The 240,153-nt window shown below is 37.0% G+C and overlaps 2 protein-coding genes and 1 pseudogene across 7 annotated transcripts; 1 reads left to right on the forward strand and 2 right to left on the reverse strand.

Moving 5' to 3' along the window:
• The first annotated feature begins 4,079 nt into the window (after positions 1-4,079).
• Positions 4,080-191,609, forward strand: GSK3B (glycogen synthase kinase 3 beta). Of its 2 annotated transcripts, XM_045540187.1 has the most exons (12): positions 4,080-4,503; positions 62,982-63,175; positions 85,126-85,209; positions 98,520-98,630; positions 104,159-104,289; positions 107,546-107,652; positions 115,759-115,856; positions 147,795-147,890; positions 158,766-158,804; positions 161,799-161,985; positions 177,124-177,222; positions 191,432-191,609. In XM_045540187.1, the coding sequence occupies exons 1-12, from the start codon at positions 4,416-4,418 to the stop codon at positions 191,497-191,499; spliced, it is 1,302 nt and encodes a 433-aa protein (XP_045396143.1). In that variant the 5' UTR covers positions 4,080-4,415; the 3' UTR covers positions 191,500-191,609. The 2 variants fall into 2 exon arrangements, with proteins under 2 accessions (XP_045396143.1, XP_045396144.1); XM_045540188.1 differs by lacking the exon at positions 158,766-158,804.
• Positions 130,748-131,065, reverse strand: LOC123630506 (annotated as a pseudogene).
• Positions 191,610-199,142: 7,533 nt separating the features above from the next.
• NR1I2 (nuclear receptor subfamily 1 group I member 2) lies at positions 199,143-229,266 on the reverse strand. Of its 5 annotated transcripts, none has more exons than XM_045540191.1 (9): positions 229,016-229,266; positions 209,857-210,072; positions 207,074-207,207; positions 205,322-205,509; positions 204,240-204,514; positions 202,000-202,142; positions 201,744-201,822; positions 201,317-201,422; positions 199,143-200,303 (listed from the first exon to the last, which is right to left on the reverse strand). In XM_045540191.1, the coding sequence occupies exons 2-9, from the start codon at positions 209,886-209,888 to the stop codon at positions 199,932-199,934; spliced, it is 1,329 nt and encodes a 442-aa protein (XP_045396147.1). In that variant the 5' UTR covers positions 209,889-210,072; positions 229,016-229,266; the 3' UTR covers positions 199,143-199,931. The 5 variants fall into 5 exon arrangements, 3 of the variants coding, with proteins under 3 accessions (XP_045396147.1, XP_045396145.1, XP_045396146.1); XM_045540189.1 differs by lacking the exon at positions 229,016-229,266 and adding an exon at positions 218,560-218,650; XM_045540190.1 differs by lacking the exon at positions 229,016-229,266 and adding an exon at positions 218,560-218,651 and having other exon boundaries at positions 200,060-200,303; positions 201,706-201,822.
• Positions 229,267-240,153: the final 10,887 nt, after the last annotated feature.

Below are 240,153 nucleotides of genomic sequence, written 5' to 3' on the forward strand. Positions count from 1 at the left end.
GGTGTGTTCACAACCAGGTACACATAGTATAAGGCATTAAAGCTTTAGACTAAGATAGAGCAAGATATATCAGGAGAGGTGGAGACTGTGTGCATGAGAGGTATAGAACAGGGGATAAGAACAAGAGATCTGAATCCTGGTTCTGCTGCTTTAGTTTTATGGACCTTGAGTAGCATAGTAAACCTTTCTGGGCCTCAGTTTCCTCATCTGAAAATTGGAGGCAATAACTTACTTCATAGGATTGTTAATAAATTTAAGTGAGATAGCTTGTGTGAAGCCTGGCACAGTGTAAACACCCAATAAATGTTAACTATTACAATTATTATAAACTGATAAGTGGTTGAAAGCAAGGGGCAGGCAAAGTAAGAGTGGGTTTAAAAGTTCAGAGAAACTTTGTTTTTTTTTTTTTTTTTTTTGAGACAGAGTCTCACTCTGTTGCCCTGGCTAGAGTGAGTGCCGTGGCGTCAGCCTAGCTCACAGCAACCTCAAACTCCTGGGCTTAAGCGATCCTACTGCCTCAGCCTCCCGAGTAGCTGGGACTACAGGCATGAGCCACCATGCCCGGCTAATTTTTTCTATATATATTTTTAGTTGTCCATATAATTTCTTTCTATTTTTAGTAGAGACGGGGTCTCACTCAGGCTGGTCTCGAACTCCTGACCTGGAGCGATCCACCCGCCTCGGCCTCCCAGAGGGCTAGGATTACAGGCGTGAGCCACCACGCCCGGCCGTTCAGAGAAACTTTGAACATTAGTTTGAATAGTTCTGTATTTTCTCATAAACTTCTCCTCCCTAAAGTCCTCACTTTAGACTGAAATACACTTTTTTCCCTCTAAAATTGTCCCCTCCTTGGTCACATTTGTTTTTAACAGCACTAGATTAAAATATTTGAAGGCAGCAATAGTAAAGCTACTAATCACATCCTTAAGGTAGACTGTTTTTTATACTTATGACATACAAAAGAATAGCCATGTTTCCAAATTGTACAACCTAAACATTTGTTATTTACATTCCAGCTGGTATAATTGGGAGTAGGGATGAGAAGTAAAAAACAGGTAGGCAAGATTTAAAGCTTTGCCTCACAGCATTTTAGGGAACAGTGGCAAAGGTCTTTCAAAATACTATGGAGAGGCACCATTCAGATGACAAAGTTGTCAAGCACTGTTTGCTTTTAACACTCTTTACCCTTCCCCATGGCATCCAGTGACCTGATACTCTCTTTAATTGCAAAGAACAAGAGATTCTATCTAGAACTCTTGGGCTATAAGACCTATGCACAGGTTTGAGATTACAAATTAACTGTTAGCCACATCAACCTACCGATGGTTTCTTAGTTTGGCCTGCAGGGTTTGAAATATTGGTTGCTAACATTTAAAAATCCAGAGATTTCACACAAAACTCCAACTTGAGGGTTTCTTGGGGTCGGGGGTGGAGAGAGGAAGACTATTTCAGAACACTGGTGCCACATTCCTGAAGGCAAAAATCTGGTAGAGATGAGCAGCTGCTCCCTTTAGTTATGGCATGGATATTCCAATTTGCTATATTCCCTATCATTCCCCATTGTCTTAACGCTAGGCCAGTGTCACTCATTTGCTTTGTCTGGCTTCTGTAGACATTTGAGTCTGCAAAATCCTATCTAAACCTTTTCTGTCTCCCATCAAAGCTTACTTTGTTTTGTCCCAAGTCCCTCACCAATTTTTCCAAGCAATAGCTAGGTAATCTGATCAAATATGGGTACTTTTACATGTGCTTTGTGGAGACAGCATCTTAAGATAAAGAGATGACTTTGTAGGTAGAAATTACAGGCACCAGAGGATTACAATCAGGATGGCAACTGTCCATTCTACTTTCTCTGCTACCCTGACGTAGCCATACCTCACTGTTCTCGGCAGACCAAAGGAATTGGTTCTCTGGTATAACAATGGATACTGGCCTACGGGTGAAACCTAATCAAACACTTTTATAGATCATCCTACTTCCAAAAGACCCAAAGCTACCATGGGCTATTCTGACTCCCCGTTTCCTCGGAGGCTTCAGGATATCCGGCCTGACCGCATTTCCCCTCACCTGCTTTCGGGGCTCGTTTAGCGCTGGGCGGTCGCGCCCAAGGAGCGCGCGCATCCAGCATGAGCTCATTTCTCAGGGGCGTTTCCAGAGGCCCGGCCTGGCCGCGCGCACCAAGCTCGGTGGGCCTCACTCTACGAAAGGGCCCCGCGGCTGGGCGTGGCGCGGACGCCCCGAGGCGCTGCCTCTCTGCAAGCTTTGTTCCCACTTTAGCGTCTGAGAGCTTGTACTCGGCTGGGGAGGCCCCCTTGGTCCATCTGGCCCTTCCGGGGAAGAGGCCGATACCCGGACGCGCGATCCCGGGCTGAGGGGAGCCTTGGGCGCACAGAATTAGCCGCGCCCCGCCGAAAACCTCTCTTGGATGGGGAGAGCTCCTACACCCTCTGCTCGCTTGAGCACTCAGCGCCCTGCCCCCGCGACCGCAACAGTTTCGGACCGGCTGCGCGGAGGGCCCGTGCTCCCTATCTGCAGTTTCCACACCAGCTGGAAGCAGCCGCGGGCGAGCCCGTCAGACCATCCGCCACGATGCCACTCGAGCTTCTCCCCGCTCCTGGGACTGGAGGCCGGAGGCCAATCACACTGCAGATAGGTCTTGCGATTGGACAGCAGGCAGTGCCGATTGGCCACCGCTACGAGTTTCGGCCTCCCTCCCTTTCCTTTTGCCTCTACTCCAATTCCTGAGCTTCAAGCCAATGAGACGGCGCTTTATAGGCGCCCTCCCTTCGCTTTCTCCTTCTCCCCACCTTGGCTAGGGAGGAGAAGTCCTGACTGGCAGACTGTCCTCGGAAGCCCCCTTCCCTTCACCAATCACCGAGGGAGGTACACTCCCAGCGGAGTTGTCTAGCCAATTACAAAGCGGCCGCGGCGCCCTGCCGTGTAGTTTCACCAGCGACTCCTGGTTTCACCGTCCTTAACTCTTCAGGCTTTTTCGTGAGGGACGGCGACTCTGATTGGCCACTGTTGCCATTGTCGAATTTCTCCTCCAGCCAGCCACAGAACAAGGCGAATTCACCTTCTTTCCGTTCGTCTACCTTCGGCATTTTCCGCTCTTTGGGCGTGGTTTCCCAGTAACACTTTCTAATTGGTTTCTCAGGCCGATCGGCTTTTTCCGGGAGGAGCCGGGAAAAAAAGCGACGTCAGTGATTGGCTCCGTTTGGGCTTCGGCTCCCCAGCCGAAGCGGGCGGGCGCTGGGCTCGGCCGGCGATTCTCAGAGGCCTGTTACGCGGGTGGCGGGGCGCTGGGCGGTGTAAGGCTGGGTGGGGGAGGAAGGAGGCGGAGGACGAGTAGGAGGGGGGAGGGGGAGTGGGGAAGCGCCAGGCGGCTGCGCAGACGGCGCTCCTCACACAGAGCAGTCCCTGACCCCGGCGAATGCGGGCTTGTGCCGCCACCGCCGCCGCCGCCGCCGCCCGGGCCGAGTGACAAAGGAAGGAAGGAAGGAAACGAGGAGGAGCCGGCCCCGCAGCCGCTGACAGGGCTCCTGGCTGGGGGCAAAGCGCGGACACTTCCTGAGCGGGCACCGAGCAGAGGCGAGGGGCGGGAGGCCGGCCGCGCTGGTGCCGTGGGCGGGGGAGAGGGCCCCGAGGGACGGAAGCGGTTGCCGGGTTCCCATGTCCCCGGCGTGTGGGGAGCAGTTGAGGAGCCGCTGCCTGGGGTCTGAAGGAAGCTGCCTCCGCCACCGCCGCCGCCATGGCCGCTGGATCCAGCCACCGCCTGCAGCTGCTCCTGGCGCAATGAGGAGAGGAGCCGCCGCCACCGCCACCGCCACCCTCTGACTGACGAGCGACTCCGTCGCCCTCCGGTTCTCCGGGCCCCGCCGGATCCCGCGGCTGCCGGAGCCGCAGCGTTTCCCGTCGCATCTCGGAGCTACCCCCTCCCTCTCCCTCCCTCATTCCCATCCCCCTTTCTCTTCAAGCGTGAGACTCGTGATCCTTCCGCCTCTTCCCTTCTTCATTGACTCGGAAAAAAATCCCCGAGGAAAATATAATATTCAAAGTACTTATTTTCAATCAAGTATTTGTCCCCCCGTTTAACGTGATATATATTTTTTAGGATTCCCCCTCCCCCTTTCTCTCTTCCCACGAAAGGGAGGGGAAAGAATTGTATTTTTCTCCATCCCCAAATCATCTATATGTTAAATATCCGTACAGATCTGTCTTGAAGGAGAAATACATCGCTCATTTTTTTTTTCATAGTATACAAAAGGAGTGAAAGCCAAGAGGACGAAGTCTTTTTCTTTTCTTTTTTTGTTGTGGGAGAACTTAATGCTTCATTTACCATTAACCTAACACCCCAACATAAGACAAAAGGAAGAAAAGGAGGAAGGAAAAGGTGATTCGGGAAGAGAGTGATCATGTCAGGGCGGCCCAGAACCACCTCCTTTGCGGAGAGCTGCAAGCCAGTGCAGCAGCCTTCGGCTTTTGGCAGCATGAAAGTTAGCAGTGAGTATTGATTTTATTTTACACCTTTTCTCCACCTCACCCTTATAATTAGAAACCTCGAAATACCAGGATTTTAAAGCATTAGACCTCCTGATATAGCAGTCAGTCAGAGGTAATAGAAAAGGGCAAAACCTGTCTTCAGTCAAGGATGAGGCAGCTCCCTCTTTTCGCTCTCATACCCCCTCCCCCAGTCTCATTAACCTTGAATTGAGAGAATATGATTTTTATTTGGATGATTCGATTTGAAACTTATTTCTTATACTTTTTTTGCTGTTGGTAGTCAGCTTTATCAAGTGCTTGAGTGTTTCCACGTTAAGACAGTGGATGAAAAGTATTTAGAATGAAGAGAACAGGACTTGATTGATAAACCATTATGTACATTTGCAGAGTATGTCTTTTGGAATGAGGGAGAATATTTTAGTTAGCTCGAGTTTCAGGGGCTATCATAGTTTAGTATACTTAATAGAGACATTAAATGTGCCACCCTTCTAACATTTCTTTCTTGCTTGTGTGACTATACAAAATATTTTTTTCTTAATCTGGGGATGAACTTGCTCAGTAAACCAGCATTCACATGTGGAGGTGAGCATTGATTTCTCCCTTTACGAGGGTCCGGGAGCCGATAAATATCCAGCAGCAGCAGTAGCATCTCTAAATGCATTGTCTTCAATTGGATAAGTGGTTTGATGTGTTATCTCTTAACCTTCCTGTTTTGACATTACCAATCTGCCACCATATAATTTATGTTTAATCAAAAGGTAACTTGGAAGTAGGTCCAAGTTTTGATTGAGGTTTGTATTGTCATCGTGCCAAATACTGAGTATAATGTTAATTGTCACTGACTCATTGTCATTTAAGTTCAATTTTGGGATGCCATTGCATTCATTACTTGTTAAATGTTCTAGAGTAGAGGGGGTTCCTTTTTAGGACTATTTAAAATACTTTTGCTTTAGTTTTAGTCACATTTAGATAAGACATTCAGCTATGAGAATATGGGTTTAGTCCTTTCCATCCCAGCTTTTGCAGAAGGCTGTGGCCCTGGAAATAGGAATATTTGGGCTGTGTTCAGGGTTGTTGCTAGATGTATTCTTGTCCTGAATTTGTGCTGAAAAGTGCGTTCTTGAGGTGTTTGGTATACTAAGTATCTAATGTTCCAGTGTATCTCTGTTTGTGGAAATGTTTATGTGATATTTAATGACAGCTTATTTGAATGTACTTCCAGAATTTGACAAAAATATCTATGTTGTTTCCTTATTCTCTGAGAAAGGGGCATGGTGAGAGTGAAGACAAACTATTTTGTTGCCTAGGAGAATTGAGAGAAGTGAAGAACTGAGATTAAAAACACCACTAATGAAAACCAAGCATATATGTTGTTATATGAAATTGATTAGATCTTTAAGCAACATAAAATAATCACTTTAATTGAACTCAGGATTTCAATTCATGTTAGCTTTTGGAACTTGCCTGAAATAGGGTAGTCCAAGGTAATAGCTGAATAGGAGATTATTTTTGAAAGTTAAAAAAATTTTTGGTGACTAGCTAGTGGAGAATGCAGGGTATGTGAAGAGGGAAGCTGATTATGCATCTTTCAGGGAAGGGTTACACTTTCTAAGCACTTCATGGGGTCATTTGAAAGGAATACTTTAAAATTCTGGGGTAATTTTCAGCTATGATGAAGCAAATCTTATAATAGCTACTGAAGAGCCTCTTGTGGTACTGGAGTGTTTGTATGTTTTACATCTTGGTAATATAGTTTAAAAACCACTCAAAATCAGTTTTAAGTAATTGATTTATTAGATTTATTTCAGAGACCTATAATGCTAGATTAGAATGCTAAATTTTGGAACTTTCATTTTGTTTCCAGGATTTTCTTCGAAAATGACTCAATTCTTGATAGTATACATGTTGACTGAGGATGTAGTAACTCTTGTATATAGATTAAAATGTTTAATTTTCTATTACCATGTACATCAACTTAACATTTGAAATATTGGAGTTTAATGCTAATTATGTATTTTTAACTACCTTGACTTTAAAGACATTTAAAAGAAAGGGGAGTCCTTAAGCATTTGCTAGGGTACTAGTGTTCTAAGGGACCCCTGTTCAAAACAGTCACATAAGAAATAGATCTCAAAAGCTTATCATTCAGTTGTAGAGGTGAGCTATGGGAAAAAAATATTAAAACAGTAGCATGATGACTGAAGGATTATAAAATACAGATTGAATCCTTTGTTCAGAGGGACAAAGAATAAAGGGGTGAGACCAATGGGTTGGAGAGGAAGGCCTTCCCACAGAGAAGGTGTTTTAACACTGGTGTTAAAAAGGAGGCTGAAAAGATGGAGAAGCATGAAAGATTCTAGGTGGAAGGAATGTACAGAGGTACAGAGATGGTGAGTATTGTGTGAGAGGCAACAAACAACTTGGTAAATCTGAATTAAAGGGCCTAAATAGGAAAATAAGAAAAAACGGAATTTGAGAAATATGGGAAGTTTAGCTGATTGAGGGCAAAGGGGTTCTACAAAAGTTTGGTTGAGAATCAAAAGATATCTGGATTTACTGTAGGTTGCTGAACTAGATATTTAAAGATGATTTTCGCAGCTGACTTGCTGGATTAGAGTGGAGAGATGTTAAAGCCCTTTTAGGGAGTTAGTAGCATATAATGTGTATCATGGGGAAATAAAGTAAAATGTGAAGATGGGATGAAAGGAACAGATTTGAGAGACAGTGTGATTGAAGAACTGGCAGGATTTCGGATTGGACTGAGGGGGGGAATATTTGTGAAGGAGTCAGGAGTTAAAAATAAATTCTGATGTTATTGGTCTGGAAGACTTGACCGCTGAGTTATATTGTTAATTGTAATGGGAAAATTGAGAAAGTGCTGAGATGAGAGGGTAGATGAGTTCACTTTTTAAAAATTTAATATACAATAGGTTCCCTTGAAATTCAGTACATAGCAGTTAGTTACTGGCAATGATATTTGACTTTCCATTTTATTAATTGCATAGTTTCTAATTTTTCTCCAAATAAAAATAATGGATTTATATTTGGGAGGAGTAAACTAAGGGTTTTTATTTCAATACTTTTCATTAAAGTCCTAAAATAAAATAATTTTATAATAATTATAATAGTTGCATGGTAGTTTATTTGAAAACAATAAAAATACTTTTTGGGCTAAACTGTTACTTAAACATTTTAGATATTTCACATAGATAGCCTTTAATTGACTCTTTGGTACATGCTTAAAACTTGTTTTTCATAAGTAATGATTATTCTGGGTAAAACTTCTTATTTAAAATAATAATGATAATATAAGAGGTTTTACTTTGTGAAGACTCCAGCAGAAATTAAGAGCTGATTTTATAATGAGTATTTCTTTTTTTGCCTTTTTTTGTTGAGTTAAGGCATTTACCTCAAGTTTAAATCAGTATATTTGAAATGCTTCTTTTTACTTTATGTGATCAAAGTGATGTTTCCTTTTTGTTCACATCCAGGTTTACATGTTGTTAAATAAATGTTAATAACTATGCAGTTCCTTCTTTAGAATTACATGATAATTTACTCAGAATAGAGAAAATAAGGAAAGACTATCTGTGGCAACTTTGGTTAAAATACAGTAATCTTTTTGGTATGCTACTGGAGAAAATTAGCTAAGTGGCTAGGTTCAATGCTTAAATATAAGATTTGGGGAGATGAAAATAAGTCAATGAATATCATTTAAGTTTACTCATATAAAATATTTTAGATCAAAATTTTTATTAGTGAAGAGAGTAATTAATAGTAGCTACATATTATTCTGCAGTATTAAGTAGTGTAGTGATTAAAACCAAACAGCATGTACCAACTTAAAGTCCCTGTAATTCCCCAAGGAAGTTTAATCTCTTTGTGATGTTTAAAAATTAGATTATTGGAATTTAGCCAGTTTCTTGATTATCCTTGGAAAAGAGCTCATGTGTGAGACAGAAAACCAGAACATTATTTTCATTCATTTCCCAACCAGATTTGCCCAGAGTTGTTAAAGTACTTATGATGTTCATATAAGAATTACACGATTTTTTCTTGCATGTACCTGTAGAATGCTAATTGTGAAATGACAGTAAGTCACAGGCAGAAGGAAAAAACTTCAAGGGAACTCAGAGATTCACAAATCAATTTATGGCTGATTGGGAACAGCATTTAGAAAATGAGGTGACATTTTCTCATTTCACCAGCAAAGTGCAGCTGAAAATCAGTACTGGACCATATGCTGTCAGTCCCTTATATTGGACTTGTGCTGCAGGTGTGAGATAATATTTTGGAGAAACAGCAAGCGTGGGAAATCCAGAAATTTTTTAAGTGCCAGCAGCAGATTCCGAGATTGGGGGAGATCTATTTTTGTGTGCACTTTATGCGTAGAGAAGGCTGTGAAGCATGCATATGTTGACCCTGTGCCACAGTTCCATACTTTTCAATAAGACTCAAGGGGTTTAAGAGAGGGATGAGGATGGGCAGGATGTGAGACTGTGGTGTCTCTTGTGATGCTCCACCCTACAGTGGAGAATGGAGGGGCAGAGCACGTGGGCGTGACAGGAGTGCTGGTGCTGACAGGACCAACCTGATTCCCCGGATATTGTTCTAAGAACATAATCACCAGGTATAAATGAATTTGTTGGAATGTTTAGCATCATTTTCTAGCTGGTTTTTTGGGGGTGGTGGTGAAGGGAAAATTTTGCATGCTTTCAAGAATTAAGGCATTTTCATGGTTCGTAGGTTTTATAGTAGATATTGCAGTCTTTGCTCCTATTTTGGGTTATATAAATTGTCCTTGGTTATACAAATTGTTTCTGAAATTTGTTAAGTGTGGTATAGGAATGTATATTTATATAAAGATCTGTGTGAGCAGAACAGCAAGGAAAAACTGAGAGTGGACTTAAAGGAGAACAATTTGTTTTCTCACAATCTTCCTATCTTTAAATTTAAAAATAAAGGAGTATTTATTTTATTTACTAAGTTTTTATTTTAGTGTTTTTCAAAAAGTGAGCTAATAATCAGCATATAATGGACATTCAGTAAATTACTCCAATATATACTTGTGTCTGTAGGGTATTTGGTCTGGTACCAGGTATGAAGACACAACTTTGTAGATACCGGTTCTTAGTATACAATCCCCCTTCTCACTTGTGCTTATATTTTGGGGAGAAAGGTTTACTTTCAAAGGGTGTGCAAGTTCCAGTTTTGTAAATGAGGAAATCTTGTATTTTGGTGTTGAATAGTTTTCTTAGCATTTTTGGTTTGATCACTTTGAGGTAATGATGTATTTTTCTTAAATTTTGCCAAACCAGCTTTTCTTTTTGTTTCCAGGGTACCATGGCTAAGAACAGCACAAAGCTGAACCCTAACTTAGGCTTAATAGCATGGACTGGAGTTGTTAATTTCCTGATTGTCCTTTCACATCAATTTAGTAATAAAAAGTAAGCATTTCTGAGGAAGGAAGAACTATTTTTCTAGAAACTTGTATTTTAGGTGGTTATGTAACTTAGATGAATTTACAGGCTTAGGATTGAATAGGCATGCCCTAAAGCCAGAAGGTAGTAGGTAGGCAAGAAAAATATTAGAAACATTGGTACAACATAGTAACATTAAAATGCCATTTTTTCATTACCATTAATTGTATCATGGCATAATCCTTGGCTTAGCTAAGAAGGTAAAAATTAACAGGTTGCTATACTAGAAAGTGGCCATAAATAGTAAGTGAATGTTTGCTATGTACTAATCACTGTGCCAAATTCTTCACATAAACTATCATTTTAATCATTATAACAACACTAATAAGTAGCTAATACTATTATCCCCACTTTAAAGATGAGGTAAATGAGATTCAGAGATATGAAGTAACTTGTTCAAGATAACCTGGCCAGAAAGTTGTTCAGCCAGGATTTAAATCCAGGCATTATGATTTCAGAGCCCTTGTTCTTTTTTGTATATGTTATATAGAATGGATTGCTATTACCTTAACATTTAGATTTCAGAGATAAAGTGCCTTTTGCTTTTAGGCTCATCTTTAATTGATAATTTAGTAATGATTGTGTAAGACTTTTGTCATTAGTACGTCTTTGAAATTAGTTTCAGTCATGCCTCTTAGCAAATATAATACTTAGCCATTTATAGTTATCTGAATACTCCTCAGTTCTTTTAAGATGTCAGGGAAAACTTATCAAGACAGACATTGAAAATGAAAATATTAGGGCTTATACCAGCACAAGAAGAAAAGTAATACGTGGTTTTTTTTCTTCTGTTGTTTAATGTTCAATCAGAGCATTGGTTTCTATTGAACATTACTGACTGTTCATAAATAAATCTGATATATTTATATCCCCAGGTAATATTAGAATGTTATTCTCTAAATTAGCCATAATTAAGGATTATTAATTCACTTCACCTCTCTTCCTATGGGTTGTGGAAGGTGTTTTACCCTCCTTGTAAAATTTGACATTAAACTTCATGAAAGTATATTTTTATTATATATATAACCAGTTAAGTATATATTGAACATTGTTATGTTTGGAACTGTGACTCACTTCCCCCCTTTTAGTTCCCCAAAGAATAACAGCTGTGCATCAGTGTAGAATTGGGTTATTTGGAACCTCACCTTTTTGGAATTGGTTGGTAGTTGACAATCAGGAAATAAATGAAAACAGCTCCTGAACAGCTGATATCCATGAACAAATGGAGCATACACTTTGCTCTCATAGGTTGGTCTTCAGGCTTTTATTAATAGTTCTTTATTATTATTTAACACATTGTCTAATTTACTCAGTTGTCTGGTTTTCTTTTTTAAACCACAAATTAGAAGGGAATGGATGGATATTGATGTTAAGTGTTACACTACTGAAAAGAATACAGGGAAACAAGCATATTGGGATTACTTTAGTGCAAGCTCAGATAGCTCCAGGGGAAATCACTCTGTGATAACTGTTCAGAATGTTCACCTAGAGAAATTATACTAACTTAACTCTCTTTTAAAGGGGCAAGAGGCAGGAAAGTTTTTTCTGGAGAGCTGGGGTTCTGCATTAACTTCTCTTTACACCAGACATGTAATTTGCTGGTCACTGAAGTGAGGAGGAAGAGAACTGGGGTCATCTCTGTCTGATTGATCAACCTCTAGTTGGATTTCAGTGATATGTATAAGGGTACTAAAGTCTTTAGTGTGTTAGCCTAGGGTATTGTTTCTAACCCTTTTTTTTTTAAAGCTAGTCAAGCATGGTTGTTGGGGAAGACAATGTTAAATCAGCTTAGTAACCCAGAACCCTTGCACCAACTCAACTCTTTCTTCCATTGTCCATCTACATTATTACTCAGCTGCAGAGTTTTATCTGATTTAAGGTTTGTTGTCTTATTTTTTTTTTTCCTTCTTGGTATATAGGGAATTGCTGTTTGGATTTTGATCTCCTCTGTTTATGGAATGCTTTCTTATGAATTATGAATAGCTGTGCAGAAAGTAACTTTACCAAATACACTTATAGCCTGTGTAATGAGAATTGAAAAGGTGGGTATCTTAATTGTGCTGAGGAAAAAGGGTGATCGTGGCAAAGTGCTTTTCCTTCTTTTGGCGGTCTAAGAAATTCTTAGGGGCTCAATTGTCTAATGTAACAAAAAGGTTGTGTGGTTTAGATTTCTTTCTAAGGAGGTCTAACCTGTCTTGATTAAATTTGACACCCTCCACTTCTCCTTAGTCCATAAGATCATTTAATTCTTTTTAATTGACTAATCACTTTCTTCATGACTTGTGTTGAAGTTACTGAGCTGAGTCAGATACATTGCTAATGCTTGACTTTTGAGTTTGTGGAGGAAGCACCTGAAGAGTTGGAGGTGCTGCAGTTATGCTTGGCATCAGACTGATAGTATTACAGGGATATTTGCTGTCCTATTGGAATTTCAGAGCTTCTTTCCTTCCTTTCCTTTCCTTCCTTCCCTCTTTCCTTTCCTTTCCCTCCCTCCCTTCCCCTCCCTCCCTGTCTCTCTTTCTTTCTTCTCTTCCTCCCCTCCCCTCCCCTTCCTTTCCTTCTTGTTTTAATTCTTTTTATTTTTTTAGAGAGAGTCTTGCTTTGTTGGCCCAGGCTGGAGTGCTGTGGCGTGATCACAGCTCACTGCAACCTCAAACTCCTGGGCTCAAGCAATCATCCTGTCTTAGCCTCCCATGTACTACAGGTGTGTGCCACCATGCACTGCTAATTTTTTTTTTTAAATTTTTTGTAGAGAAGGGGGGGTCTCCATATATTGTCCAGGCTGGTCTTAAACTTCTGGCTTCAAGCTATCCTCTCACCTTGGCTTCCCAAAGTGCTGGGATTACAGATGTGAGCCACCATGCCTGCCAGGAGCTTTCATATTCTATACGTTATTTAAATTTTGAAGGAAAGGGGAAAGCTTTCAAGTTGGTGGAGTTTTAATAATATATAATATGTATATATAAGAGCAATACTATATCATATCTACATAATATATGGTAATAACCACAATAATTACGAATTGGTTGCTACATGCCAGATAATTGCATGTTTATGTTATTTACATAGTTTGCTTTAAATTTAAAAAGTATAATTTACTCACATGGTTCAAAATTTTAAAGGTGTTCTGTGAAGTCTTCCTTCTCCCCTGCTCTGCAACTGCCAGTTCCCTTTCCTGGAGATAGCCAGCATTACGGTTTCTTATGTTCCTTTCTATCATGGACTTGCATTTTGTGTATGTGGACCTAAATTAATTCTAGCTTTAGCAGAAAAAGTGTTAGAATTAAAATGAAATTTAAATCAATAACTCTAGAAAATTGCTATTTTTCAACCTAGTAAATTACTGAATCTGTATATCTTTGTGAAATAAGTGCAAAGGTGACAGGACTCCTCCTTTGGCAAGTAGAAGTAAAATGTTAATAGTCTTAACCATTGAACACTTAATAGCACATTTAAAATAGATGTTTATTTCATGGTAAAGAAAGAGACAAAGGATAATATATTAATATTTTTCCCTTTACCTTTTTAGTTTCCTAATATCTTTAATGAGAAAACCTGTTCTCTTGAGAGATCAGAGGCGCAGAGTACGTCAATGTCAAGGAAGCCTGTGCCTTTTACCTCTTTAAGAGCGCATGGTTTCATTCTGCTCCTAAACCAAGCACTCCTTAGTCTTTTTGAAAAAAATTATTACTTTTTTAAAGTAACATATTCATATGATTTAAGGAATGCAAATAGTACACAAAGGCTTATGATGGAACTTCTTGTCCCCCAGTCTTGGTTCTCAGAAGCAACTTTGATGATGATAGTTTTTCCTCTAGTAGTTTTTGTCATATTTTTAATTAGTATACTTTTTATTTCTTAAAATTTTAGATACTATTTTTTTGTCTTCTCATTTTGGTAGGTATCATTTAATGTCATACCTATTTCCCTTTTGCTTTCATGCTAATATAACTATACCATTATTATTATTTTTTTTATTTCAGCTCTTCATGGGGGTACAAAAGCTCAGGTTATATACATTGTCCGTGTCCCACCCATCCCCCTGAGTCAGAACCTCAGGCGTGTCCATTCTCCAGACAGTGCGCCTGGCACTCACCATGTAGTCATACCTCCATCCCCTCCCCCAACCACTCCCCGAGTCAGCACCTTCAAGCATGACCATTCCCCAGACAGTGCGCAATGCATTCATCATGTAGGCATACACCCATCCCCCCCAATATACCATTATTTTTAAACTAATTTATTTAAGTTATTTAAATTATTCTCAGTATCTAGACATGGAACAATATTCTAAGCAAGCAGTATACGATGATCACATTCCTTTTAAAAACAACTTTATTAAGATATAATTCACATATCATAAAATTTATTTATTTAATGTGTACAGTTTAGTAGTTTTTATTATACAGGTATTCACAGAGTTGTGTAAGCATCACTACAGTTTTTTTTTTTTTTTTTGAGACAGTCTCACTCCCTTACCCTGAGTGAAGTGCCGTGGTGTCAGCCTAGCTCACAGCGACCTCAAACTTCTGAGTTCAAGCAATCCTCCTACCTCAGCCTCCCGAGTAGCTGGGACTACAGGCACACACCATGACGCCCAGCTAATTTTTCTATTTTTAATAGAGATGGGATGTTGCTCTTGCTCAGGCAGATCTTGAACTCCTCAGCTCAAGCAATCCTCCTGCCTTGGTCTCTCAGAGTGCTAAGATTACAGGTGTGAACCATGGCACCCGGCCTACTACAGTCTAACTTTAGGATACTTTTGTCACTCCAAAAAGAAAGCTTGTATTCATTAGCATTCTTTCCCCATCTTCCTCTTCCCCCTAGCTCTAGGCAACCACTAATCTATTCTCTGTTTCTATAGATTTGCCTATTTTGGACATTTCATATTACTAGCCATTTATGACTGGCTTCTTTTACTTAGCATAGTATCTTCCAGGTTCTTCCATATTGTAGTAGGTATTAGTACTTCATTCCTTTTTATTGCTGAATAATATTTCATTGTATGGGAATGCCAGTATTTGTTTATCCATTCATTAGTTGATGGACATTGGGTTGTTTCTGCTTTTTTGGTTAGTATGAATAATTCCTGTCATGTACATTTGTGCACAAGTTTTTGTGTGGACATGTTTTCAGATCTTTTGGGTATATACCTAGGAGTGGATTTTTTTGTATCATATGGTACCTCCATATTTAACATGTAAGGAGCTATGAAACTGTTTCTAAAGTGACAATCACATTTCCTTTGCTTTTAAGTTTTTCAGGTTTCATTGTTGCCATCTTCTTTTTCTGGTACTATTTGAAATGATCATTATCTCAATTTTTTCCCCCCAAATGTATCATTGTATCAGACATTCTGTGGATTCCTATGTGCCCCCTACCTCCTTTTCTTGGAGTGTCCTTTTTCCTAGAGCTCCCATCCTACTGCTGGGATCTGACCTGGTTGTTCTCCAGGCCCATTGTATAGCTATCATCCTCTGATTTCTTTCATTACTCTTCAAGATTGACTCTTTTATTTCCTGGATCCCATGTATTTGTATCACTGAGTAGTTCTTATCTAATAGAATCTTGTGACATTAGCTAACAATGCCCAAAGTATTAATGTGTGGCAAATGTATCTGGAAAAGTTATCAGTACCCCCCCCCCCCATATTTGCTCTCAATGGGCATTTAAGAAACTGACACACTTTTTTTGGCAGGTATCTTAACCTTTTCAGTATCAAGACCTGAGAAATAGCTGTTCAGAGGTTACTTTGTATCATTGTGATCAAGTGATTACCATGCCAGCATGAAGCAAGTACAAAAATCTGAAAAATATTAAGCAATTGTTTAGACTAGTGCTGTTCAGTAGAAATATAAACCATAAATATGAGTTACTTATATAATTTTAAATTTTCTATGAGTCACATTAACAAAGTCAAAAGACAGGTGAAATTAATTTTAATAATATATTTTATTTAATGTAGTATATCCAAACTATTATTTCACCATGTAATCAGTACAAAAATTGTTTTTTTTTTTTTGTTTTTTTTTTTTTTTTTTGAGACAGAGTCTCACTCTGTTGCCCGGGCTAGAGTGAGTGCCGTGGCGTCAGCCTAGCTCACAGCAACCTCAAACTCCTGGGCTTAAGCGATCCTCCTGCCTCAGCCTCCCGAGTAGCTGGGACTACAGACATGCGCCACCATGCCTGGCTAATTTTTTGTATATATATTTTTAGTTGGCCATATAATTTATTTTTATTTTTAGTAGAGACGGGGTCTCACTCTTGCTCAGGCTAGTCTCGAACTCCTGACCTCGAGCAATCCACCCACCTCGGCCTCCCAGAGTGCTAGGATTACAGGCGTGAGCCACCGCGCCCGGCCCAAAAATTGTTAATGAGACATTTATATTCATTTTTTTGGGTACTAAATCTTCATAACCTGGTGAGTATTTGACACAGAATATGCTAATTTGGAGTAGTCACATTTCAAGTGCTCAGTAGTCACATATTGCTAGTGGTTATTGTGTTGGACAGTGCAAGTTTGGAATTTTGTTGAGGAATTATTTTAATTGTTTTCAAGTAATGGAAAAGGTGTATGTGGTTTAAAAACACTTCACTGATTTGTACCATTGTTTTGTTTTTAGTCATGTTTACAGTTTATTTTGAAATTTTATTTCACATTAAAGGAAGTTGAGAAATTTTTATGTTCTTTAGAAAGGTACTTACTATAGGGGGCAATGATTTTTTTCTCCCCATATTTTAGTAAAACCGTTAAAATATATATTGAAATTTTTACTGGTATGCTTGTTAGATGTTGTCATTGCCATGATTGCCCTGGTCTTGATGGAATTTATTGGTCCACATGTTCTTTGTCATATGCTGTCTTTCCTTGATGTATCAAAGACCTGCCCAGCTTTCAGAGTCTCAGATGCCACCTCAACTAGTTTGTCATTCATGCTTAACCACAAGGCATGAAATTCACTTGCGTATAACTGCTATAGCACTCTCTGTGACCCTTTTTATATTCTTTCTTGTATTCTGGTTAACTTGTCTCTCCCTGGGAGATCATTAAGTTCAATATGACAAAAAAGTATTTTACTCACCTTTGTATTTCCTGCAAAGTGGGTGACATATTTAAGTTGAAGGTAGTTTGTCATGGTGGTATGGTGAATACTAGTGGTATAATAAAGAGTTTCCAGGTCACCAAATGGTCACTCATGTTTCTAGTAACATTTGAGTTTTGATATAAGAAATTATTTTATAAAGTAAAACCTGGATTTTTGTTTAAATGTGAAGGAGCAATAGTAGGGAAAGGAATGAGACATAGTGATATAGACACTTTCTGTCATACTGTGTGCTTAACACTAAGTGACCCTGAACTCTTTAGCTGAATGAATGAAACAGTTTAGGTACTAGCTTGCACTGGTTGGTAAGCCTGGTACCTTTGAAACATTGACCTGTGAAGCTACTGCAATACCGTCAAGCCTTCTAGGATTTTATTTGGAGTGGGTGAGGATAGAAAAGAGATTTAGAACAGTGAAACCTGACAAATCAATTTCTTTTCACCAAGTAGCTTATTCTACAAAGGAGTAGAGATAAGGTAAAGAGACAATATTTAAATTTGAAAAGTCCCTTTCTCATGGATGTACTTAGGTATGTAATTGTAGTATTGTGGGGGAGTTATGAAAACTCCAGTTTTTATAGGACCTCTTTTTGGGTTGTTAAGATCATATTTGTTTGATATACTAGTGTATATTAGTATATCAATTCTAGAGCTTTCCCAGAGAGAGTCAGAAATATTAATACAGGGGCTCTGTTGCTAAATAATGCAACTTCTTAAATAGTTGTAAAATATGACTGTCCATATTTGGTTGAAAAATAAATTGCTTTCTACTGATTAGAATAATATCTCCCTCTGTGACTAACTGTGTACATTATGAGATGTTTGGCTAGTCTGGGCTACAATTCTTAGACACGGAAGAGATTTACTTGTTTTCTCTGTAAGTAGCGAGTACCTGCTATGTCCTTCTTGAACCAAGAGGATTTACTAAAGAACAAGATATAGTTTTATTTAAATTCAGTTGAACATCAGAGATAACTTATATTGAGAGACTTTTGAGTCCTTTAAAAAATACACCACCCTACGTGTGTGTGTATATGTCTCTTTCTATAGATATATAATTTCCTATCAGATTCTAGAAAATTAAAGAATGGCTGGGCACTTTGAGAGGATAGAGGAAATGTTCTAGTATTATGTTTCTGATCTACTTTGGAGGATGAGAACTTAGTAAGAAACAAAGGGTGTGTTTATCATGACTTGTAAAATGGGAGCAGGTGGGCCAATTCCTGTGGTCTTTAGAAAAGAAAGATCCCCAGAGGCAGGAAATTGTCTGACTCTACTGCCTTGGATATGGCATCAATATAAATTGTACAGTTTGTTGGCTTTCAATATTAATTTAGGAGTAAGATGTTGTTTAAAATGTAGTTTTACATTGTGTCCAAAAAATCATGTTGTTAATTTCATACATATACCTGAGAAAGGCTGTGTACTTCCTAAAATTTAGGAAAGAGGTGAGAAATGCTACTGTGGACCATGGAGTGGGAGTGGGGGAAGAAGCTACTTAGAAAAAAGTTTGTGGTTATGACAGGTATGAGTTTCCCTGGATGCTATTGGTGGCCCAGATCTTAGAACTAGAGTAATTCAGATTCTGCTACCCTTTGAGTGTTTATTGCAGCCAAGCACTATCATTTCATTTAACTTTCATAATGCTTTGAGACATTATTACCTCCACTTAATGGATTAAGAATCTGAGGTAAAAATGTAATTGATTTATTCAGGATCTTACAGCTCATAGGAAGTAGGTTCCAGATATTGAATCCAGGCCCTCCAAACTTTAAGTAAAGAAAAAAAATTTTTAGCTGGGCAGGGTGCTTCACGCCTGTAGTCCCAGCTACTTAGGAGGCTGAAGCAGAAGGATTGATTGAGCCCCAGGAGTTTGAGGCTTCAGTGAGCCATGATTGTGCCACTGCACTTTAGCCTGGGTGACAAGAGTGAGATTTTGTCTTAAAAAAAAAAAAAGAAGAAAAAATTTTTTTGAGTATTTACTATGTTACTGTACTATATACTAAGCAATTTTTTTTAAAAAATAAGTGTTTTTAAGGTATACAACATGATGTTACAAGGTACATATTATAATAAAATGGTTACTATGGTAAAACAAAGTAACATCTCGATCATTTCACATGGTTACCCATTTTCCCGCCATGTAGCAAGAGTAGCTATAATCTGCTCAGCAAAAATCCTTGGTATGATACATAATTATTAACAGTCCTTATGATTACATTAAATCTTTCCACTTATCTTGTCTATTTTACCACTTTGTATCCTTTGACCTACAATTTCCTATTTCCTCCCCAGACTCAGACTCTGATAACCTGGTTTATTCTCTGTCTCTATATATGTGACCTGTTTTTTTTTTGTTTTTTTTTTTAAAGACTTCACATGTAAGTGAGATGATACAGTATTATTCTTTCTGTGTCTGGTTTATTTCACTTAGCATAATGTCCTCCAGGTTCATCTCTGTTGTGGCAAATAGCAGTATCTCCTCTTTTTTTAAGGCTGAGTAATAGTCATTGTGTGTGTGTGTTTTTTTTTCTTTTTGAAGTTTCTTTATCCCTTCATCCACTGATAGACACCTAGGTTGTTTCCATATTGTGGCTAATGTGAATAATGCTGCAGTGAATGTGGGAATGCAGATATCTTTGTGAAATGATGATTTCATTTCTTTGAGTATATACACAGAAAAGGGATTCCTGGGTTATATGTTAGTTGTATTTTTAATTTCTTTAGGAACCTCCATACTGTTTTCTATCATGCTTGCACCAATCTCCATTCCCACTGAGGGTGTGGAAGGGTTCCCTTTTCTCTACATCCTAACCATTTATTGTTTGTCTTTTTCATAATAGCTATCCTAACAGGTGCAATGTGGTATCTCATAGTGGGTTTGATTTGCATTTTCCTGATGATTAGTGATGATGAGCACCTTTTCATATATCTGTTGGACATTTTTATGTTATATTTGGAGAATGTCTATTCAAATCCTTTACCCATTTTTAAATTGAATTATATGTTTTCGTGCTATTGAGTAGTATGAGTTGTTTATAAATCTTAGATTTAATCCTTTATCTGGTTTGCAAATATTTTTTCCGCAATCTGTAGGTTGCCTTTTCATTTTGTTGTTTTCTTTGCTTTGCAGAAGCTTTTTAGTTTGACAAAGTCCCACTTGTGTATTTTTGCTCTTGTTGTCTGTGTTTTGGTGTCATATTCAAGAAGTCATTGTCAATGCCAATATCAAGGAGTTTTCCACTTATATTTTCTTCTAGGAGTTTTATGGTTTCAGGTCTTATGGTTTAGGTCTTTTACTCATTTTGAGTTGATTTTTGTGTGTAGTGTATGTAAAATGAGGATTCAGTTTCATTATTTGCATGTGGAAATCCAGTTTTCCTAGCACCATTTATGAGACTGCTTGCTCCCTTCTATCTTATTGGTGCCTTTGTTGAAAATTAGTTGTATGTGTTTGAATTTGTTTTAGGGCTCTCAATTCTGTTCCACTGATGTGTGTGTGTTTTTATGCCAGTACCATACTGTTTTGATTACTATCGCTTTGTAATTTAATTTTAAATCAGTAAGTGTGATGTCTCCAACTTCATTTTTTCCCCCTCAGAACTGCTTTGGCTATCTGGAGTCTTTTGTGGTTCCATGCAAATTTTAGGATTGTTTTTTCTATTCCCATGAAGAATGCTATTGGGATTTTGATGGAAATAGCATTGGGTCTGTATGCTACTCTGGGTAGTATGGTCATTTTAATAATATTAATTCTTCTTTCCATTTATTTGTGTCCTCTTCACTTGTTTTTCATCAGTATTTTGTAGTACTCAGTGTATAGTCTTTGACCTTTTTGATTAAATTTATTCCTAAGTATTTATTATTATTTTTTGATGCTGTCATAAATGAATTTATTTACTTTATTTCTTTTTCGGCTTGGTTGTTATTTGTGTGTAGAAATGTGGTGGATTTTTATTTGTTGATTTTACATCCTGCAGCTTTACTGAATTCATTTATTAGGTCTGACAGTTTTTTGGAGGAGTCTTTGGGGTTTTCTACATGTAGGATCATATCATCTACAAATAGAAGTCTTACTTTTTCCTTTCTGATTTGTGTACTTTTTATTTCTTTTTCCTGTCTAATCGTTCTTGATAGTACTAACAGCGTTATGTTGGATGGAAGTGTTGAGAGCAGACATCCTTGCCTTGTACCAGATTGTAGGGGAAAAGCTTTCAGTTTCTCCCCATTGATTATGATGTTAGCTGTGAGTTTTTCATAAGTGGCCTTTATTTTGTTGAGGAAATTTCTTTCTATACCTAAACTGTTAAGAGTTTTTAATCAAGAAAGGATGTTCAGCTTTGTTGTATGCTTTTTCTGCATTAGTTGATATGATCACGTGGTTTTTGTCTTTCAGTCTGTTAATGTGATGTATCACTTTGATTGATTTGCATATGTTAAAAGCACCTTGCATGCCAGGAATAAATCCCATTTGATCATGATATATGATCTTTTTGATATGTTGTTGAATTTGATTTGCTATCATTTTAATGAGAATTTTTGCATCAGTGTTCATCAGAGACATTGGCACGTAGTTTTCTTGTGGTGTCTTTGTCTGGCTTAGGTATCAAGGTGATGCTGGCTTCATAAAACGTGTTAGGAAGTTAAGAAGTACTGCTATTAATTCTTTGAAAGTTTGGTAGAATTCATCTGTGAAGCCATCTGGTCCTGAGCTTTTCTTTGTTGGGAGGTTTTTAATTATTACTGTAATCTTTTTGTTATTGGTCTGTTCAGGCTTTCTGTTTCTTCCTGATTCAGTTTTGGTAGGTTGTATTTTTCTAGGAATTTATCCATTTCCTCTTGGTTATCAAATTTGTTGGCATATAAATGTTCATAATAGTCCCTTATGACCTTTTTTATTTCTGAGGCATCTGTTATAATGTCTCCAGTTTCATTTCTGATTTTATATATTTGTCTTCTCTTTTGTCTTAGGGTTTCTTGATTTTATTTTTTCAAAAAAGCAACTTGTTGTTTTACTGTTTTTTCTATGTTTTTTTCCTATTCTCTATTTTAAGAAATTTCTATTTTATTTAGTTTTCACAGTCCTGTGAGGCACATGTAATTTATAAATGAGGAAACTGAGGCTTAGAGGGCCATACACAGCCAGCAAGATTCAAACCACACTTTGAACTTGTTGTCTTAACAGCTCCACTATATGGCCTTTATAATTGGAAAGGGAATAGGAAAATTACATGAAATTGGATTGAAGTAAGATTTCTTAGGGTAAGGCTTAGAAACTTTTACTTTTTATAATGTTACTTACCAAGGAGAAAGTAATTGTCAGTCATATATAAGTAAAGTTTGAATTGTTTCTTCTTTGAAAATAAAAAATTTAAGAGCAAATACCTTGCTTTTAAAATTGGTCAGGCTATCTATAAAACAGTGGCTATAAGAGATGGATAAAAAGTATACTTGAAATCCATATTGCAAAATCAATTTTGAGCCAGAATTCCTTAACTGAGGAAACTGAGGCTTAAAGAGGTTAGGTAACTTTTGCCAAGGTTTCGTAGCCAGCAGGTGGCAGAGCGTGGATTCCAACCCAGGTAATTTCATCTAGAGCTCTTATCCTTAACTACTTTGTCCTAAGAGTATGTGAATATGTAAAAGTGGAGCTTTGCTACCTCTGGTGTCTTGAAGGCACCATTTGAGCCCAGTTAACACATAGTTTTGATTCAAGGCAATAAAGGAAGTGTTAACACTTCACCTACTTCCATCCTTATTATTTCCTGTGATCACTGGTCTCAGTATTTTTTGTTGTTGCTTTGTATTATTTTTGCATAGTAAGACCCTGTGTGCTTAGTTGACATTTAATAAATGATAAATACTCTAAATAATCAGTAATTTAAAACTTTGAATCTTAAATATAGAGACAAAATTTTAATATAGCAGTTCATAATCATGTTTTTCTTCTTAAGAATTATTTTTATATTGTTTAAAGGTAGTTAAATATTTTTTTTTTTTTTTTTTTTTGAGACAGAGTCTCGCTCTGTTGCCCAGGCTAGAGTGAGTGCCGTGGCATCAGCCTAGCTCACAGCAACCTCAGACTCCTGGGCTCAAGCGATCCTACTACTGCCTCAGCCTCCCTAGTAGCTGGGACTACAGGCATGCGCCACCATGCCCGGCTAATTTTTTTTTTGTAATATATATTTTTAGTTGGCCAGATAATTTCTTTCTATTTTTAGTAGAGACGGGGTCTCACTCTTGCTCAGGCTGGTCTTGAACTCCTGACCTCAAGCGATCCATCCGCCTCGGCCTCCCAGAGCTAGGATTACAGGCGTGAGCCACTGCGCCCGGCCTAAAGGTAGTTAAATATTAATAGAAAGAATTACTTTTTAATTCTCATCACTTGGAGAAAATTTTCTGTGCCTCTGAGTTGAACTTTTCTTATTTGAGGAGTGTTTTAAGTGTCAAATTATAATAAAATCCTGTGATGATACAAAATTTTGATGTACTGTAATTGGCTCCCATCCTCTGCCATGCCTGTTGTCTGCAAGTGAGGGGCCAGACATTTTGTTTGAAATAATTAACTTAGTTCATACATTTCTAATAAATAAAACCAAAATGTGATCTTTTCCTTCCCTTTCCCTTTTGGTCTGTAACTGGAAGACTAGTGGAAAAATACTGTTTTCTGTTAACTTTGCAATAACATGCCTGTTTTTTATGCAGTTGGATTTTTTGTACCACACATAGAAGAGCATGTCTGTGTCTTAATGTACAGCATTTAATATATGGAATACTCATATCTGGAGGTACTTATTTGCCAGCTCAACTATATAGAATTAAAGTAGGAATTAGATAGTAATAAAAATGAACCATGAAAAGCCAAAAGAGTTATAACAGAATCTGAAGAAAATATATATTTTTTAATCTATATGAAAGTCCTTTGGTTATTGTTTCCCACAGTAGTCACTCTACATAATGTTATGCTGTAATAAATATTCAGTGGCCAAAGAAGTTTAGGAAATGCTGCTTGTAGCATCCCTCAAAGGACTGGTATTTGGATCGTTGGAAGTTATGCCTTAGGTTTATATGTACCTTGCTTTTATTTGAGAAGGGAAGGAAGCCAATATTTAATGAGCATTTATTCCACAGGGCATAGGTGGTATCTCCATTTTATAGACCAGGAGCCTGAGGCCCTGCTGGTAGTAATGGGCAGAACTGGGACTATATTCCTAATCTGTCTTATTTCTAAGTTTTTGCTCTTTGACCTTATTATGCCACGGTGTGATTGTAATGAACTGCTGCCCATTGGATTTTACTCCCTAGAAACAGCAATTCAGCAACAATATTAAGGAAAGACTAAGCTGGCCTATTTAGGGAAGAAGGAAATTATAATAAATTGACTGTCTGACACATCCTTTGCTTTGTATAGATCAACTTCATTGTTCCATGGTGGAAGATTTCAGACAACACTATAAAGTGCTTTTTGAGTGAAATTTGATATCATCTGTAGGTATTCTCTAGCTTTTTATTTATGTTTGATATTTTCAGGCCATTCTGTCCCCCTCTGGTCAGGTATGGTAGAGCTTAGGCAAGTTAATTAACTTTTTATAGCTTCATTTTCCTTATCTAGAAGTGATGATGATGATCCTTATCTTTTGGAGTGATTGTGAGGCTTAAAGGAGGTAATTGTGCAGCTGCTATTGTTATTAGCAGTTGTAATAATAATAAGCCTTAGGTTGTGTTGTTAATGCTCTGTATCCTTTTGTATTTTTTTTTAAACTGGTGTGTATAGGGTGGTTATAAGGAAAGTCTCCAGATCTTCCTCCCCATCCCTGTATATTTATTTGAGAAAAAATAACCATCAGATGCCTTTTGAAATAATGGATGGGGAACCTGCAGCCTCAAGGCCACATGTGGCCCTCCAGGTCCCCAAGTGTGGTCCCTTGACCGAGTCCAAACTTCGCAGAACAGATCCCTTTATTAAGAGGATTTGTTCTGTAGAATTTGGATTTGGTCAAAAGGCCACATTCAAGGATCTAGAAGGCCACAGATGGCTGAGCAGTGGTGCAGTCATAGCTCATTGCAGCCTCAAATTCTTGGGCTCAAGTGATCTTCCCACCACAGTCTCCTGAGTAGCTGGGACTACAGGCATGCTCCACCATGCCCTGCTAATTTTTAAAAAATTTTCTTGTGAAGACAGGGGTCTCAATATATTACGCAGGCTGGTCTTGGACTCTGGCCTCAAGCAATCCTCCTGCCTCAGCCTCCCAAAGTACTGGGATTACGGGTGTGAGTCCTGTGGCTTGCCTTGTTTGTTTTTGATGTGAGATGTGTATTTTAAGTATATCTGATATTCATATGGTCAATCTTTTTAGACTCCATGTTTTTCTTCTGAAAACTATTTTCAGGCTATTCTGTATTCAGTGGCAGTTTGGTTTGCGTTAACTGTTGGGTATTAAGTATTTAATTAGATTTTAAATATGATGGACACACTCCATTACTATGGGATGTGATGATCTTACTTTTCCCCAACTGGGATGCCTATAGCCATGTTCAGTAGAGTTAACGTAAATAGTCTAAGATGCACTCTGAAAACTTGAATTACTTAGGACCATACAGAACCACTAAGGCTATTATTAATACCTGTGAATTGAATTAACAGAATACTGTATTTTTTTCTTCTATTTTATTCCTTTTTTCTTAATTTTGGGGAACTGAGGCAGAGAAGCCCCCCCCCCCGCCGAAAATTTTCTTCTTCCTTCATAGCTTTCTGTTTCCTGCTTTGAAATAGTCAGAATCTTTGGGAGCTCTAAGGACATCAAACAGTTTTTACAGTTTGAGGCAGAGTAATTTTCATGGAAATATCATTCTCATAAAGTACTCTTTGTCTTTGCCAGGACATTTTTAAAGGAGCAGCTAGTAGCCCCTCACTGCTTTGTCATTAGCTAGGGTGAGGGAAGGGAAGAATGAGTCACAGTTTCCTTCTTTCTCCTTTTCTCCCTCTCTTCTCCCTTTCCCTTACCACTTAGCTCTCTGTGGGTACTGAATTTGGCTTCCAGTAGAATGGAGTAATTTTTATTAAATTTTTTGTGTTAGGGAGCCTGGTACTCCCAAACAGATGGTGAATATTTTCCATTTTGGGATTTTATTTTTAAATTAGTTCTAAATTATTAAGAAGCTTTCAATTTTATGAAACTAGATAGAATAGTGCAATAAGCCCCCATGTATCTATCACCCATTTTTACAATTGCATGGCCAATCTTGTTTCATCTAGACCTTCATTCATTATGACCCCCAAATATTTTTAAAGCACATTTCAGACATACATTTTTGGCAAATATTTTATTATATATTTCTAAAAGATATGGATGCTTAAGACACATGTAACCACAGCACCATGATTCTGCCTTGTAAAAATTGAAAAATTTCTTAACACTATCAGATCTAGTCAGTGTTCATATTTCCCTAATTGTATCTTTCTTTTTCCTTAAAAAATTGGTTTGTTTGAATTAGGATCCAAGGTGACAAAGTTCATAGCATTTGGTTGCTATTTTTAAATATCCTTCGAATTGATGATAATTTTTCTTTGCCTATCTTTTTCTTGCCATTTATTTATTGAAGAAATCAGATCATTTGTTCTTTGGAATTTCTCACATTTTGGATTTTGCTGATTGTATCCTTGTGATCACTTAACATGTTCCTCTATTCCCTGTATTTCTTGCAAACTGTTGGTTAGACTTTTTAAAAGTCAGATTATTTTATTAGGTGGTTTTCAGTGCACACAACCTCTGGCTTAGGATGGTTCAACTTATGATTTTTTGACTTTATGATGGTGCAAAAGTGATACACATTTAGTAGAAGAAGCTGCACTTTGGATTTTGATTCAAAATTTTTTATAGTTATTAAATTGGCTTTGTGTTAGGTGATTTTTTTGCCCAACTGCAGGCTAACGTAAGTATTCTCAGTGTGTTTAAGGTAGGCTAGGTTAAGCTATGATGTCTGGTAGGCTAGGTGTATTAAATCCATTTTTGATTTACAGTATTTTCAATTTACAATGAGTTTATTGGGATGTAACTCCATTGTAAGTCAAGGAGCATCTGTATTTCCTATTGCATAACATTAGATGGCATATGATATCTAATTACCTCTCTTTTTGTGATGTTATGATTGATCACTGGATTTATCCTTATCAGCCCATCCACCATCCATTATAAAAGTTCAGCCTTTCATTTAATGGTTTTAACAGTTGTTGATGATCAATGTTTAGATCAAGGTTTTGGCAAACTATAGCTTATGGACCAAATCTGATCTACTGCTTATTTTGTAAATAAAGTTTTTTTTGGAATGTAGCCACATTTGTTCCTTTACATATTGTCTCTTGCTGGTTTTGGGATACAGTGGCAGAGTTGAGTAGTTAAGACAGACTGTGTGGCCTGCAAAGCCTAAAATATTTACTGTCTGGCCCTTTATGGGAAAAATATGCTGACCCCAATCCAGATCATGACTTCATTAGAGTTTGCCAGTGGTGATATTATATTATTCCTTTTGTGTTTTGTAGCTGGAGTTTTTCTATAAAGAAGTTTACCTTGTCAATTATATGATTATCCTGAGGAAAAGCAGGATAAATGCTTGATTCTTTAACTAGTATTTGATGGAGGTGGCCAGTGAGGTGTTTTCCTTTAAGTACGTATTTATGTGAACTCCTGGTTTTGAATATGTTTGATGTTTTAATTTACTATAGTTACTCTTTTTAATTCTGAAATTGTTCCATTTTTGCCATTGTGAGCCCCTTCATGCTGGCTCTTTTATCCTTCTGTATAACCTCTGTGGTATTGGTAACCCTGGTTTCTAGTTTGACAAGCTGTTCCAGGCTCATCTTATACATCACCTGTCTCATATCTAGAACCAGTAATTTCTCTAAGGGATTCTGATTCCTTTTAGTGGGAAATAGTATTTAGAGACCACAGTTTGGGTGTTTGTTGGTATGGGTTGGTGGTTGTTTTTAGGATCTTTTAGTGGACAGAGCTAGGTTGTGGGTGTGTGTCTGTGTATGTGTGATTTTTTTTGTGTGTGTGTTAAAATATACATAATATTAAATTGACCATTTTAACCTTACTACTTTTTATATCTGCATAGCACTCTTAATTTTTTTATTCAAGCAGTTCTATATTGATGGACATTAGGGTGTTACATAGGGAAATTCTGGTGGGACCAGATGCTTGGTCTTCTGGCACTTAAACTTTAAGATATCTTATTTTCATTTTTATTAGAACGATGTTTTACCACAGATATTCAAAAGTTCAGACTGTACTTAATAAAAAGTTTCAAGTTTTCTCTGATTCTCCTCTGCCTGCTTTTCATTGATTCCTATCTCCAGAAGTTACTACTAATAAGTTAATTCAAAACTTTTTTTTAAAGGCATGTGCAACACTTACACTCTACAAATGTTTTTTCTAAAACAAAATTGGGGTCATATTTTGAATCATGAATATTCTGCAACTTGATTTTTTTTTTAATGTAGCATTATCAGTTTGGGTAATGAGGAAAGATTCCTGAATATAAATAAGACTTAAAAAATGATTTTGAGACTTTTTTCCTGTCATTAATACTGGATATGTATTTTGTGTGGGTGCGTGTGTATGTATGAATGTGTGCTTCCTAAATTTTCTGTATTGTGATCACACAGATTTCTAAAATCCATAAAGTGGTGTGTGTGGTATCGTCTCTGTAGACTCAAACTTATGTTTGGAAAGAAATTGAGAAAAATTTTATTATTGTAATCTATTATGGTTTAATACTAAAAGTAAATCCAGATAAAATTGGAATGCCTATTAACCACCAGAGTTGAATGGCAGTTTCTTAAAAGCAGGGAAAAACCTTGCCAATCTTGTTCATTACTGGGTCCCTAGCACCTAGGACAGCGACTCCCTCCCTATTTTCATTCTCTGTTTTATGTATTGCCATATGAATTATAACTGGATCACTCTATACAGACTGTTCTGTGTTCTTCTTTCACTTGCCAGTATATCATGGATATTTTTCCACATCAATACTTATCTACTTTATTCTTTTTTTTTTTTTTTTTTTTTGAGACAGAGTCTCGCTCTGTTGCCTGGCTAGAGTGAGTGCCCTGGCGTCAGCCTAGCTCACAGCAACCTCAAACTCCTGGGCTTAAGCAATCCTTCTGCCTCAGCCTCCCGAGTAGCTGGGACTACAGGCATGCACCACCATGCCCGGCTAATTTTTTCTATATATATTTTTAGTTGGCCAGATAATTTCTTTCTATTTTTAGTAGAGACGGAGTCTCGCTCTTGCTCAGGCTGGTCTCGAACTCCTGACCTCGAGCGATCCACCTGCCTTGGCCTCCCAGAGTGCTAGGATTACAGGCGTGTACTTTATTCTTTTAAATGAATGTATTACTGGCAATACTATAATTATATGATTAGGTCATTTTAAAGACGTTGATTTGAGCCCCTCTTTTCCCCATAGACTTTGGCATTAGTATTTTGTTTGTAAATATTAGTGGAAGATACTAAGTTGAGGGATATGATGGAGTGAGAGTGTATTCTTCCCTGTAGATTTGTGAAGCAAACATGTTTAATGAATGGTAGTGCATGTAATGTGCTTTAAACAAATCTAATATGTGATTATTCTGCTATGAATATTGGAGTAATTCACTTTAAAATGTTTTTGACAAGCAATTCACATAAGGAGGAATAAAAAGTCAACATGTGAAAGAATGTTTAATTTAGCACAATTAAGGAAACAAAGTAAAGTGAGATGAAAATTACACTCCTTATCCCTCAGTCAACTTGTTAAAGATTAGTAATGTAATACTCAATTGGTGATAAGGGGTTTGGGAGCTATATTGCTGAAGGAGGATAAATTCGTATATTCTTTCCAGAGGGCAGTTTGGTAGAATTTCAGAAATTCTATGTCTGTGCCTTTATTTTAAGGGGGAAAAAAATTAAAGATATGCCCACAAGATAGATATACAAGAATGTTTATGCAAATTTTAATCTTGGAACTAATAATAACAATTATTAGTACTTAGTGTTTCTTCTGTGCCAGCCATTACATTTATCTAATCTTCTCAACAATCCTATGATATTCACACAGTAGGAATCAAATATGATGATGTAGAACATTTAACATGGAAATAAATTCATGCTAATAGTGAGTGAAAATAAAATAGCACATTGCAAAGGAGTTTGTGTAGTTTGGTTCCATTGACTGCAATAAAATCTAGAGAATAACTTGTGAGAATATTCTCTAGAATATTTAGTTACACTTATAATCCTATATTCACATGTTTTCTTCTTGCTATCCTTATTTTTTAGTTTTTCTACAGTAAATATGTATTGTCTAATGAGAAACCTAAGTTATTTTTAAAAGTGTCCTTTGCTTTTATAGGAGGATTTACTACAGGATTTCTATAAACAGTAAATTTCCTAAGCACCTTTAAAATAGAATTTCCTTAGTAACAATTTAAATCTATAAGGAACTCTTGGTGAAAACATAAAATAGAGATTGAAACAAAGTATCTTTGTACAGTTGTTGATTTCTGCTAATTTAATGGTGTTTTTGATGACGAAAATGCAGAGTAGCAAGTTAAGCTTAAGCTTGTCAAGTTTGAAGCCTGACAGTGGCAAAGTAGCAAAATCTTTTTAATATTTATTTTGTGGTTGCTCTCAATGAAGCCATACCATAAGTAAATAGATGTGCTACATTTCCATGGTGTTGTAGTCAGGCATTTTCTTTTTTCCTGTTGTAATTATTGTTTCACCTTCTTAGGAATTGGTTTCTCTTAAATCTTCTGAGTCCTATACTGTTGGTCTTGCTCCTACCCTTTTCAAGAACTGAAAAAATTAATCACCGAGGTTGTTGCTAATGAATATGATCTATCTGAACTTGTGCTAGTTTTGTGTAGTTTCATTTTTAAGACCTTGTTAAAATGTTTTTCTTAGTGAGGTCTTCTTTTACCCCTTACTTTAAAAATTGTGACCCTGAACTTTCCATTTCTCTTCTTTCCTTCTAAAATATATCACCTTATATAATTTATTGTGTCTGTGTCTACTCTTCTCTCCTTTCCTCTCCTGCTTTTAAGATGTAAGCTTTATGAATGCAGAGATTTTTGTTTCTTTATTAGTTCATTGTGTATTCCCAGAGTTCAGAGTGATGCTCGGCACATAATAGGATTTCAATAAATATTTTTTGAATAAATGAATAGTGGGCATTCAGAATTTGTGGAATGATTGGATGTTCTATTTAGTTGATGGAGGTGAAATTTATTCTTAATAGTTACAGAAGAAAGTTAGGGTTCCATAGTTGTTTTGTAGTGTGGCTGTTTCATTTTAGTTCTTGTAATAGATTTAAATTTATAGGTAAGTTGGAATTTCAAAACTTTGCTCCCAGGGGCATGGTAGGTGCTTATTAAATATTGCTAAATGAATGCCAAAAAAAGGGTTAATAAGGTGAGTGGGGGAAAACCCAACTTGCTGTGAGATTCTGGCCTAATTGGCATAGCCTTTTTGGTGAGGGAGTTGAACTAAGATTTCAGAGCTGTGTCACCTTCTTGCTTTCCTGCTCTCTCACTGATTTTAAGATTCACCCCAGGGGCTTTGTGCTTGTAAGTATATTCCTTTGGAAATAAGAAGTTGTGAGGAAGTGAGCTGGATGAAACTTGCTGCAGGGTTGCTTTTTTGGAATCAAAACTGTTGTTGAATGAATATTAATTAGCACCATGGCCTTGTGTGAAGGCTTTTAGATTTGAGTGATAATGAGACTCATTAGTAGAGAGAGAGAGTCTTAGGTGTTCCAAGGCCTGCACATTTATTCATCCAACACTTAAGGCCAAATATATGCTAGGCCCTTTGCTAGACTCTCCCAAAGATATGAAAGTCAAATAGGGCAGATTCATTAATGACAAGAAGGTAAAAATGTTCCAGATTGCTTCCTCAAGGCTTGAGGTTTTCCCAAAAGGCAGGGGAATTTATTTTCTTGGGTATTTTTGGTTTTGATTTGATTTAAGTTGAAAGTGAATATGAGCCATTAACTACTGAGAATATGTGTAGTCAGAATATAATTTTAATATCAGTTTGCTGTTGAGCCAGACTTTGTATGTGTGTATGTTTTTGATGGACTCAGCATTTATTGAGTATTATATCTTACATTCTTTACATGCATTATTCTTTTAACATACTCCTCATAAGAATCCTGACAGACTAGGATTATCACCTGTATTTTACAAATAAGAAAATTGTGTTTAAAGAGGTTAAGTAATTTGTTTAAAGTTCATAGCTTATAAGTTGCGGATTTTAAACCCCAGGGTGTTTTTTATGCTACAGTACCTTAACTTTTTGTGACACTTTTTACAGGAAGCTGATACATATATTTTTTTCTTTGTCTATAGATAATATTAAATAACAAGATGTATTGAATTTGAAAGCTGTGCTGCAATTTTTTTTCCCCAAATTGAATCTCTGGCTTTTGAGCCAGAATATTTAAAAAAAAATACTCCTTTCCTTATTAAAACAGTAAAATGTATTCATTGTAGGAAAAAATACAAGACTGGGGAAAAGAAAAAAGAGAAAGAGAAAAGGTAGCTGGGAGGGGGAGAGAGATATTTTGGTTGATCCACTGTTAACCCTTTTGTATATGGGTGGTATTTATAGTTTGGAGTCCAGAGTCTATGAAAAACCTGGAGTCAAATCTGGGCTCTGCCATTTTATGGTGTAATGGTTTGGTGTTTTCATGGTTTTGGGGCAAATTGCTTATTCCAGTTTTGCAGATGAGAGAACTGAGTTTTAGAGAAGTCAGCCTCCATGGTAGGATTTTGAAGATTAAATATGATAAGGCATGTAAAATGCTTGGCATGTACCTAAAATTCCAGACGCATCCTAGTTGTTTACACATAGGATATATTAGTTTTGAGTGAAATGAGTCATCAGAAATTATAATTGCCTTTTAAAAATGTAATATATCAAGAATATCTTTCCATATAAATCACATTTTAAACCATCAGATAATAACTGATCTAAGCGGTGGAATGCTACAATATATTTAACTATTCCTTTCTTGCTGTACATTTGTTTCCAGTTGTCTCTTTTGCAATTATACATAATGCTTCAGTGAATATTCTTATAGCAGAACTTTGCACATGCTTGTATCTTATTAGGATAGAGTCAGTTGGTTGAGGAGTATATATAATTTTAAGTTTTTTGGTTCCCTTTTCTGGATTGCGTTCTAGAGGGGTTGTTAACAGTTTATGTTCCTAATATTAGTTGTAATTTGTATGGCCACCTGTTTTCCTGTATTCTTACTGAATTAGATATTATGATTTTAAAACATGTTGCTTTGATTGGTTTTAATTTACATTGTTTTAATTATTAATAAGTTTGAAGGTTTTTTTTCTACATGCATGTTGACCACTTATGTATTATATTGTTTTTTCATTAGTGTTTCATGTCCTCATTGTGGGGTGGCGGGGATGGCTGTTTGTCTTTTTCTTAGTGATGTGAAGGAGCTCTTCATATATGTGTGCTATGTTTGTATTGTTGTTTGTTGAAATATTTTCTCCCCAAGTTGTCATTTTTTCTTGTAATTTCATTTATGTTTATTTTTGGACGTATAGAAATTTAAAATATGGATGTTAATACATCTGTCAGTTTTCTGTCTCAGGGGTTATGCAAAGAGAAACTTGCTCCTCCTCGAACTATATGAATTGGCAGTTCTGAAACTTTTTTGAGGACCCCTTTATACTTCTAAAAACTATTGAGAACCCGAAAGAGCTTTTGTTTATGTGGCTACATCTGTAGATAATTGCCATATTAAAAATTAATACTGAGAAATTTAGAAAATATTAATTTATTAAGAAATAGTCATTTACATGTTAACATAAATATTTTTAATGAAAAATGTATCTTCCAAAATAAAAATAATTATTGAGAAACTTTTTATTTTTGAAAATCTCTTTGGCTTAAGAGAAGGTAACTGGATTCTAGATTTCCCTCTACATTTAATCTGCTGTGATATGACATGTAGCCTCTGGAAAATTTGATTGTATACTCATGAGAGAATGAGTAAAAAAAGGCAAATGACGTTATTATGATGAAAATAGTTTTGGCTTTGTGGGTCCCCTGAAATGGTTCAGAGATCCCTGGACTACACTTTGAGAATCATTGATATAAATATTATATATTTTCCTCTTGTATTTTTATGTCTGAATTTAAATCTGGAATGAATTCTAGTATAAATTTTCTAATTTCTCCCCTTCTCTCCTGGCCATTCCCCTATTAGTCAACATCTTTTGTTGAAAGATTCATTTTCATGTAAATCATTGACTGACTGGGATGAAACTCTCCACCTTTTCCTACTGGGTGAACTGTTCACTGAAAGCAGTAGTCTTAGTTGTCTTTGCTTAATGTTTTGCCTCTAGTTTGACATATTCTCTTATTTTCCTATTGTCCTCCACCCCCCCCACTATTCCCAGTTTCACAGCATATTGTCCTAAAAAATTAAAGATTTTTTATTCATGTTGATTGTGGCATTTTGCTCTAAAAATATTGTTTCTTCCTTGATTAAGGAAGTGTTGCATAATCATTGTAGGAAATGTAAAATGTACATTGAAGCATAAACAAGAAAAGAATATTTTGTCACTTTGAATATGCAGAGTGCTGCTGATATACTATTATTGCTATACTGTGATGGAGATTTTTTCTATGTTGAAAAATGCTAGGAAGTTGACTACACATAAACTCCTACTCTAGTGTTAATATATTGTATTTTTTTTTTTGATGTGTTGCTTAGGTCCTTTGGACCCCTTACTCATTAGACTTTTATTGACAGCTCTTTGTGTGTGCCAAGGTATGTTGGATAAAAAGACCAAGACAGTTTTCCTTAAGTTTGCAGGTTAATGGAGAAATATACATGTTCTGTGATAAGTATATTATTAAAGACACAAGTAATTATTGAATATTATGGGAGATCCTAAGCAGGCTATTGCTGAGAAATGATGGGAGAGTGAAGAGAACGGAATTGATTTGAAAAGATTCAAGTTGTAAGATCTTCCTTTCGTACTTGATGGTTTATTTGGATGTCTGGGTCAAGAGAAAGGCGGAGTGAAGAACGACTCCCAGCTGTTTGTCTTGGAAGACCAGGTGCGTAACGATGTTTATTGAAATGTGGAATATATCCCACTCCCAACAAAACAAAACTCCTCGCACATACTGTACTTTCTAAGGCTCTATGCTCTTGCTTTCCAAGATGAATTCAGTTGAGTTTAAGAGGCCTGGGAAATGCTCAGGTGGGGATGTGTGGGAGGCATTTGGAGAGATGCCAAGAGACTTGTGTGCACTAAAGAGTTAGTGTGTAGTGTAAGTTGTTGAATGGAAATTAAGATCATCCTTTGAGAATTTTTAGCAAGAGAAGAAGGCCAGGGACCCTTCAACCGTTCAGGGACAGGCAGAAGAAAATGAATCCACCAAAAAGTAGTCAGAAAAGAAAAACTGAAGAGTCAGTCAGGTGGTGCAGAAGGCAACTGAGTAGAGTTTAAATAAAGAAGGATAGGGGAGAAAGGGATCCAAAATGCTAAATCGTGCTTAAAGGACAAATAAGACCTGAAAAGTATTCATTAGATTTAGGAATAAAGAGTCATTGATGACCTTGGCAGAAAGCAGCTTAACTGGGAAGTTGGATGTAGAAGCTGGAGAAGTGGAGGATAAGATAGAGGTCCGCAACTGGAAAATAGTGAGTGTTAACTACTCTTTGAGAAGTTTGCATCTGAAGCTTGGAGAATGCCTGATAAAAGCAGGCAAAAAGGGATTTGAAAATGTTTATGTCCTAAGGAAGAAGACAGGAGGGAATGAAAGATTGAACTGAGATATGGGGGAAATTTATCATCTTGAACTTTCTAGAGAAACATTTCTCAAGCTTTTTCTTTTGTTCTTTTTGTAAAAATTGTTCTAAAATATACATTTTGGGTAATGCTGAATATTTTTTTGATACCTTTTTATAACTTCAGTTGTCATGAATATCAGTTATTCTGCTGTCCTACTGAAGGACACAGAAACAGCCTTATTCTAAAGTATAACAACTTAGAACCGTTTAATATAATCATGGAGTAGCTTTTTAATAGCCAATTTCATCTTTTCCTTGTTGTGTGCACATGTCCCTCCCCCGCCAAACTCATTAATGTGGTTGGTCCTAACACCTGTTCCTACAAATGTGCTAAGTAACAGTAAACTGGGAAATCCATATTACCAAATTGTAAGAATGTGCTCTGAATGAAATTACTGATTTTAATTAGTCGATTATAAGGAAAGTCTGGGAGTTGCTTCCAAAAAGCTTAGTCTGTGATTTATGTAGTTTTCACTTAAGAATTATTTATGCTGTTTCACTTAAGAATGTAGAGCTCTATAATTAGACTGCTTTAGAATCCTAGCTGCAATACTTACTCTGACCTGATTTACTTTAAAAACTTAACTTTCTTCATCTTTTACCTGGTAGTAATAGCAGCACCTATCTCACAGGGCTGTTGAGGTTAAATGATGTAACGCTTGAAAAAGGCTTGGCATGAAGTAGGTACTTATTCAATAAATGTTAGATGTTAATAATTATTTTCTTCCTGTTTCCAGGATTTTGACTTTATAAGATTGATGTTTCTAGAAGTCTTCTTGATTAGAGAAATGTTACTATATTTGAAAAGGGAATATATTCAAGTAGAGTCAGACTGCAGATTTTGTGTGTCTAGAAGAGCACTGAGAATTTGCAGCATGTATAAATAAGGAGATATATTTTCCAAGGAAAGATGGCTGTTTGTTACAGCTGTTCAGGGAAGGTTAAAGTATTTAAAAATGAGAGAAGAGGTAACAGATAACCTAGAATTACCATATGTGCTATTTTACTTGGGAGAATGTGTGTATAGGGGGCAGGGAGTAGGGGTTGTTGTGGACTAGCTATTTTAGGACAGGAAATTAACATAACCTGGTGAGGCTCATGAATATTGTAGGCTTAGTATCAGAACTACTGGGTAACCTGTAATTTAATCCAGGGCAGTACTTGGAGGGCAGGAAGTCAGGGTTTGTGCCATGGTTTGAAAACGCCTATATTTACCTTTTTATGTGAAACTTGGGCTCTTAAAAGAGAGAAAGAGAATGAAATTATCTAAGATATTTGATAAACGTCAATTTAGTTATTATTTTCTTCGTTCTAATACATTGTATTATTCTGTTAAACATTTTTGAGTCCCCTTGAGAATCTGTACCTTTTTGGTATAGTAAAATGTTAATGGATGGAAAATCCTGTTTTATAGCTGCCCTCTCTGTTGAACTTCTCTAACACCTACAGATCCCCTTTATAAAGGAGAGGAGCCTTTAAGTATGTTTAAAAATAGTAAACTAAATTATTTATGTATTTATTTATTTATTTATTTTTTTGAAACAGAGTCTCGCTGTGTTGCCCGGGCTAGAGTAAGTGCCGTGGTGTCAGCCTAGCTCACAGCAACCTCAGACTCCTGGGCTTAAGCGATCCTACTGCCTCAGCCTCCCGAGTAGCTGGGACTACAGGCATGCGCCACCATGCCCGGCTAATTTTTTCTATATATATATTTTAGTTGGCCAGATAATTTCTTTCTGTTTTTATTAGAGACGGGGTCTTGCTCTTGCTGAGGCTGGTCTCGAACTCCTGACCTCGAGCGATCCACCCGCCTCGGCCTCCCAGAGTGCTAGGATTGCAAGCGTGAGCCACCTCGCCCGGCCAAAAAATAGTAAACTAAATTATTTCATTCTGTAAATTTCTCAGGATATGTTAACGGTGTTTAAAGTTTAATGCTGCTAAACCCAAACAGGAATTTTCACTGGCTTTAGATTCTACAGTACAGTTTTTACTTGTATTGGTAACTGGTTTAGTAAAAAATCATGTTGTAAAATTCAGGAATGATTTAACAAATTATTAAAGGTTTGATTACTTTTTTAAAAAGTACTTCCTATTTACAAGTCTTTCCATGTCTGTAATCATACCAAATGATTTATGAGTGCTTTGGTTCTTGCCTTGTATACAAAATTACCCTCCCAGCAATAGGTAGAGCTTATTGGCATGGCAGTGATAGGTTAGTGACTGGACCATTGAAACGGTGCTTGTTCTTCATAGAAAAGAAGAAGAGATGGGATCTCTGTCATCTGTTTAAATATGTTAGATGCCTGTCAGTTGAGGAAGCTACTGTACTATTTGTAGGTGGTGTTGAATTAATGTGGTACAGTATTTTTGACTTTTTGAAAGATTTGATTGCCTTGTATTAAAAGGTGCTCTTGTGGTATGGTGCTTCCAAAAATTAAAAGTTGGTAGTAACACCTGGAAACTTTAGAAACTCACAGAGAATTTCCTTACTTAAACCAAAACAAAAAACCCAATTTCGGTTATCTATGAAAATAATTCCCCTCTAAGAATAGTCAGTTGTTATAATGTGATAGTTTTCCAAAGTTACATCATGCTATCAAAAATTGCATTTATCTTTTTAGTGGTTTTAGGATGCTATAATTTTAGGAGAAAGAGGCATAATGGTTTACTAAATAGCTTTTCATATTCCTAATCACAAAGTAATTTTTTTCATGTCAGAATTTAATAGTGTAAGATTTTCTTTTCTTTTATAAAGTTATAGGCATATTTTATAAAACCTAAACCACACTGAATAAATTAGCATTTGATGGCACAAATCTAACTTTTGTGCCAGATTAATGGCCTTTTTCTATCATTACTGCCATTGTTAAGTATATGTTAGCTATTGTTACATAACAAACTATTCCAAAACTTGACTTAAAACAACCAGAATTTATTATTCCTTGTGAGTCTTTGGATCAGCTGGGTAGTTCTGCTGATGTGGACCAGAGTTAAGTGATCTTGTAGGAGCTTGCTCATCTGGTAGCTTACCTGGTAGATTGGCCAAGGCTAGCTAGTCTAAGATGGCCTCACTCACATACATGATGTTTGGCTGGGTGTCAGCTGAGGTAATAGGGTGACTGAGCCACATGTCTCTAGATATCCAACTGGCTGACTTGCACTTGTTTTCATGGTGGCTGAGCAGATTTCCATGAGAGGAATGGAAGCATACAAGGGTTCTTGAGGCCTAATCTAGAACTGATATAATGTTTTGTTGGCCAAAGCAAGTCATCTGGCCAGTTCAAATTCAAGAGGTATGGAAAGAATATAAAGCCACATCAATAGACTACAAGGAGACATGAAAAAATGGGAGTACTTTTGCAATTTAGTATAGTGCTTTTTATGATTACTGAGTTATATACTTAAAGAAAAACCCTTTATTAATGATAAAGCACTGGTCCACCCTGCTGAGTGGTTATGCTATATCTTTAGCACCTATTTTATTTCTTTCACACTTACAGCTTTCCCACATAGTGCAAATTAGGTTCTCTAATAACTTGGTTTTTTTTTTGTTTGTTTATTTGGAGATAGGGTCTTGCTTGTTGCCCAGGCTAGAGTGCAGTGGCATCATCATAGCTCACTGCAGCCTTAAACTCCTGGGCTCAAGTGATCCTCCTGCCTTATCCTCCTGAGTAGCTGGGACTATAGGTGTGCACCACCACGCCTGGCTAATTTTTTTTTTTTTTGATAGAGATAGGGTCTCGCTATTTTGCCCAGGCTGATCTCCAACCCCTGGCCTCAAGTGACCTCCTATCTCTACTTCTCAAAGTGCTAGAATTACAGGTGTGAGCTACTGGCCTAGCCCAGGTTCCCTAATTAAACAGTTGAGTTATGTCCCATTCCAGTTAAGAAAACTGGGAAAGGGATGCCTAAAATTGACTTGTTCCCTGTTGTGATCTGATTAAATTTTTCTGCCTTTCTTTGAAGACTTTTAATAATGTAGTATCTCGGAAACTAGCCTATTCAGTTTTATTTCTTGGTGTTCTGTTCTCTGGCTTGTCTACTGATTTTTCTCCCTGTCATTTTGTAAAAACTTGAGGTGAAATTGACATAATGAGAAAACTGGCCATTTAAAATTGTGTAATTTAGTGGCATTTAGTATATTCACAATGTACAATACCACCTTTATCAAGTTCCAAAACATTTTTATCACCCCAAAGGAAAACTCTATATCTGTTAAGCAGTCATTCTCCATTCCCTCTTTCAAGCTCTTGGTAACCACCAATCTTTCTGTCCTTATGGATTTACCTATTCTCAGCTGTCATTTGTTTTAAACCACTGTGCATCTGTTTATGTTCTTTAAGCCTGGAGTATCATAAATCGTACTGTCCTCTTCAGTGTTCGGCACACTAATTTCTTCCTCACAGAATTTAGCTACATTGACCCTTAGCACTCTACTTTACTGAAGTTGCTCCTCTGTCTCTCAGATTGTTTCCTTAGGCTTGCCTGCAGAGCACTTTCCTACCTCCCATAGCCCCACACTTGTTTAAATGTTTATTTATTTATTTTTTTTATTTTTATTTTTTTTTGAGACAGAGTGTCGCTTTGTTGCCCTGGCTAGAGTGAGTGCCGTGGCGTCAGCCTAGCTCACAGCAACCTCAAACTCCTGGGCTTAAGCGATCCTACTGCCTCAGCCTCCCTAGTAGCTGGGACTACAGCTACAGCTACAGCATGCGCCACCATGCCCGGCTAATTTTTTCTATATATATTTTAGTTGGCCAGATAATTTCTATTTTTTTTTTTTTTATTAGAGATGGGGGTCTCGCTCTTGCTGAGGCTGGTCTCGAACTCCTGACCTCGAGCGATCCACCCACCTCGGCCTCCCAGAGGGCTAGGATTACAGGCGTGAGCCACCGCACCGGGCCTAAATGTTTATATTTTGATCCCAGCACTTTGTTCTTATGACATCTACCTTCCTTCTTCCTGTGTGATCTTAACTACTGTTGTCAAAACCTCAAGGACATTTATCTAGGGTCTAGGTCCAGTTGCTACTCACACAAAAATCTAATTACTGAGATGATGTGGATTGCCAAGGAAGTGTTGGGAGAACTACTTCAAATCTCTCTCCCTGACTAGGGGTGTTCATGGGCTTTTAAAGGAGGGGCCACATGCTTTGGGGCAGGTTGTGGTGTAGCTCTCTAGGGTCTGCATGTATTCTGGGGGATGGTGAATCTTGATGTCAGGAAGTCTGCCCTGAGGCTTTTAGAATCTCAACTCCTTTGTCTTATAAAAAATCCATCGTTTTCCCTCACTTGGGGAGGTTGTGGTGGGTGGATCACTTGAGGCCAGGAGTTGAATCCATCATTTCTGGGAAACAACTCAGAGGGTCAAGTAGTTAGTTAAGGGAGAGGATTATAAAAAACATACAGGGGTTCATGGAGTGGCTTACACTTCTGTGACCAAATCTATACCTCTAACCCAGATCTCTTCAGATCTAGATGTTCTACAACTAGATGTTCTACTCCTGCTTAGATGTTCTACAGCTACCTTAAAGAGAAGGTGTTAAAACCAAATTGATTTTCTCTCTTTATGCTCTCTCCTTCCCGAAACAAAAATGAAACCTCAGTATTTTCCTCTTTCCTCTTCTCTATCTTGGTAAACAGCATCATTATTCATAGACATCTCTGGCTTCATTCCCAGGAGCCAGAGCTATTTCTTCCTTATACCTAGTTCTTTACCTCTAGTCATTCAAGTCTACCCCTAAATATCTCTGGAATATATTCCTCTTCATTTCTACAGCCTTCACTTTAGGACCTTTTACTCTTTGCCTAGACCAGAGGTTCACAAACTATTTGTGAGAGATCAAGATGCTTTCTGAACAGTATGGCCAAATATGACCAGCTGCCTGTTTTTTTAAGTCAAGTTTTATTAGAATATAGCTGCTATGGTTTGGATATGGTTTGTTTGTCACCACCAAAACTTATATTGAAATTTGATCCTCAGGGTGTTGGTGGGGTCCCTCATAAATAGCTTGGTGGCATTCTCTCTGTAGTGAGTGGTTCTTGCTCTGGGGAGACTGGATTAGTTCACACAGGAATGAGTTAGTTCTGGGAGAGTGGGTTGTTATAAAGCCAGGATGCCCCCTGGGTATTTCCTCTTTGCACATGTCTGCTTCCCTTTTACCTTTTTCTACCATGTTATGATGTAGCACAAAGCCCTTGCCAGAAGCCAGATCCTTGCCCTTAAACTTTTCAGCCTGCGGAATTGTAAGCTAAATAGACCTCTTTTCTTTATAAATTACCCAGTCTCAGGTATTCTGTTATAGCAACACAAAATGGACTAAGGCGACAGCGTCATTCATTTCCTTAGCTTATGTATTCATTGTCTATTGCTTTTTTTATGCTAAAAAGGCAGAATTGTATCTTTGTAACAAAGACTGTATGGCCTGCAAAGCCTAAAATATTTACTGTCTGGCTCTTTACGGGAAAAGGTTTGACTACTTTGGACTATTCCTGATTTTCTGTCTGTAGCCTTGTCTACCCTTCTGCCCCACCCAAGGTAAACATTCAGAAAGAAGTCTAATCATATATCTGTTGTATGACTCTTTTATTTACTGCTCATTCCTTACAGAATAAAGTTTTAGTCCTTTATCAGGGCATAAGATCCCTGCTTACCTCTGGGTTTATTATGTTTTTCAGAAGGCATCTTGATCTCTCTTCTGGTATGTGCTTTTGTCTCTGCCTGAAATTTCTCTCTTTTTGTAGTAAACTTACTTGTCTCTCAAAATCTAGCCCAGATGTTATGTTCCTAGGAAGTCTTCTGACATTCCAGGTTATTCTTTCTGTCTTCCTTTCTTACTTCATACCTTCTATAACTTTTGTTGTTACTTTATATGCCCGTTAAGCAGTTTTATCCATTTGACAGTATTCCCCTAGTAGATTTTAAAACCAACCAGGGCCAGGCCTGGAGCCAGGTTTCACTGAATACTCCTTTAAGAAGTGTTTGTTGATTGGATGAATAGATTGCCTTTGTGTTAGATTCTTCCTAACTAGTCTGTCAGAACAGCAGTTATGTCTCAAACAACTTTTACATCCTCTGATTGTTATTTAGGGTAATGCTAGGTCCATACAGATACTGGTTAAATGACTGATTTGAATTGTCATCTAGAGAAAGTGAAGAGGCACAAAGATTCCTTTTTGAGGGGCTGTACCTTGTTCGGAGACTGTCTAGCTAAGTCCATTGAAAAGGAACTTGATTTGCCTTAACTACTAACTTTCCCTTCTTGTAATATATAGACATTTTTTTTCTCCTCCTTACTTGAGAATTTGATTAACTTTTATTGACTATTTTGTGTCATCAGTTAGGCATCATATGATCCATTCTACATAGTGGATGTATAAATAATACTTTGTGTGGAATGTGCTAAATTGATGCATTATTGTAGGGCAGAATCATTCTAAAAGTACTGAGTTAGTCTGGGAATAAATGGGAGCAGAAATGGAGTGTTATTGCTGCCATCAGCTTTTAGCTATCTATATTATTTCTTTACTCAGTTAATTTGCCTGTTTGTGGAACCTAGGTGCTAATTCTGGTAGGATTCCTAGTAGCAGTAGCAACAGCAGCAGTAAACTAGTGCTTTTTATGTACCAACCACTATTCTAAGCACAGTACATACATTAACTTATTTAAGTCCCATAACAACCCTATGAGATAAGATCCTATTATCCCTCTTTTACAGATAAGGAGCCTGAGGCACAGGGAACTGAAATAAATAAATTTGGCTAACTAAAGTAATACAGCTAGTAAGTGGTGGAGCCAGAATTTAACCCAGGCTGTCTAGCTCTGGAGTTCATGCTCCTAGTGACTATGCTAGGCTTTGTATGGATTGTGGAACAATTTGAGTTGCATAGTTCTTGTGTTCTTTTGTTTGCCTCTAACAGTAACTCTGGAGATTTGGGTCAGTGGGGGGAATGAGGAATACTAAATGGCTAAAGGTATTGTTCTTTTGGTAAGACATACGTATCCCATTTTATATTTATCATGATGAATTGTAGGACTCCTTTTTAGCATTCTATTTTTATCTTTTGCTGAAAGTTGAGGCAAGAGTTTGGTATTCTTTTGCCTTAATTTATCTGTATCCAGTAGGTGCTTACTAAATGATTGGCTTTAGTGGTTCTAGAAATTGTAATTTTATTTAACTGTTAGGATATATGATCCCTGTATCTGGAAATATATTAATAGTTGTGGCAACCAAGAGGAAATAATCATTGGAACTGGATGAGGTTGTCTTCTAGGTGTTGCTTTTAGCAGGCTTATGAGTACACTTGGAAATAAAACTTGTGTAAAGCAAATTACATAAAGCTTAAGTGTATGCAAGTGTACAGCTCAGTGAATACACTGCCACCCAGATCAAGTATAGAACATTTTCATCATCATTCCAGAAGGCTTTCTTGGGACAACTTTCAGTCAATAATTACCTCACCCCTTACCTTGCTTTATTTTTTAAAAATTGTGTTTATTATACTTGACATGTATTATTTTGTCTTCCCTCCTAGAGTGTAAACTTGGTTTTGACCACCATTCTGTTCCATTGTTCAGCGTTGTGCCTGACATATGGTAAATGTTCAGCAACTATTTGTTGAATAAATTAATTGAAAATACTTGTTATATGCTATATTCTGTGGTACACAGGTACTATTTTATGTACTAAATGCTGAGGGTAGATGATAAATTTTAGTTTTCTGGGTTAAGGCTTTTGACATTTAGCATGATACTTAATGCTAATTTTAAGATAAGGAAATCGAACCGTGCTGGCTTTGGGTTTAGTGTGTGCTGGTCTTTGCTCACGTGAATGTTAGGAAATATGAGAAAGTTGCTGCCAGTGAGAGATAATGGCAGTCTATCTATTGGATTGCCTTCTTGAGAGTATCTGATTCCTTATAGTCATCTCAAATTCTAAATTTACTCTCCTAATGATCTTTCTGAGTACCTAAAACAATTGCAGAAGACTAAATGCTATTGTTCTTGTGGAGAGAGAATTGTGACAGAAAAAACATGAGTTTATTTAATCATTCATTTATTTATAAGGCAGTTTGGCTATAGTTTATAGGTCTTTTGTATTACCCTAGTTGAAAACAATGAAAGTTCTGTTTGTCTATCATGAGTAGGCTTAAGATAAGAAAAGGAAGTATGTGGTTTAAACGTCATTTTTGGTCAAAAACTTACATTCATTTAAAGGAGAAAGAAATTTTGAACTGAAACGGACCCTAGTATTCTGATTCATGCTCCTATCTGTCAAATTTAACCTTCTAATTTTACATTTGAGAAAATTGGGGCACAAAGAAGTTATGTTCTAGTCTAGTTCATAGCAGCAATCAAACCAGTCTGTTTAAATCAAAAAAGTTCCTGTCTCTTTTGCTTCATGTTGACAGTAGAATCACCTGGGAAGCTTTAAAACATATACATGCTAGGATTCTACTCCCAAAAGTTTTGTTTTTATTTTTATTAGGTTTGAATGGGGCCTAGGCATATATAAAGAGATAACAAAAACAAAGCAAAATAATAAACCCAGACCACTCTATCCCCTTAAAATTTTAGTAATGAATAAACTTTCCAAGTGATACATACTCTTGTGGCTTAGAACCATTGTGCCATCATGTCTTTTTCTTTCTTTCTTTTTTTAAAAAAATTAATAGACTATTTGTAGAAGATCATACAGAATAGTTTTTTTGCCTCCAAAATTTCATCCTCCACCTATTCAGCGCCCCCCCCCCCCCCAATCTCCTGGCCACCACTGGACTTTTTACTATAGTTTTGTCTTTTCCAAAATGTCATATGGTTGAAATCATACAGTATGAAGCTTCCTTAGACTTGCTTCTTTCACTTAGTAATATATAATAACATTCCTCCATGTCTTTTTCTGGCTTAATAACTCATTTCTTCTTATCCTTGAATAATATTCCATTGTATGGATGTACTATAGTTTGTTTATCCTTTAACAGACATGTGTTTTGCAAGTATTTTCTTCCAGTCAGTGGTTTGTCTTATCATTCTATTAACAGTGTCTTTTGCAGAGCAGAAGTTTTTAATTTTAATGAAATCCAGCTTTCTTTCATGGACTGTGCTTTTGGTGTTGTGTCTAAAAAATCATCACCAAACCCAAGGTCACTTTGATTTTTCCTGTTTATCTTTTAGAAGTTTTATAGTTTTACATTGTACTTTAGATCTATGATGCATTTTGAGTTAATTTTTGTGTAAAGTCAGTGTCTATTCATTTTTTTTGCATATAGATGTCCATTTGTTTCAGTACCATTTTTCAAAAAAAGACTCATAACTTTTTGATGTTCTCTTTAATGGTGCACTTTAACACGTGAATTATGATAATTAAAATCAAAGAAATCTGAAATTATCATAATTAATATTTTGACTTCATGTTATACCTTTATAAATAGCTTAGGAGGAAGTAACATGCTGAGTAAGAGTTTGGGCTCTGGGATAAATCCTTTTATTCAGATTCTGAATTTCCCATTTACTAGCTGCGACCTTGAACAAGTTACTGAACTGTGCCTCAGTTTCCTCATATATAAAAGTATTCTTAGGTTAAATGAATAACATGTAATATAAAGTGTTTAGTATAGTATCTTGCATATATTATAGCTATGGACGGTTATAATAGTAATGAACCCTTTAGATGTTTTATATACTTTTAATTCATCAATCCCTGTTAATTTTTATTCCCTACAGTGCATTCTAGTGAAATATAATGGTATTAATCTAAACAAGAATAAATAGAATACTTGGCCTGTTTCTGTCGTTATTGATGCTGTCCAGCAAAGCAGACTTACATAAGGGAGTTTAATGACTGACCTAGAATAACCATCATTTAAAGAGCATAAAGTGTAAAAATTGAGTGCTTACTGTCTGCATTCTTGCATTTTCAGTGTTTCTAAAATCAATAAACCCCATTAAATAGCTCAAGACTAAATTAAAGGTTATCTGTGTAAGATGATGGTGAAAGAAGAGCTGTAGTGCTTTATAAAACATATTTTATTCCTTTGATATTTGTTTATATATTTATAATCATTTCTTACTTTAGATTTTATTTGAGTTATATCTTCAATAAGAGTACAAGTTCTTTAATGTATCTTCAGTTCTTCAATGCCTGTCACAGAACTCGGTCGAGAAGCACGTTTAATTGCTTAAGAAATTAAGCAATTTGGATAATTAGATAAGCTATTACTTGTAAATTATTTTCCTTTATCTTACCATGTGATTCTTCCTTCCAAAGAGTGGATGAAGGAATCACTTACAATATAATTCAGAAATGCTTGCCTATTTTTAAAGTTAGGACTGGGAGGCCAGAGAGATAAATAAAGGTCCTTTAGGGTAATACCCTGAGTAAAAGCTAAGCAGTTCCTTGTTTGCTTCAAGTAATTGCTAGTGAATAAGGAGTATTTCTGTACCTCTCTACATTCAGCATTTCTGTGTGTTTGTTTAAGAAACAGGGTATTGGGATGATAATTGTTTAATGTACTGATAGAAATTGCTATCTTGCTAAGGTATCATAGAGTTTGGGTTTTGTCAATTAAAGCAAATTTGATTTTTAGGTTACTTTTATTTCTATGTTTAGGAGCTTGTACATGTGTCTAACAGTTAAGCATTTATTGTAACATGCTACTATTTTAATCTCTGTGTATCCAGGTTTTTTCCTAAAACTGCTAGGTGGCATAGATTTGTTTTTTAATTAAAGTTTTGTTCTCTGAGTCATTTAGTAATTAAATGAGTCATAGTATCCCCTTCTCTTAGATACTTTAATTGGTGATACCGTGAGGATGTTAAAAATAAAACAATAACAAGAAAAACGTGATCAGAATTTGTTTAAAACACGAATATTCTTAATGAGGATATCTTCTAAATTACCAGAATAAAGTAGTATTTATAGTTTTCTGCCAAATAAAAAAACCCAAGATTTCTTTGGTAAGTTGTACCTGATAATCAGTTTGTCATTCAGCATATCACAGAGTACCAGCAAGCCACATATTATATAGAATACAGACTTTTGAAAGTATATTCTATTCATTATAAACATACTCAAAGTAGGAATAGAAGGGTACTTCTTCAATCTAATAAAGCACACCTATGGAAAAACCCTGAGCTACTATTATGGTTGATGGTGAAGGTCTGGATGCTTTCCTCCTAATGTTAGGAGTGATGTAAGGATGTCCACTACTGCCACTTCTGTTTAGCATTGTACTAGAGGTTCTAGTCAGGGCCATTAGGCAAGAAAAGAAATAAAAGGAATCAGATTGGTAAGGAACAAGTAAAGCTATCTCTATTGTTAGGTGTATGTAGAAAAATCTTAAGAAATCCACTAAAAAAACTAGTAGGGCTAATAAATGAGCTCAGCAAGTTTGAATTCATACAGGGTCAATATATAAAAATCAATTGTAGTAGAAATGAGCAAACTGAAAATGAAACTAAGGAAAGAATTTTACTTACAATAGCATCAAAAGGAATAAAGTAGGAATAAATTGAGCAGAAGTAGTGTAAATGTATGTATGCTCTGGAACTTACAAAACATTGGTGAAAGAAAATAAAGAAGACCTAAATAAATGGAAAGACATCCTATGTTCATAAATTGGAACACTTAATATTGTTTAGATGATAGTGCTCCACTAATTGATCTACAGATTCAATGCTTTATCAAAATTCCAGTTGCCTTTTTGCAGAAATTGATAAAGTGATCCTAAAATTCATATGGAAATACAAGGGATCCTGTATTATCCTGTGTTAGTTACCTAGAGCTGCTATAACAAAGTGTCAAAACTTGGTGGGTTAAAACTAAAATTTGTTTCAGAGTTCCAGAAACTGGAATTCAAAAATCAAGGAGTTGGCAGGACCATGCTCTTAGGTTACTGTTCTAGGGAATAGTCCTCCCTTGCCTTTTCTGGTTTCTGGTATTTTTCAGCAATCCTTGGCATTTCTTGGCTTGTAGATAACTCCATTCACTTAGATGTCTTCACCCTGTGTGTCTTCATATTATTTTCCCTCTGTGTGTGTGTGTGTTTTTTTGTCCTAAATTCCCATTTTTATATGGACACCAGTCATGTTGGATTAGGGCCCACCTGAATGACCTCATTTTAACTTGATTACCTTTGTAAAGACCATGTTTCTAAGTAAGGTCACATTCTGAGGTACTTGAGACTAGGACTTCAACATATCCTTTTTGGGGGATACAATTCAACCCATAACAGACTGAATAGTCCAAAAAGTCTTGGGGGAAAAAAATAAAGTTGGAGGACTCACACTTCTCAATTTAAAAATTTACTACAAAACCTATAGCAATCAAGATAGTGTGATACTAGCATATGAATAAACATATAGATTGATGGTGTACAATTGTGAGTCTAAAAATAGGCCCCTAACTTATGGTCAGTTGGTTTCAACAAGGATACCAAGATGATTAAGTGGTGAAAGAATATTTTTTTCCACAAACATTATGGGATAACTGGATATGCACATTCAAAAGTGCGAAGTTAAATATTCCATCTACAAAGTTAAAATACATCATCTACAAAAATTATCTCAAAATGGATTAAAGACCTAAATGCAAAAGCTAAAATTATAAAACTCCTTGGAGAAAACATAGGAGTAAATCTTCCTGACCATGGATTAGGCAGTGTCTTCCTAGATACGATACCAAGTGTGCACAAGCAGTAAAATGAAAAATAGGTGAATTGGATGTTATCAGAAGTAAAAACATTTATGCTTTAAAAGACCATTAAGAAAGAAAAGAAGCTAGACATGGTGGCACATGCCTGTTGTCCCAGCTACTTGGGAGACTGAGGCAGGAGGATCCCTTGGACCCAGGAGTTTGAGGCTACAGTGAGCAGTGATCATTGCACTGCATTTCAGTGCAGGTGACATAGTGAAACCCATTCTCTTTAAGAAAAGAAAAAAAGAGAAAAGGAACCACAGAAAGGGAGAAAATATTTGTGAATCATATGTCTGATAATGGACTTTATCTAGAATACAAAAAGAACTATTTGATTCAATAATAGATAACTCAATTAAAAAATTTGCACAGTATCCGAATAAACATTTTTACAAAGAAGATACACAAATAGTCAATAAGTGCATGAAAAGATGTTTCAACATCATTAGCCATCAGAGAAATTTAAATCAAAACCATGAGATACCACTTCATATTCACTAGAATGATTAGAATAAAAAAGTCAGATTATAACAAACACCTGTGAGGATGTGGAGAAATTGGAAGCCTCATAGCCTCTGGGTGGGAATGTAAAATGATGCAGCTACTTTGTAAAATAATCTGATAATTCTTCAGTTACACACAGAGTTACCATATAATTCAACAATTCTACTCCTGGATATATACCAATTATGTCCATGTATACAAGTGTTCATAGCATTACTCGTAATGGCTAAAAGTAGAAACGACCCAAATGTCTATCACTTGATGAATGGAGAAACCAAATGTGGTATTTCCATAAATGGAATATTATTCAGCAATCAAAAGAAATGAACCAAAGCATACTTACAACATGGATGAACCTGGAAAACATTCTGAGTGAAAGAAGCTAGTCACGAAAGACCACATGTTATATTATTCCGTTTATATGAAGTGTCCAAAATAGGCAAATCTGTAGAGACAGAAACTAGGTTAGTGTTTGCCTAGGGCTGGGATGAAAGGATTGTGGGAATGACAGCTAAGAGGTACAGTTTCTTTTTGGTGTAATGAAATTGATTGGGGTGATGGTTGCACAGGTCTGTAAATATGCTAAAAGTCATTGAAATGTACACTTTAAACAGGTAAAATTATATGTTATGTGACTTATAACTTAAAGCAGTTTTTTAAAAAGTGCATTCAATTCATACTTGAAAGGATAAAGGACCCTACATTCTAGGGAAACATACATATTTGAATATTTAAAATACATATGCTGCCAAGTGGGTGGTATAGATGAATGCTGTTCAGAAAAGTATATTGCAAGCCACATATATAATTAAAATTTTCTAATAGCCACTTTTCAAAAAATTAAAAAAAATGCATGAAATTAATTTAAAAAAATTATTTAATCCATTATATAAAATATAACATTTTATCATATAACATAATCCATATACAATTATTATTGAAATATTTTATGCTTTTTTCTTACTAAGTCCTGAAAATCTATTATGCATTACAACACATCTCAATTCAGACTGGTCACTTTCAAGGGTTCAGTAGCCTCATGTAGTGACTATTGTATTGGGCAGCACAAGTAGAGACACTCAGTGTCAATCCAGAGGGAGGAATAATCATTGTAGTCTAGAATGGTTAGAAAAAGTCACAGTACTTGAATTGTTTTGCTCATTTATTTACTGATTTAGTCATTTGTCCAACAAATATTTGAACTCTTACTGTATGCAAAAAACTGTAGTGCAAAATACAGATAGGTCTAATGTCCTCTTGGTGCATTAAATAGCTAATTACACACTTTTTAGGATAGGTTGCTAAAGAAGTAGTGGGAAGAGGGTGTAGGCTTAACGTTAAATATTCCCTATGATACAAAGGATGATGATAACAGCTGCATTGTGGGATTAGTGGGCATAAGTAATATACGATATATCACATGCCCAACACTGCGCTTGTTGTTAAGTGTTTTCTCCTTGTCTCCTACTTCATTCACCCTCTATCTCTCTTACTTTTCTTTTCTTATCCTCAGCTTTTCACTACTTGTACTGCTTCCTGTACCCAGAACTCAAGCTTGTACTATTAAGTACTAAGGCCTGTTTCACCAGTGTTAAAGGGATTTTTGTGGGCTGATTTAAGAATGTAATTCTTGCTTTTTCTAGAAAGTTTTATCTATATTTCATTCCACACAACTATTTTATTGGTGAAAATTTAGAGGACTGTCTGCTACATTAGTTACTGTCTGTCCCTTGCTTATTCAGGTGAGAAAGTATTTCAGAGATATTGCAAGAAGTATTGAAATAAAAATTATTTTATAACTTTTTTGATATTCCAGACCTGCCATTATATCATTGAGCACTTTGGCCCTTGTAAATTTTACATTGTAAGGTATCTTGGAATTTTAACATGTTCTTTTATAATAAAGATTGTTAAATCTAGTTACATTATGTTTGAGGCAGTAATAGATGAGTTTGTTAGGGGAAATTATATATAGTGTGTTCAACACTGGTGGATCTTGGTTTTCCATTTGTTAGCTGTATGGTTATGGATAAGTACATTTATTCACTGATTTTTGATTTGTTCAGAAGATACAGTTTGTCTAATATGGTCAGAACATTATTTGTGTTTACTTATTTGCAAATTGTGATAAGTGCTTTGAAGGAAAAGAACTGCTTATTGTGAGTTTAATAGCAGGGGAAAACTACTTTAGATTTGATTGTTCTAAAGAAGGCATCTCTGAAGTAGTGCTGTTTAAGCTGAGACCTAAATGATAAAAAGGAGTGGGTTATGGGTGGGAATGGAAAAAGAACAGTCTAGACAAAGGGAACATTATGTGAAAAAGTCCTGAGGTGGCAAAGATCTTCCTTTCTGTATCTAATACACTGAAAGAAGCCTAATACAACTGAAGATAGTGAACAAGGGAAGAGAATGGCATGAGATGAGGATGAAACCAGATCTTGCAGGGTATCGTAGAACATGCTGAAGCCTTTAAAAAGTTTTAATCAGGGGAATGAGACAGACAAGTGTCTGTAAAGTGAGAAGTTGAATGTAGGTGTCTCTAAAGGTGGAAAGAGTGGTTTGGGCTACAGAAATAAATTTGAGAAACAACAGCTTTCAGATGATAATAATTAACATAAATACCATGTATTTAAAGTTTTGGGAATGCATAAAATAATCTGGGGAGCGTATAGAGACAGAACAGAGAAGAGAAAAGGGGGTGTAGCACCAAACCCAGAAGAAGTCCAACATTTAGAGGTTGGTAGAGAAGGAACCAGCATAGGAGGACCTCAGGTGAGTGGGGTTTTTTGGATGGCCAGGGGAGTTTAATGGTTCTGAAAAGGCAGTAAGGGGCAAGGAGGGACGTATTTTGAGATTTGGAGGGATTAAATAATATCAGCTTCTGTGGATTTGTAAAAGTAGCATTTTTAGGGGAGTTATGTTTTCCTTAAGGTTAGATAGAAGGTAGAGTTTGCTGTTCACCCAAGGGATAGGGTTGAGAAGTTGACTCAGATGAGAGGGATATGTAGAATAGTTAGGGGTTGAGAGTTAATAGCAAATGGGAGAGGTTAGCGTTTCTGGTGGAGACATAAGTAAACAGGATTATGAGGTGTGACAGATTTAGTACTTACAGTTTCTTGTAGGCTAGCGGGATCTATTATATATGGCCTTAGTGGCATAGTCTGGAAGGTTTCAAATAGTTTGTTGGATGAGGCATAAGTTTTTGGCGAGGTTAAGTCTGCTTCAGCGGGTTCTAATTGTGGTATGATAAGGCTCCAGGCTGACCCCTTTACTTCTTTCATCTGTTAAATAATAATAACAGCTTATTGATTGTTTTATGATTTAAATGAGCAGTCACAGTGATTCATAAAAGTTAAGTCTGAATATAGATACAACCTTTTAGGAAATCTTTTAAGTGTAATCCTAATAAGTCATGCTTATTTTGTCATTCTTTTCTGCACTGAATATAAGAATGTTTAATTGAAGAATAAACATTGACTATGAATGAGGCATTCAATCTATCTCTTCATAATGCCGATTATACTCTGTTTTAGAACTAAGGATAAATCATTCAAGGAATACTTGCTGATTTTTAGTTTAAACAGTTTTATAAGCATACTTGGATTTCTTAGAACCCAGTGAAGAAATAGATTATAACAATAATACTTCTATGAAAGAATATCTTTTTATAACTTTAAGCAAATTTATTTTTAAAAAGTTTTATATACTCAGTGTGTAGGGGGTTTGGAAATTACAAAGAGATACAAAAAAGAAAATAAAAATTTGCCTGTATTCTTACTATCCAGAGAAAACTCTTTGCTTTTTGATATATTTGTATAACGTTTATTTTTAAAATTGGGATCAAACAATATCAGTTTGCAGCCTACCTTTTCATGTAGTATTGTATTGTGAATATTTTCTTATAACATTAAATTTTCTTTGAAAATATAACTTTAATGGCTGCTTAGCATTTTGTTCAGTGTGAGCATATCATAGTTTAGCTAATGATTCTCTTACTTTTGGGCATCTAGATTAGCTCTAATTGAGTGCTTTGATGAATATCTATGTAAATTGATTATTTTCTCTGTTTCTGATTACTTTCTTTTGCCATATTCCTAAAAAGGGAAATACTAAGTCAAAGAGTAGGGCTTTGTTGTTATTGCTGCTTCTGTTTTTAAGGAAAATTATACTTTATTAATCAAACAGGATCATATTTAAAAATCAACATAAATGTATATATTTGTGGGTATGACATTGTTTATTCGTCTGTTACAACAGTGGTTTATTTGTTTATGGATTTATAGATCCCCTTGCAATAACAAAGCCTTATAGGATCTCTTTGGCTTATATGTTGAGAACCACTGCTGGAGATGATAAATACCTTCAGTTCTCTCCCACACTTTACCTTTCATTGCTCTTGCTGGGGCAGATACCTTCTCATTGCCTCTAACAAATATTCTTTCTCCTTCATTCAGTGATTGTTTTATTGTAACATCCCCTGCTTGATATTTGGGAACAATTTGAAGCCTTTTTAAAAATCATGTTGGAGGATGCCTAGTTTTATTGTATCCCTTGTTAACCTTGAGTGTTTACTTTTTATATCTTAATATTTGTGAATTTGCTAGATGAAGTATGATAAGTATATTTAGGGGTGGGAGGAATGACTGAAATAATAATATGGGTTTCTTTCCCAACCTGTAACTTAATAAAAGCTGGGAGGTAAAAAGTGTACTATAAGACCCAGTGTTTGAAATTTATCCTCTTTGTCTGGCTGCTATGGACTCATGTACTTTCAGAGCTGAGTGAGATCTAAAGTTCATATTTATTCAACTCTGTCAGTTTACAGATAGGGAAACTGAGGCCTAGAGAGACAGTTCCTTGACTTTCTCAGGGTCATAAACTAAACAGTGGTAGAAGTGTGGCCTTTTTTTTCATAACTATTATGTTGATTTTTCTACAAACATTTGCCTGTCTGCTCCATTGTCACCTTTTTTTTGGTGACTAAGTTTTTTCTGTGTAGATGATTGTGGATTATTTTTTATCCTTAAGTTTAACCAGGATACTTTGACCATTCTGAGTCAGTTCTTTTTGGTATACACTGTATCTTTTTGTCCTGCATATATAGTTTTCTCAATTTCAAGGTAATTTGTTTCTTTGAATACTTTTTTTATTCATGTGTGGCATCTACTTTTGGAACAATAATTATCCTTATGTTAATTATCTTTGTTCTCCACATCTATCATCTTCTTCAGAATTACTTTAATCTCATCATTTACTCTGTATTCATTGTGATTTTCTTTCCTCCCTGCCATTAATTTTTCACTATGTCTCATATATTCTTTGCTGTTTCCAGTTTGTTTATTAGATTTATGATGTCTTTCTTGCTGAGCAAAGAAACAAATTGAGAACTGTGGTAGGCTCAAAAATGGCTCTTAGAAAAAATACTATCAATAGCATCATCTGCTACAGAGAAAACTTTTGTGAAAGAAAAAGTCAGTCGATGTGGCAAACTTCATGATTGTCTTAAGAAATTCTCACAGCCACCCCAACCTTCAGCAACCATCAATATGGAGGCAAAGACCCTCCACCAGCAAAAAGATTATGACTCACTGAAGGCTCAGATGACTGTTGGCATTTTTCAGCAATAAAGCATTTTTTGATTAGCATGTATACATTGCTTCTTATATATTAATATTTGTGAATTTGCTAGATGGAGTATGATAAGCATATTTAGAGGTGGGAGGAATGACTGAAATAATAATATGGGTTTCTTTCCCAACCTGTAACTTAATAAAACCTGGGAGGTAAAAAGTATACTATAAGACCCAGTGTTTGAAATTTACCAGTCTCCTCCCCTCCTTACCATTTAAAATTTAACAATAATTTCTAGTTTAGTAGCCTCCACTATGTAAAAATGTATGTTAAGTTGTATGCTGTCTTGTGGGGAAAGCAGTTTGGATTAAAGGATGTGGTATCTTTGCATATTTCAGGGAGGGCAGAATTGGGTGAGCTGTTAAATTGGGGGCATTTGGGTTGTCAGCAGGCAATGTTGAGGACGAAATGGATGTGTGGTTGGCTTAAAACACACCTAATCCGTTAAAAATATATGTAGTGTGTTGATTCTGGTATTATGCTCACTAAGGACCAAAATAAAATAGACCAGCTTTATGAGGTCTATTTTCTGGCTTTCTTTTGGATTTGAGGCTGCTTAAGGTTGATGTTTCTAGAATGTGACCACTGACTGAATCAGTGAGTCATTGTATTTTTTAAGTAATTATTTGCTTCTTTAGTCTGAGTATTTACTGTCCATGTATAGTATACTATTTCATTGATAATCTGGCAACTTTCCTTCTTAAGAAAAATTTAAATCTGCCCTTCCTTGTGCTCCAAATTGAACAGTTTGTAAATCAGGCAGATAAACATGTTTAAGATGTAAAGATTCTAGTGTAAATTCCTAAAAGCTGAAGCTCGTTGTACACATGCTGCAGTCCTTCTAGACTTTCATGGAAAATAAACCTGTTTCTAAAATACATCTTGAAATTATTTTAAGTGAGGGCATAAGACCAAGTGAAATATTTATTCATTTCAGGTTTGGTTTTATTTTATTCCAGTTTACTGGAGTTAGCAAAAAGGAAAATATGCTTGATTCTAGTTTCTGGTTTTTGAGTAAAATAATATTTAAGTTCAGACTGTTGAAAATTAGCATAGTTTATTCCGATTTTTGGTTTATCATTTGGTTCAAAGTAAAGTTTGGTTTTGAGAGAAGATAATTAATTGAGTCATTTAAAATTAGTTCAAAAGAAGTATAAATATTTTAAAGAAAGAATTTGTGGAGCTAACTTGCATTGGAGCCTTTTGAAATTTTCAGTTTTGCTGAACACAGAAAGTGGATTTTAGGACCTGAACACCTGTTATCTTTATTACATGGTCCTTAGCAAAGTAATGTAGGAGAGTCACAGATTTTCGAGTAAGTAGACAGATCTGAATCCAATTGGTATGTGTTATTGAAGGGGTTACCTTGAGCAAATTATCAAATCTGTCCAAACACCTTAAGTTCTCCCATTTGTTAAATGAGTATTCTGAATATAGCACAAGGTTTTTGTAGGAATAAAGTGGTATGTTGTGGTTTTTTCTCAACGTTTAATAGCTAGACCTATATTAAGAATCATTTGGGGTGCTTATTAAAAATACAAATACAAAAGTTTTCTGAGCCCCATTTCAGACCTACTGACCCTTCTTGGGCTAAAATTCTAGAATCTTTATTTTTAGTTAACTCTCCCAGGTGGTTCTTATGCCCACTGTGAGTAGTGCTTGCAAACTCACTTGTAAAATGGTTCTCAAGGAATATGCTTAGATACAGTGATACAAAGTAAACTTCAGACCTCAGGTATGTCTCCTGTCAAATTTTTACCCATTGCTCCATATCGATGCTTCAAAGAAACCAGAATTATTTGGGAAAGGGTTATGAATCAGAATAATTCTCCTATCCATAAATAAATAGACTTGTGGCAAATTGGGCCATTTGTTTTGGCTGCTGGTTGTCACAATATTTTCCGTAAGGCCTCCATTCTGTTTTACTACTTGTAAAGGCCTTTCTATATACTTTGTCCCTAGGGATTTGTATCTGACCAATGGCAAGCATAGGAAGAAATCGAAAGCACTACTTATGTTTAGCATGAAGTAGTTCCCAAATCTTAACAATTCTTCTGCTTGAATGATTCTTAAATAAATTCAGTAGCAAACATTTGCTGAGCACTTGCATTGTGCTGAATCTTGTGCTAATAAGCAATAGGGAAATGTAAATGATTCAGATAATGTCTGGTTTTCCTAAGAACTCTTAGTGAAGTGAGGGGCCCAGACTTTTAATAATTATAGAATGTTGTGATAAGCACTGTAGTAGGGCACATACAGAGTGGTAAAAGAGCATAGTGGAGCAGGAGAATAATGTTTTTTTCTGTTCCCGCTGCTAATAATTCAAAGTTCAGAGAAATTATGATTTATTGAGTAACCACAATGTGGCATGCACTTAAAAAAATCTATTTAATCTATGTTACTTGATCATCACAACCCTGTGAAGTAGCAGCTATCTCCATTTTATAGATATTAAGTGGTAGAATGTGTAATTCAAACCTTTGTATGACTTCAAAGGCCATATTCTTTCCATTATGCCTCTCTCTGAGGACAAAAACTTGACTGATTTTATTTTATTTTTTTGAAGAAGGGAATTTTATGGTTCTTCAAAATGGATGCTTATTAATCCCTTTAGCACTGAGGTCCCTAACCCCTGGGTGGTAACCCCATTGCCCATCTGTGGCCTGGTAGGAAATGGCTACGCATCACTGCCTGATCCCCCACCCTATAGCCCATCCCCAGTCCGTGGAAAAATTGTCTTCCATGAAACCAGTCCCTGTTGCCAAAAAGGTTGGGGACCGCTACTTAGCATGATTATTTTCCTGTGAATGTAAAGGACTCTGGAGTCTTTTCTGTCATCTTTATCTTCTGCCACCCTATGTTTTCCTTTTCCTTTCTAGAAGTTATCACTACAGGGAAACATCTCCAGAAGTTAGCCTCTGTGACATCTGTCCATTTTGTTTTCCTTGCCTCTCCTTTTGTTTGCTTTTCCTATCTCCAAAGGAAATTTAGTAGTTCTTTTATTTTTCCCAATCCCTTAGATTAGAATCACGTGGATATGAACCATGTCTAAGGGAAAAGGACCCATTAGAAAGATTTTTATCACATCAAGTTTACATAGATATTTCCCTGAAATTTATATCATCCTGTTGATCATTAGGGCTGATTTGACAGATTCAACTGCTTGGTTGATATTTCCATATCTTTTTTCATAGTTTCATTTGTTCCAAGGTACAAGAGAGCAGTTGCACTCTCTGGCTAGAGTTTCCACATCATAAAATAGAGCCCTTATTTCATGACAGGAATAAGTTCATTTTAGAATTCATCTAACTCTGATTCTGTGGGTCTCAGTTCCTTTTCACTTCCTTTGCTAATTAATTTTCCTGTTTCTAACAGTTTTATTTATATTGAGGAGAATATCTTTGCATTAATAGAAATTCTTTAGGTGGTGGCATAGGGTAAAGAGTTGTTTGCACTTTGACTTAAAAAACCTGAAAAATTGACAGTGGCCAGTGTTTCCCCTTCTGACAGTCTCAATTATACTGGAAAATAAGGTTCTTTTTGGTTCTTTTGAGTAATTTATTAGAGCACCGTATTGTTAAACATTTTTTAAAAACTCCATTATTTTTCTTCATGATAGATGATAGAGAATGTTGTTTTTCCTACTAATACTATTGTTATTATTAATAGGTAGAAAATGTCATGGAAATGCTTCGTATCTTCTGTGTAGTCATGGGTGGCATGCTGGTTTCTCTGGGATTTTGTTGGCAGACTTTTAACTTTGTTATTTCTAGACAGAGACTTTAACTTTATTCTTGGGGTGAAGGAAGATTTTATAGAGGCATTCATTTGCACACTCAATTCCCCACAAGAAGATCACCAGAGTATTTCTTGGATTGTGGCAAAACTTTGTTCAGTTTGTATTGGTAGTATGGTTTATTAATATTTTCTAAAAGACTCTCAGTTTACAGAATGTTTTAGTTGTTGCTTTTTTAGCTGTGGATTATAAGAATTTTTCTCTTTAAGAAAAGAAACATCAAATTAAATGGCTTTGTTAAATGAACAAAATATGTTCAACTTTGAGATTTTTTTCATTCTTACAAAGTTACAGTGTCAGTGCCAAAGACCTCCTAAATATTTAAACATCCTTGAAGTGGCCTTTGGGTTTTAGGATGTTCACTCCATACTTTGGATATGGTCCATGTCACAGTGTTACATTTGTTCATCTCAGGGTGGATTGATCTGAGGAGTAACTTGAGAAGACTTCAGACAATATCTCTATAAGACATTGCTTACAGGTACAAACCTATGTTTGAAAGATTTGAGAACTAGTGTCATTTTGGGATATGCCTAAAGTTACTAAGGCTTTTGTGAAAATTGTATTCTGTATTTAACAGCCTTCAATAGAAAGTGGTGGTTCTACCACATACCATCTTTCCATTGCTTCATGAGGAGCTTGTTGTGGTTTATATGTTTAAGATTTATCTATTGTGAGAAAAAGTAGGGGATTTAATTCTGTATTCTAATTATGTAGGAAATTCATACCATGTGAGCGGATTCTAATTGTAATAAAGGATCCCAGGAGTCCTCTGGCCAAAGAGAGGGCCTGGAGCTGAGCTAACTCTGCTGTTGCACCTGCAAGACAGTGGCATTTTTTGAAGAGCAATTTTATAATATTGGTTAGTGTAATATATAATTAGTGTGAGAATCACTGTTGCATGTATTCTGGGAAATTTAGTTTTGGGAAAAGTGGTCCTTTTTTTTTTTAAATGAGGCAGATTTATAATGATTTCTAGTTTTTCTTGAGGATTTTGGTCTCCTGGAAGTAGTGCTTGCTCTATTTCTGTGGTCCAAAAGAATCCAGTCTCTATTAGCAAATATTAAAATTGTTTGAATGTTACAGAATCAATCTCTTTACACTTTAATTTTTCATGTGCCTTTTGCAAAGATAAATTTTAGAACCTAATGTTGCCAAGGTATCTCTGGAAATAACTCTTCCTATTAAGGAGTACGTAGTTGAGGCCTGAAAACTGTAAAAGATTGTTCATTTATTCTCATACTTACTCTGGAGCTGATCTTTTTACATTATATTATCAGAAATGCTATCTTCTTTTTTTTAGGGTGGTAGGACAAAGTATGTGAAGTTAGTCTTTGAGTGGTAGTAGGAAGGTTATAAAGTAAGCAGAGGCGGCATGAGGCATGTGAAGAGTTCTGTTACTTAAAGCTTTGTAAATTAATCTCTCTTAGTTTTACTTTCTTTGTTTGCATAATAGATATAATATCCCTACATTTATTATAGGCATTAAAGTAGATGAAACAATGAATGGGAAAGTTCTTTGTAAATGGTGAAATTTTATACAGTTGTTATCTTCTTGCTAAGTTGGCTAATTACAATGCCAAATGGTGACGTGCTTTTCCTTGGCATACGAGCTGCTGACTGCCGCATGGAGTTACTAATGTTCATGCCAAGTCATCCCTGGTATTACCCTGCCTTTCTTTTCAGCTCTACTATTTCATATCTCTGGCACAGCAGCCGGAAGAACTTGATGATTGCTGAATAAAAATTCTAGGATGCTTGAAGTTTATAGAAAGCCTGAGAGCCATAGTTCCTAGTATACCTAGACATATTAGTAGAGAGTGTATCTGTAAGAGTTCTCAGCAGTTTCTCTGCTTTACAGGGAATAGAGTTAATAGTAAATCTTTTAATTCCTGCTAAAATAGTAAGTACTTTTTCCCTGCATGTACAAGAGGATGAAAGAATTGGTCCTTGTCAACATCAAATCTCAGTTCAAAAAGAGACCTCAACAATCTCAGTTATAACATCTGTAGGACCTACCTGTTTTATTTTTCCACTCTGCTTTTAATTTTTTAGCAGAATTATCTGATTTGTGCTTTTTCCCACTTGCAAATCACTATGCTAAGATAGACATTCCCAAGCTTAGTAGCAGGAATGAAGAGATGCTAAATCTCAGGGTTGTGGTGGATAGCTTTCATAGCTGGGTTTTTTTTTTTTAATTTAATTTAATTAATTTATTTTTTTTGAGACAGCCCGGGCTAGAATGCCGTGGCGTCAGCCTAGCTCACAGCAACCTCAAACTCCTGGGCTCAAGCAATCCTTCTGCCTCAGCCTCCCAAGTAGCTGAGACTACAGGAATGCGCCACCATGCCTGGGTAATTTTTTATATATATTTTTTCAGTTGTCCAGCTAATTTCTTTCTATTTTTTAGTAGAGAACAGGGTCTCGCTCTTGCTCAGGCTGGTCTTGAACTCCTGAGCTCAAACGATCCACCCACCTCGGCCTCCCAGAGTGCTGGGATTACAGGCGTGAGCCACCACGCCCAGCCTCATAGCTGGTTTTTGAACCCCTGAAATGTGAAGGTGTTTCTAGAAGTACAACCTGAGGAGCCAAGTAGGGAAAGTCATCACAAATGCTTAGGTTGCTTCAGTTCTCTTGCCAGAGCAAGTAAAGCTATGGTTTTTGTTTTCTTTATTGAAATATGGTTGTACAGTAGAAAAACTAATTTTTGGTTATACCCCAGTTTTTTCAATTAAAATTGTGGAGTACAGCAGCCATTCTTAAAATCTATTAAACTATGTTAATTAAAACAGTAATCCTTTGTTTTGTGAATTAGATTTGTGAGATTTTGCAAGCAACTTGTTCAGTGAAATTATTAATTCGAAGTTTTTGAAATCTTTTCTTGGTGTTAATGGTTTTGACTTGGATAATCTAGGGAAGAGTCAGACTGTATTTGAAATCACTCCAGCTTTTTATCTTCTTTGGGACAACATGATTATAAGAATATGTTCGGTATCTTGGATTTTAATCTTTCTGGTCCCTAACCTTTCTGGATCTCTTCATTTGGAGTTTAAGTTTAGAAGACTGTGATTCTGTCTTTAGGACTGCTAAAGTAAAGAAAGGTTTTATAAATGAGTAAGAAAATAACTTATGGTAGGGTGTATAGTCAACCTGAGAATTTGTAGTCAAGACTAACATAGATTTTTTGAGGGGGTGGGACATGATAATGTAGAGCCCAAATTTAATTAAAAAATTACTTATAATTAAAACAACTGAAATAATCCTATGTGATAAATTGAGATGAACATTTAAAAGTAATTGGTAGTAAAGAATATAGTTTACTTTGTATACTTTGGCAGTTTTCTTAATTAAATTCTTTATAGTTCTCATTTTTAAAAAATTCCTTTCTTCCTTTAGGAGACAAGGATGGCAGCAAGGTGACCACAGTGGTAGCAACTCCTGGGCAGGGTCCAGACAGGCCACAAGAAGTCAGCTATACGGACACTAAAGTGATTGGAAATGGGTCATTTGGTGTAGTATATCAAGCCAAACTTTGTGATTCAGGAGAACTGGTTGCCATTAAGAAAGTATTACAGGACAAAAGATTTAAGGTAAGACCTCTGGTATTTCATATATTTTGTTGCTATTGTAATACATGTACCATAAATGATTACTTTTCAGTTGCTTCTTTGTGCTTTAAATTTCATCTATTGTGCCAATTTTTGTTCAGTTCAACCACTGTAGTGACTTTGTTTCTAGATATGTGTTTTCTAGAGATAAAATTCACTGAAGATTGGAATTTTACTTTTGTAACCGGTACTATGAATGATATATGTATTTAAAATCCTATGAAAGTTAAGTTAAAATTTCTTAGTTTATACTTTAAAAAAGTGACCTCTCCTCGCTTTGTGCCTCATTGGTGTAGGGGACCAGAGAAACATTGCCTGTATCATGAGCTTTTGATACAGTTGACTATGCTTCCTTTCTTGAAAAATTTCCTTTAATACGTGATGCAACACTATCCATTTTCCCCCATACTGTTTACTTTTCTTTGCTATTTTCTCTTGTTTTTTTTTTCTGTCTATCCCTAGAAACCATCAGTTCCAAAGTTCAGTTCTTGTCATTGATTTTCATTTCTTACACCATCTCATTAGGGAATCCTACACATAAAAGCTCAGATATCATCTCTATGTTGTGGTATAGTGGAGAGAGTCAGGAGACTTGAGTTGTAATCAAGGCTTTGTCATTAACAAGCTATGCAGCCTTGCTCCTTTCTCTGCTCCTCCCACCTCTGAAACATTTTACTGAAAGCCTCCCATGTGTTAAGACAGTGCTAACCATTAAGAGCTATAAAAATAAATAAGAGGTGATCACAGCTCTGAAATAACATACCGTCTAGTGTCTGTCTGCTCTAAACTGTCTAGAACATTCTATAGAGGTTTTTGTTGCTGTTTTTAATTCTTTAGTTTTTGTTTCCAATTCTCACCTCTCTCCCAAATACTAGTCTCATGTTGCCAAATGCCCACTGGATCTTAATATTTTAATATTGCATTGTTATCTCAAATTGGCAAGGCATCTTATCTAACCTTGACTTAACTTTAAAGACCCAGTGGAAATCCTTCCTGTTGGTTCTCAGACCTTCAGATTTGCTTGGTTTTTAAACTATTCCATTCTTTGACCCCTAATATCCACTCATTGTCACACTTGGTTGATTTTTCTTTTTCCTTCTCACTACTTTGTTGATGTATCCCTTCTTTCGTTTTTTGTCACTGTTCTTCTAGTCAGGCCCTGTCATTGTTTGCTTAACCACTAGTAAGCCTGTACCTTGGTTTTCTCCCTTTCAGTCTCTTCTGCATACTAACACTAGAATAATCCCAAAGTTCTTCTTGGTTGTGTTCCTCCTGTACAAAAATCTTCTATGGTTCTTTATAACCTAGACCATAAAACCTGTCTAGTTCACCTGTGCACTCAGCAACTTCCACAGTCTTTCCTGTTTTCCACATATTCAGCTTTCCAAACTTTCTACATTACTATCCTTGAAATATGTTCTTCTTTATGATCTCTCTGCTTTATTTCAGCTTCCTTTCTATTACTCCCGTTCTCCTTACATATATAAAGACTCAGGTCAAATTCTTCTGTGTGAAATATCCCAGATGATTCCAGAGCCATATGAATCTTGCTATTTTAAATTCCTTAAACCTTTATTGTTCATAAACTATGAAATTCTATATTTTTTCATGACAAGGTCTCCATTGTCATTGTATTTGTCTCCTGAATTTCCACACATTCAACTATTTTGGATGAGTAGTTAATGATGATAGCAAATACTTATCAAATCCTTATTATAGGTATTTTTTTTATGAGTAGTTTTTACATAGTGCTTAACCATTAGTACTGTGAGATTAATACTATTATTATTTGGATAAGGAAACCTATATACAAAGAGATTCTAAATTAACTTTTCCAGGATCACATAGTTAGTAAGTGGGTAGGTGGACAAGGATTTGACACCAGACAGTCTGACTCCACAGTGCCTTACTACATTTTATCATCACTGTATTAAACCCTTCCCCCTTCCTTCTCTTTCTTTTTCTCTCACGATATTAATCCTCACTCTGTATCATAGTATCAGCTTCTTACTGCATCAAGCCTCTTTCTGTCACAATATTAAACCATGCCCTCTGTATCCCCCCTCAAAAAGAAAGAAAGGGAAATCAGTTTCATGTCATCCTTTAGTGGTTACATTGTATTTTATTGTGTGGATATACCCTAATTTGAGTCATTATTCTATTGTTAGCTATTGAGGATCTTTCTTTATCAAACAATGCATATATATACTTTATCAGAATACATTTTTTAAAAGTGGAATTTTAGGAGAGCATTTTAAATCTTGATACAAGTTGCCTTCGAGATAGATTCTTATCAATTTAAATGAACATTATTTGAGTATGAATAATACCTATTTCCTGTGTAGTCTGTAGATATTGGGAATATTTTTACATTTTTCAATTCTTAGGTGAAAAATTATTTTAATTTGCAATATCATTTCATGTACTGTTACTCTTTTTACCCATTTTAGGGTGTGTCTTTCTCACTCATTTGTTAAGAAGTGTATTAGTTGTATATTGCTGCATAATACATTACTCAGAAAACTTAATGATGTAAAACAACAAACAAATTATTATTTCAGTGCTTCAGTGGGCCAGGAATTCAGGCATGGTTTAGCTAGGAACCTCTGGCCCAGTATCTCTCACAGTACTGTATGAAATCATGGTGTTAGCTGTGGCTGCAGTCTCATCTTGACTGGAAGGGGGAATATCTAGCTCCAAACTTACTCATGTGTTTGCTGGCAGACTTTAGTCTCTTGCCATACAGGCCTTTCCAGTGGGCTTTCTCATGTCATGGCAACTAGCTTCCCCCATGACAAGTGATCCAAAGGAGAAATAGTGAGCAAGGCTAGGACAGAAGCCACAGTCTTTTTATAACCTAATATTGGAAGGGTGCCGTGATTAAACAAAAGTGACAATACCAGGAGGCAAATGTCATTGAGGGCCATCCTAGAAGCTGCCTTCACAAGAATATGAACTATATCTGTCATTATCTAAAGTGAGAAAAAATAGTATCAGTTTGTTTTAACTTTGCTTATGATATCGTTTGCTATTCAGATATTGATTTGGGCTTTGGTGTCATGCTGAGAAATGGCCTGCTCTATCTTGCTTATAAGTCATCTCTTTTTCTCTAGGAATTTTACTTATTTTCACATATTTCTTTAGTCTTTCTGGAATTTAGTGTGTAGTGTGAAGTAGTGCTGTAACTTAACTTTTCCCCATATGGTAGGTCATTAGTCTCAGAAACCATTTTATAAAGCTTATCTTTTTTCCACTGATGGACAAATGCCATTTTAAAAATCATATATTACATTACTATGTACATATTGGATTTTCTTCCGGCCTTTTCTTTTCCACTGATTTGTCCATTTTGGCACTTACATAACATTTTATGATGAGAACCAATAGCACATTTTGCCTGTCCCTTTCTTGTTTTTTTCTCTTAAATCAGTGTATCAAATACCATCCTGTGATGTCTTTCCTTCCACCCCAATAAAACAAAAACTTTGAATTTTGGTTGAAATTAGGTAAAAGTTACAGATTATTTGGGGGAAGAATGTACAGTTTTACAATAGTGAGTCTTCCGATCCAGAACTACCACTTCCCGTTAAGTTCTCTCCATTTAATCAAGTTTTTAATATAAAGCTTTGTAGTTTTATTTTGCAGGTCTTAAATTTTTCAGTTCGTCCGGAGATGTTTAGTAATTTTTTTGTTGCTGTTGTGAATGGAATTTTAAAAAATTGTATTTTCTGTTTACTTATTGCTAATATTTAATGAAAGTTGTAAATTTTTGTTAATCTTTTATATTCTAGTTTACTCTTATGATTATTAATAACAAACACTTATTATGGTTCATTGCCTTTGATTTTATGAACAACCATATCAATTGCAAGTGAAGAGTTTGCATTTTTTCTCCTTTTTTTTCTTTCTTCTTCTTTTTTTAATTATTTCATTGATCAGGGCTACCAGAATAATGTTTAAATAATGGTAGCGGTTCTAATTCTTTGTCTTATTTTTAAATTTAACAGACTGTTTATACTGCAATGTTTTTTAAATTTTTGGAAAATAGAATCTTTCCTCTCCTCTTCTCTCCTCTCCCCTCCCCTCCCCTCCCCTCCCCTTGGTCTGAGGAAGAAGTCTTCCTTCATGTAAATAAGTTTTGTTTTACCCACTGCCTCCCCCCATTTATTTTTGATCCTGGGGTAGAAGCATTTAATGTGATGATGCCGTTTAGTAGGGCCCTTTACTGTGTTGCTTTCCTAAAGATTGTTATATGTCCACTCTAACAGGTTTTAGCTTACCTGAAAACCCGAGTTTAAAGTATTATTGGTGACCTAGTGTGATTTTGTTTTATTTTCTGTTCCTAGATTAACAGTTTTTATTAGGATTAGATAACTGATTTTCATATAGGTTTTATGTTGTTTTTCTTTGACCTAAATGTAATAAATTATATAAATGTGATAATCAGTTTTGCTTTCTAATAAATTGTATTTACTCTTGGTTTTTATTCTTGTTTAACATTTTGATTTTTTTGTGTGTATTATATTTATTGATACTTTTTTATTATTCTTGTTCAAACTTACTATATAGCTTTACTTTAGCCATCTGATCTTTTCAAGGAACCAGCTCTTACTTTTATTTAGCAGTTCTACCTTCTAATTCATCACATCTTTAATTATTATTCCGTTTTAAGAGAGTTCTAAACAAAGAATGTGTCAAAACCACTTTCATTAAAGAATAAAAATATATGCCTATGTAAGTGAACTGTAGAAATCTGAAAACAAACATTTAAGTAGTAGAAAACTGTTCATATTGGGTGGCAAAGGGTAGAGTGCGGTAATTACCTGTGATTGTCCTCACTGGAAATTTGAATGTTTTTTGTAAGTCATACATTACAGAGAGGAGCAATTAACCTGGTCCAAAATAAAAGGGTTTGATCAGGAAAATAAAGTAGTAAGCAAGAGAGCACTTAGAGCCTTGGCTACCAGGAAATTGTGTATTGGATACTGTGCTTTTTGTATGTATGTATCAACAGCTGAAGATAGCCATGATCCATTCTTAAGGTATGTTAAGGTAACAAAATAGTAGGTGTAATGTTTTATTACAATCTTTTTCTTTTTCTTTTTTTCTCTTTTTCTTCTTCTTTTTTTTTTTTTTTAAAGAGATGAGGATCTTGCTGTGTTGCTTAGGCTGGAATGTAGTGGCTATTCATAGATGTGATGCCACTACTGATCAGCACGGGAGTTTCCAGCCTGAGTCAGTTCACTACTTCTTAGGCAACCTGTTGGTCCCTGGCTCCAGAAAGGTCTCCATACTGATGCTGAACTTAGTGCTATTGCATACTACAGCCCGGAACTCCTGAGCTCAAGCTATCCTCCTCCCTCAGCCTCCCTAGAAGCTGTGACTATAGGCACCTCACCAAGGTGCCTGGCCCCTTTTTCATGTTTTAATGGGGAAGGTGTACAGGGTCAAGGACCATGGTTTAAGAATAACAAACACTTGAAACTTGTAGCTTACTCCAAACTAGAGTTGTGTGGATATGTGACCAGTTAATTTAATAAAGATAGATTTGTCTTATGATCTGTTTGAAAGTAATGAAGTGCTCGTGTAACATTTTATAGTTTAAAAATTACTTTCATATACGTAAATCATTTGATTCTTGCTACTTTTCAGTTTGATATAATTTCTGACTTAAAATTGCCATATACTATGAAGAATTCCGTGAAACTTTTCATGAAAATTTCTCTAATATTATCATTTATCACACTTTATTATTTTCTTTCTTCCTATATGCACATATTTTATTTCCTGAAATGTTTGAATGCAACTTTTAAGTGTGATGCCCCTTTATTCCTAAATTATGTGGTGTGTATTTCTGAAATTCAATAAGATATGCTTACATAACCACAGGATAGTTAATAAAAATAAGGAAATTAACATTTGTACAATACTGTTATATAATACCTTATTGAAGTATCTCCAGTTGCTCCAATAATGTCCGTTACAACAGTAGAAAATCCTGGTCATGTATTTAGTTGTCATATCTCTGTAGTCTTCTATACCAGAAACAGTTCCTCAGTTGTTGCCTTTCATGACATTCACATACTTGAACAGTTATTTGAGTTTGTCTAATGTTTCCTCATAATTAGATTCAGAACATTCGTTTTTCACAGGAATACCATAGAAATGATGTTTTGTTCTTAATGCATTATATCCAGAGGCCCATGATGTCTGCTTGTCCGATTACTGATGACATTGACTTCTGTCATTTAGTGCTGTCTGCTAGGTTTCTTTACTGTAGAATTACTATTTTTTTCTTTGTAATTAATGAGGATTCTGTGGGGAAATACTTTTAGAATATATAAATAACCTGTTTTTCATCGAACTTTTACCAGCCAATTTTAGGATGCACTGATGAGCCTTGTTAGAATCAGTTATAATAATGGCTACAAATGGTAATTTTCTAATTTTTTTATTCTTTAATTAGTTTAGATTCTACTCTAAGGATTATAAGAAAGGAAGACCTTTTCCCTCTCTACTCTTTATTTATTTGTCTATATCATATGAACTCATCGACTCTTATTTTATTAAATGCATTAGTCATTTATTTTGTTACTCAGATGGCCTCAGATTTGGCCAGTGAAAGCCCTTTCAACCTGAGTCTAGGTCATCTTAGCCAATAGAACTAGACAGTAGGGACATGTGTGTGCATACGTGCTCATGAGCACATATGTGTGTGCACATGCCTAGGTATATGTATTTACATGTGTGTTTTTCTGTATTTCTTTCTACTAAAATTTCATACTTTCAATTTCAGAGCAACACCACAGAGTTCAGTCTAGCCTTCCCTCTTACTATGTTTGTTGTTCCTTTTTCTGAAGTGAAAAACTTGGTTACCATTATCCACAATATATTTACTTATTTACTCAATCCTAGAATTCACATAGTTTCACAACTGCTAACTCATACCTCTGGGGCGGAGTTGGACCTCCTGAGAGTTCACTATTTGTGTATACTTTTTTCGTCTTTGGGATGAAAGGTATATGGCCCATATATTCTGTTCAGAAAGTATTTGGATTAGTTTTCTCTTTTTCTTTTTTTTAATTTTAATTTTTTTCATATAGCATAGGTAGGTTATTCACTTGATATAGTTTGATTCATCTCTTTCTGTATCCTTTCTTGGAACTTTACCCTCGTTCTTTTTGATTTAAAAAAAAATTTATTTGTTTTCAAAACTGTATGAACACAAACATGGTTCCAGAGACAGAAATATGCAATTGTCATTCACTCTCTTTTTCTCCTGTTCTGCTTCCACTCACTCCTATCGATTGCCAATCTCATTATGTTCTGGTTTACTTTTTCTGGGTTTCTTTTGCACAAATGATCAGAGATGTATAATTTTCTTGGTTTCTCTCTTACATAAAAGGTAGCATATTAAAGATACTCTTTTGTACTTTGTTTTTTCTCTTAGTTATGTTTCCTGGAAATCATTGCATATCAATTCAGAGATTTTTCTCATTCTTTTTACAGCTGCATAGTATTGCATAGTTGATTTAATCATTTTCTTGTTCATGGATATTTAAGTAGTTTTCAATATTTTTCAGTCTCAGAGAAGGCTGCTATGAATTACCTTGTGCATATGTATTTTTGTATTAGAAGTATTACATCAGAGCAAATTAATAGAAGTAGGACTGCTGAGTCAAAATAGAAACACGTATGTGGTTTTATTTGATATTGCTAAATTCCCCTCTATAAGGGTTGTACCAATTTATATTCTTTCCAGTAATATATGAGTACCTATTTCTCCATAGCTTCCTTATAAAAATTGTCACTTCTTCAATTTTTGCTAATCTAATAAGTGAGAATTGGTATTTCAGTATAGTTTTAATTTATGGTCTTTTTATTTTGAGTGCATTTAAACATCTTTTCACCTGTTCAAGGTCCATTTTATTTGTTTTTATGAATGCATGTGATTTTTTTTTTTTCCCATTTAAAAGAGGTTTTTGGTTTATCCCCATCAACTCTGAAGAGTGTTTTGTTATGGAAATAATCCTTAGTTGTGACATATGTAGTATTTTACTTTGTTTTTTTTTTTTTTTTGTTGAGACAGAGTCTCACTTTGTTGCCCTGGCTAGAGTGAGTGCCGTGGCGTCAGCCTAGCTCACAGCAACCTCAAACTCCTGGGCTTAAGCGATCCTCCTGCCTCAGCCTCCCGAGTAGCTGGGACTACAGGCATGCACCACCATGCCCAGCTAATTTTTTCTATATAGATTTTTAGCTGTCCAAATCATTTCTTTCTATTTTTTTGGTAGAGACGGGGTCTCACTCTTGCTCAGGCTGGTCTCAAACTCCTGACCGAGAGTGATCCACCCGCCTCGGCCTCCCAGAGTGCTAGGATTACAGGCGTGAGCCACCGCGCCCGGCCTTGTAGTATTTTACTTTGTATATAGCATTCTTTTGCTATGTAAGAGTCCCTTCCTCCTCTCCCTTTGCAGTTGTATTGTTCTTTTCTTTTATCTTACCTAGATTTTGTGTTATGATTGGAAAGCCTTTCTGCTATACTCAGATTAAAGAGAAATTCATCTATATTTTCTTCTAGTAGTTTCACTTTTTACTTACAGATCCCTTATCCATTTGGAGTTTATTCCTGTGTGTATGGAGTTCGTTCTATGTATGGTATGAGCTGCTGATCTAATTTTATCTTTTCTGAATCATTAACCAGTTGTCTGAGTACAGTTTATTAGAAAGGCTGTCTTTGTTCCAGAGATTTGGGATGTTACTGTTACTATATGCTAAATTTCTACATGTACTTGGGTCTATTTCTGGACTTCCCATTCTATTCTACTAGACTGTTTGCATATTCCTGTGTCACTACTATACTGTTTTAATTCTAGAGGCCTAATAGTATGTTCTAATGTCTCATAAGGCTAATCTGCCCTTGTATCTTTACTTTTTGATGTTTTCTTACCCATTTTTCTATGTTCATTTTTCCATGTGAACTTTGGTATCAATTTGTCTAACTCCATAAAAAGGCTTGTTGGTATTTTTCTTTGAGATTTCATTAAATTTATAAATTAATTTGGGAAGAACTGACATTTATTGAATTATCTTATCCAGGAATAACAAATATCTTTCCATTTGTTCAAATCAACTTTCGTGTCTTTCAGGAGTTTTACTTATATAGGCTTTTGACATTTCTCAAGTTTGTTCCTAAGTATTTTATTGTGTTTGTTGCTATTATATAGTTTTTATTTTTTCTTACCTTTTTTTTTTTTCCTTAACCTACATGCTAAAAAGGTTGCCTTACACCAAGCTCAGTTCTTTCCATTGTATCATCCTTTCTTTGTGGAATTTAATTATTCTTGTTTTCTTCCCTTAATGTTAACTATTTACAGATGGTTGTGGCCAGAAAGTAAAATTTGATATATTGGCCAATTTCTTTCTATATATTATCATAAAATAGGAATTTCTCTGACAACTTAAAAATTAACACCTTTCATTTACATACCTGCTGCTTGGGATTGCATTAAGTAATGAGGTGTTTCCAGCAAAAGGTTAGAATAGGATCTTCTCCTTGCCCACTTAAATAAACAAACCTGCTGAAACATAGTGGCAGTGAGAGGCACTTTGTTTTGGTGAAAAGAAAAGAAGTCAAAGATAAAAACAAAACCAGGAATAATTATCCCTGTGTCAGTAGTCCCATAAACTATATGTAAGACACTGCAGTTTTTAAATAATTTCTAGTATAACAAGTTTCATTTCAGTAGTATTTTACCTACAATTTGAATGCCTTTTTCCCTCTGTGATCATTATACTGTGACTTATATAAACTACCTCACTTGGACAGTTTGGACGTACTTGTGGTAGAAAATGCTTGTGTAGGGGTAAAGTTCATCTAGGTACCTAATTAAAGTAGGAGACCTTTACTATTACTACAGGCAGAAGGTCAACCTATCCCAGGCTGTTGAGGCTGGCTTTTCCAATTTGAAAATCTGTAAATTGCATTTTTAGTTAATTAGGAATCTTAGCGTCATTAACTATTAATCTCAGTTCTCCTTTGAACTAAGTTAAGTCATAGATTTCAGGTCTCCTGCTTGATTTCACTTGTTCTGTGGTTGGGATGGGGAAGTGGAGTTGTGAAGTATCAGTATTGTTCTGTTGTGAATGGAGAGTGTCCTATTTTTAATGTATACAATTTTGGAGAGTGAAAAAAGATAATGGCTGTTTTTGACCCTTAGAGATAAGATTATTCACTGAATATGTTCTGGAGACAGCCTAGAGGAAGAAGACCTTGGTCCACTACTTAGATATTTTGAAAGCTTGAGCATATCCATTAATTTTATGAGCCTCAGTTTCATTGCTATAAAATGGGAATAGTATTACAACAGCAGTGCTCTAGCCCAGTGTTTGATGCATAAAAGAACTTAATAAGTATTATTGTGTTTTCTCTTTTCTCTTCTTTAGTATTGTGTGACTCAAATGAAACAAAGTATTATGAGAACATTTTCTAAGTTTTAAAACTCCTTATAGCTAAGCTCTGTTTTCTTTATGTTTAGGGGCCTGAATTGTTACAAACTGCTATTCATGTGGGCTTTTTTCCTTCCCTGTTTGTTTTACTTCCTCTTAAATTTGGTAATCCTATTTTATATTTTCAGGCACCTAATTATTTGTGTATATAGGGCTGTTTAAAGTCATTTGTGGAAAATCTATTTGCTAATAAAACTGACAGGCAGCTAAAAGAAATAATAATTTGTATTTGTGCCGTGTGTAGCCGTATTTTTGCGTTACAGAAACTGGTACTAACCAAATGGAAGCTAAAACCAGGTGGAAGAGAAAGGGAAAGACAGCAGCAGGTTGGATAAGGAAACATCTTGCACTGCAAGTACAGCTATAAGTAAGAAAGTAACAGCATAGCCTATGGGAATCCTTAAACCAAAGTTGTCCTAGAGAAGTCAAGTTTCTTCTGTGAAAAGGCCTCCATAAAGTGTGCATGCCATGCTTAGTCATTGGCTGGGAACAGCCCATGGGAAGCTTGGCCCCAGCGAGAGAATGGGTCTGATAGCTCAGCTGCTGGGACCACTGGTCAATGATGTACCTTGCAGTGGGAGATCTGAGAGGCACATTTTCATAATTGCCATACAAAGTTTATTAAGAGCGACTTTTATGCTGTCCACCATGACAGTCAAGATATGGAACATTACAAGGGTCTTCTTATTGGCCTTTTATAACTGCATTGACTTCTCCCTTTGCCATCCCTCTACCCCTAACACCCAGGATAATCTATGGCAACAACCACTAATCTTTTCTGCCTTTCTGTAATTCTTTTTCTTTCACGAATGTTATATAAATGGAATCATATACAGTATGTAACCTTTTGGATTGAAATTTTTTTTTTTTTTGCTTAGCATAGTTTTCTGGAGATTCATTTATGTCTTTGCATGTATCAATGATTTATTAATTTTTATTGCTGAATAGTATTCTATGGTATGGATGGACATGCTATAGTTTGTTTATCCATTCACCCAGTGAAGAACATCTGGCGGCTATTCTGAATGAAGCTGCTTTAATTTGCAGGTTTTTGTGTGAACATAAATTTTCATTTCTATAGGATATATGCCCACGAGTACAATTGCTGGGATCCTGGGTATATATATTGAAGATGGAGCCAACAGGATTTCTTGAAAGATTAAATGTGAGGTCAGAGAGAAAAGGTGTCAATGAGACTTCAAGGTTTTTGACCTGGGCAACTGGAGGAATGAAATTGTCAACAGTTAACATGGGCAAAGGTCCGGGTGGAATAGATTTAAGGGAGATCAGGAACTTTGCTTATGACATGTTAAGTTGAAATGCATATTAGACACAGAAGAATTGTCAGGCAGGCGGTTGGTTAAAAGATTCTGGAGTATATAGGACAGGTCTGGTATAGGGATGTACAATTGGGAGTCATCAGCCTTTAAAGTCCTGAGACTAGAAAAGGTAATAGAAACAGCTGAAAAGAGGTGAGAGACTGAGTTGTGGCTACTTCAGTGTTTAAAAAATAGGAATATTAGAAAGAACTGGCAAAGAAAACTGCAAATTTGGCTAGTGAGGAAGGAGGAAAACCAAGAGAATTTTGTGTCTTGCAGACAGCATTTCGGGGGGGCAGGTAGGGACATACCTGGTTTAGATCTTACCTCTGCTGTTGCTAGTAAATTCCTTAACCTCTCTATGCCTACGCCCCTTCTTCACTTGAAGATAATGTTACCTACCTGATAGGTTTGTGGAGAGTGTTAAATGAAGTTACAAAAATAAAGCTCTTAGCACAGTGCCTGGCTCATAGTAATTTCTCAATATTCTGTAGTTGTTGGCATCATCGTTGTTATTGCCAATAATATGCTATTATTATATTGGCTTTCAAAGATACAGTATTAAAGGAATGCGCACTTAAGTTAGTGTTGACTTACATGCTAGGACTTCTGAAAACTAAGCATTCAAGAACCTGATTTATAGCTACTTTAGCAGTCCATATTTGCTGACAGCAAATAGAAATCCTTGAGTCCCTTTAGGCTCTACAGGCATGTTTTCTGTCATTTGTTTTTCTGTACTGGGCAAGTATTAATAGTTTGTGTAGCTGGTTGGAGAAAGTAGTGTGCGTGAATCCTGTTTACTTCTATAAAATTAGAATTTTGTTTTAGAAAATTTCAGGCCTACCTAGGCAGTATGTTATTTTATAACTATAATTTACAATTTAAAATTTCAATTTATACAATAATTAAATGTTATAGGAAAATGTCATCATAGATTTCCAGAACAGTGGTCCATAAATTAATATAGAAAGTCCATGATATATATAATGTATATGTATATGTATTGAGTGCAAAGTTGATATTGAATGTAAGACACTCTCCTTCCTTGGCTCCTAGGGCAGGCATTGGCAAACTGGGCCTGCCACATGTTTTTGTATATAAAATTTTATCGGAACCCAGCCACATCCATTCTTTTACATATTGTGAATGACTGCTTTTCCACCACAACTGAAGAGTTGAGTAGCTGCAGCAGAGTCCATGTGGCCTACAAGCCTAAAGAATTTTTTATCTGGCCCTTTATAGAAAATGTTTACTAAACCCTGTTCTAAGATATTATTTCTGTGGGTCATCTCTTCACTATCAGTCTCTGGTATTGATTCCTTTTCCTCTGTCTGCTTAAATATTAGTATTCTCTAGGATTCTTTCTTGAATATCTCACCTTTCTTGGGGCTTATTTGACACCACTGTCCAGGTTCTACCTTGTGACTAATTTCTTTTTAGTATCCTTTATAGACTTTTCTGTTGCTGGGGAGTCTGGCTACTTCTTTTCTTATTTTACGGGTTGGGCATCCCAAATCCAAAATTCGAAATGCTCCAACATCTGAAACTTTTTGATTTACAGACATGATGCTTAAAGGAAATGTTAATCAGAGCATTTCATATTTTGGATTTTTGGATTTTGTATGATTAACTGATAAGGATAATGCAAAATCTGAAAAAATCCAAAATCTGGAACTCTTCTGGTCCCAAGCATTTCGGTTAAGAGATACTAAACCTGTATAGGCAATTTTATATACTCCTGTGGCTTTAAGAACCACACAGAACTATTGCTAGAGAATAAGATGAACATATTAGATTGCTTTCTGGACCTTTCCATTTCAGTCTCCCTCAGTGATTTCAAAATGAACATGTCCCAAACTGAACTTATTCCCTCCAAAACAGCTTCCTAGGCCAGTGAACTCTACTGCTGTGTTAATAGTCATGAGTCTGTTAGTTATCACCTCCCCCCTTCTGTTTACCAATCCCACAGCAGTAGGTGATCAATTAAAGGTGATCAATTAACTGTTGATCTTGTCACTCAGACTCATTTTCTTCCTTCCGTTGTTTTCACTGTTTCTAGCTCAGTGCAGGTCCTACGTTTATTTATACATCTCCTACTTTAGTAACTTTTTTTTAAACATAGCTAGTGACCTTCCCCAAACAAATTTCTTTCTTAAAACATGTGGTTCTTTATGGCTTATGATATTTAAACTCTTTATCCCTGTATTTAAGTTTTTCTGTCTGACCCCTTTTTGGAATTTTACAGAGTAATAAGCAGATTTTTCTTAGCTCCTGTCCCCAAGTATTGATAGCACTTTGAGTGAGCTCAACTTAATCACATTGTGTTACAATTACTGATTTGCTTACCCATTAGAATAAGAAACATTTAATGATGATGAATTTTTGTATGCTCAGGGCCCCAATTCTAACATAGTTGTCTTCAAAATATTTGTTGTACACATGGAGTTATTTTGAGGTGATTTTTTTTTTTTAAGCCAACTATAAGGTCTTTTGGTATGACCTGAATTTACTGTGGAATCAAAGATTTAGAGATGGATTAAATGCCTTTTCAGTACTAGTGTGATTACTGAGGATGGATAATGAAACTTGGGATAGCCCTCATTTTTTGCAGATGATATATTTTGGGAAAATATTCTTTAAAGCAAAACCTTTGAAGTGAATCCTGTTTTACTAGATTTTATGAAATTAGAGCTTTCTGTGGTGGGGGAAAAGATCTCCAGATAGAATAAACTTTGAAGAAGAAAAGATGACAGCCATGTGCTGCCTACCATACACCCACAGTATTAAGCTTGCTGATTGTTTCTTCACCTAAAAGTTCACTTTTCCTTTACTGAACTTTACATAATGGTACATAAAGTACCCTTTTGGGAATCCCTTGATTCCATGCTTTTAGCTCCCAGGAGTTTTTCGTCCTCCTCCTCGTTTTTTTTTTTTTTTAAGCGTGAAGTGTCAGGTAACGTAAAAAATAATAAAAGCCTCTGTGTCTGCTTTAGAGGTGAATATATGTTAATGGTTATTGGTTAAAGCAAAAGGATAATTTTTCCTTTAAAAGTGCCTTTCAGGTTTTTTTTTTATACTGATGTGATATTTATTCCATCTTGTGTAGTCATTTTATTTTTTAAGTAATCATGGGAATGATTAGTAAGAGTCTAGTTTACATGTCTTTTCTATATTGGGAAAAAAGTCTTTATTGACAGGTCATTTACCACAATGGATTAGGAAATTTTAACTACGATCTTATAATAAGAAATGTATTTTACATTGTAGACTTGTGCACAGAAAAATTATAAGTTTCACGAAAAACTTCTTATTCTTACTGTGTGTGTAAAGTTCTATACTATTCTATTCTCCTTCCCCACTCTCTTCTCAATGCTGATCAGCTGGGACCCATAGTTTGGAAACTAACTGGTCTATAGCAAGTGGGAACGTTAACAGAAACAAAGTAGCCTGTGAGAGCTCTGTGGATGATACAGAAAGACAAAATTCAACTTTTGCTCTTAAAGAAAGCACTTATAGTAAGTTGGTTGAGCAAAGTGTGTGCATGTATGTCTATCTATATGATGACCATAATGTATTATCTGATTTCTGTAAACAAAACTCAGAGAGTATATAGTAAATGCCAAATATTTGTAAGTGCTGCAGGAAAAGATTAGTGATGGCCTCATGAAAGAGGTGGGAGTTAAGTAGGCACTTAAAGGATAGTTTTAGAATGTCTGTAGGTTGGAGGGAGGGTCAAGACATTCCAGTGATGATAAGTGTAGTCAGTGGCTTAGAATTGGGAGTAAAACAATATATTCAGGAAGAGTGAAAGTTGGATCTAGCTATAATGTAGAGTTCACATTGGTCATGAGTGGAAGGTTAAATTGATAAGGAGGGGCCAGATTATGAAGTGATTTAGACTTTATCTTGTAGGCAATGAGGATTGGGGTTTGTCTGTCTCTCTCTCTTTTTCTCTCTCTCAAAATCTATTTTGTCTGCTAATAATGTTTGCCACTCTTGCTCTCTTTTGGTTACTATATGCATGGTATATCGTTTTCCATCCTTTTACTTTCAAGCTGTTTGTGTCTTTGAATCTAAAGTGTAACTTCATAGATAGAATATGGTTGCAGCTTTCTTCTTTATCCAGCCTGACTTTATCCAGTCTGCTTTTTGATCGCATGCATAGTTCATTCACACTTTATATAGTGTGTGGTATGGTTGGAATTATATGTCCCATTTTGCTCTTTGTTTTCTATAGCTCTCATGTTTTTTCCTATGTTCTCATTTACTGCCACCTTTTGTGTTAAATATTTTTTAGTGTATCATCTTAGGTCTGGTGTTGATTTTTAACACTAAAAAATTATTTTCTTAGTGGTTGCTCTGACGATTACAATTTGAATTTCAATTTATCACAGGTTAATACTGACTTTATTTTAGTAAAATATAGCACCTTTGCTCCATTATAGCTTCATTTTCTTCCCCCTTTGTGTTATTGTTGTCATATGTATTACATCTATCCAACAATACACTATTATTGCTTATGTCTTATGTCTTTTGATGAAATTAAGAGGAGAAAAGGAAAACTATGTTTATGCAGTCTTTTATATTTCTCACTTATATTTTCTATTTCTGGTGTTCTTCATTTCTCCTTGTGAATTCAGATTAACATCTAGTGTCATTTTCTTTCAGATCGAGGGACTTGTTCTTTATAAGACAAGTCTTTTGCAACATGTCTGTAATGGATGGCAAGAATAAAATAATTAAAACAAGTCTTTTACTTTAGAATATTCTCCTTTTTTTAAAAAATTCGAGGATGTCTTCATTCTTCCTTTCATGTTTGACGAATAGTTTTGCTGTAAATAGCATTCTTCATTGGCAGTTTTTTTTTTTTTTTGGTTCAGTTTCAGCGCTTGGAAATTTTTTTTTTCCTGCCTTCTGGCCTCCATTTTTTCCTGATGATTAATCAGGCATTAATTGTATTGTTTTTTCCACATATGTGATGAGTCATTTCTCTGTTAACTACTCTCATGATTTTTTCTTTATAGCTTCAAACAGTTTGAATGTGATGTGCCTAGATGTGAATGCCTGTGTTTATCATATTTGGGCTTCATTGAGCCTCAGGGTTTGGTAGATTAGTGTTTTTCATCACACTTGGGAAATTTTCAGCCATTATTTCTTCAAACATTTTTTCTCCTTTCTTTTTTTCCTCTTTTTCTGATACTGCCTTTACACATATATTGATTGGTATGTGTTATTTATACCAGAGGTCTCTAAGGCTCTGTTCATTTTTCTGCAATCATTTTTCCTCTTTGTCCTTTCTATTGGATAATTTCTAATTCTCTAATTTCAAGTTCACTGATTTTTTTAGTGACATCTCAAATATTCTCGAGTCCATAGCAAATCCTTCATTTTTGTTGTTACACTTTTCAACTCTAGTTAATTTTTATCTTTTAAAAGTTAGTATTTCTTTATTGAAATTCCCTATTTGTTATGTAATTGTCATCATGTTTTTCTTTTATTTTTCTGTAATTTAAAAAATATGGTTTCTTTTAATTCTTTGAACTTAATTATAATAGCTTTGTATTCTTTGTCTGCTAAATCTAACTGCTGTGTCCACCCAGACTTAATTTCTATTGATTACCTTTTTTTTTTTTAATACCTGAGTATAGGTTAGCTTTCCTATTGTTTGCTCTCTCACAATTTTTTTTTAATTGGACATTTTAGGTAATATATTGTAGCAGCTGTGGGTGTTTTTTTTTTTTTTTTTTTTTTAAACGTCCTGAAAGTGGTTGTTTTGGGGTTGGTTTTTTTGTATGTTTGTTTTGATTTTGGTAACTTACATAGATGTGATCTGTAGAATCTTTCTCCCCAACAGAAGCCCTGGAATTCTGTATTAAAATTTTAATTCTCATTTTCATTTTTTAACCTGACTTCATAGGGATTGACCCTTTGCATAGCTTAGTGATCAGCCAGTTATTGCTTAGAGATTGTTGTTTAACACCTTGAGTTTATAAGACTTTTATCTTTTTTTTTTGATGATTCCGTATGTAGATTGGGGAGTACATTGAAAATTCAGACAGTTTTTCAAGTTGGCCTCAGCTTTTGCTTTCTCTGAGGCCCACTTGGGCCTCCCCTGCATGTGTGCACAGCCTGTCAGTCAGCCAGAGCTGTGTGGGGAGCTTACGTAGGCCCTCTGTGTCTCTCTCATTTTTAGGATCTCCCTGTTAAGTTTCTGGGTGTCCCACCAGACTGTCATTTTCCCCAGCTAGGACTGCCGTCTCAATGTAGCAGAGCTATGGGCTTTTCCCTTTTGTTTCCTATCAGATTTGCTATTTTTATTGCCAGTGGCATTGGGCATGGGTTTTTGCATTGCTCTTTGTCCTAAATGATGGTAGCACCTCTAGAAGCAAAATTCTGTGCTCTCATAAAGCTATCTCACTGACTGAATTGGGTGGCGGGAGGGGGATGGTAGCATCCCCTGGCAAGAGGCCACTTTCCTCCACTGTCCTAACTGTAATATCTAGCACCTTTTCATGAATGAATGCTTCTCAGTTTGTTCTTTCCATTAATTGATTTCCAGAGCCCTGAAATGGTTGTTCTCTACGGTGTAGTTCAGTTATAGGTATTTTGGAGGAATGAATTTGCTGATCTCTTCATTCCACTATAGTTGGAAGTCTCTCCTCTTTTTAAACTTTCCTAACCCCTTACTACCTTGTGCCCCCTGCACCCACTTTAATTCAATCAAGTCATAGGGGTTTTTTTTTTCCACTGTTCTACTAAAACCATTCTTGCAAGAGTCACCTACATCCTGCATTTGCCGTATCAGTTGTCATTTTTCTGTTTTTATTTTAGTCTCTCAACAGCTTTTGACATAAATGGTCACTCACTTTTTCTGAAAACTTTTTTTTTTTTTACTTGGCTTCTAAGATAACATTCTCTCTTGTTTTTCTTCCTGCTTCATTAACTACACTACTGTATTCACTTTTTAAAATTTCATGAATATTTTTTTCCTGTGTGAACTTCTTTCCTAGGTGATACCATCAGATCCCCTTGCATTAAATCCCCTTCATTCAGATGACCCCCAAATGCGTTTTTTCCAGTCCCAGCTTCTACCCTGAACCTTATGTGGATGTCTAATAAAGACTTCAAACTTAGTACATAGGAAACAGAACTCTTGATCTATTAATACTTTCTCCTTCAAATTTATTCTCTTCAACTTTTATTTTTATTTATTTATTTTTAAATTGCAGAATATTATGGGGATACAGACACTTGGGTTACATATATTGCCTCTGAACCACCCACGTCAGAGCTACAGGTATGCCCATCCCCTAGACACCATACCGCACCCATTAGGTGCGAATTTACCCATCTCCTTTTCCCACCTCCCACCTGCTGGACACCTGATGAATGTTACTTCCATATGTGCACATAAGTGTTGATTAGTTAGTACCAATTTAATGGTACATGTGGTGCTTGATTTTCCATTCTTGTGATACTTCACTTTGAAGAATGGGTTCCAGCTCCATTCAGGATTATACGAGAGGTATTAGTTCACCATTGTTTTTTACAGCTGAGTAGAACTCCATGGTATACATATATCACATTTTATGAATCCACTCATGTATTGATGGGCACTTGGGTTGTTTCCACATCTTTGCAATTTTTAGAACGCTCTTTTGAAAGGTAAATCTGATTATATCACTTTCCTGGTCCAAACCTCCATTGACTTCCCTTTACATTTAGAGTGAAATTCAGTTTCTTACCATGATTGATGAGGGTTTATACAATATTGCTCCTGCCTACCTCTTTGAACTTAGCTACTGTCTCTCTCCCCTTGCTCAGAATGATGCACCCACATTATTATTCTGGCCATTTCTTGAATATGTCAAGCCCACCTCTAGGTTTTTATATTTACTATTCTCTGTAACCACAGTGCTCTTCCTTTAGATGTTCACATGGTTCTCACCTTCATATCGTTTAGGTTTGTGTTCATACAGTCTTCTCTGAAGACTTCATGAAGTCTTCTCTGACTTTCCTACTGAAACATAGCCTCCCCTCTATTATGTTCTGTCCTCTGACTCTACGTGAAAATATATTATTTATTTATTCTTCCTTCTCCTCTATTGACTAAGTTTCATGAGAGTAAGAACTTTGTTAGTCTTAGTCATTGCCATATCCTTAACCCTGAACAATGTGTGGCACAAAATAAGTACACTATTAATATATTTATGGAATAACATTGTTGCCTATAGAGTTAGCATGTTATTAGTCAACTAATAATGACTCAATAAAAATGGCTAGTTTGGGATAGTTGTATACTTAAGGCATCTCAAGCATGAAACTTTGTCTAACATTGGCTTGATTAATACTTATAAAATTGTTCTATGAAATTTATATTTTGGGTCTTTTAGGGAATTTTAAAGTGAGGAAATGTAAGCTTCCTTTCTAAAGTAATAAAATATGAACAGAAGAGTAAATGCAAATGAATTTTTAGGTCCTTGTACTTGCTTCACTTATGCATTCCTTTTGATCAAAGGAATCTTATAAAACTTTTATCTGGGAATTTAATAGGAGTCTGTTACCTTGGTTAATGAGTCTGGAAAAATAGATAACTTATTTTAACATAGTTGGCTGTATTAAAAAGTGTCAATCTTATAATAGCTATGTATCATGAGAGGAATGAGTCTTGGCTTACTAGCAGTTCTCCTGTAAAGGTAGCTACTTAAATGTGAATTGGCAAGGTTTGGAAATACTTGAAGAAATAGCAATCTGGAATGGAATTGGACACAGTTTTGAAATTGATAAAATTTTCTTTGTCTTTCTCTCTGCAGAGTCAGGCATCAGTACATCAGTTATTTTTGTTAAAGCAGTTATACTGTCTGACTTCCTTTCTGTTTATTGCTTCATTTACTAGCATTTTGTAACAAATAATGGAATGAAAGATTGATGCCTTATAAAATGATTTTACATATCATTGTATATATAAGCCCAGCTGTGAAAGTTAGTTTAAAGGAATAGTCACTTATTTCTGTTTTCATCTTCTAAGAACTGGAGGCCACCCTGCTGTAGTATAGTTTTGTTTATCTGCTTCCTTGGCCCCTATGCATCCCCCCTCCTTTTTGGCCTCTTTTCTAACCATAATACCATTTCCTTTCCAGTTTCCCAGGTATACACTTCATATTTTGTAGCTCTTCTAAATCATCACTTTAAATAAAACTTTATTTTCTGACCACCTAGCTGATATTTTGGTATTCTTTCTGTGTTATAATTTTATTAACTGGATTTTTGGCAGCCAAGTACATTGTTGGAATATATACTCTTTGTTAATATACAGTCTATTTAAATTTACTACTGCAAAGTCTATGGTGTTAAGAAATCATCGTATTATTTAGTGGGTTTTTTTTCCCATGAAGAATGGACATAATTGAAACTTCCCAAAGGGAATATTATTTGTGTGGTCTACACATCTATCAGGATTGTACAGTTTCTAGTATGCTGTATTTTAACTCTTTGTAAAACTTAGTAACTAAGCCTTTTCCATGGAATTAATGCTGGTTTTTTGCCATTGCATATGAGAAAACAATAGGGTTAAAGAGCTTTCTTTAACTCCAAATTGATTTGTTTGGTGAGAAGTTTGATTTTTTTTTTTTTTATTACAGTTGTGAAAACCTATACGGGTAGCAGGTCATTTCAGATCTCTTACCTACTATGTACCAGTGCTTTTTAAGCTATTTGTGGTAAAGTACCAGTTTTAACAATTTCCAGTTCCTCAAAGACTATTATTTTTGTGAAATATAATGCAAATGAATCATTAGAAAAGTGAAGTTTAAAAAAACCCAATTCTTATCATATTCATTGATAAAAATTCATTTTGTCAAATTGCTATAAAAGATTCTAAACACTCTCAATTTCTGTATTTATCTTATTGCAGAGCAATAACAACAAATAGTTCATGACCTAGTAACAAGTAGCTTACAGATCAGTACCAGTTTACAAATCATACTTTTTAGTAGCATATCTGTAGCCTGCTGTTTGTAGTGTTTAATGTTATTTCAAAAGCATGTTGGTCAATATGATGAATAGCTGTTATCCTTTAAAAAATATTTTCATGTGTTTCCTTTTCAGAACCGAGAGCTCCAGATCATGAGAAAGCTAGATCACTGTAACATAGTCCGATTGCGTTATTTCTTCTACTCCAGTGGTGAGAAGGTAGGTTTAACAGAATGTATGAACTGAATATTGTGACAAAATTGTTATTTTTGTAGAAATTAACCTCCCCCTCCCTCGTGAGACAGTTTTGCTAGTTGAATGGAGGAATTCCAAAGCACAGGCCCAACGATTCTGAGCCCAAGACAGGGTCATTGTATGTCATCAGTTATATCTGGAAAATGTTAATGAGAGGATGAAGAGATTGAATTTTTAAGAATTTTCTTCTTTTTAAAATACGTATCTTCAGTTCTCAAGCAAATTTATATATTTTATTAAGATTTCTATGTTCACTATGTGTTTATGGAGCCCTATGATAGTTAACCTATTTGAGGGAGGAAAATACGTCATTCTGTTAAGTTAATTAGAGGGGAAAGGAAGCAAGAGGACTTTGGTAGGACTAGAATGAGGGTTAAACATGGGAAAGCAAGTTTAATCTATCCTTGGCTAGGGAAAAAGTTAGAAAGATACAGTATTACAGAGCTTATTATAATTGGTGACTATTTCTGATCACAATGAAGTCTGTGAACGCAAATGATAATTTAAGAAGATTCTGTCCTGTGAATCCCTGCCCCTCACCCATCTTTCTCTTTAGAAGATGCAATAATTAACAGTTGGAAACAAAGAAAACCAGTTTCTTCTGCTTTACCATGGCCTTTTTCTTTCTGCCTGTCACTGTCCCCTCTTTCCATATTCAGTCTTTCCTTACATTTTTCTTTCCTTCACTGGTTTGGGATAAAGAGGGCAGATAACAAACCACTTGATTTTTTTTTTTTTTTTTTTTTTTGGGTTAAATAAATGTAACACTGGATAAGTTCTTTTGGGATTTTGGACTTCAGATTTTGTGCATATAATATATAATGTTCTCAGATTCATAATGCCTCTTGATTTCTAGTCCAGTATTCTTGTTATTTCATATAACTGTTTTCTAATGTAATAATTTTAAATCATTTTTCATTAAGCTTTATTTAGATTTTCTCCTTAAAAGTTTTTTTCTTTTCATGACAGAGCCTGTAATATGGGAGGATACCTAGTATTAAGCCGGGGTTGTATATACATGCCTACACATATTGTGTATATACATGTGTGTCATAGCTAATGTGTTTTAACAGTCATAGTTAGCAAATTGGCCCTTTATTGATACTTGTTTTCAGTTTTTTTTTTTAAATTTTCAATGATGCCTCTGTTTTATTAGGGATTATAAACCTCATAAGTATTCGAACTCTTTTATTTCTAAACCCAATTACTTCATTCATGCTACTTTTTTTTTTTAACCTACCAAACTGCCTATTTTTATCTGTAATCTTACCTATTTTGGCATGTCTTTACTTTTTCCTGTCCCTTCCTAAATAAAATTATGCAACATCTATTGCATTCATAGCACTCTTATAATGGAATTTTGCATCTTCATGGTTTGTTTGTTACTAGATGCTAGGCCTCATGATACCCCTGGTTCAGAATTATTTGTTCCATGAACCACTAGATTACATATAGATTCATTTGAAAGAGCTTCCTTACAAAGTCCCTAAATGTTTTCTCTTGATTACTTGTTTTAATTTATGTAGCATTTCCTATAAACCAGGCACTGTTTTAATGCTTTACAAATGTTAACTAATTTGACTCTTTCAAAGTTAAAGAGCAGAAAGGGAAGAATGTCACACCTTTTGAATGCAAAGCACCTGATGTCTTACCTATCTGGTTTTGGTTTGGTGGGAAGTACCCAACATAGTCAGCCCTTACCTGATTTAATCCTGTTTTGGGGGGGGTAACAAGTGACTGGCTGTTATCATCTGTGTGCCCTAGAGTATAATTTCCCCCCTGCTGCTGCTCTTAGCTTCCTATTTATCTTAAGTGTTCTTACAGATAAAGAGCAACCAGAAGTCATTAACAGAGGTTTAACTAAAAGGAGAATGAACCTCTGGCTATGGTAAAAAGAAATATACTTGCTAATATTTTATTTATCTGATAACTTTCTCTTGAGCATCACAAATTTTCCAAAGGACACCTATTAATTTTTGGGTAGCTTCATTAAAAACCAAGCAAAAACGAAGAAAGAAAGGGAGAGACGAGGGAGGAAGGAAGGAAGGAAAGAGGGAAAGAGGGAAGGAGTGTATTGTTGAAAATAATGGTCCTTCTTTGTCAAAAAAAGGAAAGTTTTCTAAAGATATGCAGATATATAGAGGTTCAAGACTTCCCATAATCTTCTAGCCACCAAACAGATAATTTCTTACTGCCCTACTCATGATCTTCAGTTCTTCTGAATTGTTCTGGTGGGACTAACGTCATTCAAGAGACCAAGTAGTAAACTATTAATAATTCTTCTCGTAGGAGAAGATGGATTCTGCTCTAAGGTTGAAAGCTCAGATTAGTTATTCTCAGTTCTGACACTCTAGGAATAGGTTACTGAGAGTATCCACTGCTGTTTAGAAAGAGATCTAAATGTCTATGAAATTCTTACAAATTCTTAACACATTTACTGCCATGTGAATTGCATTTAACTCACACTAGTTTTGAGCCTTGGGGCCTTGTGAAGCATATGTAACTCGCGTCTCTTCACCTTGGGAACCACGACAACTATATTTCAAGTTGCATATAACTCACAGAAAACAATAAAAAAGAACAAATTTTTCATTAAATTAGAAAGAATCATTTCGTTTTTGAAATTTTTATTCTGTTTTCGTAATAAAACACTGTGGCCCTAAGGAAAAATTTTTTTTCTAGTATGGCAGTCGGTGTGTTAAAGATAATTTATCTCTGAATGTGACAGTCCTACATTTGGTAGGCATTTTTCTAGCAGAAGCATTATGTATTGCTTATGTGTATTGTATATACAAGAAGAGTTTTGGTGGAGGAAATAATAAATTAATAGCTTGACATGCATGTGAGACATGCAAGTAGAGATGCCCAGCAGACAGGCACATGTATGACTTTATGGAGGGAGGGGCTCTAAGTGGAGAGATGACATTGACAAGGTAGGACAGGGAGGGTGTGTAGCCATTGTGAAGTTTTGGGGAGGAAGGAGATATGGGGTGTTGTCTGAGACCAGTTTTCACTGTAGTTTGACAGTATTTATTGCCTTTTGTGCCTAGAATTTGTTGAGGGGTGAGAGCAGTCTTCATTTGAGAGAACTGCAAGGAAACCAGTGCCTTTGGGTGAGATCCAGGTTTTGTCTAGGGCAAGGCAGTAAGAAGAACCCTGCATTGAGGTTATCTGGAAGGTTGTTTTTCCAAGTTTTGGAGAGCACAGGGAAAGCTTTGGGAAGGGAGATCAGTGATAAGAACATGAGCCTAAAGGAAGCTGGAGGAGGCAATTAAAGGGATGAGTTGAAGGCACTGTGAAGATGAGAAAGAATAAGAATTCAGTATTTCAGGATTAGAGAGATGAAAGGCTTGGTCAGGTTCCAGGATAGATGAGTTCAAATGTATTAATATTTGGGAATTTTTTTGTAAGTCCTCCCATTCTCTGAATCTCTTTCCTTCTCTATCATTTTTTATCAATCTCTTTAGCCCTTTTCTCTCCTTTCTCTTCAGTCTCTGTTTCCCTTTCTGGATTTCTACCCCTTTCACTCTATGCTCTGGGTCTCTGTCTTTCTGTCTCTGGGTTTTTGTCCCTTTCTCTTGATCTGTGTCAACCCCCCTTTTCAGATTTCTTTTCCATCAACCCCCCTTTACAGATTTATTTTCTCTATTTGTAATACTCTCTCCCTCTCCTCCACCATCCCCCCACAACCCCCGGCTCTCGTCTTTCTTCTCTATTTCATCTCTATGGGTCTCCATCAACCTTTTTCTCTCAGTTTCTGTACCTCTCTTTCATTGGGATTTTACCCATCCCATTTTATTTTTGGGGTCTGTGATCCTTTCTAAATCTTTGTATGAATTCCCATCTATATTGAGTCTTCCTCATTCTTTCTCAGTGTCTCTTCTCTCTGGTCATCTAATACTCCCGTTTTGGAAAATGTTAAGGTGAAAAATAAACTGTTCACTATCACTGTCCAGACCTTTGACTTCAGTTCTACATATCTTCTAATTCCATATGTATATGTTACATAGGTATATGCGTAATTATTTATAACCTTACTAAATATTTAAGATCTCAAAAAAACTTTTCCCTATTACCTGATAGTATGTATAGGTATTCGTTATATAATATTCTGTTGTTGTAGTACATAGTAGTATGCTTACCTGTTCCCTCATTGTTACTTTTAGGTTTAGAATTGTTGCTCAGCTACCTCACGGCCTTGCCGTAATTTTTGTCTGTGAGCCCTTTTCAGCTCTGGGAGAAGTTAAAGTATGATTTCTATAATATCAGGCAGGTATTTTCACTGACCACAGTTTGACTGAATGGTATGTTTATTTTGGTAAACTTCTTTTTATTGTATTCCACTCTGTCATTTCAAAAGACTTTTTCTTCAGGGATTATACATAATCAGCTTTTAGCCTATAACTGGGGAAAGGGGTAGCCAGTGTAACTAGAAAAAAGAGGGATTAAATCAGGATAGATGTGAATTAATTAGTCTTAGTCCTCTAGTTGGAATTATTAGTGTTTGCTGTAGTAACTGGAACATCATGTAGTCAATTAATGTACTCTAGGTTACCCAACAGATTTTAGTAACCCTGATTTAGAGTAAGTAGTAGTCCTCACCCACCATTAGGGAAAAATGGGATATTTGATTGTTTTGAAACTCCGGACTTAAAATTTTGTGAATTCCAAGTATTCTATAGTATAGTGTTTTTTTCAATATTTTTCAATATTTGGCAATAGAAGCTTTCTTCCCCCCAGATGAAATTTTATGAAGAACTTTGATATAACAGATAAAAAGCAAAGTTGCTCTAGTTGAAGCCAAGGTTTGGGATCAGCTGACTTCACCTTTTCTGAGTTTCAGCTCATCTCTATAGAACCCTAGGACTCTGAAGGGCATAAAATAAAAACCATGTGGTATCTTTATAGGATCCTTGAGTTTTATTTAAATCAATTAATAATTTTCTTTAAGAAAAACTTATATAAGTAACCTTACATGTAAAAAGTATTTTTTCTTGTTGTTCATAGATTACTTGAATAACAAAGAGGAAAACTTTTGCTTCTACTTGTGTGAAAGACTGTTGAAACAGCAAGGATGACAAGCTGATTTCTTTTCTCATGCCACCTTTGTTCTATTGTTAGTAACTGTGTGGAGGGCTGTATGCAGAAGGGGAGGATTGTACTACTGCTTCTGGGATCGGGAAAAAGAATACTATGCTTGATTATGCCTCTCTACCACCAGCTCTGGAGTGGACAGGGTAGGGGTGACATATATGCCAAGAAGCCATTCTGAAAAGTAAAGACCACCAGCTTTGTAGCTAGAAATATTTGGGTTTGCATTCCATTTCTGCCACTTGATAGCAGTATGACTCTGATACCCTTTGATAATTTTGGTATGTAGTTTGTTTTAAAGTATGAGGTAAAGATGAAACTTGCCTTAATTATTGTTGTATGGTCAGTGCCTACGTCCCTTTCCAATTCCCTCACTCAACCTCCCAAGCGAAAGATAGTTCTCTTTTATCTAATCTATAGTCCCTTTACTGTTAGTACTGTATTATTCTCATCTCTAGCCAGCCAGGCATACCCATCAGAGAAAAGACAGCTGTTTTGAAATTTTTTTGCCAGTTGGAATTCCCCAACCCAGTTCTGAGGAGAATCAGGGGCTACCATGATGCTATGTTGAATGTTTTATTACTGGGTTCTCTGATATGCTACTTTGCATCTCATTAAATTTTTAGAATTATTTAAAACAGTAGCCTCAAGGAATTTCGTTTCTTTGACCTCTGAAGTGATCTGGTTGCAAGAGCATCATAGTAGTATTTGTTTTCCAAAGGTAGGATGGAGTTATCCCAGCTATTGTTGAGTTGTTGTTAGTTGTGATCAAGATTTTGTCCTTTAAATTTCTTATTCAGTGTGTGATTTTAATGTGGAATGCATACAGGAATAATTATCAGTGATTAGAAAGTAATTTATTAATAAAAGTGATAACTAGTAATACTGAACCATTGAGAGAAATGCTCCCTAAATTATACATCATATCATTTTTTGGAGGTTTCTAAGTAAGATCCACTTTGTATAATAGCAGATTCCTTTCAAAGGACTTGTGGCAGTGATTTCTTAGCCAGTTTTTTGGAAGCTTAGTAACAAACAGCTCTTTGAAGTTCATGGTGTCTCATGTTAGTGGACTAAATTGTTTTTAGCATCTGCATCTGAAATGATACTCTTTGTGTTGTATTTCTCTATTTAGCTTTTAAAGTTTACAGTTAATCTATACGTGTTCTGGCATTCTATCTGACAAACAGAGAGAGATTACATTAAGAAAACATCAGACCTGAGATATTTCAGAAAATTACAAGTGTTAGAAATGCTGAATCCTGGTTTGTCTTTCTTCTTGAAATACTAGCATCTGCAGCCTTATAGATTATCTTCTGCTGGAACCTCCAAACAAAACTGTATTTTGGGAATGTGAAAATATTACTGTTTTCTCTGTATATGGTATTCCTAGGGATGAGTGCTCTCCTCCCTTCAGTATTATTCTTGTGCATATTTAATTTACATTAGAACATTTGTAAATTTAAGGAGAGTATTTATTTGAGCCCCCATATTTCTCATAGCATAGTAAATTAGAGCATTCAACCTATAGCGGACATGGTTTTGTTAATCTTCCTTTGATGTATTCTGCTTGTTATTATTATGAATAAAATATGCTACCCAAAAAGGGATATCATCAGTACTTCAAATGAGGCCTGAACTGTACAAAGTAGAGTGGAATTATCTTTATTGATCTGAACACAATACTTCTGTAGTCTAATGTGACAGTATGTTTTTCATTAACTGCATCTCAATGTTGATTCCTTTTGAGTTCTGCTCAGTTATACCTATCACCTAATTTCCAGATGAATTATTCAAGTCTGATCTTGATTCTTTCTGATTTGTCATTCCACGTAATAAATTGATACTTCGATTTTAATTATAGGTCTTTGTATTTATCTTTGTTAAATTTCGTACTGTGGGATTTGGTCTATCATTCCAGCCTATTAGAGTTCTTTAAATTCTTATTCAGTCTTCGGTTTTATGCCATTGTTTCTAGGTTTATCTCAATCTTAGGTGGCTGTGCTAAAATCAGAGATTGTAAACTGACTGCCAGATCTATCCCCTCGTGTGCTTTATTTGGCTATCACATTCTGTTAATTTTTTTTTTTTTAACCACAATGCTTTTGGTTAAGTCTTACACTGTCTGATTTACCAACCATTGCCCCTGACTGCGTTACACAATTTGGCTACACATCTTTGCATTGGTTGCTTAGCTGTTGAAAGCATTTGCTTTTGCAATTCCTAATAAATGAAAGCAGTTATAAACATACTGATTGGGGCAAGGGAAGGACAGGCTTATAGTCTTATAACGAGATGCCTTTGTTCAACTTGGCATTCTTTTTTTAATCTTTGTATTCTTAACTTTTAATATGACTGCTTAGCAGATAAATTGTAATCCATCACTACACACATCTCCAAGTTCATAAATATATCATGATTAACTTTGTCAAATGGTTTATTAAAATAAAAAAAGAATAGCTTTGACATCCATGTTAATGACCTTTCTAATATCTCAGACTCACCATTTTTTTGAATTCTACTTATGCTGCAGTCCCTTCCCTACCAGTTCAGCATTCTGCTTATTTATTCTATTAGACCTCACCTTCACTTGGAACTGATTCCTCTCTGAATATTGATCTCTGAAATTTTTTCTCTTTGCCTTCAGCATTACTCATGCTACCCTTAGTTTTACATATGACCTATCTTTTATTTTACAAAAAGTAGGATCATCAGACAAACATTCAGCTTACATTTCTTTCCTTTTTCCTAATACCTAATCATATATTTTAGATTTAAAGAAAAAAATACGGTATCATTCTTTTAAAGATGAAAATAGCTACAATTTGAGTTTTTATGTGTCAGGTAATATGTCTAAGAGCTTTATATGGATTATATTTTATAATCTTATGACACTCCTTTAAAGTCAGTACTATGATTAGCCCTATATTATAGATTAGGAAACTGATGCTTAGAGATATAATTTGCTCATGGTCACATAGCTCCTAGTAACAGAGTTGGGATTACTGTGTAGTTTTGTGTGACTCATACTAACCTTACCTCTTAATTACTACACTGTATAGCTTCATTGTGTTGTTTTCCTTCTTCTCCCCATGTTCTTGAATCTTGCTTTATTAGTTATCCCTTTTGTTTTCTTTCTTATAACTTCATTTCTCCTTATCTACTTAACCTACAAATAAATTTGGAACTCTTCTGGCCAGTAAAGAATACAAACAAAAAGCACAGCAACAATTTTTCTTTACCAGGCATGGTGGCTCATGCCTGTAATCCCAGCACTTTGGGAGGCAGAGACAGGAGGATCGCTTAAGGCCAGGAGTTGGAGATCAGCCTGGGCAACATAGTGAGACCCTGTCTCTAAAAAAATCAAAAACAATTTTTCTTTGACTTTGCCTCCCCTTGAGTTACAAACTCCCAGCTCTCTCCTTACCTTTATCACCAGAAACTTTGTAAAAAGAAACTAAATTAACTGTGTTCTGTTCCTCACCTACCATCTGCTCACTCTTGAACCCAATACAACTTGGTTGCTCCTGGTACCATGGTCTGAAACTGCTTTTTCCAAGACCATCACTGAAACAAAATATACTAGATCCAGTAACCTCTTTTCAGTCCTTATCCCTTCTGCCTTTGCAATACTTTGCAGTTCCACATCTCATCCTTATTGAAATTTCAGCTTTGAATCTCTTCATGCTACTCTTCACTTGCTTTCTGTGCCTGTTAGTTCTTTCTTCATGTTTGCAAAATCTCCTAATGTCATCTACTTCTTAAGTTCAGTGCTTTTCAAGATTCCATACTCAGTCCTTTCCTTACTCTCCTACTCTGCACACTCTTTTTAGGTTAGCAAGTCTGTTCTCATGGCTTCAGCTAATTTATAGCTGTACTCCACTCTTGTTTCCTAAGTTTGCCTTGACCTGTGTTTGCAACCACCTGTGGAACATAGCTGCCTGAAGTGTTCTGAGATTAAGTAAAAGTTCAACTAATTTTTTCCTTTAAACCTTTTTACTCTTTTTGCTTTTTCTGTCTCATTACCTACTTAGTTGCCCAAGTTTAGAGACAATTAATCCTGACTTCTTTGTTCTTAGATTCTCTATTACTCTTATGTTCAAGATAGCCACCCTTCTTCCCCTTTTTAAAAAAAAAAATCCTTATGCCTTGGTTCAGGCCTTGGATTCATGTCTAGGAGGTTTCTAGTTGCCTTTCCTGCTTTCATTCTCATCTTCCCAACTGTCCTCCTCTCGATACCTGTTTTCTGCAATATCATTTAAGTTAAAACAGACTATGAGTCTGTGATCCTATTTTTTCCCAAGCTTTATTAAGATATAATTGATAAAATTAAAATTGTATATCTTTACAATATACATGATTTTTGGTATATATGTATGCATTGTGAAAAGTGTAATCCTAATTTTTAAATACATATCCATTGCCTCTGAACTTAATTTATTCAGCAAATATTTATTGTGAGTACGTACTGTGTTCTAGGCACCATTCTAGGTGGAGCTAGAGCAGTGAACAAAACAGACAAAAACATTTGCCATCCTGGAGACTTGTCTAGTCAGGGAAGCAGATAATATAAAATAAACTATGTGATTAGAAAATGGTAAGTACCAGCCAGGCGAGGTGGCTCACAACTGTAATCCTAGCACTTTGGGAGGCCTAGATGGGAGGATTGCTTTAAGCTAGGAGTTTGACACTAGCGTAAGCAAAAGTGAGACCACATCTCTACAAAAAATAGAAAAATAAGCCAGGCTCAGTGTCACATGCCTGTAGTCCCACCTACTTGGGAAGCTGAGGCAGGAAGATCGCTTGAACCAGGAGTTTGAGGTAGCAGTGAGCTATGATAATGTCACTGCGTTGTAGCCTGGGTGACAGAGGGAGACCATGTCTCAAAAAAGAAAAGAAAAGAAAATGGTAATTATGCTTATATAGTGGGGCAAAATAAAGTGGGGAAGGCAGGTGGGGAATATAGGGTTAGAGAAGTGGGTTGTAATTTAAAATGGGATGATTAAGGAAAACTACACCAAGAAGGTAACGCTTCAACAAAGATTTGAAGGAGTTGAGGCAAGTGAGCTATGTGCACATTTGGTGGGAGAAACTTCCAAGCTGAAGGACTAGTTGGTGCAGAGGCCCTGAATGTGAAAGCCTGCCAGACATATTCAGGAAACATCAGGGAGCTAGTGTGTCTGGAGATGAGTGAACAGTGAGGAGAGCAGTGGAGTAGAGGAACAGAGGACAGAGGAATAATGAGGTGAGTTTGTAGTACATTGCAGACCATTGAGGGGGAGTAAAAGAGATATAGTCTAACTTATACTTGATATTAGTTGATATTAGACTGTAAAGGGGTAAGATAGAACACTTATGAGGTAGGTAGACTATTTAGGAGGCTATTAAAATAATCCAGGTGAGAGGTGATAATGGCTCAGACCAGGGTTGTGGCAGTGAAGGTAGTAAGAGTGGTGGATCCTGAATAAATTTTAAAGGTGGACCATTAATTTTTTTGACATGGATATGGGGAGAGAGGACCAGGGGGAGAAACAGAGAGAAAGAGAGAGGGAGGTTGGGAGGGAGAGAGAGAAGGAAAAGGAGCAAAGGGCCTAAGGAACTGGAAGTAGATTAGATGATTCTAAGGTTTTCAGCCTGAACAATGTCAAGGACACAGTTGGATATACTAATCTGGAGTTAAGGGCAGAGATTCAGGCATATATATACATATGTATATGTGTATATATGTATATGTATACGTATATGAATTTGAAGTCATCAGTTTATAGTAGTATTGAGCCATTAGGTAGGTGAGATTATCAAGGAAATTAATTTAAAGAACAAAAGAGGTCTGGGGATTAAGACCTGGGATCCTCCAATACTTAAGAGATCAAGGAGAATAGAAGGAAGTAGAAATGGAAAGCAAGAAGAGCTGTCTGTAAGGTGGGATGAAAACCAAAAGAATGGTGTCCTGTGAAGTGGAGAAAGTGTTTTAAAGAAGGGATCATGATTAACTATGCTAAATGGTAGTGCTAAGTCAAGTAAACGAGAAGGGTAAGAATTGAAAATTGACATTGGATTCACCAACAAGGAGATACTGATCTTGAACAATTCTGGTGTAGTAGTAGTGAAATTCTGTTGGAGTAAGTTTTAGAGAGAATGAGAGGAGAAAGAAATTGGAGAAAGTCAGCTTTAGGGAAAGGGCCAGAAAGTATGGTGGTAATTAGTGTGATTAGAGACAGTTTATTATCTTTTTTTTAAGATGGGAGAAAGAATAGCAAGTTTTTGTGCTGATTTTAATGTTTCCCACAGGGAGGGAATAATTAATGCAGAAAGACAGGAAATTTTCTGGAGCAATGACTTTGAGTAGGAAATGCAGAATAGGACTTTTTCCTTTTTTTTAAACATGTAGCAGTGTTTGCCTTGAAATGGAACTTGGTTGGCTTATCTCTGACAGAAGTGAAGGGATAGATTGTGGTAATAGGTGGGTACATGTAGTGATGTAAGCATTGTCATCAGCTGAGGTTGAGGGCAGAGAAAAGAGGTGTTGGAGGTTGAAGAGGAGGAGAGGAAAATCAGAGTGATCTGGAAAAGTGAATAGATTAGGCAAATGCATAATTATTGCTAGGCCAATTGAAGTTCTTGAAGATGACTTTAATGTATGACCAATCAGCACAATTATAGATTTCTCTGCAGCCATGTTCAGCTCTTTTGGTACAGGTATAGACTAGGCAGAAAGTTGGACTTAACCAGAATGGTGGAAAAACCACAAGCTTTTTCTTAAATATTTTTGGCTTTGCAGGCTATCTGGTGTGTCACAACTATTCAACTCAGCCATTGTAGCCCCAAAGCAGCCATAGACAATGCTTAACTGAGTGGGAGTAGCTATGTCCTATTAAAACTTTATTTATAAAATTAGGCAGCAGGCCATTGCTGTTGTTTGCTAACACCTGTGTTAGAGAGTGGGAATAATGATAAATCATGGAATTTAAGTGGGCTATGGAGGGAAGAGAGAACACAAAAGGGTGTAAGGGGTAGTGAAAAGGTGGTAGGGTCAATGATATGATGTCTTATTAAACTGTTTCCTGAGCTCTGTTGTACTTTGACCTTGCATCTTGAATATAGTTTTCTCTCTGCCTAAAGTGTTCCTTTCATACTCAATTCAGATGTCATTTCTTTTATGCCTGCACCCTTACTTCCTCTGTAGTGGCCACTGACATATAGAAAATATTCTGTAAATGCTGAAAGTTGAAATTCTCTACTTCAGTTTGGTAGGTATGATGATTTCATATTGGGATTATGAAAGTTTGTTTTCCTGAAATTTTTCCCACTCAGAAGCCAATTCTCCACTTGAACATAGTGATTCTCAACTTTATTTTCTGCTTTAGTTTACCTAACTGATACTGTTTACATGAACAGGGTAAGGGTAGTGCTCTGTTTCTCTTTCCTACTTGGTACTTAGTTGGAATTCCTTTGTTTTTCTCCATTGATCTTGGAATGGTCTCATTATGCTCCTGAGAATGGATATTTAAACATATGACCTTTAATAAGCTTGTGAGCATGGTAACTCACTGCCTTGTAAGTTCTTTTTATTTCAGTTATAGAAGACAAGTGGTTGTTCTAAAAATTATATTAATCAATTATCAGGTAACCATAGGGTCTTTTTTGTGGAGGCTAGAGACATTTTGAAGAGTATCTAATCCAACCTTTCATGTGATAATATAGTTGAAGAAACTGAAGCTCAGAGAAGTTAAGTGACTTTTACACACCAATTAGCAGCAAGAGCTAGGGCTAGAAATCCACATTTCTTAATTTTCAATTCAATACTCTCCTTGCTACCATGCCACTTAGCCTGATAGAATATGAGAGTATTGATTATCAGCCTAGAAAACATGAAATTTTATAATAGGCAATGTCCTCTAAGATCATAGTAACCAAAATAATAGTCTAATTATGATTGGGAATCTTAACAGTATTGAAATGGCTATTTTTTCCCCCATGGAATTATTAGTAAGAAGGTATGATAGACTTGTTTTTACTATTATGGTTATATTCTGAAATAATTTTGTCCAATTAAAATTTAACACACAAATCTTTTCTTTAAAAATATGAATAAATAAATGTATAGACAATTTAGTTGAATATTTAAAGTCTAGTTTCTAATCTCTTTTATTTTTTTTGTTTTTTTTAATAAACTCTTTCAGAAAGATGAGGTCTATCTTAATCTGGTGCTGGACTATGTTCCAGAAACAGTATACAGAGTTGCCAGACACTATAGTCGAGCCAAACAGACGCTCCCTGTGATCTATGTCAAGGTATGTAAAAATGTAACAGTTTTCCGTTTTAGAAAATATTTACTATGATCCAGGGAGAGAGTGCTAGGTATGTTTTAACTATATTATTTAATACTAAGAGGAAAATGGCAAAATAAGTATTATTAGAGCTTTGTTAAATTCTTGTACAGTTTTAAAATGCGAAGTCTTCACCTTTTAAATTTTCATGACTCAGATATTAAAGAAACTGATCAATTGCAGCAATTTTTTCTACAATTATAGATTTTAATTCTGCTAGCCATAGCACTTTTTAATATAATTTATGATATTTTAATTGTGTCATAAACCCAAATAGGAGCATATCATATTAGGTTGGTGCAAAAGTAATTGAGGATTTGGACCATGAATTTTAAATCATAACTAGGCTCAAACACATCTTTTTTAATCAAAATAGGAACCATTACCATCAACACATTTTTGCCAATGAGAAATAAGTTTGTTTATTCCTATAGCTTAAAAATCCATGCTTTGGGATTTGACGAACTCTTTGAAAGCATTTTCTGCATCCTGCTCATTGTGGAAGCATTTTCCCTGCAAAAAGTTGTCAAGATGCTTGAAGAAGTGGTAGTCAGTTGGTGAGAGGTCAGGTGAATATAGCGGATGAGGCAAAGCTTCATAGCCCAATTCATTCAACTTTTGAAGCATTGTTTGTCCACATGGGGTCAGGCCTTGTCGTGGAGAAGAATTGGACCCTTTCTGTTGACCAATGCCAGCTGCAGGCATTGCAGTTTTTGGTGCATTTCATCAATTTGCTGAGCATACTTCTCAGATGTAATGGTTTTGCTGGGATTCAGAAAGCTGTAGTGGATCAGACCAGCAGCAGACCACCAAACAGTGACCATGACCTTTTTTTGGTGCAAGTTTGGCTTTGGGAAGTGCTTTGGAGCTGCTTCTTGGTCCAGCCACTGAGCTGGTCGTGGCCAGTTGTCATATACACTCCACTTTTCATCACACATCACAATCTGATCGAGAAATAGTTTGTCGTTGTTGCGCACAAGAAGAGAAGACGACACTTCAAAACGATGATTTTTTTGATTTTCAATCAGCTCATGAGGCACCCAATTATCGAGCTTTTCCACTTTTCCAATTTGCTTCAAATGCTGAACAACTGTAGAATGGGTGATGTTGAGTTCTTTGGCAACTTCTCATGTAAGTTGTAAGAGGATCAGCTTCGATGATTGCTCTCAGTTGGTTGTTATCAACTTCGTATGTCCAGCCACTGCATTTCCTCATCATCAAGGCTCTGGTCTCCTTTGCAAAATTTTTTGAACCAACACTGCACTGGATCAAATGTGTTGTTGATGTTGCGAGTTGTCTCCACTGCTTTAGAATCCATTTTGAACTCGAATAAGAAAATCGCTCGAATTTGCTTTTTGTCTAGCATCATTTCCATAGTATAAAATAAACATAAAATAAACAGCAAGTAATAAGTTGTTGGCAAAAAAACATAAAGTGAGAAATGTGCATTAAAATGATGTATAACATAACCACATTTATTTAAGAATGTATTCCAATATCAAATGGCAAATGTCAAAAATGCTAAAACTGCAATTACTTTTGTGCCAACCTAATATTAAAATTATAAAATATAGTTCTAAGTTTAAATTCAATGTTTTATTGCTGTTTATATATTTATTGTATCTGTAGCTGCAGTTTAAACTTTTGGACATTTTAAATATGTACAAAGTGCTATTTAATTTTTGGTATCTATATCAATGCCATCTTGTTTATTTGATAGAACTCATGGCAGAGTGGCTAGGTATTTATCTGGTATAATTCCAATAAAAGTGCAGTAGATGATTAGGAGCAGATTATTTTGTTAACTCTTGCATTGTGAAAATTAGCTAGAATTCAAGTTTAAAAATTCAGATATTTAAATACAATTTTTTCTTTTTGTATTTTACCCTTTATAGAAATGACCCTAGAAAATAAAATGACATTGACTCCAAATGTCTTATGATTAGAGTTTTGAAGTTCTACTTAATTATTAAAATTTTAAACTTCACAATAATGAACTGAAATGGTGCAAAAGCAGAAACATTAATAATAGAAGTTCTCTTAGGACTTTTGGTAGCTAGATTATTTTGGCAAGGATTCCAAGATTGCTGTTGAATTCAGTGCTAGGAATAAAAATCTGATTCCATTATGATTTTATTTGGGCTTATCAAAACTTGATTGAGGTTGTGGTTAAATTGATGATAGTAGGAACTAAGATACAGTTTTCTACTATCAATTTACTGTAGTACTTGATTCTCATTTTAGAATTGCAGATCCTTAATACATACTACTGGTTATTTTGTAGTTGATGATAGTTAATATACAATTTAAAAAGGTTTTGAGCACTGTTGCTTTTCTGATTAGCATTTTTCAGAACTGAATTTTAAAATGCAGTTCTAAAACAAATGACTAGCAAATCAATGTTGTGAACTTAAATTTTTTTAATTGACAGAGTATGTGTAAGAACGGGGTCTGAGTACCCAAGAAAATGGGATGCATTTTTGTGAACCATAAATAAAATTGTTATCCTATGACTTGTTTAAACAGATGTTATGGCACAGAGAAGAGGACATTCAACTTGAGTTAGATTTAGTAACTTTGTAACTGTGTTCAAATTGTGCTGCTTGAACCTCAGTATCCTCTTCTATAAAAATGAGGATAATGTGTATCTCAGAGTGATTGCGAGAATTAAGTAAATGAATGGGTAGAAATGCTCTTAGTTTCCCAGTTAGTACATGTTAAATAAATGTGTTATATTTCAAAAGTGTTAACTATATTTGAGTGTCCAAGAACAAATCATTCTAGTCTTTTATTTAGCTATTAAGCTATTTAATGATTATACTTTTATACTTTTTTTTTTTTTTTTGGAGACACAGTCTCGCTCTGTTGCCCAGGCTAGAGTGAGTCGTGCCATGGCATCAGCCTAGCTCACAGCAACCTCAAACTCCTGGGCTTAAGCAATCCTTCTTCCTCAGCCTCCCAAGTAGCTGGGACTACAGGCATGTGCCTCCATGCCTGGCTAATTTTTTCTATATATATTTTTAGTTGGCCAGATAATTTCTTTCTATTTTTAGTAGAGACGGGGTCTTGCTCTTGCTCAGGCTGGTATCGAACTCGTGAGCTCAAACAATCCACCTGCCTTGGCCTTCCAGAGTGCTAGGATTACAGGCGTGAGCCACCACGCCCAGCCCCATACTTTTATTTAATAGAATAAAAATATGGCAAAATAAAGAAATAGTAACTAAAAGAGGAGTACTTAACCTAAACAACTATAGAATATTATTTATGTGATGTTGGCTTAATCTCTCTTTGCCTCAGTTACTTTATATTTAAAACGGTAATAATAGGAGTACTTATTCCATAGGTTATTATAAGGATTCAATGAAATAATACATGTAAAGCACTTAGAATAGTGCCTGGCATTCTAAGTGATATATCTAAGCGATAAGTTGTTTTTCTTATTGCTTTTGCTATCTTTCTAGTATAGAAAGCCTCTCAGCCTTCCTTTAAATACATTTTTACAAAGTGAAACAATAACAAAAAGATATTAAATTACATATTTCATTCTTTATCTTGACTTTTCAAGAGAACAGAGATGGAGTCAGATAAAAGAATACAATAAAAAGATATCGTAAAATTAACTGAATTCAAACACTTAACCATTTTTTTACAAATAAATTTTTTTTTTTTTTTTTACTAATTCTTGCTGATCTAGACATAAATACCCTGACATGGTAAAACCTCTCTTTATAATAGTAAATTTATGTCTATGAACTCAATTTCTTATGGGAGATCATTTTCTTAGTAGTAATGAGTTAAATTCTTAGAGTAAGCTTTAGGATTTAGAAATTGATTGTGTAAGCAATAATGCAATAACAGAACTGTGAAGTTTTTAAAAAAAGTTATATGGATCCTTAAATGCCTTAATTCTAGCTTCTTTGGCAAAGTGTTCACCTTATTGAGGATCTTATCTATATATTTTATGTCATGCTTCATTTTAAAGAAGTTTTAAACTTTTCCTACTATAGTTCAAATTAACATTAAGGAATGTACTAAAATTCAACTGTCTGCATTTTCACCATGCCTCTTTGAAGGAAAGTAGGTTTCATGTTAACTTTCATTAACCTAAGCCTTAATAATAGCTTCTAAAGATGGTGCCATATGTCAGTGCTTCATGTGATCTTTTTCTTTTTTTGTTACGGTTTTTTACCAAGACATTTGTATCTTTGATTTAAATCATTTCAAAAATTCTTTCTATGGTGTAACTTTAGGATAGATATCAGAAGATAAGTCATCAGAAAAATTTAATAGTGAGTCATAACATTCACCTTGAGATAAACAGAAGGTTTAAGATACTCACTTTCTCCAGAAAGCCCCTCTCTTACCCAGTCAAGAGTCTGATTCTTTCTTCCATGCAGACCCAGTTTCTCAGTGTATCTTTTTTGGTAATAAAATTCAAAAAATATTTTTCTTTTTTTTTTTTGTTTTTGAGACAGAGTCTCACTTTGTTGCCTGGGCTAGAGTGAGTGCCGTGGCGTCAGCCTAGCTCACAGCAACCTCAAACTCCTGGGCTTAAGCAATCCTACTGCCTCAGCCTCCCGAGTAGCTGGGACTACAGGCATGCACCACCATGCCCGGCTAATTTTTTTCTGTATATATTTTTAGTTGGCCAGATAATTTCTTTCTAGTTTTAGTAGAGACGGAGTCTTGCTCTTGCTCAGGCTGGTCTCAAACTCCTGACCTCGAGCGATCCACCCACCTCAGCCTCCCAGAGTGCTAGGATTACAGGCGTGGGCCACCGCGCCCCGGCCAAAAAATATTTTTCTTAACATGATGTCAGTAGTTAGCTAGGCTTCTGTTTTTAAGCGGCATTTTAAAGTCTACTTGTTTTTGAAGGATACTAACAGAAAGAATTGTAGTGTTAACAGGGTTATTGATGCTTTGGTAGGTGATTGAATATAGACTTTCTCATTCCAGCTGTGATTTTTCTAAGACCTCTGTATCAATAATCTTGGAGGCTAACATCTCAGAAAAATGATTCTAAAGATAACACTGGAAGTACTTTCACATTCAAGCAGCCTGATATATTATAAATAATGATGAACTGAAAAATCAAAATACCTGGCTTCTGGTCCAAAGTTTTTACTTACTAGTCATGTGATTTGGGATACCTCTCTGAGTTTTTCATCTCTGTTTTAAATTAAAAGTCCTTTTAGCAGGCTTGTGGTGAGATGTTAGTAAAATTAAAAGTTATAAAGCACATTGTAAAGTTTTCTTTTTAACATTATTAAAAGATGGTGGAAATATTACTTATAGTTAATGACACTTTCATTAGCTAATTCAGATAGAAACCGCTAATTAGTATAGAAATGACACAAAACTTGTTAAAGGAAGATTGAGTGCTAACAATCCACAGCATTTCACCTGTTCTGAGAATCTGTTGCTTTATTTGCTGCTTAAGGATTCTGATTTGTTTGGAATAGGAAGTATTCAATTAATTTTTACTGTTCCAGTTGTATATGTATCAACTGTTCCGAAGTTTAGCCTATATCCATTCCTTTGGAATCTGCCATCGGGATATTAAACCACAGAACCTCTTGCTGGATCCTGATACAGCTGTCTTAAAACTCTGTGACTTTGGAAGGTAAGTTAGCTCTCTTCCCCCCTCTCCTGCTTCTTCCTTCCTTTCTCCCCCAACCCCCATCCTCTTTTAAATATATTTTACAATGTCAATCTAAACATTGTAATCCTTACTCAGAGAGTATAAACTAGTGAGCTCCTTGTGAGGGTAGTTTTGTTAATTTCTGTCAGAATTATAAATGTGTTTATTCTTTCATCTAACAATTTAACTTATAGGAATTATTTCCTTAGAAATATACATTTACAAAAATAGTGTATATACGGGAATTTTTAGCATTGTTTATAGATATCCATTAGTAGGAAAATGACCAAATAAATTATGGTACATACTCGTATAATGTAATATACATGCATCCATGAAAAGAATGAGGCCACTCTTTATGAACTGAAAAGGAATGATCTCTAGGAAATATTAAATGAAAAAAAGCGAGGTCAAAACTATGTGTTTAGGATGCTGCCTTTTATGTGTTAAAAATATACAGAGTGTGATCATATGTATACAGATGTATAAATGGTTTCTGTCTGGAATGGCACATAATAATCCTATGACATTGTCCCTGGGAAGAGAAACTTTGGGAATATAGTGTAGTTGGGAAACTTACTTTTATTGATTATACTTTAATATTGTTTGAATTTATATTATGTGTATATACTTCTTTTGGTGAGAACTAGTCTTTAAAAAATATTGTATGTTACTGTGTATCCTTTTAACTTCAAAGTTAACCCCAACTAGCAGTGTTTTCTTCCATTTGCACTATAATTTAATATGTTGTTCTCCCTTTTTTTCTGCAAATTCCAGCAAACTTTATACTTTTTAAAACTCATTCCTTAGTAACACCCTGTGAGGTTGTAGTTTGTAGGAAAACTTTATCCTATTTCCTTAGTTTTCAGTATCTTGTGCCTCTCTAATTTCACCTTTCAGCATGTAGTCAAGCCTATATTCCCATGTAACTCAGGCAGTTACCCTACTTCCTCTCTGATGTAATCACCTAGAGGAATCTCTTTCCTCTCAATCCCTAAGACATCTCTGCATAGCTTGGATTCTCTTCATTTTAATTTTTTTCATCGTTACTACAAACTCTTACTTTTAAACTTAGCTCTGTAAATTACATATTGACCCACACTTGCCAAAATCTGTCTTCCTACCTCTTTATAATGGTTTTACATCAACCCACAGTTGAAATTTTGGATTTAACGAAGGTTATATTTTCCACAAGCTTCTCTTGAGAGAGCTCCTTACAAAAATAAGCAAATCTATTCTATCATGAATTAATTCTTCTTAGTAATACATTATGTCCTCTTTCAGACCATTCTCATTTTACTGTTTCCTAATTTCAGGCACCTGTCACAGGATCCAACTCACTTTGCAGGCCATGACTCTGTCCCCTGATCTTTAAGAAAAAGGGTGAAAGATATTTAATCAAAACTATTTGATGCTTGAAACAAGCACTACTACTTGTTATCTGTAGGAAACACTACCCAAATCAGATGAGTTTTATTGTTATGGGGTGCCTTCCCCACTGAGAGTGACTGACTGGTCGGGCCTGTAAAAAGACTGTGAGACACCAAGGTTAGTAGAGTTTCTGTTCTCACCATAGTGTCAAAACACTGTTAGTACGGCCCATTCTCTTGGGACATAAAATAGCTTTGTTATAATAAATTTGGAACAAGGATTTTACTAGTTTGATAACAGTTCAGTGAACTGTTTTTGCAAACTCTTCTGATAACAAAGCTGCCTTTTTTGTTTTTAACAAAAGTAGTTTGGGCAAGTAGAGTTTGGGAGACACTTTGGATTATTAAGTACCAGGTTGGTGGTAACTTGAACAAAACAGTTTTTACCCTCTTATTAGTAATTCTTTATTGAATGAAATAAGACCTGGAAGTAGCTAAAGGACTAGTTGGGCTTCCTAAGGACCAAGGCTATATGTGACTACTATATTGGGCAGAAGTTACAGCCAGTCTTATTTGTAAGAGAAAGAAGGTAGCTAGCTCCATCAATTAGTGAAAAAACCTACAGGTTACAAAGCTTCCAATATTAACATTTTGTCTTATAGTGAATTTTCTAACTGTATAATTGGACTCTATCTTGTTACTAAAAAAAAAAAGTCCTTTAAAAGATAGAAAGGTCTCATCAATTATGCTAAAAACTGTCTTAATTTTCATGCAGCGTAAAAAGAGGGATTAATGTTTATTAATTTATGAAATGGTTGTTGTGTGTCAGTACTTGGGGAGAGGTTTAAAAAATGACGATGAACAAAAACAAGTTAAGTGTTATCATTGACTCATAAATGGAAGGAAAGAAAGCCCAGATTTTGAAATCCTTATGACTGCTTTCATCTATCCTTACCCTGCTTTTCCTGTATCTTTATCTCAACATTTTGTTACCTTTTTTTTTGGCACTTACTTTTCTACTGTTTTGATTTTGTTATATGTATTTATTTCCTACATTTATCTTTGTTGTTATTGTATGTCACATTGGTTAGCTTCTACAGCACTTTATTTTATTGTTGTCTCCAGGTTATCTTGAGAGACATATCAGAAGAAATTAATTGTAATTTATTTTCATGTTTAAAATATATGCTGCAAAGTAAAGGAAAATTGAAATAAGAAAATGTATAATTAAACTTACCATAGCAGAGTTAGAATTTATATGCTCTGAATCATTTCTGTCCTAAAGTTGAAGGCCTATCTTTTTGCAGCTTATTAGGTAATGAATGTTTAGACAGTTAATAAATTTACCAAATGTGGAAAAATAGAACAGATTGGATCTGTAAGCCTTGAGATATTCACCCTGAGTCAGAAGTCAAATTGTAACAGTAGCCAATTTCTCACCTCTTTTAAAGAAACACATTGAGTGAGGGATACTCATTCTTATGTTATCAATTAGCATGTTTTTTGATGCGAGGAGGTACTTCTTTTCTGATCTTTCTTTTTTGTATTTTAGAGGTGGAATTTGGGGAACAGGATCAGAAGAAATTCAACATTTATCTTTTTGTGATTTTTTTTTTAATCCCTTTTTCCTTAGGTAACAGTTGACAGATGCTTTCTTTAAAAATTACTGTTCATTTTTGGAGAGTGATGTGATAAAATGGTACATTTCTTTTGTCAGAGATAGTTATGGTTCATATTTTCTTTTTGTATATTATATGATTGGAATGATATGAATATTAGATCAACATTTGATATTGTGAATAATAGTAGTCTAGGTTCTTTTAAGGTTTAGATTTAAAGAATTTCTGCCTTTTATTTTTTTCTATTAGTGCAAAGCAGCTGGTCCGAGGAGAACCCAATGTTTCCTATATCTGTTCTCGGTACTATAGGGCACCAGAGTTGATCTTTGGAGCCACTGATTATACCTCTAGTATAGGTAAGTACTGAATCTGAATATAATGCATTTTTTTTTTTTTTTTTTGTTAACAAATTGAAGGTTTGTGGCAACCCTGTGTTGAGCAAGTCTATTGGCAACATTTTTCAACATGTACTCCCTTTGTGTCTCTGTGTAACATTTTGGTAATTCTTATACTATTTCAAACCTTTTCATTATTATTATCTGCTGTGGTGATCTGTGATCAGTGAGCTTTGATGTTACTATTGTAATTGTTTTGGGATGCCATGAACCATGCCCATATAAGACAGTGAACTTAATCAGTGTTGTGTGTGTTCTGATTGCTCCGCTGACTGACCATTCCTCCATTGCTCTCCTTGTTCTTGGTCTACCTTATTACCTGAGACACAACAATATTAAAATTAGGCCACTTAATAACCCTGCAGTGGCCTCTAAGTGTTCAAGTGAAAGGAAGAGTTCCATGTCTCTCATTTTAAACCAAAAGCTAAAAATGATTAACCTTAGTGAGGAAGGAATGTCCAAAGCCAACTACCAAACAGCCAGGTTGTGACTACAAAGGAAAAGTTCTTGTAGGAAATTAAAAGTGCTATTCCAGTGAACACCCAAATGATAAGAAAGCAAAACAGCCTTATGGCTGATATGGAGAAAGTTTTAGTGGTCTGAATATAAGATCCTACCAGGCACAACATTCTCTTAAGCCAAATCCTAATCTAGAGCACAGGTCTAAAACTTTTCAATTCTGTGAAGGCTGAGAGAGGTGAGAAAGCAGCAGAAGAAAAGTCTGAAGCTAACAGAGGTTTGTTGATGAGATTTAAGGAAAGAAGCCATCTTTATGACAGAAAAGTGCAAGGTGAACAGCAAATGCTGATGCAGAAGCTGCAGCAAATCCAGAAGATCCAGCTAAATTCAGATATAGTGGCTCATGCCTGTAATCCCATCACTTTGGGAGGCCGAAGCAGGAGGATCACTTTAACCCAGGAGTGTGAGACTAGCCTGGGCAACATAGCGAGACTTTTTCTCTACAAAAAATAAAAAGAATTAGCTGGGCATGGTGGCAAGTGCTTGCAGTCCCAGCTGCTCAGGAGGCTGAGACAGAGGGATTGCTTGAACCCAGGAATTCAAAGTTACAGTGAGCTATGATCATGCCACTGCACTTCAGCCTGGGTGACAGAGTGAGACCCTGTCTCTTTAAAAAAAGAAGAAGAAGAAGAAGATTTAGCTAAAATAATTGAAGTTGGCTACACTAAATGACATTTTCATGGTAGGTGAAATAGCTTTCTATTAGGAGAAGATGTCTAAGACTTTCATAGCTAGAGATGCAACTGGTAATTTTAAGTTGAAGCCAGTGCTCATTTACCGTTCTGAAAGTCCTATAGCTTTGAAAAATTATGCTAAATCTACTCTGCCTGTCTTCTATAAATGGAAAAATAAAGCCTGGATGGCAGTACATCTGTTTATACCATGATTTACTAAATATTTTAAGTCCACTGCCGAGACCTACTGGTCAGAAAAAGAGATTTTTTTCAAAATATTACTGCTCATCTACAGTATACCTAGTCACCCAAGAGTTCTGATGGTTCTGATGGAGATGTAAAAGGAGATTAATTTTTTTTGTGCTAACACAATATCCATTCTTGAGCCTATGGATCAAGGGGTAATTTTGACCTTCAAGTCTTACTATTTAAGAAACACAGTCATAAGGCTATAGCTGCCATAGGTAGTGATTCTTCTGACGAATCAGGACAAAATCGATTGAAAACCATCTGGAAAGGATTCACCATTCTAGATGCCATTAAGAATGTTTGTGACTCACGGGAGGAGGTCAGAACTTGACGTGAACATGAGCTTGGAAGAAGTGGATTACAACTCTCATGGGTTGAAAGGTTCAAGACATCAGTGGAGGAAGTCACTGCAGATGTGGTAGAAATAGCAAGAAAACTAGAATTAAAAGTGAAGCCTCTGGGGGGGGGCAAAAAAAAATGAAGTCTCAAGTGACTGAATTGCTGCAATCTTACGATCAAATTTGAGGAGCTGTTTCTTTTATTTTATTTATTTTTTTTTTTGAGACAGAGTGTCACTTTCTTGCCCGGGCTAGAGTGAGTGCCGTGGCATCAGCCTAGCTCACAGCAACCTCAAACTCCTGGGCTTAAGCGATCCTACTGCCTCAGCCTCCCTAGTAGCTGGGACTACAGGCATGAGCCACCATGCCCGGCTAATTTTTTTTTTTGTATATATATTTTTTAGTTGGCCAGATAATTTCTTTCTATTTTTAGTAGAGACGGGGTCTCACTCTTGCTCAGGCTGGTCTCGAACTCCTGACCTTGAGCGATCCACCCGCCTCGGCCTCCCAGAGCTAGGATTACAGGCGTGAGCCACCGCGCCCGGCCTCTTTTATTTTTTATTTTTTATTTTAGCATATTACAGGGGTACAAATGTTTAGGTTACATATATTGCGTTTGCCCCACCCGAGTCAGAGCTTCAAGCATGTCCATCCCCCAGATGGGGCACACTGCACCCATTAGGTGTGAATGTACCCATCCTCTCCTCTCCCTCACACCTCCCCAACACCTGATGAATGTTACTACTATATGTGCACATAAGTGTTGATCAGTTAATACCATTTTGATGGTAAGTACCTGTGGTGCGTGTTTTTCCATTCTTGTGATACTTCACTTAGCAGAATGGGTTCCAACTCTATCCAAGATAATACAAGAGGTGCTAGATCACCATTGTTTTTTGTGGCTGAGTAGAACTCCATGGTATACATATACCACATTTATTAATCTACTCATGTATTGATGGGCACTTCAATTGTTTCCACATCTTTCAGTTGTGAATTGTGCTACTATAAACATTCTAGTGCAGATGTCCTTTTTATAGAATGTCTTTTTTTCCTTTGAGTAGATGCCCAGTTATGGGATTGCTGGATCAAATGGTAATTCTGCTTGTATCTCTTTGAGGTATCTCCCTATTAACTTTCCACAGAGGATGTACTAGTTTGCAGTCCCACCAGCAGTGTATGAGTGTTCCTGTCTCTCCGCATCCACGCCAACATTTATTGGTTTGGACTTTTTGATAAAGGCCATTCTCACTGGAGTTAAGTGATATCTCATTGTGGTTTTGATTTGCATTTCCCTGATGATTAGAGATGTTGAGCATTTTTTCATATGTTTGTAGGCCAGTAACCTATCTTTAAAAAGTTTCTGTTCATGTCCTTTGCCCACTTTTTGATGGGGTGGTTTGATTTTTTTCTTGCTTATTTTCTTGAGTTCTGTATAGATTCTAGTTATCGGCCCTTTATCGGATATGTAGTCTACTGAGGTGTGTGTGCCTTCAGGGGCAGATCAGAGTTGGTCCTAGCTGCAGTGTGCTGAAGGGGCAACCATCCTCCCATGGGAGGGCCACGCTCCCAGCTCAGGCTGTGATCCCGGGCAGGAAACCTCCTGGCTTGCGTCACAGTCAGGGGAGATCCACTGGCTTGAGGTCCTGCCTGCCAGCAGAGGCCCAGGAGAAACAGTGGAATAGGGGAGGGTGGAAAGGAGCAAGGCCTGCTGCAGACTGCAGGTCTCAGACAGCCCCACCTCCACACGCAGACATTTGGCTGAGTGGAGCCATTTTAGCCCCTCCCTGGCAGTTTTGCCCAGAAGCAGAGAACAGACCCCTTTGACCCCTGCTAATAGCATTTGTGGAGCTTGAATAGTTGTTTTTTATAGATGAACAAAGAAAGTGATTTCTTGAGATGAAAACTACTCCTGGTGAAGATGCTGTGAACATTGTTGAAATGACAGCAAAGAGTTTAAAATGTTATGTAATCTTTGTTGATCAAGTAGCAAGCAGGGTTTGAGAGGATCAATTCCAGTTTGGAAAGGTCTACCATGGGTAAAACACTATCAAACAGCATCTTATGCTACAGAGAAATCTTTTCTGAAAGGAAGAGTCAATCGATGCAACTTGCATTGTATTATATTGGTTGTATTATTTGAAGAAATTACCACAGCCACCCCAACCTTCAGCAACCACCTCCTTAATGAGTCAGCAGCCATCAACATTGAGGCAAGACCCTCTACCAGCAAAAAGATTATGACTTGCTGAAGGCTCAGATGATTGTTGACATTTTTAGCACTAAAGTATTTTTTAGTTAATGTGTGTACTTTATTTTTTTAGACATAATGCTACTGCACACTGAGTAGACTGTAGTATAGCATAAACATGTTTTAAATATGCACTGGTAAACGAAAAAATTTGTGTGACTCACTTTATTGCGATATTCACCTCATTGCAGTGGTCTGGAACCAAACCTGCAACATCTCTGAGGTATGCCTGTATAGAATTTTTCAAATTTTACCTTTTAGAATGTAAGATATACTAACTATTCTTTTTAGTTTTTGCACTGTTAGAAAGCATTATAAAGCTAATACATTTATGTTTACTGTAAGGTTTCAGATGAATCCTGAGTACACTTTTTTTTTTTACTTTCTTATTTAAAATCCTCCTGAAATACTTCTGAGTTGGAGTATTTGTTAATTAATAATGTTATTTCATTAAATTAATGAAAGGATAGGATGGCTATATTGTTGACACTTTTACAATATAATACTTCAATTAATTATTTAGCTTCAAATCAGCCTTAATCATTAGTAGTTGTGCTAAACCTATTGATTCTATAGAAGTCTTCACCCAAGGTGTTCAGTGATAGAAGGAATTGAATAGAAACAATTAGTTTTAATCTTCATTGACCTTCTCTCCTACTCCCATCTTAGCCCTCTAGCTAGGAGTGAACAGAGAATGCACGATCAGCTGGCCATGAATAGGAAGATGAGAAACAATGAGCAACCTTAGTCTAGGTGTGCAGGTGGAGGCCAGAAATTTACTCTTATATATTGTTTCTGAAGAGAATTCCCTAGTCCAAAAACAGAAACAAAAGCATGTAAATAACAAACAAACCAAAAAAGCCCCATAGTAACAGAAAACTTGAAAGAAACAAAACAGAATAGAATGGGGCAGTTTTTGCCTTTTTGATACAAGTAGAAATTTTCTGAAATAAGCAGACACCATAAACAGAAATACATTGCCGTTTTTATTTTACCAAAGGGCAAAATGCCAAAGTGCATTTTGGTTTGTGTCAAGGGGCTAGCAGTTTTACACACCATTTCTTTTGTACCATCAGTGCAAATTTCAACCCAGTGAAAAAGGTATATTCTTTTGAAAATAGTTTTACCCTCCAGGGCCTCTGAAAATGTGTAGAGTACCCAGGGCTCCGTAGACCACAGTTTGAGACCTGCTATACTATGGGATAGAGAGTATAATAACGTGTATGTAGTGTTCAAAGTCTCATCAAGGTTATGATATGTGGCATATGTTAATGGACAAATAAGAAATAGTACAAAGAATATTTTGCTTGTAGTCAACCTGTGTTTGAATTGCATGTACTCCTTGCATAAAGTGGAGATTACTAACAGTTCTGTGTATCTCTGTGAGTGACTATAGGATTAAATAAAATGTTAATAAAAGAACTATAGAAATGTAAAATGGTATTCTTTTTGTGGTATTTGTTAACTCTTCCCCAAGGGCAAATTTCAGCCCTTTGTCTTGGGGATGTCATTGGATTTTCCAGCTGCTTTGTATTTTATTCAAATACATCATAATGATTATCTATATACAAGGTACTGGGATGAGTTGTGCCAGAGTCACCTAAAATAAGGGCAGTTTGATTTTTTTTTTAAAGAATCATAACTATATCATCTAACATGTTAAGGAATGTTTAAATTAACTGAGGTCTTTTAAGCCCTAACAAGCCTAAATTTTGCTGCCTTTTTTAGAGATAGTATACTTGCCTCTTATTGCTATGTAAGATTTGTAAATGGACCAGAAACAGATTTGTAAGTATACTAATAGGTATGTTTTTGAAATGTTTTTAACAAAAATGTTTGAAATGAAAAAGTATATCGTTCTGACTAGATTGAATATAACCAGAGCTAAAGCTGATGGCTCCGATTATATTGTCTTACTGAGAAATGGCAGAATGAGAACAAAAGACTTCTTTAGAACAAGGAATTGAGCTTACATGCCCTTGAAGATACTGTTATACTGTGATAATGAGACAGTTTCCAAGACAGTGGCGTGTCTCGATTGGGAATTGAGAATGGGTTCCAGGCCTAGCTCTGCTATTCAGTAGCTTTACCTTGGACAAGTATTTAACTTTGTCATGCATGAATTTCCTTATCTGTGAAGTAAGTATGTTAAACTATATGGTCTTGAAAAATCACCTTACCATGAATTATAGTTGAGTATGAAATAGAATGCTATTTTGGCTTAAACCCTAAATAACTAAAATTCAATAGGCCATAGCTAGCTTTTTTTTAGTCTAGCCTTTTTTTCTAGCCTTCTATTTAGTGGAAGTTTTATTCTATTTGGAGAACGTCATCCATTTGTGCTGTGAATTAACAACAGATTTTGGTATCTTCCAGAAAGAGAATGATAAATACCTTGTTTTTAGTAATTTGACTGATTTAACATGAATTAAGAACCACTACTATAGTTGTCACCTGTATCATTTTCTGTGATAACTACTAGGCAGCAGTATTCCTTGGTGTTTTGCTTTTTGTTTTCCATATTTGTAGCTGAATGCTGCCTATGAAAGTATTTCTCATTGTTTTTTTTTTAATGAAGATATAATTACTCCCTTGCAATTTTTTCAACCTTGTCTTCTAGGAGGAATTATTCTTTATTATAGAGCAAAGAACTGAGTGTATATTACTTTCTATCTAATTAGCTAGGTAAAGGGATATTTTTAAACTTACATCAAAATAAAGCATTTATATGAATAAAGAGATACATCCTTTCCAGTTAACTATAAGAGTTAATGTTGGCTTTGAGTAAAGATGCCCTGGCACATTTTCATATTTACTTCATTTAGCAGTTTCCTAACGTATCTAGTAGGACTTTCTTGGCCTGCTTTTGCAAAATAGGTGTCTTGGTTATCATCACTTGGAACTGGACAAAATCAACTTGAGTTTCTTAAATGAATACTGTGTCATTTTTCTAGGTCAATAAAAAGTAGTCACTGGAGCAGTGATTTCCAGTCCCTCTTGATAATACATCTCACTATATCAGACCTCTTAAATTATTTGTTATTTCCATGATACTCACTATTCTTCCCCTTCCCTACTAGTAAATAGCAAAGCACAGCAATGGTTTATGTTCATCTCCCTAAAGCATTTAAGTGTTGGTAAATACAAAACCTAGGAATCTCAGAAATTTGGAAACTGAAAAGCAGCCTTTCTTTGCAAAAGTCTTAATAGTGGACTTTAAATAGAGTGACCATATAATATATCTTGCAATGTAGTAATAGTTTTGAGAGAGAAAGAGGGTGCTATTAATACTTATCCCAGGGGAATAGATATAAACCAGGACTATCCTGGGCAAGCTAGGATGTATGCTTTAAATTATTTTTAAAGTTTATTAATTAAATTTATTTATTAAGTTATTTAAATGTGTTAAATTATTGTTAAATATTTTCCCTCAGGATTGAGATTTCCAGTTTGATTTCAAAGTGAATTATTTTATAGTTTATGAAATAAAATATATTCCTCTATATTTGCCATTCCTTTGCATTTAAAAATTATCATACATCTAAGCACATTTTTCTGTTACTCGACTTACAACACAAAAGTCTGCCATTTAAAATCTTAAAATTTTTCCTCAGAATTTGCATTAGCTTAAATCCCAGTGTCCATAGGAGATTGAATCCTTGCTGCTTCTCTGTAAGCACCTACTAATATGCAGAGATTGTTGCTTTGACTTATTTTTAAGTATTATAAATAGTCATGCCATAGCTTTGGTACTGTAATCCTGTCTTGTTATTTGAAGACTTGAATATCTGATGTTTGATAATAATAGACTTTACCCCTTATTTTAGAGTATTTCTATTGCCCTTGTTTTCTCTTTAGTAAGTTTAACATTTAATTTAAAAATGCATTAGGGGAGTTTTACGATTTTTTTCTCTGTTATGCATTCTTTTCCTTGTGATATTTACTCTTTGATAAAAGTAAAATTAGAAAATTTATACAAATATTTTTCATTCAAACAACAAAGTATTAATAAGCCTCTGTTTTGTTTTCTCTTCAGATGTATGGTCTGCTGGCTGTGTGTTGGCTGAGCTGTTGCTAGGACAACCAATATTTCCAGGGGACAGTGGGGTGGATCAATTGGTGGAAATAATCAAGGTGAGAAGGCTGAATAAATTTCTGAACCGGAAGAAATTTTGGTGCTATTTTAATAACGTGTATCACATGTGCGTGGGCACACATACGTGCGCGCATTCACACACAAGAAACTTAAAAAAATAAGGGAAGTGTGACTCAAGGTTACATAGCAAGTTCAGCTAGAGCCAGGTATAAGAGCTCACCCAGCCTTTTGGTTCCTAGTTGAGTTACTCTTCTGTTTGACCATAGAAAAGCTATTTTGTATACACACAATGCAAGAAAGGGATGTATTTTAAAAGTACTTGAAAGCAAAGTTAGAGTATTTAAGCTCACTAAAATGTATGTAAGCTGAATAAAAGCAGAAGATATATCTGTTTTTGCTCACCATATACTTTTTTCTCCCAGTACTCTGTGGAACACATAAGGTATATTTGTATTTATTTAATATTTATAAAATGAAACAATGAGTTTTGGCTTATGAGTTTATTTTGGGCCTATCAATGCCTTTATTAACAACAACAGATTTAAAATATTACTTAGAATTAATATTTTCTTTTAGGAACAGTAGAGCTGAGATTTTAATTGAGTTTTTTAATGTAATTTTTAAAACTTTTAGTATTTGAGATCTTAAAGAGAAGCCACACTTTTTGTTGTTTTGTTAGAAAATCTGTTCTCTAAGGATTTTAGATTGGTTTATTCTGAGATTTCAGTTTGGCCAAAGCAGTAACACCTATTGGCTTTTGGCCTTTATTTGTGATTCCCCAAATTTTTCATAGAATTATAAAATTGAAAATCTCTTTAGAGGTCATGTAGTTCGATCCTCCATCCAATGAAAAAGCCTTTTGGTTTTACTCCGACAGATTGTTTTCCAGTGTTTTCTTGAACACTTCCAGCATCAGATTGCCAGAATGCAGCCCATTCTGTATTTGGACAGTTTGAATTTAGTTTTTGTTATACTAAGCCATAGCTCCTCAGTACCTTCCACCATTTGAACACATGACTATGATCAAGTTATTTCAAAATCCTTACACTTCATTCCATAAAGATGAGCTAAATGTCTATTTAGCTCATTAGTATCATATGGGTATTTTTTTTGTTTGTTTAATCAAAGGTGATTTTCCTAGGTGTCAATGTGTGCAAGTGTGGTTGAAAAGACCAGTGTGTGTTCGGTGGTCTTCCTTACTATCAATACAATTTCTTACGATTTGCAGCTGAGATCACTATGGTATTTGAAGTCTTTTTTTGGGAACCATCTTTTAGTTTCAGACTGAACCTTTAACCTTGTTAACAGAACCACTTTCTTCGTGATTTTTTTACTAAGTTATAAGTTTGAATAGTTTGCTCTCTTTGTTTCCTAAAATCTTGTGCACTCCTCATTATTTAAATTAATGGTCTAACACGGAGATTGGCAAACATTTTTCTGTAAAGAGTTAGATAAAATATTTTAGGTTTTGTGGGCCAAAAGGCAGAGGATGTCATATGGTGCTTCAATAACAAAAGAGAAAACACATTTTCACATATTTTTTATTGATGAAATTCGAAATACAATAATTGAGTACAGTTTTTTTCTAATACAGGCCTACTGATCAGAAGAATGGAGTTCCCTTTTGGGGAGTTCAAAATTAGTATTCCCTATCATCAAATTGATCACAAATCTGTAAAAAAAAAAATCAATTCTTAGCTCATAGGCCATACAAAAACAGAGAGTAGGCGATAGTTTCCTGACCTCTGCTCTTGTACAACCATTCAGCATGTCTTCTATTCCCAAGCTTTTACGGATGAATTCACCATACAGTAGCTCTCTGGGTATATTGCTATTCTATTTGCTGTGTATATTTAGCTCATTAGTATTATATCATTTCTTTATTATGTTTTAGAATTTTGTAATTTTTTTGGTCATTCATTTTAATTCATACATGAATGATACAAGTAAAATTGCTCAGGAAACTACACGAACATCTGTGATAAGTCCATATCTCATGCCTGCCACAATATCTTATAAATTTTTAAGACTAGAGCTTTTTTGTACTACTTTTTGTCAGTCCTTGTAATTCCATTTCCTGGTAATATTGGTTTCTGCTACCTACTCAATAGATTGTGGTAGAGACAGTTTGTTATTGATAGTTCATTTTCATTTAGGCTTATATTTGTTGCAAATTGGTCCGTGATTAATATGCAGTAGTAGGCTAACTCTGAAACAAAACATTCTTGTCATTTATGGATCTTGTCATATCATATTTATACTTAAGGAATATAGTTATCACCTTACTGTATTTCTAAGATCACTATCTATAAGATGTTTTGATGATAATATAAAATAAGGGAATCAGAAGTGTTTCCAAGCATCACAGGGCACTTTGAAATATCTAGTTTCTAGGTCCCTTTTACATTCTTGAGCATGGCTGCCCAGGATAGATGGAATACCAGTACTAGTTTACTACTCATTTATTTACCCAATCTTACACATTGCATGGATGTTAATAGACATTGTGTTTTGTATGAGAGAGAGAGAGAGAGAGTGTGTGTGTGTGTGTGTGTGTGTGTGTGTATGTGTTTAGTATAGCTCTAAATTTTATTACATGGAGGTTAATAGACATTTTATTTTGTGTGAGTGTCTGTTGTTTGTGTTTAGTATAGCTCTACATCTTATTGCATGGAGGTTAATAAACATTATAGGAGCTTCTTTTGTGTCTGTTTCATGTAGCTATCTTGAATATATAGGAAATCTTACTGAAATAAAAATGCACAACAAATGCTGATGTAACTGTTCCAGTTTTCCTAGTCTAAGTTGGAAAAGAGAAGCTGAATATATTCATTTTCTGAGTTTAATGTTATTAAGACATTTTATATCTTAAATATTTTCATGTACTGCTAATCAGGGCTTCAAGAATAGATTTAAGTTTTTCATAAAGGTTGTCTCGTAGATACCCAATTCTGTTCTCAAGTTTTTAAAAGTAATAGTCATGAGCCCTTAGTCCTTATGTTAACTAGGGAATCCATGTTAAACTATTCTTTTCTACTCTCTTTCCATTTTCTCCCTTGAAAGCCTCATGGGTATTCCTCCGTAGCGTCTGGGGATAGCTGATCCTCAGTAAAAAAAAAAAAAAAAAGATCCCCTTCTCTCAGAATTTGAGTTAAAGCAAAAATGAAATTGCATAATTATATAGTAAGCTTCATGAAATTTTTAATGCGTTAGACTTGCCTCACTATTTTATAAACTTTCTGAACAAGGACTTTGTTTTATTGTTGCTTTAATATCTAAGGGCACCAAAATAATTTTCAGTAAAGGTTTGACTTGAGTTAAGCTACTAGACCATTATCCATTCCTGAATTTGGAATGACCTGGAAATTAATAAGAAAAGTTAGTGTGGTTGTTGTATATGTTGTTAGATTTTTTTTACCTCAGAAGTCCATGCCAATAATTTACAGCATGAGTAACACAGTTTTATATGTTGAGCTAATTTTATCTTATTCTAGCTAACATTTTTAATCTCCCTCTGTATCTTCTAATAAGAAGGCTTTTGCAAAATATTTAGATAAAATTCAAACACATTATCTTCAGAATAAGTTAAAAATGTAAGACACAATAGAATGGAAAGTCATGAAAGATCATTTCTAAGCATGAAATCACTTTCTGAGGTTAATTTCATATACTGGATTATCTGATCATCCTTTCATTAGGCCAGTTGACCTCTGAATATCAAAAAATGCTTGGATTTTCCCAGAATTTTTAAAAAGAGAAATTCTATTAGGGGCTTCTCAGATAATAAGATTTTTTTCCTTAAATGCTGCCGTATGGTATGCTAGTCATAGTAACCTTAAAAAATATCTGATGTTGTCCCACATACATGGTGAAAAATAAAACATTTTCGGAAAACCTGTATCAGAAATTTTTCAATCATATATTCATGCATATAACATTGTCCTTTGGCACCTCTGTAATCAGTCATAGCAGTGGGGTTATTTAGAAAAGAGCATTCTCTGAAGGCTTGCATAATACTGGTGAAGGTAATATTTTTTAAATAACTTTTTAAAATAATTATATATGCTATAATTTTATATTCTCAATGAAGAAGACTAAGAAAGTACACACAGACACACAAATAGAATGATAAAAACATGATTTCAGTGGGTATGGAGTAAAAAAACAATGATAAAAACAATCATTTCTGGCACATCATGAAAAATACTTCTGTAAATATTTTGATATACTATACTTTTTCTTTAAATAAATGTTCCTTCTTAATGTTTTACAGGCTTTTTTTAAACTAAATTAATTTTGGATATTTCCCATATTAAGCAGTATATTTTTAAATGACTATATAGATCCCATTATGTGATTATTTGCTGAATTACATAATTGATTCTGAAAATTATATCATTAAGGTAAAATGATATATTTATTGCCTTTGAAAAGAAGTTTACATGATACACTGGCTTCTCAAAGTTTGATCATTAATTTCTTCTATAAATGACAAGTATCCCCCGAATTCCCCAAGTGGACTGAAGTTGAAGCAATCTAGGAACTTTTAGACCTAGGAATACTGTAGATTTTACTAATATTTCCCGCTCTCCAAATTATAAAACATAAATTTTATGTAAGGGAAGGTGAGCTTTAGTCCAAAGTTCAATTTCTGGATTAAAATATCACAAAACTAAAAATTTGTAAAGAAACTAATCATTTTGTAGAATTTTAAGATTTTAAATGTATTAACATTCCTAGAGATACAGTTTAATACCATAAATATCTAAATGTGCTGTAGTAATAATCTGACCATTGCTTTTTTATTTGAGACAGAGTCTCACTCTGTTGCCTGGGCTAGAGTGAGTGCCGTGGTGTCAGCCTTGCTCACAGCAACCTCAAACTCCTGGGCTCAAGCGATCCTCCTGCCTCAGCTTCCCAAGTAGCTGGGACTACAGGCATGAGACACGGCTAATTTTTTCTATATATATTTTTAGCTGTTCAAATCATTTCTTTCTATTTTTAGTAGAGACGGGGGTCTCGCTCTTTGCTCAGGCTGGTCTCGAACTCCTGAGCTCAAATGATCCGCCTGCCTCGCCTCCCATAGTGCTGGGATTACAGGCGTGAGCCACCGCACCTGGCCTGACCATTGCTTTTTAATGGAAGAGTTTTAGGGCAGAATTAGTCAAAACCCCACCTCTTAATGATAGAATTTCAGTGTAACTTCCATAGTTTTAGTAATTGGCCTTTTAGATTTGGGTATATCTCTTCTCGAAAAGCCTGACATTAAACATATTGATACTTACATTATTTGTAATAAGATTTTTATAAGGCAATTAAAGTTTCTTAATTTCTTTCGTAAAACAACTTTACTAAACTATTGTTTAGTTTTAGCAGTAATCCATCAATTTAGGTATCATTCTAGCTAGCACTTACACGGTTAGTAAGAGCTAGTAAAATCTTTAACAGAAACTTTACATAAGAAATTTGAAGGTAGGTCACAATGAGATTCAAAGAATCTTTTGATATGTTATTACAGCCAAGCAGATGGACTTCATTTCTTATGGTGCCTATCAGTAGGAAAAGAGTTAGAAGGACCTCCACATTTTCAACAATGGAGAGTGGAATTAGGGGAGGGCAAAAGGAGAGAATGTTTTTTGCTTTTTACTGTTCTGTGATTTTGATGTCTTTTAAGCAATCATATCTTTCTGCAATCACAGGAACTGTGAAAAACCAGATGTTTTCAATTGTTTTATAACAGAATCTTTTGTTAGTAAACAAATAAAAGCAGTTCTGTAGAAGTTAAGAGAGCTACATTTTCTTACGAATGTTTATCTGAATAATTGTTTTCCTAGTCTTTAACTGATAGTCGATTGTGGTGTAATTTAGACAAAGAGATCAGATTCCTGATTCCTCAGAATTCTATATTTTAAAATATTATGAAATTACCGCTAATCATAAAAGCTGCCGCTCAGTGAGAACTTACTTTGTGCCAGACACTGGGGTTAAGCACTTTACATTCATTACACATTTAATCCTTATATTAACTCAAAGAAGTAAGCATTATTATTATTACTACTACTGTACTATTACTACTGCTAACAAAATAGTCCCCCCATCCATAGTTTTGCTTTCTATGGTTTCAGTTATTCATGGTCAATCACAGTTCAAAAGTATTAAATGAAAAATTCTATTAATAAGGAATTCACAAATTTTAAATTGCATGCTGTTCTGAGTAGCGTGATGAAATCTCGTACTCTTCTGCTCTATGCCACCTGAGATGTGAATCCTCCCTTTGTCCAGTGTTTCTGCTGTATATGCTGTCCACCCATTAGTCATCAGCATCATCTGCTTCTAACATCCAGCCATCGACACTGTCATAGCTAAATGATCCAGGATCATTCAAAGCAGACTATTCTCCTTCTTGCATATTGTTTGGTCAGTAATAGCCTAATGCTATGTCACAATGCCTATGTTATTCACCTCACTTCATCATGTAGACTTTTTATCATCTCACATCATCACAAGAAGGATAATTAGAGTACAATAAAATATTTTGAAAGAGAGAAAGACCACATTCACATAACTTTTATTAAAGTATATTATTATAACTGTTCTATTTTATTATTAGCTATTGTTAATCTCTTACTGTGCCTAATTTTTATATTAAACTTTATCAGAGGTACATATATGTAAGAAAAAACTTACAGTATATGTAGGGTTCAATACTGTCAGTGGTTTTAGGCATCTACTGGGGGTCTTGGAACATATTCTCTGCAGATAAGGGGTGACTACTATATTACCATAACTAAAAGGGGTATGATGGTGGATAAACCCTGTGAGATTCATCTTCAACTCAGTTGGTATCTTTTATTCATGGAACTTTTGGAGCTTTGGAGAAAACAGTATGATCCTTAAATGTCATCTTGATATCTGGAACTCATTGAGTCATATTTATCATTTACATGTCTAGTATAAAAGTTTATGACCACCAATTAAAGGAAGCAACCCCTAAATCTTATTGTAATGCATATACCAAATCAGTTTGAGATATCTTTAGACTAGTTGAATTTTGCTTCAACTAAAGCAAAGTTATAATGGTTGACTCCTTTGCTTTCAAATACAGTCTTCAACTTACCATGGTTCGACTTAACAAAAGCAATATGCATTCAGTAGAAATTGTATTTCAAGTACCCATACAACCATTCCTTTTTTCACTTCAGTGCATTATTCAATAACTTATGTAAGATATTTAATACTTTTTTATAAAATAAGCTTTGTGATTGATGATTTTGCCCAATGTACATGTTCTGAACACATTTAAGGCTAGGCTAAGATAAGTTGTTTGATAGGTTAGGTATATTAAATGCATTTTTGACTTATAATATTTTCAACTTACTATAGGTTTACTTGACATAACCCCATCATAAATCAAGGATCATCTGTACAGTTAACTTTATTTTCACCATCTGTGTTTAGCAAACATTTTAGATTTTCAGTTATCTCCATACTATAGTTTGTTCAGGACCTATGTGTATATGCTCTTGCATTTCCTAGCTTACCACTTTCACTGTCAAACAATCTTTAAGACAAATCTAAGACAGTAAATCAGTTTAATAAGTATAAAATACTTTTTTGGTAAGTTTTTGATGGATCCATATGATATATCTTTGCAAACATGCATTTGGAGTTTAATCATGTATTATCTAGTGACATTTCTTCTACTATTATATTGTAGATCTCTTATGTTGTTAACAGACTGCAGGGACCACTTATTAAACTTATCTCATTTTTCCACTCCACAGAACATAAAGGTACACCCCATTACATAGTATGGTACAGGTTTTTACTTATAATATACATTGTTTATAATATATAAACAAAATACTTGTTGATTGTGTTGGTTGGTGCTTGATTTGTTCTTGTATTTTTTAAATTTTTCCATGTTTATTACCAAGTAGAGCAGCAGCTCTTAATAGTTTTTGAATCATGGACCACTTTGAAAAATCTATTAATAGCAATACACACTTTCCCAGAGAAAAATGCATAAATGCCAAGATTTTGCATACCATTTTAGGTGATTCTTGTTCTTTCCATAGCTCATCCAAGAACTCTAGGTTATATATCCTTATGCTAGTACAAAGAACTGTGGTTATAATTTATAACTGCCTGCAGGAATTAGGTATCACACACACAATATAATATCAACATTTTTAAAATAAGAGAATGGGTAAAGGAGGCATTAAAAGAATTATGTTAATGTAATGACTGCTCAACCACATTTTTACCTTAATATATTTTCCGTAGACCAAAAAAAAAACCATCAGTTTTAACTTACTACTATGAAATTTTATTGAGCCAACAGTAACTTACTCATACTTGGTTAGGTCTCTATATACTTAAAAGGTATACATGCCCAGGAATGGAAATGTAATTTCCTGGCAATGTGGCTCAGTTTAGCTTTTGACTTAGAGATAATGGCATCCATTTGAAATCATTCCTTTCCCCAAAATACACAGTGTAAAGTTATTTACTAAGTTGCCAGTATAAGTTTATTTATGCAAAGAAACTCTTTTTCCACACAAAATGAGGTTTTATGACATTGTCACCTCAAAACTGATTTATTGATAGTTGAATTTTCGGATCTGAGTCAAAAGACCATCCATAACTCTTTCAGAGCTGTAATACCCTTTATTTGTCAACTGCAGATTCTTCTGCAGAGTTGCATTTTGTGTTCTTTTGTGTATTTAATTAATTCTAAGGCCTCAGTTTAATACACTTTTTCCTTAAGAGTAATCTATAAAATATGTAAAGTGGCAGGTGAGAGGGTAGGATAGGGCAGAAATGTGTCAGGTTGGCAACATTCATATACTAGACCCTGATTTCAGGACCTATCTTTTACTAAGGAATCCCTGCTTCCTTTTCACAAGAAAAGGTTAAAATTTTTTGAAAGTGATGATTCTTAATAGTTGGGTAGTAGAAAATATATGTAAGGAAACACAGCAATCTTGTAGAAAAGGACATTTTAGGCCAAACACAGTAGCTCGTGACTGTAATCCTAGCACTTTGGGAGGCCAAGGCAGGAGGATCGCTTGAGACCAGGAGTTCACGATCAGTCTCAGCAACATAGTGATACCCTATCTCTACAAAAAAAACAAAAAAAATTGTTTTTAAATTAGCCAGGCATGGTAGTGCATACCTATGGTCCCAGCTACTCCGGGGGCTAAGACAAGAGGCTCACTTGAACCCAGGAGTTTAAGGTTCAGGGGCTATGATGATGCCACTGCACTCTAGCCCAGGCAACAGAGTGAGACCTTGTCTCAAAAAAAGTAGAGGAAACTTTTAATTTTTAAAAGTGCATTAGATGCTAGTTCATATTATAAAGCAAAATTTTTATTGTTTTGTTGATACATAGGATAGAAGGAAAATGTGAAGGAAATCTTGGTTTGTAGTGCTACAAAGAACTAGTATCAGTGATTCTCAAAGAAAGCAAGAATTGTGATGTGTGTGCAGATTCTTACCTGTCTAAAGGAGTATCATATTTTTAAAGTTTGGGAAATTATAGTGTTTGGGATTTTTTTTAGCCCAAGAGATTCACATACCCCTCTTTCTTTTAGTCCTTCCTTGAGCATAACATTTTGGCTGAGATTTATTTAGAAAGAAAGGTCTTTTGACTTCTTTGAATATGTATTGGCCAATAATGAATTTTTGACCTTATGTTCAGTGGTTTACACAATTAAAACAATAGTCACTTTTTGTGGGGAGGGAGGTGACTTGTTTCCAAGTATAAAAGTTTATTCAAGAAGAAAAGAATGAAGGCCAGAACAATCTTGAAAAAGTCTTGCAAAACTTATTACACAGCTGCAGTAATCAAGACAATATCCTACAGGCATGAATGTAGCAATATAGATCATATAGAACAGAATTGAGAATTCAGAAATAAACCTTTACATATATGGTCAACTGATTGTTAACAAAGATTTCAAGACAATTCAATTGGGAAAGAATAGTCCTTTCAATAAATGGTACCTCACAAGCAAAAGAGTGAAGTTGGACCCCCACTTCACACCATATACAAAAGTTAACTCATGGAAGAAAGGGAACCCTTATATACTGTTGGTGAGAATGTAAATTAGTACAGCCATTATGCAAAACTATATGGAGTTTCCTCAAGAAACTAAAAATAGAATTACAATATGTTCTAGCAATCCCACGTCTGGGTGTATATCCTAAGGACTTGAAATCAGTATCTCAAAGAGATAATCTATACTCCCATGTTTATCGCAGTGTTATTCACACAATAGCCAAGATATGGAATCAACCTCAGTATCCATTGGTGGATGAATGGAAGAAAATGTGGTATATATACACAAGCCTTAAAAAAAGAAGGAAATTTTGTCAATTGAGACAGTGTGGATGAACCTAGAAGATATTATGCTAAGTGAAATAAGTCAGGCATAGAAAGACAAAAACTGCATGTTCTCACTTACATGTGGATTCTAAAACAAACTCATAGCAGCAAAGAGCAGAATGGTGGTTACCAGAGGCTGAGGGAATGGGGGAAATGGGAGATGTTGGTCAAAGGGTGCAAAGTTGCAGTCAGACAGGAGGAATAAATAGTGAGTATTTAAGTTGGTGGATATGTTAGTTTGATTCTGTTATCTCACACTGTATACATATATCATAACATCACTGTGTACTGCCTGGCTATATATGGTTATAATTTGTCAATAAATAATTAATTAAAAAATAAATAAACTCAAAATTGATCAAAGACCTAAATGTAAGAGCCAAAACTATAATCTTAGGAGAAAATACGTGTAAATCTTTGTGACCTCGAATTAGGCAATAGTTTCTTAGATGTGACAGAAAGAGTACATATGACAGAAGAAAAAAATAGATAAATTGAATTTCATCAATATTAAAAACTTTGTGCTTCAAGGGACACCGTCAAGAAAGTTAAAGGACAGAATGGGAGAAAGTTTTTAGAAATCATATGCCTGGTAAGGGACTTACATCTAAAACATATAAGGAATTCTTACAACTCAACAATAAAAAGATAGCCCAATTGAAAAATGAACACAGGAACTTCATAGACATTTCTCCAAAGAAGATATATTAATACAAATGACCAGTAAGCATACAAAAGATGCTCAATATCATTAGTCAACAAGGAAATGCAAATCAATACTACAATAAATACTGTATCACACTCTCTGCAATGGCTAAAGTAAAATAACTAATTTGACGATGTGGAGAAATTGGAACCCTTTTGCATTGCTGGTGGGATTATAAAATAATGCATCCACTTTGAAAAACAGTTTGGCAGTTCCTCAAAATATTAAACATTGAGTTACCATGTGACCCAGCAATTCAATTTGTAAGTGTGTACCCAGAGAATTGAAAAGTTGATAGTACAATCATTTATAGCCCAAAAGGGGGAACAATTAAAATATCCACCAACTGATGAATGGATAAGAAAATACCACACACAAAAGACCATATATTATGTGATTCTATTTATATGAAATGTCCAAAATAGGCAGATTTGTGAAACCAAAAATTAGATTAGTGGTTATCAGGAGCAGAGAGAAATGGGAATGGGAGTGACTGCTCATGGATACAGGGTTTCATTTTTGAGGTGATAAACATATTCTAAAATTAGATAGCAGTCATGTTTGCACACCTCTGTGAATATACTAAAAACCACTGAATTGTATAGTTTAGAGGAGTGGACTTCATGAAATATGAAGTATATCTCAGTAAAACTATTATTTGAAAAGAAAGATTAGTGAGAGCATCTATCTGTGGAACTACTAATAAGGTAGCTTTGCTGTTTCCACCATATATTTAGGGAAGGCAGTAAATTCTTGACCATAGTTTTCAAAGAGCTGTAGAGGTGCCCTTCTACCCCCATGTCCCCCAAAAAGGGAGGGGAGCAAACCAACTTGAGTTTCAAGTGACAGATGGCAAGAAAGAGTGAATGAAATAGATCATAGGCACATAAGGAGACCCTTCTGTGCTAGTTCACCCTCCCTAGTCTGAAATATTTTCTCTCCTCTCCTTCCTTCCTCTCTTTTTTCTTCCTTAATTTTCCTTACTTTCTTTCCTACCTTTTTAAATTTTTATTTATTTATTTGAGACAGAGTCTTGCTCTGTTGCCCTGGCTAGAATGCAGTGGCATCATCATAGCTCACTGCAACCTCGAACTCCTGGACTCAAGCATTCTTTCTGTCCAGTATCCCCCCAGTCACTGGGACTACAGGCGCACACCACCAGACCCAGCTAATTTTTTGTATATTTTGTAGAGAATGGGGTCTTGCTATGCTGCTCAGGCTGGTTGCAAACTTCTGGCCTCAAGAGATCCTCCCGCCTTGTCTTCCCAAAGTGCTGGGATTATAGGCATAGGCTATTGTGCCCAGCCTAGTCTGAATACTTGTTTAGTTTTGTTCAAATAATGTGACAACTTCCTGTTATTTTCTTTGCTGAAATTCTTAATGGAGTTTTAAGACTTGTATTCCTTCTGGTATAGCTTTTTGCCCCTTGCCTTTTGGAAATTGGAAGGAAGCCCTGAGAAGGAAACATTGTACCTTAAGAAAATGGTTGCTTATACCACAATTGCAATTATGTATACTACGGGAGAGGTAGAAATTAGACAAAATCTGCACGTTCTGAGAGTTCATTGTTTTGTCTACCTATAGCTAGTGGATGTAAAAAAAGAGAAAAACCTGTAAATTGTAGGGAAATGTCAGAGGAGATAACCTTTCATATCATCCTTCTAGAAGTCAAAATGGTATAGTATTAGTTCCATAGTCATTAGAAAACTGATATTTTGAAATAGAATACATGTTTTCTAGTATTCTAATTAGAGAAATTTATCATGTTTAGGATGTAGGCAGCCAATCTAACGGTATTCCAAATTGAACATGCAGTTCTTTTATGCAGAAAAGAAGATACTCAGTTATTCAGCCATGCATATAATGGTTATGTATGTTGTTGTGTTATATAATTTCCTCCACTTATTTAAAAAGCTTTTCTTGAATTTATTATATATAGGCCTAGCCATAGTCTTTCACAGTGCAGACCACCTTAACTGCATGTGTTGATTTAGTGAACAGTTTTTACTAGACGCTGGGCTAGAACATAGAGGATCCTTGCCTTCAAGGAGTTCATAGCCTGATAGAGGGGAAGAGGGAAACAACTGAGGGCAATAGAGCAAAGCAGGTATTACCCCAGACATCTGAGCAAAGTATGAAGGCCGAAGCATTCCAGTTGGAGGTACTGCCTGGGTAGGAGAGATAACCCTTGAGCTGAATTTTTTTTATGTATTTATTTGTTTGTTTATTTTCTCCATCCTCACAGCACATTTATTTCAGTAATTCCATTATATCAGTTCTTAGCATGAGCACACTGTTACATGATTTTCATACACATAATCACATCCAAAACAAGTTCAAATATTTAAATTGTAAACATTCTCATCATATGTAGAAATATTTTAATTGGTGTATTAAGTTTCAAATTTGGAAGATAGTATAAATGAGAACATCTATTCTAAATTGTGTAGTGAGCATTGTTTATTAATGAATATTTCTACAATGTTAAATAAAGTAAGAGACAAACTTCTTCTATAAGCATATCAAATTTTAGGTAAAATGTTAAACAGAAGAAGTCTGTTAACAAAAGAATATCTTGTAATAAAGAACATTAGTTTTCTTTTCATCTATTATGATACAAAAATATAAAGGGTAAATGGCATCTTTGTAGACTTATTGTCTGAGAAATGCAACTGGAGGAAAGAATATTTCCTTACCACAAATAATTTCTAGGACTATGTATGAAATAGCAGTAATGGCCTGGAAAAGGGTAAGGTGTTTTATGAGTTGTCTCTTTAAACCACCCCCCAACACTCTTTTTGAGACTTAAAACCTGCATCCCTGCCGGAGGCCAGTAATCAGAGGGGCAGAGGAATGTCCTTTGTTCTTTGTACCATAGGAGAGGGCTCAACAGAATTGTTCAGGCAGAGGTCACAAGATTGTGCAGGAGATGGGGTCAATCAGGGCCATCAACTATGCTTACACAGCAATAGCCCCAACCTGCAAACTCCTTTTCAAAGCTCTGTATTTCTGCTTATATATAGGACAATGGTACTTTAAGACGAGAGTCTCCTATCCTCCTCATTTGCTGGCAAATTAATAAACTTCTCTTTCTTTTTCCTTAAACCACTTGTCCTGCTTCTTCTGATGTGGCCTTGGAGATAAGTGCCAAACTTTTGGTAACAGGTACATATTTCTTTTAGAAATATTTGTTTAAACAAATCTCCCTCCACTTTTTTGTATTAAAAAAAAACATTCCATGTGATTTTTTAAAAAAACACACATCTAGATAGAATAGTACTCTACCTTATTTGAGTAAATAGTCTCAAACTATGAAGTACGTACGTGATATTTAATGCCCTAAGTTGAGTTAATTTAATTAGCAGTTCCTGGTATTTTATATATAAGCAAAATATAATATCTTATTTTTCTTTGCAAGTCTTATGTGGAATAAACAGAGCCTTGATTGTGGTAATACTGCCAAAAACAATTTTCCAATAAATCTGTCTCTAAGTATTCTAAGAGAATTCTAATTCTGTCTCTAAGTCTATCTCTAAGTATCCATGTGCAACAGTTTATAAATGGCTGCTTACGTGTACTGATTTTTTTTATTGAATGAACACAGTTAACCAACAAAGCTTTAGTAAACCTTAAAAACATATCTTCTACCCTATGTAAAATATAGTGGACTACTTACTATTTTAAGTATTCTGTTTGCTCTTATGTCACTGTAATTCACTTTTGCCCATTTTTCTGCTGTAGTATTTATAAATGGTTAATTTAATGTGGCTTTAAATAAAAGAATTTCAAATTTACATCCAATTCAAATCTGCTATTTAAAAGATTCCCTGGTTCTATGAAGCTGCTTCTGCCATTAGTAGAGAAAATGAAGTTTCTGTCGTACAGGCAGGCTTTTTAAGTAGTGATGTGACTTCCACCATGCCAGCTTCAGTCCGTGGAAGATTAGCATTTGCAATGTATTGGTATAAGTGCTTATTCCAGTCTTCCTGAACAGACAATGGTCCTCAAAAGACTAGGCCAGAAAACCTGCATCGGAGAATATAAACCTCTTCAGCACCATGAGATCATGTCAGCATTTTCTTCTTGCTTCCAGATCTTGACCTTGATTTCTTTTGCTTACAATCTAAGGCTAGACTTTGTCTTACTAACATCTCACTTAAAGAACAATCTCATCCGAAATTAAATCAAACAGCTTGGTGCCATGTGCATCAAACTGGAGTGAAATTGGGCTATTTATTTATTTCTGAGATAGTTTTACTCTGTCACCTAGGCTGGAATGCAATGGCATGATCATAGCTCACTGCAGCTTCAAACTCTTGGGTTCAAGTAATCCTCCTGCCTCAGCCTCCTGAGTAGCTGAGACTGCAGGTGCTCTGCTAATTTTTAAAAAAAATTTTGTAGATGCAAGGGTCTTACCGTTTTGCTCAGCTGGTCTCAAACTCCTGTCCTCAAGCAATCCTGCCTTAGCCCTCCAAAGTACTGGGATTATAGGCATAAGCAACTGTGCCTGGCCTGAGCTGAATCTTGAAACATGGAAAGGTATTCACCATTTAGAAAGGGGAGAGGAAAGGGTAAATACTTAGTAAAACCAGGTCTGTTGTGTGTTTCTTTATTTTTGGAACATAAGGTTTTGAATGACGGAGTTGGTACAATATGAGTTTACCAGGAAAGAGAAGGCTAGAGCTGTGGACAGTGGCCAGATCACATTAGTTTGTAGGCAGTTGGAAGCCAGTACAGGATTTTAAGCAGAAAAGTAACATATTTCTATTCTAGTAGGATTTCTTTTACTTCATACTTGCTTTAAAGGCTGCACATATAGCTTTATTGTTGAAGTTTAGCGACCTCTGGTGTTAAGCTATTTAAAAAAAAAAGCAAGGCTATGGAGGAAATACACTTGTATTTCAGAGCTTTTGTCAGATCCTTCTTTGGTTTTGTTTTATTCTTTGAAGATCATAATTATCAGCTCATAATTCCTTGTGTGATATTTCACAGTATCTGGATAAATTTGTAGGTGAATAAAAAAATGTTAGAAGAAGAAACGTGGATGGATGGGACGAAGCACACATGAAATAGTTGATTTAATCAAAAGGGGATAGACCGCATCTGCAAAGGGATGTGACAGGCTGATCTCTGATTCTATGAATCTTTCCACTACCCACCCTCATGATGTTCTAGAATGGTAGACCAAAGAAAAGGTGCCTTTCGCAACAAATGATAAAGTTATGAACTCTAATAATAGATAACTGAGAATATATTCTTTTCCCATTGGCATGATAATGTTTAACATTTCCCCACTCTTCTGTTGTATTAGAGATCATACTTAAGAGAAAAGTACATAAGATATTTATGCAGCTTAATTTCCTTTACATCCTGGAGGAACTCAGTTTTTAGGAAAAACAGAAATAAGTATTAATTTCTAAAAATGCATGTCTTTGGTCTAAAGATTTTGAAAAAAAAATTTTTCCCATCTCTCAAAATTCAAGGAAACCGTGAGACTTGTTTTGTGTCTGAATTGATGAGGATTTGTCAAAGGTCTTTTTTTTAATCTACAAAATGAAAAAGTTCATTGTCCAGTTTTGAAAGTTCCAAATACATAATTCATCTGGCGTAAATCAGGTAGAAGTGTACTCTGAACCCAATAAAACTTCATGTAAAATCTAAAGATATACCCAGAAGTTGAAATAAGATAGTTGATTTGTTAAAGTGCCTTGTGTTTGTAGTATTGGTTATAGATGGTCCTATATTCAGAATGTTAGCTCTTCCTAATCTTGTGACTTGCTTACCTTTCAGCCTTTAATGGTATCATCCCTCTGTTATCCAATCCTTATTCTCTATTAGCATACTTTTTTCCACCTTTAAACCTAATGTGCATGGAATACGCTTCTTACTGCTTTGCCTCCTACATTCCGTAAGTAAAACCAGCTCTTGATCTTCTTCCAGAATCCCTTCCTCACCCCCATGCAGTGTAGCACTTTCACTTCACACATTATCCTTATTTTGCTTTCCCAAATCTTGGCTGATTGTTGTTGATTTATGTATAAGTCACTCTGCCCTAGAGTTCCTTGAGGATAGGGACTAAATATTTTGTAAAGTGAATGACTTCAGAGGCTGAAAATGTTTTTTAAAATACCTCTTGATTATGGCTTACCTTTGCTTTCTTAAAGAATATGCATATTATATATAAAATAGTTCTGATTTTAGGGTTTGACAGACTCTGATACTTCTAATGCTATCCTTAAAATAGCAATTTAAGAAGGTTAATCATCTGGTTGTATTTAGTATAGTAAAAGCAACACAAATTACCTAGTGGTCTTTTTGTTTTTTTTTACTTTTTAAATCAAGTTAATGGAGATGTAATTTGCATACAATAAAATGTAGCTGGTTTAAGTGTACAGTTTAATAAGTTTCCAGAAACATATATACCCATATAACTACCACCCTGGTCATGATTTAGAACATTTCTATCACCCCGGAATGTTCCTTTTTATACCCTAGGGTGACCAGACATCTCAATTTCCCTAGGTTCCAGGCAAACCAGGATTTTTAATCACCCTGTTTATTCCCCTTTGCAGTCAATCTCCCCATCTTCTGTCTCAGGTGACCATTGACATATTTTCTGTTACTACAGATTAGTTTTTGCTGTTTTAGAATTTCATATAAATGAAATCATATCGTATGTTTCTTTTGTATCTGACTTTTTTTGCTCAACATCTGGTTTTTGAGATTCATCCATGTTGTTGCTTTTATCACTAGTTTATTCCTTTATATGCTAAGTGGTATTATATAAGTATACCACAATTTGTTTATCCATTCACCTGTGGCTAGATATTTGACTTGGTTTTGTTTTTTGGCTATTATGAGTACAGCTACCATGAATGCTTGTTGGCAAGTGTTTTTGCAGATGTATGTTTTTATTTCTCTTGAATAAAAACCTAGGACTGAAATTGCTGATCATATATAGTAAGTGTATGTTTAACTTTATAAGAAACTACCATTTTCCAAAGCAGTTTTGCTATTTTATGTTTCCACCAGCCACATATGAGAATTCCCATGCTCCACATTCTTATCAACACAATATTCTCAATAATTTTAAATTAAGTCTTAAAATTACTTTTATCATCAGGAAATGTCCCTTTTTATTTTTGTTAGATTTTCTTGTCCTAAAGTCTACATTTTCTAATATTAATATAGACATTCTATCTTTATCTTTTTTTTTGTACCATTTTTAATCCTTTATTTTAGAAAGGAGAGTTGAGAGCTTAGAAAATACAGAAAATGCAAAAGTCCCCACCCCAGGTGTGCAGAGCCATCTATCTTTCTTAAGATTAGTGTTTGCATGATACAACTTTTTGCATCCTTTTACTTTTAACCAATGTGCCTTTTATTTAAAATGCCTTTCTTATGAACAGCATATAGTTAGGTCATTTTTTTTTTATCAAGTCTGCTAATTTCTGTCTTTTTAATTGAAGTATTTAGACCATTTAACAGTCACTAACTGTCAGTGTTGTTGGGTTTAAGTATTGCACTTTGATATTTGTTTTCTTTTCATCCCATCTTTGCTCCATTTTTTCCCTCTTCTGCTCCTAACTTATGGATTAAATGAGTAATTTTTATTTTCCCAGTTGACTTTTTAAGCTATACCTCCTTGTTGCATTTTTTTGGAGCTTGTTCTAGGATTGAAAATACACATCTTTATCACAGTCTATCTTTAAATAGTAATATATCGCTGCACATGATATATTGTTTTAGGTAAACTTTTGTTTACCTAAAAATATCTTAGTTTCCAGTGCTTTTTTTTTTTCTTTCATTCCCTAGAGAGGTCTCTGTTTTCTTCTGGCTTGCATTATTTCGATGAGAAGTCAGCTGTCATTCTTATTGTTAATACCCTGTATATAATGAAGTCTCTCTCTATCTCTCTCTCTCTTCTTTGTTTCTAGCATTCTTGAAGATTTTCCTTTCATCAGTTTATTATGACTTGGTATGGTGTTCTTTGTCTTTGTACTGGTTAGGGTTCGTTGAGCTTATTGAATTTGTAGGATCATGCATGGTTTTCATCAAATTTAGGGAAATTTTGGCTAGTACTTCTTCAAATAGTTTTTCTGTATCTGCCCCACTCCCCATCCCCTACCTGCCACCTGTTTCTCAGACTTCAATCACATGTGTATGTATTTTTCTAGCCTTTTTTTTTTGGCCTCCATGCTTCAGCTTTTATAATTTCTATTGCTATTTTTTTATTCACTGATTATTTCTCTTTTCTATGTCTAATCTGCTGTTAATCCCCTCCAGTGAAGTTTTAGCTTCACATACTGCATTTTTCAACTATATAATAATTTGTGTGGTTCTTTTTTTTTATATTTTCTATTTCTCTATTATTATATAATAGATTTTTTAAAGTCCATAAATTGCTAATTCTGTCATCTGTTATTTCTGGATCTATTTGTTGACTGACTCTTTTTTCCCTCTTCTTGTATTTTCCTACTTCTTTCAAACTGTTGGGTTTCATTTGTCAGTTAGTTTTGTAGTTTTTCACACTTGGAGGGCAATTCCAGTGTCAGTTACTCCATAATGGTTAGAAGCAGAAGTCTGTAATAGCTTTTTTTTTTTTTTCTTTTTTAATCAAGTCCTTGCATGGCTTTACAGATTTACTGAGCTACCAATGGAAAGTTATACAAAATTACACTACTTAAGTCTTTTAGTCTACATTTGCCCACCTGTAAGTAGTTATGGCTCCCTGTTGGATAAATGTACAGTATTTATACTCAAAGCAATTCATTAACAATAATAATTTCTGCACCTTAGGCCTTGCAATTAAAAATACTTGCAATTAAAATTATTTTCAATATGCACATTTGTAGTACTAGCCTACCATTTAACATTCCCTTCAAAATTCTACATGTGGAAAAAATCACTGACAATCATATTAAACTTGTATGTTTGTTGGTGATTTTGTGTTTTGTATTACTAATATACATAAGCACAAGCAAGTGAGGGATTTATAGTGAGAATCTAGATACAGTAGCCTGAAAAGTGATTTATCAAACGTGCTAGGTCATTTGAAAAAAACTTTTATAAAGTATATTTATGAAGTATTCTAAAGTAAATTTTAGCTTTGTTATCGTGTTTAACCAGTTATTTGACTGGATTTCTTCATATTATTCTTCTGTTGCCTAAGAACCACTGTTCAAGATATTCTTTTTCTTAAAATGAATTGCCATGATATGGGTAGATTTTATTTAAATCATACATTTTTTAAGTTATTGAAAAGTGTTTTTAACTTTTTTTTACTATTATTTACAGCCTTGCAATCTTATAAAACTTTAATATGCCCTATACAACTCAAAAGTCTTCATGTTTCTTTTTTATGGTATAATTAATGTAGTTTAAGAAAGTGATTTTTTTTTTTTTTTTTTGGCTGGGCGCGGTGGCTCACGCCTGTAATCCTAGCACTCTGGGAGGCCGAGGCGGGCGGATTGTTTGAGCTCAAGAGTTCGAGACCAGCCTGAGCAAGAGCGAGACCCTCTCTCTGCTAAAAATAGAAAGAAATTATATGGACAGCTAAAAATGTATATAGAAAAATTAGCCGGGCATGGTGGCACATGCCTGTAGTCCCAGCTACTTGGGAGGCTGAGGCAGAAGGATCGCTTGAGCTCAGGAGTTTGAGGTTGCTGTGAGCTAGGCTGATGCCACGGCACTCTAGCCTGGGCAACAAAGTGAGACTTTGTCTCAAAAAAAAAAAAAGATTTTTTTTTTTTTTAAGTTGTTTTTTAAAAACTCTCTGTTGTTTTCTGCCCTTAATATTGGATAGACCATTTTAGGGAGTCAACTACACATATGTTTTAACTTTGAAACCTCAGTCAGCCTTAGGATATTATCTCATTTTATACTTGAAAAGCTACTTATAAAATGTAATTGAATAAAGAAAATTTATATACCTAACTGTGTTCACATACTGCATGCTCAGTAAATATTTATTCTCTTTGTTCTCTTTCTCTCACTGGTGTACTTTTTGAAAGGAGAATGTAACTCCACATAACCTATGTCAGGTTGTTGTGGCTGGCTTGCTCTCTTCATGGGTGATCTCACCAAGATCAGAAAGGAAATCTTTATGGCCAACTGCAGTGAACACCTTTTGGCTTTTATTTTTTACCTGGGCTCATTGTGTCATAAAGTATCTACCTCTCTGTCCTTTAAATATTCAGCTTCCTTGGCCCCCGTAGTATTATTGTCTGTGGGACCTCTCCCAAATCCCTGTACTTCTGCCTTAGCCTTCTTGTTAAATTTTCCTTTTTCCCTATATTTGTGTCCCCATCTTTAGCACACTCTTCTCCTTCTTTCTGCTTTGCCTGTTACACACTGTCACAGCCACCTAGTACCTTACATCAGTTACTACCAAAGCTATTAATATTTTTCTGGCCTCAAGCTTTCTCTTAAATGATGTATCTAGTGTGCATCACTTGGTGGAGAGCTCCTTCTGGTTCTTGCTGAATGTCTTGTCTCAAATACTATTTTTTTCTTCCATATATACTCCTCATACCAAGTAGCATCAAGATTTTTCACAACTACTGAAATTGTTTGCCTTCCAACAAAATCCAATAATCAGATTCTTTGACACCATCTTTTAAAATTTGTTTACCACTGATGAGATTTAAATTCCTTAGCAGCTCTGTTGCTAACTAGGTATGATCTCTGAAAAGATGCTCTTTCTGGGCCTCGGTTTTTTTCATGTCTAGAAATGTTTTGATTAGATCAAGGATCATTCAACCACAGCCCAGGGGCCAAATGCAGTCTGCCCCTTACTTTTGTAAGTAAACTTTTACTTACGGTTCCTTTTATGCTGCAAAGTAGAGTACTGACAAGGCTCCATGTCCCACAAGACTAAAATATTTACTCTGTGGCCTTTAACAGAAAAAGTTTACTGACCCCTAGATTAGAAGATCTCTTATTTACTTTCCACTTTTTAAAAGTTTATAGGTTTTTGTAATTATTCATGATCAAGTCTTGGGATAGTAGACGTTTTTAAGTTGCACCCTAGTGTCTTATTTTAATTGGTTTATCATTAGAAGTCACTAACAGAAATAAGTACTTTTTAACCTATAGTGAGGGAACCTTGTCATATACTATTCTTCAGTATTTCAAGTTTAGGAGCCTTTTGCATTTGTGTGTAGTATTTTGTAATATGTGGTAAATACTTTCTGTTAGCTAGCCTAGGGAGAACCTGGTCTTAAGATTTAAAAAATAATAAGAAAAAGAATAAAAAAATGATAATAGTAATTGCATGTTTGGCAAGAGAAATTAAGTGTAGAACATAATGTGATGTTAAGATTTCAGTTTTGTCCTCTCATAACCTTAGTGATTAAAGGTCATATGATGGTAAACAGATGAATAAGATTTTCATTATCATTTTGTGCTGAGAGGCTTCTTTATTTAGCTACTTTTTAAAATAATTGATAGTGAATGTATCAATGACAATTCTATTTACAAGTTAGTAATTAAAGCTTCTTTAAAGTCACAAATGCCCATATTTTGAAAATAAAGAAAACAGCTAAACTCTGACCAACTGATTATAAGTATAATTAAGAATCCTTTTTTAATATCATCACTATTTGTCAAGGCAGATTATCTCCCATTGTGATAAAAGATTTTACACATACATGCCCTGGTGTACTGAAGGAGGATTGTAGGTACGTAAAAAATGCATAAATAATAAGTCAAAATATGGGCCAGGTGCAGTGGCTCACGCCTGTAATCCTAGCACTCTGGGAGGCTGAGATGGGTGGATCGTTTGAGCTCAGGAGTTCGAGACCAGCCTGAGCAAGAGCGAGACCCTGTCTCTACTAAAAAAAATAGAAGTTAGCTGGACAACTAAAAATATATATAGAAAAAATTAGCTGGGCATGGTGGTGCATGCCTGTAGTCCCAGCTACTTGGGAGGCTGAGGCAGTAGGATCGCTTGAGCCAAGAAGTTTGAGGTTGCTGTGAGCTAGGCTGATGCCACGGCACTCACTCTAGCCTGGGCAACAGAGTGAGACTCTGTCTCAAAAAAAAAAAAAAAAAGTTTGAATATGATATGCATGCTGATGTGTGTTGATATCTGCAACTTATTTTGAAATTCTTCTAAAAAATAAGGTGGATTTATGTATAGATGCATGTGATGAACCAAATATAGTAAAATGTCAATTGGAGAATCCGGGTGATGAGTATGGGGGGTGGTCACTATTAAAACTTTTGTGACTTCTGTTTGAAATTTTCTATAATATAATCTTGGGTAAAGTGTTTAGATCTAAGTGGTTGTAAGACAGTGAATATAGGATGTGGGAGTGAATACACTCAGTGTACCTTCTTGCTTTCCCAATAGGCAAATTATTAAAAGTGTATATGTTAAGCAAACCTTGTGTATATGCATTTTTCTCTACTGTTTTATTGTGTATTTCATAGATTTACTTCCATTTTGACTATTCTTAGGTTATAAGTAAAAAACACAGGAATTGTAACATCCACTTAAAGGTGCATCCTGACTTTTTCATTGTACCATATAACTCTTGAATTCTGTCCTATAGCCCCAAATAGGAAAGTTAGCTAAATGTCTAGTAAGTCCATGTGATCTCCATAAAGTAAAAGGAAGCATTTCCTAATGGGCTTCATATAACTCTCATTCCTTTTGGCATTCTTACCATCTCATAGAGTGTACTGTGTCTTGTGTTAGCAAAGTCCTCACTGTGTTTGTGAGATTTCATCCATTAAGGTAGCTCTGTTTTATTCATTTTCATTGCTAGTTAGTATACCATTATGTGACTATACTATAATACATTATTAATTCTGTGGGATTTTTTCTTTTGTCTGCAATATTTTACCATTTAAGTCATTAAATATGAAATGTCCGATTTTGAATCGAAGGTGTAGTTTATTATATCTCAAAAAGAAGCAGTACAAATTATGAGCCTAAACTATCCACACAGTTTTGCCATCTTAACGGTAGCTTATTTATGCCAGCAGCGAGGAAGCCTGAAGAGCAAGTGGCAATGAAATCATGAAAGGTGTTTTCCACAGCTTGTTGAGAATTGGATATTTTTCCTTGCAAGAAGTGATCCAAAGCCTGGAAGAAGTGGTAGTCAGTTGGTGCAAGGTCTGGTGAATACAGTGGATGACAGAGAGTTTACAAGTCCAGCTTCTGTAATGTGAGCAGCCTTGTTTGTGCGACATGTAGTCCAGCGTTATCTTGTAAGAAGATTGGCCTGTCTCTATTGACCAATTGTGGCTGCTTAATCTCAAGCATACTCATCATTTCATCCAATTGGTTGCAGTAGACATCCACTGTAATGGATTGACCAGGTTTTCATGAAGCTGTAGTGGATAATACCAGCGTTGGACCACCAAATAGACACCATTAGCTTTTTCTGATGAACATTTGGTTTTGGACTGTGTTTTGGCACTTCATCTTTATCCAGCCATTGTGCCAAATGCTAGTGATTCTCAAAAAGAATCCATTTTTCATCATACATAATAGCATGATGTAGAAATCTTTTGCCTTTATGTTGTGACAGCAAAGGACAAGCTTTGAGATGATTTCTTTTCTGACACTTGTTTAATTTCTGTGGAACCCGTCTATCCAACTTCTTTACCATGCCCATTTGTTTCAAATGGCCCAATATTGTTGGAATAGTAATGTCAAACCTTGCTGCTAATTCACATGTAGGTTGAGGTGGATTCGCTTCCACTAGAGCTTTCAGCTCATTATTATCCACCTTGGTGTCAGATTCTCCACATGGCTCATTTTCAAGATTAAAATTACCAGAATGGAACTTCTCAAACAATCGACATGCTGTGCATTCATTAGCCACATCCTTCCCAAACACTTTGTTGGTATTTTGAGCTGTCTGTGGTGCATTGGTTCCATGATGGAATTCCTATTGAAAAATAACATGAATTTTTGACTTATCCATGGCTCTAAAAAGTTTTTTGACAGATAATCACAAGCCAAAATGTGTGTTTGAAAGACTGAGGATGTACCTTCACAATAAACATGAAACAAGAAATGTCAAAGTGAAATGTCAGAGATAACACCTGTCAAACTTAGTATTTAAGGAAATCAGGCATTTCATACTTAATAACCTAAATATTATACTATGGGTAATGTTGTGTTGGATGTATAAGAATTTCTTTTGAAATAGAATCAGCTTTTTAGGGTGTCCATTTATAAATATTTATTTATGTGATTGCTGTTGTTTTTCTTCAGCATTCAAAAGAATCCAGCAGAATTGCTGGACAGAGTTATCAATAAGCTTACTAGTCCCCCTCATTCTTCTTCACTCCTCTCCCTCTCTAGGTACATGTACATACACACAAAGATAACACACACACACACACACACACACACACACACACTCACCCTCATCAAGGGCTTAGTATAGCATATAAATGCTTGCTGCTTTATGTTTTAAAATAAAGATTAAGATTCCTTTTTAGCCTTTATATTTTAAGGACGGATAGTTCCTGACTTATAAATGTCTGATAGCTATAGCTGCCAAGACCAGAAATTTTCCTTCCTGACACTAGATACCTTGGTCCTGTTAATCTAGTTTTGTACTGTAAAAGATGTTGGTGGGGCTGCAAATAAGTACAACTTCTGTGGAAAACTCTATGGAGATTCCTCAAAGAACTAAAAGTAGGTTTTGATCCGGTAATCCCTCTACACAAAGGAAAATAAGTTATTTTATCAAAAAAGACACCTGCATTCAAAGGCTTTTATTGCAGCACACTTCACAATTGCAAAGATGTGGAATCAACCCAAATGCCCATTAATTCATTAGTGGATTGACAGAATGTCATATATGTATACCATGGAATACTACTAAGCCATAAAGAAGGATGACTTAATGCCTTTTGCAACAATTTGGATGGAACTGGAGACCACTATCTTAAGCAAAGTATCTAAAGAATGGAAAAACAAACATCACATGTACTCACTATTCATTTGGAACTAACTGACGAGCACACATGTGCACAAGAGGGAAGTAAAACTCAATGGAAATCAACCAGGTGGGAGGGAGCAGAAGGGGATTGGGCAAAAACCTACCTAACCAGTATAATGAACAATATCTGGGTGATGGGCACTCTTATAACCATGACTCAAGCATTATAAAAGTAATCCATGTAACCAAAAGTATTTGTACCCTGTAATACTTTGAAATAATAATAAAAGAGTTGTGGGAAGCTGTATAACTAGAGATGTGTTTTCAGTGCCCTAAAACTGAGCTTTCCCCAGAACAATGTTGGGAATAGGAGTTAAGAGTCTGGGCTCAGTGGCTAATGCCTATAATCCTAGCACTTTGGAAGCCAAGGCAGGAGGATCACTTGAGACCAGGAGTTTGAGACCAGTTTGAGCCTGAACAACATAGTGAGACCCTGTCTTTACAAAAAATTTAAAAGTTAGCTGGGTGTGATGGCACACCTGTAGTCCTAGCTATTTGGGAAGCTGGATCAGCAGGATCACTTGAGCTCAGGAGTTTTGAGGTTGCAGTGAGGTATAATGACACCTCTGCTCTCTAGCCTGGGCTACAGAGCAAGACTCTGTCTCCAAAACTTAAAAAAAAAAAAAAAGGAATAGGAGTTAGAATAATTGTTATAGTATACATTATTTTTGCATTCATCTTTTTATTTTGTTTCCAGTAACATCAGGATTTTGCTCAGAAATTATAGAAAGTTATAGGTCAGTTTATTGTTAACTAAGTTCCTTTTTGATTTATATCAATGAATAATACTATAGCTGCATAGCTCAGAATATCCTTTCTATCTTTTTACCCAAACTTTATGTATTCTAGTATTTAATTTCTGAGAGTTTTTATTATAGGTATAATTGGCCCATGATAAACTGCACATATTTAAATTGTTCTATTTGATAAGTTTTAATGCATGTATGTACCCATGAAATCAAGATAAACATAATCATAATCCCAGTAGTTTCCTAGTGCCTCTTTGTAACCCTTCTCTCTCGCCTCTCAAAACCACAGACAGAATTTTCTAAAATTCCATGTGAATATGATTATATATTAGGTACTCTTTGGCTTCTTTTAGATTTATCCAAGTTGATTTTTTTTTTTTGTATTATTGAGTAGTGTCTTGTTGTGTGGACAGTCACCATTTGTTATTCAGCTGTTGATGGACATTTGTGTTGTCTGTGTTTTTTTGGCAGTTACAAAAATGGTGCTATGCACATTGGTGTACCAGTCTTTGTATGAACACTTGCTTTCATTTCTCTTGGGTAAATACCTAAGAGTGGGATTGATTGGTCATATGATATATATATATTTAACCTTAAAGAAATTTCCAAATTGTTTTCCAAGGTGCTACACCATTTTACATTTCCACCAGCAACAGTGAAAGCTTCATTTATTCTACACCCTTGCCAAGGTTTGGCAAATATACTAAGTCTTTTTAATTTTAGCCTTTTTATTGGGTGTGTAGTGGTTATCTTGAGGGGTTTCTTGTTTGTTTAGTGAATGCAACTTTTAAAAAGTTTTCTTTATGTAAATTTCAGGGGTACAGTGCAATTTTGTGAAATGGATATATTGCATAGTGGTGAAGTCTTGAGTTTTTAGTGTGTCCGTCACCTGAATAATCTACATTTTACCCATTAATTTCTCATCACTCACCCCTCTTCTACTCTCCCACCCTTCCAAATCTCTAATGTCTGTCATTCCACATCCTAGGTTGATGTGTCCACATTATTTAGGTCCCACTTCTAAGTAAGGACATGTGGTATTTGACTTTGTTTCTGAGTTGTTTCACTTAAAATAATGGCCTCCTGTTCCATCCATGTTGCTGCAAAATACATGATTTCATTCTTTTTATAGCTGAAGAGTATTCCATTGTGTACATATACTGCATTTTCTTTATCCATTCATCCATTGATGGACACTTGGGTTGATTCCTTTTCTTTGCTACTGAGAATAATGCTGCAATAAACATAAAAGTGCAGGTATCTTTTTTATATAATGATTTCTTCCTTTGGGTAGACACTCAGTACTGAGATTACTGGTAGTTCTATTTTTAGTTCTTTGACAAATCTCCATACTGTTTTCCATACAGGTTGTACTAATTTACATTCCCACCAACATTGTGTTCCCTTTTCTCCTCATCCTCACCAGCATTTGTTATTTTTTGACTTTTTAATAATAACCGTTCTGACTGTTGCGAGATGATAATCTCATTGTGGTTTTAATTTGCATTTCTCTGACGATTAGAGATGTTGAGCATTTTTTTTATATGCTTGTCAGCCTCTTGTATGTCTTCTTTTTAAAAATGTCTGTTCATGTCCTTTGTCAACTTTTTATTGGGATTATTTATTTTGTTGTTGTAGTTGTTTGAGTTCCTTATGAATTCTGGGTGTTAGTCCCTTGTCAGCTGCATGGTTTGCAAATATTTACTCTCATTCTGTAGGTTGTATATTCACTCAGTTGATTATTTCTTTTGTTGTGCAGAAGTTTTTTAGTTTAATTAAGTCCCATTTATCTACTTTTGCTTTTGTTACCTGTAATTTTGAGGTCTTAGTCATGAATTCTTTGCCTAGACCAATGTCCAAAAGAGTTTTCTCTGGGTTTTCTTCTAGTATTTTGTAGTTTCAGGTCTTACATTTAAATCTTTAATCCATCTTGAATTGATTTTGTACATGGTAAGAGATAGGGGTCCAGTTTCATTCTTTTGCATGTGGCTATCCAATTCTCTCAGCACCATTTGTTGAAAAGGTATCTTTTCCCCATTGTGTTTTTGTCAACTCTGTCAAAGATCAATTGGCTATAGATATGTGGCTTTATTTCTGAGTTCTCTATTCTGTTCCATTGATCTATGTGTCTAGTTTAATACCAGCGCCATGCTGTTTTGATTAGTATAGCCTTGTAATATAATTTGAAGTCAGGTACTGTGATGCCTCTGGCTTTATCCTTTTTGCTTACGATTGCTTTGGCTATTCAGGCTCTGTTTTGGTTCCATATGAATTTTAGGATTGTTTATTTCTAATTCTGTGAAAATGACAGTGTTTTAATAGGCTGCAGTCCCTAACCTTTTTGGCACCAGGGACCAGTTTCATGGAAGACAATCTTCCCCCCACCGCCCCACCATCCCTGGGCCGGGGTAGGGGTGGAAGGCAGAGCTCAGGTGGTGATGTGAGCGATGGGGAGTGGCTGTAAAAACAGATGAAGCATCACTGGCTTGCCTGCTTGTTGGGGACCACAGCTGATAGATATTGCGTTGACTCTGTAGATTGCTTTGGGCAGTACAGTTATGTTAACAATATAAGCCTTTCAATCCATGAGCATGGGATGTTTTTCCATTTATTCGTCTATAATTTCTTTCACCAGTGTTTTGTAGTTTTTTTTTTTTTAATAGAGATCTTTCACCTCCTTAAATATATGCCTAGGTATTTTTTTTAATTATTGTAAATAAGATTGCCTTCTTGATTTGGTTTTCAGCTTGATTGTTATTGAGGTATAGAAATCCTACTGATTTTTGTATGTTAATTTTGTTTCCTGAAACTTACTGAATTTATTACCAAATCTAAAAGTTTTTTTAGTGGTGTCTTTAGGTTTTTCTAGATATATTAATAAGATTATATCATCAGTAAATGGAGATAGTTTGACTCCCTCTTCTCCAATTTAGATGCCTTTTATTTCTTTCTCTTGCCTGATTGCCCTGCCTAGGACTTCTAGTACTATGTTAAATAAGGGCAGTAAAAGTGGTCATCCTTGTCATGTTCTAGTTCTTAGAGGGAATGCTTTCAACTTCTACCCATTCAATATGATTTTTTCTGTGGGTTTGTCACATATGGTCTTTATTATTTTGAGATATGTTCCTCCTATGCCTAATTTCTCGTTGAGGGTTTTTACTATGAAGGGATGCTGGATTTTATCAAATGCTTTTTCTGTATCTATTAAGATCATACATTTTTTTCTTTAATTATGTTTATGTGATGGATTGCATTTATTGATTTGCATATGTTGAACCATGCTTGCATCCCTAGAATAAAACCCACTTGATCATGGTGTATTAGCTTTTTAATGTGCTGTTGGATTCATTCAGCGTTTTGCTAATGATTAATGATGTTGAGCATCTTTTCATGTGCTTATTTGCCATCTCTGTGTCATCTTTGAGAAAATATCTGTTCATATCATTTGCCCATTTTTATTGGTTTGTCTTATTTTTTAATTGTAAGAGTTCTTTATATATTCTAAATACAGATCCTTTGCAGAATATGTTTACAAATGTTTTCTCTCAGTTCATGACTTACGTTTTCAATTTCTTAAGAGTGCCCAAACAATTGAAGATGTTGATGGAGTTTTGAAAGTTCTAATGCAGTGTAGAGAGTTAAAGCCAATAAAAAACTACTGAAATTCTCACTTTGCCCTGGATGGTTATGGAATTACACCTGATTATTCACTGGTTGCCACCAAAAATCAATACTTAACATTGCATTTCTCTCCATTGGTGCAACTATCCTTAAATTGTAAAAGGCTTAATATTTTATCTCAGCAAACTTGTTTTATAATAGGTCCTGGGGTTGTCAACATGAGTAATCTATGATTTCTTTCTACAAAGTCCTCATTTTTACTATTTAATGTTTCTTCCTATTACCTGTTTGTGCAGCCGTGTACTGTGTTTTATCCAGTGCCAAGAGCTAGACAAAAAGAAGTGCTCAATATATTTTTGTCTTTATTGTAGTTATACCTTTTCAACACACAAATATGTAGCAGGAAATCTCTTGTTCTTTATATCCTCCATAGATTGTAATATAGTTCCTTGTACACAAGAGATCTCACTAAATATTCGATGACTGAATGGAATTATTGATGACAGTTTTTGAGTAAGCTTTGCCTGATTAATATATTGGTGATACAGTTGACCTTCCATATCTGTGGGTTCCATGTCCACAGAATCAACCAACTGCAGATTAAAAATATTCAGGAAATAAAAACAATAAAAAATAACAATACAACAAAAAATAATATAAGTAAAACAATACAGTATAACAAGTATTTACATAGCACTTATTAATACATTGTATGAGGTATTATAAGTAATCTAGAGATGATTTAAATTATGCATGGTTGTAAGTCAGTTATATGCAATACTGTGACATTTTATATAAGGAACTTGAGCATCTGTGGAATTTTGTATCCTCTCATTTCAGATGTGATCATTGCAATATATTGTTTTTCTAGGTAGAAGAAAGATGCTTGATTTTTATTTGAATAAGTTTGAGTTCAGTAATCTTTTTTTATGACCCTGATTTAACATTATTGTTATATTATAGAAGTCTGTCCATGGTAGTATAGCATGGACTCTAAAGTCAGATACAGATTAACATGGCTTTCACGAAGTCTGCTTGTCTTAGTCTGTTTTGTATTGCTATAACAGAATACCACAGACTGGGTGATTTATAAATAATAGACGTTTATTTGGTTCGTAGTCCTGAAGGCTTGGAAGTCCAAACTTGAGGGGCCTAAATCTGGTGAAGTCCTTCATGCTGCTGTAGTATCTATCCCATGGTGGAAGGCAGAAGGACAAGAGCAAGAGGGAGTCAAACTCACTTTTATAACCAACCCACTCCCTTGATACCAACGTTAATCCATTCACAAGAGCAAAGCCCTTGTGACCTAATCACCTCTTAAAGGTCCCACCACTCAACACTGCTGCATTGGGGATTAAGTTTCCAACACATGAACTTTGGCAGGGACACATTCAAACCATAACACTGCTGTATTTAACAAGTTATGTATTTTATTTAACATTGGAATTCCTTTTTTCAGTGAAACCAATGCATTAAAACATAAAGAGTGTATTTATTAAGTGTATGGGAAAAGATGGCAATAATTTGCTTTCTTTATCTAGGTCCTGGGAACACCAACAAGGGAGCAAATTAGAGAAATGAACCCAAATTACACAGAATTCAAATTCCCTCAAATTAAGGCACATCCTTGGACTAAGGTGAGTCAAAATATGAGGTGTTTTGCTTTTTTTTAAAGTATATTAACCAATAGTAAACTAAAACTTGGGTTTTTCATTGTTCTTAAACTAAACTATTTTGAGACCAGATAGCTGCCTGAATTACAAGTACACAGCAGTTCTGCATGTAAAGATAATTGAGTATTTGTACTTCAGTGTTTTATTGACTATATGTAGTTTTGTTCCCATTGATTTCCTATAGACAATTCCCAGCCTGGGTTTTTATTTGCAAGGTAAGGACAGTGTACCTATATCATTCAAGTATAAAATTTGATTAGGATCAAGATCGCATATATAAATTTTGACAAACTTAATTTCAGAAGTTAATTTATTTACTTAGAGTTGCATAGTTCAATATCATATAGTGTATGATAACATACATTTCATATATTTTCTTCTTTTAAACCATTAAATATAGACTTTATTATAGATGGATGGTATTGTGTGTTTTTCTTCTTCTTTACTTTCCTATTGGTGTTTTGGGAGCAGCATTAAAAAGCAGGTGTAATATTGCTGGGAATATACATTGAATATAATTAATATGTTAACTGGATGTCATTAGACATAGGAAAAGCTTAGCTTTAACATTAGATGGAACCAAGTCTAAAGTGCAGAATTACTAATTTACCAGAAGACTTTTTTTTTTGCTTTGATACTTAACATGGAATAATTTTAAGAGAGATTTTATTAAAAAGTTTTACACCTCAGTTTGATTTGTGAGATTAAGCATGCAAAGAAAAAACACAGACTATCTCATAGGGCACTCTAGCTTCCTCATTTTACAGGTTCAGAAACTCTGCCCAAAGATACCAAGTGACTTTTCCAAGATTACAAGGGTGGCTTGTGACAAAGGCAAAATTAAACTTCCTGTGTGTGTGTGTGTGTGTGTGTGTGTGTGTGTGTGTGTGTGTGTGTCTAATGCCAGATCTTTTAAACTTCTAGTCATGTGCTTTGAGCCCTCCTTCCCCCTTTATTAATATCTCATTATATATTTTTCTTGGGTTAGAAATGGTTGACTTTTTAATATGTATTTCAGGCAGACTTTCTATATTTAAAAATGTGCATATAACAGTTTGTGTTGTACATTAAGTTCATTTTGTTGGTTATAGATTTTTTTTATGACAAGAAGTGAAGTTATTTAGGGTATAAGTGAAATAATTTACACTCCCTAGAATCAAAGTATGTTGTTCTTTCTCTAAATGGTATTATGATTCCAGTTACTTTCCTTCAAGTTCTCACAATCTCATTACCGATCTTCAGAAAATCCTGTTGTTACTAATTATTTATTTTTTATTTAGAATCGCAGACCTCAATAGTATTTTAATGCCAAAATTACAGGTTGTAGCTTTCACTGGCCAACAGACCAAGATGTTGCCCCCTCTCTTCTTAAAAATTTATAATAAGCACTAAATAGTCTAAGATGAAGTGTTCTTTGATCTTTGTATCCTGGGTTTATTTTGAATCTGAGTCAGAAGATATTTAGGGGCTGTCACCTGGCTCTAAACTCAGAGAATCTCAAGTGGCCTATTTGAATTTAGGGACTGAGTTGCAATTCTAAGTTACAGTGTTTATAATAAGTGAGTTGTAGTGTACTATGATTTCAGCCATGTTAAAAGAGGAAAAACAACAACAGAGAATTCTATGTATTGAATAAATATGGGGAAATATTCCAAAATGCTAACAGTAGTTTGGTTGAGAAGAATGTAAATGATTTTATCTTTTTTGTTCTACCTTTTCAAATTTCCATATTTTCTTTAATAATTATTATTTTTATGAAGAAAGAAAGGAAAAGTTCTTTTTGGTTTAATGTAAGTATTTTTCACATGTTACCCTTACAGAATTTCTGAGAGATACATTGCTGAAATTCAGGTCATGAAATCTTATTTGGCAGCCCTCGTCCTTATTTTTTTTCCATCAAGACTGCCACCAATACAGTAGTCCCTCCTTATTCGAGGTTTCAGTTACCTTTTGGTCAACCGCAGTCTGAAAGTAGGTGAGTGCAGTACAATAAGATATTTTGAGAGAGAAAGAGCACGTTCACACAACTTTTATTATAATATATTGTTATAATTGTTCTATTTTATTATTGTTATTAATCTCTTACTGTGCCTATTTTATAAATTAGACTTTATCATAGGTATATATGTATAGGAAAAAACATAGGATATAGAGAGTTCGTCACTATCTGCAGTTTCAGACATCCACTGTGGGTCTTGGAATGTACCTACCATGAATAAGGGGGGACTGCTGTATTAGTGTGTGTTATATGCTGCATTTCCCCCCCTGGATTATAGTTCTACAATGCAAGTATTAGCCAGAGTAGAATGGGAAGAATGATTCATTATAATTAAAATGCAGCCAACAGAAGAGCTGCGGTGAATTTGTATGCTTTAAACCTTCTCTTTGTTCTCTTGAATTTTTGATATTTTTGTATCTTATTTTGTATGCTTTTCAAACTTGAGTAGTCTATCTAAGGCCCTTTTATTTAGGTTTCCATTCCTGTACCATGTGTAGAATGACTCAATTCTCCCACCTTTCTGGTGTATTAAAACTACTGTGAACCTTTCATTCATCTAGTGTCCTTTGACATAATTTAGTTTTCACTTCATACAAATGCGTTATGTAATAAGTACACTTGTATTAATTTCTCATTAGTGCACACAACTAGGTTGAGTGTTACTGTGATTGTAAACATAAAAGCAAATGCAGGCATAGAAATTCCACAGTTCTTCCCTGTCATCTAGGTGATCCAGAATATACTTTTGTTGATTTTTTAAAAATTGGTTATTATTAGAAAAAATACAAAATTTAAAATTCCAAGAGGAAGTCAGTCCCCTCTCCCCACCATTATGATAATGGGCAGCAATTTGAGAAATGCATTTTATGCTAGGCAGTCAGTGGAATCATTTAAAAACCCTACATAATGTTCTCTAAAGAGAAGAGCATCTTGCCCTTAGAGGGCAGGTAAACAGGAGGCTGGAAACACCTGCTTTGCCTTTATTGCTGTCTTCTTCTAGAACCCACTTTTGTCCCAATTCCTGAAGCTATAGGCACATGAACTCTGGTTTCCTGTGCTGCAATGCAGTGCAGGTATATCCCCAGAATTGGGAGCTGATAGTCTCCAAAAAGTGGGCAGAAATAAAGATTAAGATAGAAGATATCCTTCATGGAAACACTGAGGTGAGAAAATAATAGGTTTGTAGGAAAGATAGTGGGAAAATAAAAATACTGAGATGATCCCAATGTAGTATATGGCAGGAATCTTGAGAATTAAAAAATCCGATAAGCGTCCCTTGACTATTACATAATAGCCACTGCAGCCTAACTCATTAATAAAGCACATGTCATTTAAAAGTAGGAATGGAAATAGGTGCTAATGTTTTGAAACAAGAACTGTTATTGGAGGTGGAGGTGGGGAAGATGAAGGCCTCTGCGTTGTTGTATGCTGTATACTTCAAAGAAGAAAATCCATATGGAAAGCAAAAGGAAATGATGCAAAAGTAGATTGAGAATAAAGTAGAGACAGACATTGGTTGGAAGAAGAGAGGAAGTAAATTCTGCATTTAGTACATGGAGGTGTGGTTAAATTACAGGTGGTTATATACAAAGTTGAGGATCTAATTTAAACATTGCCCCTAATGTCCATGCCTCAGCTTTTTTCTTTTGTAAAATAGTGATTATCTGCTGTTTTTTCCCTCAGGGTTCTTTTGAAAGTATAGCTAGGATCACTTTATTTTAGTTCTGAATAAAAGTGAAAGTTCTACCTCCAATATAGTTCTCTGATTTGTCCTCTTCTCTGTATCTCCATTGCCCTAACCTCAGTTCAGGCCATCATCTTATCATAGAGTTGTTAAAACTAGCTCCTACCTCCTAACTGAGTTCCTTCCTTCAATTTCACATTATTTCAATCTATTTTCCTCATTTTTGTCAGTGTTAGCTTTCTTAAAAGTGCATGTGATACTGTCACTCCTATTTAAAATTATTCTCTGATTCCTCATTGCCTTTAGAAAAATTTGGCGTAATATACATATAATTATAGACAAGTGTGATCCTATTTCCCAGTTTATGCTTGTCCAGCGTAATTATTAATTGTTTGCCCTTTCACTTTCAAAAGTGTCCCAGTTTGGATGACAGATTATTCAGTCACTCTGTTCTTGATCTTTTTTACCTTTCCTTTCCAGAAAAGCAGGAGATTTGGTTCTTGTCCTGCTCCCCACCTTCCTTGAAGTTGCTTGAACCCAGTCTCTTCCAAGTCCTCCGGCTTTCTACATTCTTAACTGCATGTTGTTAGGCAATGAATTTAAAAGTTTAGTGTCTAGCTAGGGTAGATTAGGGATTTCTAATAAGGTTATGTTATAGTAGATAAATGAGTTTTTTACCCCTAGTGTTGAGTACCTGATTCTGCTCCCCTTTTGTTTAGTAAAACTAATATTTCCCCTTTATCCCGATAATAAATAATCCTGTGAGGTCAGTTAGGTAACACAGATGTCTGTATATTATTTCAGAGCAATGAAAATCATAAGTGGTATAACTAGTTAGTAGAAGAAAGTAAATTAGAATCCCAAGGGTCCTGATCTCTTAACAATTGTATTAGTTCTGTTTAATATGTTAATATGGGAGTGTCATCCAGCTTGTAGCTTACTTTGAAGGGACTATGCAATCATGCTGAATTTTCTGGTCTAGTCATACTGTCTCCTAATTGTTCCCAAGAGAAGCCACGTTCATTTCTACCTCTTGCTGGTATCTTTTTATCCCATTCTGTTTACCAAGTCTTAACCTTTCTCAAGACCTCAAATCTTACTTCTCCCATGAAATATTTTCTCATTGTTGAGTTCCCTATGATTATTCCCACCACATAACTTCTGTAGTATATACCAGATCATACCATTATAGCAGTTCCTAATTTGTTTCATAATGATAATATAAATATCAATTACATCAGAATGTTAGTTACCAAGTTTTTGGCTTGTATGGTAGTTTAATACTTAATAGTTAAGTGTGTGTACCTTATGTGGGACCATAGGTCATTGGGTAAGTATGCCAGAAAGCATTACTCACAAATATTAATTCTTACCTACATGATTTCTTAGAACACTGCCAACATGCTTCAAGGTGAATAGATTTCGAACTGGCTAACAGAGTTAGCAAAAAATTGAATTCTGAGGTCATTTCAGCTATCAAAGGAATCATTTTAGACTGAACAAGTTATTTATTGTTCTCTATGCTTAAAGATAAACTAAAGAGCCCTGCTATACTTATTTATTTTTAAGAATTTCTTCATAATCTTACATTTTTTTTTCCCTAAGTCTTTTTCAGTATAAGATTTTTCAGAACTTGGTAAATCTACCTGTTCCAGCCTGTCCAGCGCATTACCAAAAAATGCCTTCAGAGAGGCTTAGAGAGCTCAAAACAAAAACTACTGTCAAACTTTTCTTGCAGATCCATTATATCTACCTTTTCTCGTCTCTCTGCCTTGCTCATTTCATTCACATGTATTCCATAAAGCATAAAACCACATTGGTGATTTCTCTTGGCTCCTAAGATTACTACTTGTCTGTTCGGTTCTATTGCTCATGTTAAATCAGTTGTTACAATATTACTCAACTGCCTCTGCCCTCAACACTCTACTAATCCATTATCACTTGTCTCATGATTACATACATATGTTTTCTACTAAATTACTACCCACATCTTTATTAGTGCTAGAATAATCACTTCCACTGCTTTTCTAATATCCATTTTCCTGTGTGAGTGGACTTCATTACTTTACTATTTATACTGGCTATATATTCTCATTTCTTTGCTGGAAACTGTGCACATTAAAATTCAGCTCCTTGAGTGGCTAACCTGTATGTAAGGTGAGTAATGTAGAAAAGGAAAGATACTAAGACATAATTTTAAGATTGCTCATGGAAGGCAGGGGATGGGATTGGGAGTGGATTGAAAAAGAAGGCAAAAATCTATTTTTAATATATCATTTTTTCTTTAAATTCTGTGTCTTCTTTGTAACCAGTGTTATGCTGGGTACCATAAAGAATGCAAAAGTACTAAAATGTATAGTCCTTGTCCTTGAAAAACTAACAGTTGAAAAGTTTAGTTGAAGCAAGTATTGAATAATATATGATGTTATATTGTGATATACTTGATTATGTACTATTAAATGCCCAAAGGTGTTCCACATGGCTATAGGAATTATAAGGCAGACTGTCAGTGAGGGTGGTGGAGGGAAAAAGAAGTCTCCTTGAAGATGACAGAGGAGGTGGGCTGTTGAAGGAGTAGGATTTGCTTAGATATATTATAGAAAAGTTTAGGAATTATTGTAGCCTAGGTGATACTCTCAAGGTGGGGATGTATGGGTAAAAGGAAGTATTCCTGTATTACTGGGAAGGCCAATTTGACTGCAATAACGATTTTGTGAACAGTAAAAGATTAAATTGGATAAGTGGACATTTGGTAAGTCACACTTCCCTGTAGCTGTGTAGTACTATTAATATTTTATCAGTGCATGATGTTAGAGGAAGAAATTACATGGCATAGTTAAATGCTGACATCTATACATGTACAGCAAGTCCTCATTTAACTTCAATAGGTTCTTGAAAACTGCAACTTTAAGCAAAATGATGTGTACAGTAAGTACATATGCATGTCATTTTGTTATAATGTTGATGAGGGGAAAAATTGGGTTTGTTATATGTTTCACTTAAAGTTTGCAGTTCTCAAGAACCTATCAATGACATTAAGTGAGGACTTACAGTATAACTTTTCTTAGTTAATAGTAGAACTCAGGAAAGCTCAATAAGGCTTTTAATTAGTGCAGCTGAATTCACTGAATGCTACATCTGACATAGTTATGGAAAGGATTCTTTGTGTTTCTTATGCTGAACCTTCTTTACTTGAATTTAGGAACTGATATCTTAAGGAAAAGATTAAAACTGTAACCCGGCCTCCTTGGGCACATTTTCTCAGAACCTCTTGAGGCCATGTGCACGAGACCATGGATCACACACATTTGGCTCAAAGTAAACCTCTTTAAATTATTTTACAGAGTTCAGATTTTGTTCTGTTAATGAATGAGATGATTACAAAATGTGATTAATATAGAATAATAATAATTTCTCTTTCAAACTTTATTTTACTTTAAGAAATTCTGGATATTAATCTCTTCTTAGAATTTTAATTAACAGACTTTTTGTGGCAACATTGGGAGGGATTTTAATGGCTTTATGAATATTTAATTACTCTGTGAGGACTGAATAATGGAAAGAGTTCTCTGTGGTGAGTTACTAAATGTAGCTGGGTATAATTTCAAAGGGATTGGGAATGATTGTATATGGGGTTAAAAAAAATTTTCAAAGGTCAAGCAGAATAGAGGAAGTGGTTTGGAATGATCCTAAATAATTACTCCGGTAGTCGACCTCATTGGCCCTGGCTGGATCCCTGGGAGTGGTCGCCTGGATGAAGGAAGCAGCAGTTGGAAGGTGGGACCAGGCCTTCCCTAAAGGGAACATAGGTGAACATAGGTTTGGCTAATAAACTGACGGAGTGACAGAGAGAATTCAAGGGGACAACACAGGCCTTTAGGGGAAGGCATGTCCTCAAACTCTCTTCTTTCCTTCATCTTTTCTTACCTCCTCCCCAAGAGACAGGCTACTGCTTTAGATAGGCCTCATTCTAGGACACTGATCTGGTAATACTATACCAGAATAGTAAGAATCTTAAGGCAAGATACTTGAAAGGACACACCTGTAGCACACTGATCTGGTAATACTATACTAGAATAGTAAGAATTTTAAGCCAAGATACTTGAAAGGACACACCTGTAGCATTGTAGGGCTCTCTTCTTTTGTTCTTTTCCTTGGGCCTACATGGAGCCAGCTAGCCTCCTCTGGCTTTTGCATTTGTGTGTTCTTAGTGCTTTTTACCTAGAGATTTAAGTTAGAAGTATGTTTGTGGGTAGGGTGAGAGAATTCCCTGAAAACTTGGATTTAAGCTATGTGCTTTAGTCAAATCACCTGAGTTCTCTGAAGTGAGGTTTCACTTAAGATTGGTTAACAATACACTGCTATTTAATTTTCAAAAAAGAAAAAAAGAAAAGATTAGAAAAATATATCTGTTCAGCAGGCTTGAGCTATATTCAGTTTGTTTATCTACCCTGTTAGATGCTAACTTTCCAAGATAGCAATTTTATTTGGCACTTGGACTTTCTGAAAGTTGGTTTTCAGTAGCCTCTGGTAATCATTTTTGATAGTACTAAATGTGAATTGAATTACCTTGTATGTCAGGGCATCATTATATCAATGTATAAAAGCATGTAAAACGCTACCAAAGAATGTTTTTAAAAATAATATGGACTAATTAGTTAAGTGATTATTGAATTATGTACTACATATGAACACTTAAGTAGTACTTAACTTTTAGTTAATTAACATAATTAGCTATTCAACAATTCATGATATTGTCTCACTTTTAATCCTGTATGTGTGTTTACAAATTGCAAAAAAAAATTAGATGATAAATATGTTACTTGAGAGCCAATATTTGGGTTGCTCTTGAGGAGTTTTCATGATTTATCAGTTTTTAAAACTGGGTGCTTATATCTTGTGTGTGACCGGAATATAGTATCAGTGCTGTACATACCTCAGAGGTTGGGGACCTCAGACATATACCATATCAAGGCCTATGGTTAAGTTGCTTCTCACAGCGTCAGCTCTCAGCAACTCTGCTGCCCCCTCCCCCACATGGAAAAATTGTCTTCCATGAAACTTGAGGGGCAGGGGGAGCAAGCAAAGCTTCATCTCTATTTACACTGGCTTCCCATCATTTGCATCACTGTCTGAGCCCCTCCTCCCCACCCTTACCCCAGTCCATAGAAAAATTGTCTTCCATGAAACGGATCCCTGGAGCCAAAAAAGTTGGGGATCGCTGGTATGGGATTGTTTATAAAAGACCCTTTTAAAGGACTTGAGATTCAGTTGTAACAGTTAGCTCCAGATTGAAATTTGATGGCCAAAGTCTATTCTAGGACATCCGTAGGGGGAAATTGCCTCTGTCAATTTTGGGTTATCCAAATGCAAATTTATTCTGAATAATTCTTCGTTTAAGGACTTGTTTGCATTTGTTCAATACTACAGAAACTTTCTTTTTGAAAAAATGAATCTTTTTCTGTTAGTTACTCCTATGGACTAGTATTTGTGATGAGAGTTGATATTTGTTTCAATTTAAGAAAATGAGTTGCTGCATAGGTGAGGTAGTATTTTGAATCACTTTAAAAGTTCATGTCAGTGTTTTGGTTCTTTTCAATTTTTCCTTTCTCTTTTCTCTCTTTTTTAATTTTCTTTCTCTTTTTTCCTTCTTTTTCCTTCTTTTTTCTTTCTTTCTTTTTTTTTTTTTTGCTTTGTTTTGTTCAGTTTTATTTATTTACTTTTGTTTTTAGTTTTTAAAGGGGTGTTTTGGGATTTCCATGGCCTTGCTACATACTTGGCTGTCCATATTTAGTCTGCGCACTAATTGTTAGTTGGCCCAATTGAGTCTTACTTTGTGCTCTCAGTTCTTTTAGTCTGGTTTTCTATTTTTGTCCACCTGGTTGTGTTTTAGTTCATGAGAGATTTTTATTCTGATGGGCCAGATGTTAATCTATGTACTAAATTTTAGTCTGCAGACTAAAAGTAATCCGCGGATTATTTATTTTTTCAAAATATTTAATTCCCCCACTGGAAACTATCCTAAAAGAATGTTAAATTATCTTAGAATAGCCAAGGGAGTTCACAGCTACTGGTGAGTTCTGCCATTTTTTGTTCTCAATACCTAGACATAATAGACCCTACTATCTCCCTTGTATATTTGGCTCCTTTGTGCCTAGGTGTTGGTGTAAATAACTATGCATGTCACCTATAACTGTGACTGTCCCTTAGTTGTATTGTTTATTGTATATATTTTTTGTTTAGCTTTTGGTGGGTGAATTGGGCAGATTTGCAGATGGAACTGTGTGGAACTTATAGTGCTCAAAGACTTAGGATTTTTTTTCAGTGAGTTTTTCCAAAGAGGAAAGAATGTTCTTTATTTATTTTTCCTAAGTAATGGGTGCAAGGGTATGAGGGGGCAAAGCCCACAATACAAAAAGTAAGTTTATACCCGCACTCCTGAGGTGATATGTCAGTTTCCTGGAGAGTCCTAAAATAATGAGAATGTCAGCAAATAAACATCTCTTAGCAGGGAAGTCAATCCAAAATGGAGAATAATCCGCGGTGGCCTGATCCTTCTAAGCTCACACAAATTGAAAATATCTGGCTTGAAAGCTATAATAATATAAATTAAATATATTTAATGCTTTCCTCTCATCACTAATAATTTAGCAAAAAATGTTTATACTGTGTATCTGAAACACATTAATAGAGAAAAATTAGCATATTGGGAACTTACAAATTTAAAAAGCAGTCTAATATGCCCCTTCCCACCCATGTCTATGGATGATGAATCCAGGTCACAGAAGACCACTTTACTTTGGGAACTTTACTTCTAGATTTCATTTTGATTTTAACTTTTTTTGGTTTTATATTTTTTTAATGAATGCACTGGCATTGGAACATAATAAACTAAAATTAAAATGTTTCTTTACTGTGCCTCACCATTGCGCAATCAAAAAAATTTTTTTTGCATACACTGTGGTGAAATAATTTTTAAAACTTGGACTTGCTACTGTGGAGACTGATGTTTAAAGTTTTTAACTGTATAAACATTTTCTGTGTCCCCCCACACCATGGATTTCTTATAACATTGGATATATTTTTCCTTGCTGGACTATTCTCTTTTGGATTGACTTCCCCTGTTTGGATTATTTCACTGCATTATCATCTTTAGGATTCGTCAGGAACAGGACATTTCACCTCAGGAGTGCGGGTATGTACTTAATTTTTTTTTTTCCCAAAATTGCAGGGCAGATCTATAAAACTCGGGGGGAAAACTTTTTTTGAAAGGTCTTCAAATGTAATGGTAAAAACAATGTAGGTAGCTGTGATTTCTATTTTCATTCATTGTACAGTGTAGATTTTGTTTATGGTATATTTAGATTATCAGTCTCCTGGATGATTCATTGACATCTACACTGAAGTTTAGGAATTGTGAGGTTATAAAATTATTGCAAGAATAAATATTGACAAAGATCCATGAAACCAAAGTTCTAAGTGTTAAGCAGTTTCAATGAGTAAGGAATGAAGTGGCAGCAGAAATTTCTTTATTATTAAAAAAAAAAAGCCAAATTTTAGTTGTTGGTTTTCTTTTCTTTAGACACAAAAATAATTAGGAAGAGTTAGTTTCTAGTTTGACCTATAACTTTTGGAAGTTACATGCTACCATACTTGTATTATAGTCAGAAATCTGAACTCTGAACTCTGAGAGATACTGGGTTTTGGCCCCACATAATTTTCCACTTAACCTTTACCCACAGAGTACTGAACCAAGGCTTTTCTCATCAGGAATCTTTCAAAGGGTTTAAAGTAGCAGTGGATACTTTTTTAAAGGCAGGTTAAATCTTGATTTTAATGTAGGCTCTTGGAATCAATTCTTTATTGTTTTTAACTCTTTTCACTCCATGAGTTAGGATTCCCTGACAAAATAAGTCACTGTATGTCTTAGTATCAATATAGACGAATACTTGTAGCCAGTAAAACACCAAAAAGATATAGAAGACTTTTTCAGAAATCAGAAATGAGCTTATAATACTGGTTTATTAATAGCTTTAACATAAAATCTTTGAATCTATGACATGAGATTTTTTTTCATTTAAAATAATGCACCGTCCAGCTACCCTACACTTGAATGTTTATATAAGATGCTTATTTCTACTTTTGTTGCTACTTTTAATTCTGCCTATGTGCTACTGTAATGATGCAAAAGCATTTTGGATTAGCTAACAAAATAAATTCCATATACTGTCAAACAAATGCAAACTGCCCTCAGGGATAAAATATCTCAGTAGTGTTTAATATTTTTATGAAAAATGTTCTGGGTTTTCCCACTTATTATTTTCTTTTTACATTCTGAATTTGACTGTGGACCTTAGGAACAAGGGAAGGGACCAATAACAGTGAAAAATCTAAACATTTGAAATGCTACAATAACTGTAAGATTTCCTTGACTAAGGCAAGTCAGAGTACTCAAAAGAATGAAGGTAGTTTTTGATTTTACAAAGGGCTTTTTAATATAACCAGTAAATTGACTAAGGCCTTTAAGGTTCTGAAATAAATTCGTAACATCCTACTTCACCCAATTTCTCGATTTTCATGGAAAATAAAATTTTCAATAATAAACTATAAAAACAAAGGCCAAAAAAAAAAAACCCCACCCTATTTTCATTGTAGAAAGTACTTATAAATAATATCTTGAAAGTCTGATGAGGCCGGGCGCAGTGGCTCACGCTTGTGATCCTAGCACTCTGGGAGGCCGAGGCAGGAGGATTGCTTGAACTCAGGAGTCAAGACCAGCCTGAGCAAGAGCGAGACCTGGTCTCTACTAAAAAAATAGAAAGAAATTAGCCAAACAACTAAAAATAGAAAAAATTAGCCGGGCATGGTGGCACATGCCTGTAGTCCCAGCTACCCAGGGGGCTGAGTCAGTAGGATCGCTTGAGCCCAGGAGTTTAGGGTTGCTGTGAGCTAGGCTGACGCCACGGCACTCTAGCCCGGACAACAGAGTGAGACTCTGTCTCAAAAAAAAAAAAAAAAAAAGTCTAACGAGCTCTGTAGTTGTAACTGGTTCTCCTACCTTCAGCGTAAGTGAATAGCCTGATGTTACATGAGCCATTTTTATTAGGAAACCTGAGCCCACCAAGCTCCATGCCCTCTCACAATCTGCATGTCCTTTCCTCACTTGGGGATCTATTTCCCTGTATTTATACGTGTCTGTTTGTCTTGATATCTCTCTACCTCCACCACCACACCTTTTATTTGGTTGTATATTCTTCCTATCAAGGGATGTATGTTTCAGTTTTCTTTAGTTTCAGAGGCTTTCTGTCTATTTATTTTTATTTCTTCCCTTTTTATTTTTATTCTTTAAGTGACCATAATTTAGAATGAAGTATATTTTCATAGTTTTATGTATTCATTGGTTCTGCTTAAGACATAGATGAGTAGAAAGCTATCTGTTCCTTTAAGCAGATTAATTTAATTGCATTTTACTGCAGTATAGCCTTCAGTTGACTTTTTCTGTGACTAAATGGCCTTTAATGAATAATACATTTTTCTCTCCCCATTAAAACCCTAAAACATTTATTCTAATAAGGTTAATCTGGCCACATGCATAACAGCTACTTGAGAAGAGAGTGTGTAGGACATGTTGTCAGATTCTAAGTATTCAAGAATTTCTTCAAATGATGATAGGTTCTGTTTATTAAGGAGATAACAAATTATTAGCATTTATAGACCTAAAGTAAACAGCTTTTTTCCTTTTTGTAAGATAGTGATTGCCAAATTTTTTAACAGTGCCACCCATTTATCAACAGTTGTTCTGCTAAAAAAGTAACACAAAAGAGGCACTTTTATTTACTACCACAACAGTGAAAACTTTAAATATTTTTTATTATTTTCTAGTTGTACTTGCCTCCAGAACCCAGCCTTTCCCATGTGCCTGTCATATTTTGTGTGCATGTTTGATTGTACTGCTTTATGATTAGCATATGTAGATTTTTCTCTGAGCTTTTCTCATACATTGTTTAATTAGCAGTTCACCCAGTGTGGTGAATCATATGCAGTTAACTCTCTTCATTCTAGAAGGCTCCTTCCCCAAATACAACCATGTTTTTATACATGGTGGGAATTAATTCAGTACTCAGAGGGTTATTTTCTTAGATTTTTATAATACAACATTAATTGTTCTTTCCCTTTTTTTGTACTGCAGGTCTTCCGACCCCGAACTCCACCAGAGGCAATTGCACTGTGTAGCCGTCTGCTGGAGTATACACCAACTGCCCGGTTGACACCACTGGAAGCTTGTGCACATTCATTTTTTGATGAATTACGGGACCCAAATGTCAAACTACCAAATGGGCGAGACACACCTGCACTCTTCAACTTTACCACTCAAGGTAATTCCAAACATTTAGCCATTTCTGGGAAAGCTGCACACTCGGTATGAAATGACACCTTTTTGATTAAAATCTTTGGAGGATAAAAATGGACATATTAAGTACTTATGGAGATAGGAAACATCCTTTTTAATTCATTAAGCCACTACTTGTATGGTTTTGAATAAAATAGTGGCAGATAAAGGTTTTTAAATAGGCATAGCTTCTCTGATTTTTAGCAGATTATAATCTTAGCACATGGAAAGTTACATAGATTTCAGTGAGTGAAGTTTATCGCTAGGAAGATAATTTAACCTTTAGGGTCAAATCTGAAACTTAAAATGTTAGCATTTCTTGCTTCCTACAGATTTATATCAAGTTTTTTAAATCTGAAAATAAATGGGTGGCTATATTTGCATAAATTCACTTGGAGTCCTGTAAACCCTTTCTAAGAATTTATGCAAGGGATATTGACAGAAATTCTCATCCCCTCTGAAACTTGTCCCCATTGCTACTGCTGAGAAAATGTTGCAAGGAAAACTTTGTACATCGGTAGTTTCTGAAAGAACTGAGCATGGTAATTATTTCTTATGATTTCTGTGTTCACTTTTATTTTCTCCCTGATTAAGACCCTAAATGACCCATTCATTCAACCATACTGCCTCTGATGATGTGATTTTTCTTCTTAAACTGAGCATAAAAACTGTGTAATTCCCTACAGATAAAACAAGAAATAGTTGATAGGATGGATTGATTAATAAGCGTGGTCAGGCTAGGAAATATAGAAGGGAGATATAGAGCTTTCTGTGACCAAGAAAGATCCATTTCCTTTATTCTAAGGTGAATTTTTCCCCCCATATTTAAACTTTTCTAAAATTGAACATGGAAAGATGCATGGCATAAGCAGTAAATGGGGAAGATCTGAGCTGATAGTAAAATATACTTTGATGTTTTAGTTCTATGGTCCCCAACCCCCTGGGCCGAAGATGGGTACTAGTCCATGGCCTGTTAGGAACTGGGCCACAAGGAGGTCAGAGGTGGGAGGGAGAGTGAGCAAAGCTTCATCTGTATTACAGCGGCTCCCCATTGCTTGCATCACTGCCTGAGCTCCACCTCCTGTCAGATCAGTGACAGCATTAGATCCTGCATTATGGTGAATTGTATAATTATTTCATTATATATTATAATGTAATAATAGAAATAAAAAAATAAATGTAATGCACTTGAATTACCCCAAAACTATCTCCTCCACACCTCCTGGGTCCCTGGAAAAATTGTCCTTCATGAAACAGGTTCCTGGTGCCAAAAAGATTGGGGACTGCTGTTTTAGTTGACGATAAGCTTGAGTTGGCAGTATTATGTAACTATTTTCAATGCAGATGCAGTGTTAAACTACCTTGAAAAAAGAATGTTCAGATATCCTAGGACTATTAATTCTGACTATTTAAAGCTGATCAGAAACAGTTTGGAATGTTGTTTTAGGTCCTGGCTACTCCATTTTAAAAATATTAGTGAATGAGGGGTATAATTGAATATAGAGCCTGGAAAATGGGAAGATGGAAGGTATTCCTGATAGCCATCTTAAAATACCTGAAGAACTGTCTTACAATGAAAGGAGTAAATATATATTCTTTCTCCAAATTGCAAAATTGAAAATACTGGCAGAAAATTAGAGAGCTATATGTATTTGGTCCTCAGTGTCTGGTACAAATAGAGATGGAATAAAATTATTGATAAGTCAGTAAACAAATTTTCAACTGTTTAACAGTAGAACAAGTTGTTTTCAAAATATTGATCTCTGTACCTTGAGGTGTTCAGGAAAAAGCTGAATAATGTCTGATGTTGTATGTAGGATTACTCCATTATCAGAAGGTTACACTGGGAGATTCTGTTGGCCTCTTCCGAAGCAAAGATTCTATGATTCCATGTCATAAGTTTTAGAACTCTTGAGAAAATAAATTGTATTTTTAATTCTTATTGCTTTTGTTTTACCCAAGAGTAATACCTGTAGATTGTAGAAAATGTTGAGAACACAAAAGTAGAGTGAAAATTAAAATCACAACTCCAAAATAATCACTTTTTTAGCATTTGACAGTGTAATTCTTTCTAACCCATATACTAATAATCCTTGAATATAAAATCATCTATATTCCATTAAAAAGATCCCAAGTGGATTTTTAACTTGAATAAATGTAAAATTATATATTATAATATATAAGGTTACATATTAATTTAGGAATTTTGCTTTTTTACATCTCAAATTTCATAAAACAATTTTATTCAAACTCTTTATATGCATCTTTTACATCTGTGTCTTTGTAATCAGTCAATACTGCTACTTTTTGAACCATCCGTCACAGTTTTTAAGTTGCGTCACCTACAGTTTTTATTATGAAGCACTTTTTGAATCTATATGAGGGGATACCGTTGGAAAGTCTGCAAGTATGCATTTATATAACATAACAAGTTTTTTTTTTTTGGTACTCTAGATATGTTTATTATCTACAATATAACTATTTACTGGATTGTTTTTTAAAGTAGTCTCTAAAAGGCTTGTGTACAGTGGCAGTTTAGCACTTGAAACTGGATTCTTAGCATCAGGAACTACTAAATTAGTATTAAATTCTTTGCCTCCTTTTTTTTTTACCACTTTGTCAGGTGACCTTAAAGTTTCACAAACCAGCAATTAAGGGTTTTTTTTACACTAAATGTCTTTTCCAAAGAGTATTTTGTTGCTCAAAATAAACTAATCAAGAAAGCCTCTCCTCAGTTGCGTGACTTGGTAAAGCCTCAGATACAAACAGATGATATTTATGATGGAAAGATTTTGGAGAATAATTCTCCATATCCAGGTATACTCTTTGGAGTGTTTGTGTGTACACGTGTAAGTTTGATTAAAAATGAGATACTACTTAAACTTTTTTTTTTGAAGTAATTACATTTGATTCTTTAGTCAATGGCTAAAATTTTCCATTAGTAAAGAAAATATAATTTAAAAACAACTGGAATTGTTTTTCTATGAAGTTCTAAGCTTTTTAAAAATTTGAGGTGAAATTCACGTAAGATTAACTATTTTAAAGTAAACAATTCAGTAGCATTTAGACACTTGGAATGTTGTGCAACTGCTACCTTTACCAGGTTCCAAAACATTTCATTGCTCCTAAAGGAAACCCCATTCCCATTAACAGTGACTCCCAGCCCATGGTATCCACCAGTTTACTTTCTGTTTCTATGGATTTACTTATTCTGGATATTTCATATAAATGGAATCCTAATATGGGAGGTTTTGTGTCTGGCTTCTTTCACTTAGCATAATGTTTGCAAGGTTCATCCATGTAACATGTGTCAGTATTTCATTCCTTTTTATGGCTGAATAACGTTCCATTATATGGTTATACCACATTTTGCTTATCCATTCATCTGTTGATGGACACTTGGGCTGTTTCTACCTTTTTGCTATTGTGAATAGTGCTGCTGTGACCATTTGCGTACAAGTATTTATTTGAATACTTGCTTTTTATTTTCTGGGGTATTCCTCAATCATATGGAAATTCTGTGCTTAACTTTTTGAGTGATCACCAAACTATTTTCCATGGTGACTGCACATTTTATACTCCTACCAACAACGTACAGGGTTCTAATTTTTCCAAATCTTTGCCAACTCTTTCTTCTCTCTTTTTTTTTTTAAGCTTTTGTGAGTGGGCACTTTTCATAGTTACCGAATGGAATCAACTAACTTTAATGTCCTTAGAAGCCCCCAAATTGTTATAATACTTAACCTTTGGCACATGCCTTTTTAAAGAAAAGACTCCTTTAAAGAAGAATAAATAAATAGTATTGTTCAAACTTTATCCATATGTACTTAATATTTACAAGTTTTTTTAAAGAATGAAAATTGTTTTATTTTGATATTTAAAAATGTTATATTTGCCAAGTATATCAAATACAAATATGGGCTCTATATGTATCTTGAGTGTGCATGTTTTGGAAGGTTTGAAGAGCATATGTTATTTGGATATAATGTATGTAGACAAAGTGTGCAGTCTCTGTGGCTGTCAGTAAAGATCAGTGGAAAGGATGTACACGAGTCTTGGTATTTATGCAAGTGGACTTTGTAAATACAGTCATGTGTCACTTAATGATGTAGATACATTCTGAGAAATGCATCGTTGGGCAGTTTCATCCTTGTGCAAATGTCATAGAGTGTACTTACACAAACCTAATGGTATAGCCTGCTACACACCTAGGCTATAAGATACAGCCTATTGCTTGTAAGCTACAAACCTGTACAACATGTTACAGTACTGAATACTGTAAGCAGTTGTAACAGAGTGATTAAGTATTTGCATGGCTAAACATGTCTAAACATAGAAAAGCTACAGTAAAAGCATAGTGTTCAAATCTTATGGGACCACCGTCATATATGTGGTCCGTCATTGACTAAAATGTTACTAGACGACACATAACTACACATGCTTGGAATCATGTTTCATCAAACTAAAACCTAAATGTATTAGATAGAAAGTGCCGTAATTTTTAGATATGGCCCTTTTTTTTTTTAAGTGTTAAAATGCCCTGTCTTAGCAGTCATTCTGAAACTGAGCTGTGATCACATAGTAGTACTTCATATATCACTATTATTCTGTATCTCTATTTTTCTTGAACACTGTTTCCATATAAGAACACAGCTGTCCAGGGAAGAGGTTTTATTGATGACATTCTATTTGATACTCTACATGCTAATTTTGGAACAGTGTTTCCAAATAATGATCTTGTTTTCTAAGGCAAAGATATAACTTTGGGCACTAGTTAATAGTACTTAATGGGTGATTAGAATAAAACTGGATTGAGAAAAGAGAACCAATCCCCCACTTGGTTGTATAGCTAGAAAGAATCCAGAGATAGAAATATGGTTGGGGGTAGGAGGATTAGCAAGTTTCTGCTATAGGTAGTATAAAACCCTCCTCCATCCTCACAACAGATTTTCAGTGAAGGCTGCACTACTTCTACCAAATCAAATAAAGATCTACATATGGTAGGTACTCATTGCATGTTTGAATGAGTACCACATACCTCTTTAAATAAAGTGTTCATCAGTTCATACAACCAGTATTTATTGGGCATTTCTAATGTTCCCTCTAGGTTTTGTTACTGTTGTTGTTTTAATTAGCAAAGTAAATCTGCCAAGTGAACAGAACTATGAAGATTAAACACTTGAGTAAAATATAGTGTTGTATTAAAGCTTACAGCAGAGCTAACTGCAGTCAATGTTTGTTACTGTGCCATGGTGATTAGCCATAAATTAGCCATAAATGGTGATTGCTATTACTTTCATATAATTACAATAAGTATTCCATGATCAGCTAGAGGAAGGAGAGACATAAACAGATATGGGGCAGACAACTTTGATATTCTTCTGACTGCCTAAATCTATAACTCCGGAGACTATCAGACTGCTTTCATTTTTCCAGCACTGGGGCTTCATTGTTCTAGGGCCCTCTGGCTAACAGTATTTCCTGCATTCAGACATTGAAAACTAGGACAAACCTGTGGCACATCACCATCTCTCCTTTCCTCCTGTCATTAGATCTGAATCAGACCTTAAGAATCAGGAAAGCCCAACAGGGATCAGTTTTTTTTTTGTTTGTTTTTTGTTTGTTTTTTTTTTGAGACAAAGTCTCACTTTGTTGCCCAGGCTAGAGTGAGTGCCATGGCGTCAGCCTAGCTCAGAACAACCTCAAACTCCTGGGCTTAAGCGATCCTACTGCTTCAGCCTCCCGAGTAGCTGGGACTACAGGCATGCGCCACCATGCCCGGCTAATTTTTTCTATATATATTTTTAGTTGTCCAGATAATTTATTTCTATTTTTAGTAGAGACAGGGTCTTGCTCAGGCTGGTATCGAACTCCTGACCTCGAGCGATCCACCCGCCTCGGCCTCCCAGAGGGCTAGGATTACAGGCGTGAGTCACCGCGCCTGGCCAGGGATCAGTATTTTCTTATTCACCAATGTGTTGCTGATTCCAAGGCTGGAATATATTAGAGAATAAGTTGTTTTGTATATTTAAAGGTGAGTGTCCCTCCTAATTCTACCATGTATATTCCCAATCCCAATTTTTTATCCAGTTTGTGTGAAATTTTACCAGTTGAAATTATTTTAGCAAGCATTGTCCTCCTGAGGGTATAGGACAGGATGGGTTTGGGGCTGGGGATGGTAATGATTATCAATCATTTCCTTTAGTATGGTTTAATTTGAAAAGTCTACTCCTGTGCCACTTAGCTAGGTTATCTGAGAGAATGGTAGCTTTATGGGAAGTTGAGGAGTGGCAACATACTGGCTAGGCCGGAAGAAACAGTGATAAGGACCATAAAAGGAAGATTAAGAGAAAACAAAAGAAAATGGGGAAAGCATCAGAAAAAGATTTTTTAAAAGAGTATACGAATGTGTTACAGAATAGGAACTTATGAAAACAGGGAATTGCAAATAAGTTGGAGGCAGGCAATAAAAGCAAGTGTTCTAGAAGCCCAGGTCATCCAATGTTTATATTTCCTTCATCTGAAAGCAGTGGGCTACTTATTTGTAAAATGTAACTCATTATTTATGATAATTACGAGATTCCATGATCTTTGTAGCAATGATTTTTCAAACCTATTTTCCCATTATAAAATAATGATAAATATATTAATAAATATGGTGAGCTTAACTGCCTTTCTATGTCCTGGGCATTTTCTTCTAGCTTGCCTTATCCTCAAACACATCTAAAATGAGCACAGTATTTCATTCACCTGTGGTAATGAAGTACAGGCATACTTGGTTTTACTGCACTTGATTATGCTTTACAGATATTGTACTTTTTACAAATGGAAGGTTTGTGGCAACTCTACATCGGTCAAGTCTATAGGTGCCATTTTTTCCAACAGCACGTGCTCACTTCCTGTCTTGGTGTCACATTTGGTAATTCTTGCAGTATTTCACACTATTCCATTATTATTGTATCTGTTATGGTAATCTGTGATCAGTAATCTTTGATGTTACTATTATAGTTGTTTTGGGGCACCACAAACCTCACCCATGTAAGACAATGAACTTGATCGATCAGTGTTGTGTATGTTCTGACTGCTCCACCACCTAGCCAGTCCCATCTCTCTTCCTCTCCTTAGCTTCCTTACTCCCTGAAGCACAACAATATTGAAGTTAGGCCATTTAATAACCCTGCATTGGCCTCAGAGTGTTCAAGTGAAAGGATAAGTTCCATGTCTCTCTCTTTAAATCAACAGTGCAAAATGGCTAAGCTTAGTGAGGAGAGCATATCTAAAGTCAACTCAGGACAAAAGCTATAGACCTCTGACTCCTCCGGTCAGCCAAGTTGTGACTGCAAAGGAAAAGTTCTTGAAGGAAATTAAAAGTGCTGCTATAGTGAGTAGGACTTTCATCACACAAATGATGAGAAGGTGAAATAGCCTTATGGCTGATATAGAGAAAGTTTTAGTGGTATATATAGCAGGTAAAACCAACCATAACATTCCCTTAAGGCAAAGCTTAACCTAGAACAATGTCCTACTGTTCAATTATATGAAAGCTGGGAAAAATGAGGGAGCTACTGAAGAAAAGTTTGAGCCTAGCAGAGGTGGGTTCATGAGATTTAAAGAAGCCATCTCCATATCATAAAAACATAGGGTGATACGACAAATGCTGATGTAGAAGCTGCAGCAAGTTATCCAAAGGTCTGTTAATAGCTAAGATAATTGATGAAAGTGGCTATACTAAACAACCGATTTTCAGTGGAGATGAAACAGTATTATATTAGAAAAAGGTACCATCTAGGAATTTCATAACTAGAGAGGAGAAATCAGTGCCTGGCCTCAAAGGACAGGCTCTCTTGTTAGGGGCTAATGCAACTAATGACTTTAAGTTGAAGCCAATGCTCATTTACCATTCTGAAAATCCTAGGGCCCTTAAGAATGATGCTACATCTACTCTGCCTGTGCTCTATAAATGGAACAACAAAGTCTGGATGATAGCTCATCTGTTTACAGCATAGTTTACTAAATATTTTAAGCCCACTGTTGAGACCTACTGTTCAGGAAAAAAAAGATCATTTCAAAATATTACTACTCATTGACAATGTAGTCACCCAGGAGTTCTGATGGAGATGTACAAGGAAATTAATGTTGTTTTCATGCCTGTTAATACAAGATCCATTCTGCAGCCCATGGATCAATGAGTAATTTCAACTTGCAAGTCTTCTTATTCAAGAAATGCTTTCATAAGGCTATAGCTGCCATAGATGGTGATTCCTGTGATGGATCTTGGCAAAGTCAATTGAAAACCTTCTAGAAAGGATTCACCATTCTAGATGCCATTAAGAACATTCATGATTCATGGGAGGAGGTCAAAATACTAACATGAACAGGAGTTTGGAAGAAGTTGATTCCAGTCTTCATGGATGACTTTGACGGGTTCAAGATGTCAGTGGAGGAAGTCACTGCAGATGTGGTAGAAATAGCAAGAGAACTACAATTAAAAGTGAAGCCTCAAAATGTGACTGAATTGTTGCAATCTCATGATCAAACATGAAAGAATGAGGAGTTGCCTCTTATGGATGAACAAAGACAGTGGTTTCTTGAGAGGGAACCTATTTGTGTTAAAGATGCTGTAAACATTGTTGAGATGACAACAAAGAATTTAAGATATTACATAATCTTAGTTGAAAAATCAGCAGCACGGTTTCAGAGGATTGACTCTGGCTGGAAAGAAGTTCTACTGTGGGTAAAATACTATCAAACGGCACCCCTGCTACAGAGAAATATTTTGTGAAAGGAAGAGTTAAATCAATACAACAAACTTCATGGTTGTCTTATTTTAGGAAATTACTACAGCTACCCAACCCTTCAGTGACCACCACCCTGATCAGTCAGCAGGTCCTCCAACAGCAAAAAGATAATACTTGCTGAAGGCTTCTATGATTGTTAGCATTTTTTAGCAATAAAGTATTTTTAAATTAAGGTATATATATATATTTTTTTTTAGACATAATGGTACTAAACACTTAACAGACTATCATATAGTGTAAACAACTTTTGTATGCACTGAGAAACCAAAAATGTTGTATAACTCACTTTCTTGCAATATTCACTTTATTGCAGTGGTCTGGAACAAAACCTATAATATCTCTGAGTTATACCTGTACCTTCCAATATTATTTTCAAATTACTATGAACTCTGAGATGGGGCTTGTTGGTTTTTAGACTTAAAATTTACAATAGCAATGATAAATTTACATAGTATAGAAATTGTTGATATGTGTAAGACATATCAAAACAATTGGTATTGTTTTGATATGTCTAAAGAACAATTAGAATTATTCTTTAATATTTTATAATCTAGAAAAGAAAATTTCTAGGTAATCAGGCTGTACTTTTCTGTGCTAGGCCAATGGAGACACTGCAGGCAGAGCTTGAGAAAATTCATGGGTGTACTAAAAAGGGGCAGATATGGTTTAGGTTAGGCAACTACAGTATTAATGACAAACAGTGGTGACTATATTCAAGATTTTAGGCTCTAAATTATTAATTTTATATGAGAATTATTATCATTTTTCCTGAGATGATTTGGTCCACTGCTCTGAACATGCTGCTGGGAAGGATGTGGGATGGTATGGGCACAATCAAAACTAATAATATCTTGACTGCAAGTTTTTTGTGTGGTTTGGACAGATACACTTCCAGGAAGACTAGAACATTGGCAATAAAAAAAAATGTAGCATTGCATGTGGAAAGAGTAAGTCAGACCTCTCTACCTACATCATTGTAGACCTTGGCCAAAGCACTGTCTTTACCTGAGTTTTCGCATTTTAAAAATTGAGATAGTTGGACCAAAGGACATTCAAGGACACTTCTATCTTCAAAATTTTTATTATAAAAATGAATTGACTCCAGAAAGATAAAGAAAAAAATGAAAAATAAAGCTAAAAACATAGACTGTAGCAGGGTTGAGATACATTAAATCATAATATAAATAAATACGGAAAACCTAGATTGGCTTCCTCAGAATTCAAAGCATTAGCAGTATTAGTTTTAAATGTCCAAAAGGTTATTTTTAGTTGGATAAAAGAACTTAGTAATGCCTCATTTATTGTACTTCTTTAAGAATGGACTTCTGAGTATAAGATTTTTAGATAAATCAGAATTTTTTTTTAATTTCAGCTTATAATGGGAGTACAAAAGTTTAGGTTATGTATATTGCCCATGCCGCTCCCACCCACCCCCCCGAATTTTTAAAATACTAACATTTTGCTAGATAACTTCTAAAATATACCTGTACTGTAATATAAATATAGTATACTAAAAGCATTCAGACATTTTTGGTGACTGCTACAAATTATGATACTCCCCGCTGGGCAGTTCCAAGGCAAAGTAGTCATGGTTTTGGGCAAATACCATGTAGTCCTCAAATGAAACATCAGTATCGTCAAAACAGCAAGAGTAAGCCTTGTAATTTGCTCACTACTGTATGCTTTTCCACTTAGTTTTTAGTATTTGTTTAATTTTCTGGATGAGTATGGAATATGTGGTCAGCATTGGGATCTTGATCAGGAATTTCCTAGACACTTTGAAATTGTTACCAAGGAGAGAAGCAATTATGATGTAGCTACTTGCTCATCTAAAAAAAATGTATACATACAAATAAACAACATTAGAATTTCGTAATGCCTGAGATTAAGGGGGCACCATCCTAGCATTTTAGATACTGCTCAAAAATGAGCACCCCATTGTTAAGTCATTTAAACCTATTTGTGAGTAGAGAGAAATAGCAGTTTTAACTATATAGACAACCACTGACAATTTTTATATACACATAAGAGACCTGATACACACATGAGGAGCTCACACTACTTGTAGAAGAAAAAGATAGTCTGCCTGTTTTAGTGACTCTTTCCTAGGGATATGCAGGATGTGCTCTTTCAAAGCTAATAAAGGAAGATTTCCTTTTACCCAATGACTGGTATTTTATTGCATCACTATAGAAGGAGAACTAGGCAATAGAGGGTTTATTTCGTCCCTCTGGTTCAAACAGTGATTGCTGCTTTCATATCCTCAGCTTTCACACAACAGTTTGAACAAACGTATGTTATTACTACTACTACTCCTCTCCCTACCTCATAAAAAAAACTAGGAAAGTTTTTACCTACCCACTTCTTACCAGTGAATTTGGGAATCTTTTACTTGGAATAATAAAAACTTTAGATTGAAGGAAACTTCAGGTTTTGCCAACTAGATATAGGTTTTGTTTTTCCACTTAAAAAGATTGTTTCATCAGACATGGTTGAATTTATTCAGTTTGTCTTTTCATGGGAATGTTTTTTCTATAGTTTGGAGTATTAAAAAATCGCAGCAAAATTTAGTTGAATGAGTTTGGTTAACCTTTTGGTTGATTGTTATCTGTCTTGGTTGGTTGATTCATTTTGCTTTTGTTTAAATGTGCGCTAAAATGTTTGATTATGGGGCACATAATGATTGATAACACCATCAAAACATTTTTAGTTTTCCCTAATAAACTATTATGTAGGTTTTTGATAAATAGTTTTCATGACATCTGCAATTGGTTGAAGAAATTTTTATAATGAGTTAATTTTTCTAAAGTTTTCTGGACTCTTGCTATTTTGTTTTGAACCATGTCTCTGAGGTAACACAGTCTGTTATCTTTCCTATCTTAAGTTTCTTCTCACTTATCCAAAGCTAACCCCACTTCATCATGGACCTTTTTGTTGCCTCAGTTATTTTCCTACTCAAGCTTAGCACATATATATATTTAGTAAATAAATATTAGCTTACTTTTCAATTTCAGTCTCTTCAACACTCTTTGTCTGCTTTCAAGCATACATGTACTCCTCCTCTTGATCCTGAAAAGTACTATTCCATTGCTGTTTCTATCCTCCCAAATGCCATTTTTTGCATTCTTTCACGCAGTTTGTATCCACACTCACTGTCTCCGTCTCCTTATTACTCATCGCCATGGATAGTCAAGGTGATTGGAAGTAGGTAGTAATTGTTGGGAGTGAAAAATAAACTATTTTGTACTAGTTGTGACAGCCCCATAGAGGTTCCCATAGTTTGTCCCCATAAAAGATGCAGACTTGTAGTGGCAAGAACAAGACTATAGGAAGAATACAAGGAGGCTTCCTTGTTTCACAGGCAAAAGCTATGACAGTTAACAACCTCTCTGAAGTAGAGAAGAGTGAACACATGGAAGCAGTGGATCTTAAGGAATGCCTATAATTAAGGAAGAGGAAGACAATGAGGTATAGAAGTTGGAGGGATGTAGAAGGAGGAGTGATGTCCATTTCAGAATTCTTAACTTTTAGGGTATTTGACTCAAAAAAGTTGATGAGGTCCCCAGCCCCCCATCTCCCCAACCTCCATTCCCATGTCTTTGGGTATGGCAAAGCCTCCAGGATCCCAGAGCTGCTCCTTTTCTTGACTTCTTATTTTCTTCACTTCTTCCTTTCTTTCCCTTCATTAGTTACCCCTTTCTCCCTATCCAAGGCCAGAATGACAGTCTACTACTTATGAAAAAAGAGGGTTGCTTTTTTCAAGCCTTTCACCTATTATGCCTATAGAGTCAGCCCTCCATGTCTGTGGGTTCCACATCCCTGAAGTCAACCAATCACAGATTGAAAATATTCAAGAAAAAATAATACAAATTTTTAAATGCATAACTATATGTATAACAACTATTTACATAGCATTTACATTGTAATAGGCATTATAAGTAATTTAGAGATGATTTAAAGTATATGGGAAGATGTATGGAGGTTATTTGCAAATCTACACCATTTTATATAAGGGGCTTGAGTATCCTTGGGTTTTGGTATTCAAGGAGGTTCCTAGAACCAGTCCCCTGTGGATACTGAGGGACAACTAACTGTACATATATATACTTTTACCCAGACTAAGACAGAAAACTCCATGGCTCTCAGCTGGGTGTGCAGATACACAAAGGATAAGTATCTGGTAAGAGAGAGTAAATATATGGGAGGAAATGGGCCGTGAGGAAAGCGAGTACAGACCACTGATAATCAGTTTATTTTAAAGATTATCTTAACAGTGGCTTGGTCAAGATGTCTTATATTAAAACTTTTGGTTATCTTTTTCTTTTTTGGGTTTTCTTTTAGATGTGGACACATGGTCACAGAGATCTTTTCATTGAAAATGCCCCTATCATAAATAGGTAGAGTGCCTTTCTTGCCAGCTTATTTGTTCATTTGTCCACTTCCGTTTCTATTGATCAGACAAGAACAATTATCTTTTTATCTCTCTATCCTGGGACCTAACACACTTTTTCATGTTCAGTATTGTTAGATGGATGGAAGGATTTTAAAGAAGCCTTTCTATTTTGGGAAATTTTAATTTTAATTGGGGTGGTAAATCTGAATTTTAGAGTAACTACCACATACTGCGTCAATACTTTTTTATTCTTAGAACCATAAAGTCTTTAGCTATGGCAATTACCAGAAATTCTCTTGCTTTCCTGAGTATAGATTGTGGGCTAAAATTAGACTGACTTGAAGTAAAATGGCATAAGATCTTTTTGTTCCTCAGTGAGAACCAAGGCAGCTACTAAATCTGATTGTGAGAAAACAGCATCTTTTAGAACCTGATAATTAGGACAGTGGTTTTCCAGCTGTCTTCCCAAGGAAGACTATTAAAAGTTTTAAGCTTTCCCTCCCATTCATTTTTCATAAATCATGGCATCAGTTTATTGCTTTTTGTTACCAGAATCTGGTGTCATTTAGTATCTAATTTAGTACAAAATTTAGATACTTAGATAATAAGTTGAATAAATTAATATTGGCAGGGGTTCCAGAAAACATTAAAACTACTGCGTTAAAACACTGTTTGCCTTGCCTAGGTCCTTAGAGAGAGAAGTTAAAAGGGAGTGACTGCTTGGTGGGTTCAGGGTTTCCCTTTGCAGTGATGGAAATGTTTTGGAACTAGATAGAGGTAATGGTTGTACAACACTGAATGTACTAAATGTCACTGAATTGTATACTTTTAAATGGTACATTTTATGTTATATGAATTTTACTTTAATTTAAAAATATACTATTTGGTATACCAACTTTTTTAAGTCCATGCCACATCTGTGAATTCTCAAAATGTATGCTGTAGTTCAGAGGATAACACCTTCCTGTAGCTAGTATGGTCATATAATTATTCCTTCAGACTGTGAACAGTTATTAGAGCAAAAATGAGCACTCACAGGTTAAATGCTAGAATAACAAGCATAAACCAGGGTTATCCCAGGCAAACTGAGAGAACAGACATATTACCTAAAAGTAACAACAGATACTTGTATATATAAGCTCACCACCACTACTTGCTATCTATCTACATTATTAGGTCCAATATCATCTTATACTATTTTTTTAAGGCTCCTATACATAACTTGATTCATTAAAGAAAGCCAGTCTATATACAGTTAACAGAGATAAACTTCCCACATGGAGGTAAAAAGCCTATTTCAAACTTTTAAAAAGTAACAATCTTACTGAGTTAAAAAAAAAAAAAAAGAATTGGATAAAGACATTCTTCTTTTTAATAAAAGCAATGATCACTTCAAACATGTTTGTTAAATCTTATTTCCAGTACACTAGCATCTGAATAGGTCTTATCCCCCACTGGCCCATAAACAATTGGGTAGGTTGGTCTGTACATCCAGTCATGCATGCGTACACATACAGACATACACTAACTGTATACATATTCTCTTTGCTGTGACACCACCACCCTCAATTCCTGTAGTCAAATACTGCCGGAATAGAACAGGAAAACCTAACATATTTAAGTCAATGAAAGATGGAAACATATCTAATTAATGTGCTTACTCTAAAACTGTGACCACTATTTTTCCCCAAGATCTCTTTAATTCTCAGTTCTCTTAATTTTAGCAGATGATGCCTTTGTTATGTATCACATATCTGAGGGCTTTTTCTATAAGTTAATTGCTAGCTCATTGAGTTAGTTTGAGATGTAGGTTTACTGTGGGGTTTTTTTTCCCCGTTAAACTGATGTTTTAATGCAATATCTTTTATTGTTATCAATAAAGTATTTTTACACACAGTTAAGAATGGGCTCTAACATTTGTGTCTTTCTCTAGAACTGTCAAGTAATCCACCTCTGGCTACTATCCTTATTCCTCCTCATGCTCGGATTCAAGCAGCTGGTTCAACCCCCACAAATGCCACAGCAGCCTCAGGTGAGGACACCTAAGTCAATTCTTTAAAAACATATTCTGTTTTTGTTTGGTTTGGTTTTAGAGACGGAGATCTCACTCTGTCACCCAAGCTGGAGTGCAGTGGCATGATCATAGCTTACTGTAGCCTCGAACTACTAGACTCAAGTGATCCCTCCCGCCTCAGCTTCCCAAGTAGCTGGGACTAAAGGCACATGCCACCACACCCAGCTAATTTTTTAAATTTTTGTACGGACAGGGTCTCGCTACATTGCAGAGGCTGGTCTTGAGCTCCTGGCTTCAAGCGATCCTCCTGCCTTAGCCTTCCAAAGTGCTGGGATTACAGGCATGAGCCACCACACCCAACCAAAAAACATTGTTTTTAAAAAATACATAATTGTATCCATTTCATTTGATGTGTGAACACTTAATACCTTTCAAGTTTAAAAAACATAGCATAGCCAAATGAGTAAATGTAAATAAAATGTTGTATTATTTCGAAAAAGCACAAAACAAAAGCACCCATAAGTATTTTATATTATATAAAGTGTAAATATCTTCTTATGTTAAATTCTGTCACCTTAGTTGTTATTTTAAATGTCATACTTTCCACAGAATTTCTTCAATAAGAAAACAATCTGTACAAATGTAATGTTATTGAAGATAATTCAACTTTAGTTCCATCCCTCTGAATATAAATTTTAATAGTATACTGGAGAGGCAAATTTTTAAGAATTATAAAATACGGGTTTATATAATTTTTAATTATTTAAAAGGGTTAAAATTGCAATACATTTAACTAAGATTTAGATCAGAATGTGACTAGACTCATCTACTAAAGAAAAAAAGATCCTGCACAGACTCCCAGGCTAGAGCCTAGGGTATGCTAGCTAGTTTGGGTTGGGCCTGTATTTTTTTCCTCCAAAAAGCAAATGACTCCATTTTCATTAAATCATCTATCACATTGTACTAAGTTGGATCAGACCCATTTTTGCCTAAGGGCATTTATGTTGCAGGAGATAAAATCTTTCATTACTAGTTCTTAGCACTCAGTAGTAAAGGTCAAAATCCATCTCCTATTGTGTGACAGACTGTTGTTTATTTCTGTCTAATCTTAATCTTTTAAAATGTTACCAATAAAGATTAAAAACATTTCATTCTAGTTTATGTCCTACCTTCCTTCTAGGAAAAGTCTGGAAAGAAATGTCTCTTTTCTAGTTCCAGTTCTATCAGCATATGCTACCTTGCTAAAGCCACTGGAACTTTATTAGTTTTATTAATGTCTTATTTGTTTTCTCAATCAGCAAAATGGAGTAGCAATGCTGTCCTAAAGTGATGTTGTAAAATTCAGATGTGTGCTGAAATGTGCTTTAAATTCTTTTAATGTAAAAATACAGTTTATTTTAAAACTATGACCTATTTATTTAGAATGAAGACAGAATTGATTAGATGAGCTATTAATAAACTGAATACATCACTGGCCCAGGTTAGATTACATTCATTGTTCATAGCATGAAATAGGTCCTAACCCTGAAATAACTAACACATTTACTTATTGAGCTAGTTTCCAGGAGTTTTATTAAAATTGCTGTAGACTGTGTATAAAAATGAGAATTATGATTGGTAAGTTTTGGGCAATTTAAAATAATTATCTTAATGTTAGTTTACAGAACTAGTTAATGTTTATGGCTCACGTTTTTGGGCAGATTGTCTGCCTAGTAGAAACCTGGTGTAACCTGATTTTTATGTTGCTTTGATAAGGGTTACAGGAGTTGCCAAAAAATATTTCATATGTATATACGTATTGCTATATGTATATTCTTATAACTGTTGAAATCAGATTTCAGCGTAAAAATGGAAACTAACATTGAACTTTGAGAGTTCACTCCAAAGTTGAAGTAAATCAGGGTGTGAAGAACTTAATAGAGGAATGTTAAGCTGAGGTCAGAACTAAAATTAGTAGAGAAATACTTGCCTTGAGCACCTTGATTGTTATCAAAGAGGATTTCAGATATTACTCTGTGCTTCCTAGTGACTTAAGTAAATAAAGAAATGTTACCTGTTAAAATTTCCCATTGTTCATTAGAAAAAGGAACACTGGTGGCTTAGAAGCAGCAAAGTATTTCTGGCCCTGCTGTTTGAGAAGTATTTCTCTTTTAGGGCTTCAAATTTGGTACTAAAAGATATGATAAATGAAGTTCTCATCACCATTTCAATAATAAATGTAATAGTGAGTTTCATATGTATAAGTGCCCCTTAGTATAGGCCAAAGTACCACACTATAGTTAAAGAAAAACAGTTTCCTATAGAGCCATAGTAGTGAAGGCCATGTCACCAAACATACCTGAGGAAATGCTAGTCTAGACCAGGTGATTGTATGGCCTTTGTAGCTGTCTGTATTTAAAATTTATATATATTTTAAATAAGAATTTGGCAATGTGAGTTATATTCTTTAGTAAGACTTTAAAATATATATATCTTTGTTTCTTTTAGCTTCAATTTCCTTATCCATAAAACAGGAATAATATCCACTATACAGATTTGTGAGAAGAAATATAAAGTACTCAAAGTACTTAGCACTTTGCATGGTCACATGGTAGGCTGTCAATGAAAGGAAACTGTTAGTATTTTTTTATTATTGTTATTGCCAAGTATGGACAGATCCAGACGTGTTTTAAAAAAAAAAAAAACAAAACAGCCATATGGAAGGCAGAGTTGACATCCATCCTCTTTAGGACGAAAGAATCTATGACTTTCCTCTCCTGGATAAATGGACACTCCATCTCTCCACACCAGCAGAGTGAAGGAATGCCTACAGACATGGCCAAAGCTTTCCTTACAAAGCATTTCTGGGTCTGCTCCAGGGTACAAAAAAATAAACTTATTAAGCTACAAAGCGTCAGACCTCAAATATGTGAACGTGGAAATATTTTAAATTTTAAGTTTTCAAAGAATTTTTAATTACCTAGTCTAGCTACATCACCAAAATAATAAGCCCTGTGGTGAATTAATTATGATATAAACCTCTAAGTGACTAAATTAGTTGGCTTACTTGACTTAAGTCAGTGCAATGGAGAGAACATACACCAAAATAATTAGTATTTTAGAGGTGGGGCCATTTTTAGTTTATGTCAACAGGAAGCAGAATAGGTTAATATTTAACCTTTTCCCCATAACTTCAGAGTGTGCCTGATAGTCATCTAAGAATGGTTTTAGATTACTAATTTACAAATTCAAAAAAAGAAACATAACCCTAAAATTATCATCTGATGTATTAAAATACCATTCCTGCTATTGCTCAGCACCATTGTAATTCTGTCAATTCATTTGTGTGTAGAGCAAGATCATTAGAATGCAGTGGCTCATACATGACTGCCTGGGATGCTTTTTATATGGTTTACAGCTGGCTTAAATAAGAAAGGAGTTTTCTGTCATTTATGTAGACCTGGAAGCAAAGTTTAATCTTTTTTTTTTGAGACAGAGTCTCGCTTTGTTGCCCGGGCTAGAGTGAGTGCCGTGGTGTCAGCCTCGCTCACAGCAACCTCAAACTCCTCGGCTTAAGCAATCCTCCTGCCTCAGCCTCCTGAGTAACTGGGACTATAGGCATGTGCCACCATTCCCGGCTAATTTTTTCTATATATATTTTTAGTTGTCCATATAATTTCTTTCTATTTTTAGTAGAGACGGGGTCTCGCTCTTGCTCAGGCTGGTCTCGAACTCCTGACCTTGAGCGATCCACCCACCTGGGCCTCCCAGAGTGCTAAGATGACAGGCGTGAGCCACCGCACCCAGCCCTTAATCTTAAAGTAGGTGGGATAAAAGCAGAAGAACACCAAAGCAGATTGACAAAAAGATTCCATCAACTGTGATCATACTGACAATATTATCATGACATAAGCTTTGGGTTTTAGTCAATTACTGTTGTTAGCCAAAGTTTTTAAATGGTGATATTTAGGTCTTACTAAATTTTATATTATATGCAGAAATCTTATTTTCTGTAGTGCTGCTTCTGGAAAAGCAAAGAAAATAGATATTGTCATATCAGGATTGTGACCTAAAGTCATATTGTGGTTATTCTATGAATATGTAGCTAATTGTTATTCTCTAGCCCTCTCCAAAAACCTTTTCACTAGTATGATGAACTATCATAATAGTTGTTACTTTGTCACCTTTCTTGAAAATGGTAAAGTTTGATGACGTTAACACTGAGGAAATGATTTTTGCAGATGTGTCAACCACTCTTTCCTTGTCTTGTGTTCAAGGTTTAGGTGGTGACTGCAGGTGAATTGATAAAGATCTGTTGGAAAGCGTTACAATGTATAGCAAAGCCATCAGAGTTCTATTTTTTAGTTCACTAATTTCACTTTAGGGATCTTAACTTCAGAATAAATCTAGTGGAAGGAGAAAAGCTACTATGTACAGAGATAAGAATGACATAATATATATAATAGCAAATTATATAATAAAATTATATAACAAAAAGGAGAGCCAATCTGATCTGAATGATCAACAGTAAGAAATTGTTTTGTTACATTGTGGAGTCTCCACTTTTATGTAGCCATAAAAAACAATTATGAAGCTTATAGATATTTGTGGAAATATCCTAATTTATGTGGAGAAAATTTTTAAATTTTATGAACCATGTTGTTTACTATGCCAAAATGTGTATTTGCACGTGGACAGGTACTAGATAGAAGTATACAACAATTAAAACTGTTGTGTTAAATTAGTGGATATGGATGTTGATTTTTTTTTTTCCCTCCCCTAAAAATGTTTTTCCCAAAAACATTCTTTAAGTTGTTTTTAAAATACTTTAGTATCTAGACCATGGCTCATAGCTCTGACTGACTGGAGAACCTCTTGAAAATTACACATACTACTGTAGGTCCATGTAGTGTAATTTCTTATTTTGATTTTTTAAAAAAATATACATATATATATATATAAAAATCTGATTTTCCCCATACCCTCAACTGATCATCTCAGTCACTCCATTTGTGAAATCTTTCATCTAGACCATAAATCTTGCAACATTGTAGTTTTACTAATCAAATATGAACCACTTTAAAGATCATCTGGTCAGATGAGTATGAGATATGGTAGGTAATTTTAACTAGAGCAGTTTTCTGTCTATTTAGTATATTAGTCTTCTGGGTAAGGTTTCTTTCAGTGTGATGATTCTGTTATTAAAACAAATTTGAAAACCTGATTTCAGTTCACCTCTTATTATCTACTGAGAAGTGGTCATCTATCCCATAGGTATGTATATTTGTTAAGTGGAAGCTCATTACTACAGGAATGAGCACATTCCAACTTTGTTATCACCCTATTAGAAAGTTTATCCTTTTTTCCCCCTGAAATTGATTTCCCTTTACCTTCTTCCACTCAGTGATCCTACTCTGGGGTTATGCAGAACCAACCAAATCCTTCCATGCAGAAGCCCTTCAGATTTTAATGATGGCTAACTTGCTCTCCAAAGTAATGGTGGTTTTACATCCTAATCCTGGATATGTTCTAAATTGTCAGAGCGTTAGGTTTTCTATACAATTATGTATTATCTTCACATTTCATAAACATGTCAGTTTTTTTTGCCTCTGCTCAAGCAGCTAATAAAATATGTCAAAGAGGACAAACAGGGCCTACCATAGACTTTTTGTCTTTACCCAAGTTACTGATAAAATAAGTTAACTGGAACTAGGAAAGGCTTAGTAGAGGTTACTCTTCTGGTGATCTCTGAGTGATTGGTTACCCCTCTTGTTGTTTGCTTAGCTACGGACCAACCTTTACAATACTCATTGATATAAGAATGTTATGAAAAACTTTGTAAAATGTTTTGCTGTTATCAAGAAAACTTTAAGCCTTTTTCCATCAAAAAAGTAACCTTGTCAAGGATGGAAATTAAACTTTGTTTTAAGACTTAGAAATTTCTAGTGCCTAAATATTTATAAATTGTGAGTTTCTGTAATCAATTTTAGATTTGTTTCTTGAACTATAGGTTCTTGGTTTAAAGACATTTAAAATGTGTAGATTGCCCTCAATTTCCTTGGGCTGCATTTTGTTTAATATTAATATAATAGGATTTTTGTTATATCCTTTCCAGGTTGAAAACCCTTCTAAAAGAAAAGGGAATCATGATAGGAGTTGGATAAGGTCTGTTTCTCTGTCATTTTTCCTGGTCATAGGGCTTTAACTGTATTAATCTCACATTGAAAAGCTCTTGCTTTTATGTAATATACATTGAGATTATTTGCAATTGCTTGATCAAAATTTTGTTTTCCATAATTTTCTATTTGTTAGTTATTAGCCTCTTCTGAAGACTAGCCACAAAGTGATACCTATTTGTTCTTTGAACTTTTTGAAATCCATTATTGCCAAAGTCTGGTTCAGATTTAGCCATGGCAGGTGGCCCCCTTTTGTTACTATTACATTTATTTTTACCCCAGAATTCCTGTCACCTTCTACCTCACCAGCCAGTTCTTTCTAGATGGACAGAATTAAACTCGGAATAATTCCTCCCATTGTTTATTTCCACTGTTTTTGAGAGATGAAATGTTAAGCAACTGAAGTCAATTTATCAAATGTTTACTTTTCTAAAATCAAAGTTAACATTCCCTCATCCTCTACCCAAGTACTATTATCCTTTGTCTTTATGCCAGTTTTACAATATACATTGAAAAAACTGTGTTCATATTCTGTCTAGTTGTAGAATCTGCAGTGTGTGCCATCACTGGTGTTCTTCTTCCTAACCCTGTTCTTTGTTTTCTCTTTATCTTAACCCAAGTTTATGTGGAATTTCATGAAAGTATATGACTTTAAAAAAAAAGGGCTGTTTGTCTATTAATATGTATATAGTTATTTTAGAAAATAAAAATCTCCCATAAATTCTTACTTCCTGAGATAATCACAGGTAACACTGTTTTATATTTTATTATATAGATGAAAGAGCAGAGTGACCTTTTTTTTAATGGGCTTATGGTATTTTGAGGGTGAAGTTATATGACTATATAGTACTGAACCAATATTCTAAGACTATACTGTAATTGAACTAATTCCTTATTCTTGGACATTTAGGTTCTGTCCAAGTTTTTTTGCTATTCTGAAAAATGCTTTGAAAATATCTTTGTATAAAACCATGCTTAATTCTCTTAAAATACTTTTAGAAGTAGATTTTAGAAGTAGAGTCAACTGTAGTCCCAGCTACTTGGGAGGCTGAGGCAGGAGGATCACTTGAACCTGGGGGTTTGAGGCTGCAGAGCTGATAAGGCCACTGCACTCTAGCCTGGGCAGAGTGGAGACCATGTCCCAAATAAATAGATTAGATTAGGTTAGATTAGATAGATAGATGAGACCATGTCTAGATAGATAGATAGATAGAAGTAAATATGAAGATAGTCAAAAGAAATGAAGAATTTTAATGTTTTTGATATATAATGTAAAAATTGCCTTCCAGAAAGCTCATCAAGTTCATTTTTTATTGTGTTTGTATATAGATATCTAAAAGTCAAACCAGCTTAGTCATTATTTTCACCAGAGAACAGTGCTAATTCTCTCCTAACAAGTCACAAAGTTTATCTGGGATTTTTCCCCTCCTCCAAAAGGAACTTAAAATGTTCTTTTTGCTGATTATCCCATCAGACATTCTTCCAAGTATTCCTGAAGTGTTCCTTGGTTCCTTGCCTGAAGTCACTTGCTTTTATTTATATACCTTTTCTCGTTCCTTATACCTGAATTAGGTATTTGAACTTAAAGGAAAGATGAAAATGTTACCTGTATCCCCACGGCCTTCAGTTATCTACCCTGAACAGCCAAGCCTCTTATATAAAATGTCCTCTGCCTCTGAGCTCACAGGCACAACTGAGACCTCTCTGCTGCCAGCAGATCAAATAAGCAGTCCTGTTGACAGGCCCTCCAGGTATCTTGATGGATGGGGTTGGCCCCCAGACATCTGAATTTTACTTCTATTTTTACAGTGACCAAAGGCCACCTTGGTATCTTTTGCCACATCTTTTCCTCAGAATAATAAGAAAAGAGATCTGGTGATGCTTTGCTGGGAGGGTTCTCCCTCCCTCTCCCTATTATTACACATACAAAATTGTCAAAATAATAGTAGGCATTATAAAGAGAAAACTGAAAATTGACTCCTTCTCCTTACAGGTATACTTTCGTGAGTGTAGGTTTAATTTCAATTTAAATATAAGCTTAAAGTACACTTTGATTCTCTGTGAATAAGGGTCTTGCTTGCTCATGTGCCAATTAATAACACTAACATCCAAGACCTAGTTTTATAGTAGAGGTGTTTCCACTTGGAACAGTTTGAATAGAAACATCCTGAGTTAGCTACACAGTATAAATAATATATCCTAGGCTGCTAAAAATTTATCTTTTAGAGGAGTTGACCTATCCTGAAACATTTCTAAATGTTATAGAAAGAGGATACCTGGTAAGTAGAAATACACATAAAATGGGCTTGAGAGAGAACATAATAAAAGAAATAAGTGAATAAAAGTATACTTAAAGTTTCCAAGTATACTCATAAAGTATATGTAAAATACAAAAAGGCTAATTTAATATATCTAAAATATGTTCTTTTACAAATCTGCCAACAGTAGACATATTAAAAATTTAATAATTTTGTAACTTGAGAACTTGAAATTTTCTCAAGGCAAATAGGGGACTAAATTTTAATTTTTATTTAATTAAAATTACATTACAGTTAAATAGCCTTATGTAACTAGCAACCACCATATTGGAGAGTACAAATAGAACATTTCTGTCATTGCTACTAGGCCAGACAGCATTTCTATAAATTAGAAGGCTTTAACTTTTGTAGGTCCATAGGTCTAGAATACTGATTCGTGGTGGTTCCTTTGGAACCCCACCTGTTATGTTTATTCTCTATACTTTCCTCCTAACCTGTTTGTTTTCTACTTTCTTCTTATTTAAATCCTTTGGCAGTAGTTATAAATGTGAGTTCTTCCATTCACTGTCCTTCCCACTCCTTATTTGCACCTTTGATCAAACACAGTTGGCACAGGGAGAGTGGACAGGACTTGCTGGTGCATTAGATTTGGGGATGGGGTTGAGGGCAGCAGACAAGAATCAAGGCAAGAACTTCTACGTTTATGATCTGAGTAGCTAGCTGGGGCAGTTTCTCAATATTGAGACAGTTGACCATTAATCTATGACTCCATTATTTAGCAACTCTACAGAATCTCTGAGAAGGGTGGCAGGGAGGGGACTATAGCTTCTCTCCTAGGAAGAAAATGTGTGCGTACCAAATACAGAATTTTACATATAAATATTTATTCTAGGACAAAAATCATAGCCTCATGGACTCTTTTGGAAACCTGATACCTCAAGGTTCTACCCTTGGCTTCACAATGGAATTGCTCAAGTTGTTGTTTATACCTATGAAATCACACAGAATAAAATTAGTTTTAATACACATGCAAATTCCCTTTGCAATATCTGGCACAAAAGCCAGAGAACCATAGACTCTTCAAAAAACAATTGATTTCTGAGAAAAAAAATTTGAGGAAAAAACAATTGAAAATATGGTATATAATCTTCTTTGTCTTATACAGTTTATTAGAAGCACACCTAATTATTATAGAAGGACTTTAGCAGTGATACTTTTTGGCTTGTGAGTGCAAACCCTAAGTGGCATTTAAATTCTTTGACATACATGTGTGTTAGTTACCTCTTGCTGCATAGCAGCTTACCCCAAAATTTTGTACGAACAAGAGTAAATATTTATTATCTCACATAGTTTCTGTGGATCAGGAATTCAGAAGCAGCATAGCTAGGCAATTCTGGGTCAGAATCTCTTATAACATCCTGAAAACATCAGCCAGGGATGCAGTCATCTGATGGCTTGCCTGGAGCTGTAAGATCTACTTCTAGGACAACTCATTCATGTGGTTAGCAAGTCTGTGCTGGCTGTATGCAGGAGGACTAAGTCACTCATCATGTGGACCTCTCCATAGTGCTGCTTGAGTATCTCACATCCTGGCAGCTGGCCTTTCCCCCTGGACCTAGTGATCCAAAAGAGAGGGCAAGGTGGAAGCCACACTGTCTTTTATGTACTAGCCTTGGAAGTCACACGCCATTATTTCTGCAATATCCTATTGGTTCACACAGGTCAGTCCTGTTTAGTGTAGAAAAGGACTGTGTTAGGGCATGGACACCAAGAAGTGTGAATCATTGGGGTCATCTTGGAAGTTGGCTACTATGATGTGTGAGGATGCTCTTGTACCTTCCTAGCTTCCCTTCCTCCCTACCCAACCCCCAAAGCTGATTACTCTATTTCCTTTTAAGTCCCTCCTTGGTTTAAAGGATTTTTTGTTTGTTTTCCATGGTAACATCAGAAGGTTGGTAATGGGCATTGGTTTCTAGGAAGTTTTGAAGTCAGTGAAATGTCAGCTCTCTGGTTGTTTTAAGATTGCTCATATCTGTACACCCTGTATAGACTGAAAGTTAGAAAATAAAATAACTATACTTTTAATCCTTACCATAAATTTACTGTTCTGTTTTAATGTAATGACTCTTTTAGATAATAGAAATAGGCATCTAGAAATCACAGTGGATTTTGTTGAGGTAGATCTAAATGAAAGTCCTCTTAACTTCTTTTCTCTCTCTGCTAAGAAATCTTTTCTGCTGTCCCTTACTGCCCATAAAGACCATCATCCTCCTCCTGTGTGCCCTCTGTGTTTCACTCTCCTGCTTCCAGCTGTGTGGTCTTGGGCATATTACTTAATCTCTTTTGCTTCCAAATTTTTCCTGTTTGTAAAATGTAGGCAATAATTATACTTATTTCTTAGGGTTGCTGTGTGAGCTAAATAACATGCCTGCAAAGTACTTAGTTTGGTATCTGGCATATTTGTAAGCAATGTGTTAAATTTATTATGGTGGTGATGGTGATTATTGCAGTCACACTAGATTTAAATACATTTTTGGATGTCTCACATTTCTGCTTGTTGTACAGTTGCTATATGCCAGGTACTGTGCTAAGCATTTCATAGGCAGATAATATTATTGCCATTTCATCAATGAGGAAATCGTGGAGTAGAGTGGTTAAGTAATTTGTTCCAAAATCACACAACTATTAAGTTGTGCAACTCGGCTTCATAATGTTTGTGGAACTGGACTAGGTTAAAGAAAGATATATCAGTATGAAGCTCAGGAGAGTATCTCAGGACTAAAAACAAGAGACTGTAGAGTCAATTGTTTATTCATATATATAAGATTATCTTAGTCTATCCTTTACTGTAATACCAGCTAGTGTCACTTTTACCAATGTATATGTAAAGGTAAGGGAATGTAAGAAGAAAAATGAACTTTGCTGTTTTTATGAAATTGCTGTTTAAATGTTGGAGAAGAAAAGTTACAGAAATTACAATAAACATTTGAATCCAATGGCGATTTATCAGAATTTTAAGTTAAACATTTTTACTATAGAAAGTCCCTATTAATTCAGATTTGTTTATGTAAAATAAGTTTATAGAATGGCCATAGGAATAAAATAAACATGTACCAAGACTTGTTTCTTGAGTTATTTCTGAAAAGGTAGTAATCTGTGTTGCCTTGCATCCTGCTTGTTCTTGAAATAATTTCTTCCTAGCCACCTCTTGGTCAGCAGCTTTAACTTTGCCTGGCCAAAAGGCCAGGGCACTTACCGTCTAACCATCTTTATAGTCAGATTAAAGAGCTTATGAAATGTAGCTCTTTTCAGTCAGTAAGCCAGGTGGTCTGTTGAACCTACTATTGAGTTTATAGAACTTCACAGTTTTTTGTTTTACTTTTTCCTTCCCTGTACTTTGTCTTCTTCTGTTCTATTTCTTAGCAAGGGCATGTATGATTTGATTTTAAGTGGAGCTCATTGCATCAGGCAAAAGTTTTTTTGATGAATGAGTGCAGGTTTATGACTTTAGATATCAGGGATATTTATAATCAAAAATAATTAGCTGTAAAAATTTTGCTCATCAAGTGATTTGGAAATAATTCAGAGAAAAACAGAAGGTCGTTAAATTACAGATATGAAGAACATGAGTGTCTTTGTCACATTTTCTTGTTCAGAAAGTGAATTTGTTTCTGGTTATATGCTCACTTAAAAAGCTTGTATTTTTTTATTGTGATCATACAAGCAGCCTTTGAATTTATCCAAGGAAGGGGAAAATGGCAATGTCTTGAGCTCACAGACTGTAGGCAGTGAAAGGACATATGCAAATTAGTAGCTAAATAGGATTTTGCCAGAGAGCAAATTAACATAAATAGGCTGGTGGTACTTATTGAACTCAGCCTTGACTGGTGTAAGCCAATGTGCTGCTTAATAGTGCTGGTATGTGTGCTGATGTAGTGGTCAAACAGATAAATTTCTGATGATTGGTGGCTCTCTTAAGTCCTGGAGAAGACCAGAATGACAGTTCTACCTATCATCTTCCCATGCTTAAAATGAGAGGGAAGTGCTGTTTGATGCATAGGTTCTGAGTGTCATCCAAAGTATGGGAAATGCTGCAATGAGCATATATTTGTCAGGAACATTATAATTCAGAAATAGCTCTGTGGTCTTCCGGGTTTTCTCTGGAATGTTGTTTTTTAATGCAGCTTGTGCCTGAATCATGAAAATGAACATTTTTTCCCTTGGAGGACTCTGTAGCCTAGACTGGAATTTTGACACTGGATTATTAGTGCACAGATTTGGAAGACCTCAGAGAGTAAAACTTCCTTTGAGCATGGTATGTCTAAGGAAGGCCAGGAGTTATGAATGAAGCGTTAGACATAGTTACTCATTGATTACTGGAAAAGGATGTCATACCTGCCTTTGGATAGTAGTGTCTGTGTCATCTTGATGAATTAATATGACCCCGTGCCATGGGCCATATGAATCTAATGTATGTACTGTGCTGCCATAATGTCTGTACTTACATGGTAACAGGATTAGAAGCAGCTAGGTGATTTGAAGGAACTTAAATCAATTAAATATAATCATTCAAATTAAGAGACATTCACATTTCTTCCCCAAAGGCTGGGTTAAATGCTTATAAAGGCAGATTGTTTTAGGGGCAGGAAAATCAGGAATTTAGAAAGGAAGTATAGTTTTTATAGAATGGCTATTAAAATGATAAACTGAATAGCTAATCCTTAAAGAGTTCCTATGTGTCCTTGGGGTCTTTTGTGTTTCCTTCTAATTCAGAAATTAAAAGTAGAAACCTCCAGGACCAATGCTGTGTTCAGCCAGCCATGATGTTGGTATCTCTACTCATAGAACATGGGAGATCTATAAATCCCTTTAGTCCTAGAGGGACAAAAACTTCTGTGTCTGCCTTTTGGTGTCATCCTCCTTTATGGCCAAGAGTAGTATGGCTCTTAGAGAGATGGCTCTTAGAAGTTGCCCATACCAGTCAGGCCACCTCTCTTGCTCAGGGCATAGCATGAAATCTTTGAGAGAAAATTTGGCCAGCAATACATTCTTAGTCATTGTATGTGATAACAAGGATGCAACTTGGTTGGCCACAGAAACAGCAGTCTGTTGCTTGTGTGGGTTGGAAGCCAATCTGGACACAGTAAGATGCCTACTTAAATGTTAATGGATGCTGTGAAATAATAATGGACCTTAACAGGGGGAAGGGGTCAATGGTTATTTGTAAAGTTGTATGTATTTCCAAAGGATTAGAGCAGAGTAAGCTCTTAGTGTCAAGATTTTGACTATAGGATGCTTTATTGAATTGACTAAGTGAGTTGGTACTACAGTGGCCTTTTCTTTTTTGCTGGTTGTCTGTGTTCCTTCTCCATGAATAATGAAGAGGGGCTGTTCTGCCCATCAGCACTGGCCCAGATTACTTTCATTTCCTCCACCCATTCACCCACTTAAGCAGATGGCATGTTATAACATGGTTCAGAATTTTTAGCAAGGTTTCCCAACTGTGCGCTGTTCATTTATTTTCAAGTGAGCTAGGCTGTAGCAAGAACTTTGACAGAAATGGTCTCTGGCTCCCTGAATCTGTAACTTATTCAAAGACAATATCTTCCCTGCACCAGGACCATGCCAAGGTGTGAACCAGCTCCAAGCAGAAAGAAATTCAGATTTCTTAGTGTTGGCCATATTTAAAACAACATTCCAGGTAACCGTTCAGAAGGCCACGCAGCTCGCAGTCTCTGGTTAAGGCAGTGTTCTTGTTCTCTTTGGGGTATTCTAGCATTGCTCATGCTGTCTCTTGGGACTCTCAATTTGCAGATGCTAATGCTGGAGACCGTGGACAGACCAATAACGCCGCTTCTGCATCAGCTTCCAACTCCACCTGAACAATCCCAAGCAGCCAGCTGCACAGGAAAAACCACCAGTTACTTGAGTGTCACTCAGCAACACTGGTCACGTTTGGAAAGAAAATTAAAAAGAGAAAAAAACGTGTTCATTTTAGTGTTCAATTTTTTTATTATTATCGTTGTTCTTATTTAACCTTGTAAAATATCTATAAATACAAACCAATTTCATTGTATTCTCACTTTGAGGGAGATCCAGGGGGTGGGAGGGGTTGTTGGGAGGGGGAAAGCGGAGCACTAGAACACACAATCTCTCTCCCACGACAATCTTTTTTTTATCAAAAGTCTGCTGTTGTATACTTTAAAAACAAGACTCCTGCCTCATGCCCCTTCCAAGAAGAAAACCTTGTTCTGTGCTGAAGGTTTTTTTTGAACTTTGTTTTCTTTTAAAGTCTAGTGTAAGACTTTGGTATAGTGCACAGCTTGAAATTGGTTGGGAGCTTAGCAGGTATAATTCAATGGGGACTTAAATGTCACTTGTAAAATTAATCCATATCCTCGGGTATTTGAGGACTTGCCTTTGGCACGTTGGTGGCAGGTGTGGCAGACAAAAAAGGAATTGTGTGTCATTAATAACCCAGGGAAGTCAGTAAAGTTTGAAACTCTAGGAGGAAGAGTCTTAGTTGATTTGTTAAGGTTTTGTTTTGCTCTCAGTCAGTGCTAGTGGTGAAGAGGCTTGTATGGGAGGCTGCCCGAGGAGGAGCAACTAGCAGGACTCTGGCACACGTGCTCTTTGAGTGGATCTTTGTTTGCCTGACCAAAGTTCTCTGCAAATCTTAGCACAGTTCTAAACTAGTGACGTAGGAAGAGACTGAAAGGGTATTGAGCAGGCCACTTTGGCTGCGGAGGTCAAAGGCCAGTGAGCCCAGAGGAAGGGGACAGTCCAGGGACACATCTCACCACTGTGAATGAATTTGTCCAGATTTTTTCTAAAGTTGCTTCCCTTGGAAAGATACACTTGAGAGAACATTATAGTTAAATAATGTGAACTGTAATCGTCTACTGGTTTATTTTTCATATTTTTTAATTGAAAATTGAGCTTGCATAAATTGCCACATTCTACACATAGTTCTAATTTTAAATCCAAATCTAGAATCTGTATTTAATTTCAGCTTTTTTTAACTTCATGCTTTTTACATTTATTTATTGATGCATGTCAGGTCATTATGATTTTAGATAGTAGGAATATTAAAAACTGCACATCAAAATGATAAACAGTCACTTGTACCTGCTGACTTTATAGGAAAGCTGATTATATAAATGTGTGTATATATGTTATATATACATATATTCAATACTGCCTTTTTTTGTCTACAGTATCAAAATTGACTGGTTGAAGCATGAGAAGAATGTTTCCGCCCACACTTGGTTAACCGTTTTTGTTTCTGTTTTCTTTGTGTATCAGTGAATGGTGTAAGAATCTCTGTTTTTGAAGAAAAAGCAATATTCCTTGGAAAGCAAGGAGGATTGAAGGATTATGTTTGCCGTGAGAAAATAGATTTTCATGACTAGTTTGTTTTATACTTTTAAGGTTGGCATCTATGTGGGCCTTATATACTCTAAAATGAACCTTAGTCACCTTGGTGCTTATGGGCCATTACTTGACCTATGAATCTTTAAGGCACAATCAGTTGTACTTTACATTTAAAGATCACTTGAGTGATGGCCGCCTTTCCCTCCTACCGCTCCTTCCCCACACACCTTCCAAGGTTAGCTGATAAACTGTAGGGCTGCAGAGCTGAGCCCTAGGTGTAACTTCCCTTCATCCTCCTCATTGCCACCTTAGGTCAGGTTACGGGGTCTCACCCTCTAGGTGGTTTGAAGTGGAGTCTCTTGGCAGCCCTCCTGCAGGCCCTAGCACCTGTCCTGCTTCTTAGCCATGTGTGTGTGGCTCTCCAAGAGAGTTACATTGCCTGCTGAAGTGAACCAATACCCAGAAAGACAACTGTGAGCCATCTTAGTTTTCACTCAACTGTTTATCTAAGCTCTTAGGCCACAAAAGGGGTTTCCCAAACCTCTGGTTATATCAGAGTTCACGAGAAAGGAAACACTCTCAGTCAAACCAAATCAAACAAATTGAATTTTACGTCTTAAAGTGCTTCTGAGAGCTAATTAAGATTTGAAAGAAGTCTGAAATCAAAGTATTTAGCAGCATAATTCCTTAAAGGGAATGGCTTTGATAGACCATTTTCAGAAAGGATTTATAAGGAATCTGAAAAGGCAGGTCTGTGATAGAGAAATGGACCTGCTTTCAGATCAAACTGCCCAGCCAAACATTTGGATACAGACACTACTCTGGACTTGCTCTACTCGCTAAAGTCCATAAAAATCTCTGCTTGTTTTAGGAAACTGTTTCTCCCTCCCCCCTACCCACCAACAAATGGGGTATGAGAAGAAGAGAGAAAAGTCAGAAGATTTTCTCTCGTGTGTGTGTGTGTGTGTGTGTGTGTGTGTGTGTGTGTGTGTGTGTGTGTGTGTGAGAGAGAGAGAGAGAGAGAGAGAGAGAGAGAGGGCTGAGGTGTGTGTTTTTTTTCTTTCTCAACGATCATGGCGGGATCACAGAACTCTTTTATACAAGTGAGATCCAGGTCTCTGAATATCTTTTTGTAAATAATAATAATAATAATAAAAAGCTCCTCACCAAATTCAAGCTTGTACATTATATTTTCTTTCAATGTTTTTAAATTTAAGTTTTATTGTTTTGTATGTAAATATGTGGACCCAGGAACTGTTATTAATGAGCAAAAAGTTACTGTTCAGGGCAGTGATTCTGTTTAATAATCAGACAAAATGTAGACGAGCTTTTTAAAGCCATATAGTTTTAACTCTGTACAGTAGGTACCGGCCTGTATTATTGTAACAATAACTCTAGCAATGTATAGTGTATCTATATAGTTTGGAGTGCCTTCGCTTCCATGTGTTTGTTTTTTTGTTTGTTTTTTCATTTTTTAAATTTTAATTGGTTTCCTTTATCCATGTCTCCCTGTCCATCCCCTTTCCCTTTGAAATAATAACTCATAACAGTCTCTTTGCCCCTTCCTCAATTAGTTTCAGTGATACCATGCTCAGGAGTGGGAAGAGGAAACCATATTCATAATCTCATTTCATGCAAGCCCTGCCTTTGTTTTGGTTCTGAATGTCTCATTTCTTCCTCAGTAGCAGTGACCGGTTTCATTTCATACCTAGTCCATTCAGGGACTTAGTGTAGCACCAGGGAGCCCTAGAGCTGGAGGATATGGAATAGATTAGATTTTGCTCGTCTCTTCCACAAGCCCTAACCATGGGTCTTAAAAACAGCAGATTCTGGGAGCCTTCCATGCTGTCTCTCTCCTCCTTACCTACTTCCTTCCCAAATGAGAGAGAGAGAGAATTGTTTTTTTATAAATCAAAGTTTCTTAATAGTATCGGGTTTTGATACATCAGTGGTCTAAAATGCTATAGTGCAATTACTAGCAGTTACTGCACGGAGTGCCGCCGTGTCAATAGAGGACTATTGTTTTAACAAAGGAACTCTTAGCCCATTCCCCCCTCCTGCCATCTCTCCCCTGTTCCATGAAAAATCATTTTAATTTCCTCTTTAAAAATCAGTTTAATTCTTACTGTGTGCCCAACATGAAGGCCTTTTTTGAAAGAAAAAAATAGAAAGTATTTGTCTTGCCTCCAAGTACTCCATCCATATAAGATGTCTTGAATAGAAGAAAAAACAAATTTTACCAAACCAAAGGTTGCTATTTTTGAAACATGTGTTCATTCCAACAAGGCAGAAGACTGCACCTTCTTTCCAATGACATGTTGTGTCATTTTTTTAAAGTCCTCTTAATTTTTAGACGTATTTTTGGTTTGTGTTTTAACAGTTTGCCTAACCAGTCATCTTGTCTGCACCAATGCAAAGGTTTCTGAGAAGACTTGTATTCTCTATCCCTGTGGATATAAAGACACTGGCATTTCATTTATTTTTCTCTTTCGTTTTTAAAGGATTTAGCTTTGGAATCTTCCAAAGGAAGTTTGGCCAATGCCAGATCCCCAGGAGTTTGGGGGGTTTTGTTTTAAACAAAAATTGTGTCTGATTCCTATTGTTAATGTTAGTGATCATCTAACCACAGAGCCGAACACTTTTCTCCCCTGTATAGAAAAAAGTAAGCATGCTTTACAATAAAGTCTGTCTTTCCTGGTAGAAACCTGAGCCACTGAAAAAGAGAGACAACTAGAAGCACAGTAGAGTCCCAGACTGAGGTCTACCTTTGAGAGGCTTTGAAAGTAATCCCTGGGGTTTGGATTATTTTCACAATGCTTATGCCGTTTCATTCAAATTTGTTGCTCCGTTTTGCACCTCCGCAATAAAAGCAAAATGACAACCAGTACATAAGGGGTTAGCTTGACAAAGTAGACTTCCTTGTGTTAATTTTTAAGTTTTTTTTCTTACTATATCTGTCTACAGGCAGATACAGATAGATGTATGAAAATCTGCTTGCCTGTAAAATTTGCATTTATAAATGTGTTGCCGATGGATCACTTGGGCCTGTACACATACCAATTAGCGTGACCACTTCCATCTTAAAAACAAATCTAAACAAAATTTATTATATATATATATATATAAAGGACTGTGGGTTGTATACAAACTATTGCAAACACTTGTGCAAATCTGTCTTGATATAAAGGAAAAGCAAAATCTGTATAACATTATTACTACTTGAATGCCTCTGTGACTGATTTTTTTTTCATTTTAAATATAAACTTTTTTGTGAAAAGTATGCTCAATGTTTTTTTTCCCTTTCCCCATTCCCTTGTAAATACATTTCGTTCTATGTGACTTGGTTTGGAAGTAGTTAACTGGTACTGTAATTTGCATTAAATAAAAAGTAGGTTAGCCTGGAAATGAAATTAAAATTCACAAGTGTGTGGTCTTTATTTCAGTACCCAACCCTCTTTCTTTACCCTACCTATTTTGCCACTGAAATATGTAGTCACATCACCATCTCCATTCCTCTAATTCGGGAAACATGAATCTTTGTTATAAAAATCAAGATATGAACGCTACTTCTCGTTCTTTCCAATGATCTTATTCCATTGTCCTAAGAGGTGCAGCTTCCATCTTGGAAACCTTTGGATTTGATGTAGAGGAAGCTTTGCAGACACTGCTTAGAAAAGAAAGAAAACATCCCTGAAAGGGACAATTTTTAAAAACTTGTATAAGCTGCTGTCTTTGATTACTGTGTTCATGGTTTGGTGTAGTTGTATTTTCTTTTAACTTTCATCCTATTAGTAATGGTCTTTGGGGGTCTCTGTAAAATATATGAACACCACGAACAGTGGGGCTGTACCTCCCAGGTAACCAACACAGGTTGTGTTTCAGTCTGCTCATTTCCAATACTGGATGATGTATGTAAACATGTTATGTCTCTTAGTGCAAAAAAAAAAAATCATTTTTTTGGGACTGGCTAACTCTTGTCAGGCCTAATCTAAAGGCTAGATATAAGGTCATGTGACTGCTGCTTCAATAAAAACAAATTTATATTCGATAAAGTCTGGTCCTCTTTTATTTATTTAGTATGGTAGTGGGTTGGCTAATTCCACTAATGTATAAAATAGTTAACCACATTTACCAGTGCAGGGGCCAGGGAGAGGGGAGGATTGAATCAGCAAAAACATAGAAGATGTTACTTGTGGGAGGGGCCTCTTGATGGCACGGAAGTGCATTTGTTTGGGACTCAGTGCTGTCTTGGGTAGGTCTGCCTTAGCTATTTGGGATTGTGTTAAACAGTCTGTTAGTGTCCTGCCAAATCCTTTTAACTTACAGTCCTGAAGACTCTCTTTTTAGTTTCTAAGTCTCCAAAAAGTACCCTGACAAAACAGTCCTTTGGGATCATGTTTCATGAGAATGGTGATAGTAGATGCCACTTTGGAAGGTGTTTTGGAAAGGTGGGAAGAGGATAGATATGGTTGTAGAACAGAAGTGTCCCGATGGTCACCAGTTTCTCAGGTGTAGGAGTATTTCACCCACCTATCAGCACCATCAAATTTAGGAAAGCTGGGGATACATAAAGGGGGCGTGACCAGGGGAAATAAGCTGCTGTGGAAGATGGCATGAAGAGACCCACAAGTTATCAGGAACTAGGAAGGGATGGCTAATCCAATGTGTGCTTCTCTTTACATTCTCTTTTGACCAGAAAGGAGAGGACACTCTGGACCTTCCCACCAGAAGATCTGTTGTCAATGTCAAGACTTCAGTTAGACAAAGTCTGGACCAGGTAGAGAGGGGCTGATGAGTGGCTTTAATGGGGGAGCTGGAAGGTGTGCAGTAGCTTACTCAGGTCTTTTCCCTGACCTTTAGAAACTGACTCCATCTCCTGACTGACCCTGAACTTGGGGGAGTGAACATTGGCCACAGAGATGCCTAGAAACCGATGCTTGGTTCCACGTGCTCTAAAGCTTAGGGAAGGGAGTAATGAGGAAACTCAAATGTTTGAGAGGAGGAAAGTTGAGTTTGGCACCTGATGAGACCCACAAAGCAACTGTAAGGAAGTGTCCTGTGTGAGCTCTTTGGTGCATTTAACTTTGAAGCTTTACTCTCAGACTACACTTGGTTTTCATAATCTATATAAATCATATGTACATATTAATTCAGTGTTTAGGGAACTGCCTGGGTGTTTTTAAAATCAATATAGCGAGATGGAAGTTTACCCTACATTCCATCTTAACCTTGCCTTTCCCCAGCCTACATCTAACAACAATTTCAGGCTCTCGGATGAATAGGCCACAGAAAATTATTTCAGTGGGGTAGGGGAGATGCATATGCTTTATGGATACAATTGGATGAAATTTATATTTCTAATTACAAGTCTATAATTAGACAAAATTCCTGGGAACAAAAGTTGTATTCATTGAGTTTGGAGAGAGGAGCTTTTTTTTTCCCTCAGTTTCTTTTCTAAAAATGAGTGCTTTCTATATCTTCCTGATGTAGAAAGGCTGGAAAATCAGAGGGATGTCAGAGAATATGTTTACTTGCTTTGATTTATATTATTGATGATTTACTATGTTCTCAAAATTTGGCCTGCTGCTTATAAAATGATAAAAAGCTAAGCAATTATCTGTTCCTTAAAATTTAGTTACCTTATAGCCTTATCTTCAGTGGAGTATTAGACATTTAAAATTAATTCGATTACTACATTTTAAATTACGGAATGTAATACTTTAAATTTTTACATAAAGCAATCATTTTATGAGCAGACCAAGTTAAATCATTCATTTTTATGTTCTTACACCAAAACAGTTTTCAGATTTGTAAAGGGCAATAATAAGTACTAAAAATATGCATATATATATATGTGTGTGTATTTCCTCATCTCCACATTATTTTCCCCAGAAAAATGAAGGCAAAGAAAGTTTACATCTCTAGCCAAAATTTCATTATTTAAGTCCTATTGCCTTGATTTGACATTCAACCGTGGAACATATTTGCTAAGCCTAGTTCTTAGGTGTGGAATGCCTTATATAAAATTAAAGTGTAATTGGTGAAAATGCAAAGACATTTTTACTCACAAATGGCTATAAATGAGGCAGACACTTTCACACTCTTTAGCTTTGAGAATAGATATGTACACAGGAATATAAGATGCTGCAAATGGTTCTACACTAGTATGTTTATTAACTGTCAACATAGCCTTGTCACACAGTACCCCAGTGTTGCAGCCTCAGTGGCAAACCCAGGCCCCATCAGAGGGGGAGCAGACCTACCCACTCCAAGTCACACACGTGCACCCACGACCACCTGTGCCCTTCCTCCCACAAACACGTGTCCTAAGGCACCTTCACTTGGGGCCCAGGTGCCCGCAGAACCCCAGCACAGTTCAGCGTCCACACACAAAGATTCCTTGAGCTGCTTATGTCGCTCATCATTTCTCCTTTTGATCCAAGTTATTTGTGTTTCTGCTTTGTTTTTTTAACTATTAATATAAACTCTTTGAGGTTAGGCTCCATAACTGACTCAGCGTTGTATACACCGCAGCAGGTTGACATTGTTGGTGCTTAACAATGTGTTGAATGGATGCAGAGGTACAGAATGATATGCCCAGAATGAGGTCATGACAAGCTTCTGACATTTGGTGCAGAAGCTTCCCACAGACATTAATGCACCTGCTGATGAGCACAGGCCTGGTACCCACTGAGAGGCTCAGGACAGGAGGCTGGGAGTTGGGAATGAGGGAAAGTGGGAGACCAGAGTATTAAGGGAGCAATGGAGAGACTCAAGAAGCTAATGAACTTGGGTATGGGTGTTGACCCTCAGATGGCCCAGCACCGATCACCCCTTTCCCTTCCCCGTCATGACACTTTACTGGGACCTGGGGATTTCTCCCCAGACCACAGTGCCTTTGCTAAGGGGAGGGCAGCCTTGCCTCTCTGATGGGCTTGACCTACCAGCCAGTGCACTCTCCACAGAATGAACTGAGGGTTGCGAGGACCCACGTCCTCTTCCTGAGGGATGTTGGCCAGATGTGGCCACAGGAGTGAGTTCCCTGGGGAGGCGGGCTCAGCAGGGCATTGTCCGCTATCAGCGGCGTCCATCTGTCTAGGCCCAGGAGTGGCAGCTCAAAGGGCTCTAAGTCTGGCTGCCCACGGAAGCTCCACCCAAGGGCAGTGCTCAGCCATCTGTGATGCTGAACAACTCCTGCATGAGGGGGGTGGCAAAGGGGTGTATGTCCTGGATGCGCAGCAGCCGCTGGGTGTGCTGGGCATTGATGCTGCGGAGCTCGGTGAGCATTGCCATGATCTTCAGGAACAGGAACCTGTGTGCCAACCAGAAGGAAGGCTGAGGGTGCAGCCCACCCTTTTCCTGACCCACCACCCCAGGGCTGCTCTAAGGCTGCACAAGCTCAATCCTAGGACATCTCAGGTCAGCCAGGATTCGAAGCTTGGCTGCATTCCTTCAGCTTCTCTTTCAGCCTGTAGACAAGAAGAGCAGAACAACCTGCCGGGTGCTTGAGGGGGAAGCTGTCCTCTTCCCACTCCCACCCCATCCTCAAGACTTGCATCTTGTACACAGAGACCTCAGTGGGTCCCGACATTACAGGTGCCAAATTCATGGGTTAATGGGCGAGGTGTGGGAGGAGGGGGGCGGGGAATCCCTGCCTTGGTTAATGTCCAGGGGCCAGGACTGAGCCTAGTAGTCATGGAGGTTAGGGGCTGAAGGCTGGAATTCCTTCCTGGAACTAGCTTGGACTCTGGTGTCTCAGACATACCATGTGCCTTAGTTTCCCCACAATGGAAAAGAGAGCAGACACCTCCAGCCTCCTGGCTCCATACAGGGAAGGACTGAGAAAATTAAGGCACAGCCACTCCCAGCATCTCAGGATACTGAGCCAAAAAGCAAGCTGGTGCAGGCCAAGTGAGGATTTGAGTTTTCATATTCACACTATAACGCCCAGTGCTGGCCTTAACCCTTCATGGCCGTGGGCTCAGAACAATCCAAGTTTGTCTCTGGGCCCATGGGCATCAGACTGGGTGCAGATCACAGGAACTAGTGAGGACCAGCAAAGGTGTGGAAGCCCCTGTCTAGGCCAAGTGCTGAGCAGCCTTTCTCTTTTGAATTAGGACCAAAACAAACTAAAAGGTTTCCTACCCGCTGTTTGCTTGTGTTTTTCCTGGAAAGTGGTTAGGTGGTAGTCAGAAGTATGAGCTTTGGACATGGACATGGTCTGGCTGGGTCCACCTCCAGATCCCAGCCCTCTGGCTGTGGAAGCTTGGGCGACTGCCCTGAGCCTCAACTCCCTCACGCGTCCTGCCTCCCGGCAGTGCTCACCGGTGGGCGGGCTGGGGCCGACAGCACTCGATGTAGGCCTTCAGGGTAATGGCGAATCGCTCCTGCAGCTGGTCTATCACACCGCGCTGCATCACACCTGGGCGGTCTGGAGGTGCCATGGGGCAAAGACGAGATCAGTGTGGCCCAGAACGCGGGCAGTGCCGATCAACCACTTCCCAGAGCCAGAGTCACCCAGGCCGGGAAGTGAGGAAGGACTAGGGCTCCTCGTCACCCCATTGACCCAAGGAGAAACCAGCCAGAGTCCCCATCCTGGCTCGCAGTGATGGGGAGCTCGGCCATCCGCTGGGAGCTTCCCTGGGGAGGGGGGTGCTGCTGCCTCCTGCAGGTAAAGCTGAGGTGGCGTCAGCCAGCCTGGGGGAGGCCGTCACCTGGGGAGAAAAGGGAGATGGCCTGCATCAGCACATACTCCTCCTCATGCAGCTGCAGCTTCTTCAGCATGTAGTGGAATTTCAGCATGGGCTCCAGGAGAAATTGCTGGAAGCCACCTGTGGATGGCAGAGGACAGAAGCTGACCAAAGTCCAGCCTTCCCTCACCAAGGTCTTTTTCTCCGTCGCCCAGTCTCCCTGACCTGCAATCCCAGCGCCCGCATGTCCTGGCGCAGCTCCTTTCCTCCCACAACTGTCATCTTTCCCTCCCTCTGCCGGGGCAGGCAGGCGGGCACCTGCAGCGTCTTCCAAGCAGTAGGACAGCCGACCACACTCCCAGGTCCCCTTCTCCGCGTTGAACACTGTGTTGAATCTCAGTTGGCACAGCTCGAAGGTGGCGCCCTTCAGCAGGGAGATCTGGTCCTCAATGGGCAAGTCCCTGGCAGCAAGGACAGGGAGGGGAGGACAGCTCCCTGGGAAGCCACCCACAGGCCAGCGCCAGCACCCACTCCTCTAATCCAGAAACCGTGAGGAGGTGGGGAGCAGAGGTAGCTGGGCTCCCTCCCCTGAGGGTTACTGCCGTTGCCTTCTGGTTGCCTGCGATCTCTCCCTCACACTCCCGCCAAGCAGACTACTCTTCCCTGCCATATCCTCTGCTCCCCTGCCACCTTCAGGGACTCTCCACTGCCCACTGACCTTGGCGCCCAGGTCCCGTACAGCCTGACCACATCTCCTCCACCCCCCTACACAGCCCCTGACCTAAGGCCGATGCCTTGGCTTCTGGTCCCTGGCTTCATAGTTTCCACCTCAGTTCAGATTGCGACAGATTAGCTCCTAGCCCCCCAGGCCAAGCTATGTCTTTGCCCCTCTCAGAAGTCTTTCCAGAGTGCAGTCCTTCTGCAAGTGCCACTCCTTTCGCATGAGCTCCGCGCAGCGGGGATATTTGCTTCCTGTTGTCTGTATTGGTTTTAACATGTATGTACCTACTTCTGCTGTTTCTCTCCAGGCAGCCTAGAAGCCTTTAGCCCCACTCCCAGCTCGGAGCACAGGCCTAGCCATGGTGACCGCCTGGTAAGCCTCTGCTATTCATGGTTACAGTGACACCGCTCCCATCCTGCTGGGACCGCTCCCTCCCAGCCTGGGAGGGTCCCACCTCTGCAATGAGGAGGTGATCCTGACAAGGAGGAGGTCGGAGAGCCTGGGCAGAGGCCACTCGAGCTGGCTTGAGGAAGCCCTGCCCCTGGCTTTGCTCTCCTTGGGAGTTCAGGCCCTGCACACCTCTCACCCGCCCTTCTGTTAGATCTACGACACTGAGCTACAAATGCCACGAAACTGGTCTTACTCTTTGTGTCCCCCCATTGCCTGGCTCAGGACCCAGCAGGCAGCTGGCTCTGGTACCTCCAAATCTGCCCTCCACCACTGATTAGCTGTGACCTTGTACAAGGTTCTTAACCTCAGTGAACCTCAGTTTCCATCTGTAGAACGAAGGTGGTAATGGTGCCTTGGGTCACTGTGCTCAAAACTGGTGTCCATGAGAAACAGCGAGTGGCCTCCCAGCCTGGGGTTCCAGTGTGAGCCAAAGGATCTCAGCAGGGGTCCTCCAGGGTCCACATTTGCAGGCAGCTTCTCCCCCTGTCCCCTCGAGCTAATCTGTCAGATCTGAACCCCACACCAACCTGCTGTCACCCTCACCCCATTAAATAAGTCCTGTGTGTCTCCCACAGGGCCACAGGGGAACCTCTGGGCTTCTAGGATATAACCTGCCCTCATCCTGCTCCTGAAACCAAGGCTTCCTTGTTTGTGTAGTTCAGCCCTGTCTGACCAGGCTCGGCACGGCAAGGTGGCCTCGCCACAGGAAGATACACCCAATATGCCCAGCCCTAACAGACCACATATTATGGGGCTGTGGTTCCTACCACACCAGGAAGTCCCCAGGTCTCCTGCTAACCACAGTTACTCATGACTGTTGCCTCTGTGCCCAGTTCCGGGGAGCCCTGGCCCTTTGGCTCTCAGGACCACCCATCCTCCCATGGCCTTCTCAGCCTTGTCTTGGTGGCAGACTGCTAAGACCCCAGCATCCGTTCCTCTCTCTCCCCCTTTCTTCTCTCCCTGGACTTCCTTTCCTTCCCTTCCAACTCATTCTTTGCTCAGGAACTATCAGCTTATGATTCCCGCTCTTTTGTGGGGGAAAATGGAGGGGAATTACTGTCTGAATGTCCACCATGTGGTGGGTGCTCTTCTGATGTTTTCTTATTTCCTATCGCAGCCCTGCAGGGCAGGTATGATTAGCTCCTGTCTGGCAGGGGGGAGGCTGAGACACTGTCGGGTTGAAGGGCAGGCCCACAGCCACAGAGCTAAGGAGCCGTACAGCTGGGGCTCTATTTCCCAGGAGCACCGGCTGCCCCTGGGCAGAGAAAAAGGAGGGTCTTCAGCACCAACATCCCTCAAATTCAGATGGATCTACCCTAGACCCTGTGAACCTCTTGGCCATTTCCTGTTCCTTTCCACATCCATCCACCCAGGCTTCACGACCTACCTGAAGTAGGAGAGGACTTTGGCAAAGTTGATGATGCCTTGGAACATGTAAGTTGACATGTCAGCTATGTGGGGCAGCAGGGAAAAGATCTCTTTGCCGCTGTTGTCAGCTGGGGGTTTGTAGTTCCAGATGCTGCCGTCCTCCCCTCGCAGCTGCAGAGAGACCTTCACAGAGCACATATCTTGTCTGATCTGGCTCAACTTGGCAGCTTCTTCCGCTGTTGGGGCCTTCAGAATCCCTGGAATCTCATGGCCACTGCTAAGCACCTCAGGCAGCTGGGACACACACCAGGAGGTGGAGAGAGGAGAGACAGCAGGTGTTTTGATTAAGAGGTCCCCATTCAGGCCCTAGACAGATGTGCACACCCTGAGAGGATGCACAATTGCTGGCACTCACACCCACACATGCATGTGTACTCACACACGTGTACACACACACACACACACACACACACACACAGAGTACTTGTTTCTTCTCTCTGGCCTCTTTCAGGTGGTGCTTTCTGGATCTATGAATTAGTGGTCACACACATCCCTGCTGGGTCAGAATGGAGGGTGAGGGGGACCTCCACCTGTGATGTGTGTTGAGCATCCCAGATATTGGGCTCAGAAGACTCAGAGAGGAGGATTAGGGAACCACAGACAGAAGGAGCAGATGTGAGGTCAGTGGGGTACCTGAGAAGCCTCTGAGCGCAGAGGGGAGGGAGGGCACTGGCAGCACACATGTGGTTAATAAATACCAATTCACAAAGGTCACACCCCTAACAGAGCCTGGCCTTGTCCTCATAAAGCCCTGACAGCCAGCCATGCTGGGGAACCTCCTAGCTTTACCTCCATCCATCACTCAGACCCAATTCCTACCTGCTTTGAAGCAGAGAGCAGTGATTCTCAAACCTGAGGCTGTGTTGGAATCACCTGGGAGTCTTGCCCCCCATGCAGAGTTTCTGATTCAGGAGGACTGGGTGGCCCGGGAATTTGCAAGCTGATGCTGCTGACCCGGGGACCACACTTTGAGAACTCCAGGGAATGAGACTGAGGTTTGAGGTGCTAGCACAGGAGTGGGGCCACCCTAACACTTCCTACCCGGAAGTTCTTGAAATGGGAGAAGGTGGTGTCAAAGGTTTTCATCTGAGCATCCATCAGCTCCCTGATCATCATCCGCTGCTCTTCAGTCAGCCCCTGCATTCCCGATGGCTGAGTCCCAATCCGTTCTCTCTTCCTCCTCTTGATCAAGGCCCGCCTCTGCTCCACGGCCGCATCGGACATGATCACTGCAGGGACAGCAGAGCAGGCTCAGGACGTGTGCCCTGGTCAGCTTCCGGTCCCAGGGGAGCCACTGTAACTTTCTCAAAGCAGCAGAAGGCATTAGGGGAAGGGGAAAGTGATGGTGACAAGAAATCCACCCTTGTCCAGACTCCAGAGGTTGATGGGCTCCTCTGAAGAAACACCTGGGTGAGGACCAAAGTCGCTGGTGCAACTGGTGCAGCTCGTGTGCCACCCTCTGCAGGGGGGCTTATGAGGGCACTGTCTCACAAGGGCACCAGGGCTTCTGAATCCAAAGGCACTGAGCTTACATGAAAGCTTTGCCATTGACTAACCGTCACCTTGAACACACTCCTTAACCTCTCCTGCCTTCAGTTTCCTTCTTTGTAATCTGGAATAATCAGGTTAGCTCACACTGCTAAGATGACACATTGCATCTCATCTTAACATACAGTGCCTACCACAGCTCCTTGTACACAAGAGATATTCAATAAATGGCACCAGATATTCTTATTTTCTGGTGGATTATATGCCAACAAGTTTCCTCAAAGTCCTCCAAGATCTCTGAGTCTTCAAGACCCAGAAGAGCTGGGGCTACGGCTTAGCAGGAAATAACAACTGCAGCCACTTCCTATATGGCCTGGAGCCTTAGGGTCTTCCATGGATTTCTGGAGCTCACTCATGTGTGCAGAGCAAAGCTGTGGAGTCCTTGGAGGGAGAGATGGAGGATGTTTGTCACCAGGGACACCTGAGTGGGGACCTCACTCTCAGCTGGCTGCGGGAAAGGCTCTCTGCCTGCATGCCCAGAGAACTTGTTCCTGAAAGAGGCAGCCCACAGCTTTGGGTCACTCTGTGTTCAGTGGAGACAAATATATACCAGAAGCTTCCCTTTCCCAGCTCCCATCCTAGATTGAGGGGCCAGGGAGGAAAGGGTGAACTATGGGGAAGATTTTCTCCATGAGCTTTTAATCTCAGAGTGTCCTGGGAGCACAAAGATACCAAAGTCAAACAGGTAGAATGAGAATGCCCCATGGCACCTGTCCGCAAACAGCTTCCCTATAAAGATCCAGGCCTGGGGCAGCTGGTGGGTGCTGGCAGCTACAAGGTGGAGCAGTCCTATCACATCTCATGTCTCCTGCTTCCCTGGGCCAGATTCACCCTGGCCCCAAATTTCATTACGACACCATAAGAACAACTAGGAGAGGGACAAAAAGAATCATGCAGGGGCAACTGAGGAGGGAGAGAGGGTACAGCCCTGGCCAGGGATGCTCACCCACCTCCCAGGGCAGAGGCGCCCCGCGTCTCCTCCCAGCGCCGCCTGTTGCACGCAGACAGCGCCTCACGCACACGCTGCCCCGCACATCCGCTCCCGCGCTCACGCACACGCTGCCCCGCACATCCGCTCGCGCGCTCACGCACACGCTGGGCACGCACATCCGCTCCCGCGCTCACGCACACGCTGCCCCGCACATCCGCTCGCGCGCTCACGCACACGCCGGGCACGCCTGTCTGGAGCCCTCGTGCCGACACCCCCCCGCCCCACCCCCACCGGCCCGGGGCCCCGCCGCTCACTCTCCTTCTTCATGCCACTCTCCAGGCACTTGCGCAGGCGGCAGGCCTGGCACTGTCGCCGGGTCTTACGGGTGATTTCACAGGTGCCCTTCCGGTAGGGGCACCTCAGCCCGGCATTGCGTTTCATGGCCCTCCTGTAAGAGAACGAGGAGAAGAGGGGCTGCACTGTGCCCAGGCTCAGGCCACATCCACCTCTGTCCCCAGCCCTTCTGCATCAGTCGCCCCCTCTGTGGGCACGCCCCGGCCTGGAGCTGAGCCAGTTAGCCTTTGCAGGAAGGGTCCAGGTGGGGGCTCTGCCAGCTCGAATTTACTGGAGGTCCCTGGAGGAGGCAGAGCAGGATGCAGCCCTCGGCGACTCTCTGGGACACTCCAGGCCCAGGCCCAGCCCTAGCACCTTCCGCTCTCCCCTTCTTCACATCCTTGTTACCAGGGATGTTTCCATGGCGATGGGCCTCTCGTGGGGTTTCTCCTCCTTGGAAGAGGGGGCTGGAGGAAACCTGACCCCAGGGTAAGAAACAGAGGAAGCCCCCTCCCTCCCCCAGCTCGCATCCTAGATTGGGAAGCCAGGCACTGGTGGGTGAGTTTGGGGACGCTTTTCTCCCTCACGGGGAAATGGCTTCCCCATTGGAGGGTGGGTTCCCCTCGCTGACCTTGGGGGCAAAGAGGTTCAGTGCCCTGTAATAGGGGAGCTGCGGGCACTGCATCACAGGCCTTGCACAGATGCGGCGCCAGGGGAGGCAACGGGGTAGATGCCTTTCAGAGACTCTGCCCAGCCACCCGCCCCCCATGGCCCAGACACCCTGAACTTCCCACAGAGACCCAGTCAATGCAGCCCTAACTTCATTGGGAGCCCAAGCTCCACAGCTGAGTGGGAAGAAAGACGTTCCGCCATGGCTCTGGCCTCTAGCTCTGGACCAGAGTGGAAAATGAGGGAAAGCTGGGAACGGCCAGGCGGGGCTGCAGAAGGGTCCCTGAGGGCGGCCCTGGGATGCCAAGACCCCTGCAGGTTTGAGCTTGGAGGCCTGAGGCCTCAGTCCAGTGACCAGTTTCAGGGCATGTTCTTCACAGACACCATTCCTGCCTCTTCCTTCCCTGCCAGCCCAGGTAAAAGACCCCTGATGCTGCTCCAAAGTCCACCCAGAATGGGTAAAAGGAGAACCCAGGGATCACATTTATTAAAAGCATGCTACGTATCAGGTGCTGGGCTAGACACTTTGCAGAGCTTTGCAAATTTAGTTCTCCAAACCCTATGAATTCATCATGTCATCTGCCTGGCACAGATGAGGGAGACTGAGGCTTTGAGAAGATAGATCCCCAATTGTCCTCCAGGTAAATGACAAGCTGAAATGTGAATCGGGTCTGCCCGATTCCAAGCTCTTAGGCACTATAACATGTTGCCTTCTTCTGGGATCCCGGGAATAGCGCCCGAATGGGCAGGGGAGAGCGGAGCACTCCCACACCCCAAGGCAGTACACATGGCTGCTGCTGGGACAGCCACTCCTGTGGGCTCTTCCATGCTGGCCAAATCTAGATGTGGCACAGATATCCACCCTCTTCCATGTGGCCATGTGGCATGTGCCCAGCTCAGGGATCTATCTGGTGCTCTTTGGTAGTGACTAGTTCAGGAGCAGGCTGGGTCCCAGCTCTAGCCAATGTTTCCTGATGGAGTCTTCCAGGAAAGGTTCCCTTCTTCTTGGAGAGAGGAAGAGATGCACTTTTTTGTTCCTCCGCTGAACATCATGGTTACTGCTGGGTGCCCCGGCACCATGCCTGCCCAAGGGGAGACAGACTGAAATCCGAGCTTTCAGGTAGGATGGCTGAAGAGGAAACTGGAAAGAATGGAGCTGCTGAACCCACCCACCCGGCAGCCTCCAGACTTCTCATTGCGAGAGGCAGTATGTTTTCCTTATTGTCAAACCAGTCTGAGGCAGTGTCCTGTGACTTATAACTGAATGCAGCCTGACACCGCTGGTGTGTTGCCCCTCTTATAACAAAAGACCATTTGCAACGCAAATGTCCGTTTCTCCCTGAAACAAGAGGCCTTTGGATCTACCCATTTTTATTTGAATGTCCAGCCAGTCAGGCCGGCTGTCCTGAAAATGCACGAGCGTCCGGAGCGTGGCCCCTGAGGTGGGAGCTGCTCCCAGCATACCCCTCCCTTCCTGAGGGCACACTGGGAGCACTTCCTCACGCACCCCTCCTTTCTTGTCTGCTTCTCTTCCTCTTGGTCTGAGCCCTGTGCCAAGGGCAGCCTTGTTGAGCTGGCTTTGCTCCGTCCTCAACATGAGCCCCACCGTCCAGGGTTGCCTTGCTGTAAGGTGGGACTTTTTAGTCGTTACTTTTTTGGTTCTCCCTGTTTGTTTCTAGGTGAGCTTGTTTTGTTATATTTTTAATTTATTTTATGCCATTCTTTACTTAATAACCACCCCAAAAGACTGATTTGAACACTTACATTTTGGATTTTCAAATTCTTTACTCTTTTACTGACTGATCCTCCATTTTATTCAAGGATATATGGAGAAACCAGGGCATAGCTTAATGGGAGGGAAACTTTCCCGGATGGAGCAGGAAGACAGAAGAGGAAGGACTCCTCTGAGATATTAGTGGCTCACTTGAGACTAATTAGGAGGCCTTTGGATGGGCCACCAGCCCAAGTCTGGAGCTGGGGTCCCAGCCAAGCTGAGGCCCTGAGATGCTGCCCAGGAGCTAATGGCAGGCCCTAGGTGGGTGTGACCTGGTGTGTCAGTGGTGGCAAGGGGGCAGAGGTGGGTGGGTAACTCTACCTGAAAAAGCCCTTGCATCCTTCGCATGTCATGACATTGAAGTGATAACCAGTGGCCTTGTCCCCACATACACGGCAGATTTGGGGATCCTCGTCTTTCTCATCTGCATTGACGATGAGCTTTCCAGTAACGGAGTCTGCTTCACAACGCACAACGTCAGCATGGTCCCAGCTTTCTTCAGGTCTCACCTCCAGGTTTGCTTCTGGGCCTTTTGGACTAGAAGTGAGAAAACCACAGGGGCTGAAAGGGCTGGACAGTGATGTGCTGAGACTGCAGAAGGAACACGCTGTCCCTTCTGTGTGTCACTCACATTTGGGCCTGTGTACTCAGGAGCTGACCTCTCATGGAAGAAAATGTGGGTGGGGAGTCAGAGTGATGTAAAGGGAGATGTAACCATGACATTTTCTATCTAACCATAGAGCCCTGGAGTAGATGTGAAGAAGAACATGGAAGAGAGAAGGGAAAGAGGGGAGGGGGATGTGAGAAGAAAGGAGCAAAGGCTGTCTGAGTTGGATTATGAAGGTCACACTTGAGTGGACTGAGGTCAGGGGGCCACGAGCTGGTCAAAGTCCTGGACAGGGAGCAGCTTATGGGATAGTTGACTTGTCAAGGTGATGTCTGGGATTGGAGAGATGTGAGGAAGACGGTCCTTCAGGTATGATGTGGCCCAAGCTCCCAGAGAGAGCTGGAAAGGCTGGGCAGAGAAAGGTTTTCAGGTGAGTAACCAACAGATGGGGAGAGAGTGAGGGTGGAGCCAGGATCATGATATAGGAGGAAGGTGGCGATGTCGTGGCAGAGCCAGGACAGAAGTGGATATCTAATACCTTGTGCCTGTTAACAGAGCTGTCCTCACAACGACCTCCCCAGCCAACTTTCACCTTGCGAGCGTAGCTTAAATTCTACTTGGAATGGGCACCGAGGATGGTGAGTAGAAATCAGGGACTGTCCTGTTTATTACTCTCCCCAAAAGTCTCTCTAAGCTCTGATTACCACGAGTGACCACACGATGATGACATTTCCTTTCTAAAACCAAAATAGAACTTTCAGTAAAATTTCAACACACTAATTTCTGTTTCCAACATCATGACAGCTGATACCTTACCTTACCATTTTACCTGAAAGGGTAAATAAGAAATTAATCTATCCCTGACCCTGGCCGTCCAGAAAATTGTGAATAAAATAGGCTGACTGGAAACTTGAACAGGAATGGGGAGAAATTTCCCCTGATTTTTAAATTAAAAGTCCTGTCCTCATGTAGACTTGCAGACAAAATGTATACTTTGGGTGTTCACAAAAACCGCAAGCTGAGAATTTGATTTAAAGTGCTCTTAAGTTGATATTTCTCCCAGACACCCACAAAAGCAGATGCAAATCCTCCTTTTTGGAGGAAATCACTTTCCACTTTCCTCGTAGGCATAATTATTTACATGTAATTTCCAAGGAATATGAACAAAAACTCACAAATCACAAATCAAAGACTAACACAGCACCATGAACAAGTCAGCAAAAACAACTCAGAATTAGACATGCAAAGACTCCCTGAATTATCAAATGCAGAATATGTTTAAATAAATAGCACAAGAGGTTGAAGACATAAGTAAAGAACAAAAGGCCATAAAACTGATCAAGGAGATTTGAAAAATGAATAAAAAATTTACTATAAAATCTGAGCAAACAATGATTCTGTAAACCAATAATAAAAATGTCTTGGGAGTTGGAAAAAGAAAAATAATAGTAAAATATGCAACAATATATAAGTCCAGAGACAGATGATCATAGTGAAAGTTTTCTAAGGTTCTGTATTGTTGAGGAAAGAAAAAGATAGTAAATAACTTAGATTTTGAGTAGTAAAGTATGCTTGCTAAAATGTCTAGGGTAACCACTAAACATGTGGAAAGAGAATGCATAACTTGGAAGCTAATGGAAAGGAAAAAATGGAAAGAAAAAAAAGTCCAAAAGGAGGTAACTAGAGAGATAAAGAAAAACAAAAGGGTGAGACAAAGAGCACAAAATGAATGGCAGAAATACCAAATAATGTTGATAGTTAAATGTAAATGTATGGAATGTTCCCATTAAAAGACACTGAGAAAAATGATTTCAGCAAATGGCTAGGGCAACCTAAGGTTCAGGATTAATATATTGGGGCTGATTTTGGATTGGAGAATAAGAGATGGAGCAGGTACCAAAATGGTAACTAACAGCTATTGAAACTCTCAGTGTTCCAGGTCCAGGACTCACTGTCTTAGTCCATTCAGGCTGCTATAACAAAATACAATAAACAGAGTGGCTTATAAACAACAGATATTTATTTCTTACAGTTCTGGAGGCTGGAAGTCCAAGACTAAGGCACCAACAGATTTGATGTCTGGTGAGGGCCTGCTTCCTGGTTCACCCATGGCACTTCCTCGCTGTGTCCTGGCACAGTAGCGGGGGCTGGATAGTGCTCTGGGATCTCTTTTGTAACAGTACTAACTCAATCATGAGGGCCCCACCCTCTTGATCTAATCGGTTCCCAAAGGCCCCACTTCCTCATGCCGTTGCCTTGGGGGTGAGGATTTCAACATATGAATTTGAGGAGGACATAAACATTCAGAACACAGCACTCATTGATTCCTCATAACAATTATGACATTTATCATTTTGTTCAATGAACACGTGTTGAGCATCTACTACATAGCAGATACCCTGTTACCTATGGGTCCTTTTTCAGGTTCTATATAACCTAGAGGTCAATCACTCTTTTGGCAAAAATCCAGGGCCTTTTAACCCCCCCTAACTACTCACAGGCACAAAAAGTTTTCAAAAATCAGAGGGTGTCTCAGGTAGAAAAAATTTTATTAGCAGGGTAGTATTTCAGAGTGTATATGGGAGGAGAACAACCTTCCTTAAGTTTTCAGCATCCTTTGGGAGCCATCAGGGACAGTAGAGTCTGGGGCTATGGAGACAGTTGACAAAGATTCTGCACGTAAATTATGAACTTTGGATGCTAGAAGATGGTGAGATGGAGCTTCCTCAGCAATAAATATAAATGCAATTCCCCAGATGAGAGGTGATAATTGCTACATGAATCACAGAAGCCCAACAGATGATGTAAAGTAAGATGAAAGAAATGTCACCAAAGGACTAGAGAAAAGACATTTACTTAAACCGTGTCTAATTAACACTTTCCCTAATTCCTTAATGAAGAGATATGAGAATTAATGCCAGACTCTCACTCCACAGTATTTGTATAACTTTTGTTTTGCTTTGTCTAAGTTTACTGCTAAATAAGCACTCTAGCACATTCTGTAGTTCAATCTCTCATATCCTTATGAAGCCCCAGTTAGAGAGCCCATGACAGCTATTCTCCAAAGACCGCCCCCACTGAACCATGCCTCCCCAGATTCACACCCTTGTGCTTTCCCCTCCTGTGATGAATCAGGATAGTCTGTGACTTGCTTTAACCAGTTGAATGCGGGGAAGTGACAATTCTGGGCCTAAGCCGCAAGAAGCGTGGTAGCTTCTGTTTTTGCCCTTGGGAGAGCGCTAAGACACTGTGTAAGAAAGTCTGGCTAATCTGAGATCATACAGATGAGAAAGGCTCAGCTACCGCAGCCTCCCAGCTGTCCCCACCAATCTGCAGACATGGGAGTGAGCCCTCTTGGACTTCTCGGCCCTGTTAAGCCTCCAGATGACCGCAGCCTTAGCAAAGGTGATGTGCCGCAGAAGAACTCCTTAGCTGAGCCCAGTCAACACAGAACAATCATGTCAGAAAATAAAATGGTGGTTGTTTAATCCAGTAAATTTAGGGGAGATTTGTTACACAGCAGAGATGACGGAAACAGAATCCCTGGAGTTTTGTTAGAAATCGTTCTGAACTGGGAGAGTGGGAGAGCAGCCAGCAACCTGCTTCTACGCAGCTCTTACATATGTCTTCCTTCCAGAACGGTGCCCTGTAGGCAGGCAGATGGCAGCGACTAGGTGTCTGGTATGTGCCAACCATGTGTCTCTTTCATGCAAATTTAATGAGGCCAATTAGAGGTGTACTTTTAATTGAATACAGCTGTGTTTGCTTCTAAGTGTTGCACCTGCTCCTCACTGCGCTTAGTAATCTGTGAAATCTAGCCCAAGGAGGGTTGAAATGGTTGGCTCTTGCATTCAGTGAAAGTAAAACACTTTTTCAGCCAGGCCTTTGCAAAAATAAGTAATTGTAAAATCTAGTATTTGGGATGAATACCAAAGCTAGGATTGTGTTCTCAACAAGGAAGAACATAACTCATTTATTCAATAAATGAGTGAATAAATCAATGAATTTAGTGTTGCTACATGGCTAAAATCACTGAATTGCTGAAGGCACTATCAGGCCATCCTGAGCACACACACCCCCACCCTCGCATGGGTGAGTCATTGACATTGCTTAGCTAGTAAGAGGTGGAGGCAGAATTTGGACCTGGGTCAGTCTGACTCCAAAACCTGTATTCTTAATTCAACATTATGCTGCATCCTTCACAAGATTTATTTTCGGATGCGTGAACTATTTATTAAACCTCCTTCCTTTCTATGACTGCCTGCAAACTTTTCCCTAGATGGTTCATTTCAGAGTCCCTCCTAGTCATGACACTCCTTGGATGAAGCCTTCTGTTCCTAGGCAGGAAGTGATTCCCAAAGATCCTCAGCCCTTGACATTTCGATTCTGGTTATGGCAGAAAAGACCATGGAACTTTGCTGTGGCTCTGGCCACACCCAGAGGCATCTTGTCCCATACCCTCTGAAGGGCTGCAGGTCTTCCCTTTCAGTCAGAGAAAAGTTTGACCAGTTGGAGGTAGGCTTCGTCTGTATTCCACACCCTTGGCTTTCTAAGCACTGGCTGATGAAAGCAGGTGACCATATGTCTAAAAGGACCGGTGGTTTTCCTGGGGCTGATGCCCCCTGTGATATACTGACTCAGTGATTCTCAGTCTTTGTATTGTAATCAGTGTTTATTGTTGGGGGCTTTGTTTGTTTGTTTTTCTCACCATCTGGGCTTTTGGCTAAAACCAGCTTTGGCTTAGTCACAAGCGTCCTTTGAAGAGCACTACACATTCAGGATGGTCCCTGGACCCCAAGATAGTTAAGATTGCTGAAGGCTCTGTGCTCTGATCCAAATACTGAAGTAAGCAAAAACTTAAAAGTAACTCTGATTAATGAAAAATAAATAGAAGATAATATGGACAAAAGGGATGAAGGCAAAAAAAGTTTCAAAGGAGAATTGCAATCTATGGAAAGTAAAAGACCCAGAATAGCCAAAATAGTATTCAAAGAGAACAAAGTTGTAGGGCTTATACTTTATTTTAAAACATACTACAAAGCTACAATAACCAAGATAAGGTGATATTAGTATAAAGATAGATATAGAGATTGATGGATCACAATTGAGATTCAAGAAATAAACTCTTACTGTCATCATCAATTGATCTCTGCCAAATATACAACGCTATTCAATGGAGAAAAGAACAGCCTTTTTAAAAATGGTGCTGGGAAAATTGGATATTCACATGTAATAAGGTTCCTTTAAACCCTTATCTCATACCATACACAAACATTTACTCAGCATGGGTCATAGTCCTAAATGTAAGAGCTACAGCTATAAAACTCTGAGAAGAAAACATAGGAGTAAAGCTTCTTGACCTGACAAAGATTTCTTAGATATGACACCAAAAGCATAAGCAATATGAGAAAAAAATGGTAAATTGAAATTTAAAATGCTTACATTTTATACAGTTAAGAAAGTGAAAAGATGAGTCACAGACTGAGAGAAAATATTTTTAAAATCATGTATAAAATAAGTAGTTTATATTCAGAATATATAAAGAACTTACAACTCAATAATGAAAATATAATACAAATAACCCAATTTAAAAATGGGTCAAAGATTTAATAGATATTTCATCAAAGAAGCTATAAATGACCAATAAACACATGAAAACATGCTCAAGACCATTAGTTATCAGAGAGATGCAAATTAAAACCACAAAGAAATCCCTCTTACAACACGCAAGAATGGCTACAGTCAAAAAGACAGATAATAAGTATTGGTGATGATGTGGAGAAACTGAAACCTGACATACTGAGGGTAGTTACATAAAATAGTGCAGCCACTTAGGAAAACAATTTTTCAGTTATTTAACATGTTAAACATAAATTTGCACTATAACCCAGCAATTCCATTTCTACATGCCTACCCAAAAGAAATGAAAACATATGCCCATACAAATGTTCTCAGCAGCATTATTCATAATAGCTCAAAACTGGACCCAAATGTCCATCAACTGGTTGATGGGTAAATAAAATGTGGGATATACATGGAATACTAATATACAATGGAATATTATTCAGCAGTATAAAGGAATGAAATACTGATACAGGCTAAAACATGGATTAATCATGAAAACATTATGCTAAGTGAAAGAAGTATACCCCAAAGACCACATATTGTATGGCTCTATGTATATGAAATGTCAGGGAAAGGCAAATCTGTAGAGAAAATAGATTAGTAGGTTGTCTGTGGCTGAGGGTGAAGTGGGGAATGGCTGCAAGTGGACATGAAATTTCTTTTTGGAGCATAGAAATATTCTAAAATTAGATTTTGATGATAGTTGCATAACTTTGAAAATAGGATATACTAAAAATTATTAAATTGTTCACTTAAAATGATTGAATTTTATAATATATAAATTCTCTCTCAATGAAGCTATTTTTGAAAAGATTCAACTAGAAAAAAAAGAACTAACTGGACATTCCAGAAATTAACAATATAGTAAATGAAGAACTCATTGGATGTTTTAACAACAGATTGGATCAGCAACGGACAGAAACAGTGAATTCAAAGTTAAGTCAACAGAAAATATATAAACTGAAGCACATAAACAAGAACAGCATTTTAAAAAGAAGAAGAAGAGAGCATAAGAGACATGTGAAGCTCAGCCAAATGGTCTGACATATATGAGTAGCACAAGAATGGGACAGAAGCGGTATTTGAAATATACTGGCCAAGTATCTTGAAACCAATGAAAGAAAGATTAGACACACACACATACACACAGTATGAAACTGCTGAAAATTGATGACAGAAAACAAATCTTGAAAGTAGCCAGAAAAAACAAATCAACCTCAAAGAAACAAAAATAAAATTGATGGCTGACTTTTTAGCCAAAATTGTGAAACAAAAAGACAATGGATTGGTATCTTTACTGCACTGCTAACCCAGAATTATGACACACAGTTTAATTATCCTTCTATAAAGGCAAAATAAAGACACCTCAGACAAGCAAAGGATGAAGACTTTGTTGTCAGCCGACACTTGTATCATAAGTAACACCATAGGAAGTTATCCTGGATGAAGAAAAGTGATTTCAGAGAGAAGCATGGAACATTGGGAAGAAATGAAGAGAACTAAAAGAGTAAATATGTGGGTACATAGAAAACAATATCGAAGGTTTAAAACTACAGTAATAATACTGTCCCATATATGATATCTACTAGAGATATGTATGTATGTATAAGTATGGGTGGATGTGTATATATATAATTTTCTATATTTACCCAGTTTTTCCCTTTCCCCTTTACAGTAAGAGTTGGGTGACTAAATGCCTGGGGACTGACATCCCAGAGCACCAGCACAACAGCTTTAAGAAGGGAGGAGGGTGAACCCTTCCTGGCCAGCCAAGCTCTCCCATAAACAGGCTGCTCCTGCTGCCTCTTCAAGACATCATTTCCTTTCTGTGAAATGGTCATTTTCAGTCTAAGATCCCCTGTGTTTTAGGGGAGTAGAGGAGTGCTCAGGACTTCAGAAGTCTATATTAACCCATGAGGATAGGAGGGGAGGGATATATATATGCATATATATATGTGTGTATATGTATATATATACATACACACGTATATTTGTGCAGTTACTTCTTCTGCTAAGGGCCCTCAAATCCTCTCTTAAAGGGAGAAGGGAGGTCTCCCACCAATGACACACACATAAACGTGGGAATGACTAATTGTGACCAAACAGGATCCAGCCTTTTGCTCCCTGGGGCTGGAGATGTAGTGGGTGTTGTCTCGCCCTCACTGTCAAGAGGCCAGGTCCCAGCCCCGGCCACGGACATTGGACTAACTGGCTCTACTCACTAATTTCTCTGGTGCTCAGTGTTCCTGCCATAAAATGGAAGCTGCTGGAAGAGGCTGGCCTGGCTTGGGCATGCAGAGGGAGAGGAGAGTGTGCTGCTGCGGGGGGTGCCACAGGCAGATCTGGCGGGGCAGGAAGTGAAGGCAGAGGAGCGAGAGGAGCCGCAGAAGCGGACACCACTCAGAAGGCGGCCCAGAGGGGACGCCCGGGTGGAGGGCGCGTCCTCCACAGAAGACAAGTTTGGACTTGGGGAGAGAGAAAGGAAGGAGAGTGGTGCATCCAGAGATGACAATGGAAGGGAGGGGAATTCTGAAGAAAATGTGCGCTAAGTTTCTGCTCCAGAGCGAGCAAGTGTCCCCAGGAGCAAGATGAGACGACGGGGCTGGTGTTGGGAGCGGGAAAGAGAAGAAGGTAGACAAGGATTGAGAGAACTCAGCACTGAAAAATGGGGCGAGGAAAGGAAGCAGAGCAGCCTTGAAGAATTAGAATGAGATGGAATCTGCTGCGTGGGCCGAGACCAACAGAGAAGGACGGTGGGTCACACGGAAGCAGGGACTCTCGAGGGCACCTACCTTGGTCCCAGATCAGACTGAACGAGACTCTGCATTAGTTCCACGGACCTGGGGCTTCCTGATTGACAGGGTATCAGGCTGTGGGGTGCAGCACATTCAGCGTGAGTGCTTAAATGATCTGAGATGATGCAATGATACAAGATAGATCATGACTACAAACTAGAAAAAAGCCACCAAAACATGCAATTATGCATGTTCCTCCCCCCAGAGAAGGACACTATGGAAGCGAAGGACTAAAGGGAGGTGCTGGGAAGAGACTTTGTGCCTTGGGGGAAAGAGAGAGGGCAGGAAGTGATCGACCTTTGGTGATTGGACCTTTGGAATCAAATATTCAGAAACTCTGCATGAGCACACGGGTGAGCGCTGCGGATACATCTGGGCCAACCGGCCAGGAACTGGGTATAGATGTGGGTCGTGGTGGGGAAGTTTGGCAGAGATGTAGGGCGAAGAAGAAAATCCCACTAGAGCAGGAAAAGCAAAATACCAGAAAGGGGATGATCTCTGGGAGAGAAGCCCTTGTCAGGGCAGGGTGGGATATATTAATAGTTAGAGAAACAGAGAGAGAGAAAAGGAAGGTAGTGAGAATGGGGCAGTATAGTTTAGAAAGAGCGAAGAAGCAAAGTGAAAGAAGTTCAGGCAAAAGTAGGGGACCCGTCTCAACCCTTTCCAGGCGTGGGCAGCATTAAGAAGCGAGGAGGGCAGATTACGTGGGGCCCAGGGAAGGCAGGGGACAGCGTGTTTCTTAAGGGAGCAGGAGAAAACAGGAGGGAGGGCTGCCTGCCATCCCGAGGCCAGGGAAGAAGCACAGAGAAAGGCAGACAAGCTGCACGGCTGTGGCCCTAAACGAGGAGGGACAGCTGATGGGGAGAGCCGAAGCAGGGGACATGAAGTTCACAGGGCAGTGGTGCCAGGGACACCTTATCACACTCTCCTGCCCTGAGCTCTGCCCACCCCCACCCCCCGCAGGCACACAAAGCTTGTCTATCATTGGGGCGTCCCTCACCGCCTGCCTGCACTGCACTTTGCCCTGGTAAGGGACTCTCCAGGGTCACAGGCAGGAGGGTCACTGTCTGAGACACACGTAGGCTCCACTTCTGCACTTGCCTGGCTCCCTTACTGGCCTGTGCGCTGTGCAGGCCCTGCCCAGAGCCCCCTCCCCAGCTGGTGGAGTTTGAAAGAGAGATTTCATCCAGTGCTCAGTTTAGTCAATGGGTGAGAAGAGGTGTCAACTTATGTGGGGTCTGAAGCTTACATAGTTCCGGCAAAAAGAATTCAAAATTATGTACCAAAGAGAATATGTAGTTGCAAGAAAGAATAAAAAAGAAATCACAATAAATTACAAATATTAAAAAGAGCAGTAAGAATCATCACAAAATCCAGAAAAATAGCATAACATTTTAATTACTTGATTCCCTGGCATGCCTCTATAATATTTTCAATTGTGTCTTTGTGGCAGGCAAAATAAGTCCTGCAAAGACGCCTGCACCCTACTCCCCGGAGCATGTGAATGTGTTTCCTTACGTGGCAGAAGGGTCTGAGCAGGTGTGATGAGGGTGCAGGCCTGCAGATGGGGAGAGCAGCCTGGGGGATCCAGGTGGGCTCAATCTAATCACAGGACTCTTAAAGTTGGAAAAACTTTTGTAGGTTTGGTGAAAGAAAGAGTTGTGATGTGGAAAAGGGTCAGATGCTAAGTTGCTGGCTTTGATGACAGAAGAAGGGGCTGTGAGCAAGGGATGCAGCGGCATCTCCAAGTTGGGAGAGGCAAGGAAATGGATTTTCCCTCCAGAAGGAAGCCTCCATTCACCGGGCAGGGGTGGGATGGCTTGGCCCACAGTGTCCCCATCCTGCCTCTCAGCCGAGCTGTAATTCTTTAATCTTGCCTGAGTGGCAGGAACCGTGGCTGTTCATTTTCCTTGTAGCAACCCTGAAGGGGGAAGAGTGGACTTTGGCTAGAAGAGAATGGGGTGGGCAGCAAGGTGGGAATTTCAGTGAGATTTGATTTTGATAAAAGACCCATCAAATAACTTGTTTTGTTTTGTTTTGTTTTAGAGGCAGGGTCTTCCTCTGTTGCTCAGGCTGGAGTGCGGTGGCACAATCATAGCTCGCTGCAACCTAAATCATCAGGGCTCAGGCTCCCGAGTAACTGGGATTACAGGCACGCACCACCACTGCTGGCTAATTATTTTTATATTTTGTAGAGATGGGGTCTTGCTCTTGCTCAGGCTGATCTCGAACTCCTGGGCTCAAGCAATCCTCCCGCCTGGGCCTCCCAAAGTGCTGGGATTACAGGTGTGCCCCACCGTGCTCCACTCCACCAAATAACATTTCTTTTTAAAGACAGGAATCAAGGAATTATTTTGATAAAAAAATGTATTACTTCCTCCCCTCCTGCATCATAAAAATACAGGTGCATCACCTAAACTGCCCACATTTGTGAGGCAATTACACGAGGGGACAAATGGTGTTCTGTGTGAGCAGTCACAGCCTCCCATCTCTGTCCCTATACTGGGGACTCTTACAAACATTTGCCCAGCCTGACCTTGCAGGAGGAGGCCGCTTTGGTGGCCTGCACCACCCACAGCTGCCCTAACAGGGGTTCCTGGTTGGACCAGGCCCAGGTACCCAAACAAAGAGTCCATAGGCCATCTGGGGCCTGTGAAGGGTGGTGTAATTGCTCTCCCTCTCAGGGACAAGTAATCCACTGACTCGTTCAGATCCTTTTCTGGAGAGTCCAGATGTCAGGCAAACAGACAGATCCAACTTAAACAGCCTGCTGGCTGGACTGCTGCCTAGCAGGCCGCCATATTCAAAGGCACCAAAACATTACTAGAACAAACCAGAAATAAGGTGAATCATAGTTTCCTTTCCTACCAAAGCAGTCATCACCCTGAGGTGAAAATTTAAAACATTCCCTGACAGTGCAGACTAGTCTCTGTAGAGTCCTCAGGGCGCTCACAGGCCCATCACACAGGGCAATGCCAGCCAACCACCAGCCACAAGGACAACCTGCTGAAATTGACAGGCAGAGCCAGAAATAGAATAATATGTGGTGTAGGGCTGTTTACAAGGTATGAGTAGACTGTCTTATTATCCAAACACTAAACATGCCTCCTAAGAAGTTGTGTGGTTTGGAAAATTGCACAGAGTAAATTACCTATTTTGACTATAAAGAACATGGTACACATTTTTCATTAAAAGAATATCACTTGCCAACAAGCACATGAAAAGATTCTCAACCTTATCAATCATAAGGGAAATGCAAATTGAAACCACAATGAGATATCACCTTACAAAAACAGAAAATAACAAATGTTGGCAAGGATGTAGAGAAATTGGAACTCTTGTGCTCTGTTGGTGGGAATATAAAATGGTGTAGCCACTATAGAAAACAGTATGGCAGTTCCTCAAAAAATTAAAAATAGAATTACATGATTCAGCAAACACTTCTGGGTATATAGCCAAAATAACTGACATCAGGGACCTAAAGACACATTTGTACCCATGTGTTTACAGCAGCATTATTCACAATACACAAAAGGTAGAAGTGGCCCCAATGTCTATCAGTTGATGAATGGATGGACAAAATGTGGTGTATACATGCAATGGTATATTATTCAGCTTGAAAAGAAGGAAATTCTGACATATGCTACAACATGGATGAACCTTGAGGACATTATGCTAAGTGAATAAGCCAGTTACAGAAAGACAAGTAATATGGTTTTATTTCTGTGAGGTGTAGTAGTCAAACTCAGAGAAACAGAAAGTAGAATGGCGGTTTCCAGGGGCCGGGGGAAAAGGGAATGGGGAGCTGTTGTTTAATAGGTATAGAGTTTCAGTTTTATAAGATGAGAAAGGTCTGGAGATTGGTTGCACAACAATGCAAACATAGTTAACATTATTGAAATGATTAATATGGTAAAATTTTATGTTATGTGTATCTTACTACAATTAAGAAAAAGAACATCAGTGAATAAATAAATGTTGATTAAATATTTAAAGAATATTAAGAAGGAAACCAAAATATTGAACTGGCTGGAGTGCCCGTCTCAGTCCTGCCTTATACATGGTGGACAGAATACATAGAAGGCAGGACGGGGGCCGGAAGGCAGGGGATCAGCAGAAAGAAAGTAGCAACCATAGTTGAAAGCACGGCAGTGAGGAATAAAAAAATAACCAGGTCAATGAAGCTACACTGGATCCTGAATGACCTGAGCTTTGAACTACATTTGAATCTTTGAGGCCAAGGTCTGTGGCAGTTGAGATTTTTGCCTCCCTTCTCTCCCATGCCTACTTCAGAATTCCTACTGTCTAAGGTAACCTAGAGCCTGTTCTCATATCTAAGCTAGTGATTCTCCAGCCTTAAAGTACATACAAATCACCTGGGAGGCCCAGGAAAAGGCAGATTTCCCCAGGGGGTCTGGGTGGGCCTGAGCTCCTGCATTTCTGACATGCTCGCACGTGATGCTAAAGCTGCCGCTCTGCAGCCACACCTGGAGCAGCAGCACGGACCTGGGGAATCCAACCAAGCAGAGGGAACATCAGCAGTTCACAAAAAAGTTGTGATGGAGGGACAATTGTGTCAATGGGAATATCTTTATGGTTCTAGAAAAATAAAGGAAATAATCAAATAGCCATGAAACAACTCACATCACACGTTGTTTAAAGTCAGTATACATTTGAGGGTGAAATAGTCCCTTGCTACAAAAAGAGTGTGTAGAGGACATGCAGATACATTTAGTTTTCAAATGAGTCAAATCCAAGAGCTTTGGAACCAGGTCCCTGAGATTATGTGAAGGAAAGAGTGGGCAACGTGAAGTTGGAACAACAGAGTCTAAATGAAAGGGGGTAATCATTTGAGCTCAGGAGTTCAAGACCAGCCTGAGCAAAAGTGAGACCCTGTCTCTACTAAAAAAATAGAAAGAAATTATCTGGACGACTAAAAAAATATATATATAAAAAATTAGCCGGGCATGGTGGCGCATGCCTGTAGTCCCAGCTACTCGGGAGGCTGAGGCAGAAGGATCGCTTGAGCCCAGGAGTTTGAGGTTGCTGTGAGCTAGGCTGATGCCATGGCACTCTAGTCCAGGCAACAGAGTGAGACTCTGTCTCAAAAAAAAAAACCAAAACAAACAAACAAAAACTATTAGGAGATAGAAACTATTGGAGACAACAGGATTATTTCATATGTGTATTTTATAATGTGAATATCTATTTGTTTACACACACACACACACACACACACACACACACACACACACACACACATGCAAATATAAATAGCAGAACTGGCCAGAGGGTAAAGAGGAGAAAAAAGCAGGTAAAGGGAAAGCAATGTAAGAATACTGAATTTCTAAGACGCAGGTGAGTGGAGCCTATGAAACTGTTGGCTTTGTTCAATGAAGGGAGGAGGCTGGTGAATTTAACTCAGATTTATACGGGTTGGGTGTTTACACAATGATTTCAAAATCACAACTTCATGTAGAGGTGTCTGTGAGGTGGGTGAGGTGGGGTGGGGAAGGCTGATGCAAATGAGGAAGTTGGGGCTCTGAGGTGTGTCCAAGTTTACGGAGGCAATTAGTGACAGACCCTCTATTCTTTTCCCTTCATTTTGATTCTTCCTGTAGTCTGAATAAATGCACTATTAATATGTAAGTTAAATTTTTATCATGAAAATTCATGGGGATAAAATGAGACCACATATTTAAAATTCTTTTGAAATGAATCAAGTATTGTGGGTGAAAGTTTCCTCTTCATCGGCCCTGGCATGGGGCAGGCCTCCAGAGGAAACTCAAATAGCAAAAGTCACATTTTATGAATTGCACTAAGAGAAGTCTGCTGCTATCTTCAGGTGGCCATAAATGAAAATTGGCTTTTGTGCTTCCTGGCGCTCAGTCATCAGATCCAAGAGGTCAGAAGGTTTGTTACTAGCCACAGATCAGGGTTGAGAGCTGGAGCCAGCCTAAGTCACAAGTACCCCTCTGATTTAACTGCCTGTCTCTTACCAAAGCATGTGTAGTGCTATTGTTGCCTGTGGCTTGAGAGTTTGACTTTTTGTTTTGGAATTCATAGAGATCCAGGAGAATTATTTCTTGTATTACATGGGAGATTTAGATATGTCTCTTTATCTCTATTTTCTGTTGGATATTCAATTTGTTATTTCAATGTTTCATAGAAGTTTAGGGGGTGTGGCAGAAAACATTTCCCAGTCCCCTTCAACAACACTACCTGGAAGGCCCCATGTGCAAGAGGGGTTTCCCACACTCTCCTCGTGTGTTCCCAGGTTGTGCTCTGGACACCAATATCTGAAGTGTAAGGACAAGAATCTGATGGCTCAGTGTACAGACCATGGCAACCACACTAAGAATCTGAATTAATTTTGTTCCTATTGTCTGAATTTATTGTTCTCTTTTTAATCATGGGTCTGCATTCCAAGGGTCCTAGTAGCTATCAGGTCATCTCTGCTTCCATCACTCTAGAGATGAGCTATCTAATTAAGAGAGTGCATCAGCAATGGAAATAAGATGAGGCAATTAATAGATGCTGAAAAGTGTTGACTAAAACTCCATACTCGTTCATGATTTAAACATTATTGGTTAACCAAAAGAAATAGAAGAGAACTTCATTAACTTGATATAGAATAGTTGCCAAAAAATTTACTACAAATCTTACTGAAGAAGCATTAGAATCATTTTCATTAAAGTAAAAAATAGAGACGTTATTGCTGGTACAATGATGGAGAAGGTGTTTTGAGAAAATCCTCCTGATAAGCACACCTGAAAATACTAAATAAGTTTTTTTAAATATTATTTTTAATGTAAGATTGAGCTTGTAGGAAAGTGAGGGAAGTCCCGAGGCCAAAATTTAAAAGACTATGCCAAACCTGGAGGAGTTAGAAAGGGGAGTCTGTGATGGCCCTGGGGTTATCTAGGTTCCCAGAGGCTTGGAGCCTTGGTGGGTTTTTTGTTGTTTTTTGATGTATTATTTTTGTATTTTTTGAGATAGGGTTTCACTCTGTTACCCAGGCTAGAGTGCAGTGGTGTCATCATTGCTTACTGCAACTTCAAACTCCTGTGCTCAAGCTATCCACCTGCCTCAGCCTGCTGAGGAGCTAGGACTACAGGTACCACCACACCTGGCTAAAATTTCTGTTTTTTTGTAGAGATGGGTCTCACTCTTGCTCAGGATGGGAAGCGTCAGTTTTAATCAAAGAATAGGAGACAAAGCCTAGGGCCTAAACAGAGTAGGAGGTCAGATCACAGACTTCAACATAAAATCAGGAACCCCTAAGGATGACATCCTCAGTAGGATGACATCCTCTGTATCACAGAGGGAGACAGGACAATTCATGGCCTTCTCAGTTTTGGCTCTGGGTGGAGAAAAAAGGAAAGTTTCCTTTGAGAATTCCTAATCACAATCCCGCAATCAGCTAAGTTTGGGTCAGAATTCATACTACTTGTATGGCCAATGAACCCCAAATTTATGGTAGTCCCAGTTGGTTCTGTCCCCAGACTCCAGGCAAAAGCAAATATAAATCCTCTGGAGGTAAACAGTTTCAACCCCAGCCTCAAAGAATCCCAGAGAGAAGGTTCTAAGAAATATAAATTCACAGTACAAAATAAAAATGTATTAAAAATCAGGAACATGACAAGAATGCCTAGGACATCTAAGTATTTGTGAACCGTATCCTCTTGCAGTGTACAACCCACACAACTGTATGCATCAGCCCTGAGACTGTCCTCTGTCATGGCTATTACTCAATATTATGCTGGAGGGCCAAGAAAAGGTAATAAGACAAAAAATTAAGCTTTGTTAAGATTACAAAGGAAGGAGCAAAACTCTCATGACTTATGTTTGCCTATCTAGAAATTCCAACATATACAGTTGTACTGAAAAACTTTTATAACTATCAAGAGAATTCAGTAAGGTAACCAAAATAGAATTCCTATACATCAGGAAAAAAATCAATATAAAATGTAGAAGCTACAGTTGCAATTGTCTCAAAAAAGGAAATAAATACAAAAGAACAAAGTATCCAGAAATGGACATGTGTAAGTGGGAATCTAGTACATGATAGAGATAACATTTCAAATACATAGGAAAAAGATGAACTTTTCAATAAATGGTATTGGAGTAATTCATTAAAATAAGCTCCAGGTAGATAAAAACTTATATTGTTAAATGATAAAACTATTATAAGAAGTATGCCAAATATCTTCATAATCTTGGAGGTTGGGAAAGCTTTCTTACATCAACTTCAAAGAGTAAAATCCATAAAGGGGAAAATTAACAAATTCAACTACATTAAAATAAGAACAACAATAGTAAAAATTTCTGTTGACCAAAAAATGATCTCAAAAAAAGTTAAAAAAGTGACAGAATATTTATCACAAGTGTATCAAAGGATAGCATTGAGAATAAATCATGAACTCCTACAAATTAGTAAAAAGTCCAGTATAAAATGAGCTAAGAAATGAATGAACAATTTAAGAAGAGGAAATACAATGGCCAAGAGTTATATAAAAAGAACTCTCAACCCCATTAATAATCAGAGAAATTAAAATACTGAAATAATGGGTTACCGTTTTCACTCATTCAGTTGGAAAAAATAATAAAATATTGAAGAAAAGGAAGCACTGTTTAGGGTGTGGAGGAACAGTAACTACCCTTCTCTGCTGGTAGGAGTATAAATTGGTAAAGGCACCCTGGAGGCCCTTTCAAAGTATCCGCAATTGAACCACATATATCCTAAGTTGTAGCAATTCCCCTTCTCAGTAGCTCCTCTAGGGAAACTTGTGCACATGTGTACAAGCAGACATATCCAGTGAGGTTCATTGTTAACATTGGAAAATTGGAAACAGCTTAAATGTCTTTCAAAAAAGAAATAGCTAAATAAATTTAGGATTGTACACTGTAAAATACTATACAGCAGTTAAAATAAGTGAAGTAGAGCACTATATAGATATGGAAAGTCTCCAAGTCATGTTGTTGAGTGTAAAAACAGAATGAGAACAACATGACAACAAATATATTTATTAGTACATATATGCGTATATGAACACACACATACACAAAAACCTGGTCTGGCATTAACGTATCATACTAGTTACTTTTGGGGAAACAGGGCTTTGGACTGGCAGGATAGCCAAAGGTAAATTTAGCTTTATTTATACTGCTTTTCCATTTCACAAGGAGCATGGAATCATATATTACTTTATAATTTACAAAGTTAATACCTACAAAAAATAGCTTAGTTTTGTGGTTGTCTTATGTTTATTCCATAATAATTTTTGAGCAAGTCGATAGCTTTTAGACTAGGAGTTGGCAAATTTTTTCTATTAAGGGTCAGATAGTTAATATTTCAGGCTTTGTGGGCCACGCTGTCTTTTTTTGCAACTATTCATTTCTGCTGTTGTAGGGCAAAAGCAGACATATGCAATACACAATGGATGAGCATGGCTGTGTTCCAATAAAATTTTATTTATAAAAACAACTGGTGAGCCAGATTTAGCCTGTAAGCCATAGTTTGCCAACCTCAGGTTTAGACTAAGTTTATTATATAACCAAAATATTTTTTAAGTAAGTATTTTTGTGTACTTACTTAAGGAGAAATAATCTTCCTTATTAACCAACTGATTAAATAAGTTGTGGCCTCTGAGGCCTCCTGGCCATATCATTAAAGACCATGTCATGAGTGCGGGGTTAGTGCCCACCACAGCCAACTCGCTGAATCAAGGTTCTGTGGCCTCAGACAGAGGTGCTTCCTGACACAGACTAGATAGGGGTGGCCTGAAAGCAATGCCTCTGGCCACAGCCTCAGCCGTGCTGGGCTGTGCTGTGGGGAGAAGGGCCTGGTGGCAGGAACATGCAGGCTACACTCAGCTCTGTGGGACAAGATGCCTTCCCTCACAAGTAGAGGTAGAAAACTCACTGGTCCAAAGCTGACTCAGCCACATGGCTGTGCAGGAGGGTGGCAGGGACTCCAGAGGGCCCTGCTCTGAGCTGGTGAGGCCTCATGACTGTCACGCTGCTGTCCTTGGCCCTGGGGGCTGCCAGCGCAAACCCAACAGGCTTAGAGGGACCAGGGCTGAGTTCCCAGTTCCCACAGTCCCATGTGGTGGTATCTTCTGGGGTCGGGGACTCCAGCCCTGTAACCGAGAGGGGCTGGTTGTATGTATGACTCGTGGGAACCCATGAGCGTTGGTTTCCACTGTGATTATTATTCTAGGAGGCAAAGGCAGGACCAGGGAGCATTGACAATGGGGTTCAATATTAGGTGACTGTCTTCATGCTTTTTTTCAACCTGGAAATGAGGAGACAGCAGCAAGGTCAACATGATCCACAACCTGCTATGATGCTGACCCCTCACGTAAGATATATTTGTGTTCCCACACATCTTTTTGCATGGAACTGAAGGGCAGTTGGCCCCCAGAGAAAGAGAAAGAAAGAAAAACCATACCTGCTTGGCGGGAACTTCTTTGCTCTGCCTTCTCCTTTGGGGTCCACTTTGAACAATCAGGAGCAAAAGATCAATCGAAACATCAATACAGCTGAAGTGGCTGCCTTGTTAAAGACAGAAGTCTTGGCTTAGTCTTTGCTTTTCTCAGAGGGACACTTGGCTTGCAGGGAGAGCGTAAGGCTCCGGTGAAGTAAAAGCCGTGCTTCCTCTTCCCTACTATTCAGTTTATGATTTCCCCGGATATGAGTCAATCTTGTCTCTTGCCTACACTGCAGTCCAAGTCAGAGGTAGGCACTGAGCGGCCCCATTGGCACTCCTAAGTCCTAAGTCCAGCACTTGATCCAGCAAATGAGCAGATTACCGTATTTACTCCCATTATGCACCCCCTACTTTTTTCTCTCTGATGTCTTCATTGTGAAACACAGGAGAAGCGAAGGAATGTGGCCAGTATCTGCTTTGTCTAAGTAATTCTGAGCAAATTTCATGCATCTGAGGGTCTCTGGCATTACCACTGATGGCAGAGTTAACATGAACCCAGATCTCCTAACACTTCTTCCTTTGTCTAAGCCAGCAGTCCCCAACCTTTTTGGCACCAGGGACTGGTTACACGGAAGACAATTTTTCCACAGACCAGGGTGTGGTGGGGATGGTTTCAGGATGATTCAAGTGCATTACATTTACTGTGAAGTCAGACCTCTCTGTTAATGATCGATCATCTGTATTTGCAGCCACTCCCCAGCCCTAGCATCACCACCTCAGCTCCACCTCAGATCATCAGGCATTAGATTCTCATAAGGAGCACGCAACCTAGATCTCTCGCATGTGCAGTTTCTACAGTAGGGTTTGCGCTCCTGTGAGAGTCTAGTGCCAACACTGATCTGACAGGAGGCGGGGCTTATGCAGTGATGCAAGTGATGAGGAGTGATTATAAATACAGATGAAGCTCGGCTCGCTCGCCTCCTGCTGTGCAGCCCGGTTCCTAACAGGTCACGGACCAGTACCGATCCGAGGCCCCGGGGTTGGGGACAGCAGGTCTAAGCCACCTCCTTGGATAGTGTTACTTGACATGAAAGTGAGCAAAGTATTGAGTTATGATGGTGCCAGTCCCCAGCATGGTTGTGGAAGAGGGAGGCAGGTGCACAGGGAGAGAGGGAAAGAGTGAGGAGCTGAGCACTGTTCTTAGGAGCATGGCCCCCGCAGCTCCGACCTCAGGACAGAAGGCTGACCAGGAGCAGGCACAGGGGACCACCTGAGGGCTCTGTCCTCCTCCAGGTCCTGCCAGGAGGAGTAGCCTCTCACTCTTCAGCCTAATCCTTCCTAGTCCCCCGCAGCTGCTCCCAAGTGAAAAGAATCCACAAAAGCCCAAAGCTGTGGATTCCCCACCATGTTTCCTCTGCTTGTTTTATTTACAAGGACACTCTAAGGCGTGTGTGGGGACGAAAGTAACTGCTCCTGCCTAAAAGTACAAGCTTCTGACAGCAGTAAGGCCACAACGAGAGAGGGAGAGGGAGAGAGTTTGCTCGACTAGACAGGTGGGAAGAGAATTTGGGATTGCCAAAAAATTACCACAGTAGTCTTCCTGTGAAAATTTGGACTTCCTTACATTCATTTCCTGCCTTAAGTTGTTCTTATTTTGAATTGCATGCTTTAATCCAGCCCTGGTGAGAAAAACAAAGATAACTATGATGCTTTGTTTTTGTTTTTAACTAAATTAGTTTCTTCTCTTGTACCCAATTTGCAATTCCCAAGGGGTGAGAAGAACTGGAGTCTGGGATTTCCTAGGGGTTAACATTTCTCAAGGAGATGCTCACCTTGCTCTTGCCAGCCAGATGCAGAACAGGATGGCTCTCGCAGCTCACTGCTGGGGAGTTACTGCCAGCAGTGGGGATTAGGACCCATGGTCGTGGAGCTCTTTTCTTCTGTCAGTCAATTTCTGACGGTCCACAGGGATTCTGCTAGGATTGGGAAGCACTGGATTATAAATCCCACTGAATGGGAGGTTGACTTGGGCCTTGGGCAAGGAGGACCTACAGTAAGTGAAATCCTGGATTTGGGTCTCAGCAGAAGCAGCCTGTCTGGTTTGCTCTGGAGCGGGTGGGCAGCAGGATGGGGCTATATCTGCAGCCTGCAGCACCCCTGAGAAGCAGAGATCAGAAGGCCATGGGCACAGCCAAGAGAGTGGGAAGGCTGGAAAGGACTAATAACTCACCCCAGGAAAGTTTTATTTCCAGATCAAAAATAGGCCTTTCTGCACTGACAGGCATTTCTGTGTCTCAGGTAAGGCACCTTGCCAGAAGTCCTTAGGTCATTGGTAAAATACATAGCTTTCATCATCTCTCAAATTCCTCCCTGTTAATATTAGGTATGGCTCTATTTGAAACAAGTAAAGAAAACACCTAGAAAATACACTCTCTCGTTATTAAGGACAGCTTACTGATGCCCCCACGTGGGGGCCTGAGTCACCTTCAAGCTCAGCTGGGAAGTAGAACTTTGAGGCCCTGACCTCCATTCTATACTTTGTCTATTGCGGCAACCAGAAATGTGGAGCTCCTGAGCCGCTCCTCAGAGAAAAGCAGATCCAATAAGCCTAAGGAGTTTCCTTAATGAGAATCCATTTAATGTTTTACCTCCCTCCAGGGGATATTCAAATTTAGAAAGAAGAACAGAGAGCCAACTACAGGAGGGATGCACTGATGGTGTAAATTCAGGTGAAGCCTGAGGAAGACAGGTGTTTATCAACCACTCGGGTGGTCTTTCTCTGTCTCTCAGTCTCCCTCTGTGTGCTCAGGGGATACCCAGGGCAAGAGCACGGGGTGATGTTCTTGTCCCCGTGACGCCATCTTGAAGAACACTTCTCCTTTTTTGTCTTTTTGTCCTTGAGTGGAGGCAGTAGAAAGGTATCCAAGAAAACTAGGAAGAGGAACCTTCTTTTTGAAAGTGGTTTCATTTTATCACAAGTAGAAGCAGTGACAAGAATTTTGCCTTCCTAGAAATGGCTGGTTCCAGCCACCAGGGGACCCAGCTGTTCCAGACTCAGTAATTACTCTGAGGCTCCATACATTACACTTACTGTGGTTGGAGTCCTCATGTCTCTCTTCTCAGAATCTTGAAGCACTTTGTTTTCACGTTGTCTATGAATTACACTGCAAATGTGATATCTGCGACTTACTCCCTTGTTTATAAATCTCCCTGAGGGCAGAAGCCCTTACCTGTCTCTTATATCACCTTGTGCCAAATTGCATTTTTTTGGCTGCTCAGTTTGGTTTGGTAATTCTTTTAAATATGCATTTTACTAACATGCTTTAATAGACTTCTGCTTTTATTGAAAAGAAGAAAATGGCAACTCACAACCATCTTGAGAGAACCTTCTCTATAGCTCATGCTACCATTGAATGAAACCCAAATTTACTTTTAATTTATTATTAAATGAGTTAGCTCTCAAATGTGTGAAACCTCTTAAGTTTTAATTTTTAAGACTTTAAACTTGCAATGATAGCAAATGTCATGAGGAAGATAAATTATACTTGGATAGCAAAGAGATAACTGGGTATTTAATGTTATGGAATTATCTAAAAACTAAGAAGTTATTTGGAATTTTATATTTATTTCTTAATAAATCACTACAATGTATGAGAGGAATAAAGAGATTGAGGGAAAAAGGTGGGAATCTGGAGTCTGATAACACAACAATGCCTCCTTCTAGCAATATTAGTATGACAATTACCTTCCCTCATAGCTGTTAAGTTCCTTTGCTGCACAATATTATATCAGAAACTCTTGAATAAAATGTAAATTAAGCAGTTATACAAGGAATATTGAGAATTGGATCATCTTTCAAAAGAATGTTTTCTATTTCATGAATAGATGACCAGACACTGATCATATTTACAACTATTGTGCTTATTTAGCCAGTTAATTAGATGTGTTTTGTCTCTGTAAAATGAGAGATAACACTAATCCCCAGAGTAGAGATTCAGTAAATTAATTCAAGTATTTAAGTGTCTTAAAATTGCTAGTCATATTTTATTTATGTATTTATTTATTTAATTTTATTTTTATGAAATATTAATATATCAGTCTTTTCAAAATTTTATAATAAATAAATTTTAGGTGTACAATTCAGTGGCATTAATTACATTTGTTATGTTGTACAACTTCACCATGATCCATATCCAGAACCCCTTTATCACCCCAAACAGAAAGTCCATTCCCATTAAGCAGTAGGAACTCCTCATTTCTCTTTACCCCTAGCCCATGGTAACCTCTAATCTACTTTCTATCTCTATGAATTTGCCTCCTCTAGATATTTCATATAGTTGGAATCATATATATTTGTCCTTACGTGTCTGGATTATTTCAGTTAACATAATGTTTTCAAGGTTCAGCCATGTTGTAACATGGGTCAGAAATTCATTCCTTTTTACGGCCGAAAACTAATCCATGTGTATATATAGCACATTTAACTTATCCATTTATCTTTTGGCTATTGTGAATAATGTTCCTATGAACATTGGTTATAAACATCTATTAGAGTCCCTGCTTTCAAATCTTTTGGATATATACCTAGCAGTGGAATTGCTGGGTGTTTGTATCCTCCCAAAATTCATGTCTTGAAATCCTAACCTCTAAAGTGACAGTTTTGGAAGTGGGATGGATATTTAGGAGGTGATTAGGTCATGAAGATAGATCCTTCATGATTGAAATCAGTTCCCTTATAAAAGAGGCCCCAGAGAAGGAGCCCCTTTCACCACATGAGGTTATAGTAAGAAGACTGCTGTTTATGAACAATGAAGGGTGGGGCCTCACCAGACACTGAATCTGCTGGTGCCTTAATCTTGGAGTTCAAAGTCTCTAGAACTGTGAGAAATAATTTTTTGTTGTTTATAAGCTATCACATTTATAATATTTTGTTATAGCAGCCCACATGGACTAAGACACTGGGTCATGTGGTAGTTCTATATTTAACTTTTTGAGGAACCACCAAACTTTTCCACAGCAGCCACCCCATTTTACATTCCCACTAGCAATGAAATTGGGTCTCAATTTCTTCACATCCTCTCCAATGCTTGTTATTTTCCATTTTAAAAAATTATATCCATCCTAGTAGCTGTGAAGTGGTATAAGGGTAATCTCACTGCTTTCTGGCCTTCATGGTTTCTGAAGAAAAATCAGCCATTATTCTTGTTAAGGATCCCTTGTACATGATGAGTTGCTTCTCTCTTGCTGTTTTCAAGATCTCTTTGTCTTCTGAAAACCTGCTAAACTGTGTCTTGGTATATCCCTTTGTGTTTACTTTGCTTGGGGGTTTTGCAGCTTCTTGGATATATATATGTAGATTCAGGTCTTTCATAAAATTTGGGAAGTTTTTGGACATTCAAATATTCTTTCTGTCCCTTTCTCTTTTTATTCTCCTTCTGAGACTCTCATAATGCATATGTTGGTCTATTTGGTGGTGTTCCACAGGTATCTTAGTCTTTCTTCATTTCTTTTTTCATTCTGCTCCTCAGACTGGATAATTGCAATCTTCAAAATTGTTAATTCTTTCTTCTGCCTGCTCAAATCTGCCTTGAATCCCTACAGTGAATTTTTCATTTCAGTTAACATACTTCTCACCTCCATAATTTCTATTTGGTTCCTTTTTATAATTTCTGTCTCTTTATTGATATTCTTATGTTGTTCATACATCGTTTTTCTGGTTTCCTTTAGTTCATGTCCATGGTTTCCTTTAGTTCTTTGAATATATTTAAGACAGTTTTTTTAAAGCCTTTTTCTAATAATTCCGGTGTCTGGGCTTTCTTGTGGATAGTTTTGTCAATTTCTTTCCCTTTGAATGGATCAGACTTTCCTGTTTCTTTGTATGCCTTATGATTTGTTAAAAATTGTACATTCAAATATTATAATGTATTAAGTCAGATTCTCCCCCTTCCTTAGTACTTGCTTATCTTGATTGTTAAATGCTTGGCTTGTGTTCAGTCAGTGTTTTGATAGAGATTTCCTTGAATGCCAGGAGCTAAGTAAATCAAAACAAGCAAAAACCCCATCTCTCCTAGTCTTTGTGGATTGGCTCTGTTCTGAGGCACTCCTTCAACACTTAGGTTGGCCATTAAAAAAATAAAAAATAAATGTGAGGTTTAAGTGTGGCTATGAAAAAAATAGCAAAGTTGCTGGAAGCTATATAGATTTAATATCATCCTAGTGATACAAATTTATATACAAGATATATTACATTTTAATATAAAATAAAATAAAATAAAATTCTCCATGAGCATTCACTTCCTACTTACACTGAGCCTAGGGATCAGCCAGTGATTAGGGTCTTCTCAGGTCTTTCCTGAACATGAGTTCTGTCCTGGCATGTATATTCCTTTATAAATTCCCCAGAACACACAGACATAAACATTTTAATGCAACCATTACCATTATCCACATCCAGAACTCCTTTGGAATTCATATGACAATCCAATTTTCCCAGCACAATTTATTAAAAAGGTGTTCTTTCTCCAATGTATGTTCTTGCTGGCTTTGTCAAAGATCAGTTGGCTATAAATATGTGGCTTTATTTCTGGGTTCTCTATTCTGTTCATTTGATCTACATGTCTATTTTTATAGCACTACCATGATGTTTTGGTAACTATAGCCTTATAATATAATTTGAAGCAAGGTAAAGTGATGCCTCCAGCTTTGTTCTTTTTGCTTAGGATTGCTTTGGCTATTTGAGCTCTTTTTTGGTTCCACATAAATTTCAGGGTTGTTTTTTCTAATTCTGTGAAAAATGACATTGATATTTTGATAGGGATTACATTGAATCTATAGATTGGGGCAGTATGATCATTTTAATAATATTAATTCTTATGATCCATAAGCATGAGCTGTCTTCCCATTTGTTTGTATCATTTTCAATTTCTTTCATCAGTGTTTTGTAGTTTTCCTTATGGAGATCTTTTACTTTCTTAGTTAAATTTATTCCTAGGTATATATTTTTTTATCTATTGTAAATGGGATTGCCTTCTTGATTTCTTTCTCCAGTGGATCATTATTGTTGTATAGAAATGCTACTGATTTTTGTATGTTGATTTTGTATGTTGATTATAAAAAAATTTTTACTGAATTAATTTATCAAATTTAAGAGTTTTTTGGTGGAGTGTTTAGCTTTTTCTAGATATAAGACAATATCATCAGCAAACAGGGATGATTTGGCTTTATCTTTTCCAATTTGGATGCCTTTTCTTTCTTTCTCTTGCCTGATTGTACTGACTAGAACTTCTAGTACTATGTTGAAAGGAGTGAAAGTGGGCATCCTTATCTTGTTCTAGTTCTTAAGTGAAATGCTTTCAACTTTTCCCCACTTAGGATGATGTAAGCTGTGGGTTTGTAATACAGGTACTTTATTATTTTGATGGATCTTTCTTCTATTCCTAGTTCGTTGAAGGTTTTTATCATGAAGCAATGCTGAATTTTATCAAATGCTTTTTCGGCATCTATTGAGATGAATATATGGTTTTTATCCTTGATTCCATTTGTGTGGTTTATCTTATTTATTTTCATATGCTGAATCATGCTTGCATCCCTGGTATAAAACACACTTGATCATGATGTATTATCTTTCTGATGTGCTGTTGGATTCAATTTGTTAGTATTTTCTTGAGGATTTTTTAGTCTATGTTCATCAGGGATACTGGTTTATAGTTTTCTTTTTTTGTTATGTCCTTGTATGGTTTTGGTATCAGGATGATGCTGGCCTCATAAAATGAGTTAGGGAGAATTCATTTTTTGGGATAGTTTCAGGAGGATTGGTATTTGTTCTCATTTGTACGTTTGGTAGAATTTGGCTGTGAGTCCATCTGGTCCTGGGCTTTTGTTTGTTTATTACTGATTCAATCTTGCAGCTCATTATGGGTCTATTCAGGTTTTTTATTTCATCCTGATCCTGGTTCAAATTTGAGAGGTTCTATTTTTCCAGGAATTTGCCCATTTTCTCTAGCTTTTCTAGTTTGTGAATATATAGTTGTTCATAAGTCTTTGATGATATTTTGTATTTCTGTGGTATCAGTTGTAATGTCTGCTTTTTCATTTCTGATTTTGTTTATATCAGTCTTCTCTTTCAATCCATTTTTTTTAGAATTTCTAATCATGAATGAATATGGAATTTTATTAAACTTTTTCTTCAATTAGAAGAGCATAATGACTTTTATCTTTTTTCTATTAATATGGCAAATTACATTGATATTTTTAATGTTATACCAGTCTTGTATCTTTGGAATAAATCCACATGGTCCTGATGTAATGTCTCCCCCCACCGTTTTTTTGGTAATTCTGAATTTGATTTGGTCACATTTTGTTAATGACTTTTGTATCCATAATCATGAGACATACAGATGATGTGATTATATCGGCCTCTTAAAACGTGATGAGAAGTGTTTACTCATTTTCTGAAAGAGTATGTGTAAGATTGGTATTATCTCTTCCTTAAATGTTTGATAGAAACCATGTGGGGATAGAAGTTTCTTTATGGGAATGTTTTTGATAACCAGTTCAATTTACTTAGTAGATACAGGGATATTCAGATTTTCTACTTATCCTTGTGTCTGTTTTGGTATATTCTGTTTTTCAAGGACTTTGCCTATTTCACATAAGCTATAAAATTTATTATCATAAAATTTTCAAAATATTCCCTTATTATCCTTTTAATGCTAGCAGGGTCTGTAGTGACATTCCATCTTACACTGTAGTGATACCCTTTCTTAATAATCATAATTTGGGTTTTCTCTTTTTTAAAAAGCCTTGCTAGGAGTTTATTAATTTTATTAATCTCTTCAAAGAATCAAATTTTGGTTTTGTTGATTTTCTCTATTGTTTTAAGTTTTCTGTAACTTAAAATATTTCTCTTACTACTTACTTTGGGTCTACTTTGTTTTTCTTCTTGTATCTTTCTTAGATGGGAACTTAGGTAACAAGTTTTAAGTCTCTTTTCTAATATGAGTATATATAAGCTGTACACTTCTAAGCACTGCTTTTGTTTTATCCCATAAAATTGGTATTTGTATTTTCTCAATCATTCAGGTCAATGTATTTTCTAATTTCTATTGTTATTTCTTCTTTGATCCAAAGGTAATTTAGGGATGTATTAACTTCCAAATGCTTGGGAATTTTCTAACAATATTTTTTGTTCCTGGTTTCTAATCATTTCTGTGGTCATACAACATATTCCATAAGATTTCAATCTTTTGAAATTTATGGAGACTTGTTTTATGGCCCAGAATATGGCCTACTTTGGTAAATGTTCTATGCATACTTGAAAAGAATATGTATCCTGCAGTGGTTGGGTATAGTATTCTGATTAGGATTAGGTCAAGGTGTTGTACAGTGTTGTTCAGGTCTTCTATTCTATTACCAATTTCCTGTCTAATTGTTCTATAAACTATTTAGAGAAATGTGTTAGATATCCAACTACGATTTTAAGTTTGTCCATTTCTTTCCTTATTTCTGTCAGCTTTGCTTCATGAATTTTGAAGCTCAGTTATTACGTGCAATAAATGGTTAAGACTATTCAGTTTTCCTTTACCCAGTAGGAAGTATCCTACTTTATCTCTGGTGATACTCCTTGCCTTGGAATTTTCTTTGCCAGCTGTATTAATAGAGCCATTCTAGTTTTCTTTTCCTGATACATCTTTTTCTATCTATTTACTTTCGTTCTTTCTGATTTTGTATTTAAAGGCGTCTCTTGTAAATCACATAGTTGAGTTTTGCTTTTTTTCAAAACCATTTTCACAATCTGTGCCTTTTATTTGGAGTGTTTAATTCACTAATATTTAAGGCATGTTAAAGTTGAGTTTAAGTGTACCATTGTGCTATTTATTTTCTACTTGTCCCAACTTGGTTTTGGTCTTCTGTTTCTCCTTTCCTTCCCTTTTCTGGGTTAATTAATTAGTATTCCCAGTTGGCTGGGGATATGTGGAGAACTTGTCTCAACCTTTCAGGATCTCCCCATTAAATTTTTGGTTGGTTGGCTGCTCACCCCAACTGGGACTGCATCCTTGGGCTAACAAAGTTGTGGGCTTTCCCTGTTTATTTCTAACCAAGTCTTCTACTTGTGGTATGTAAAAGCATAAGGTTTCACATCACCTCCTCAACATGAATCAAATCTTCCCCGTCTGATGCCCAAGCCACTGGGTTTTTGACCAACTTTACACTGGAAAACTACCATTCTTGCTGACTGAGCTGGGTGTAAGTTAGATGGAAAGCAGTAGACTTCTGCTGTTCCTACCGTAATCTCTAGAAGGTTTACAATTTGTTGTCCATCTCTGATAGATTTCTAGTTCCCTAAAATGGGTATTTTTGTCAATTTTGTCTGGTTGTATGCTCTTTTCAGTGGAGAAGAATTGCTGCCCTCTTCCTTCTGCCATAATTCGAAGCTGATTGTATAGTTATGTTTTAGTATAATGTGTTTAACCTTTATTAAAAATAAACAGTGAGAACATTTTTGCATCTTCCCTAAAACTTCAGTTGGAGGTTTCTTAAGTTGTTGAATGTCAACTGTGTGAGGGTAAATGGGATAAATTCCTTTTAGGATGTCATACAGAAGGCCTCTCCTTCCTTTATGACTTACTTGTTTCCTTGATAACATTTACAAGTTGAATCACAAAAAGACATTTACATATTGGAAATGAATGTTATAAATTAGAATTTTGCTCTTGAAACTCACACCATAAAATGCCAAGACTTCATAAGTGTTCTCTAAAACCACACAAATGTTTGCTTTTACAAACATTAAGTATTTAGAATTTCAGTCAGTAAATACTTATTCAGGGATTGGTATGTGCCAGAGACTGGGTCAGGCACTAGGAATAAAAACAAATGAACCCAGGAGGCAGAGCTTCTGACCTGCCCTCATAGGCCCGTCAGGGAGTGAGGTCATTAGGCAGACAATTACAACCAAATGTGACATGTGGTATGGCAGGGGAGGTACAAGGTGTTATGATTGCGCCCAGTATCAGTGTTTCCTCCCACATTTTTTTTTTTTTGCCTTGGAATTCTTTAGGCTTTAAAGAGAAAAGATCATTAGAACTTGAACTGAAGACATGTCTTTCATGGTAAGATTCTGAATGGTAAATGCTTGGGGAGGAATAATTTCCTTGGGA

The sequence above is a fragment of the Lemur catta genome, chromosome 1, assembly GCF_020740605.2.
Source record: "Lemur catta isolate mLemCat1 chromosome 1, mLemCat1.pri, whole genome shotgun sequence".
Taxonomy (NCBI): domain Eukaryota; kingdom Metazoa; phylum Chordata; class Mammalia; order Primates; family Lemuridae; genus Lemur; species Lemur catta.

Bases quoted from the DNA above. Each gene is read 5' to 3' on its own strand.
- GSK3B (XM_045540187.1), top strand. From the start codon at position 4,416: ATGTCAGGGCGGCCCAGAACCACCTCCTTTGCGGAGAGCTGCAAGCCA. The intron at 63,176-85,125 runs GTAAGACCTCTG...TTTCCTTTTCAG, and splicing joins TACAGGACAAAAGATTTAAG to AACCGAGAGCTCCAGATCAT. The intron at 177,223-191,431 runs GTGAGGACACCT...CTCAATTTGCAG, and splicing joins AAATGCCACAGCAGCCTCAG to ATGCTAATGCTGGAGACCGT.
- NR1I2 (XM_045540189.1), bottom strand. From the start codon at position 218,594: ATGCAGAGTCTCGTTCAGTCTGATCTGGGACCAAG. The intron at 205,510-207,073 runs GTGAGCGGCGGG...CTGTCCCTGCAG, and splicing joins GAGTGGCATGAAGAAGGAGA to TGATCATGTCCGATGCGGCC. The intron at 201,423-201,743 runs GTATGTGCTGAT...TGGCACCTCCAG, and splicing joins CTGCAGCTGCATGAGGAGGA to ACCGCCCAGGTGTGATGCAG.